At 37.6% G+C, this 221,557-nt stretch overlaps 1 protein-coding gene and 1 long non-coding RNA gene across 2 annotated transcripts; both read left to right on the forward strand.

The window, feature by feature from the left end:
- The first annotated feature begins 324 nt into the window (after nucleotides 1-324).
- sez6l.S (seizure related 6 homolog-like S homeolog) lies at nucleotides 325-213,005 on the forward strand. Its single transcript, XM_041580264.1, has 18 exons — nucleotides 325-456; nucleotides 925-1,034; nucleotides 107,980-108,666; nucleotides 109,519-109,652; nucleotides 141,669-141,861; nucleotides 144,428-144,613; nucleotides 144,927-145,092; nucleotides 151,371-151,525; nucleotides 161,840-162,034; nucleotides 164,071-164,209; nucleotides 174,508-174,704; nucleotides 179,911-180,105; nucleotides 180,741-180,932; nucleotides 186,150-186,344; nucleotides 187,625-187,657; nucleotides 191,541-191,655; nucleotides 197,904-198,006; nucleotides 211,576-213,005. Exons 2-18 carry the CDS (start codon nucleotides 941-943, stop codon nucleotides 211,603-211,605), a joined length of 3,009 nt encoding a protein of 1,002 aa, XP_041436198.1. The 5' UTR covers nucleotides 325-456; nucleotides 925-940; the 3' UTR covers nucleotides 211,606-213,005.
- Nucleotides 168,595-171,347, forward strand: LOC121399477. Its single transcript, XR_005965058.1, has 2 exons — nucleotides 168,595-169,406; nucleotides 170,354-171,347. It is a non-coding gene; the product is annotated as an uncharacterized LOC121399477 (long non-coding RNA).
- Nucleotides 213,006-221,557: the final 8,552 nt, after the last annotated feature.

A 221,557-nucleotide genomic window follows, 5' to 3' on the forward strand; every position in this document is an offset into this window, starting at 1 on the left:
GCATATTTCAAGATCGCTATAATGAATGATTCATTTAACAAGAGAAAGACAGTTTGATTTATCAGAAGGACATGGATGTTTCCTGTATATTTAAACAGTAGGTCACCTTGCATAGAGGTCCCTCAGAGACTGGCTGGCAGTAGAAGGGTTAATTAAAATCCAGTAACAGTGCTAATGAACGGAGCTTGGTTAACTTCAGTTTAGTGGAAATAACAAAAGCAAAGAAGCCCCCAGCATCTGCCTCCCTGTTTTATTTCTGCATGAGGGATCTTATAATATATCCAATGCCGATGTCTATTTTTAACCACCATCCTATTGCATGCTTCCCCCAGTGTCTGTCTTCCCATCCATGTGTCTGTGCCTTATAGCACTTTCTCTCAGTGCATTGCCTTGGATCATATAATATGAATGCTCCTTAGCAGCAGCCTACCAGCTTGCAACACACATTCTGTCACTGTGGGTTTAATCAAGAGATTTTAGTTCTTTTGTATCGGTTTCTCTCCATACATCCCTCTCTTTGTAATCTTTTCTCTCTCTACCTCTCCCCCTAACATTGCTATCATTTTCCCTTCTTGGTCAATTTCCTTTCCTTGCCTAATTTGCCATTCACTCTTTCTTCTGCCTTGTGCCTCTATTCTTCCTTTTCCCTGTGTCCCTACTCCCCGCCTGCCTGTTTTATCTGCCTGATTTCTCTCACTCTCCCTCCTTCTTCATTTCGGTACAGTAGCATTCTTTTCATAAACAAGCACAGAGCCCTCTCTGTGCTTTTTCTCTGTGCCCTGGTTTCCTCTTCCACTTTAATCAATAGACAAACCAGCATGAGAGTTGCTCAGATGAATGACTCCTTGTGAATCTCAGCCTAGACATCTCTTTCTGTGACTGCACTGCACAGAGCTTGAAATCTTTTTCTACTACCCTTCCTAGGGGCAAGGACTCTGTCATGTTGTCCGATGGAATATGCCAGTTTGTGGGTCTCAGAATACAGCTTTCTACCCTCCTTTTCCTGATTCTCTTACGAGGAATCCAGGCTGAAGGTAAGACAATCTACAGCATCAATGTAAATACTCAGATTAGCTTATCTTGTATCTGCTTTACAATGAACTCATTGTTTCTAATTCTGTAGAATGTGCCTTATTTAAGATTGATGCTGCACTTCGTTATATGGTATTGCACAGCATTCAGTCAGTGCTGGCTCTATTTTTATACAGAAAGACTTAAAATGTATGTGCATGTTTGAGTTAACTCTGCATAGTCATGAATTTCTCAAAGACAAAATAACATTTCATTTGTTCTAGAGAACATGTATTCTTTTTTGTAGTGAAGATTCTGACATCAGATTCAGATAACGGGTCAAGACAGAGTTTGTTCTTATTCACTTAAGGGTTGTTTTATTGTGACCTCAACACAATCAGGCAGAGCAAGATTCAATATCTGATCCCCACGCACCTGGAGTTCTATTGGAGACAAATATGCAATGACTGCTTCAATGAAAGTTAATCTGTCAGCACAATTCAGTGGTTAGTCTTGTTGGCATGGGCACTGCCGGGGTTTTTTAGTTATTTGATCTGTTCTTATGTGAAGACAAAAGCTTCTGTATAATTGTTTGTCATACATCCCTCCATGAGAACTTTCTAGTGCACATTTCTCTGTTACACTGGTTGAAATGAATGTCCAGCTATAAGAACATGTTTTCAAGGAAAGAACTGGTTGGTACCTAATAAAAGGGTAGTACATTCAAAAATGTCTATATTTTGGTTTCTAGAACCATTTTTTAACCTCTACTGACATTTTATTCATTCTTGTATTGGCATGTGTGTTATCAAATAGATTATAATACCCCTCCCCCCACAGTTTTTCAAAATTTGGTTAACGCTGATATGGAAGTAATAGAGTTAGTTAGTAGAGTAGTACTGCACCCCATGCTGTTCTATAGAGCGAAGCTATGCTCCCTAGTTTCTCCTGCATATTTAATATCAGGTACCAAATATAATATACTGCATGGTGATATCTGTGGGTCTGTATAACAAATGGCACTAGATTTTTTTGTAAAGCATGATGCCCTATAGGGGTGGGATGCATTTATAAAGGTGGGGATAGCAAACTGCAACCGGCACTGCTCTTTCCCATTTGATGATGTTAGTAAGAAGCCAAAGCAGAGACATTAAAAAGTGGACACCTGCTATGTAATACAATGATATCCCCAAGTTCAGAACTGCATATTAACACTTGCAATAGCTGCCACAAACAGATAAATGACTTTCAATCAGATTGCACATCCCACTTAAAAGGTCAACTGTTACAGCAGCAAACAAACTTTTATCATTTCATTGGTGTTAGTTGCTAGTTTTATGCTTCTGCTTAGTATTCTGCTTTCCAGGCTTTGCCTACGGACCTATTGGTCAGCAGATTATGATTTAACTGTTGGCTTTCTGGCATCATCGTAAAATAAACGAGTTACATTATGGAATGCACTGCTTCTCATACAGTATGTTACCAGCAGAGCTCTGTGACTTTACTGATGTAAAGGTGTTGAATGCTAAAAAAGATACAAGAGCTAACATACTGCGACTGCGAGTTTAATGAGAACAGCATGAAAATGTATTGCCAAGTGCTTTCAGAATTGAGTGGAGCAACATGCAAAGTCACGAGTGTCTGTACTCACTAAGTTTAGTAATGGCAGATGCATTTCTGGCACATTTGGCTTTAATCTAACAATGTTGAAAAAAAAATCAGCTTTTCAATTTGGTTACGTTAGCAGATTAATCTCTTCTTTGTGAAGACAGGCAACTGACAGCCATGCTAGCCACAGACTGTAATGTTAATGAGGAGGGATTGATTTCCTGTGAAAGTTATCAATTTGATATATTAAAATGGATTGCTGTGAGTATGTACAAAACAGAGGATGCAGAAGGATTAACTGATGTGTGACATTCCCGTGTTGACTGGCTTCACTGCTTCCTGCTATCCAGATAGGCAGGCTCTGAAAACAACCCAGTGGTTAAGTTACCATTCAATACATGGAAAAGTCAAACAATTGACAGGATAATGCCTGCACCCAGCTCTAGAAGCAATTAGTTAAAACCTATACTAAACTGTCTGACCAACAATAACATGCACTCACTCTAACCCTTTGGTCACCTTGCCAGTGAAGGGTCACTATAATAGCTTGGTTTTGTTTTATGTATGGGTGTGTTTTATTTTACTTGTTTGTTTTTTTTATTTATTATGCAATAATACAAGCATCTGCAAGATATTGCATATTAAGAAATGTGGAGGAACAAGAGGTTAGGTGCAACAACAAAGGGGATAAAAAAGCAGAGAAATTAGGAAATGCCTAAATGAGCACATGGTTTGTAGAGAGGAAAGTAAAAAAGGATACATTGGGCAGGGGTAATTATCGGGTTATGTGCATTTTTAGCTAAACGTTAGTGATGGGCGAATTTATTCACCAGGCATGAATTTGCGGCGAATTCGCAAAACCGCCGTTGTCAAAAAAAATGGACACCAGCGCGGTTTCACAAATTTTTTGCCCAAATTTACTCATTGCTACTAAACGTGGGTCAAATTCGACATAAAATACAGTTATCAAAAACTCAGATTAATTTTGATTATAATGTGAATGTACTGCCTTGTAATATTGCAAGCTTCAGCCATTTCTTGGTAACATGTACGATGCATTGTTCTTACTGTAGAAGCCAGTGATTGAATCAGTGACACAAAGGGACTCATGCGATGCAATGTTATCTAAACGTTATAGCATTTTTATATTCAACAGCAAATATTAACCATGGTTTGTGGTATTAGGCCCACTGCAATATCAAGTTAGGGTTCCCCCTAAATGATCACATAGTTCAATAATGGAAGATTATACTAACTATACTGTGATATACTTTGGCAAGATGGCCTTTTACAAGTCAGAAATTGCATTGGAAAAAGGTCCGAAGTTGCATGGGCTGTCTCATTTTTGTTGTGGCCCTGGATCTCAACCTAGAGTATCATTGTACATCGTAACCTCAGCATGCATGATGTCCATATGTACCCAATACAACCAGAGGAGATGTGGAGTTTGGGTTCAGCCAATAAAGACTTTTGTTTTGTAACCAATAAATCAATGGACACACCTTCTGAGTCATAGTACTTCCGTACCTTTGAAAATCAGTGAGATAGTCGTATTTGTTTCTCAAACAACAGATACAGTATGCACAACAGCAATTTTTTAAATTTTTATGGACACTAAAAATATATAACCAGAACATATTTTACTAACCTTTTGCTATAAATGAAAAATGTTATAGCTATTGCAAGGCAGCCCCTACTAGCATATAAAAGAACTAACATATAGATATGTCCTTTGTAGTACCTGCATATATTCACTGTAACAATGCTATGGGCTAATGTTACAGCCCTTTCACATTTTAATCTCAGACATCTGTAAGCACAGCATTTCCAATGAATCCTTTAAGGAAAAGGAGGAGGTTAGATGATCACGTAGTTCATTAAAAAAATATTATACTAACCTAGTATGGATTTTGAAAACAATATAATTTGTGCATGTTTGATGTGCTCTGCCAAAGCAAGCAAACAAAAAAAAAAAATTGTTCAGCCAGCAAAGCTCAATAGTGTCTAGAATAGGGAAATTGAGAATATAACTTGCACCCTTGCCTTCTTATCTAAGTTATTATCACTGCAGGGAAACTTTTCAATTAGACCACTACAGTGTGTGCAAAGTTGGTTCCTGCGTAAGTGTTTTAAAAAGTTGAATAGATCTTTCATGCTTATAATAATTCATTTTAAGTATGATACATTAACAATGCTTTTAGGTAAGTAACCTTCAGTTACAGTATCCTGTAAGTAATATATATATATATATATATATATATATATATATATATATATTAATATATATATATATATATATATATATATATATATATATATATATATATATATATATATATATATATATATATATATATATATATATATATATATATATATATATATATAGATGTATTTATATAATGGAAAAGCAGGGTTGTATCATCATTATCATTGTTTATTGTATACAAGCCACATTTCAGGCGCAAAAGTGCCAGTCTATGAAGTGTGCCCAAGGCAAGCTCATGATCAAAGCCTCTTAGCCACCCCCACCTCCAACAGGTAATAGAGTGATATAAGTGTGTGGGTGGTATGATCGGCACAGCAAAAACGGACACATCTCCTGCATCTGACAATCCTCCGGGACCCTAAATTTGGGGTAGGCAAACAGAACAGGTACATATCTAGCATGCCTTAACACTATACCCTAGTCACAACCCTCTTCTGCATTCCCCCAGGTGCTGGTTCCATGTATAGGCATGTAGAACTTTAATCATCCCAATTGTGAGGAATTGTGCCTATGCCCTGGGACTGGAATTTTATTCCCATAGGCCCATGTTTAGTGATACAGGTATGGGACCTATTTTCCAGAATGCTTGGGACTTGTTGTTCTACAGGGTCTGTGTAGTTACAGTCCCCTAAAAACACATCTGTTTACAGACAGTATAATGCCCTTTGTGCAAAAATTTTTTGTACAATATATAGGACCAGGGGCGATTCTGGCTATAATGCCGCCTGAGGCGGCCTTCTTTCGCCGCCCCCACACCTCCCCACGGCACTAACCTTTATAGCACCGGAGAGGGCAGGGGCGGTCCGCGACGCTTAGTGCAGAGAGCGCAATAGCGTTCTCTGCACTAGAAGAGCCGAATTTCCGATTTGAAAACCGGAAATTCGGCTCTTAGTTACCAGGAGCGGCATTTTTGCCGCCCCTGGCAACCAGGGGGGCGCTGCCGCCTGACGCGAGTGTCTCAACTCGCCTCATTGGTGGAGCGCCCCTGTATAGGGCCCATTTATGATCCACAGGTGCAAGTGCGTCTGAGCTATGAAGGACACAAGGCTGTGCTTGTATTGTCTAAACACTCCTTATACCTTTGCCGTGTTGTGATGCACACCCATTTGTTACAATAATTGTGCGCAAGTGCACAAGTGCAAGTGTAATATTTTTCCTTAGCAGAAAAGACATTTTCAAAGACCATTGCAAATGTTAGCGACCATGTTTGCATTTTTTTGATGAATTTCAGACACAAAGTTTGTGACCAAATGGCTTTTGCGAACATTTGCAGGGTATGTCATGCAAATTCAATTGCAAATCGTTTATTGCGACAAAATATTTAACAAAACTCCAGAGCAGGTGTTAACGCCAACCTTTGCTTAGCAATAATGAGCGATGTAATTTTTACCAACAATTTATTTTACATTGTGAGCAGTGCTGAATATTCGCAAAAACAAAACTTTCCAATTTTAATTACATTCCCCCTTAAATGTGGTAGTAATTCCGCACAGGGGGGGCTATTATTATTTTATTATTTTATTAACATGTATTTATATAGCGCCAACATATTGCGTAGCACTGTAAAGTAAATGTGATTATACAACTACATCACATGAATTACATATATAGAATATATGGAGTAACAAACATCACAATCAATACAGGTACAAAAAGGTGAGGAAGACCCTATGCATAGGCATACAGTCTAAAGGGAAGGGAGTAATACACAAGGTGTGGGAGTGGGCAAAATCGAAGTAAGTGGGTGAGAAATGTGGTATTGTATGTGGTGTTGCGTTTGGTAGTTAAGCAGAGTGAGGGTAGGCTTCTCGAAAGAAGTGCGTTTTCAGAGATTTTTTGAAAGCAGAAAGGTTGGGAAAAAGTCGGACAGACCGTGGGAGAGCGTTCCAGAGGAGGGGTGCAGCCCTTCCAAAGTCTTGAATGCGAGCATGTGAGGAGGTAATGAGAGAAGAGTTGAGTAGCAGGTCAGTAGAGGAGCGTAGTAAGCGAGTGGGTGAGTATATAGAGATGAGTTCAGAGATGTAGGGTGGAGCAGAGTTGTGAAGTGCTTTGAAAGTCAGTGTCATTAATTTGAATTTGATTCTGAAAGGTAACGGAAGCCAGTGCAGGGATTGACAGAATGGTGAGGCAGAGGAGGAGCGGTTGCTGAGGTGTATGAGCCTCGCAGCAGTGTTCATTATGGACTGGAGAGGTGACAGTCTCTGGAGGGGGAGGCCAATTAAAAGAGAGTTGCAGTAGTCTAGACGCGATATGATGAGAGAGTGAATAAGAATTTTGGCAGCGTCTTGGGTGATAAATGATCGTATTTTGGATATGTTCCTTAGGTGGAAGTGACATGATTTAATAAGTGACTGGATATGAGGAGTGAATGACAGGGCAGAATTTAGGATAACCCCAAGGCACCGGGCCTGGGGAGAGGGGGTGATAGTGGAATTGTTAACTATGATGGATACTTCGGGGATGCTACTGGTGTTAATTGGAGGAAAGAGAACCATTTCAGTTTTAGAGAGGTTTAATTTAAGGTAGCGTTGCGACATCCAGGTAGAGATAGCGGACAGGCAGGAGGAGACGCGAGTTAGGAGTTCTGGGTTGAGATCAGGAGATGAGAGATAGATCTGAGTATCGTCAGCATAGAGGTGGTAGTGGAAACCATATGAATTTATTAATTTGCCAAGGGAGGAAGTATAGAGGGAGAATAGTAATGGCCCCAGGACAGAGCCTTGAGGAACTCCAACAGAAAGAGGTAGGGGAGAAGATGATACTCCATTGTAGGAGACACTGAAGGAACGATTGGTGATGTAAGAAGAGAACCAGGACAGGGCTGTGTCACGAAGGCCAAGCGACTGGAGGGACTGGTGGAGGAGAGGGTGATCTACAGTGTCAAATGCGGCTGACAGTAGGTGCAACAGACTTGTGCACAAAGAAATAATGTTTCCAACTGAGGTTTCCAACTGCACCTTATATACATAAAGTGTGTATGGGGACCACTTACGAATATGATATAGATCGTATCCCTATTCAGGCTTAAATCTGATGGTAAAGTCATCTCTAAAGTGCTCCACATTTTATTGTATTACACTATTTAGTTCTACATTGATTTTGTGTTTCCAAGCAGCAAGACACTTGAAAAAGGGTCCTTGTGATCCGAAACATGTCGTACAATAAAAAGTAGCAGCAAAGTTCGCCAGTTTGGCTTCCTTCACATTTACTATTGATGAATGCCCTGGTCTTTGTGGTATGACCATAAGGAGGTGAGCCTACTGTAAAACTGGAGATATGCTGAAAACCATTTGTATTTGAAGCAGACAAGATCATAGTGTAAAAGCCCAGCCAAAACACAGTGGCAGAGTGTTACCAACAAATATTGGGACTGACTAATAACACTAGTGATTCTAGTTTATGATCTGCACTTGTACACCGCATCACTGTAGCAACCGTTTAGGTGAGTTGCTATTGGCGCATACATAGCAGTAGGAGGGCTTTGGAGGAGCCTTATGGCTGGAGCACTGCTTCTAGGTCTAGTGAAAGTATGCTTGTGAGCCTTGTTTAATGCAAACGCGCTGCCTTTGTGTAAGTCAAGTGTACAGGCTCTCCGGTCTTGGTCTTAATGCAGGACCATTGCATGATGGAACTTTCTCTTCTAGTACTCTGCAGTTTTTTCTTGAGCAACGCTGCAGATCTGACAAATGGCTTAACATACAGAGGATGGCAACACAAGAGGTATGCCTCTCAAAGAAGATGTATTTATTATTAGACTTTGTTAGTCCTTTCAATCCGGTGATAGGACAAGAGGAAAAAGCAATATGTGTGTATATAAGTAGATTGGATTCACTGGGGCAAGGATTTTTTTTTTTTTTTTTTAGAAAGGTACAGGTGTTGCTGTAATAAAGGATGACTTTTCAGTGATATTCCAAAAATACAGATTGCAACCATTTATTTAGTGATTATAGCAAATCCTGCTCATTTTTTCACTGGGGCAAGGATTTTTTTTTTTTTTTTTTAGAAAGATACAGGTGTTGCTAAAGGATGACTTTTCAGTGATATTCCAAAAATACAGATTACAACCATTTATGTAGTGATTATAGCAAATCCTGCTAATTTTTAATATGGAAATTAAGATTTTTATATTATACAGTAAATTGCTTGATCTATCAATTTAAACACCATGAAACAGCACTTATGAATATGATAACATGAAATGATATATAACATGAACATATACCAGTTATAAAACTATTTACATGAACTTAGCTAATTATGAAGCCTATACCCCAAGCTGAAATGCTGGTCCACTTTACACTACAGTATATTCTCAATAGGCACCACAATTCCTAGCAATCTGTGACCAATTAGTGGAATTGAGGAATGTTGAGGAAAGGGTGAACTCTTTCCAAATGAGTTTGTCATTCCCTATATCCAGTGCAATAAAAGGTTGAACTTGTCAGCAGGCTCTGATAAAAGAGCCAATTATATTGCCCCATGGGCATGGAAAATCAGGTTTTGTATCACCCATGCCAGTAGTTAAGGTTAAAGAAAATCCCAGCATGAAATGATGAGCCCACATGCATTTATCAAAAGAAGTGTATCCACAATAAAGGTTAGAATCAAGTTGTATTGTTCTGTTTATTTGTGGCACTACTTGCTACATATATTTGTTTCACAGTTATATTGCCTCATGCAGGTTTTCAGATTGTTTCTCTGTAAATGTTTTTTTTTTTTTGCCATAAAAGTCAGCTTTGTAGTGTGACAGTGATTTAGTAAGGAACATTCTCTCCATGTCAGCCATTGAACTCTAGTTATTTTAAAATCCCTCTTGGCCTCATGAGGGCATCGCTAACCAATTTACACGTTGCCTGGCTGCCCGGCTAGGATATACAGCTTTTATCTATGTTGTATCTGCTTGAGACAATACACTATTCACTCCTAACAGGGCATAGATGCACATAAACTCAATATAAGTGTCCAGTTATACCAACATAATTATTAGGGTAAAAAAAGTACACTTTTCTTGGATGTGTATTGTGTGTAATCTTTACACAATTACTCCCTCCCACTGAAGATTAGTAAAGAGAGAGGAGCAGAGTAATGACCTCTACATAATTTAGTCTCGGATCCCTCATTTGGAGTTCCTCTGCTCTTAGATATAATAAAGGATGAATTCAGCATATAGAAAGGAATAAAATCAAAGACAGTGTGGGAATAACATATTCCCCTTTTCATTTTGATTTTTTAATGAATTATATTGATTCTCTGAAAGTTTCACATGGGCATTAAAACATGATGTAGCTACTACAAGTTACCAGGCCAGCAGCTGGCAATGGTTTGTGCTGAGCTTCTAAGAGCATGAAGTGTACTTACATAACAAGTCTTGTATAAGCTACATTTCATAAATATATGTAATTAAAAACTAAGAGATGTATTGTCAGATACTGCATAGCTACATATACACCAGTGCATTGTTCAGTTCACAGTCAGATATTGCTGTAGCTATGCAGCATATGGATCTCAAAATGATTCAAACGGAGACAATCTGGAAAACCTAGAGTATACATAAATGTTAACAATCCTGCCTTCACTATGACGATGCCCTTCTAACGGTTACAAAAACCAAAACACATGGCAGGGGTAAACAATCTGCTTCACTCACAATTTCATCAGAAGGTGAAGACCATAGGTCCCTGGTTATCTTTTTCTCCAAACACCTAGGGGCAGATTTACATAGGGTCGAATATCGAGGGTTAATTAACCCTCGATAGGATTTAGTCGAAGGATTTAGCGCTATTCCTACGATCGAACGATCTAAGGAATAATTGTTCGATCGAACAATTAGGGGCAGATGTATTAAGGGTCGAATATCGAGGTTTAATTAACCCTCGATATTCGGCTGGCGAATTAAAATCCTTCGACTTCGAATATCGTCGAAGGATTTTGCGCAATTCCCCATAGGCTAACATTGGCCTCGGTAGGTTTTAGGTGGCGAACTAGGGGGTCGAAGTATTTTTTAAAGAGATAGTACTTCGATTATCGAATGGTTGAATAGTCGAACGATTTTTAGTTCGAATCATTCGATACGAAGTCGAAGGTTGAAGTAGCCTATTCGATGGTCGAAGTAGCCATATTCGACCATTCAAAATATTTTTTCTTCTATTCCTTCACTCGAGCTAAGTAAATGGGCCCCTTAGATCACTACTCTCTCTGTTAAGTGGAAGGCCAGGTGGAACAGTGCCCCCTTCCTGTCAATGCCAGGTAAAACACTAAGTTGTTTGTCCACACCTACCAGGTGGTTCTCTACAGCCGTGAACACTGCAGAAAAGTCTATTTTTTATGATCCAGTAGTGAGAAGACTAAAGCTGAAGTGAAGAAGCTGCTTGGGAGAGTCCTGAATTGTTTTTTTAAGATTACTCAACAGGCCCACTTGCTTTAGACTGATCACTAGTACGTATAGCATATGGTGACCCGGAAAAATAAAATTATTCATAGATGCTGATGACTATGCTGACACAATACATCCCATTTTCCTTACATTCATTTTTCTCACTAACATAAAACCTGCATCTCAAAAAGTTTTAAGATGGTTTTTGGTGGTGAGATTTTTTGCATTCTATGAGTTTCCTTTTAAAAATTTTTTTAAAAAAAGTAGTATTAATGTTATCAAGATAAGAATTGCAATTTGCTATAATAAATGTTTGTGCAAATTATGAGAATCATGGAAACCTGATCCGAGCACCTGATAAATAAACCCCTATGGTTTAGCGATAACCACATTCAGGTGTAAAAAAAGGTTGGAGAGCAACCTAAGCATGCAAATAGTTCCTAAGGGTGCCAAATAAGTTGTGCTGAATGTAACTTAGCATAAGCACACACTCATGTTGGAATTATTGGGAAAATGTCGCATTGTGGGGTAAACATGTGGCAATTTGTATATAAAGGATGAAATCCTTTGAGACTGAAGGAATATGTGTATGCCGCTGAATTTGTGCTTCATTTGTCTGCGTGCGTATACAAGCATTGCAAATCCCATTTATCACAGAACAAAGTCACTCTATTTGAGGTGGCTGCAAGATACAAGGTCAGGCAATTCAATCACAGTAAATTTGTACCTGAAATAATAGTAGGATAGGTTTGCAATACACAGCATTTTCACATGCATCACATTTTCAAGTAGCAGCTGCAATGTAAATAAACAGGAAAGCAAGGGGCAAATTTACTAAGCGGCGAAAATTCGCCATTGACGGCTTCGCAGCCATCGCAACACTTCGCCAGATGTAAATTCGCTAGGACAACACAAATTTACTAGGATGCAAAGTTGCATCTAGGGTGCCGACCGCTGGTGAATTTTCACTAGCGTTACTTCAGCAAGCAAAGCGAAGTTGCGCTAGCGTTTGGTAATTTGCCCAGGGAAGCTTAATAAAATAAAATAGAGTTGTTATATTGCCCTGCACATGTGCCCAGTGTATAGTTTATGTGCCATATGTAAGGGGAGCCCGGTTACCCAAAAAATTTTACAGACTGAAAAAGAGAAAAGCCAGTGTTCTTTGTGACTTAGAAAATTTTTCAACAAAAAATTGAGGAAGCCCTATACACTCCATTGCACTTCGCCTGGTCTGAGCTCGCGAAGGCAAGTCTGGCGGAACAGGTTACCTTCAGTAAAATGTGCATATTAGTGAATTAGCGGACTTAAGTCCAAAATTCGCCTGGCGATAGAGTGCGAATGATCGCTAGTGTATGTCTCTTTCGCTAGCGAATTTTCGCCTGCGCCTGTTAGTAAATCTGCGAAATTCCGAAATGACGTCACTGGTGAATTTTCACCAGCATTAGTCACTTCACCCTTTAGTAAATGTTCTGCCTAGTGTGGATACATGTTCTTATTTCAAATAAAGTATATTCACTAATCTACAGCAAACTCGCTTTTACAAAACAACAGATTAGTTTTAAATTACACAATGCTAAGGATTTGACCAAATATGAATTCTGATTTGGAGTGCATCACTTGGCATTTTTAGCAATGTCTATTTATAATTAAATATACAGTACATTTAGGGAAATTTTCAGACATGTGTCAACCTTGAATATACAGCCTTTAAAATAGAGGGCCATGTAGAGAAAGCTCTTCAAACTGAATGTCAAAGTTAATGGTTCGTTGAATATGAGTTCATTTGTTAATTAGTTTAAGTAGTAACTTGACTGGACGGTTCAGACAGATTCCCTGGCATTTGAAAAATGAATACAGTGTTCAAAGTAATACAGAAATACAAGAAAATAAGAATGAGGTTTCCCATGAATAGGTGCTATTCTTTTTACAAAATAGAAGACTTGAATGGGGTAAAAACAAAAATGTATCCAGCAGATATCAACCCTTTGCCTAGAAATTTGGGTGCCTTTATACATTATGCATCTTTCTTAAAGGTCCCACGATGAAGAGCATACAGTAAATCCTCTCTTAACTTGATCATTGAAAACAAGTGTGTTGTAACATATACATAAAAGGGGTGAATGAAAAGATGCTTTAGAATAACAAAAAAATGCTTGCCCTTAAAGGGATACTGTCATGGGAAAAAACATTTTTTTCAAAATGAATCGGTTAATAGTGCTGCTCCAGCAGAATTTTGCGCTGAAATCCATTTTTCAAAAGAGCAAACAGATTTTTTTATATTCAATTTTGAAATCTGACATGGGATAGACATATTGTCAATTTCCCAGCTGCCCCAAGTCATGTGACTTGTGCTCTGATAAACTTCAAGTTGGAGTGATATCACCCCTCCCTTTTCCCCCCCAGCAGCCAAACAAAAGAACAATGGGAAGGTAACCAGATAGCAGCTCCCTAACACAAGATAACAGCTGCCTGGTAGATCTAAGAACAACACTCAATAGTAAAAACCCATGTCCCAAAGAGACATATTCAGTTACATTGAGAAGGAAAAACATCAGCCTGCCAGAAAGCATTTCTCTCCTAACGTGCAGGCACAAGTCACATGACCAGGGGCAGCTGGGAAATTGACAAAATATCTAGCCCCATGTCAGATTTCAAAATTGAATATAAAAAAATCTGTTTGCTCTTTTGAGAAATGGATTTCAGTGCAGAATTCTGCTGGAGTAGCACAATTAACTGATGTGTTTTGAAAAAAACATGTTTTCCCATGACAGGATACCTTTAAACAAATATTTAAATAGGCATACCACTGCAGGGAATAGATTAGCTAAATGAGTGAACTTTAGTCATGGGTTTAGAAAAAGACCTGATTTATGGTTATGGAAGAAGATAAATTTAAAATAGCTTTTCTTTCTTTATAGAAGAGATGTGATAATGAGAATGGATATTTTCTTTATAGAAGTGTAAAATGTATTGGCCATATTTCAAAAACTGTAAAAGTGTTTATTAGTTACTCCCTATGGAGGGACTGTCAACAAACACATTTGGGCTTCTTTACCAAAAATGAGACGTCACCTGAACGAAAACAAAAAACGACTGCCTGGATTTGGAAGTATTGTACACACAATGGATGCAAGGTGCATGGTACATGAGCATCCCCTTGGATGCCCCTATCTTGCATGTCATTCAGAATGCAAAAGGCAGGGTCCTTACTTTGCAGCAAACTTAAATCAGAGCAAATTGCACATGCCAGCTTGCATCTGCAATGGTTCATGTTCAATGTATGGCAATCCAACACTTGTTGATTGGTAATTAAACCTTTTGACTACTGTAGCCAGCTACTGTAAAATGTGGGGTGAATTTGATTTCCTGTTCATCACCAGATCTACAGTAGGGGGACGGAAAAAGAATTTAACCAGTAATTCAACCCACATCTAACTGCTGAGCTACTTTTTTTACTTTCTACTTTCATTTTATTTTATTTAGGTACAAATATAGCCCCAAGCATGAATTCACTTTGGGAAATAAAAAAAAAAATCTTGTTAATGCCATTTTAATCTGTAACTTATGCAACACGGGAGCTACAAATCACATTATAATAATTTAGAGTTGATAACCAGAGGAAACATTATACCATTGTGCATATCGTATTAATCAATACATTGTTTCTGCACAAAACTGAATATTGGAGAAAATCTAACTTTTTAAAAGAAAATAATTGCTTGACATTAAAATAAAGGAGAAATACAAACACTAATTAATTTGCTGGCAAGAGTCCACAGAAGCATGAAACAGGAGGCCAGCAAAAGTGTAACAGCTGCCAGTAGTATTTAAACATGGTGTGAGCTGCATCTCACAAGGTGGCATGTCCATATGGTCGCCACTGTGTCACAACTGTCTAATGGGTTTATTAGACAAATGAGACAAATTTAAGACTCAACCCACATTCTACTATAGTATATTATTAAATTGATAAAAATAATCTTCCATAATAACATTTATTACAGGTAATTCATAATGTACATAAATCACATGGACCTCCTACAACAAACACATGTGGGGAGGCTGCAATGTGTTTTTTATTTTTTTAGAAACTTGACTGAGAAAAAAAATATGCAATTCAACCTGAATATGTTTTTTTCCGCCATTGGAGCTTTTCTGTAGCATATTTATGAAAAAACTTGAATCAGAAAAAAACAAACATATTAAGTCATGGAAAAAGAACTTGATCACAATTAAAAAAATTTCCACTAGAATGTTCAAGATTTTTTTTTTATTAACAACTCAGATAGAAAGATCAAGTTTTTTGCTACAATTTTCAAACGTCAAATTTTAATGAATGTGCCCCATGGTATATGCCCTATGTCATTATCATACCTAAAAAATGTCTTTTGGGAAACCAAGGATGCAATTAATCTGCAAATTCCACAATTAAAGAACACCAAATCTACTATAAAAGTATCTGAACCCTAATATGCATATAATCATGTCATATTTAGGGTTCAGATTCAGTTTGGCCATCTACTTGTGTATGCATACCAATCCAGTATTCAGTGCATCCTTTTTCCGTATATCAAGCTGTTCTTGAGCTTCAGATTTAGTTAAAGACAGGAGTCCACAGCCCATAATCAGCTGTTAAAGCTGCATCTATATGAGGTATCCTTTCTGTAGCCCTCACTGCCTACTTGTCAGTGGCAACGAACAAACATCAATTTGCACTGCACTGCTTATGGGAACTTGAATCCATGTCCAATGGACAGCTATATAATATACAGCATACCACAATAACAGGGAAGAATTGTTGATGTTTAAAGGAGAACTAAACCTCCATTGGCCCCCCTCTTTGCTTTCTCCCTCCATAGTCCCTTTCTTCAAAAAAGTGTCCCTGGCATTAACATTAACAGATTCATGCAGAGTAGAGCAGCAGAGCTCATGGGCGCCATCTTCAGTATCTTGTCGGCGTTCACTTACGCAAGGAATCCGATACTAAAGATGGTGCCCATGCTCTTTGCTGCACTACTCTGTATGAATATGTCAACGTCATAAAACATCGAATGTTTTGATATAAACCGTTAATTATCTTTTCACATGAGCTTTGTTCAATGTCATACAGCACTGAGGTTTGGCCGTCTGTGGTTTAAAGGAAAACTATACCCCCAAAATGAATACTTAAGCAACAGATAGTTTATATCAAATTGAATGACATATTAAAGAATCTTACCAAACTGGAATATATATTTACATAAATATTGCCCTTTTACATCTCTTGCCTTGAACCACCATTTCGTGACTCTATCTGTGCTGCCTCAGAGATCACATGACCAGAAATACTACAACACTAACTGTAACAGGAAGAAGTGAGGAAGCAAAAGGCAGAACTCTGTCTGTTAATTGGCTCATGTGACCTTACATGTGGTTTGTATGTGTGCACAGTGAATCTTACGATCTCAGGGGGCGGCCCTTATTTTTTAAAATGGCAATTTTCTATTTATGATTACCCAATGGCACATACTACTAAAAAAGTACATTATTATGATAATGGTTCATTTACATGAAGCAGGGTTTTACACATGAGCTGTTTTACTCAGTATCTTTTAATAGAGACCTACATTGTTTGGGGGGGTATAGTTTTCCTTTAACTACATGAAATGTAAGATTAAATTACTAGGATGATTCCAGCTGCCTGTTTGCTTGACATGAATCCTAATGCATCCAACTGAACATTCTGGAACAAGAAAATAAGATTTTTATTGGATTTTATTTGTGAAAAAGGAGACATCAACAACAGCATACCTTGTACATTTAGCTATGTATATAAAAATATATATATATTAATTATGAAAGTTATTATGTACGAACTTCATGAACAGTCATTCATTTTCTTGTTTGTTTATAAATTTGCAATATTGATCTGTTTGTTAAGGGGGGAAGTAATACATATTTGTAGCTGTGGTGGCAATAAAACTCTCAGTAGGCCATGTGTCAGGACGCACTGAGTAGAAGAGGGCTGACCTCTCCTACACCACCCACTGAGATGAGGTTGAGAACAAGACTGCAACCTAGTGGAGGAGTGGCAGGAGTGACGGGTATCAGAAGCGTCAGGCAAAATCAGTAGGCAAGAGAATGGTCAGGCAGGCTGTGGTCAGTTCAGGCAGCAAAGTATCAAAGTCAAATAGGCCGAGTCAAACACAGGAAATCAAGGATTAGTCATATAAACACTGCCTAGTGTCTCACCAGGAGCGACGATCACTTTGCAATGAAGTCAGGTCTCCAGTGTCTCTTTAGGCGAATTTTGCATTCCAGATGTGGCATTTTGATGCCTGGCAAGAACGTGGTGCAGAGCGGGGTGGTGAGTATGCTGGACAGAGCGCAGCCCAGTAAGTTCCTTACACCATGGCAGAATATCTGTAGATCTTCAACAGTAGTTGAACTTCAAGCCCCATCACCTTCTGTCTGGGGTTTCCCAGAATTTGCATTTATCTATAATTAGAGAGCTACTGGCTGGAAATCAACTTTTCTCATTAAAGACAAATATAGTATTATTATTGTTGTTGTGTATCTTTTGACAGCAGGTATTTTTCTTGGAACTCTGTGTTCTTCTTCTGCCATGCAAAGCGACTTTTGTTATGATTAAATTCATCCCAGGGTAATTAGCGAGTTTAGCTCTGTGATTGACAAACCTCTTTACTTAATTTTTCAGGATTCATTGAGATCTGGCATAGTGCTAAGATCTAGCAAATTGCTAATGTGGTGCCTCTATTCAAAAAAGGATCCCGTTCTCAGCCTCAAAACTATAGGCCAGTTAGTGTGACGTCAGTGGTAGGAAAGCTTTTTGAAGGGTTAATAAAGGATAAGATACTGGACTTCATAGCAAATCATAATACTATGAGTTTGTGCCAGCATGGTTTTATGCGTTATAGATCTTGCCAGACTAAAGGTGGCCATACACGGATAGATCCGCTCGTTTGGCGATGTCGCCAAACGAGCGGATCTCCCTCCGATATGCCCACCTTGAGGTGGGCAATATCGGGCTGATCCGATCGTGGGCCCTAGGGCCCAACGATCGGATCCTAGCGTTCGCCAAATGGGCGGTCGGATCGCGGGACCGCATCAACGAACAGATGCGGCCGCGATCCGACGGGATTTTTAACCCCATCCGATCGAGATCTGGCCAACTTTCGGCCAGATCTCGATCGGGGAAGCCCGTCGGGGGCCCCCATACACGGGCCCATAAGCTGCCGACTTGGTCTGTCGGCAGCTTTTATCGGCCCGTGTATGGCCACCTTTACTTAATTTCATTTTATGAGAAGGTAAGTAGAGACTTCGATTCTGGGATGGCAGTGGATGTGATTTACTTAGACTTTGCTAAAGCATTTGATACAGTGCCACACAAAAGGTTACTGGTTAATTTAATAAATGTTGACCTGGAACATAGTATTTGTACCTGGATAGAGAACTGGCTAAAAGATAGACTACAAAGAGTGGTGGTAAATGGAATTATTATCTATTTTTGCAATGATACTAAATTGTGCAGAACTATAGGTTCCATGCAGGATGCTGCCACTTTTTTTTTGTCTAAATTGGAAAACTGGGCAGCAAACTGGAAAATGAGGTTCAATGTTGATAAATGCAAGGTTATGCACTTTGGCAAAAATAATATAAGTGCAAGTTAAACACTAGATGGCAGTGTGTTGGGAGTTTCCAGGATCTAGGGGTCTTTGTAGATAACAAGTTGTCTAATTCTTGGCAGTGTCATTCTGTGGCTACTAAAGCAAATAAAGTTCTGTCTTGCATAAAAAAGGGCATTAACTCAAGGGATGAAAACATAATTATGACTCTTTATAGGTCACTGGTAAGGCCTCATCTGGAGTATGCAGTGCAGTTTTGGACTCCAGTCCTTAAGAGGGATATAAATGAGCTGGAGAGAGTTCAGAGATGTGCAACTTAATTGGTTAGAGGATTGGAAGACTTAAATTATGAGGGTAGACTGTCAAGGTTGGGGTTGTTTTCTCTGGAAAAAAGGCACTTGCAAGGGGACATGATTACACTTTACAAGTACATTAGAGGACATTATAGACAAATAGCAGGGGACCTTTTTACCCATAAAGAGGATCACCGTACCAGAGGCCACCCCTTTAGACTAGAAGAAAAGAACTTTTATTTGTAGCAACGTAGGGGGTTCTTCACAGTCAGGACAGTGAGGTTGTGGAATGCACTGCCGGGTGATGTTGTGATGGCTGATTCAGTTAATGCCTTTAAGAATGGCTTGGATGATTTTTTGGACAGACATAATGCCAAAGGCTATTGTGATACTAAGCTCTAAGTCTTTTTTCAACCCAACTAACTATGTAACTAAATAACTACATTTTTGTCTCATCAGTCTAAAGCACTTTATGGCTTGTCTAAATGAGCTTTTGCATATAACAAGAGACTCTGTGGCATGAGTGCAGAAAGGGATTCTTTCTCATGACCCCGCCATACAGATGTTCTTTGTGCAAATTGCGCTGAATTGTAGAACGATGTACAGATACACCATCTGCAGCAAGATGTTCTTGCAGGTCTTTGGATGTGATCTTTGGGTTGTCCATTCCATTCTCACAATCCTCCGCTCCTGTATTTTTCTTGGCCTGCCAGACCTGGGTTTTAAAGCAACTGTGCCTGTGGCCTTCCATTTCCTGATTACATTCCTTGCAGTTGAAACTGACAGTTTAAACCTCTGAGATAGCTTTTTGTAGCCTTCCCCTAAACCATGATACTGAACAATCTTTGTTTTCAGATCTTTTGAGAGTTGCTTTGAGGAGTTGAGCAGTTACATACATTCACATTAGCAAAATGACAAGGGTACCCGAATTTTTCCAAAGCCATTTTTTCTCATTTGATTTAATCTTATACAACTGAATACTGCTTCAATAAAAATCTTTGTTCAGAAAACACCCCATTACTCAGATGTTCCTGGTAAATGAAAGACATACCACTGTTTTTTTTTTTGTTGAAAGTGGAGTAAATTATTATGCAGGCTGAGAGGGGCTCCCAAACTTTTTCATATGACTGTATGTCAGAGCTTGGCATAATTCAAATTCTATTTTTATTCAAAAGAAATACTTTACTTTTATCTTTTGAATTATAATAATTTTTTTCACTTCTGGAATAAAGAACAAGAAATGTATGCAGTTTTCTTTTTCCAAGTCAAAGCTATCATCTGAATGATTTTACATAGATTTTCCATTGTCTTTGAACAAAAGCAGAGTATAAAGCATAAATGAGATTATTCCCAGTCAAATAGAAAATGAATATAAATAGTGATTGTACATTGATTTACAGCATTGGACTGAGTTGGGGGGCTTCTGAAAACCCAGTTGGCCCAGCCAACCCAGGACTATTTGAATAGTGGGGGCTCATGTACTGGGGTGGAGGGGCCCTGAAATGACCACCCCGGTGGGTACTGCCACCCCCGTTTGACATTGCTGATATATAATTAACAGGTATCTCCTGCTGCAGTATGACTGTACAGTTCCATTTTCAATAACACACAAAGTATTCCTCTTTAAAATTGCAGACTACTAAAATACATCTGATTATTGAATTATTCAGAACATTTGGCAGCCAGCTTACTATTAAATATCTCGAAGAACTAAAATATGTCAGAAAAGTTGTACCTGCCTGAATGCACAATGCCAACTGTAAAGTTTGGAGGAGGACAGAATAATATTTGGGTGCTCTTTTACTGTACATGGTTTAGACTAGGGTCCCTAGCCACAGTGAAAGCAAACCTGTCTACATGCACAAACTGAAGTCAATACAGAATGGGCTTGGTGAGTTGACTGTGAGCCAGACCTGATCCCCAATATCCTTTCCCAACATCATGTGTTCCCAGAAGTGTAGAGGCTACAGCTACAAAGGGAAATGATATGCTGAACAGGCAGGCAGGTGTTCAAATACTTTTGACCATATAGGGGCAAATTCACTAACCTGCGGAAATTCTCCTGCGCCAGCTTCACTCACATCGCAACACTTGCATCCAGGGCGCCAAACTCTGGCGAAGTTACGCTAGCGTTACTGCGCCAAGTGAAGCGAAGTTGCAATAGCGTTGGCTAATTTGCATGAATGGACGTATATGTTGCAGCAAATACATTACACTACACAAGCCTGGGAAATCTTAATAAAAGAAAATAAAGTTGTTATATTGCCCTACACATGAGCCCAGTGTATAGTTTATGTGCCATATGTTAGGAAATGTATGGGGGAGCCTGGGTACCCAAAAAAAAATTTACGGACTTTTGCAGCCTATCACCCTGAAAAAGTAAAAGACGCCAGCGTTTTTAATTAAAAATTGAAGAAGCCATGTACATTCCACTGCACTTCACCTGGTCTGAGCTGGCGAAGGCAAGTTTGGCGAACATATAATGTTGAGTAAAAGACGCATCTTAGTGAATTTGCAAAGTAACACTCTTTCACCAGAGGGAAACTTCGCCTGGCGTAAGAGTGCGAAGTAGGGATAGAGACTATCTCTTTCTCTAGCGAAGTTATGCCTGCGCCCGTTAGTAAATCGGCAAAGTCCCGAAATGATGTCACACTGGCGAATTCTTGCTAACGTTAGTCACTTCTCCCTTTAGTGAATTTCCCTCATGGTGTCTACATTTAGGTCCAAATAAATCTACACAAACCGATTAATCAAGCCATAAGACTGGCTGGATGGAGCCTATGGGCTATATTTCCTTAACATATGCCATAATGCTAATGGATGGTAAGAATCTGTTTTAAGTAATCTTAACTGGGGTACTATTAACTTTATAGTATATATTTTAGTAGGCTGATCTGAATAAATCAATAAAGATATATATTTTAAATTCTTATTTGTATGCTGTTGTATAGTGTTTACTTTATGATGGGATTAACAGGTTCTGCTGTTATAGAACATGTTGACAACTTTTACACTCATTAGCAGTATAACTTCCTTTTATTGTTTGTGACTATAATACTTGCAGAGGGCAATGGGAGGGAGGAGCAGGTTGTGGTTTGATAGGGAGCCATAGAGAAGTCTATAATTGTCTTAATTAGAAACGCCTTCATAGATATTAGGTAGAAATGCAAGAGGTAAAGAATTATATATACACCATAAACACTTTAACTGCAAAAAAACATTCCAGTAGACTTAAAGGGAATTGTAGAATCTATGTTACTCAGCATGCTGGAACATTTATATGGCAAAATAGAGCAATTCACATTTTTTTTGAATGGAAAATAAAATATATAGTTCCTAAAATTAAGGATTAAATGGATTTAAAGTAGAAGGACAGCTACCAAAGCAGTTAATTGCAAAAAGATTAGCTACAATAGTGCAAGCTATAACACTATATTTATTCTGCAGAATGCTTTACCATACCTGAGTAAACAGCTCTGGAAGCTGTCTCTGTTTGCTTAGGATAGTAGCTGCCATATTATCTTGGTGTGACATCACTTCCTGCCTGAGTCTTTCCCTGCTCACTTATAGCTCCGGGCTCAGATTACAGCAGAGATGGGATGATGGGGGGGGAAGGAAGGGGAAGAGGAGCAAATTGAGCATGCTCAAGCCCTAGCCCTGAAGTTTCTTGCTGAAAACAGGAAGGATGCATACACAATAGAAGGAAAGAAATTCAGTGTTTCTTTTGACAGAGGACTCACAGCAACAGATAAATCTTACTTAATTTTAGCCTTTCCTTCTTCTTTAAAAATGATTTCCATGTTCTCTCTAATAATTAAACCACCAATCCTGAACTTGATGCTAACTACCGTACTCTGCTTCAATCTGTATTGGTGACAATACACTGTACTGTCTTCTTATAAGCATTGTTCTTTGGGTAAGGCAAGTAGTTATCCAGTTCCAACTACTATGTATAAATGCAAATAAGTAAAAAAGAATTGTATTGTTATCCTGGCATGCTTTATTTTCTTATGAATAGAACATAGGCGTGAGAGGGTATATTTTGTTTTTAACATCCATTACATTTCTATCGGAGCTGGCTAGGATCAGGGAACCTGAGGAAGGTCTCTATGATGTGATCGAAACTAAATAGTGGTAAATGAAATAATAACTACCCAAGCATAGAATATAAAAAAGAGTTTAATTTAATGGTTTATAGGATGTATCTACCATAATGTCCATTCTTCAGTAATTCACAAACAGCTGTATTTGCCAGTTTATAATATATGGTAATTATAAATATTACATTGATTGTGAGGCAAAATATGATGATGTAATTATTATATTGAAATCACTGTATTGAGCTTTTCTGTAAGAGGAGGGAATTAAATATTATATACAATTTTATCAATCAAAATAGTTGGCTAGAATCACATAATAAATTCTGTCTCCATGGCAACTGATAGGACTTCCATACAGTATGAGCTGTTAAGGTGGTTGTTGTTTACCTGATAAGCATATGACAAATCAAAGTCATACATCATAAAAAGGGAACTGAAAAGCAGATGAGGATCATTTTCTAGAGAAAAAATGTATATATATATATATATATATATATATATATATAATATATATATATATATATACATTAATACATATATATATATATATATATATATCTAAAGTCCACAGTGGTGCACTCTCGATCCTAGTGGGTAATTGCCTTGGGTGCTGGTTATAGCAAAGCATAACAAACCACAAAAGAAAAAAAAGCACTCCTGAAGACGGCCCAAGTTATTGCGCTGAAACGTTGAAATGAAATTTCTTTTACTTTTTTTCGCCATTAATAAGACCTTGGAGTGCGTTTTTTTCTTTTGTGGTTTAAAATATATATATTATAGATAAAAGACCAGAATATCTATAAATCTTCATCAATTTTGGACTGTATATGTATAATAGTACATTTTCTGTCAATACTATATGGAATAACAAACCATCCACTGTTAAATATAAGGTATATTAGCTGTAACCAGCATATTATCCATATAAAGTCAAAAGACTGTAGGATGAGTGCTATATATGGGTCAAGGAACTATAAGGTCACATTTCATATCATTTTATTTTAAACTAGGGGTTACGTTATTATTTTTAATACAGAAATTCAGTGTCAGGTGACAGAAGTGACACCACTAAGCTCCTTTTATATAATGATTGCCCAAAATAAATCTTTTGTGAGAAAAATTGAGACATTAGGTTATCCTCTTAAAATAACTGTTCATTATTTTAAATAAAATGTAGAGGGGTAAAGGTTTTGCCAACCTTTGGCCCGTTGGTCTCCTGGGTATATTTTAGTCAGCTAGATTGGGTCCTCAGTTATAGAAAGGAAGCTATTTCCTTTTCCTGTGTGAAAGTATTCTGCTGGCAGTTCAGGGACTTTTTCTATTTTATAAAAGGGGAAGGTCCCTTGTGCTCAGTCTCTTTGGGCTGCACACTTGCTGGAGAAAGTACAGTGGTGCTTTCATAGGGCCAGGGACAAAGGAAGGTTCTAGAACAGGTGAAATAAGTGCATGGGCAGTCCTGTTATAATCACACTTGGAGTGAAAGACAGGATCAGGAGTTATTTAGTGAACAGCCAGAGGCTCAAACAAGAAGACCAGGATGGTTAGTATCCTGCGATGGCAAGGCCACCAGCTTAGGGACTCAAGCAATTAGGCTCAGGGATAGAGAGATCCTTGGAGTGTGGGACCCCTGTGAGATTCACCTTGAGTGGGGATTGTGCACCAAAGAAAGGAAATTCTACCTCTGGGGTGTTATGAACATTCATCCTGAAAGTTGTGAGTATGCACTGGATGATTATTTGTTGGAAGCACTTATTGATCATTTGTGTGACTACTAGTGATGGGCGAATTTGCGCCGTTTCGCTTCGCCGAAAAATTCGCGAATTTTGCCCGAAATTCGCGAAACGGCGAAAAATTCGCGAAACGGCGCCGGCGTCTCGTTTTTGACGCCGGCACCCGTTTTTGACGCCGGCACCCGTTTTTCCGACACCGGCGCCCGTTTTTGACGCCGGTGTCCGTTTTTTCGGAATTTTTTTTTGACGCCGGCGAATTTTTTCGGCGAATTTTCGCGGGCGTTTTGCGAATTTATTCGCCTGCCGCGAATCGCGCAAATTCGCCGCGAATTCGCGCCTGCCGAATAAATTCGCCCATCACTAGTGACTACAAACATCAGCCATCTAAGAGAGACTGCAAAGAGATCCCTATAGCTGCATGTTATTTAAAATGATGGTGTTTTGCAAATAAACCTTTCATTCTTTCTTCTCTGTGTTATTGTGGATCAGAGACATTCCCAGGGAGGGGCATTACAGTTCAGTTTGTCCTGGCCCTGGGTGGAGGCATGATATTTTACAGTGTACCTGCTCTCCCGCATAGCCGGAGCAGCACAAAGAAGGATCTCAGTGCTAGATTTTTTTGCAGTAGCAGAAGAGGGCTATATTATACGATTATTGTTCTCAGTTTATTCCCTTAGGGAAGAAATATAATATGATCAACATATTATATATATAACATAGTTTTGCCACCTCTCCGGTTTTGACCGGGACAGCCCGGTTTTTGGACCAATTGCTAACCGCCACGTCATAGCTCTGCCCCATGTTTCTGTGCCCACTTCAAAAATGTGTTAGCTCCTTTTCCTACTCACTAAGGAGCAACAACATCTTAAGGGTAAAGATATATGGAGCTATTAGTAGCAGGTAGACAATAGTGATAATTGGCTTTGCTAAGACCCTACGTTTGTGTTAGCAGAGGCAATTCTCAGTATTGTCTATGGCAGGATATTATTTTGGAGTATTGTAGCCACAACAATTAGCTACTACTAGTAGTTCTGTGTGTTTTGACACTTAAGGTGTAGGAACAATGAAAGGATCAGGGAGCTAAATACAGAGCAGTATTCCTCCAAACAACTGCAACTATCTACATGAAACTTTGAAATATAATAGCAGTTTAGAAGAAGTTGTGGTTTGTAGGACCTTTATTTGACATTGCTAAGGATTACAAACAGTTGAGTCCTGTGTTTAAAGGAACAGTAATGTCAATAAATAAAAGTGTTTTAAAGTAATGAAAATATAATGCAGTGTTGCCCTGGTAAAACTGGTGTGTTTGCTTAAGAAACACTACTGTAGTTTATATAAATAAGCTGCTGTGTAGCAATGGGGGCAGCCATTCAAAGGAGAAAAAGCTAAAGTTACACAGCAGATAGAAGATAAGCTCTGTCTGTCTAATGGTGTTATCTGTTATCCATTTGTTAACCTGTGCCAAATAGCTGTTTTTCAATTTCCGCCATTGCTCCACAGCAGCTTGTTTATATGAACTATAGAAGTGTTTCTGAAGCAAACACTGCAGTTTTACCAGTGCAGGGCAACAGTACATGATATTTTCAAAACACTTAAATACTGTTTTTTGGTGTTACTGTTCCTTTGAAACATTGAGTACAGTATAGTATAATTAAATAGTTTCAAAAAATCTATGAAACTGCATTGCTTGTTATACTTAACTATTTTATGATTAGAATTGAAAATGATTAATGTGTTTTAATAATTAGAAGAGGGGTTATACATAGCCATAGGTGCAACATATGCTGTGCCATAAATTAGAATGAAATTGAGTATCCTCAGGGACAGACAAAAGAGTTCATAGAGGACCCTGAGACAAAGACTCATCTGAGATGAGGTATTAGATTACAAGGTTTGGTTCCTTACCAAAAACTCTAGCTGTTAGAGGCATTATACCCTTTATTCAACACGAACTTAATAAATGGTACTTGTGCTGAATATACTTTTAGCCTTTGGAGAAGAGTTCACCGTGCAACAAAAAATTTTTAATCATGGGTTTAGTACATCCCTGAACATTGTGTATCAATAGATAACTATGCCAAGAATATCTGTGGAGCTCAATTAACATTATAGCTGAATTGTTACCATTAAAGCAATTTGCTTACCATTAGTGATGGGCGAATTTATTCGCCAGGCGCGAATTCGCTGCGAATTTGCGTGATTCGCCGCCAGCGAATAAATTCGCGAAACGTCAAAAAAAAATTTTCCGAAAAAACGGACGCCGGCGCCAAAAACGGGCGCCGGCGTCAAAAACGGCCGCCGCCGTCAAAAAAACGGGCGTCGGCGTCAAAAACGGGCGCCGGCGTCAAAAACGGGCGCCGGCGTGATTTCGCGAATTTTTCGCCGTTTCGCGAATTTCGCGCGAAATTCGCAAATTTTTCGGCGAAACGAAACGGCGCAAATTCGCCCATCACTACTTACCATAGATTCCTACTAGTATGAACTGGATAGTAATAACAATTAGAATGGGGGAGCATTGCTGTATAAATAGCTTGAATGCAAAATATAGTTGCCACTGCTCCAGGATATAAATGATGTTCCATATAGAGTTATTGTTTACATTATGGTTATATTTTCCAACGACAGCCCATCCTTTGGTGTGAAATTCCTGGAAATGTACTAATTATTCTCCAGTACAGGAATACGTTATATTTTTATTAATTAACACAGTCTGCATTTCAGTTCTTTATTTGCACTGTGTACCAGCATTCAGTTAACTATAACAGTGTTATTAATGTGATTTATTTATGGGTCATATTATTAAAATATCAGGCACCTTTCTGATGCATTTAAGGCAAAACAGCTTTATATTACCTATGTGTTTATATTCTAACATTTTTCCATGTCTTATTTAACCTTGCTGTGACAAGAAAGGAGATTTTGGAGTGAGCTGTCTCTTTAGCTGAAGTGTCTTCAACATTAGATGGGTGAATGGAACTATTCATTTATCTGGTAAAGTTAAATGAGGGAAGACTGTCATCAAGACGCTCAAGCCTCATTAATCATGTATACTGTAGTGGCACAGACTTCAAAAATGTAACAACTTGTGCCATTTATTTCTTGTCTTGGTTTGAGAAAAGGAAGGCTGTCTACTATCTAAACACAAGTCATTTTTAAACTGGTCACCTTCCTGCTATCTTAGAGTGATGCATTACTTATGGTGTATTTTTAGTGGGCATATTGTTTTGTAAAGGCGTGCTGCAAAACTTTTAGTTTTTCTAATCCTTGTACTGTAAGGTATAACATGAAGGTGGAATTTAAGAAAAAATAAATGTCCCCATGTAAGATTTCTATTACTAACTCTTAAAGTGGACCTGTCACCCAGACACAAAAATCTGTATAATAAAAGTCCTTTTCAAATTAAACATGAAATCCAATTTCTATTTTTTATTTAAGCATTCATAGCTGTTGTAAGCTCATTTAAAAATTTCAGCTGTCAATCAAATATTGTCTGCCCCTCCTCTATGCCCGTGGCATAGAGGCGGGGCATACAATTACTTTCACTTTCAATTCAGCACTTCTTAGATGTCACTGCTCCCCACACATTCCCCCAGTTCTCTTTACCATATAATTGTGTGGTCAGGGCATGGGGATGGACATCGGGTCCCCCATTCTGGTGCACAAACAAGATTCTGAGATGATACAAGGCTTTTCTTAATAACAGTGTCCACAAAATGGCTGCTGCCTGCTTGCTATAATTTTGAAATCCCAGACTGAAGGAATCAAGATTTAAATAATTTATATAGTGTAGTTAAAGTTCATATTCCTTGACTAATCTGATAAAATAGGATTTTGAATAATTTTTTTGGGTGACGGGTCCCCTTTAAGCAAAGCTTAATTTTGCTTGACCACTGTGTACTTCCTACTATGGATTCTACATGCTAATCAGGGTGATTGGTTAACCTATTTTTCCTCCCAAAGTTGCAATAACGCAAGCACCAATTATTTGTTTCACATAATAGGAAACCATAATAGGAAAAAATGCTCATATTTAAAACCCTGCTTCATGTTAATAAACCATTTTCATAATAATATACTTTTTTAGTAGTAGCAGTTAGGCAGGTTATATATAGATTTAGAAGGTTTAAATTGATGGATGTGTGTCTTTTTTCAACCTAACTTACTATGTTACTATGTTATTATGTAGTATGTGCCATTGGAAAATCCTACATAGAAAATTGCCATTTAAAGAACTAAGGGACACCTCCTGGGATCCTAGGATTCACGGGGCACACAAACAAACCAAATATGATAGGTCACATGAACCAAATAGTCTTTTGTTTCCACACTTCTTCCTGTTACAGTTAGAGCTGCATTATTTTTGGTCGGCTGATCTATGAGGCAGCACAGAGAATATCATAAAACAGAGGCTCAAGGGAAAATATGAAAAAGGACTGATATCTATATTCCAGTTTGGTAATATTCTTTAATATAACATAAACTATCTGTATTCATTTTGGGGGTATAGTTTTCCTTTAAACAACAGGTGGATACAGACATAGATACCATCTCTCCTGCCAATGAAACAATTTAAATAATCATAGAAGAGTTCCTCTCTATTGTTATAACCAGTAGTATATCAGTATTGCATGATCTCTTGCTATTAAAAAGTTGTGTGTTTTTTTAAAACATTGGCATAGCAAAGAGTATAGACATGATGACATCAATTTCAATAAACAAGAGGTAAGCTACATTCAGCTGGGTTTTGCATACTGTCCACCACTCCACTTTAGGGATGTAGCGAACCGCCGAGTATGTGTTCGCGAACGCCGTTTGCGAACACCGGCAAAAAATGCGAACAGTTCGCGAACTTCGAACATCCGAAAATCGTTCGATTCGAACGATCGAAGGATTTTAATCGTTTGATCGAACGATTTTCGTTCGAATCGAACGAAAATCATTCGATTTTAGCGATCGAATGGTCGAACGATTTTGACGCGAACGCCTATTGGCGAACGTCGCGCGACGTTCGCGAACTTGCGGCGGACACGAACAGTCGAAGTTCGCGCGAACTAGTTCGCCGGCGAACAGTTCGCTACATCCCTACTCTGCTTCTAACATTATGCCTCATGATCTTGCTCCATTTTATGCAATGGAATTAGACCAAATGTTATGTGATTATTGGACAGTGGTGATCACAAATGCTTTCAGGGCACTTTACATCACCATCACTCTTTAAGGGGTAGCCAAACTGTGTGGTGTGTGACCCAAATAAAGGATGATAGCAGATAGCAGAACTTCTTTCACATATAAATATAAGTATATTCATCTGCAAGCTTTCAGGTTCAGAGGTATAGGGGGGCCTGACCAATTGCTGACCCATACCACTGCTCTATAGGTATTACAAATTAACGTACAGTATAAAAATTGTAGCATGTAGATTCATCTTTTTTCGGATGACTGTGTCACCTCCAGTTAACCAACAATGAAGCCAAGTGCCTTGCCTTTACATACATTACCTATGCTGTTTGCGCTTTACTGGATCCAGCTTTTCCTACTTTCCAACAGTAACTACTATGAAGGCAGGCATTGTACTGTAAACTCCTTCAGGCTTAGACTTATATATAGTTACCATTGGTCAATGCCTTAATGAGAGAGAGTATTGAAGCAAATATATGTTGCAACAATCCATGAAGTTTATTGCATGTGGGTCATTTTGATCACTATTATGCTCAGATGGAAGACAGCAGAAATCAAAATGACTCTTATCTATTACTCAGTGATTTTCCCTGCTCTTTCCTCCTGTCTTTTTAGCTGTGATCAAAACAGCCTCTATACAATAGGGGGCATATTTATCAAGGGTCGAATTTCGAATTGAAAAAACTTCGAATTCGAATTCAAAAAAGAACAACCGAAATTAAGTTGAAGTTTTTTTTTTGGTCGAATCCGTTTTTAATTTCCCAAATTCGAATCGTATGAATCGAAGGAATAGCGCATTCAAACAAATTCGATTCAAAGTTTTTCCAAAAAAAACCTTTGATTTTTCAAAGTCCACTAATAGACTCCAAATTTGTTCTAGGAGGTCCCCCATAGGCTAAAACAGCAATTTGGCAGGTTTTAGATGGCGAATGGTTGAAGTTGAATTTTTAAAGAGACAGTACATGATAAATTTCAATATTCGAATTTTCGAATTTTTTAAAATTCTATTCGGAATATTCCCTAGTCTAAGTACACAAAAAATAGCTTGAAATTAGATTTTTTTTTTTTTCATTTGAAAATTCACCTCGACCTTTGATAAATCTGCCCCTAGGTGTTAGATGCTCACCTCACATGAATTAAAATTGCAACCACTGACTTTCAAACACTGAGACAAGGATGGATTTTCTGCTCGTTTTTATCTGAATCTGTACATGTTTTTATATTAAGCTATTTAGAGCGAACATAAGCCCTTCACAGACCTTCCTCCGTGGACCCAAATGGTTGTGTCCCCCACTCCCACCAGCTTGTGTCCTGGGGAAGGTAAGAGAGAGAGAGGCTAAGAATCAGGGTTTTTAAGAACTACAGATGCAGCAGAACCAATGGTCCTAGCCCCCTGTTCCCCAGGGCTTCTATAGTTACACCACTGGGCTAAAATTCCATATATATTTAAATTTCTCAGCCAGAGGCAATGAAATGGCACCCAGAGCCCACTCTCAGACTGAAAAGTGGGTGCAGATCTATTGTGCTGCCTCTGAACAGCAAGAGAAAGAATTGCTCTTGCAAACCAAATAATTGTGTTTTTGACAGACCCTCATGCAATTTAATCCTACTCCTCTAAACTTTGAGCAGAAGTGGCTATAAATTGTAACACTGAAGAATGCAACATTTCACATTAGACAAGTTGTCACACTAAATCTGTGGTGCAGATTCTATAGAGATGGAGAAAGCATGCTTTTAAATAAAAACCTCTACAGTTACAGTATATTAAAACCATGCCATAAACCCATCTTAATAATATAATCAATTAACTTAATTGCATTTTCTTTATATTCAAACACATACTGTACATATTTATACACACACAATCACATTGACATTTTCATAGCATCCATTTCTACCTTTCTGTGGGAACAGTAAAAACAGCTTAAAAGTTAAACATCATTAGAAATTAAATATATAGCCAAATAATTAGCTCCTTGCAAAATGATTACTGTTTAGTAATGCGTAGCAGTCTCCGTTAAGTGATTAAGCATTGCATACATGAGCACACTCAATACAACTTTGAAAGTCAATAAATCTGAGTTTGAAACACTAAGCAGAAAGAGGAAATAGCCAAACAAAGTCATTTTACATTTAATTCTACAGTAAAATCTAACTGTCTCCAGAGGTAAAGATGGTCACAGGGGGAATAAGAAGCAATGTCGGAAATCCATCAAAATCTTTTCCAATTTACTTGATGAGAAAAAAATGGAAAAGCAGTTAGGCTGGGAAGTCTGTGGATACATTTGGTTTTTGCATTAAAGAAAAGACATACAAATGTATTACATATACAGTAGATATCAGGTAATCATAATATAAATATAATTTAAATTATTTATGAAGATACAGTATATAGAATTTAAGTCTCAAACTGCCATACTAAATTATCCATGAGGCCACTGTTTAAAATGGTCTTGGTCAACCATAAATTCATAGGGGTATATTTATCAAAGAGTGAAGTTAATGATCACCACAGTCTGCTGGCGTGAAATTCTGCCATTCTCCATTCATTTCTATGGGATTTTGAAAGGCGTATTTATCAAAGGATGAGCTTTCACGTTCACCCATTGAAAAAATCCACTGTGGTGGTGTGGTGATCTCTAACTTTACTTTTTGATAAATATACCCCATAGGCTTCAATAGATTATGCAACACTTTGACCAAGGCTACATGAAAATGTGTTGAGAAAAGAGGTAACATTCAAACATAAGAATTCCTTAGTCCTTACATTGTAAGTAGAAGCACACAAATGCTGAATCTGATAAAAAGACGTAGAAATATGCAATATGTTGCATATTTTTTAACAATATTCACCCCTCATTGGCTAAGGGTAAGATACTTGGATACTTTTATCTGCCTTTTTCTGTAATTTTGATCAATGTACCTTAAGACTTCTAAAACAACCTTTTGAAATAAACCCAATAGATTTTGCCACTATTATGGGGTTCAATGACCCAAAGGAACTTAGGGAAGCAGGGCTTGACAAGGCTAGGGGGACCTGGCTTTACACCCCTTTCCTCTTTGTAGGGCTGCTATTGGTTAGTGGGTTTCATGGGCTTAAGAAAAATACAGGAATAGACTACCAGTTCTGGGGCAGTAGGTAGGTGGATCAGCAGTTAATCCTCTGGGAGGATGTTAGTATTATTTTGCTAAGGGTTGTTGTATGTTAAGCAATTGCTAATAAACAACCAGCGTCTCAAGTTATTGTGGATAAAGGGTTACGAGGTGGGGGGGGGGGCAAGGCAAATCTCTGCACTTATCATGCAGTTCAGTTACCATTAATTACAAAGAAATCATTTTAAAAAAAAACTTGGAATTATGAGAGATAGCCTTCTAAAAAAGTTGGAGCTTTCTGGATATTTAGATAAGAAGCTGATATCTGTACTGATAAAAGAAAATCAGTGAAACGTAAAGAACTGCTCATCTTAGTTGGACACTATCACAAATTGCATATGTATGGCATTATTTTGATATTGGATAATATAACCTGTATTTTCTTGCAGGTGCAGTTTAACTTGCTGTTTATGGTGTAAATAAACATGCAAAGTCAATCAGCAAAACTGAAAATTAATCAATTTGATTTAATAGCCAATTTGATCTCAATCATCATTCTGACAGAAGAAAATAAATACTTTTAGTAATTCTGTCCTAGTTTTTCTGATAATACTTTTTTCTGTGTCACTAAAATAATATTTCAATGTCATATCCATTTAAGATCTATTTAAACACACTGGCAGACTTTTGTAAAGATACACTGTGCGCCCAAGGCAAAAGATTAGCATCGCCATCATCTCTGCTATTTAATAAGCTGTTTTGACAATATGACTGTAATTTGTACTCTCACTGTACTTCAGCCTCCTCTATTTTCCAAGCGAGCAGCACATCCTCTTTATACAGTAATTGGAATCTGCTGCATTGCTTGGTTTTAAAATTGATGCAGTGGCAAGGCATATAATGTAGGATTTTATACGTGAGAAATTATAGGCACTGGGAATGCTATATAATTACAGACTTTTTCAGGGTTATTTGTTAATAGTTGTATCGTCAACAACATATAATTGTTTGCACCCATATAATTTGATAGTTTGATAACTTTGGAGAAATATTGTTTAACAAGTGTTACATTGCTGGCAATTTGTTTTAGGAGATAATAGTATACTAGCTGGAACAGGTTCCTACGTTTCTCTCATGTTGGTGATCTGATGCAGATCCAATGCTCTCAGGAAAAAAACTGGTGGGCCCTGCAGACCCACTCCCCACAGTGCTCCATGACCTCTCCTACTGGCCCAGATCACATTACTTTAAGAAGAAAAAACAAGGTATGAGCAGGGCAGCTGGTGGAGGGGGGTTGCGGTTGATGCAGTAGGCCAGAGGCCCTTGAGGTGTCAACCCTGGTGGGCCAGGCGCCTAGTCTGACATTGTAGTCTATACTAAACCACTGTCACTGACTGTGTAGTGAGAAAGCCTGTAGACTGCAATTAACAACCCCTAAAGTGAAGCAGAAGAGTGCAACCAACCCTGGTTTTCACCAGTGCACTTCTGGGGTCCCCAGGAACTTTCTGCTGTGGAGATCCTACTCAGGAGTTTGTTCCAAAAGGAATTCCAAGGATCAGGAAAAGTGTGGTCAGTGCAGGCAGTGAAGATTCAAAGTCAGGATAAGGCAGAGTTCAAAAAATGCTTAAGAGGCTTGAGCAAGGATCTGGAGACACTGGCTTGGGCAAAGAAAAACAAATAAAAACCGGCTATTTATTTTCAAAATTTGCGTAAAAAATCACAGTGCCGCTCCAAAGTCATTGAGCATTCGCACCTGGACACATACCGTGCCAGAATGTGCGATTGAACAGGGCGCCGCAGACTGATTCAGGAGCCGCAGAGCAAAAGTGTGGACTGGCTTCCCAGACCCCATGACAAACAACCCCAGCTCAGCATTTTAAGAGGGCTACGATTATAGGCATGTGTCTGTATTACTTTAATTGGCTCAACAACCTGCCCTTAATTACAGAACTCAATCTTTAAATGATGTTTTGCCATCACCCATATATCAGATTAGTGGATTGTGAAGTTTACAAGCCTCCCTATCTGATCTCCAGTACAGTAAGGTATGCAAATACAAAGAAGAAAGGCAAGAGTAAGAAGAGTAAGAAAATATTCAATCTATTATTTCATACTTTTTCATTACTTTACCTGTTGGTATCCATAATGAATTTAGAGGCTGGCTGACAATTAACTGGGATGACTTTGCCAATTCCAATTACAAAAGTCTACAATAATCTAATCAGCAGCTGGCTTGCATTTCATTTGGTTTCTTTCTCCAATTCCAATTTTCCCGCAATCAATCAGGATAATTGTCTTACTTTATAAAGAGGATTGCAAAATAGAAATGTGGAAGGAAAAGATGAACCTTTCAGCAAAGTGATGTAAAGGTGCTTTACTGCAATTCATTAAAATGTTGGGAAATGCTGTTAAGTTCAACATGGTTATATTAACTTAATTAGTTATTGTTTGCTGCAGTCGGATCTGCTCTGTAGGCCTGGATCCAAGATTAATCATATGGTTTTAACACAGTTACATCTGCCCTAAGTGCAGGTTAATTACAAGAAGTAAACTCATGATCTCATTCATGTTGTGGAAAGGGATTTGCTGGATTATACAGTGCTGATATCTAACCTTTTACAACCAAGTAAGGTAGAACTGAATAACATTTCTTTATTTTGTTCTTTAGGGATGTAGCGAACGTCGGAAAAAAAGTTCGCGAACATATTCGCGAACTTGCGCAGAAATGCGAGCGGTTCGCGAACGGTTCGCGAACCCCATAGACTTCAATGGGAAGGCGAACTTTAACATCTAGAAAAGACATTTCTGGCCAGAAAAATGATTTTAAAGTTGTTTAAAGGGTGCAACGACCTGGACAGTGGCATGCCAGAGGGGGATCAAGGGCAAAAATGTATCTGAAAAATCTGCCTGTGTGTGCTTGGAAGAGATAGTGTAGGGGGAGAGCTGTTAGTGATTTCAGGGACAGATGATAGTAAGTAGATTACTAGCCAGCAAAGCTACCTAAGCTTAAATGTCCCTCAAACCCCTGCAGACTTCTGTCCCTCCAATAACAGAGCAGTATCAAAACGATTACTAGCCAGCAAACTTTCAACTGTCCCTGAAATCACTAACAGGCAGCAGCTCTCTCCCTACACTATCTCTTCAGCAGACACAGGCAGAGTGAAAAAACGCTGCAGGGCTTCGGTTTTTATAGGGAAGGGGAGTGGTCCAGGGGAGAGCTTCCTGATTGGCTGCCATGTACCTGCTGGTCTGGGGTGAGAGGGCAAAAAAAAGCGCCAACAATGGCGAACCCAAAATGGCGAACGTCGCGCGACGTTCGCGAACTTCCGGCGAGCGCGAACACCCGATGTTCGCGCGAACAAGTTCGCCGGCGAACAGTTCGCGACATCTCTATTGTTCTTACAAATACGAATACATGTTATGCTTATTTGTCTTGAGGGTCAGTAATATAGAACATTTATCAACAGATTGAAGTATTCCATTACAAAAGCAAAAAGAGAAAAACAAAAGACAAATCCCAATAATTTACATCTATATACTTATTCAAGTTCCATGTAAATAGCATTAAACTAGTATGTGATTTTGAATACACAGTGAGCTAGGGATGCAAGCTTTTTTTTTTTTTTTGAAACATAACGCCATACAAGTCTATGGGTGTCATTTCCACAGCGAAACAAGGCGAAACAAGTCACCCATTCAAGCTTTGAAAAGCAGTGCTTAATAAGACCAAAGCCCTAAAGATATACCATGGAACACAAAAAAATGTTTAGGCACTTGTAAAATACATCAGTAAAAAATGAATGGAATCTGGTTGTTTTAAAAGGTAACGAAAAGATTAATTGTGGGTTTGCATTTAGCTGTTGGTTTATGGTTGGTTTTAACTCGAAAGGTACAAATACTGTTTAAACCTAGAAACAATGTTATGCTTTCAATGATGCTTTATGAATAACCTGGTGACAGATTGTCATTTATAACTGCAGTTCTGCAAAGCTGTCCATTTTTCTACAGTATGAGGCCTTGTGGCATGCGGTTAGGAAACAGTATGCCGGAGCATAAAAAGAGAAAAAGGCTGTTGGTTGCAAAAGTTTTTTCCATTAAACTAACATAGAGATGGTTCATAGATTGGGGAAATTCTTTTAAGATCAGTCAAGTCCACTGGGTATAGAAAAAGAGGAATTTACATTTTGAACGCTTTGAAGAAAGGATCTGTCATTATCAGAGCTTGACTAGAATGCCAGTGTCCATGAATAGTTGATGTGTGATTTTGTGCTATGTGCTCTAGTATATACGAATCACTATTGGGTCTAATGGGAAATCTGTGTTATGCTACTAGTTTTTCTTTAAATAGTACTGATATTGTCCTGTCTTGCAAGCAGGGACTATTAATGTGTCTGTAATACTCTTCTCCCAGTAGACATCAGCAAAGCAGCCATAAAGAAAATAGAAAGCTATCTGCAGCCATAAAGAGATAGTACCACTAGGAAATGAAAATGCTCTAAATACATCTAAATATATTGTTCATGTATTCTGCTTCATTTATTGAAAGCTTGCAGTTAACATGTATTTTCCTTTAATTTTAGGTTTGGGGGATGTGTTTCTCCAACTTAAGCTGGCCATAGACGCAAAGATCCGATCGTACGAATCAACGTACGATCGGACTTTCCCATCTCCCGACCCTCCACTAACCATTCAGATCAAAGTCTTTACCATTCCGATCAAATAAGAACAGATCACCCAATGTTCTGCCCCTGACGGCAATCGTACGATACTTATGTCTGACAACACTAGTGACAGTCTTCCCTCTGAAAATCGTACGATCGGCAATACACGCAGAGATATTATCGGCAGGCGACAGAAATTTTCTAACCTGTCCGATCGACCAAACGACCGATCTCCGATGGACGAAAAATGTCGGGACTCTCCACACATGGTCCGAAAATCGTACGAATCCACGATTCGTACGATCGGATCTTTGCGTCTATTGCCAGCTTTAGTTAAAAAAAGATATATGGTAGATAAGCATATATGTAAACATGCAGAGAAGGACTCCTCTACACAGATCAGAGGCTGATAATTTATTTTCTGATGAAGAAAAATAAAAAAAGGACTTAGTCCCACTTATACATAGGGAGGCATTTGGTATGCCTCATGGAAGGGACAAGAATGAACTTTTAGCTAAGATTCAATCAAATGTTAGTACTCTATGTAGGATTTGGGGGGTCTGGTGGATGTTTTAAAAATATTTTCACAAAGATACTTTATTCATTGCTGGTTTTAAGGTATCTCATTTATTATTCTTTGAGTGATTTCGCTCTGCTTAACGATGATTTTGTCCTGCTACAAACTATTCAACCTTGTTGTAACTCCAAGGACTGGATTTATCTATGATAGAAGTGATCTCAAGTGGCAAAGATGGTGACTGCTCTGTTTAATGTTGCCAATCATTTTACAACTTGTTTTAATAATAGTCCAGTTTGTTATTCCCGCATGCAATTTGCATCAAGATTAGGATGGGTGTTGGGCTCATTGCTGCTGCTGGACTGCACTGGGCACTAACGAAACATTCAAACACATTCAGAGAAACTGACACATTCGTCAACTTGATGAAAATTTCCCTGATAGTCAGGAAAGTGTTGATGAATGGTGGAAAAATATCAAACTGTTTGGAAACTTTCTGGATTCCCCAGTCTCATTTATTCTAGATGTGTCCCGTAGACTGAAAACACAGAACTCAAGAGTGGTAAATTACATAATAGAGAAGGTGTGGGTTGACTTTACTGCTATACCCAAATATTGGACTGAAGGTCACTGGCAGTAGTTGATGAATTAAATTTCTACATTGATGTAACAATAATGCACAGTGGGGCATTTACTGATCAGGTACAACTGCCTATGCATCAGTGTACAAACCAGATCAGTTCTACATTAATTTCATAGATCACCACCATATTAAAAAACATCTTACTTAAAGGTGATATTTCAAAGTGTCTTGTTCAAGAATTATTCTTCTATATTATTCCTGTATTCCAGAACTAGATATGGTCTTATGAATGACCCCCTTTGCTCTATAGATGAAGACACTGGTGAACAGAATTTAGCCCTTGGTAATAAACTCATAAACCTCATAAATATTTGTTTTGTGTGTGCGTGTATTTGTCTCTCTCTTTGTGTATATAAATTGATGATCAAGTAATTAGGAATATGGTATGTACAGTGAGATTTTTTAAATTGTATTGCAACTGATTTAATTTACTTCAATCAGGTTTAGCAGTTTTCACATCAGTAGGAAAACGCCCTCTTACATTTTTCATATTTTGAATAAGAATGTCTCTTATATAGTTACTGTGCTGTTGTCTGCTTGGCAGATATTTCAGAAACACAAATAAATTGTAGATTTTTGTGTAAAATGAATTTGTCCTTGGAAGTGCAAACGGGAGATAAACTGATTGTTATGGTAAATTTGAACTTTAACAAATTTAGCTACTTCTATTCTCAACATCTATCTCCAACACTCTGTCTATTATGTAAATGAAACATCTGCCTATTAGCTGGAGCTCTAATCACTCTCAGTAAATTTTGCATGTGTACTATTAAAAGGATGGTTGGTAATTATAAATAAGCAGGGATGGGATTCAAGCTAAACAGTATTATGAACTGAAAGGTGACTTGTTTTTAAATTGGCTTTTAGGAACAGTTGTACAAAAATAGATTTTAGAAATGACTTAAGTTCTTTTTAAAGCAACAGGGATTATTTGCCTGCATTTCTTCACAGTGAAATAAACTAAATGCACATTCCAATAAAATGAGAGTTTCTAAGCAAGGTGTTTGCAGTTACAATTCGTCCTCCTTTTTTGCCAGCTATAACAAATCTCTTCACTATTAATTTAACATTAGTTCCATGAATAGGGCTTGTGTCCAAAATACTTTTACCTAATTAAGAAACATCTATTTTTTCTGTCTTAAAAATGCTAAAATTAAAAGTGCTTTCATTTTGCAACTTTCTGGTTCTTCAGAGCAACTGTGAGATGAGAAGAAAGTTAAATTACAAATTTGTCTACAGATTTGCAAACTGTATAGTGATCTCCTTAACTGTAAACACGAGATTCAGGCTGCGGTTTCGGGAAGACAGGGCTTATTTAGAAGAATGTATTCTCTCAATTTAAACAAACTCTCCATGCGGTAGAAATGATTAAAGAAAAATTATTTATGTTTCACAATAAGAAAAGCTTGTTTCAATTAAAAAAAACACAGAGGACATTTTAAACTCTTGAAACAGAGAACATTATACTGTATAATATACAAATTAAACAAAGACATATATAGCCATATATTGCCCCCTTAAAGGGATTCTGTCATGATTGTTATGATGTCGTTTTTATTTCAAAATTACACTGTTTATACTGCAAATAATTCACTCTACAATATAAAACTTTATTCCTGAACAGCAAGGGGCAGATTTATCAAGGGTCGAATTTCGAGGGTTAAAAAACCCTCAAATTCGACCCTCGAAGTAAAATCCTTCGAATATCGAATTTGAAGGATTTTAGCGCAAAGGCTTCGATCAAATGATCAAATAAAAAACGTTCGATCTAATTCGACCAAAAAAAACTGTGCTGGGGAAGGTCCCCATAGGCTAACATTGGACTTCGGTAGGTTTAAAGTGGCGAAGTATGAAGTCGAAGTTTTTTTAAAGAGACAGTACTTTGATTATCGAATGGTCAAATGGATCGAACGATTTTTACTTCTGATCGTTCAAATCATTCAATACAATAGAATTCGATCAAATTTGACCAATTCGATGGTCGAAGTACCCAAAAAATTACTTCGAAATTCGAATATTTTTTAATTCAAATTATTCACTCGAGCTTATTAAATCTGCCCCAAGTGTATTTTTTTTTGCAATACTGCTGTTTCTCCTACTCTATGTAATTGAATGTGTCCCAATGGGCCTGGCTTTTTCTATTGAGTGCTGTTCTTATATCTAACAGGCAGCTTGAGGGAGCTGTTTTCTGGTTACCTTCCTGCTGATGGGCTGCTGGGGGGAAAGGGAGGGTGATATTGCTTCAACTTGCAGTGCAGCAGTAAAGAGTGACTGAAGTTTCTGAGAGCACAAGTCACATGACTGGGGGCAGCTGGGAAACTGACAATATGTCTAGCCTCATGTAAGATTTTAAAATGAAATATAAAAAAATCTGTTTGCTTTTTTGGGAAATGGATTTCAGTACATAATTCTGTTGGAGCAGCACTATTAACTGATGCATTTTGAAAAAAAATTCAAGTTAATTTTTTTAACAGGACAGTATCCCTTTAACATTCAACACATTTACCAGTTTTTCATAAGGTGGTAGAAACAGAATCTTTATGAATGTAGCCCAGTTGAAGCCTTTAGATTTCCTTCAGAACACAATGGAATATAACCTTTCCAAACAATTTTAGCTGTTTTAGTGTAATAAACATAGGCATTAAATATAATTTCTCAGGTTACAGCAGCACTATGTAATTTTCAGATTTCCTAAGACAAATGTCTGTGTGATACTATTGTACTTGCCGAATTACTCTAAAAAAACAACTAAGAAACATTTCTTAACTCTCTGCCACCTCCTTGTGCACATGAACAAATGCTAATCTGGCTGCATTTATGTGTCCCTTGAGCAACCTAGTAAAGTAGGAAGAGGCTGTCTCATTTAAGCTATACACATGAAGATGAACAGCAGCTTATTATTCAATATTAAAAATGATGATAATTTTAATATTAACAGCTATTTTTCATTTTGAAATTTGGTTCAAAATTCAAGATGGATTCTAATGGGCAGATTGGCGGACTGGCCAGTGTTGCTACCCGCAGGGACATCGCTGATTTAATAATGGGTGCAGGTGCCAATTGACTAGCGAAAGAGACTGGCGCTATTGGTCATTCACACTCTATCGCCAGGCGACTTTTCGCTCTGTCAAACAGACACTACTCAGCAAATTCCCTAAGATGCAAATTTTACTGAAAGTTACCTCTTTCTCCAGAGTTGCCTTCGCCACTTCAGACCAGGCAAAGTGCATTAAAGTAGCTAGATTTCCCTCACTAACATTATATGAGCCGAAAATGCATCAAAGTCCAAATAACGATGGTGTCTTTTCCTTTTTTCAGCCTGATTGCCTGCAAAAGACCTGAAAAACTTTTTTTGGGTAAGCGTTTTTTTGCGAATCGGTCGCTGGTAGCAATTCACTCTTTAGTAAATCTGTCCCTTTGCTTTCTACCCTGAAAACAGCAGATTGTATGACACGACCCATACAAAAATTATTATTATTCAATTGCACTTGAATAAACTGCTAATATTTTCTTTAAACTAATATAGTAGTTCACCACTGAATTAGTGGGATTTAGAAATTAATATTCTGTAACAATTTGCAACAAGTTCTAATTTTTTTGTGCTTTTGTATTATTTAGGTTTTATTTTAGCAGTGCTCGGTTTGACTTTCTGCTAAGTTTGTAGTAGCCATTGATTTGAATGAGTGACTGGAAGATGAATAGGAAAGGGCTAAAATAAAAAGATACATAATAAAAAGTAACAATAATAGTAAAATTGTATTACAGAGCAATAGATTTTAGGCTTCGAGGGTCAGTGACTCCTATTAAAAGTTAGAAAGAGGCTGAAATAAATTAAAAACTATGTGAAATGAAGACCAATAGTGATGGGCGAATTTATTCGCCAGCTGCAAATTCATGGCAAATTGTTTGGACTCCGGCGCAATTTTGCAAAAAACAGATGCCGGCGCAGTTTAGTGAATTTTTTGTCGTTTCGCTAATTTCGTTGGAAATTCTCAAATTTTTCGGTGGATCGAAACGCCACAAATTTGCCCATCACTAAAGACCAATTGAAACATTGCTAAGAAAATAACATTCAATAGCAGACTTCAGGATGATTTAGCCCAATTTTTTTTTAAATGTGACTTTTTATTTATAAATAGGTTCCTTTATCTTCTTGAATGGATCAATGGATGTTTGTAAGAAGCCAAGACGAGTGATGTCAGGTTAATAATGGCCCATATTATTGGATATGCTCCCCTTTAAAGGAAAACTATACCTTCATGATTATCTATATCAGATCAAGTGGCATATTAAAGAATCATACCAAACTGGATTATAGTATCAATAAATATTGTCCTTTTACCTTGAGCCCCCATTTCACCTGACCAGAAATACTGCAGCTCGAAATGTAACAGGAAGGAGTGTGGAATCAACAGTCAGAACATTGTCTGTTAATTGGCTCACGTGACCTAACGTACGGTTTGTTTGTTTGTTTGCACTGTGAATTGTGAGATCTCAGGGAGTGGCCCTTATTTCTTAAAAATTCTATTTAGGTTTACTCAATGGCTACTGATGAGTTGATGTGTTCTATTTCACGGAAAAATTTTCGAAATTGCACAAAATTATACCAACGCACTCCAAATGCATTAAAGCTTTTTCTTATGGTGACTTGTCTTTGCAACTTTTTTTGTAGTGAATTTTTACCGCACTGTCATGAAAACAATTGCAGATGATGAAATGCATAATTTTGCCACGAATCCATGTTTGGCAAAAAAAATTGCTCATCACTACCAATGGTGACTGCTAAAATGTGGTGTAGACGTCAGAACACAATAGATACAGGACCTTTAATAAATATGCCATTTGTTTTTCACTGATTTTACCCAGGTTTTTCCTATATAAAATCATTGCACACAGCTTGATACATGGGGAAAATGTTGGCATTTTGCAATGGAATATTCTTTATTGTTATTGCATTGTGAATTGTAATTGCGCATTGTGCATTTTTTTTTTTTAAATCATCAGTTTTATATGCAGCAAATTAAATGAGATTCATAATCATGCATTGATAGAAACATCCATTCAACAGTTTGATTTCTCTTTTAAAGATAAAACAATAACTCAAAACATCAATTTGCATATAAAAACATCAGTAATCAAAATAACATATCAGCCATCAAAAAAGGAAAATATGTCATTGTGGTCTTACTAGTTCATCAAGGTCGGGTATATGTTTCCATAAAGCTGTACCATTCTCCCCAGATTTCCTGGTGCAGTTCTAATTTGTTGTCTGTCTCTTCTGCCCCATTTTCCATGCTACCTCTGATCTTTATTTGGGCTATGCATTCTTGCAAGGTAGTTTGTGTAGAGGTTTCCAGGTTTTAGCTATGAGGGTAGTAGCAGAATTAAATATATGAAATTATATAGTGAATAAAGTACCCCCTCTTATAAAATATAAGGATATTATAAGTTACCGAGGAGTTTCATGACCATATAAAAACACGAGGCCGAAGGCCGAGTGTTTTTATACAGGTCATGGAACTCCGAGGTAACTTCTAATATCCTCATATTTTACAACTGGGGGTACTTTATTTATTATAATACACAAATTTCAATGAGTCATGTGACAGAAATGACATCAGAGCTCACCGTTTATAACTGATGACATCAGAACTCACTGTTTATAAGGATATAATTTACAAGATAATGATAGCTTTTGTTTATTATATATTATATATATGAAACTAATTTTTTGGTGGTTTTGGCTAGTCTTATTAGGTAGATTTGTAAGAGGGCTGTCTCTGGTTCTTTAGGGAGTTGTTGTTTGAGTAGCTGTGTTATCATTTGAAAGATGCTTTGCCAAAATGCTGAAATTATATTGCAGTCCCACTACAAATGGAGTAGTGTGCCCTGCTGTCTGCAGCCCCTCCAACAGGTCCTTGGGTAGGTTGGCGTGATTTTAGACAGCTTGACCAGGGTTAGATGCCACCTGTAGATCAATTTACTGTAGGCTTCTCTATGGTTAGTGCATTTGGTCGCTCCTTGTGGGGCAGTCAGCAGTTCTGCCATTGTTGTATTGTAAAGGTTTTTTTGGAGGTCCTGCTCCCATTTGAGCATATATGGCAGCTTGTCATTCAGGTCTCCCATTCCATGCTTGTTTGCATAGATACTCCATGTTAGTTTTGTTTTGACTATTGTTTTGTGAGCACAGCCAGTGGGTAATTTGGAGTTAAGTATAATTGGCTTGTGGTCCTAGGTCATATTTCTCTTAAAGCCTCTCAAATGATTCCAGAGTATTCGCAAAGTATAGGTCTTAGAGCTGCTTGATCCCTGCCTCGGTCTATCTAAAGACCCGAATTTGTGGAATAACCTTGGGCATAGCTGATATCAGGAGCAGTGGGGAGGGGAATACACCAAAGTTGTGTTTGGTAGCCAGTTTTTTTGCCATGTTTGTACGGTGAATCTGGTGGTGGGTAGTAGCAAGTTAGTGGCAGATCTAGTTTGTTTGTCAAGCCAAATGTATTGCGTGAGTTGTTGGTGGTCTGCATAACCTGCTTCTAAAGCAATCCATTTTTTCTGTCCTATTGGGACATGCATTCAGATGACCAATTCCAATATCGTTGCCATGTGGTATGCTTTTATATTTGGTATACCCAGACCCCCCTATGCTATAGGGTATTGTGTTATTTGAAATTTCACTCTGGGTTGTTTGTCTTGCCATATGAACCTGTTAATTGTTCGTTGTAGTGCTTTGAGGTAGATGGGGGGCAGAGAGATTTGGAGAGTCCTAAATAGGTACAAGATCTGGGGGCAGTAAATCCATTTTTACTGCAACTATGCGGCCCAGCCATGATATGTGTTCTTTTCGCCATTTAGTACAGTCTTGGATTACCTTATGCAACAAGGGTTGATAATTCAATCGATAAAAAGCTTCTGGGTCTTTTGGCAGTTTAACCCCCAAATAGACCACATAAGAGTCCCGCCATTCAAAATGAAATGCGTGTTTAAGAGCATCTAAAGTTGGTTGTGGTATGTTTATGGGTAATGCCTGTGTTTTGCTCGTGTTTATTTTGTACCATGAAACCTTTTGAAAAAGTAGTAATTGCTTCAAGATGTTGGGTATAGTTACTGTTGGGTTGGTCAAGGCTAATAGGATGTCATCAGCGAACAATCACGTTTTCTAGACACCTGACAAAGTAACCAGGCCTTTGATATCAGGGCTTCATTTGATTTCTTGGGCCAGTGGCTCTACCATTAAAGCAATTATCAGTGGTGAAAGTGGGCACCCTTGGCGTGTTCCATTTGTGATGTGGAAGGTGTCCAACAGGGCCTCCCCCCCAGAAACATTCTCTTTGGCAGATGGTGCTGAATAGAGGGGTTAGATTGCCTGTATGAATTTTGAGCTTAGGGAGAAATGGTTTATTGTTTCCATGTATAGCCAATGGACCCTGTCAAATGCCTTCTCAGTATCCAAAGAAAGAAAAGCCATGGGCTGCTTGGTTTGCTTAATTATGTGCAGCAGTGTATGGAACATTCTCGTATTATCTGAGCCCTGCCTCCCCATAATAAATCCAACTTGATCGTTATTAACTAAGGATGGGAGTAGGGTACTGAGTCGGGATGCCAGGATCTTGGCATAAATTTTCAGGTCTGTATTCAACATTGCTATAGGGCGATAGTTTTGGCAAAGGTCTGGGGTTTTGCCAGGTTTTAGGATCATTACTCTGTGATAATAGAAATTCTGGGTAAATGTTGCCTGTGTCTTTATTATTATTGTAGAGTCGTTCTAGATGGGGTATCAGGGTCTTTTTAAATTGTTTATAGTATAAATTAGTGAAACCATCTTCCCTCGGGGATTTAGCAGTTTTAAGGTCTGAGATTGTTTATTCTATTTCTTCTTGTGTGATTTCTTTATTTAAGCTATCTAGTTGTTGCGGAGTGGGATGTCAGAGTTGGATATCTTTGAGATATTGGTGTATTGCTTCCATTGTGGGTCGAGATTCTGAAGGGTCCTTTTTGTGGTTGTATAGTTTAGAATAGTAAGCTGCAAAGTGGTCAGCGATATGTTTGGGGTCTGTCAATTTGGCTTGAGGTGTTGAAATATAAGCTATTCAGCATCGGATTTGTTTGCCGGCCGCCCCTAGGCCGTGTGGTCCGACCAGGTGGCCGCGCGGTCCTAGAGCCCTAGAGTTTGGGGCATATATGTTGATCAGTGGGAAGTCTGTGTTACCCAGCTTACATTGTACCAATAAATAGCGCCCGAGGGGTCTGCGACTACCTCAGACACTTGTGCTGGCACTTTAGAGCCTATGAGGATCAAAACTCCTTTTGTCTTATTAGGGGAGTAGGCATGAAAACTGTGTGGATATTTTTTGTTAGGAAACTTTGGTGGATTAAGTTTGCAAAAGTAAGTTTCTTGATAAAAAAAACAATGTGGCAACCAATATAACGTTTGCCTAACTTTTGATGGTTGTATGTGGTTTCCATAAGAGTGACCACAGAAAATGACTCATAGTAAAGTAATAGTAATAGTGAGAAGGGTTTTACAGAGTGTTTTCCAGTATGTCGGCTGTCTAAAGTATGCGGAAACCCTTTTGTACTTTTTTTGGGTTCCTCCTTTGCCCCGTACCGTAACAAGTCCAATACACATTGTTTGCTCTCCGATCTCTGTTGTGCCTGTCGTAGCTGTCGAGATGTTCTCGGTTTACCTGAGCGCAGTTATTCTGCGTCCATTTTGTCAAGCTCCACCCTCCCACCCATTGTGCATTTTTAAAGGTATGCTGAAGATGCCATAATCTTTTGGAGCAAAGATAACTTTTTCACTAACAAGTTTTATAACACACACTATGCACTTATGCAAACTATAAAATCTGCAAACTTTCTTCCACTCTTGGAAGCATTTGCTTAACTGTTTCTGGCTTCACAAAAGCTATATTACAATAAATTAAATAGCAATATATGCCAGCACTTCATCCTTTACTAAATTCCGATTTTTTCCTGGTCTGAGTTTTAAAGGGGAAAACACCATTTTTTGTGGGAAAAAAAACTAACATTTTTTAAGATTTATTATACCCCAATGCTGCTAAAAGTCAGAATAAAAAATACTCCATCTCAATCCTGCCAAGGTCATGTAGAAGTCAATGGAAGATGTCCCTTTTACAATTAGAAGATATCATGATCTGCACTGGGTTTCGTCTGGAAAACTTGAATATTTAAAGGTTTTCGAGGTATTCATATTTTTTAGCAAATTGTTTGGAGCTTTTTTCATTTGTAATTTTTAAATTAGGCTGTTTTAATAAAGTCCATTAAATTCATGGTTTTAGAGAACGTGAGTTTAGCCGTGGTTTCAAAAACATTAAAATAAGAGTGTTGATAAATAAGCCCCATGCTTCATCTTTTCTCAGTAACCTGCTCTATTTCTAGGTTCATTTTGTGTGAGTTTGGTTGCCATTCCTCTTTACTATGCTCTTGGAATTTGAGCCTCAAAGACAGATTGTTATTGGATAATAATTGTCTTGTAGCTGCTATCCTGTGTCCAATATGAATGGCCCAAATGCAAATCAATTGTGTGTTTATATATATATATATATATATATATATATATATATATATATATATATATATACATACCAGCAGCACTTTATACATCATTGAACGTTAAGTATGCAACAGTAATCTTTTTTGATTGAGGTTCAGTTTGAGGTTAGGTTGAACCCTTACAAAAAAGCCACATCATCATTTTATTATTTATATCTTTCATGAAACATCTGCCTAAGTATTTTCAGCTTGCATTATAACTGCTCAGTTGGGAAAGCATGGAATAATAAATGAAAATGTGTTGATCTGCAGCACTTACCGAACTCCATTCAGATCTTATAAGCATTTTGTAGGGGGATTAGATGGCAGAGCAAGAGGGGACTAAAACATAATCTGTAATTGATATGAAGACATTTATGTGTTTGCGCTTCCAACATTTTTATGCTGTCGTCAGATCTTCAGTTTTCATGACTCTCTCAATTCTAAATATAATGTACCTTTTCAACTCCAAAATCTGCCAAACACCTTGCAGTATGATATATTGTATATAACAATAGGAAGCAGAACTTTCCTTATGTGCACTGTTTAATTTAAGAAAAGGAAGAAAAAGTCCTTTAATGTCTATAGCTGATGTAAGTGCTTTGTTCTTATTATAGGTATAGAAGCATTCTGTTATCCAGAGGTCTTGGGTTTTCCAGATATGGGATCTTATCTGGATCTGGATAAATTATTTGGATCTCTGTAACTACTAAAATCATTTAAATATGAATTAAACCCACTAGGATTGTTTTGCCTCCAATAAGGATTTCTTATATCTGTCAGGTTTGGCCATAGGTAAGTGGCTGGTAGATAGGAGCCTATGTTCTGTGTAACATGGGTAATATAAAACAGGAACATGATAAAAGGCAGAAGACATGTTATAAGAATGTGGAGTACTTTATCAGGCCAATGGTCAGAGGCAGGTGGCTGGCAAGGAGGGTCTGATAACTCACAGAGGGTCTGGGCAAGCAGGTGACAAGGAAAGTCCAATAGGCAGGCCGAGGTCAAGGGCAGGCTGAAGGCAGAAATTAGTCCAGAAAACAGGCCAACATCAGTACCGGAAGGTCAACAGTAATCAGGAATGAGGTACAGGAATTAGTCAGGGGTTTGGAGCTCAGGGACCAGGAATAAGGGCAGGAACAATCAGGAAAGCAGGCAGTGGTCAAGCAGAAATCACAGGGTAACAGGCTGGATCAGGCTTGGGAGCTTCAATGTTTGAGTACCTGTGGTTGCATGAAGCAGGCTTGTCAAGCTCCTTAATTAATTAATTGGGAACACTTCAGGTCAATGAGGTGGTTGAAGTTGAGCGTGCAGCAGGGAGAGGTAACAAAGCAATCAAAAAGGCTGACCTATATCAACACAGAAAGCCCTCAGTGGCTCAGTGAATTAATGTAGGTAAGTTCCAAGACATAGTCCAGAGTTGGGATCAAGTCCAAGGTACTTTTTCATTACTACAATAAAAAAGGAAATCATTTTTAAAAAAATGTATTATTTGATTATAATGGGGTCTTTGGAAGACTATCTTTCCATACTTCAGAGCTTTACGGATATTAGATCTTATACCTGTATATGAGTGGACTGCCTATTGTTAATAATTACCACCATTAATAAGACAAATACAGGGTTATGCAGCATATCTGTGTCAGGTATATTTCTTAAAATGTATTAGTTACATCTTTCCACCTTTACTTATAATATGGTAATATACGTTAGAAACACATATTTCTATGGGTAACTGTCAAAGCACATTGGAGATACAATTATTTTTTCCTTGCATCTAAATTAGTTAATTAAAATAACCATAGCAACAATAATTACATTGAAACTAAAGCAGGTTGGTCACTGCAGTCTTAAACAATGCACCAGATACCATAAGTGTTTTGTGTATATTAATGGCATAAAACAAAAAATAAATGGGGCAGATTGCAGAGGTTTATTAAGAAGGCAATGTACATTTTTATAATGCATGGCGAAGGTTCGCTTCAAACCAGACACATATTTAATTGACATCATGCAAGCTAATATGCATTTCATTTAGATTCATCCTGTAGATTGCACTGGCTTCTGTGCAGCCATGCAGTATCCATCTAAGTTAATTACTAACTATTATAGATGTTCAGGATGTAGTGAGATGGCAAACATAACTTAGCAACTTCCAATTAGAGCTTGAAGCACATCAGAAAATGTAAAAAAAATTTATATATATATATATATATATATATATATATACACACCCTGTAAGCATGTTTGCGCAGGTAACTACAGCTATTATCATCCTCAGCCAGGCTCTGATCTACTTAATGTAGCAAAAAATGTCTAATGTTATTATGAACATGTTTGGAGCTGAATTTAATAGACGCAGTTTAGAGTCTTCACAACTCATCCACCAAAAATTAAGACTGTGAGTTAGGGCTCTTACTGACGAGCAGTTGTAGCTGCACTCCCCTGCGTTCCGTTTTTCTGCGTTCAGCCGCAGGGGAGCGCAGGAATAGACACATTACATTTTTTCCAATGGGGCTGTACTCACACAGGCGCGTGTAGGTGCCGAACGCAGGTTGAGACGCAACATGCTGCATTTTTCCTGCATTCGGCGCCTACACGCGCCTGTGTGAGTACAGCCCCATTGGAAAAAATGTAATGCGTCTATTCCTGCGCTCCCCTGCGGCTGAACGCAGAAAAACGGAACGCAGGGGAGCGCAGCTACAACCGCTCATCAGTAAGAGCCCTTAGGGTGTCTCTAAGGGGCATATTTATTATGCGGTGTAAAACTAAATGTGCCAAAGAAACGGTGTAAAAAGCTGTGCAAAATAAATGGTGAATTTATCAAGGTGTTTGTAAATTTACACAATGCATACCTCCGATTCTGTCAGAAGTCGCTCTGAGATAAAGAACATGAAAAGCATTTTACGCTTTTTTTTATGTTACTTTTTAGACAGCAAAGCCTGGCAATGTGTGGTGCATTATCCTGCTGTTTTTTATGCAGCATAATAACTATGCCCCTTAATGTAGGTGTTTCTAAGTATATCTCCCACTCCAAGTCCCCACTTTACACCTATAAAAATGGATGGCGCAGAGTGTACTGAAATATTTCCAGCCCTACAGTATACACACTATAAAGTGAGACTTGAACCTGAATGAAGCGATTCCCAATCATAATAACAGCTGTATATACATTGTGCTCATAGATTTTAACTGGGGTGGCTTCTGTACTATGATTTTATACCTGACTGTGCCTCTCTGAACTGTATCAAATATTTTATGTCTAGAAAATGGGCCATAGTGGTAGTTCTTAACTACATTATTTATAAAGGTATACATTGTCCTTAAAGTAGAAGGAAAGTCAACAATCACTGTGGGGGTGCCAAAATTTAGGCATCCCTCAGGGATTTTATTTACTTACCTGAAAACCTGGGCAGGTGCTCATATCAGCAGTCTGGGGTTTTCCCAGTGAGCACCACGGAGTGATCCTTTTCCCGCTTCTTTGCATGAGGGTGCATGTGCAGTTGAGGGAAAAGCTGAAAAAAGGCTGGCTTTTTCATTGTGCATGCATCAGACCCTAGGACTTTGAAGAAAGAAGTAAGGGAAAAATAGGATCACTTTATAGTTCTCAGACCCCAGGCCAGAGGAGTTTTCTGCTGACAGGAACATGGCCCAGGGTATCAGGTATTTGAATACAATCATTTGAGGTGCCTAACATTTAGTTTTATGACATTGTGACATTAAAATGATGATAACATGCTGTGTAAGCTATATATGACTGCATTGTCAGCAAATGAAATATCTTTTTTGGCTGAACTACTGGAAAAAACCCTACATCCCCATTGATTAATAAAACGTATAAGTAAAATTACAAGTAGAAGTAGATGCATGGTGACTGGATGCATAGAAACCTATACAGACCACAACATACTACTACATGGATCATTGTAGAAGGTAATTTCAGGAGTCGAAAATTCTGATTTTTTTATCGGAATTCCGGCTCTGGTAAAGCAGAGAGTGCAATTATACTCTCCGCACTAGCGATGTGGCCCCCCTTCACCTGCTCTGGTGTCTACAGGGGAGGGCTGCATTAGAAAGGCCACCTCAGGGCGGCCAGGAACTTAATTAGGTTCCAATCCCTTTCTAAAACATGTAGTGCATTTGCATTGCACCTGTTCTGCTAAATTAAAAAAAACATATATAGCCACTGTATTTTGAAAAAGGATTGACTCACTAAACCCCATTTAAAGGTTCTTCTGGGTGGTATTGAATTGATAGGATCACACCATCTAATGTCTATGGGGCAAATTTACTAAAGGGCAAAGTGACTAACGCGGGCAAAAAAAAATTTCGGTACTTCGCCGATTTACTAAAGGTCGCTGGTGTAACTTTGCTAGCAGAGATAAACTCTAGCGGTACTTCACTCCCTAACGCCTGTCGAATTTGCACTCTAGCATTGTCCTGGCGAATCTACGCCTGGTGAGGTGTGGGCTGTGAGCGAAGCAGTCAGTGGCGAATTTTCGGAGGTTAGTGATTTTGCCCCTATATGTCTCACACCTTGGAAATCAGGAGTCTGATCAACACTTTCTGTGATTTCTCTGAGCATCAGCATAACATTTTTTCCATGAAGATGAAAAACTTCTAGACGTGCTTCCAGAAGTAGTGCATACAATATCTGACAAATGGTATGTAAGACAAAAACAACTGCATTGTCAGCAAGAGGAATAATCAAAATGATAAGAAATGCACAAAGCTTTGCATTGGGTTTCTCTTTTTTGGCTGAAGTAAATTACGGGATAAAAAAAACCCTGCATCCCCATTGATTATTATACATTGTGACTCTAAAGTGATCTTCTGACCAGATAATTATGAAGCATCACACCATGCGTCCCCACAGAAAATGATGCTGCTGCTTCCCAAATTTGCAAATCAATTAACCTTTGACTTATACTAGTGTAAGGCATAGCAGCAGCTGAGTTGTCATTATATATTCAATTACTAGACGCGTGAGGATCTATTTAATGGAAATTCAGTATGATCGCAGCCCAACTTGCCAAATATTCGCGTGTCCAGTTCAGGCAGTGCAGTGATCTCCGTAGAGCTGTCATTTAGGCTCCGAGTGGCACTTAAGTGTCTGGCAAATTTAACAATAATGGAAAAGCTCACCTCTGTGACATTTTATCATTCGCTTGCAGTTTTTTGGGACTATTATCAATCATCTCTGCACCGAAATGACATGGAAAACAATAACCTGCTGAGTTCATTTAAAAGTGTTGTAAATCCCATTTATAATTTACAAGATGATATCACATATTCTTTTTTAAGATGAACAACTTTTTTTTATGAAGCCAATGATGCTGTGCCTCCTGGAATGCTAACTAATAACTTTCACTCAGACCTATATACTTCCAGCTGGTCAGACTGCAATATTAAGGGAGCAGGGGGAGTAATCACTATGGACTTAAGAACTCAACCCCTTCTAACATATGTAACACAGTTCCCCAGATACCCACTGATTACAGCAAGTTCATTAAGTGCCAGTTTCTGCCAAGGGGTAATCAGGGATATCTGATGAAAGGGAGGCACTGGAGAGGCAAGTATTATGATTGCATCTGCATCTCATTATAGCAATAATACATTGTAGAATCAAAGAGAAATTGCTGCCTGAAAACACAATAATTGATTGGTGGTTGTAACTTTAAATGCTTCCCAGATATGATCCCTTCAATGTATTTCTGAAGGAGAGAAGTCACCACCACAGAAATGATATGAGGTTAGAAGGTTAATAACTTATTTGTAGCATTGGGCATAAAATGCACTGAATTGATATACTGTTGTTAAAGGAGAACTAAAGCTTAACTAAAGAAGTAGGCCATTATGTTCTTGGTAAGGATGAGCACATTTTTTCGCCTTGTTTCGATGAAAAAATGACGGCCATAGACTTGTATGACGTCGTGTGTCAAAATAAAAAGACAAGCGTCAAAAGAAATTCACTGCGCGACAATTTTTTTTTGACGCCCATAGACTTTAATGGGCATTGGCGACAGTTTGCCAGCGGCAAATTTTTGGCGAGACTAAACAGGTCAAATTCGCCCATCCCTAGTTTTTGGCTCCTGTACAACCCCAAGGCAAACTCAGCCCTTTAGCAGGGAAGATCTGTGTCTCCAAAGATGCCCCAGTAGCTCCCCCATCTTCTTTTCTGATGATTTACTGCCTATGTTCTGTGCTGTTGTCACTTACTGAGCTTAGGGGCCAACTTACAATATACTGTATATATAGAAAGTATACATGTCATATTTCTTAATTCGATTGTAATTCAGATTCTCATTACATGGCAGTTGAGAAACCAGTGCATTTAGATGAGAATTGAAGATTCAGCCTTGAAGCATCATCTTATATTACAGACCAACCTCATTTTCTGGTTGATAATTTGCAACAATCTCTTAGTTTATCTTTTCAACAGCTGCTGAGAACCCACTGAGCATGTGTGTGTGTAACAAAATTCAAGATGGGGAGCTCCTGTGCACAACTTTAAAGGTGTAGATCATTACCTCTATAAAGATCATTTCAATTGGTGCAATGGGGTCAGTGTGGACAATATTGATTTTAGTTCTCTTTTAAGGTTTTTGTAATTTCATAAAAAATAAAGAAAATAGGCGATGTAGTTGTAGTCTGATTTCAACCCTATGAACAATCAAGATAATTAAATTACATTTGCCTACATTCCTGAATGGCAGGTAGAAAACGATTTGCTCTTCCAATTTGCTGTTTGGCTGAGGAGCTCCCTTAGGCTATTGGCAGATCAAATTGTCATTCCTATCACACCAATCCAATGGGAACACACACTCAGCAGTTTGAGTTGTAAACACACAGTAGAATAGCCACATAATTGTCCATATGTCTATTTTGTAAATTTCAAGTGCAGTAAAATGTGTTTCTTGTCTGTTAGGGCATAAATAATCAATAATAATTATGTATAATAACTATTATTACAGTAATCATTCTAAACCAATGTTTAGAGTCACAGCTTGATTCAAATGAATTACAAACACACTGTGATTAAATTAGATGAAGGTTCTTGCAGGACACATTTAAGCAATGAATATTGTTCTTTTTCCCTTAACATTCAGATTCAAATCTTAATTTAGCATCTGCTGCATTTTTAATGCCAGAGTGTTTTACTTTGTAATGCCTCTATGATTTTGTATTACCTGAAAAAAACAAAGTTCCCTTCACCCGCACAATCAAATATTAAAATCTTGAACGGCAAAATAACTTTCACATGAAGAAGCTGCTTTGAAAATTGGACCTTGCCCCCAAGGTCCCCACTGAGCTTAGCTGAGCTCTGCTTGTGTGGAACATCTTAATTTGATTACTAGTTGCAGTTTTACAATGGCTTTTCAGTACAGCTCAGGCGCACTTACAAGAAAAGACAAATCAAAGCTTGTGGTTTCAAGGAGAAATTCTAGTTTGTGTGCAATAATTAACTTGCTTTTTGCTAAACTTCTATTCAATTCCAATCAGCCCTAAAAGTCACCTTAGAGCTTATTAAAAAGCACTCTATTAAAACTCCCACATTGAGTATATTTTGGTACATAATGCCTTGAGGCATTTAGATTTTAAATGAAGGAAGAATATACTAATTTTATTAATTTATGAAAGAACTTGAAGTTTTGTGTAGCAGAACGGGAGAGCAAGTACTAGAACATCCTTAAATCAAGACTTGTGATGGTCATTGTGATGGTGATTCCTTGTGATTACAAGAAGTATGGCAAATGCATGTTACAAGGGCACAGACCTTATGGGAGAACTGTTGCCAGGCTCTTGTAAATTAGGTGCAGAGCAGTGGTTCCAGACATATATAAATGCCTCCATCTGGTGAGGCATCTAAAAACGTTGAGTAAGACGGCGCACACCCTTAAAGTTAATTACGGGGTGCTAATCCCTAGGAGGCTCCCCATGTGGGTCTCTAAAGCTAACCTACAAGAATCCAAGAAACAGATTGCACACTCAATTTACAAAAATAAAAAATGTTTATTATATAAAAAAAAGGGGGTTACAATAATTACAAAAATAATAATTGGTGACCATAGTGGTCTTCCTCAGGGGCACAAATAATAAATACTCAGAAAGAAAAAAGCCTTCTTTTAGATTATTCGTTATTTGTTCCCCTGAGGAAGACCACTATGGTCCCCAATTATTACTTTTGTAATTTTTTTTTGATGTAATAAACATTTTTTATTTTTGCAAATCGAGTGTGCAATCAGTTTCTTGGCTTCTTCCATCTGGTGAGGGACATGATTCTATTGACTTAGCACAGGGGTGTCCAAAAAGGTAGATCGGGATGTACAAGTAGACCTTTAGCAGGTGATCAGCCGAGCTCAAGACACTGTCAACAAACAGCTACTTCAGATAGTAATTTTGTTAAGCTTACATAATAAACAGATGCTTAAATATAACAATATACATTTTCTTAAAAATCAATATTTAAGTAATATAAACAGAATGCTAACAATGCTTTTATGAATGTAGATCATAATGGGACAATATCACTAAAAGTAGACCTCACATTAGTAAAGTATAGGTGCTCCTGCATAACAAATCAGCATATATAGAAGTAACAGTAACATAACTAGAAGGGGACGGGCACTGGCACGGGACATGCAGCCGCCCCCCTCCGTATGTCATTTGGTACGCGAGCTGCCGGGGGGCCCTGAGGGGGTGCGGGCCCTGGTAGTTACGCCACTGAAATTAAGGCTCAAAATGCAAATTGGCCATTAACCCTTTGCCTGCCAAGCACTGTACGTTCTGGCAGGCAAGGGCTTTAACTGCCAAGCACGTACATTGTACGTGCTTGCAGTTTTACATGCTGTACTCTGCATCAGCGGCTTTAGCCGCCTCTGCAGAGGTTTAGCAGCATTGACAGCCCCCTGGGCAACGAGGCTGGGGGGCTGTCATGTCGGTCCTGCGACTGGATTGTCGCAGGGCCGACCTAAAAGAGGCAGACACAGCAAATCGCGTGTCTGCCTTGCTGCTCTGCTTCCTCCTGCTCACCTCGTGTTCCAGCGACGCCCACACACTTCCTGCTTGCTGTGAATCTGCAGATCTCTCTTCTCCAGCTCTTAGATCAGCCAAAAACGGTAAGTGCCCTTTATTTTACACACTTGCATACACCTACCTACATTATACACACATACACACATATTTTAGTAGTAAAAAAAAACAAAAAAAAACAACGTTTTTTTTAATTTTTCATTTTCCACTTATATGCACTTATATGCATTTATATACACTTATATGGACTTATATACACACTTATACACACATATACACTGTCACACAATTCTTGGAAGTGTACACACATGTATACACATTTTATTTTTTTTTACTTTTTCATTTCACCAATTTGTGTTTTTTTTACCCATAAAAACTGTTTATTTCAGCAGCATGACTATTGGATAATCGATTTCGGCCACTAATTACGCTGTCGGTGCAGTTATTTTGTTATTTCATTGATTTGCACAATTTTTGTGGTTTTATTGCAATTTTATCCCTGGATTATTGTTCCTTATGCATCTTTAGTATAGTTTTGCTGTTTGGTGCTTTGGTATATTATTTTACTTAGATTGATCCGTCAGAATATATGCTTTCCAAAAATATATGGTTTTCTGGGGTCTTTTTACAGTTTGGGGGTCTTACGGCACATAACGCACAGTTGGGGTTCTCTTTTCAGCAGCTTAGTTGGCCAGTGTGAAAATTCATATGCACATTTTTCATTTGGGGCCGTACACACCATATACTTTGGTAAATCTATGCATATTGGGCATCAAACTATTCAGTAGACCTCTGATGTCCATATTTGGGGTGATTTTTCTTTGTACGTAAAACATTGTGTGAGATAAATGTGGCATACTTCAACATTTTTAGGCGATTTTCAGAAATGTAAAAATCTCTATGTTTATAAAAGTTTTGCAGTTTGGTACTTTGCTGTAGAAAGACGTCTTTATCTTGGTTGTTTTCGTCAGAATGTGTACTTTCCAAAAACATATGGTTTTGGGGGGTCTTTGCTGTTAGGAGGGTCTTGAGGCACATAATATGAAGTCAATGGTCTATGTTTACAGAAGGCGAATCGGCAGCAGAGAAAACTCATCTTCACTATTTACATTTGGGATCCGCACATGCCAGCTGCCTTGGTATATCAATGCATATTTGGCATAAAACTGTTCAGTAGACCCTTGGCATCAGTATTTATGGTGTTTTACAATTGTATGTAAGAAGTTGGGTGAGATAAATGCGGCCAATTGCAATATTTTTAGGCGATTTTCAGAAATGTAAAAACCGTTGCTTTTATCGCCAAATTTAGGAAAGGCTTGCGACTTGGTACTTTGGAGTACAAAGACATGCATACCCAATTTGGATTCGCGGGAATGTGTAATTTCCAAAAATATATGGTTTTCTGGGGCGAACATACTTTTTCTACCTTTGCCCCCCCCCAAAACTATGTAAATGTGTTGATTTTGCAGTACCTGAAATGACAGACCATATGGGGGTCTTCCTTTTGGGGCCCTATATGCCACGTGCTTGGGTACTCCTATACATATTGGGCATCAAACTGTTCAGAGGACCCTAGGCTTTCATATTTGGGGTGATATCTCTTGATACCTAAAAGTATGTGGGTTATACGATGCTGCAGGGTAGAAATTTTGAGGTGATTTTTGGAAATGTCGCCAAAATCATCAAATTTAGGAATGGTTTGCGGCTTGGTACTTTGGAGTACAAAGACATCCATACCCAATTTAGATTCGTGGGAATGTGTACTTTCCGAAAATATATGGTTTTCTGGGTTGAAATTACTTTTTTCTGCCTTTGCCCCCCCAAAACGATGTAAATGTGTTGATTTTGCAGTACCTAAAATGAAAGACCATATGGGGTTCTTCCTTTTCGGGCCTCTATATGCCACGTGCTTGGGTACACCTATACATATTGTGCATCAAACTGTTCAGAGGACCCTAGGCTTTCATATTTGGGGTGATTTCTCTTGATACCTAAAAGTATGTGGGTAATACGATGCTGCAGGGTAGAAATTTTGAGGTGATTTTTGGAAATGTCACCAAAATCACCAAATTTAGGAATGGTTTTCGGCTTCGTACTTTGTAGTACAAAGACATGCATACCCAATTTAGATTCGTGGGAATGTGTACTTTCTGAAAATATATGGTTTTCTGGAGTGAACTTAATTTTTCATACATTTGCCCCCCTCAAAACGATGTAAATGTGTTGATTTTGCAGTATCTGAATCGACAGACCATATGGGGGTCTTCATTTTGGGGCCCCTATATGCCACGTGCTTGGGTACACCTATACATATTGGGCATCAAACTGTTCAGAGGACCCTAGGCTTTCATATTTGGAGTGATTTATCTTGATACCTAAAAGTATGTGGGAAATATGATGCTGCAGGTTAGAAATTTTGAGGTGATTTTTGGAAATGTCACCAAAATCACCAAATTTAGGAATGATTTGCGGCATTGTACTTTGGAGTACAAAGACATGCATACCCAATTTAGATTTGTGGGAATGTGTACTTTCCGAAAATATATGGTTTTCTTGGGTGAACTTACTTTTTTCTACCTTTGTCCCCCCCCCCCAAACAATGTAAATGTGTTGATTTTGCAGTATCTGAAATGACAGACCAAATGGGGGTCTTCCTTTTGGGGCCCCTGTCTGCCACGTGCTTGGGTACACCTATACATATTGGGCATCAAACTGTTCAGAGGACCCTAGGCTTTCATATTTTGGGGTGATATCTCTTGATACCTAAAAGTATGTGGGTAATACGATGCTGCAGGGTAGAAATTTTGAGGTGATTTTTGGAAGTATCACCAAAATCACCAAATTTAGGAATGATTTGCGGCTTGGTACTTTGGAGTACAAACACATGCATACCCAATTTAGATTCATGGGAATGTGTACTTTCCGAAAATATATGGTTTTCTGGGGTGAACCCACTTTTTCCTACTTTTGACCCCCCCAAAACGATGTAAATGTGTTGATTTTGCAGTACCTGAAATGACAGACCATATGGGGGCCTTCCTTTTGGGGCCCCTGTATGCCACGTGCTTGGGTACACCTATACATATTGGGCATCAAACTGTTCAGAGGACCCTAGGCTTTCATATTTGGGGTGATATCTCTTGATACCTAAAAGTATGTGGGTAATACGATGCTGCAGGGTAGAAATTTTGAGGTGATTTTTGGAAATATCACCAAAATCACCAAATTTAGGAATGGTTTGCAGCTTTGTACTTTGGAGTACAAAGAAATGCATACCCAATTTAGATTCGTGGGAATGTTTACTTTCCGAAAATATATGGTTTTCTGGGGTGAACTTACTTTTTTCTACTTTTGACCCCCCCAAAACGATGTAAATGTGTTGATTTTGCTGTACCTGAAATGACAGACCATATGGGGGTCTTCCTTTTGGGGCCCCTGTATGCCACATGCTTGGGTACACCTATACATATTGGGCATCAAACTGTTCAGAGGACCCTAGGCTTTCATATTTGGGGTGATTTTGCTTGATACCTAAAAGTATGTGGGTAATACGATGCTGCAGGGTAGAAATTTTGAGGTGATTTTTGGAAGTATCACCAAAATCACCAAATTTAGGAATGATTTGCGGCTTGGTACTTTGTAGTACAAACACATGCATACCCAATTTAGATTCGTGGGAATGTGTACTTTACGAAAATATATGCTTTTCTGGGGTGAACCCACTTTTTTCTACTTTTGACCCCCCCCAAAACGATGTATATGTGTTGATTTTGCAGTACCTGAAATGACAGACCATATGGGGGTCTTCCTTTTGGGGCCCCTGTATGCCACGTGCTTGGGTACACCTATAAATATTGGGCATCAAACTGTTCAGAGGACCCTAGGCTTTCATATTTGGGGTGATTTTGCTTGATACCTAAAAGTATGTGGGTAATACGATGCTGCAGGTTAGAAATTTTGAGGTGATTTTTGGAAATATCATCAAAATCACCAAATTTAGGAATGGTTCAAACTGTTCAGTGGACCCCAGGCTTTCATATTTGGGGTGTTTTACATTGATACCTAATGATGTGTGGGAGATACGATTCTGTAGATTGGAAGCTTTGAGGTCATTTTTCAAAAAATTCACCAATTTCTATAAAACATTATAACTTTAGGAAACAATTGCAACTTGGTAGTTTGGAGTACAACGATATGTTTACCCATTTTTGATTCACCAGAATCTGTTCTTTCTAATAATGGGTAGTTTTCTAGGGTAAACCTACTGTTAGCGGAATGTTTGGCCTTGAAATCAGAAGTATGCCGTTTGGGGGGCGGTGCTTTGGACATTTGCTAGTGTACTGCTTTTAGATTTTGATCTATACAAGTGAGAAATCTCCATAAAACTATATATATTTGGTATTGCCGCGTTCAGGAGACATAGACCTTTCCAAATCAGCTGTGTTCTCATACATAAAGTAAATAATGTTTCTGATATATGTGATTGTTCTTTGTGAAACATGATTTTTTTCATTTTATTGGACACTTAGAAGCCTATATTTTTTTACAGAAGTAGAATTACACCAAAATTCTTGCATATTTTGAAAGTTCAGGTTGTCCTGAAAAAAACAATATATTGTTTTCCTGGGTAAACTAAAAGACCGCCCCAGGAAGGGGCCTAAAAGTGAAAGAGTGCAAAATATCTAAAAACTGCTTGGCAGTAGATGTTCGCATCTAGGACAAAACGGCTGGCAGGGAAAGGGTTAAGGAATCCATCCCAATAGAGTGTACAATGCTGTTGGGTCTTCATTGCCATTATAAAATGGAGTAATAGTGATGGGTGAAATAATTCCTCCAGGTATGGATTTTGCTGAATTAGGAGTATAAGAGCGCTGTTAAACATATATCAATGCCACAATCAGGCCAGAGACATCAATCAAATGACTTTGAGCACAAACATTAACAGCATACTGCATATTGTGGTAAACAAAGTGTCTGGACGCAAACAAACTCTGTATTTTGCCATAGCCGTATATATTTGCGCCAAGGCACCACAAAATTTCTCCACAAAATATGGCAATTCATTCGATGGAACGATCGAAGGAAAAATCGAACTATTAAATCCTTGGAATCAAACATTTCGAAGGATTTTAATCCATCGATCGAACGATTTTCCTTTGACCAAAATTTTGTTAGAAAGCCTATGGCTAACATTGAGGTTCGGTAGGTTTTACTTGGCGAAGTAGGGGGTTGAAGTTTTTTTTAAAGAGACAGTACTTCAACTATCGAATAGTCGAATAGTCAAACGATTTTTAGTTTGGATCATTCGATTCGAAGTCGCAGTCGAAGGTCGAAGTAGCCAATTCGATGGTATAAGTAGCCAAAAAAATCATTCGAAATTCGACGTTTTTTTTACTTCACTCGAGCTAAGTAAATGTGCCCCAAAAAGTGGATTTTGATGAGGAATCACAATTCACATACAGGCTTACCCTCTAACCAGTGTAATAAAATCAGTATATTTTCTTCTGCCTCCTCTAGACATAAGACATTAATCCACAACCAATAAGATGACAAAAGACCATTAAATGCTGCCTGCTCTTGGAAGTGATTTGCCCTTTAGCAAACTTTGCATCTATCATATTCCTTGTGTTATTTTGAAAGTATTATTACAAAAATTACTTTAAGGTGGTTATATATCAAAGTCCGAATGCTAAAACTCGAAAAAAAATTGTTTTTTTACTATAAAATCTAAATTTTTAGTGGAAAAAAACGCAAATTTTTCAAGATTTATTTAACCCCAAGGCTGCAAAAAGTCTGAATCCAAAAATACTTCAACCTGTTGAGGTCCTGTAGAAGTCAATGGCAGAGGTCCTATTTGATAGTATAATCCGAACTTTTCCACAGATTTCACCGAAAAATCTGACTTTTCTGGCAAAATACGGAAAAATCCGATTTTTTGCGCAACAATCCGAAAAAGTTGTGGTTTTTTTCAAATCCGTTTTTTTATTGATAAATAAGGGCAAATCGTGGATTCGGGTTTGGTCTGACTTTTTTATTTAAAAAAAAAAAATTTAAAAAAATTAGAACAATTCTGATTTTGATAAATAACAGTTTTATATGATGACATGGAATTCAGTGAAATACATGAAATCATTTTCTTGCTGCTACACACAAACCCATTAATTTTTACCTCCATTCATGTTTACCATTTGTACCTCTTATCTCCAAGGACATAATTGCGCAGTTGTTAGCATTGCTGCCTAGCAGTGTTACAGTCCTAAGTTAATTTCACCTAGGGCACTCACTGCAAGAATTGTGTATGTTACTGTATATGGACCTCAGATTGCAAACTCCACTGTAATAACAGGACTGGGCATACAGTACAACTGAACCATTACCTGTATTTGGGGGGTAGTGGAACAGCTTCAAAAAACATTTGTATTAATGGCATAAAATATATTTTTGGTTGTAGAAATATAAAGGGCACAGTTGCATTCTCCTCTGCTATAACCCACATGGATTGCTGTTGGATTGGGATTCTCACATTTAAAATATTAGCTCACTCTCACTTACTGGGCCTCCATGCCAATGCCTCATTGGCTGATGTTTTGAAGACTAGCAATCTACAGTAGAACACCTTACATTTCATTATTTTTCTTACTGGCACATTGCTCACCTGCTCTTAAATTCCCTCCATTATTGATTGAACCAGTTATGTTACTATACACTGAACACTTTTTGATTTTTTCAGACTGACTTATTTGCAACAGTCTTTTATTACATAACAGCATTACGAAGTTAAGTAGAAATTAATAAATGTGTGTAAAATCCTTTCTAAGACCATTTAATTCTTACTTAATTACTTTGTAATACGACTTAATTTTCAATTTGTCTGCTCATAATAGAGAAGCTGTTACCTGGATTTAATCAGTACTGTATTTTTAGCTAGAAGAATAGAGCAACTGGTTGTTATTTGCCAGGAAATTATATGTTTTAATTAGTGTATAAAAACCTTTTACCATGTTAACCTCCCCCTCTTTCTTTTTCTCTATATACATTAATTACTTAAAAGCCACCTAAAAACTGCATTGGCAGTAAATTGTAATTGTAAGTTAATGGGAGCAGCATCCACTAGGATGTTTCTAAATATGCCTTACAAGCAGCACTCTTCCTGTGGGCTATGCTGGCACATTTATTTGGAGGTTTTGATTGTAGTTCCCATGAATTTAATAAGCATTGCAGGTTGAAATTATTTATCATCCAAGTGAAATTGAAACAGTAGGAGGAAGTGGTGTGAAATGTTTGCATTATTTAGCATGCTTAATCAGTTTCCATTCCCACTCATCCCATTTAATACTATAGTAAGCAACCCTAGTGACTCCAGCATGAACAGTTGCTTGAAATGTAGCCCTCTTAATCTACTGCAATAAATATTAGCCTTTGCAGACATTCTCATTATTGATCACTGTGGATTTGTATAGATGAGTGATGATCATTTTTTGATTGCAGTCGCTGTTCCTTCCTACAATCAGAGTAGTAATTTGTGCCACTGAATGATGTCAGGTAGTGGAAATTAGATTATTTCATTATACTGTAAAATTGGAAATGCCTGGTTCTAGTGTGTAAACAAGCTCTAATTGTAAGGTACTTAGTAAGAGTTAATATTGCAAGCTTGTAATTCAGCAAAGTAAGGGTTTGGAAGATCTCAGTTATGCAGAAAGCATGGCCAAGTTGGGAATGGTTACAACGGAGAAGAGCTGCTTAATTGGGGATATGATTACAATGAATACATATATGCTAAGTCCCATATAAAAGTTTTTTTTTTCATACAGTGAGCCGTGAAGTTATGGATTTCTCTCCCTGAAGCCGTTGTACCTGCAGATATCATTAGACAGAAAGAGTTGGCTTTTTACCAGGGTAGAACATACAGGGTTACTGAAATTAGTGCTCAGTACAAAGTTGATCCAGGGACTGGTCTGATCGCCGTGTAGGAGTCGTGACAGGAAGGAATGATTCTCCCTCTAAGGCAAATTGCAGAAAATTCAGATGTCGTGTTTTACCTTCTTCTGGGTCAACTGGCAGTCAGATATATTTCATTTAGACCAAAAGGTTAAACTTGTTTGGTGTGTGTCTCTTTTCTAACCTTTATCATAATCTGTGCATAAATGTTGCTGAAGGCAATGTTAAAGCTGAAATATTTAAAGGGATACTGTCATGGGAAAAAATTTTATTTTCAAAATGAATCAGTTAATAGTGCTGTTCCAGCAGAATTCTGCGCTGAAATCCATTTCTCAAAAGAGCAAACAGATTTTTTTTTTATTTAATTTTAAAATCTGACATGGGGCTAGACATTTTGTTAATTTCCCAGCTGCCCCAAGTCATGTGATGTGTGCCTGCACTTCAGGAGAGAAATGCTTTCTGGCAGGCTGCTGTTTTTCCTTCTCAATGTAACTGAATGTGTCTCAGTTGGAAATGGGTTTTTACTATTGAGTGTTGTTCTTAGATCTATCAGGCAGCTGTTATCTTGTGTTAGGGAGCTGCTATCTGGTTACCTTCCAATTGTTCTTTTGTTTGGCTGCTGGGGGGAAAAGGGAGGGGGTGATATCACTCTAACTTGCAGTACAGCAGTAAAGAGTGATTGAAGTTTATCAGAGCACAAGTCACATGACTTGGGGCAGCTGGGAAATTGACAATATGTCTAGCCCCATGTCGGATTTCAAAATTGAATATAAAAAAATCTGTTTGCTCTTTTGAGAAATGGATTTCAGTGCAGAATTCTGCTGGAGCAGCACTATTAACTGATTCATTTTGAAAATTTTTTTTTTCCCATGACAGTATCCCTTTAATAAGCAATACCAGCACACAGCAACAGTACTCTCTAGAAACATTGTAGCAGGCAATAGTGGGTACATTTTGGGAGCGGACCCCAATGATTTTACATCAATCCACAGTTTAGAGCAATCCACAGTGCCAAATAACACATCTTTAGGTAATTAACGGTTACAATACAAGGAGTACTAACTATGCACCTATTTTAGTGAAGGTGCTCAATCAAAAACCATGAGGAATTAAAATACAGTACCTCTACTCAGAACTTTTCTATTATCTGTTATTGAGTTTGACAATATTATTACTGAAGACAAAACGGTCTTAATTTTAATCAAACATTCTGAACCTAAACAGTTAGATAGTATTTTGCTTACTAAAAAACCTTTCCTCATACCTGTCTAAATTCCCATGTCAGCAGGTTCTTTAGGTTGTGCGTTCTGGATTGCTAAATGTATATGGCACTTAATTGCATATGTAAAAGGTGGGTGTGCCTAATGCTTGCATAAATAGATGTCAATTGATGCCCATGATGCTTGAGAAAGGGGCGGGCATTTGTTTGATTTGTCTATGTTGGTAAACTTTGATTTTGAGTCTGGACTTTTTTTGAAAGATATATATATATATATATATATATATATATATATATATATATATATATATATATATATATATATATATATATATAGTGCTTCTATAGTTAAACATCAAAAGAGTACAAGATACTACTGCAGCTCAGTTGGAAGAACCAGGATTAAGGGGAAAATACTATAGTGCTAGACTGTACAGAAAATATTTATATATTTGGGTACAGTGGGCCTTTTGTAATTTGCAGTTCCAATCACATTAGATCCTTAATCCAACCTTACATAAAAACACTGCATCTAAGATACAGTAAGCAGGTCAGTCACATACGTCCATATATTATTATGACAAAATGACAAGATTTTATTTTGGAAAAACAGTAAATGATCATTAGTCTTTGCATTAGTATTGCTGTGTTGCCATGTTATTCTTAAATATATGGAATGTAGGTACTATTTATGTCTCTCCTCCCGTAATTCCAAGTGCTTCATTAAAGTCCACAAGGAGCATTTAAAATCCCTTTCTCACAATGTATAAAACTTTTTAGGATAAAAATCCAGACTATTTATAGTAAAAGTGGATCCTTATTCATATGGACTCTCACGAGTTACCAGTAGAGAAGATTCCATTAAAGTTTAATAAATATTAAACCATCTGAACTCTATGGGTAAATCTCAAGATTAAACCAAAGTTTAGAATTAATATTTATTTGTTTTAGATGAAATCATTTTAACATGAATAATTAAGCACATAAAGTAACAATGCAGTTCAAGATTGATTTAATGAATAGGTCCTGTTGTTACAAAACCATACATCAGGTTATATTCATGGACCATAGCACTTCAAATGCATGCGCTGTCCTTTTGGTCTATGATCAGCTGCCATAGGTTGCAGTAATAACCGTTAACAGACGTTCACCTGAGTTTATTGTCCATTACGGCCTTGTAACAATGTGCTAGTTCATAGTCTGTCAAAAGCATTGTACGGCTCCATCATGTTAGAAATGTGCCCTGCAGGCTCAGTGCTGACAGTGGATTTCTGCCCGGTATTTGTTTGTTCTGCTCAAGCAACTCCAAAGGTAGTAAATGCTTGCCATTTCCAATTTCCATATAGATCGTGGTCAAAGGAATGATCCAGAGCTGTCTAATAAACCTAGCGCATCATCGAAAAAAAGATCTTATATTTGGTTTTACCAAGCCATAGTTATTATTTTTTCATTTCATATTTCAGATATATATGAATTTAACACAGGTCCACGTTACAGAACATATCCCTACTGAAAATACAAGAAGTGCATAAATGTTCAACCTGAATATCTCTACAGGGTTTTGAGATCAACTGTGACCTTTATTACAGTCAATATAGTGTTTCAGTCTCAGCACACACATGAAACAGGCCACAAAAGAAATAATTAACTGACAATAATTAGAGAAGTCTAATTAAGTTAGGACTGAATCCAGTTTCCATTTGACAGTACAGGTATGGGACAGGTATGGGACCTGTATTCCAAAATGCTTGGGACCTGGGATTTTCAGATAACAGAACTTTCCATACCTAAAGTTTACTAAAAAAAATCGTGTAAACATAAAATAAACCCAATAGGTTGGTTTTGCTTTCAATAAGGATTAATTATATTAGTTTCTTAAGTTTCTTAATTATATCTTAGTATCTTAAGTATACGGTACTGTTTAATTATTACAGAGAAAACGGAAATCATTTTTGAAAATGTGGAATAAATCTATGGGAGAAGGCCTTTCCATAATTCTGAGCTTTCTGGTTTAACGTGTTTCCAGATAACTGATCCCATACCTGTACTCACATCCACTTTCTTCCACTTAAGAGTCCTAAGTACTCAGTCCAACTGGCTAATCACAATTTCATCTGTTTGCCCCAGTGAAGCTTACATTCACACAAACTATGGTGAATTTTATCAGAAACCAATTAACCTAGCTTTTGGAATTTTGTATTTTGGAATGTGGGAAGAAACCCATGCATATGCAGGCTAGTTGAGAAACTGGCGTCAGGAGGCAGCAGTCCGCAAGTTACCAGGGGCGGCAAAAAAGCTGCTCCTGGTAACTTTAAGAGCCAAAATGCCCATTTTTAAATTGGGGGTGGCATCAGAAAGGCCCCTCAAACTCAGGAACTGCACAGTTCTGTAAGTGTTCCACAATGAGCCTATGATACACAACTACTAAATACCTGTAACTATGACATCACTTGACCCGCAACTTAAGCTGTTCCTTACATAAACAGAATTTTACATCCCTCAAGAGTAAACTCTATCATTTACTCTAGGTTCTGTATTTTAGTTCCGTGTTTTTAAAACTGGCTATATAGTTCCTTGCCATTTTACTCTTTTTGATTATTTTTTTTAAAGGAGATTCTTCTGAGCATCCTTAATCTGGATATTTCCTAGCAGCTCTAGGTTCCACATGACAGCCACCACATATGTTTGTGGCACTTTGCACCTCAGAAGCTTCCTACACCTAGTTCCATAACTGTAAAACATTCTTATCAGTATAAGTATATATAATTGTTAGTGTTCTTGGTCATTTCAACATGATAATAAGAATGATGGGTTCTTTTATTTTTTAGTTAATCTGCATTATATATATATATATATATATATATATATATATATATATATATATATATATATATATATATATATATACTTTATTAAGCGAATGAGATATTAATTATTATTTTATTAGTTTCTTTTGGGCTAAGTTTTATTCCATGTTATTATGGACTTATTGCAGATTAAATGCAACATTCTAATTATTTGTGCACAGAAAGCTTCTGTGCACCTTAGCAAGCAACATTTATCTTGGGATCAAATTATGTCAATAGATATGGAATATGAAGGTGCTGTAAAAGAATTGGCTCTACACTACAAGGTCATACTCATTACAGTCTCTACAGAGCGACAATATTTCTATTCCGAGGAAGAAGCCTGGCATATGGTGGGGCACATGAAGCAGTTAATTACAGTCCATTACACAAAAGCAAATGTTTTCATCTCATTATTCTACCTACTGCAATAGAATGTAGGACTTTTCCCTGTGAATTTCCAAATAGAGTAGTGCTGACAATAAAGTACAACACGTCTAGTGAAGAGATGAAAAACAGTGGTCGAAAACCCTACTTTGTTTATATGACCTAACCAGCAGCAGTTTAAACCCCAATTGTTAAGCTCTGGGTAATCACTTTCAAGTGTCAAGAGACGAGTCTGTAAATTAATTACAATCTGAACTGTCTCCAATATTTAATCGTTCAACCTAACGATTTTTCGAGTTCGAACAAATTGCGGTAAATCCTTCGACTTCGATATTTAACTCGATATTTGACTCTAGGTAAATGTGCCCCTTAGAGTGTGTACACAATTAGGATGCAACTTCAGTTTTCACATAGCTCTGATAGCTCTGTATCCATAAATGAACCATTGAGCCTACAACTCATCCAGTTTATATTGCCCAACCAGACCTGCAATTTAAAGTGGAGTGAGTAATAATGAGTTTATAGGGCATTCTCTGAATATTTTTCCACTTGGCCCTCTTGGGATGGATTTAAAATAATAGAAACGAAATATATTCAACAACTGTTTATAAGGTTTATGATACATTTTGTATAGTATATTCCCACTTGACATGCTAAAGTCATATGCTAATGCAATATATAAATACACATATATAATGAAAACACACTTTTTAAGGGTATCATTACACCTTTCTTAGACCTTTAGAGCCATGATGGTTGATGGAATGCCTCCCAGAAATGTGAGTTGTATATAATATCCATTCTGAATCCTTTTCACACTTTTCTGTTCAGCTGAGTCAAACTGTCAAACTTAGTAATCAAAGATGATAACTGATGTTATTGTTGTTGGTTTAATCAAGCTTGAAAATTGAAAGCTTTCATCTGAGTGAATCTTTTTCTAGCAGTTTATTAAATTATTGACATTTTTAGGTGAATCTGAGGTCAGTGCATATGTAATCTTTGTACACTAGCATTCATTTACATTGAACCTGAAGTGAAACATAAAAGTTTTATAGTAATGAGAAATCTTCTCTAGGTTTTCCAGGTTGGTACCACCTAGTTTTGGGTCTAAGGAATAAAATGTCATGTAAATTAAACTGCTTTGTGAATAGTTACAACCCAGGCCATCCATGTCTGACATAATGGGCTTTTGTTGAAAGATGAATCAGATACTTCAGCTTGAATAAGAAGTTCCAGTTTTAATAGGTATTATAAAATTGCATCTGAAAAGACCCTAAATCAGTGGCCATTTCCATGTTGATCTGTCATTGATTATTGGGAAAAAGAAATGCCTGCATTAATTGTTATTGGTTTGCAAATGCAAACAAAATAAGACTAATTTTGGAAAAGACCAGACAACAATACATTTGAATGACTTTAATGACTGACAAATAATATAAGAGGGCATTTTAAAGAGATACTCTGGTATATTACTACTTGGAGCCAATTGTGAGTTGTTTGAGCTCTAGGACATCCTGTAGCTCCATGATCACCAATATAGCTTCTTGTTTTGACCCTGACTGCTTTTCTGTGCTTGATAATTGCCTGCTCCAAATACTGACCAGACTTTTGATTTAGCTCATCTCTCAGAAATACATAGCTGCAATGTATACATTCTTGAATGACTATATAAAGTGTGCTTGCTGCTTCTTTATTTTAATAATAAAACCAACAGTGAAAAGGAAATCACAATGGGTGAACTAATCAAGAGCATAGCAATTGTGACCTATATGCAGATCTGCTTGTTTGTTGCAGTATTCCCCATTCGATCTTTGAATTTATAAAACGAAAATGTAATTTATTACAGTTTAAGCCTTTTGGAATTCATTATTTCAGACCCACCTGTTTATTGGATCAATATCTGATATTAATCTAACTGAAGCATAGAAGCGCTATCCCAGCTGATCGATCAGAAGTCAGATCAGAGTCCTTCTCAGTTTAATTTATTTGGATCAGATTTGTTACTTGGGTTAATAAACCCTAACATCATAATGGATCTTTTGGAATCAATAGCTATATTCAATATACATGTTACTGTCAAACAGTGTCAAGTCACTCACTAGACTGGGACAGATAATAAGGTTCTGAGCATGGCTCTCCTACAAACATACTCTAAATGGAATTTGTGGATTTCTCTGGGCACATGTGGCAGGATTCTGATATCTAAAGGCATATTGAGAATTATAGCTCTATTTTCTCTATGACCTTGTATTACATTTGGGGTCCAGAGCCCTAAATAGCTTTTGAGTTGTAACCTCAATAAAAAAATTTTGAGCCCTTGTTTTTTTAATAGATCAGCAGTAGATCATTATTTGAAGGGTGCACATCACAGGACATGGGTGCACAGTTTCACCTTACACAGAACAGACACTTCAGACTATAGATACAAGAAATTACATTGTTTTTTCCAACCTAAAAAATATGCTAGATATAAAAAAAACAAAATTAAAAAAAATCTAGCTATTTTTAAGCGATTGCTGAAGTAACAGAAGGACTGTTTCTATAGTAACCTCGAGTCAATGTTTTTACAATAAAATAGTGTTTGGTTATAATACATGGTATTTATTATCTATTTTTCTAACTGATTTCAAAGGTGAACTGAAATCTCTGCATCATGACTATAATGTTGTCAGCAGCTGACAAAAATTACAATATCACAGCTCAGGGGTGAAGGGAACAAAAACATATACTGCATTACTAGTCTAGGAGAGAATTCATTATCTTGACCTCCTCTGGCCCTTTGCCTGTTGCCTTGTAAGTTAAGTACTGATATGAGATTGGAAGTCAGTTGGCACAGTGCTGCTATTATGTTCTATACACTGACTAAAGACATAGAAGAGTGGATAGAACACTCCATTAAAGCTTAATACATTTGCTTGCCTGGTGAGGATTGAATTGGAGGTGTTTTGCTGTGCCCAGTGCAAGCAAGCATGTGTCATTCTACTAAGCATTGACTAAGGCATCCTTGCTGTATTTCAGGCATAAGTTTTTAAGGTAGCAGTTTGTCAGACACAGATTTAGAAATGATGATACAGCCTAAAGAAAGATGCGTCTACATCAGCTAATCTACAGCATTAGTGAGGAGGATGAAAAACATCTATACATTTATTGGAAAATTGCATTCCTCAGGAGAAAAACAAAATGCCTGCAGAAATAATCTTGAAGATGCATGTATAGGTGTCTAGATATCATCTTTAGAGAGTTAGATATTTTTTGGGTTTTGTAACTGCAGTTTATGCAGCTACCATATTGGTCCTGTGAGTTAGTGGCCTCCAGGGGAAACATTAATCTGAGAAGGAGCCCAAATACTAATCCAGCACTGTGACCATATTGTATATACATCTGTCATGTAGGTGTCTGTGAAATAAATATTAGTAGCATTGATAACATAAATAGATCTCATCGCTCCCAATCAGACACCAGAAGCCCCAAATTGTTGTTCTGACTTGGGGTCATATTTTTTATGTTTCACCTTGTTCTTGTGCCTATGTTCTTTTAATTTGATAATCCAATTCTCTTTAGAGTCTGATGTATATGCTGAGTGTATGCTTTAGCCTAGTGTAACTGGATAGGGAGGGCATTTTGACCAATGCAGTTGTGGTCAAGCCCACCATGATGCAATATTGTTACGCATCCACTTTTAATGCCTTTCCCACACGTTCAAAGAGTCAGTACTAGCTTTTCCTAAAATCCCTCATACTGTACAGCACAAATGTAAAAGTCATTTAAATCCATTGAGCCATTATACCTGGCAACACTGGGGTAAGAAAAAAAAGATAATGTCAAATAATTATGTGGCTTTGAAGTAATGTAATTTTTACATTAACATTTGTATTTACCTATCACAGCACACATTTTAATTACATTGCCCCAACTGAGTACACTTTAGTGTACAGGTATGGGACCTGTTATTCAGAATACTTGGAGCCTGGGGTTTTCTGGATAACTGTATAACTGTAATTTGGATCTTCAAGTCTACTTGAAAATCAATTAAACATTAAATAAACCCAATAGGTTGGTTCTCTTCCTATAGAAATTCATTATATCTAAGTTGGGATATATCTAAGTTTTATTATTACAGAGTAAAAAGAAATCAATTTTCAAAAAATGGATAATTTGGATAAAATGGAGTCTGTGGGAGGTGGCCAATGGTACATATATAGTAGAAAAATATATATCAAAATATTTAATGACTCCAGAGAGTAACCAGTAGTACAATAAAACAATGTAAGCAATCTCCATAGTTGCCCTCACCATCAAAATATTAGCTATGGTGCACTAATATGGACACCTTCCCTAACCTACCCCTTCTCAATACAGGCTAAACCCAGTTTAAGGATGCTTTAAGACCACCCTGCTCCTTTGCTGATCTCAGTGATGACATCAGAAGGGAATGTGCCTGCTTTCGGTAGCCCAGATGCAGCATACAACGAATTGTTATGTGCACTGCAGCTTGGTCATAATAACCAAAGCAGCCTATTTCAGGCCAGCTCTGCTAAACGGCCCATGTGAACAACCATAGCTTGTGAGTAAAAGTAGCTTTTTCTGTCTCTCGGCAGCAGCAAGATGACCGGACAATGCTTTGCCTATTCCTTTTCATTTGAATGCTGAAGAAGTATAGTGGTAGAACATTACTTTACCATTCATTACAGTTTTATTTCAGTGTTTTGTCCTTAACATATGGGGAACATTCTATATGGATATTAGCTGCAGCTACTAGAGAAGGTGCCATGCAAAACATACCATAGAAGTATTGCAAACATATCCAAGAAACCCTTATTCTTTTTTAGAAGGGCAGACACTTGGAAAAATTTGGGCTCATCTTGAGAGCTAATTAAACATAGATTTAGGATGTCTGCTTACTTATACACTAGGTTTTAAATGTTTAAACCTTGTTATAAGGGAAGACTGAAGTAAAGAAAACCACTGCATTAAGGTGTACACTGGTTTTGAGCAGCCTTGAGCAGTATTGAATTCAAATAAAGTGTAAATTTAACTTGAGACAAAAATGAAATGCTTTAGAAAAGGTGTATTCATGTGATGTTCCATTTAACCATGTTATGTTCAGGCCAGGCTCCATAACAAAATCAACAAAACGCCTTTGCATGTTTAATAATTTCCCTATGCAGAAATAATCTGATATTGTCCATTACTGTAAATGAAACTGCCTGTGTACACTCATTCATCGCTCTGGCAGTAATTGCCAATTCTTAGCCTGCATTCAACTCATTTATCTGTTTTAATGCGGTTTCAGACTTTAGATTAAACTGCAGCTGAATGGGAAGAATATTTCAAAAACCATAAAAAAGAATGGTGTCATTCAAAGCCAATGCCAGTTCCATTAAGGCCTGTAGCTTTCAGATGTCAAAGTAACAAGTGTGTGCTACGCAATATGTTGGCGCTATATAAATACATGTTAATAATATTGCCAGAGCACAGTTACAGAAACATAGGTACAGTGCAGGGAACAGAGGTTTGATTCTGACCAGGGCACCATCTACAAGAGTGATCCCCAACCAGTAGCTCATGAGCAACATGTTGCTCTCCAACCCCTTTGATGTTGCTCCCAGTGTCCTCAAAGCAGGTGCTTATTTTTGAATTTCAGGCTTGGAAGCAGATTTTAGTTGCATAAAAACTAAGTATATTGCCAAGCAGAACCTCCTGTAGGCTGCCAGTCCAAGGTGGGGCTACCAAATAACCAATCATAGCCCTTATTTGGCACCCAAGGGATAGTTTCATGCTTGTGTTGCTCCCCAACTCTTTTTACACTTGTATGTGGCTCACGGGTAAAAAATGTTGGGGACCCCTGATCTACAAGAACTTTGTTCCCTAATTGTTTGAATGCTAAATTTGGTGAAAAATCCTTCGACTTCGATAATGGAAGTCGAAGGATTTCAATTCAAGGGTCGAATTTTGATGTTTTTATAACTTCAAAATTTGACCCTTAGTAATTCTGCCCCATAATAATGTTGGTAGTATAATAATGTTTGTTGCTTATATTATAACTATACTGCTACTGAGCATTTTGTATGCCGTTCCATAAAAAGCAAATTTTGTACATTTCTCTCTGAACATGACTGTTGATGAAGCAAAAGGCCAAAGCAATAATTTAAATTGTCACCTTTATCTCGTTCTTGCTCTAACATTGCAGAGAGGACACCAAATATGCCTAATGCACAGTGAAATTCATTAGGAGATATATGACTTATTTCCCTACAAGCCAAAGGTGACATTGCTAGCCTTCACAAGATTCTCCCTGATAACAAATCTAATCTGTTTGTCCCTTCTCCTCAGGGCCCTATTGAAAGCAATGAAATTCCGTAGCTAGCATTGATAATTAAGGATATCTGTCTGCCATGAGTCTGGAATGAAACAAGATGCGTATGAATTATAACATACATTATCTTCCGTTAAGGTTATCTTCAAGGAGAAAGACAAGAGGTGACTCCAATTAATCAGAGGGATAACAATTGCATGTTTATCAAAACTGGGAGAGCTTGTAACTACACTTTGAAGACATATTCATAATTTTACCATCTTGGCATTCAGTAAGGAAAATTACTGTATGATCATTTTTCTGTTTATGTGCAATACTTCTTTTCATAGCAATAACCTACTTTCCCTAATATGTTCCCATTAAGCAATCAGGTCATATCTTCATAGAGCCAGTTTATTGAAGATTCCTATCTAGGGCCAGAGAATCCCTGTAAGAATCTGTAGTGTGTTAATCATTTTATGTGCCTCTCAATAAAATAATAATGATAACGATAAGCCCTGAAAAACTAGCTTGCTAGGTTCCTTTGGTCTTTTTCTGGTTATAATCCTACATTTGAAATGCCTCATAAAATGATGCTTTTGTTTATTATTAAAAATGGCTTTGCCTCTTTAGTGAGAAGATATAAACTAGTTATAACTGTAAAAACTATTGATTTACTCTAGTAAAGGACATAGGTCCTTATTACCAAATCTGTATGGCTTATTTACATCTGCCAGTACATTGAGCAAAGGGCAGTGTCAAGCACAATCCCCGGCTGTGAGCAAAACTATACAAAGTGCAAGGAGCGCATTTTGACACAAGTACCTGTAATGAGTGAGGTTTTAGATGCAATGGACTGCAGGGCAGAAAAGAACAATCATGGCACAAGCATCCCCCACTCAGTGATAAGAACCTTCCCTAAGGATAAGGGCACACAGACAGATTTGGGGAGATTAGTCGCCCTGTTGATTAATCGCCTCTTCTTTGGGGCAACAATCTCCCAGAATTGCCTTCTCCTACCTTCCCACCGGCTATAATGAAAAATTGCCAGCGGGATGGCACTCGTGATTGTCACCCCGAAGAAGAGGCGATTAGTCCCGTGCTTGGATAGCTCAGTGTACTGATTTCTACTTAATAAATATACAGTATATACTGTACATACTTCAAAGGCAAATGTAAAATTACTTTGTCGGATTGTCAGGAAGCAGGCTGGGTCAAACACGGATAATCAGATCAGAATACCAAACAGGCTCAGGAAACCACAAGACTCAGGAAACCACAAGAACTAAGTTCTATCACAGGCAAAGGGCTGTACAAAGAATGGCACTTAAATAGCATACAATTTTCGCGCCAAAATGCGCTGGGGCAAACACACAGCATGCCTGCGCCTTTAAGAGGCACGCAGGCGCATCGAGCGCGCCCTAGAACGACATGGCGCCGGAGCTTTAAAGACCATGCGGCGGGCAGGTACTTTTATTACAGCTGCTTAGTGTCTAATGTGTATAAAAAGGAAATAATGTTATGGCTTGAATAAAAGGTAAACAAACCCATGCCTAGTAGTAATAAAAGCCAAGGAGGATCAATATATTTTAGTAACATACAGTAATGCCTAATGGTGGGAAAAGGCCCTCTAAACATTGAGCTGTTATATGCAGTTTTAGGACTTTCTAGCACCTTATTCCGTACTTAATTCTGTTGTATGTGTGTTTAGACCTATTCCTAGGCAAGAGAGAAAAAAGGGATACAAAAATAATTGTCTGAACAGAAAAGGACAATGTTGCCAGTGCTGTTATTCTGATAACTGATATATGTCGGTCAGTGATTTATATTATTTATGCTAAACAAATAATACTACAATAATAATAAATGCACTGAGGCTCAACTGGAATATAGAGAAGACTTTTGAGTAGTTTGATTAGATGAAGAGCAGTAAAAAAGACAAAGTAATAAATGAGCATAGAACGTTAGATGTGTGAATTAGTGAAACAGAACAGCAATGTAGAAAAGTTGAATATCTGATTGTAAGAAAGCACAAGATGCAAACATTTAAGGAATCCTGTATAGAGCCAATTACTCTTCCATAATTGGGTCAAGATCTTCTATTGACAAGGTAATATATCCAAACAAAATATATAGAAATGAACACTTTGCCATTATATGTTTCCAGCATGTGAATATATGAAGCAAATTGAATCAATAATCTTACTTTGAAACATATAAAGGTGCCTATTTAGCAAAGCATGGTGTGTGAACCTTTGATTATGCGTTACCTGTTTATTGTGCTGAGAAATGGTCATTTAAATTGTACCAGCTAGTTATGCAGGGCTTTACAAAAATGCCTAACAAACAGCTTTTTTAAAGATTTACCAAGGAAGGATGCTGCATCAAGAGAAAATCCAAATGAATTACAAAGAAAGCAAAATATCCAGTGAAAAATCAATTCCCTAGCAAAATACAGATAGAATCTTTAAAATATGTTATTTTACACAGGTTTTGAGGTTTAATACATATTAGCAAGGTTAGCAAAAAAATTAGGAAATAGACATTACCCTGTTTGGCAAAGAAGTTAAATGTCCCACTCAAGGAAACAAGATACTATAAATATTCTTAACTTTGTAAGAAAGCATAAGTAAATCATTTTTAGAAAAGTATTACTGTTTATTGTAAGTATTAAAATGCTTTATTACCTTTATTATCTGCTTTCATGTTAAACAGTAACTAAGATGGATGCAATGGTTTGAAGTAACTGCAGCAGCACTCTGTTCTGTGATAAATGATATTTATTCGTGCATCGGCAACGTTTCGAGCTATACCAGCTCTTTATCAAGCCAAGATGGATGCAATGGTGTTTCTGCTATAATCACGTTGTAGAAAAACAAACAATTAATGATGGGTGGAAGGGAGAGAGCGAGCACACAAAACGATTTATGCATACAAACTTTTGCAAAAGCAAGAGAATGCCTCCAAAACTGGGTCATGATTTTCTACAGATACCCCCAGTTGTAAAATATAAGCATTATAATAAGTCATTAAAGAGTCCCACAGCCATATAAATCGATAAGGCCAATTGCTTTTACACAGGTAAAGGAAGTCTTTTCTTTTCTTCTTTTAAGCACTGACAATATGCTTGCTGCATATTACAATGTACTGTATTTCTATTACTTTTGTGACCAAATGCTTCTCAGTGTTATAGGCAATACATGAACAGTAGAATATCAGTTTTCTACACCTATTAACTACACAGCCATAAATCATATGTAGCGCTTTGTTTTAGGCTTATGGCCCAATGTTAGTTTTGTCTCAGCACAACATTGTATTTCTTCTGCATTTAAAACCTTTGAAAGATAACTGAACATATTGTAATGGTATAATTGTCCCTTCTGAGTGCCAAAAGCAGCATCATTTTTCAACTCTTGTCACAGAAATAATTATTTTCCTAGAAAAAAAGGTCATGGAGACAATATGCCCCACCAACCATTAATATTAGGACTGCACTGCTTAGAACCTAAACTCAAGGCAGCTAAGAGGAATACTAATGAGCTGAAAGCACATCTCAATTCTTTGAATCAAAGTACATTTGATTTCAAATTTTAGTCCTATAATACATGAACCTGTTCTAGGCTCCAATCACATTCACATGTTTCTTCCATGTTGTGTAGAAACCAGAAAATTCATGCACTTCCTTATTTGCCATGTCTGAGCTCTGTACTCATTTCTTTTATGAAGAGGTACCTATTGGTTATCAAGTAGAAGTAGCTGCTTTTGAGAATCTCTCATATTTGAGTGAGGGTCAAGATTAATCTGACCTTAAAGAAGACTTTTGTAAATAATGAGAACCTTTTGAAACAGTGCATCTGCTACTAAATGAAAGTATTTGGCTTTTATAAAATCTTGTAAAATAATGAAGGAAAAGGCCTCAGACGCCTTTAGAATTTGTTCATTCTTATATGAGAAACTTGATGTTCCATATCTGAGTTTCTTTAATGATTTCATGTAATGAACAATACTTTGCAAATTATGATATAACAGTGCATAATTACAGATGATTTAGACTTTATTTAAGTATCTGGGCAAGCAGAATAACAAAGTAATAAAGTACATCCTGTCCTGCTAAAATGAATAGTGTCCCTGTGAGAGAGATTATATATAATATAATACAAATGGAGCGCACACCATGAGCCGGAAACAAAACCTGGGTGCTTGAACCAAAATGAGGAAATATAGGCAAAAAACGGCAGCACTCCAAGGATTTTAAACAAAGTTCAAAGGTGAAGAAAGAGCAGATTTATTAGAATCCAACGTTTCAGTTCCTATCTGGAACTTTCATCAGGGAGTACAAACCACCAACAAGTAGTGAACGCTTTAAAAAGGTTTTTGGTGGCAGTTATCGTTGCTAGGCTATATAATATTGATTTGAAAGTCTCCTGATGGCAGGTACTTGACCCATTGCTTGGAAAATCTGGCAAATGCAAATTATCACAGTCATACTGTAATGTTGTAATGTTAGTGCTTCTTTAGTCTTTTCAAATATTATATTGAGAGAAATTGAACTGTACAATTGTGAAATAGCTTTTGACTTCTTTATTTATTATGGTATAAGTAGTAAACCTTTCCTTTTTGACAAATTGGCACATGTGAAAAATTCATATATAGTTGTACTCTTTTCTAAGCTTCTTTTCTTCTCCCTTTGGGTTTTGTTTTTAAATAAAAATGTTATTCTCTTTGGTTTTACAACTGTTATATAGGTAAATGGCAACAGAAAATCTGCAAAATATTTCAGAAATGATGAACCAATAACAAATACTTCAGATGATGTATTTTACCAGGCCAGGTGACTTGGTTATAGGGAATAAAACATTTTTTTGCCTTCTCAGGTTCATACAGTACAAAAGAAGCTTTGCAAACAGCGCAGGCATTTTTCATTATTTTTGGACTACCGGTAATTAAAAACATGGAAATAGAATCAATTTTATATGAAATACTTGTAGAAATCCAATACTTATATTCTGATGGCAATATTTCAGCAGCACATTTAGCAGATTCTGATTTCATTGCTTTCTTTTATTACATTTCTTGATGTCCTACCCTAACATATATTAACCTTTGTGTAATATCATCTTAATCAACTGGACCTAAAGTTTTGGACTGATAATTGTTATTGCTTGGCACAAGAAGAAGCATCAATTCTGTTACTGAAAAATAAACCTGGGTGAAACCTACAGGCACGCTCCCACTACAGATTGGATTGGATACTCACATATACCCACTGCACTAAAATCTATTGAATGTGGCTACATCTGTAAATCACATTCATTGATTTCACTTCAGCTCAGTAACATGTGATTGTCCAAAACAAACAAAATGTAAATGTAATCAATGTCAATCACATTTTTTTTTTTTGTGAAACACAGCTTGTAAAAGTGTAAAAATTAGGGATGTAGCGAACGTCGGAAAAAAAGTTCGCGAACATATTCGCGAACTTGCGCAAAAACGCGAGCGGTTCGCGAACGGTTCGCGAACCCCATAGACTTCAATGGGAAGGCGAACTTTAACATCTAGAAAAGACATTTCTGGCCAGAAAAATGATTTTAAAGTTGTTTAAAGGGTGCAACGACCTGGACAGTGGCATGCCAGAGGGGGATCAAGGGCAAAAATGTATCTGAAAAATCTGCCTGTGTGTGCTTGGAAGAGATAGTGTAGGGGGAGAGCTGTTAGTGATTTCAGGGACAGATGATAGTAAGTTTGCTGGCTAGTAATCTGCTTGATACTGCTCTGTATTGGAGGGACAGAAGTCTGCAGGGATTTGAGGGACATTTTAGCTTAGGTAGCTTTGCTGGCTAGTAATCTGCTGTTCTCTTTAAACAACTGCCATACGTTGACCTTGTAGGCATTGTTTGCCCAGTTTTTTTGGACGCAGCCACTGAAGCACAGTTGCCAGAAAAAATATGCCATATAAATGCTGAAAATAGTCATTTTTCGCCATACGTTGACCTTGTAGACATTGTTTGCCCAGTTTTTTTGGACGCAGCCACTGAAGCACAGTTGCCAGAAAAATTATGCCATATAAATGCTGAAAATATAAATTTTTTTGGTTGCAGCCACTGAAGCACAGAGGCCAGAAAAATTATGCCATATAAATGCAGAAAATATGCATTTTTTTGGTCGCAGCCACTGAAGCACAGTTGACAGAAAAATTATGCCATATAAATGCTGAAAATATAAACTTTTTTGGTTGCAGCCACTGAAGCACAGAGGCCAGAAAAATTATGCCATATAAATGCAGAAAACATGCATTTTTTTGGTCGCAGCCACTGAAGCACAGTTGACAGAAAAATTATGCCATATAAATGCTGAAAATATAAATTTTTTTGGTTGCAGCCACTGAAGCACAGAGGCCAGAAAAATTATGCCATATAAATGCAGAAAATATGCATTTTTTTGGTCGCAGCCACTGAAGCACAGTTGCCAGAAAAAATATGCCATATAAATGCTGAAAATAGTCATTTTTTGCCATATACGTTGAGTCAACGTATGGCAAAAAATGACTATTTTCAGCATTTATATGGCATATTTTTTCTGGCCTCTGTGCTTCAGTGGCTGCGGCCAAAAAAACTGGGCAAACAATGCCTACAAGGTCAACGTCGTTGACCTTGTAGGCATTGTTTGCCCAGTTTTTTTGGCCGCAGCCACTGAAGCACAGAGGCCAGAAAAAATATGCCATATAAATGCTGAAAATAGTCATTTTTTTGGTCGCAGCCACTGAAGCACAGTTGCCAGAAAAATTATGCCATATAAATGCTGAAAATATAAATTTTTTTGGTTGCAGCCACTGAAGCACAGAGGCCAGAAAAATTATGCCATATAAATGCAGAAAATATGCATTTTTTTGGTTGCAGCCACTGAAGCACAGAGGCCAGAAAAATTATGCCATATAAATGCAGAAAATATGCATTTTTTTGGATGCAGCCACTGAAGCACAGTTGCCAGAAAAAATATGCCATATAAATGCTGAAAATAGTCATTTTTTGCCATACGTTGACCTTGTAGACATTGTTTGCCCAGTTTTTTTGGTTGCAGCCACTGAAGCACAGAGGCCAGAAAAAATTAAACCAGTAGGGTTTGCACCCTAGTTTGTAACGGTGGCGGAGGGAGGAGGAGGACGCTAAAGGACAGCTGTGTGTGGAGTCATGAGGCTTGAAGAGAAGGACAGCTGCATAGAAGTCAGAACAAGTCTTCCGGCGTGCAGTAACCCTCCGAGATCCACCCCTCATTCATTTTAATAAAGGTCAGGTAATCGACACTTTTGTGACCTAGGCGAGTTCTCTTCTCAGTTACAATCCCTCCTGCTGCACTGAAGGTCCTTTCTGAGAGCACACTTGAGGCTGGGCAAGACAAGAGGTTCATGGCAAATTGTGACAGCTCTGGCCACAGATCAAGCCTGCGCACCCAGTAGTCCAGGGGTTCATCGCTCCTCAGAGTGTCGATATCTGCAGTTAATGCCAGGTAGTCCGCTACCTGCCGGTCGAGGCGTTCTTTGAGGGTGGATCCAGAAGGGTTGTGGCGCTGCCTTGGACAGAAAAACATTTGCATGTCTGACGTTACAGACTGGCCAAAGGGCTTTGTCCTTGCAGGTGTGCTCGTGGCAGGATTACTGGCACCTCTGCCCCTGGAATGTTGATGAGTTCCTGAAGTGACATCACCCTTAAAAGCATTGTACAACATGTTTTGCAGGCTGGTTTGTAAATGCCGCATCTTTTCGGACTTGTGGTATGTTGGTAACATTTCTGACACTTTATGCTTGTACCGAGGGTCTAGTAGCATTGCGACCCAGTACAGGTCCTTCTCCTTAAGCCTCTTGATACGGGGGTCCTTCAACAGGCATGACAGCATGAAAGACCCCATTCTCACAAGGTTGGATGCAGAGCTATCCATCTCCGCTTCCTCATTATCAAGGACTGCATCATCCACGGTCTCCTCCCCCCAGCCACGTACAAGACCAGGGGTCCCCAAAAGGTCACCACTAGCCCCCTGGGAAGCCTGCTCCTGTTGGTCCTCCTCCTCCTCCTCCACAAAGCCACCTTCCTCCTCTGACTCCACTTCTGGCACCTCTCCCTGCGTTGCAGCAGGTGCCTGGGTTCGTTCTGGTGATTCCGACCAGAAATCGTGCGCTTCCAGCTCCTCGTCACGCTGGTCTACAGCCTCATCTGTCACTCGTCGCACGGCACGCTCCAGGAAGAAAGCGAAGGGTATTAGGTCGCTGATGGTGCCTTCGGTGCGACTGACCATATTTGTCACCTCTTCAAAAGGTCGCATGAGCCTGCAGGCATCGCGCATAAGCACCCAGTAACGGGGGAAAAAAATCCCCAGCTGTGCAGATCCAGTCCTACCACCCAGTTCAAAAAGGTACTCGTTGACGGCCCTTTGTTGTTGCAGCAGACGTTCCAACATAAGGAGCGTTGAATTCCAGCGAGTCTGGCTGTCAGAAATCAAACGCCTGACTGGCATGTTGTAGCGCTGCTGAATGTCAGCAAGGCGTGCCATGGCTGTGTAGGAACGTCTGAAATGGGCCGACACCTTTCTGGACTGGGTGAGAACGTCCTGGAATCCTGGGTACTTGGAGACAAAACGTTGGACTATTAAATTTAACACATGTGCCATGCAGGGCACATGTGTTAAATTGCCTAGTCTCAACGCTGCCAACAGATTGCTTCCATTGTCACACACCACTTTTCCAATCTGCAGTTGGTGTGGGGTCAGCCACCGATCGGCCTGTGACTGCAGAGATGACAGGAGTACAGATCCGGTATGGTTTTTGCTTTCCAGGCACGTCATCCCCAAGACAGCGTGACAACGGCGTACCTGGCACGTCGAATAGCCTAGGGGGAGCTGGGGGTGCACAGGTGTGGAGGAGGAGAAGGAGGACCCAGCAGCAGAGTAAGAAGAAGAAGAAGACGAGGTAGAGAGCGATGGAGGAGTAGAGGTGGTGGCAGAACCGCGTGCAATCCGTGGCGGTGACACCAACTCCACTGTTGTTGTTGAGCTACCCATTCCCTGCTTCCCAGCCATTACCAAGTTCACCCAGTGGGCAGTGTAGGTGACATACCTGCCCTGACCATGCTTGGAGGACCATGCGTCAGTAGTCATATGGACCTTTGGCCCAACACTAAGTGACAGAGATGCGGTAACTTGGCTCTGCACATGTTGGTACAGGTGTGGTATTCCCTTTTTAGAAAAAAAATTGCGGCTGGGTACCTTCCACTGCGGTGTCCCAATTGCTACAAATTTGCGGAAGGCCTCAGAGTCCACCAGCTGGTATGGTAAAAGCTGGCGGGCTAAGAGTGCAGACAAGCCAGCTGTCAGACGCCGGGCAAGGGGGTGACAGTCAGACATTGGCTTCTTACGCTCAAACATGGCCTTCACAGAAACTTGGCTGGTGGCAGATGACTGGGAATGGGAACAGGTGGTCAAGGTGGAAGGCGGAGTGGAGGGTGGTTCAGACGGGTCAAGGAGAGCAGAGGTAGAGCAGTAAGATGCTGGACCAGAAGGAGTGTGGCTTTTAGTTTGCCTGTTGCCTTTGAGGTGTTGCTCCCAAAGTGCTTTGTGCTTGCCGCTCATGTGCCTTCGCATAGAAGTTGTACCTATGTGGCTGTTGGGCTTACCAAGGCTCAGTTTCTGACTGCACTCATTGCAAATTACAATGCTTTTGTCAGAGGCACACACATTAAAAAAATCCCACACTGCTGACTTTTTGGAAGTGTGCGATCTGGCGGTAACAGTAGAAGTTGGCGGAGTTGGCGGTATTGGCGGCAATGGCGGGTGCGTTGGCCGGCTGAACACAGGTGCCGATACATGTTGTTGCCCTGCTGATCCCTGCGGGCTGTCCTCCCTGCTTCTTCTAAGTCTTATTCTCCTACTGCCTCTCTGACTCTCCGTCTCTCCATCTGAACTACCCTCCTCTTGCTCTCTTCTACTAGGCACCCACAAAACATCAATCTCCTCATCATCATTCTCCTCAGATGCATCAATTTCTTCTGACACATCACAGAAGGAAGCAGCAGCGGGGACCTCCTCCTCATCACTCATTATGTCCATCTCTATCGTGTTCTCTGCCAGAATTAAATCTGGTGTAAGGTCCTCATCTCCTTCATCTTCTTCTGGCAATAATGGTTGCGCATTACTCAGTTCAAGAAACTCATTGGAAAATAACTCCTCTGACCCCAGTGAAGAAGGGGCACCGGTGGTGGAGGAAGTGTTACGTGGGGTGGCCATAGCAGTGGAGGATGAGGAGGATGTTGTGGTAAAGTTAGAAACGGTAGAGGATGGGGTGTGCTGTGTAAGCCAGTCAACTACCTCTTCAGCATTTTGGGAGTTCAGGGTCATTGGCTTTTTAAAACTGGGCAATTTGCTAGGGCCACAGGATTGCATAGCAGCACGGCCCCTAGCACGGCCTCTGCGTGGCGGCCTGCCTTTGCCTGGCATTATTTTAAAAAAACAACAACAACAACAAAAACTCAGTTGGTTTTTCTGGAAACGATAATACACACAGCTAGATGGCGGGTTGAAGAAAACACTGTGCAAATAATGCCTACAAAGTCAACGTATACACTACTACAGCGGTGGATACGGATTACGTAAAATATATGAATGCTGCTTGAAAAAAAGTAACTCAAGTGGTTTTTCTAGAGACGATAATATTATCAATATTTAGACAAAATGTGAACAAGGTCACACAGCTCGATGGCGGGTTGAAGAAAACAGTGTGCAAATAATGCCTACAAGGTCAACGTATACACTACTACAGCGGTGGATACGGATTACGTAAAATATATGAATGCTGCTTGAAAAAAAGTAACTCAAGTGGTTTTTCTAGAGACGATAATATTATCAATATTTAGACAAAATGTGAACAAGCTCACACAGCTCGATGGCGGGTTGAAGAAAACAGTGTGCAAATAATGCCTACAAGGTCAACGTATACACTACTACAGCGGTGGATACGGATTACGTAAAATATATGAATGCTGCTTGAAAAAAGTGACTCCGGTGTTTTTTCTGGAGACGGTAATATTATGGATATTTAGACAGAATGGGAACAAGGTCACACAGCTCGATGGCGGGTTGAAGAAAACAGTGTGCAAATAATGCCTACAAGGCCAACGTATACACTACTACAGCGGTGGATACGGATTACGTAAAATATATGAATGCTGCTTGAAAAAAGTGACTCCGGTGTTTTTTCTGGAGACGGTAATATTATGGATATTTAGACAGAATGGGAACAAGGTCACACAGCTCGATGGCGGGTTGAAGAAAACAGTGTGCAAATAATGCCTACAAGGTCAACGTATACACTACTACAGCGGTGGATACGGATTACGTAAAATATATGAATGCTGCTTGAAAAAAAGTAACTCAAGTGGTTTTTCTAGAGACGATAATATTATCAATATTTAGACAAAATGTGAACAAGCTCACACAGCTCGATGGCGGGTTGAAGAAAACACTCTGCAAATAATGCCTACAAGGCCAACGTATACACTACTACAGCGGTGGATACGGATTACGTAAAATATATGAATGCTGCTTGAAAAAAGTGACTCCGGTGTTTTTTCTGGAGACGGTAATATTATGGATATTTAGACAGAATGGGAACAAGGTCACACAGCTCGATGGCGGGTTGAAGAAAACAGTGTGCAAATAATGCCTACAAGGTCAACGTATACACTACTACAGCGGTGGATACGGATTACGTAAAATATATGAATGCTGCTTGAAAAAAAGTAACTCAAGTGGTTTTTCTAGAGACGATAATATTATCAATATTTAGACAAAATGTGAACAAGCTCACACAGCTCGATGGCGGGTTGAAGAAAACACTGTGCAAATAATGCCTACAAGGCCAACGTATACACTACTACAGCGGTGGATACGGATTACGTAAAATATATGAATGCTGCTTGAAAAAAGTGACTCCGGTGTTTTTTCTGGAGACGGTAATATTATGGATATTTAGACAGAATGGGAACAAGGTCACACAGCTCGATGGCGGGTTGAAGAAAACAGTGTGCAAATAATGCCTACAAGGCCAACGTATACACTACTACAGCGGTGGATACGGATTACGTAAAATATATGAATGCTGCTTGAAAAAAGTGACTCCGGTGTTTTTTCTGGAGACGGTAATATTATGGATATTTAGACAGAATGGGAACAAGGTCACACAGCTCGATGGCGGGTTGAAGAAAACAGTGTGCAAATAATGCCTACAAGGCCAACGTATACACTACTACAGCGGTGGATACGGATTACGTAAAATATATGAATGCTGCTTGAAAAAAGTGACTCCGGTGTTTTTTCTGGAGACGGTAATATTATGGATATTTAGACAGAATGTGAACAAGGTCACACAGCTAGATGGCGGGTTGAAGAAAACACTGTGCAAATAATGCCTACAAGGTCAACGTATACACTACTACAGCGGTGGATACGGATTACGTAAAATATATTATGGCTGCTTGAAAAAAGTCACTCCGGTGTTTTTTCTGGAGACGGTAATATTATGGATATTTAGACAGAATGTGAACAAGGTCACACAGCTAGATGGCAGGTTGAAGAAAACACTGTGCAAATAATGCCTACAAGGTCAACGTATACACTACTACAGCGGTGGATACGGATTACGTAAAATATATTATGGCTGCTTGAAAAAAGTCACTCCGGTGTTTTTTCTGGAGACGGTAATATTATGGATATTTAGACAGAATGTGAACAAGGTCACACAGCTAGGTGGCGGGTTGAAGAAAACACTGTGCAAATAATGCCTACAAGGTCAACGTATACACTACTACAGCGGTGGATACGGATTACGTAAAATATATTATGGCTGCTTGAAAAAAGTCACTCCGGTGTTTTTTCTGGAGACGGTAATATTATGGATATTTAGACAGAATGTGAACAAGGTCACACAGCTAGATGGCGGGTTGAAGAAAACACTGTGCAAATAATGCCTACAGGGCAAATAATGCCTAAAAGGTCAACTTATACACTACTACAGCGGTAGTAAAATAAAAAAAAGTAAAATAAAAAAAAAATGAATATTAAAAAAAAAATTAAAGTTGGTGCTGCTGAACTACTAGGAGCAGCAGATTAGCACACCAGTCCCACTCCCCAACACTGCTAGACTAATAGCACTGGGCTCTTATAGTAGTAGTAGTAGTAGTAGTAGTAAAACAACAAAAAAATAAATAAAAGCAGTCCTTACAAGGACTACTGTTATTGCAGCAGTCAGCAGATGAGATCAGAAGCAGGACAGCTGCCCACTGCAGCTACATACAGAGCACTGCAGTAGAAGGTAGATTACTAGCCAGCAAAGCTACCTAAGCTTAAATGTCCCTCAAACCCCTGCAGACTTCTGTCCCTCCAATAACAGAGCAGTATCAAAACGATTACTAGCCAGCAAACTTTCAACTGTCCCTGAAATCACTAACAGGCAGCAGCTCTCTCCCTACACTATCTCTTCAGCACACACAGGCAGAGTGAAAAAACGCTGCAGGGCTTCGGTTTTTATAGGGAAGGGGAGTGGTCCAGGGGAGAGCTTCCTGATTGGCTGCCATGTACCTGCTGGTCTGGGGTGAGAGGGCAAAAAAAAGCGCCAACAATGGCGAACCCAAAATGGCGAACGTCGCGCGACGTTCGCGAACTTCCGGCGAGCGCGAACACCCGATGTTCGCGCGAACAAGTTCGCCGGCGAACAGTTCGCGACATCTCTAGTAAAAATACACTTTACTTTTATCACCCTAAGGAAAGCTCTCTAGTGGAGCCAATATGTCAGTTTCTTTCATGATGCATTAAGCGTTTAATACATTTTCAGTATTTATTACTGGGTTGTGCAAAACTTTTTAGACCTTTTCCAATTATTCTATCTATGTATCTATCTATGTACTATACAAATAAGTCACAGCTCCACAGAAAGCAGAACTGATTAAATTACATTGCTTTCAGTTTACTGTGCTCAAAGTAGGAGCATAGCTAATGTAGGCCTCCAAATCAACAAACGTATACCCTTTGCCCTGGGAACTCCTAGCTATCCCCCTAGTAGTTGTTATTATTATTATTTGCACAGTATCAACATGCAAATATTATCTACAGATGTTTATAAAATTATATGCAAATACAAATCAATGCACAAGGTACAGATGGTCATGGTTAACAGAGCTCACAACAAAAAGAGAAGAGGGTATAAGACACAAGATGTGGGGATGGGCAATTATTTGAGTCCACAAAATAAAAGTTATGACATGGTGTATTGCATTTAGCTGATTATAGTGGCATACAGAATATATTGAAATAATACTAGAATAGGTGAGGGTAAGCTTTTCGAAAGCAATATGTTTTGAGAGATTGGGGGGAAGCCTGATGAAACACAGTGGGACATTTGAGAGAGGAGAGGGGGTTAGCAATGTCTTGAATGCATATTTGTAAAGAGGTAATGAGTGAGGAGTTGAGGAGTAGAAGAGAGTAACAAGCTGATTATTGCACTTGCTTTTATTTTGGAATCAGGGGAGAAATGGTAGAGAAGAAATGTGAACATTAACATGTTTGGGATAATATAGATGTTGGATTGGTGAAATAGGATGATTTCTGTCTTGTACAATTTAAATTTAAGATAGCACTAGGACGTCCGAGGAGAAATAGTTGATAAATAAGAAGAGACTCTAGATAAAAGATTTGGATTGAGATTTGGAGAGAAGCAATACATTTGAGTATCATCGACATAGAGGTGGTATTGAAAATCATATAACTTGATTAGTTCACCAATGGAGAAAGTATACACAGACAATAATTCCTAGGACAGAGGCAGGAAAACCAGAACATGGTGGTGTCATGAATACTAAGTGTATAGAGGGACTGGAAAAGGTGATGATTGATGGCATCAAATGCTGCCAGGGTCAGACTGGGCTGGTGGGACACCAGGAAAAAACCCATGGGCCCCCGCCCGCCCAGACCCACTCCCCAATCAGCTGGTGCCCCAAAAAAACCAAAGTGCGTGCCGGCATTCGCACATAAGCGCCGCACGCCAGTGTTCGTGCATATGCAGGACCCCAATGGTCCAGTTCAACCCTGAATGCTGCTGAGAGATCTAAAGGTATTAGAAGGGGTCATTTTAGAGCAGTTTCTATGGACTGTTGTGACTGAAAACCAGTTTGTAGTAGAATTAAAAGTCGGGTTGTATACTAAGTGCTAGAGTAGTTTAGAGATACAGCGAAGCAAAGAGATGGGATAAAAGTTGGCAAGATTTGAGAGGTCAAGAGATTTGCAGAATAATTTGAGTGGTGATTAGTGCATTTTAATTGGGAATGGTGGATTCCAGTTGAGAGGGAAAGATTAAATCTATGATTAAGGGTCTTGATTAAATTAGATTTGCAGATATCTTTGGATGGGATAGGATGGAGAGGGCAGGTAGTTAGATGTGAGAAAAGCAAACGTTATAAAACCAGGAACAGCAGAGACCAGTGAGTGTTGAGGGAGGGCAAGGTGATTTAATTTCTTTCAATTTGTCAATCACATCTTACACAAGTCACAACAAATTTAAATGTACATGAAATTTCCTTGCAATTCTGAAGTGCTGGTTGAAATTGGCTGCATTACAACTTCATGGAGGTGACAGCAATCAAGTTAGTTGTACTGATAGATGTAGTTCAAGTTAAACTGAATCACTTTATCACTTTTACTTTACTGTACTTGCACACACCTTATTAAGCTTCATTCTGCATATAAAATGACTACACTTGCATCAGTAAATATGCACAGTTCTGCTCACATTTATGTGCATATAGTTAGGACAATTTGTGAATGGCAAAACATCAAAAGCATTAATAAGATGATGAAGGTGTAACTGTACCTTAACCCCATTTATAGCAGCTTTAATTAAAATAATGATATTAGCTAAAAGCTACAAAGTGTCTTAGACTAACACATAATTAAATAAGGGTCATAGAAATAATCAAGCATTAATCAAATGTCACTGCTTAAGCATTCCTTTCCCACGTGAACATATTTTAATTACTACTAAAGGCATCTGACAGAGATCTCCCTGGGCCACTACCAAGGAGAGCCATTCTGTAGTTCTGTGTTTCTATGAAAGCAGCCCTATCAAGTCATTGGCAGGTCTATTTTGTAGCATATGGTAATGCATAAACTGTAGGTATGTAAGAAAGGCCCACAGGGGAGCCAAAAAGTCAAGATGCAGTACTCTGTTAAGTTTACTACTCCCTATTGGTTTCCTGCCTGTCCATCATTGCAGAACTCGTCCTGATTGGTCCCTTGCCCCTTAAATACTGCTTCATTTGTGCTCTCCTTCCCCAAGCTGGCTTCTGTTCCTACAGTTCCTGCTCATGCCGGTGTTTGTTCCTGAAACCTGTTTTGATCTTGGCCTGTTATACCGACTCCAACTCCTTGCTGCCTGACCCGACCTCTGCCTGAACCTGACTTTGTTTCTGCCTAATTCTTGCCGGTACCTCGCTTTGTTTCTGTTACATGCTCTGGTCCCTTGTTGTCTCCACCGCAGAAAGTCCGGGGCACCAAAAGGGCATCTGTGAAAACCAGAGGCGCAAAGAGGCGCTAGAGTCACCTGCTGTGACTTCCTGGAACAATCATCTTCCAAAAGGGGTCCGTGTCAACAGATTGTTACAGTAACTATGTAATATAAATTAAAACCACAAAATCCTTGTCTTTGTAATAATTTTTGTTTAATTGCTAAAGAATGAAATTTAAAAACCTTTAAGCAAATAAAGATTTTACAAATAAGGACACCTCCATTCACTTCACCTCGGCAGATTTTAGATGGTGTAGGTTTGTATTAGAGGTTTTTGTGTTTCCCCCTACAGAAAAGGTGCTATAAAATGGAATATAATTAAAGGCTATAGATATTTCCCAGGAAGCAAGTATGAGAATGATGTCAGTGTGTTCCTTTTTCTACTGTCATTTTTCTATCTGTAATTTGTGTCTGCAGTCAACCACAACTCCGCTTGACAACATGGACAAGCTAAATGTGCAGGCACCAAATTTCCTTTCTGTCAGCACATTTTTCCTTATAATTTTCTCTATTGATTACTACATTTCTGGGGAGAAAGTGTCCTAGAATGCATTATCAGTTTATGCTGTCTAAAAAAAACATTTTTTTTACTGGTAAGTGGGTAAAAAATGTACTTCTATTGGAGATATTAGTCAGACTGCCCTTTATGGGTAAAGCATTCAGAATGATTTTGAATTATTCTGTCCCATTTAAAAATAAGTACAAGTAGTGGTGTAGATAATAATGAATGTAATATTCCACTAAATGACCTTTCCAAGTAATGAATACTTAAGAGAACAAAGTGGAGCATAAAGTAGAGGTACAGGCAGGTCTTAAGAAGTGCATTTAACTTTATGTACTGCTCTCTGAAGAGAAATGAAATGCTAAGAGGAGAGTTTCATGGAAATTGTGCTTTTTTTGAGAATTTATGTTTTATTGCTGTTCCAGTAACCAGCCTCTCTCAACATTTTCTCTGTAATGGGAAAAGCACAACTTCATATAATATATGTGATGGAAATTAATCAAGGGACAAAAATATTTGTCATCCATTAAAATAACAATACTACACAAATACAGAATACAGCTATGGGATCCAATATCCGGAAACCCGCTATCCAGAAAGCTCCAAATTAAGGAAGGGCCGACTCCCATATACAGTATTCCATTTTATTCAAATAATTTTTACAAATGATATTCTTTGTCTCTGTAATAATAAAACAGTAGCTTGTACTTGATCCCAACTAAGATATAATTAATCCTTATAGGGGGTAAAATCAGCCTATTTGGTTTATTTAATGTTTACATAATTTTCTAGTAGACTTAAGATATGCAGATCCAAACTACGGAAAGATCTGTTATCCGGAAAACCCCAGGTTCTGGGCATTCTGGAAAACAGGTCCCATACCTGTATTACATATGCTATTATAAAGAATCGTATGTTCAGTGATAATTATAAAGTATTTTTAACAGTGAGTAAAAAGTAATAATCTGGCACTAATTATTATAGGGCTCATTTTGACACAAGAATAAATTCCATTCATTAAATTTACTAGTACTAGTATAGTTGTTCTCGGTGCAACTGCATTCACAAAACGGTGCAAGTGTTGTTATTTGACACAGGGGAAACCTGGAGCTACCCTACCTCCAAATGTGGTCAATGGGCAATATATGTGTTTGTTTTTGCTTTTGTGTATATATATATATATATATATATATATATATATATATATATATATATATATATATATACATATATATTCTTACTAACAATCTGAGGAAGGATTCCCAGCAGTCCAATCTTTGACCTAATTATCAAAACTTTCCAATAAGCAAATTTGGCAGAATGTCCTCTACTGCTTTGAGTAGTCAAACACCATTTTGTTCACCATTTTGTTCAGTGTGGGTGGTAATAAAACAGGAGGGAAGAGAGGATTTGGGCAATCCTTTTCTGTGCTGGAATGAATTAACACTGACTATTGATAAATGGGCCCTATATTAAAATCAGAACAAAAGCTGACAAAAAACATTTGGTCTCCAATTTGTACAAAATAGATTTATTTTTTGTACCTTGCTCTGCCTGCATCTTCTGCATGTGAATTGAAAAGAACTTACTAATTAATCATCCCAACTTTCATATGGATTTTGCTATCCCGCACATATGAAAAATCAATGGAAAATATAAAGTGGTTCTCCTAAGCTCTATAGAATATATTGATCTTACTTAGCATGCATGTCTTGTTATATATATATCAAAAATGATATATTATTTCCATTAGTGTCTTTTCTTAGTTACAGTAGGGGAACAATATAGACAATATGCTATTATCTTAGCTTATATGAATAAACATGTGAGATTCACCCAGACTTGTATGTATGCCATGAAAACCACTGCACAATGTAGACTATCAGACTACTGAGACACTTTAGACTGGTGCAATAAATATGGCATTTTTACCATATTAATTTTTAGGGTTTAGTTCTTCTTTAAAAATCCTTTCAATTTGAAAGCTATAGACATTCGTTAATTGGTTAACAAAGTCCGAAAATTACATATAATATACGTACAGCACATGTAAGTGCTGTATATAAAGAATGCAGCCCCCCTAATAAGAGAAATCAATGCTTTTACAGCCATGGGAAAGGCAGGCACAAAAATGCCACAACAATTAACAAAAATGTATACGCTGGCGATAATTAACATTAATTTTGCGGGAGATTTGCAAATTTTGTGGCGGAAAAAAATTCACCCATTACAGTTAATAATGTGTGATAATAAGTTGTGCTTACATGATCACCTAAAATTATCAGAGATAGATAGAGATATGCATATACAAGATTATTAGTGATTTAATTAACTCATAATAATTGATATAACATTTAAATAGTTAATTACTAATAATTAATTTTGCCAAATTCTCAAATAAATACATAAATTAAATTCTTATCATTTCTTTTGCGATACTTATACTTTGGCCCAAAAATATGCAAGACCAAACTCGGAAGACGCTTGGGAAACACATAAGGTTATAGCACTTTGTGCCACCGCAGACAAGTAAAGCTATAGAACATCTAACAATACTTGGGTGATCTTAAGCTTTTGGCAGGGGAGCCTTAGCTTGGGGATGATATGATTATCTACCATACTGATGTAGCCTTTTAAACATTACTACATTCAGAATGTTCTGTGGTCAAAATGCCAAGGCAAATGTGTGGGTAGCTATAAAAAATAATCTGACTGAATCTGACTTGGTTCATCTCTCTTAAACCTTGTCCAAGGGGCATTTATAAAAACAGTTTAGGAGAAAATCCATGAACAGCAGTGTGTGTGGGTGGCTTTAAAGCATCCAGAAATATGATTGATGAAATGCATTTCAAAAGACATTAAAGGGTGCATAGTGTGTTACCAAAGTGTTGCAAATGAGCTTTTGGCAGATTCTACATTTTTATCCACTGCTTTCTTTTGATCAGTCTTTCGTCTATCATCCATCTATTGTCTCCAAAGCACATTGGTTGAACAAGGCTAAATATCACACTCACATTATCTATGTGACGCTTCACAAAATGAACCTAATATTTTCAATCATTGTAGCATTGTGAGCATTATCTATATTATACACAGTGGCTAAACTCCAGATCATGTTAGTGACATGCCACTTAATCAATACACTGAATTTGTCATCCTTAGCTCCTTATATTTCCCTTCAAGGGCAAGTGTTAATATGAATTTGCTGTGATCACTAATCCATGTTTAAGACACATTCTAACCCACTTTTTAACCCTCTGTGCATACCATGCGGGTAAATATAATGTGTATTTCTAATGACAAATCCAGGAAAACCAGTTAATTACTTTGTCACAAAGTTGATAAAACCTTGTATCTTGTGTGACTCTGCTCTTTCACTCATTTCATTCATGTATTTTTAAAAGCTATATATTCATGATACAGCACTGTGAGGATAGCATCACCTCTATAGAACACTTAGTGGGACATTCACTAAAAATCGTAGTTGCGCTGGTGTCCGATTCGTCGCGCTTCGCCGCACTTCGCCAGGCGTATTTTCGCCAGCGCTCCACAAATTCACTAAAATCCGAAGTTGCGCTCAGGGTTAGTGTAAGGTTTCAAAGTTGCGCTAGCGTTAATTTGCCAAGTAAAGCGAAGTTACGCTAGCGATGGTTAATTTCCATACGGCCCCAAATTCAAATTTCAATGGAAGTATTCGTAGAAGCACTACACAAGCCTGGGAAACCTTCAAAACATCAAATAAAATTTTTATTTTGCACTACACATGTGCCCACTGTATAGTTAAGTTGCCATGAGTTAGGAAATGTAAGGGGGAAGGAGGGGAGCCACAAAAATGTTTTCGATCTTTTTCAGCCTATCACCCATAATAAAGAAAAAACGCCAGCGTTTTTTGGGACTTAGAAAAAATTGTAACTTTTTTGAAGCAATCCCTATCTACTCTATTACACTTCGCCTGGTCTGAGGTTGGCGAAGGAAGTCTGGCGTAAAAGGTAGCGTTCAGAACAATGCGCGCGTTAGTGAATTTGCGTAGTTACGTCCATTGCGCAAATTCGCCAGGCGTAAGGGTGCAAAGTTTCACTAGCGAAGTTACGCCAGAGTCCGTTAGTGAATTTGCGAAGTAACGAAAATGCCCAACGCTAGCGAATTCACGCTAGCGTTAGGCGCTTCGGCGCTTAGTGAATTTGCCCCTTAGAGAACAAAACAATGTACTTAGAGGCTTCTTCTCTTCTCACTCCTCTTTGAGTGTAACCCAGGTAGAACTAGTCTAGTTCATAAGGGCTTCATATGGCCTACACAATGGTTCCTTCATAAAGCCTACACAATGGTACTCTCTCTGGGCAACAATGCCATCAGGAACCTATTCCCTCTAACACTCCTCGATGGAGCTCAACTGCTCTGATAAATAACCCTGAGTTTAGCTGTAGGGATGGGCAAATTTTTTCACCTCGTTTTGGCGAAAAAATGACGCCCATAGACTTGTATGGTGGCGTGCGTCCAAAAAAAAAAGACGCGCGTCAAAAAAATTTTTGGCAAAACAAAACAGGTCAAATTCGCCCATCCCTACTTAGCTGTCTCTCCAAGAGAGACCAATAATGGGAGATAACTTACACTCACTAAATCTTACACTGGTCTGGGGTGACACTCTTGAGCAGTGAGTCCTTAGCAAAAAGCCCATAGAATCACATGGCTTCCAAGCCTATCTCCTACTGAGCCTTAGTGGGACAATAAACAATTTACCAGTCCTCTACACATATTGTGACATGTTTACGGGCAGTGTAAATGCCACCAATTTCGAGGAAAATGTTTTTAAATTAACAGAGATATCTTACATTTGAAAGCTGGTAAGAGTCAGAAGAAGAAGGCAAATAATTAAAAAAATATAAATAATTATAAATAATACCAATAAAAATGACAATAAATTGAAAAGTTACTTAGAATTGACCATTCTATAACATCAAAGTATAGAAGTGTGGCACCTCAAATCTCAAACATTTGAATTCACAAATTTGAATTGAACCAAATATTAATTATATACAGCACTGTGTATCACATTTTCATTTCAGATCAAGCATAATTTGCGTTTTTTGCATGTCTAGATTTTGTGTTATCTGAGATTAGAAATAGAAATTGGGAAGATAGTTTAACATAAGGTTTTTTTTTAGCTTGATTACAATGTAATTATCCTACCGCACACCTGTAGTTCACCAATCCTGCAAGCTGGTGGTGCGTTCCTTCCGTTGACCCGGCCGGGTCCCTTAGCAACCAATGTGTAAAAGAAACGGATCCGCACACACACCGATTAGTGCAGTCGGGGATTATCCCCTTTTATTCAGACACCAAACATCAATGTTTTGGGGGGGAACACCCACTGCATTCATCACACACAAATGCATATACAAACATATTTTGAATTACAAGTTTATTGTCCCAATCCAACTCTGTAGGTGATTATATTTTTATCATGCTAAAAAATATTTTTATCATGCTTAAAGGGGAACTATTGCGAAAATGAAAATTTAATAGTAGCTTTGGCATACTGAAATAAGAAACTTTCTAAATACAATCAATTAAAAATTATAAAGTAAAGCTTATCTTCTCTATTCCACTGTCAACATCTGTTTCTCCTCATTTTTAGGGATGGGTGAATTTTCTCGCCTTGTTTCGCCGTGAAAATGATGCCCATCGTGCGTCAAAAAAAAATGACGCACAGCAACAAAAAAAAAAGACTTTAATGGGAGTCAGCGACATTTCACTGGCGGCAAATTTTCGGCGAAGTGCCCAACCCTACTCATTTTGTCTTCATTCAGGAGTTGGGTGTCAGATGAATGATCGAATATATCTTATAGGAGGGGATCCTTTTGCCTAGAAGATATATTAGAGCTCACTAAAATCACCAGAAATCCTGTCTCTCTACATGCAGAATTTGTGCAAAAGGCAGTTATTTTGTTAGATTTTGTTTGTACTGGAATCAGTTATTTGAGTGAGCTCTGCTATGAAAAGGAGCCCCCCCCCCATAAGATATATTGGATCATTCATCTGACATCCCACTGCTGCATGAAGACAGAATAAAGAGATGAAACAGATGCTGCAAGAGGAATAGTGAATAAACACTTGATCATTTCAGAAATGATGCAAAATATTTAATTGATTGTATTTAGAAAGTTTCTTACTTCAGTATGAGGAAGCTTATATTAAATTATATTAAAATTAATCATTGTTCAAAGGTGCAGATAGCACCATTATTATCGTAAGAAGGCCTATATATTGTTTTTTCCCATAGACCAACTAAGGATTAATCAAGTTACGCCAGTTGCTCTCTCTTCACTATTAATAGTATTGAAAAAGAGCATTAAAAAGACAATTTACATGATTGGGATTTCTATCAGGGTGAATGAATCATCTGAAAGGAATGGTATAGGAGCCTCTATTTTCTTTATATACAGTCACATACAAAAATATACATTTCATATTTCTAGGCATTTACACATTTCACCATTTTGTACAGGGTGCCTTTAAACTTAAGACTCGCCATGGATAATATTAGCAGCTTTGTTTGGTCAGTAATAATTCACAAATATAATATAAATAATATATTAACAAGATGCTACAAAGCATGCTGTGTATCAAACTAGACAACATTCTGTCACCGAGATAAAGAATGCTTTACATCGTTAACAGAACAAACTTGCTGTATGGCATAATCTGTGTTTATTACACGCAAAATCAATAAATCACAATATACAGTTGCTGTTTAAAGATGTAATAACAATAACAAATGTTACACAGAAATGTTCTCTTTCTGGAATAGTCCATTGGTAATAACATTTGCCAAAAGTTCTATTATTACCACTGCAATGATGAGAGTATATTGAAAACATCTTGGCAACCCATCAATAAAATGCGAATCCCAGACCTCAAAACATTTTGCAGCTTCATCAGCATTAACTGCTGCTAAAGTCCTTATCAGACAGAAGCAATCTTCCTACAGTACCAGATAGCAATGACTGATAAATTACTTTTTTACATCTTGCAGGCTTTGAGTATATGAAATCTGCTTCTTAATCACATATTTTCAGAAACTTGTCACTTGACAAATTATGTTGTCTCTACTTCCCTATCAAAAGATTAAACCAACTATTTTAATGATCCGGAAAAAATGTGTTTTCTTTCTGGCTGTAATTATATCTTTGGATTGCTTTGGAAATACCATATTTTCATTAGGCTTAACCCCATGATTCAATGTATGATGGTTCTAAAATCAATATGTATATGGAAATATTACGCAACAAATGTAATGAATAGGTAATAAATCACATATTGTTTCTGTGGATTATGAAGGGTTTCAATAAAAGCTAAATATTAAGAATTGTGTTAGTCTGATGTCAAAATGTTCGTTTATCTCTTCTCTGCAGCAAATTATTTGTATCCAACAATGCAAAATCATGCCTTACATTACAAACTTGAAAAAGCAAAAAACACAATGAAAGGAAGTACATTTCCATGTGAGGTGTATTTACTGAAAATAAATGTTTTGTGCTATTCAGCAGAATATACATTTTTTACATATGTATTTTATATTTTTGGAAATCTTATACATATTTTCATATGAATCACCAGGAACCTGGAGAAATTTGGGTATGCAGAAAACAAATGCAGCTGTATTTATTAAAATATTGCAACAAATAATATAATAATAATACATTTAGCGGGTTATTTATCAAAGTCTGTTTTTTTCTGGTCAGATTTTAAAAGGGAATACAGCATTTTTCGTAGGAATTTTTTTTGAATATTTAGAGATTTATTAAACTCCGATGGTATTAAAAGTCAGAATAAAAAAGTATGCCAACTCAGACCTGCCGAGTTTATGTAGAAGTCAATGGCAGATGTACCGTTGATATCCTGATCTGTGCTGGGTTAGTACAATAATCCAAAGATTTTGTGATTTTTGGGCGTCAAATTCGAACAAGTCTGAGTTTTTGGGTGTCAAATTAGAAAATGTCAATTTTTTTGGCGACAAATCCAAAAAATTTTATATTTTTTATAATTTTTTTTCCTGCACATGAAATTTTCAAAAAAAATTATTGATAAATAGGGAGGAAAGTCCATGCAGATTTGGTATGAGTAGTTTCCAGAAAATAGCGAGAACTTTTTGGATTTTGATAAATAACCCCCTAATAGTTAAATAAAGTCATATAAATTAATAATAAAATAATTCTAAGTACATGTATAGGATGTATTATAGTTGGTTTGCAGGATTAGTGCTTTTTCTGCCTTGCAAATATTATAGGCACAAGCCTGTAGATTACCCCAAATATCTGAATCTACAATATCTTAGCAAACACTGGCACACAAAAAAAGGAAATTGTTTAGAAAACTATAAAAGGAAAACTGTACCCCCAGAATAAATACTTAACCAAAGTAGTTTATATCACAAGTAGCCTATTATAGAATTTTACCAAACTGGTATATACATATATCTACCCAATAGCACATGCTATGAAAAAAATTATATTTGCATGAAAATGGTTTCTTTAGATGAAGCAAAGATTTAAATATCAGCTGTTTTGTGCAATATATTGTTCATGGACGAGTAGACAAATGCCATTTGTGTGGCATGTCTCCTTGTTCACCCCAGGATATAGGTAAAGACAGAGTAATGACCCAAAATCTACCTGAATGAGAGGAAAATAACTAAAAAAAAACAGAGATTAACCCAGTATACTCAATAAACACAATGAATAACAAGTCTTAGGTTTGCCCATATCTAGTAACACATAGCAACCAACTAGATGTTTGTTTTAAACAACTGGCCAGTAAATTATACCTTCTGATTGGTTGCTTTGGGACACTTGACAAGTACCAACTTTAAGACCAATTTCTACATTACCCCATTATTGGCAAAACTCTCAGCATTTTAGAAAACTGAATTGATTCCTATTTTTGTTTTTTTTTGTTTTTAACAGTTTGTTTGATACCTAACCTATAAGCCTTTTGTCATACTGAATTTAATTCTCCAAACCTCGTTTTACTATATGGCACTGGGTGATTTGTCTTTTTTTAGGGATAAGTAGCTCTTCTTTGAGATAGAAAGGTAGGTTTGAGACCACAGTCCCCAGTGTTCTACTTTCTCCCCGTGTGGGGTCCCAGGGCCTAGAAAATATACAGGCAGCAGTTTCTTGGGACTTCTCCACCTTCATTTCTCCTTTCTTCATTTTCTTACTTTATTTCTTAAATGCAGGTAATAGAAACATTCTTTTAAACATTTTTTTGTATTTATCGAATGAGTTCATTTTCTACGACCGCATAGCATATTGCTTTTTTTAACCTATCCTATTCCTATAGAAAAAAAACTTTTTTTTAAAATCACTGGCAATCGGAGATTGGCAACACTAATATTGTGGTAAGCGGTGGAGAGAAGGGTTTTTTACTACTTTTCTTTAATTAATATTACCCCCATTATCCATTACTGGACAGCAAAGACATTCGGCAAAGACAAAGATAAAGTGCAAGCTCTATTGGCCTTGCACCTCATACCAAAGAAAATATTGCAGTAAAAAGTAGTTGCTGGGGTACTCAGATCCCTGCTATTACAATTGGCCTCAAGCAAATGGCAGTTGCAGTGATACCTGTGGCTTTGTACTTGATCTTGTGCTGTTTTTAAGAATAGTGCTGTGAATTGCCACAAAGAGGCTTTCTTTCTTAAGTGGAGGCATACTGTAAATATGGGATCCCCTAGTGTATCTCAGATACCTCAGATTACCTTACTATGAACCATGGACAACAACTACCCCCAAACACCGCTTTACCCCTGGATCATTATGTCTTACTTGCCTGTACCATAATGGTTTATTCCTCTAAAAATAACAAAACAAAGATTGTTTTTAACCCAAAAGAATAACAACGCTAATGCTTTCCCTAATCCAATTTTCTACAAACTTTGATCCATAGAAATAAAATCAGTCATTGAATAAACCTTGGAATTCATTCTGCATGCTAGCGGGCTCTGATATATATAATAGGAGGATGTCAATTTTGTTAAAGTGAATTCAATTGCTACAAACTTCACAAAATCCAACATATATGCTTTGTTTAGAGGCTACAGGGCTAATCGGATCAGCAATTCTGCACATTCCCAATGAAATATTGGCTTTTCATTCAATACCCTTTCAGAAGCCGATGTTCCAGGAATTACAATTTAAATTTGCAAACATAACGCTTTATGTTGTCTAATTTCAATGCATTCAATTAATTGCAATACCTCTGGAATGATTAAACATGTGTTCTCATTGAAAAAAAATTGGCTTTTAACTTGCTTTGCACATTTTTACATGATACAAAGTAAATTAATCAGATGCCTTTGCTAGTTTATTTGCTGATTCCTAGTTCTAGGTTTTTAAAGAAGAACTAAACCCTAAAAGTGGATATGGCAAAAAATGCCACTGAACTTATTGCACCAGCCTAAAGTTTCAGCTTGTCAATAGCAGCAATGATCCAGGACTTCAAACTTGTCACAGGGGTCACCATCTTGGAAAGTGTCTGTGTATGAAAAAACTTCGAAATTCGACCATCGAATAGGCTAGTCTGACATTCGAAGTCGAAGGATTTTTAAGATTGTATGATCGTACTACGATCATACGATCGTACTTCGAATCGAACGATTCGAACGATTTAATCGTATGATTTTACAAAAAAATCCTTTGACTTCTCAAAACTTAGCCAAAAACTGGCTATAGGTTCTAGGAGGTCCCCATAGGCTAACATAGCAATTCGGCAGGTTTAAGGTGGCGAAGTGTCGAAGTTGAAGTCTTTTAAAGAGACAGTACTTCGATTATCGAATGGTTGGATAGTCTAAGCATTTTCACTCTGAATCAAATTCGAAGTCGAATTTGGCCTATTTGATGGTCGAAGTACACAAAAGTTAAAAAAATTAGACGTTTTTAAATTTGAAAATTCACTTTGAATTCACTTCGACCCTTAGTAAATGTGCCCCTAGATGATAAATTTTGATATTTGGATTTTCTATTTTTTTTTCAAATTCGGATCATGTTTGGACTATTCCCTAGTCGAACGTACACAAAGAATAGCTCGAAATTTGAATTTTTTTCAATTCGAATTTTCACTTCGACCCTTGATAAATCTGCCCCTTTGCCTCTATCTAATGGAGACACAAAAAACCTAAAATAATAAAAGTTGCATATTGTCTTAAAATATTGTCTACATTATACCACAACTAAATACCCAAATCATTTGTGTTATTGTTCCTTTAAGAGTTGCCAGTGGAGACAACCCCTAAGTTATAGGCATGCTAGCTAATACCATTATAGTAACTATGCACAGTGCATTATAACCACCCCTTGATCTATGGCAGGTATCATTTACATGTTTTCCTATGTAGATAAAGGGCAGTCTACCTTGGGAGCACTGACTATGCCTCATGAGTACTGGGCATGCCACCTTTGTCTGTACAGTGGTGTAAATATAGATGGAGTACCCAGTGCTCCATTCATAAATGTGATGTTGTAACATACATAAGCAATATTTTATCAGCTTGTGTTCCACTTGCTGGTTTAAAAAAAAAATGCAGAACACTTCATGTCACGTGCATTGTGTTTGGTTTGCAGCTGCCTTTTGCCTTTGAGCTGTGTTTGGACTTCTTCCAAATGCAGGTGTTAAATGGGCTTCTAAGGACATAAACATCATTTTCATAATTAAAATGAATGTAATACAGCAGATTTGTAATGAACATGCATGCCAAACACATTATGAGAACCTGAGCAACACCATATAATAATCATATGATTTCTAATCTGCACTCTTTTCACACACATAAAGAATTTCAAAGCAGCCATGTTTGCACAGCTTTAGAAGTGTGTTCAGGCTAAACCTCACATATAAACACATACTCCGTTGTGTCTATCAGGAGATTAGCAATGACAACGGTTGGTTTTTATACGGCTTTTTGTAAGATGCCAGTTATAAGACAACATTGTTTGTGGATGCACTGAGCCTGTTATTATCATTGAGTATGGGGCAAATACTATATATTATGGATGGTGCTGCAAGAACCATTGTTTATTGTTTTATCTGTAGATATAAATATCAGGTATCCTTAAATTTTATGTTGGTGTTCACAAATCTTTATTTGGGAGGGGAGAAAAGAGTCAGAAATGTAGGTAAAGGTATCTGACAGCAAAACGTAAGGTTCAAGGTGAAGCCAGTGGCTCCCCAGTACAATTCTACATAGTAACATAGTAAGTTAGGTTGAAAAAAGACACATGTCCATCAAGTTCAACCTTTTAGTTTTTTTAAACCTGCCTAACTGCCAGTTGATCCAGAGGAAGGCAAAAAAAAACCATCTGAAGCCTCTCCAATTTGCCTCAGAGGGGAAAAAAAATCCTTCCTGACTCCAAAATGTCAATCAGACCAATCCCTGGAACTAGTACTATGAACTATCTTTCATAACCCTTTATTCTCTCAATTGCTAAAAAGCCATCCAACTCCTTCTTAAAGCTATCTAATGTATCAGCTTGTACAACTGATTCAGGGAGAGAATTCCACATCTTCACAGCTCTCACTGTAAAAAACCCTTCCGAATATTTAGTCGGAACCTCATTTCTTCTAAACGTAAAAGGTGACCTTGTGTCAGCTGGAAAGACCTACTGGTGAATAAAGTATTAGAGAGATTATTATATTTATACATAGTTATCATATCACCCCTCTTCTCCAGCGTGAACATCCCCAATTAGTCCAGTCCTTTCTTCATAGCTAAGATTTTCAATACCTTTTACCAGCTTAGTTGCCCTTCTCTGTACCCTCTCTAATACAATAATGTCCTGTTTGAGTGATGGAGACCAAAACCGTATGGCATATTCTAGATGGGGCCTTAACAGTGCTCTATAAAGTGGAATAATGAGCCCCCTCTCCTCCTGTGAGTCTATGCCCCTTTTAATACAGCCCAAGACCTTATTTGCCCTTGATGCTGCTGACTGGCATTGCTTGCTACAGCCAAGTTTATCATCTACAAGGACACCAAGGTCTTTTTCCATAATGGTTTTTCCTAGTGCAGTCCCATTAAGGGTATAAGTGGCTTGGATATTTTTACATCCCAGGTGCATGACTTTACATTTATCAACATTGAATCTCATTTGCCACTTTGCTGCTAAGATTGCCAGTTTGTCAAGATCCTTTTACAAGGATGCCACATCCTGGATGGAATTAATTGGGCTGGATAGTTTTGTGTCATCTGCAAACACTGATACATTACTTACAACACCCTCCCCTAAGTCATTAATGAACAAGTTAAATAAAAGTGGATCCAATGTCAAACCCTAAGGGACCCCACTAAGAATCTTACTCCAAGTAGAGAATATACCATTAACAACCACCCTCTGTACCCGATCCTGTAGCCAGGTTCATATCCATATGCAAACGACTTCATTAAGCCCAACAGACCTTAGTTTAGAAAGCAGTCGTTTTCTGGGGCACAGTATCAAACGTTTGGCAAAATCCAAATAGATCTACTGCCCCCCCCCCCACTGTCCAGCTTCTTACTTACCTCATCATAAAAAGCAATACAATTTGTCTGACATGACCTATCCTTCATAAAGCCATGCTGGTTGCTGCTCATAGTGTCATTCACTAGGAGAAAATTTTGAATGTGATCAAATAAACAATAATAATTAAGGTTTTTAACACTGCTTAACACTTAATTCACATGCAACACTTGCTTAGCAGCTCGCCTTGAATTCGCAAAGTTAAGGTTTCAATTCTGATTTGGAGATACTTCTATACTTCTACCAACAGGCTTACAATAACTTAAAACCTGGGTCCAGTAGTGTTATCCAGAAACTCATAACCCAGAAAGCTCCATATTACGGAAAGGAAGTCTCTCATATTTTATCCAAATATTCCAAATCTTTAATAAGCATTTCCCTTTTCTCTGTAATAATAAAATTGTACATTGTACATGATCCCAACAAAGATATAATTAATCCTTATTGGAAGCAGAACCAGCCTATTGGGTTTTTAATGTTTACATGACTTTCTAGTAGAGTTAAGGTATGAAGACCCAAATTATAGAAAGATCCACTATCAGGAAAGCCAGGTCCCGAACATTCTGTATAATAGGTCCCATACCTGTTATATGATTACTGTTGTTTTTAGTGCAATGCATTAAATAGCAATCTTTTCTATCTGCTTTGCATGATCATTAAAACGTATCTTTAAATGGCAAGGCTGAGCTGACTGAGTAAAAATGATTCTCTGTTGAACTGCAAACATAATATGGAGATTATAAATATTAACTATTGTGTCAAATTTAACCAGTATAAATATCCTATACAAATGAAATGCTAGTCAATTAAACATTATCACATATGGTAGTCTGTAAAATCAAATCAAGAACATTGACTAGCTCTATATACCACAACCCTTCACTACTCTTTGATGTTTGCCGAATGATAAAATCCACTTATTTAGAAATATGCTGACTAGTTTATCTGATTTACAGATATCAATATAACACAGAAGCCTTCACCAACAAGTCCAGTGGAGCTGGTTCCCCATGAACTTGTCAACAATAAGATCAGCAAAGAGAATTCCCAGCTAAAAGAAACTGCATCTCAAAGCATCCCTCCATCTGGGGAATTGCTTGACCCAGGAAGGCAACCGACGTTGTTCCACAAGGAGGTGTCTGAAGTGTCAAGCACTGCTCCAAACTTTTCTGCCATACAGACTCTGCCAACAAGAAAAAAAACACCATCTTTAAAGCAACTGAACACAGCAAGGAAACGTCTGAGACCCTATTCCACCTCTCTTGTTTCTGAAAGACTAGCTGAGACAAGTGGGAGTTTTTCATTACCAACAGAAAAGGTTCAAGGAGTAAAGGATATATTGTCAGAGACCAGAGAAGCAAGAGAACACATTCCAGAGTTTTCATTATGGGTTAACAGAAGACACAGTGGCACCATTTCCCAGTTTCCTATTCAGTTAACACCATACACATCTCAAACCGCAGTTCCTCACAACTCTGAATCCTTAAAATTGGGCTCGCCTGATATAAACACTTCTCTTCAGGCAGATGAACCCTCCAGAACACGTCATGCAGACAATGATTTCAACACAGGAGAGGAAAACCAAGAGACAACAACGTCTACAATTATAACAACAACAGTTATAACCACAGACCAAAATCCAGGTAGAAAATATATCATGATCACTTTAACCATACAGATTCCAGATAATTTTCTAGATATTACCAAATAAGAATATTATGTTGACACCTTATGAATAAAAAATGTGTTTTTGGTATGTTGGTGAAGTCTGCACCCTTTAGCCCTCCAGTTGTTGCCAAACAACAACTATTCTACTCCCACAATTGCAGTTACTTGAACGACTTCTATGTAGGCACTGTGGTTCAAAATAATTGGATCGCCTTGGGATGCAGCTATCATATCTATGGCTACTGTTGGGTCTGGACCTCAGTGAGTGTCTATCCCAATGATTCTGCCAACGCCCTTTCAAAGTTTCAATTAGAGAAAGAAGTTTATTGAGATAGAGAATACAGAAGCATTCAGCAGCTTGGGAGAGCTTTCTGCCCATCCCGCCCCTTACACACATATTTATTAGGTTTCGTATCATATCAAAAGCATTGTGTTATACATGATTGGTTAAAATACCACTGGAAAATGAGGCTAAACAAAAATATTCTTATATGGGCATAAACTTTATCCTTGGTACAGTTGTTTATTTACCTGACCACAAGCAATTTCATAATAGCCAGCTAGCTCGACATAGGATAGGTTCTGCTTTTATAACTGTTACATTTGCATCTTATAAAATTATTTCTGTTACAAGAAAATATATGCTTTACAAGAGATAGAAGATTGCATATAAATGAACCACAGTTCAAAGGTCATATAGGCCTCAGAGTGGGCTTTAGGCTAATTAGGATTCAACACTGCTTGCAATATACCTCTGAGCGTTTGTCTTATTGTGCAATGTGTTCATGCACTTTTTTATCCGATTGCTAACAAAGATTTGTATACAGTTCAATGCAGTGTGAATTTCTACGAGCCTGAGGGATACATTGACTCAACAGATTATCCGCCACTTCCTTCGCAAAATTATTTGGAGTGTACTTACAATATCACAGTCTACATGGGCTATGGAGTTGAGTTACAGGTAGGAACCAGATTTATTTTTCATCTTTAGTACTGTATCTTTTCAGCTATAACAGTGCAATACAATGCTGGACTCTGGAGTATTCCACTTTGTTTTTTTATGCTCCCTAAGATTAAAACTGGCTAGACACTTTTTTACTGGTTAAAAATTGTAAAACATTTTACTGATTTTGAAAACTTTTTTTACTGATCACTGATCACAAAGGTTCTGGAAAAAAAGCAAAAAGTCAGCATAGAGATGGGCCAATTTATTTGCCAGACATGCATTAGTGGAAAATGCAACAAAAATTTGCCCTGGACCATTCGCCATGACAAAAAAAAATTGGCACGCGTCCAGATTATTTGGGCGCCCATTGACTTTAATGCATTTGGACAAAATTGTCGCTTGTGTCAAAATTGACGCATGCCAAAAATATTATGACGCCCATTGACTTCAATGCATTTCGCAATTTTTTCGGCATTTTGCTAATTTTTGGGCGAAGCTAAACAGGACATTTTTGCCCATCACTAGTCAGCATGAAAATTAGCATTTGTGAGCCCATATATAACCAGCTTAACGTGATTCTGAACATAAACAATCACTGAAAATGCTTGATGTAATTATTGGCTTTGTTGTCAACCATTATTCCCTAATTATCCTATTTATAAACAAAATGTCTTACATGCATTTAAGAAATATCTACAGCTTTTATTTGTAAATTGGTTTATACTTATACTGTATACTTTGGGGATTCATTAAAAAGCAGAGATTTGCTTCTTGGTAATATTCATTAGAATTATGCTTTTAAATCACCTTAAATAATTTGGCACCTTTGAACTGGGACATAATTGCTTTAAAATTATTCAAACCAATGACCACTTCCACAGATTACCCCTGTGGCTGGCAGTTGTTCCAAATCAAAGGCTCCATTGAGCATTTTACCAATAAAACCCTTAAAAAGCAGTAAAAATCTCAACCTTGTGGCTTGCTACAGCAAATTCAATTGATATTAAATGGTCCATTAAATTGTTTTTTTATGTATATTGGTGCTGTTTCATTTCTTCAAAACAGTCGTGTTGTATAAATAAAAGGGAATATTTATCCAGACAGCACAAAGTGTAAAAATTAACAATGTGATAAATGAATAGACCCCTAAAGGACTCTTGTGAAAAGTTTGCCATATTTTATTTCCTTCAATATAATCTTTGCCTTCAGTCACAACTACATGTTTAATTCTACTCATTAATTTGCCTAGTATTCTTAAACCACTGTGCATGTGTTCCCTTCATATGTTGTTTTCTTCCCCCATAGGGCCTGGTGTTGTCATGACCCCTGCTTTCTTTTTATTAATCCTTTTGTAAATTAGTAGTAAAATATTTACACACTAAATATAATAGATATTGAACTTAAAATTAAGACAGGGAGGAGAGTAAAGCAAAAAAACATACTTGGTTTTTTTCTATATTTCCTTTTGAATATTTTGACAGTCATGTGTAAAAATCGTGTAAAAATCACAGACTAATACATGAACTCCATAAATTAAAACTTGACAGATGTTTAATAGATGACTTTCAGAAAAACAGCCTGCAGCCTAACATTAATGAATTAGTAAGGGGGCACACAGTACAAAATATTCTGCTTTTTGCTATCATCTCTTTCGCCTTGTTGCATCTCTGACTAATCACCCCTTTCAAACTATTCCCAGCCACACTTAGCCTTAAGTGAAATTACTATTTCATTGGCCAATTCAAGATAACCCATCATAACCCACAAGGGAAATAATGTTTTAACTCTTTATGCAATGTGATGTTTTAGGCAAAGCACATATGAATGGAAGTGCAGCACAGAACAAGCTTTTGCCTGTTGCCCAAATGTATGTAAAGTCTTGTTTTTAATTATTTAACATATTTTTGCAGAACAAATATAATGAAACCATTAAAGGTTTTGACATTTAAAGCCTTGATAACTAACAAAAGATACACAAGCCATATTCTCATTGTGATGACATATACAGTTATTAAGTATCTGAGGAAATAATCAGTGAAGACTTAGTTCTATTCGAGAGGAGAACTCAATGCTATTTATTTAAAAAAAAATCACAAAACTATAGAGTGTGTTTATTAATTTTTTGCACACATTTTATTTTCATGTTTTTGAGAGATAGTATATTAGTGTCCTTCCACAAACTAGCATTTTTTACTTACAGGAAAAAATTAAACCATGCAGTTATGCATTGTAAATTGGAGACTCATGCTGGAATCAGCCAATTAGTGCAGGGGAAATCTGTCAGTGACTCCCAGCATGAGAAAATTGTTTGCAGCCAGAAAAAAACATGCTAGGCTGAGGAGTAAATATCACATGAACAACTATTATTAAAGAAAAGCCCTAAAGCTATAAATGCAGGGGCTGCATCACAAAGGATCCCAATGACCAGCAGCCAGATTAAACTAGTATATGTTTAAAGATTGGCAGAATCAGATGTAGCTGTGAGTGAGTGAAAAGGAATGAGTTAAGGCAGGGGAAAGCTGGGCTGGGGGTGGAGAAATAGAGGCATGTGATGTCAGGGGAAGAAGCAGTTCTCTCCTGTGATTGCACGGTGGGTTCATTGATACAGACACCACTACTGCTTGTGTTAGGTAACATCCTGCTTTGAATTTCCTATCATCAAGACACTGCAGATTCAGGGCCACCAGCAGGGCTGCCCTCATGGTGGGAGATGCAGCTCCTATTGGTAGCAGATTTGGTGGCCATCCTCTCTGTATTTAGTGGCTCAGTGGTGGATAGAATGACAAAATGCTGAAGAATATTGCCTTGCGGTAAGGCTGACAAGGTACTATTTATTGGATAAAATTATGGTATGTAACAATGGGGTTCAGTGGGTTGGCTGAAAGTGAAGGGTCAACTGAACAGTCCCCATGTCATGATTTATTTAAGAAACTGATTTATTATACATTTATTGCAGTTTACTGGATTTTTTTTTACAATATTCACAGTTCCACATTAAAGCAGAAGGAAATGTTAAAACTAAGTAAGCCTTATCAAACAGGCCCACCTAAATATACCAGTAAATCAAAGTAATGCTGCTCTGAGTCCCATGTCAAAAGAAACACTGCATTTCTTTCCTTCTATTGTGTACACATGGGCTTCTGTATCAGACTTCCTGCCTTCAGCTTAAACCTTCTTGCCCCGGACAAGAGCATGCTCAGTTTGCTCCTCTTCGACCCCCCCTTCTCTGCTGTAATAGCCAAGAGCTATGAGTGAGCAGGGAGAGACTCAGGCAGGAAGTGATGTCACATCAAGCTAATACTGCAGCTGCTATCCTAAACAAACAGAGAGCTTCTAGAGCTTTTTACTCAGGTATGGTAAAACATTCTACAGAATAAATATAGCATTCTTGCTTGCACTATTGCAGCTAATCTATTGGCAATAAAATGCCTCCATAGCTTTCCTTCTCCTTAAAGGCCATTATGTGAAATGCAATATAGTTGTGGGTTTTTGTCTGCTGGTAAACAGGAAAGACCTGTTGACCCAATTTAATTACAAGATATTAATATCTGGCATGGCAGCAAATTGAGTAAATAATGCTTTTGTTTAATTGAACAGATAAGAGTTCAGGAGGCCCTTGATGCCATGCATAAATATATCCTGATTTAATATAATTTGAACCAACTGTTTCAAAGTGACCCCGTGTGTATACAGTATTCCATACAGAAATAACAAGTGTGCAGACATAAATACAACCATGCACTCTTTTTTCAAACTCATGGGAAACTAGAGCATATTGGTGCTAATAAAAAATATCAGTGGGTTTACACAGTACATTCCATAAAGAATCTGCTCACAGATTCCTTTGAGCTTGACCAAGGTTCTACCTAACATAACACTCTATATTGGGAATGAATGGCCACCCTGACTCACCTTAATCTCACTAACTCGCTAATGGCTGATACATTTTATCAGGAGGATAAAATGCCCAGTGTTATTGTCACCCTAAGCCACAAGGTTGAGTATTGTGACTGCAGACCGTTCTTGGTAGTCAGTGGCAGTCAAACAATCCAATGTACCATAGTATCAGTATCCCTTAACTCTATTATCACATGGATATCTAATATTAACTCTGGAATAGTTTTCCATTCAGGAAACTCTCACTTCTCTGCAGCAAAGCACAAAAAAGACTGTCCCCTCCTGTTTCAGCATATTATAAGCTTTGTGGTATTAAAGCACTATCCTCAAATGGGAACTGTCAATATTTTAAAGAAATCCATAAACTGTAGGCAATGTGTAATTAACCTTTTTCACAATTATTCTTTACAACTGTATCTATATTTAAGAATGTTTTTCTAGCTGAAAATATCACACTCATGCTCAAATATTTCACCTGTTGCAACTGAGTGATTTCAGAGTGTATCATTAGTTTGCAGTATACCACTGACAAACAGCATGGTTGCATTGTTTGCAATAGCAAAACGAAAGCACATTAATAAACTTACATTTCAGAAACATTCATGCTATATAATGTATTCCCTCCATCATGGGTAGTAGACATTTTGTTAATGTCTAATGCAGATTAAACTTGTAAGTCGCTTTTTTTGTACTCAAAATTGAATAGTTTAGTAACCTCTTATCTCATAAATAAGGGAGACAGTTATCAAGGAGCTCCCCACTTTTTATTAATTCCTATCGGATTTCTAGAAGTGTATTTATCAACAGGTGAAAGTTTTTCTGCAGTGAGCTCTAATGTCACACTGAGAAACCTGCCCCTAAAAGTAATGTACCCCCATAAAGTATAGTGTGTGCATGTGTAATCCAATACATGATAGCTAGGATCAATTTATTTCATGCTGATTGAGTTATTTGGCAGCTTTGTCTCAGGAAAAACTCAACTGAATAATTAGTAGAATAGATCCCAATGACCCAAAGTAGGGAAGCAGGGGTTGACAGGGCTAGGAAGGGAACCCTTCCCCCCCCCTTTGTTCCTCGTGGGTAGGGGCGGGCGGTGATTGGTTGAATTTTTCATAAGGTTACATAAGGTTTTGTGTTAATAAAATGTTTGTTATACAAACGGTTTGTTACAAGTTGTTAATGTTAAGCGATGGTTATTGTTTGATAAATAAACAACTGCGGCCATCTCTTCCCAAACAGGTTGTCAGGTTGAGTAGGGGGTCGGGCAGAAGGGTAAGGGTATGGGACCTGTAGTTATACCTTAAGTCTATTAAAAAATCATGTAAACATGAAAAAACCCAAAAGGCTGGTTTTGCTTCCAATAAGGATTCATTGGGGGTCATTCATAAAGTTTGTGTGAGTGCACCCATTGTGTGAAGTCGTTGTGTGCAAAAATAGCAGGTTTCCAGAACCAATACTTGTATTGAAGTTCTGTGCTGTACAGAGTTCCAACATTTCTCCATCAACCTCTTCCTCTTATTATAACTATTCAGCAAAAAAATAAAAATAACCAGCTCCCTTGAGCATATGTGTAGTGGAAGGCACAAAGAGTGACTTTTAACATGCACTGTAACCTGCAGAATAATGAGGGATGTGGGACACAGTACAAAGGAGATAAAGCTCAGCAACATACTTGTCTGTTTGTAACTAAGCACAGCTTGAAATTACTTCCATGCAGGGAATTTAGCTTCTGGCTTGAATAAAGCTCTTTTCCAGTCCTGATACTGTATTAGCTACTAGATCTGCTTTTTATAAAGATAACAAACTCTGCACAGTCACAAAACTGAATATCATTAGTCACATATGAATCTACTTGTGTCCAGTTTCAACTCAATAGTGGTGAATGAGAAAATGATTCCCAGTGTTTCTGTCCACAACTGAATAAGTTGCAGCATTCTGTAACTCTTTTTAACAATGACAATTGAACTGCATGGAAGTCACTGACCCATAGAACTCCAGTAGCAATGTATAAGAACTCTGATCTGTTGTCTTTAAAATCAAAATATTGGGCAAGTCTTATAAATGCTGTCCGTGTCCATGGTTTCTGTAATTATCTTTTTAATTTATTAACGTTTCCTTAGAACAAGAAACCGAACATGTTCTCTGCTAATTGTCTGCAATCATCAAGTGATCGCTGTTCTTTCATGCCTTTCACAATTTCATGAGTTGTCCATAAAACCAAGAAAACTATTTCTCTATATACCTTGAGCTGTACTTTGATTATAAATGGCTTACAAACTTGCTGGCTTAAAGTGGCGGGCAAGATAATAGGGGGCAACAGGGGTTAGATTCTGCCTCAGGCAGCTGAATGACTCCAACATGAATAAGCTATGACCATAAGCCATACCTATCATTTTTATCCTGTTAGTAGTTTTGAAACTCTGATTAATTTATTTCACAGTTCCAGATACTGGTGTGCACATTACTTAGTACAGGCAGGGTATTAAATAATTCCATTAGTAGCGCACTGCATCCTAAATAATACATTAAGCCTCTAGGTTGTATTACAGCTTGTTTTAGTGACAGGCACAAACATGACATCAAAATTATCAAAAAATGTTAATTATGCTATGTTGATACAGTATCTGCATATACGTACAGTATATTCACAACACATTTTCAGTCTGCACATGCACTGTACTGAAAATGAATATTTTTATACTTTGTCACCTAAAATGAAGCTATGCCTTTACTAAGTATGACCTTTTATTAGCTAGAACAGGGCTGTCCAACTGGCGACCCCCCCCTTCTGTGGCCCCCCACATGCTGTGTCTGTTTACCATATGTAAAATCAGGGTCGGACTGGGAGGCATGGGGCCCACCGGGGCTACTGCCCCAGGGCCCCCTCCAGCCGCGACTGCCGCTCCGGAGTGCTGCAGGGGGGCTAGTGCGCATGCGCACAAACGCGGTGCCGCGTTTGTGCGCATGCGCGCGGCGCCGCGTTTGTGCGCATGCGCGCGGCGCCGCGTTTGTGCGCATGCGCAGCCATTGTATTCTACCGCGACCCCAAACAAAGTGGGGTCGCGCCGCCCCACTAAGTAGCGGATCTGGGCCGGCGGGGCCCACAAGAGCCCGGGGCCCACCGGGGTTTTTCCCGGTGTCCCGCCGGCCCAGTCCGACACTGTGTAAAATTTAAAAGGTATCACTACAGAGTTTAACTGGCCCCTGCATTGTTTAAACCTCAAATTCAGATTTATCCCCTGTATTGTTCACACTTGTGACACCTCTATTGTTCACACCCCTAAAGCCCTGTACTGTTCACACCTGAGACCCAGACTGAAACTGCCCACATTGTTCACCTGTTCACATTTTATTAAAAATGCTAATGAGGCACCAGCACTGTGTCACTGTATGTAGTACATATTAGACTGATAGCTTTCCCTGTCTCCTGCTCTGTTCTGCCTTCCCTCTCTGTGTGTGCCATTCTCTGCTTGCCCAGTGCTGCTTGTGTGTGCCATTCTCTGATTACTCAGTGCTGCTTGTGTGTGCCATTCTCTGCTTGCCCAGTGCTGCTTGTGTGTGCCATTCTCTGATTACTCAGTGCTGCTTGTGTGTGCCATTCTCTGCTTGCCCAGTGCTGCTTGTGTGAGCCATTTTATGCTTACTCAGTGCTGCTTACAAGTGCCATTCTCTGCTTGCCCTACGCTACCTGTGGAATGTCAGCCTGTTAGGGGTTTCTTCTTGGGGTTTGTTAGCATTTGGAAATTGTTGTTAAGGGCCCTAAGGTGTTTAATCATGTGTTGGGGGGCTGTTGTATTATCCACAGGGGAGGATGAGGAATATGGATTTAAGGGTATGTTTTAACATGACTTCAATTTTTCACATATGAGTGATGAGGGATTTCCCTGCAGTGAGCACCAACCATTTGGTTTTTTGGTGTGCTACCACCATTGGATATGATCTTAAAACTTCTTGTGGTAACATGGGTGTGGTTTACAGTGGGTGTGGTTTAAAAGGGTGAGTGGTCAACACTTATCGGCCCTCCACCACATTGGCCAGTAAAATGTTGGCACTCGGTACCACAGAAGTTGGACAGCATTGAGCTAGAACATTGTATTCTCTTTTCTACCCATTGGGACTCATTTATAAACACTTGATTTATAACACTTGATTTTTGTTTTAATTGTTCTACCTGGAGCTGGCGGAAAAAAATCTAAGTGCTGATTGAAACTGTCTATTGCTGAATCCTGCATGACTTCTAAACTTATAAAATTCACTTCCACCTGGCCTCACTCAGCATCACTGTCTTACTACAAGGTCAGAGGATTCTTAAAACATTTTGGGGTACTGCTACTCTTATATGTCCCTTCTCTGGTTTTCATGACTCTTCCAAATGATAAGCGGAATAGTTACAATCCCAACTTTGTGTATTCTGTCTCTTGCATTGACACAATATTCTTCATTCCTTTCTTCATCATAGATGTTTCAGTGTTATGTCAATGGATGTGTTTTCTGCATTTAAATCTACAATGTGCTTGTACATTTTTAGAAAATTAAATGCCCCCAAAATTTTGCAAGATGACCAAATATGTTTGAAAAATAAAAGACTAAAGCGTAAAAATAAAACAAAAGACAGAAAACCCCAGAGAAACTTGACACATTTCCAAGAAGGGCATCCAAATTGTTAAAGCTAATAGATGATCTAGTTTTCAGGGAAAGGATATATTAAATTCAGTTATTATATTTAGGAAAGGGATCCTCTTAGAATAGACATGGTCAATACATGAAAGCTTTGCAGCATATTGTTCTATGGGCAGCTTAACATTCTCTAATTGACTTATACAGATGACATGATACACAGAGACCGTAGATAAGGAAGGTTTAATGAAAAGGGTTAATAGAAAGGGTAGCTTTTTTTTTTCTTTTTTTTTTTTTAGTAACTACAGTTGTGATTATTAAACATTTAACAATAACTATCCAGTAGCTAGTTTGGCATTTGCAAGTGTAGCAGACTAGTTGATGAAAAAGATGGTGAATGATAAATGTTTACCTACATATATCAAGCAATTTATGTAGGACAACCAGGACATCCATGACAAATGAAATCGACTTAATATTTTATCCAATTATTTGCTTCTTAATCCATGACAATCTTACCCATAATGGAGCCAAACCGGCAAACCTTTATAATCTGCCATATAAATACATGATTAGCTAATTAACACCATTCATTAAATTATCACCCACGCTAATTTTTAAGGGGTTAAATGGATCTGTGAGTGATAATATTCATTTTATCACGGAGTTGAAGATGCAATCACAGGGAAATTTATTGTGAGATTGAATTGACAGTGTCATTAGATGTAAATTCCTGAATGGTATCGCTCTTGCACAGAAATTACATTCATATTACTGAAGGTGTCTATTTAAGGCAAAGCCACCGTCTGAGAATTTCAAGCCATCTGCACTGCATGGCAATTATGTATATTTGTGTTAGGCTTCATTTGAAACACATGTAATTGTGTGTTGAAATTAGTTTTAGAGTCTTGGAAGTCTTATATAGTTGATTATTAAGGATTACTTTCCTGTTCATCATTAATGAATGTGATGTGTTTCTGCAACCCCAATCATTTTTTCTGCTGCTATACCTGATTATGGCCATGAGTACAGACACAGGCATGTCTGTGTTTCATCTATTAACTACTATACTGTCTAGACCAGAATCATTTGAAATTTGCCATCTTCTCGTGTTTCTCTCATCAGCCCAGTGTTCTCTTGTACATCTCTCTACCTTTTGGTCCTGTGTCCTGATTATTTATGTTCTATAGCTTAATTTTCATGGTGCAACATCCCGTAATGCCCCAGAATATTATTTAGTTGTTTAGAATGTGCCACACACACACACAAGAAATAATTCTAAACATTGATTGGGAAATGAAAGATGCTAGCTTGTTAATCAATCACTTTATTCCATGATAATTTAGTATTTTCATTACAGCGAGAGCAATAAAACAAAACAAGGCACTCTCTTTATAACACGGCTCACTGACTTCTGATATTGAGTTCTTGATTACAGAGGTGATTTGTAATGCTAATTACACACTGAAGAATATGGTCTGCTATTAATATTGATATAATTGAGAAGTAATTATTGCTATCTCTTTGTTTGGCTCTATAAATCTTCTGCTCTCCCACATTATAAACTAAAATGTAAACTTGGCTATAACCTATATAAGTTATTATATATTTATGTGTGTATATATACAATATATGTATAAGGCCTAGCCAGAACCCTAATATAGTATCAACAGATTTTTGATGTTTGATTATTTGATGATTTTATGTTTTTAGCACATAATCCACATAGTTAATATAAAGACAACATAAAGATCATGAGGAATTTAACCAACCTGCACTGAAACACACCTGTTACAGCATCATGACATGATCTGGTTTTCTCTAGGCACATCAATATCTGGCAGCCATGTTCTCAGCTTCTTGAAAAATCTTCCCTGATACCTTAAAGGGATAGTGTATTGAGAAAACATTTTTTTTTTAAAAAATGCATCAAATAAATAGTGCTGCACTGAAATCTGTTTTTCAAAAGAGAACATTCATTTTATATCATACTATATTTTATATTTAATTTTGAAATCTGACATGGAATTAGACAAATTGTCAGTTTCCCAGTTGCCCCTAGCCATGTGACTTGTGCTCTGAGAAACTTACGTCATTCTTTACTGCTGGACTGCAGGTTGGAGTGCAATCACCACCCACCCCCCCTTAGCAGCCCATCAATAGAACAATGGGAAGGTAACTAGATAACAGCTCCCTGGTAGATATAAGAATAGCACTCAATAGTAAAAATCCATGTCCCACTGAGAAACAACAGCCTGCCAGAAAGCAGTTCCATAGTGCAGCACTGGCTCTTTCTGAAAGCACATGACCAGGCAAAATGACCTGATTTGGCTGCCTACACACCAAAATGACAACTAAAAATATACTTTGTTGGGTTAGAAATGCAATTTTATATGGTAGAGTGAATTGTTTGCAGTATATACAGTGGAATTTAGAAATAAAACAACACCATAAAATCATGACAGAATCCCTAAGTGCCACATAAATTCTTCAAAACAGTTCTTCAAAACAAAACACTCATTGGTATTCCATGGGGATTCCTAAATATCACAGCATCTATAATACCAAATCCTAATACCAAGATATGCATAAACATTTGCCATGACCCTGTGACAAATCAACCATCCCACACACACTCTCAATAAAGAAAAGCGGGTCATACAGTGCGTCAAGGCACAGGGCACTTATGGAACCAAATGGTTGTCATATATTAATATTGCAGTACCAGTGTAAGACATGGCTTCCTGTACAATCTGGATCTTGATTCCCACAGCTCTCCACTGGTACATAGCTTAAAACAATGTGGCAAATGATTGGTCATCTTCCGGTGGCAGAATAGATATAAACTCTTCAAGGATAGGTATAGGACAAAGGCAAAAATCAGGGAAAAGGAGGAAGAACATGATCAGAAGACCACAACTGGACAAAAACCGCTAAAGATGCATCAGATTATATAAAAAAAAAAAAACATAACAGATCAACACAAGCTAAAGTTAAAAAAATGCATGAAATGAAGTACCTTAGTGCCATCACATAACTACAGGTCAGTAGAGCCAGGAACAACCAGAGGCCTAAGGCAGCAAAGCAGTCAAACATGTTCTTACAAACTGACACCTTAGATTAGATTTGATAAATGCGTTATAAAACAAAACTGCTGGGAATCCTTTTGAATTACACTTGAAAGGATATTGCTACAGTATACATATTTCCCAAGTATTCTTGTGTAAAGTATCTTGTTAAATGTTGAGAACCTACCGGAGCAGTGAAATTAGATTTTATTTCTGCAGTGAAAATATAATTTCTCTTTATTAAGCACCTTTGCTGCCCAAGAATTCTGTCAGAGTGATGGACTATATGCATTTATATTGAATATTTCGACTCCAATTCTGATTGCAAGGCCCTGAATTGACAGTATGTAACCCATTAAAATACCATTTCAGCACAGGTATTGGGATCTACTATTCAGAAAGCTGGTAAGCAGAAACTCCATAATATGGGAATAAGTGTTTCATAGGGTCCTATTTAAGCAAACAATTCTGCTTAAAGGTATATGTAAAGTAAAGGGTTCTCATGTGTCGTTTAGCACAGTAACAAAGTGCAGACCCTTTCTGTACAGTGAAAAACGCTGAATTGTATGGTATGGGGCCTGTTATCCAGAATGCACAGTTTTCTGGATAATGGATCTTTCTGTAATTTGGGGCTTCATACCTTTAGTCTACCAAAACCAATAACCACTTCTCACTACTAATACTTCTTGATCTCTCAGCTGCATTTGACACTGTGGATTTTCCTCTCCGCCTCCAGTCCCTCCATTTGCTTGGCCTTTGAGCCATGGCCCTGTCCTAGTTCTCTCCTTACCTCAAAAATCATACTTTCAGTTTTTCCTACAATGGAGTATCATCTTCTACCTACCTCTTTCTGTTGGGGTTCATCAAGGCTCTGTCCTATTGTTTTCTCTCTATGCTTCCTCCCTTGGCAAACTAATCAACTCATATCATTTTCAATACAACCTCTATGCTGATGATGCTCAGATCTCCTCTCCTGATCTCAACCCAAAGCTCTTAACTCGGATCACTTCCTGCCTCTCAGCTATCTACTTGGATGCTACAATGCGATCTTAAATTAAACTCTCTAAAACTGAAGTGGTTCTCTTTCTCCCAAACCAACACCCATAACATCCCAGAAGTATCTGTCATGGTAAACAATTCCACTCCATCTCCCCTGGCTTTGTGCTTTGTGGTTATCCTAGATTCTGTCCTGTCCTTCACTCCTCATATCTAGTCACTTACTAAATCATGTCCCTTTCACCTAAGGAACTTATCCAAATATGATAATTTACCACCAAAATTCACATTAACTTTCTCATCATATCATGTCTGGACTGCTGTAACTCTCTATGAATTAGCCTTCCCCACCAGAGACTGTCACTATTTCAGTCCATAATGAACAGTGCCGCCAGGCTTATACACCTCAGCTACCGCTACTCCTCTGCAATGCCCTCTGCCACTCCTGCACTGGTTTCTGCTACTTTTCAGAATAAAATCTAAGGACCCTGACATCCAAATCAGTTCATAACTCTGCCCCACCCTACATCTCTCTGAACTCATCTCTAGATATTCACCCAACTGCTTGCTCCACTCCGCTACTGACCTGCTCCTCAACTCTTCTTTCATTACCTCCTCACATGTTTGCATTGAAGACTTTGCAAAGGCTGCCCCCCTCTCTGGAATTCTTTTTTCCGACTTTCTCCAAACTTACTTGCTTTCAAAAGATCTATTAAAACACATTTATTTAGAGAAGCCTACCTCATTCTGTTACTTAATGCAATACCATATGCTAAATCTATCACCTTGCTTGCTGCTGATCTTGCCCACTCCCACATCTCAACTTTCTCCTTTTAGATTGTAAGCTCTTTTGAGCAGGGCCCTTTTGTATCTGGTCAAGATGTATGTAATTCTGTATGTTCTTTGTATGATCACATTTATTTTATAGCACTGCGCAATATGTTGGCGCTCTAAAAATACATATAATACACAAAAGCCATGAATATCTTGTAAATTATATCCTTATAAATGGTGAGTAGTGATGTCATCAGTTATAAACGGTGAGTAGTGATGTAATTTCTGTCACATGACTCACTAAAATTTGTGTATTATAATTAATAAAGTACCCCCAGTTGTAAAATATGAGGATATTATAAGTTACCTCGGAGTTCCATGACCTGTATAAAAACACTCGGCCTTCGGCCTCGTGTTTTTATATGGTCATGAAACTCCTCGGTAACTTATAATATCCTTATATTTTACAAGAGGGGGTACTTTATTCACTATATTAACAATATGAAAAACATAATTTAAACGTTAATTAAACCCAACAGGATTGTTTTGACTCCAGTAAGGATTAATTATATGTGAGTCACTGGTACTGGTAAGGTACTGTTTTATTATTGTCATATTAAACATTTTATTTATTTTAATATAATGGAGCTTTCTGCATAACAGTTTCCAGATAACTGATTTCATACCTATATACGTTAAAATACACATAGATGATGCATTTGTTGATCAAACATTAATAACTGCAAAGAGGAAGATACCAACTATAAAGTATTTCTGTATAAATCATATCATCTTAATAGCCTTGTTCCTGTGCCGCTGACTGAAGCATAATTTTGTGTACTCTGCTCTGGAAAATCACTTGATCAGTATTCCTCTCCCATCACTTACTGTATATTTTAAACCAAGAAATCAAGACACGCCATCTGAGAGTTGGGCTATAGAGACATATTTTGTAACTATCTGAGGCTGTCATCCGTGATGTGACTATCTATAGATGTCATAGGTGATGATGATAAATATGAGCAATCTTTAGCATCTTGGATATAATAAACAAAAAACAAGGTTTACTGGAGGCCAGTTTTGTGCTTTGAGAAAAACAGAAATATTGCCAGCTTCATCATGCAACAGAGCAAAAATATAAAAGGCTTAATCCTGTGGATAAGTACTTGGGTTTAATGTGGCTGTGTAACAATGACTTCAGTATGAATGATGTCAGGGATCAGAGCAAGCCTTTAGGGTAACAGAATACTGTGCATTAATGAAATTTTTACTTTTTCCTCAATATTTGATTGATACAGCCTAGCTAAACAAAATGTATTTATTGTGAGCTATTTTTCCATTGTACACTATATAGTCTGCTGTAAATTATTCTAGAAATATAAGATTCAAATCTAAAACTATTGTCAATTCAGAAATAGGTTTTCGGCAAATGATTTGTCTCGCATAAACACTGCAAAAAACCATCAAAATGGATTCATTATACAGCAATAGTGACATGGTACTATAGCAACACAACATCAACTTCCATAGCCCAACAGCACAGTATCTTTGGGTTCCACTGAATAACCCTTCAGCTGAAATTTTTTTTGACAGTGGCACTATGAACTACATTTTACCAAATGTTTTTAGAATTTACGATCTGCATAAAACCCTAAAAACATTATAAAAGCAATATTAAAAATAAATTATATTTTTTTATTTATATCAGTTCCTTGTTTCTACAATTTGCACCAGATTCTACTAGTGGCAAAAAAATGTTTCCTGAAAACTCTAGACTAGGCGAAATATTTTGGCAAGTTTTGTCTAATTTCGCCACTACAAAAAGCTCACAGACTCTAATGTATAGTTAAAAAATGTTGCATGGTTAAAAAAAACTTTGTGCAACAAATGTCCCATTGACTTCAATGCATTTTGCAAATTTTTTGCCGTTTCACAAATGTTCTGCAAAGCGAAATGGGTCAGAATTGCCCATTCCTACTATAGACTTAACCCATATCTCTTCTGATGAGCAGTAATGTCAGATGAAACTACTCAGAGCAGGAAGGTTTGTCTGACATACTGTAAGACTGGGCATCTGTCTTATGACACCGTAACAACAACAAGGGTTTTTTAAATGTATTGCTTGCAAACAATTTATTGTCTGTTTATGAGGTGTGTACTAGTAGTAGGAAACTAGGCCTATAACCAAGTGCAGAATGACTACTTTAGCGTTCTTAAAAAGAGTAGCATTTGGCACCAAAACGTTTGCGCAGACATCGGTGAGTGTACATGCTCATGCCCACATGATGGCGCTACTTTCTCAAAAAAAAATCTGAACAAAAAAAAAGCATGTGCAGGTAAAGCCTCTATAAAATCGCGCAACTTGTTTGAAAACAACTTTTTCAGATTGTCGCACAAAAACCAGCGTCAAAATGGTCAAAACCCTCGAAGATCAAGAAACATCTTCTAATTGTAAAAGGGACATCTGCCATTGGCTTCTACATGACTTCAACAGGTTTTAGCTGGATTATTTTCTGATTCAGATTTGTCTCCGTTTTGTGACATAATACAGTACATTTTTTCAGGCAACTTTTTCAGATTTTCTGCAACAAAAAGCATGACCAGAAAAATCCAAACTTTAATAAATATGCCCCTTAAAATATACTGGTGCTTCACTTAATTTAAGGAAAGGAACCATATTGCCCAGAGTTGCACAATGAAAATGTCATTATTTTTAGCACTGCTTCAATTAATAACACTATGTCTCATCTGCTGGTGACAAATAACCAACTTGGACTTCATAAACTGTTTCTGAATTGCAAAACAACATACAAATTAAGCATTTAGGCATCTCTAAAGTACAAGATAATACATCTTTTCTAATTAATTTGTATGCAAATAAGCAGTTGTTCCCTTGGCTGATTTGCTCTTTAGAGCATCTCTTCCACTGTCGACTGTCCTTTTATTGCAAGATCTTTGTTTTTTTGTTCCAAAGTGTCATACTTATCAAAATAAAGCAACATTTAAGTCTTTATATATGCTTCAGATCTTTCTCTGCACTATACCCTTTCATTCGATTAGTTTAGTATTTTGAGAATCTCATAGATTATATATTTGCTCCCTGTGGGTAAGGGCAGTAGATAAAAATATCAGTTCGCTGGTGGCTAAGTGATCTTGGATGTATATTCATCAAACTGTGAAGAACTGTCAAGTATAGTATATAATAATAGTGTAGAGCAGTGATCCCCAACCAGTGGCTCACCAACCCCTTGGATGCTGCTCCTGCGGGGCCTCAAAGCAGGTGCTTATTTTGGAGTTCCTAACTTGGAGGCAAGTTTTGGCTACATAAAATCAGGTGTACTGCCAAACTGAGCCTAATGTAGCCTGGAAGTTTGGGCTACGAAATAGTAAATCACAGCACTTATTTTGCTCCACCCTGAAAGATTTTTCATGCTTGCGTTGCTCCTCCATTCTTTTTATAACTGAGTGATGCTCATGGATAAAAAAAAGTTAGGGATCCCTGGTGTAGAGTATACTAATACAAGTGTGCGCATTCTTGGGAAAGTTCTCTATCACTTCTAATATATAGAAGATGTTCTACACCTTCTTGTGTTCATTTGCATAGGATTTTTAGGGTTCACACTCTGATAAATACACCCCAAAACACTCTCCAAGTGAATGGAGATCTTTGGAGCTTCCTTCTGGCGTAAAAACTACATTAGGCAATGTCTCAAAAACAGTGTTTGTCAAAGCATCCTTTAGGAGAGTCCTGCCAGGCCCAGATTTGAGGATGGAGAGCCCGCCAGGCCCAGATTAGAGGATATTCAGGCTTTAAAAAAGTAGTTTAATCCCTGAGCACAAAGCATCATATTTTTATTTGATTGTTACAACAATATATTGCCCTACATCCTGGCCGTTTAAGTGGTGTTCCCTGATGACAGGTTTCTGAAACACTGATGTAATCACTTATAGTATTTTATTGTATTGTATGAGGCTACAGAATGTCTTTTAGTTGTACTGCATCGCCCACCTGGGAGTGATATGATAGCCATGATGAAACTGTTCTTTTTATCTTTTTCTCTCAGACAAAAAACAGAGATTTGATTTTGTCCCTTCTGCATAGTCAGTTAAGAAAAGGTTGAGGCCTTCACATGTACTGGTTGGCAGATTTCCCCTCAGAAATACCGGTACATGAATGCTTGCTGTATAAATACTTTAGTTACTGAAGATTCACATCATAAAAAACTGTGTTTTACCCTTTTCTATGTTTAGAATGAAACCACAAATTCTGTTTTGCAAATGTTCATATAGTAAGAAACCCACGAATATATTTTTTATTTTACTTTTTAATTATAAGTATCAACAAAATGTATTTTACACCTTATTTTGTGTCCTGTATGTTTCTTAATTAAATGAATAATGCAAAAGAAAGATATTGTACTACTGAAGTAATAATTTAGTGGTGGAATAAAAAAAATCCTTGGGACCCTGAGCAAAAAAAAATATTTTCAACCCCGTCTGCGAATAGGGTCTACTCCTCCTATTTTTATGCCTCTGGTTATTTAGTAAAGTAGTTTGATCATATTATCTCCTGTCATATAAGAAAATAATTTAAGGCTGAGGACCAAAACACCCCTGCCAAATTCAGTTGTGGCTACAGCCCAATATTCCACAACACTTAGACAATTGTAAAGGCAAAAAGGCCACAGCTTTTTTAAATAACATACATACATCAAAACAATGCAACTGTTACAATATGTCAAAAGGCATAAATAAGCCATGTAATCTGGCCAGCAAATTGAGGAGGAATGGTGGAAGCTGTCTTCAACCTGGACTCTCTTGTCTGAATGGAGCATGTACAGTTTCTTCCCAATATGACAGCACCAATGAAATCAAAGGTAAGCTTTGCTACTGCTACTGATATCTTGATAGACTCCACACTTCTTTTGAAAAAGCAAAAGTCTGATGTGTTTCTCATACAGAAATCTGCAACCCCTAGAAACCTCTTGGCTGAATCCTTTGCGAGTTGTGGACCCAGAAAATGGAGATCCACTTATCTTGATTTCATGCCTTACTTGTGAAGTCATTGTCCAAGTTTACTTTTGCAAAAATAAATCTATTAAACAAGATGCAGGGGCTAATTGGACTAAATACTATAAATAGGTAGTGATGGGCGAATTTATTCGCCAAGCGCGAATTTGCGGCGAATTTTTCGCCGTTTCGCGCGAAATTCGCGAATTTTTCGCCGAAGCGAAACAGCGCAAATTCACCCATCACTATTAATAGGCAATACAATACTGTACATGGTTTTTAAAAAAGAAATGAGTTCTTTTAGTGTAACTTAATTTTTTTATGTTTTACAAAATAAAGAAGAGAGAACACTTTAATTTTTGAAAAACAAAAAGTAATGAGAGTACAAAGTGTCACTACTTTCTGGCAAACAGCAGAAGCTTCAAATATTTTAATATTTTATGAAATTCTAAAAATGTATAAGCATGTTGGTGTTTCTCTGTTTTACTTGAATTTTAGCACTAGCCTCTGAAAGCTTTTAACTATACTTCAGGGTACTTAATAATCATTTTTCATTAGTGATAGAGAAGTCTATAGTCACACTGATGATTGCAGTGCAGAGAAACCTGCTTGACAAATATTAAAATCAGAGTTTGGATGAAAGAGATCAAAATGTCTTCTAAATGGGTGTGCGCCTATTAGTGACATATTAAGCCTTAAACCATCCCTTTGGCCCAAAGCACACTGTATCACATTATTAAAAAGCTGATGGAAAGCAAAATTGGAATTGAAATGGTTTATTTAACAATATCTTTAGTTAGTCTAAAAATAAAAATAAATAATATATTTTATGCTGTCATTAATAATTAAGTATTCCCTGCCTAGTCAAAAATTTCTATTGAATCTGCCCATTCTGTACCTGTTAATTCACAAAACAACCCAGAACCACTGGCTCATTATCAAGAACCCTACCTAAACCTACCCGAACCTTTAACTCAACCCAGGACTCACAAAAACCTGGTCATGTCACCAGTGGGTGGAAGTGATGTCCCTTAGTGGTGGATCAACTAGGTCAGGGAGAACAAGTTAATTTTAACTTCGGGAGGTAGGGGCAATGTGAACCTGAATTCTGCCCGGATCTGCAGGCAGGGTACCCCAGACCACCAGCATGTTCAGAGAATTGTGACTTTCTTCCCAAAACCTTTGCAGGTATTCTGCAGGTACCCGACCCCATGCAGGACTCTAATGTAACTGTCTTCTGCAACCATTAGGCTCCTCCTTCTTTAATCCAAGAGAAAACAGGCCCTTTTACTTCTGAAGTCCTTCTCATTACTTTAAAAGTCCTTTGATCCACTACACCTCACTACATTTCTTCTATTGTGTCTCCAAACTGAGATCCTGTCTGTCTAAATGCCTGCCAGTGTTGGAATTATATACTGAATATATTTTTCAAAATAATTTACCTGGCTTTTAGCAATTTTGAAAATTTAATTGGAGTGGCATAAATGCTTACATTTTCAAATTATATAGAATAAGGCATGTGCGATGGGCAGGCACCTACCATGGCTGAAGAACAGGCCAGCTTTAACATTCTCTCCTATAAAGAGAAGAGGGGAGATGCAATATGCAGTCTGCATGAAAAGCAAAATATTCCCCATATTAATAAATTACCTTCTGTAGTTTATTTTTAAAGCAGAATGACTTGAGATACATTGCATGCCCTTTAGTCCTTTTTTAGTTTGCCAAAATAGAGCCCCAGTGGCTATACAAGGGGCTTAGCATATATTGAGAAATAAGATATATTGAGAAATAAGATAAGTTACCCTCTATTTGCATTTCTTCCCAGACTGGTCTCAAAAACTTTATTCTGCTTAGTGATCCTCTTAAGCAAAAAAAAAAAAAAAAAAAAAAATCCAGTTGTTTAAGAAATCTTAGCATAGCAAGATTAACTTGTGGCAATAGGCATTACCCAGATTAAAGGCTGGCAAGACATTTTTAGCAAAGAAATTCCATTAAAGCTGTTGTATTAATAACCTAGCAGGAATTTGCACAATATTTAAAAAGCATTACATCTTTTCAACGTCATTAATACATTATTTAAATGAACTACTACCGTTTCCACTTCTTCCAACAGGACTCATATTGTAGAAGTATTCAAAGGAAAAGAAAAAGATAGTAAGAGCCCCCTTACTCTCAAATTAATTAACTAACTTATTTAAATTATATAGTGAACCAATGAGTTAATAATTATAAAGTGCTTATAAAGTGCTTGTGCTAATAAACAAGATTTGCTTAGTTTGATTAAAGCTTAAAATAAATAACACAAACAACAAGTTCAGAGAAGCATAATGTTGCTTTTTCTGTGTATTTAAAAAGTGACCAGTGCCAACTTGTTAATTTATGTACTTACTCTATAAGCAATAGATTCAGAATTCCAATAAATTAAAAAGTGCTAGTGCTTAATCATTACTCAGTTGCCGACTGAGTGTGGTTCGAAATAATTAATTTATGCAAGTGCTAGTGCATTATAAAATCACAAGGTAATTCGTTAAAAATTTCATTTTACAAAAAAGGAACCAGGACCAACATTCAAGGAAATTTGAGTAGGAAAAGGAAAATAGTGTAGAGGTGGAGAAGTCCCAAAGAAACTGCTGCCTGTTATTTTCTAAGCCCTGGGACCCCACACGGGGAGAAAGTAGTACACTGGGGACTGTGGTCTCGTATATTACATGCCTAGAGCTAAAATCTATTACATGCCAAGAGCTAAAATCTAAAAAACCACAAATCCACCAGTGCCATATGAACAACAGAGAATAAAGAAATTGAATGCGGTTCCCTGGCCCAGACTATGAGTACCCAAATTTCAGTTAAAAAAGAGATAGTTTTTTAAGAAAAGTTTTTTTGATCGAATTGTAGTTAGAATCAAAGCAACCATAAAATAAAAATAAAATATTATAGTGAAGAGAGGCTCTGCCAACGCATTTCGCTAAAAAGCTTTGTCAAGGCTTGGCAACAGTAATTCACGCCTCCTTTCCTCCACAAGGTAACATTTAAACCTAAAGGACTGCCTTTCTTCCTTGTCATATTGTAGAAGCTTCGATCTCAGTAAAATATTCCCATGTGAACAACCACAGTTTTTTTTTTCTTCAACACCACTAATTAGCAACCTAATTAAGTTATTACGCAGCGAGATAAATGAAGGCAGGTGCTAAAACATTAAAATGCAATATTATACTTCGGATATGCCGTAGCTCATTTTGACAGTGGTGATTGATTTACAGATTTTATTTGAATACTTAACAGCCCCGCTTTTCACCTCTGCAATTACTATCAATGGCTGATGTATAACCCACATTACAAGGAGATAAAACCCTTTTTTTATGTCAGAAAAGGCATGCGGTCTATTAATGCCAAAATAGAAGAACCAAAAACATATTAATTCATAAATACTCAATTGGAATACCTGGCAGTACATTTCAATAAAACTGCAAAGACTTATATAATCCTATTAATAAGATTCCCATCAATATACTGGAATATATTAAGGCAAGTGTAATCTGGAAATCCTATAGTCATTGTCAATAATTATGAAGTCTTCCCATCTATTGATTCCATTACAGAGGGTATCAAAGTAGTCTGTATTCTGACAACTTTTTGGCATTGGGTCTCAGATGCCAAATGCCCAAGTCTTCAGTGGTATTGTGTCTGATCTGGAGAAGTGGGAGCCCAAATGCTTAATGTTTATGTGTGGGCTTTGCCAAATTGCTTCTTAGGGTGCAGGGCAATGCAAAAGGTTCTCCCTGACTGGGAGACCTGCCCTTCTTTCAGTCACAGTCTTTAAATATAACATCCCAAATATTGTTTTTGTTCTGTGAATTAACTAGAAGTATTATTTTGCTGGGCCCCACAGCATACTATTATTAAGCCCCTATTAAACTGGTTATAAATGAGTAACTCCCTGTGCCCCCTATACCTCTTGAGTCCCAAGCAGTCACAGGGTTTGCCTCCTCTACAATTACAGCAGCGATTTTATGAATAATGGTAAATCTTTGTGTATTCATCATTGTTTTATGACAACTATTTTTTATTATCTTTTAATGATATATATTAGGTTATGTGGTTCCATGTGGGGTACTGTGTCCAAACGGAATGTGAGGGTCTCCAAGAAATACGAAAACAAATGTAAAAAAGTAGAAAATTTATTAGGACATGATACCTAGGATAGGATCCTATGAGTAAGTGCCCCAATAGGCACGAAACGCGTTAGGTATCATGTCCTAATAAATTTTCTACTTTTTTACATTTGTTTTCGTATTTCTTGGAGACCCTCACATTCCGTTTGGACACAGTAAATTTGACTTTGCACCTTGGGACTGAGGTGAACTGTGAGTGTTTTCTCCTTCATTCTTTACTTCAATAGGCATTTTTGATTTAATACTTTTTCATTAAGTGGTACCACATTTATTTATTTTTATGTGGCAGTAGCACTAACCTTCATTTTTATAGTCCATTTGGGGTACCTCTTATAACTTTTCTTAGGTGCACTGGCTTTCTGTTTGATGAAGTGGATATACTCATTTTTATATATCATGGTTTTAAGTTTCCCCTGATTTTACAAAATTCTGTTTCTGGACCTCTGAAATGGGGGTTCTGCTATACTCTGTAGTCTTGGTCTACACTACTATTTCCAAGCCATTTCCCTGATGATTAACAAGGGAAACCTTTTCTAGATATTCTTAAAGAACTGTAAATGTGGTTGCCTTTAATTTTGAAATAGCTTCTTAATTTAGGGCTTCTGGATCATCAAATTATTTGTAATTTCTTCTGTGTCTTATGTGCGGTGCTGTCTTATAACCTAACTGTAGATTATGTAATGTAATGTTTTGTGTGCTTTGACTAAAACCTGTTGTGAAGCATATCATGTAAAGTATAATGGGTTTGTGCTATGCTATAGGGAAAGATGTGATTTATACTTTTTTCTGTGTATGCTGTCATATTACATTTGTGAATGAACTGGAAAAAGTATATAGTGGGTGAAAATTGTTGATTTCTTCCAAGAATGCTATAAATTCTTTTATCAGGGCAGAAATTAAGCATGCTATGTACCAAAAACAAGAATGCTGAATTTCTACATATTATCAGGGAGGCATTTTCATGTTGAACAATGAAAAGCTTTATAGATTTTTAGTTGTTGCTTCAGAAAGCTAGACAATGTACAGTACTGTACTTTACTGTATTCAGCATTTTTAAAAATACTCAATACTTTAGATAGAAGGGTTATTGGTAACCAATTCACTGTCTAACATTTACCATGTTTATAAAGATTTAAATAAGATAACATTTACCCTCAAATGTCAAGTCTGGAGAAATTTTCATCATAATGTTTATATTGAATGGCCTGGGTGTATGACTTTTTAAATGAGACATGATAATATAGTGGAAACTATAGAATTTATGCAGATTACAATCAAAGTCAATGTCATAAAAAGTCTTAAGTTAAGTAGGCCAACCATCAGATGTTTGTCTTCAAACAACTGCCCATTAAATCTAACCTGCTGATTGCTTTCTATGGGTTACTAGACAAGTAATAAATGCAAACTCCCAGAAAAATTAATTAGTGTAAACTTACTCAAGTTTGAGCACTTTTACCATTTAAATAAATTTGTAGTTTTTTTAACATTTTTGAGATATCAGTTTATACTGCTGTGCAGGCTTCGCTCAGTCTGTATGTAAGGGACTAGGGATAAAATTGCAGCAAAAGATTTAGTAAATAAGATATATAAGAGGAAGTTGGTTTGCTCAACCAACAGGATTAGGGAGAAGGTCCACCAGACATTCACTGAAAAATAAATCTTGCAAAACAGGTGGTGACCTGCCTAGCATCACACATGGTAAATGTATGCAGGAATGAGTAATGCACTGTAACATTTGAAAAAATATGAAGGGCATCTGTTTGAAAGTTCTGTTCACTTTTGGCTACCAGCTGGAGTCTCATTATAGCACTTGAAGCTTAAACATATCCAAGATGATGAAATAGTAACTTAAAAGATCACGACTTACTTTTGGATGACAGCTATAACAGACCAAATAAATAGGCATTTTTATGTCTATATATCTGCAGATATGATAATTACTATGATAATAACACAGTAACACTATTGCTATAATTTGTTTCACTTCCCGGAATCTGGTCTTTTCTCAAGGGAGCTGCAGATTGTCTTTAACATATTTCTTCACAATGCTGTTAATAGTATTGCCTTTTCTACAGCTTATTATAGAGGTAATTGTGCATGCCAGTCTTCAGCACTGTGGCTGATTGAAAATTACCATCATTATGGTGCATTATTCCATTGCAAAATTTGCCAGGCACTTTTGTCCCTTAGTCTAGGAGACCTGCTGTTTTGTTCTTTACACTTTTGAATTTTTGCCTGTCTAATTAGATTTGAAAAACTGCTGTTTTGTTCTTTACACTTTTGAATTTTTGCCTGTCTAATTAAGTTTGAAAAACAATCGTCCTTTTTTTTAAGACTACTAAAAGTAGCAAAAATTGTGATAATACAGCAAGGATATGCAAAGCTGTAATAATGTATATACACTATGAATGCCCAGAAAGTAATATTAAAGGGATACTGTCATGGGAAAAAAAAAATTTTTCAAAATGAATCAGTTAATAGTGCTGCTCCAGCAGAATTCTGCACTGAAATCCATTTCTCAAAAGAGCAAACAGATTTTTTTATATTCAATTTTGAAATCTGACATGAGGCTAGACATTTTGTCAATTTCCCAGCTGCCCCTGGTCATGTGACTTGTGCCTGCACTTTAGGAGAGAAATGCTTTCTGGCAGGCTGCTGTTTTTCCTTCTCAATGTAACTGAATGTGTCTCAGTGGGACATGGGTTTTTACTATTACGTGCTGTACTTAGATCTTAGGCAGCTGTTATCTTTTGTTAAGGAGCTGTTATCTGGTTACCTTCCCATTGTTCTTTTGTTTGGCTAATGCGGGGGGGAAAGGGGGGGGTGATATCACTCCACCTTGCAGTAGAGCAGTAAAGAGTGATTGAAGTTTATCAGAGCACAAGTCACATGACTTGGGGCAGCTGGGAAATTGACAAAATGTCTAACCCCATGTCAAATTTCAAAATTGAATATAAAAAAATCTGTTTGCTCTTTTGAGAAAAGGTTTTTAAGTGTAGAATTCTGCTGGAGCAGCACTGATTAACTGATTAATTTTGAAAAAAAAATTTTTTCCCATGACAGTATCCCTTTAAGGTACAATTATGCATAAAACAATGTTCACATAAACATTTACGCCAACAGTTCTTATGACTGAGTTAATCAATGGCATTCACAGGAATTCTGTAGCCTCCCATAAATACTCCCTTTACATGGGTTGTGCACATTTGAGTTCATTTTAAGTATGATGTAGAGAGTCTGATTCTGAGTCAATTTGCAATTGGTCTTCATTTTTTATTATTTGTGGTTTTTGAATTATTTCACTTTTTATTTAGCAGCTCTCCGGTTTGCAGTTTCAACAAGCTGTTGCTAGGGTCCAAATTTTCCTAGCAACCATGCATTGATTTGAATAAGAGACTGGAATATAATTAGGAGAGGGACTAAATAGAAAGAGGAGTATAAAAAGTAGCAATAAAAATAAAATGTGTAGCTTTACAGAGCAGTTGTTTTTAGATGGGGTCAGTGACACCCGTTTTAAAGCTAGAAAGAGCCAGAACTGTGTACTTTTCCTGGGAAGAAAGTGTTTGTTTCCCTAGGAAAACTATATTTATTGTTTTTATTTAGGACATCCCAAGCTCTCTGAAATATATGACTACATTTTTGTGTAAATCCATTAGTGTAACAAGGTAACAACAAGGCAGTGCAATGGCAAATAGTCAAAGCATTGCACCAGAAATGAGCTTGAGGGCCAAAAATGCACCTAACAGCAAGTTTTCCCCTAAAAAAATTAAATATTTTTGAACATGCACATACTGATGAATTGAAAATGAGTAAATATCTTTTTTCTGCAGTATACTACAAAACTGCAACGTTTTGTTAAAGTTTGCATTTCTATAGAATTTGTGAAAATCACCTCAAAACCTGCTATTTACAGAATATTATTCCCCGCGTGTCTGTAAGTACAAATGTAAAACATCCAAAAAAAGAATTCCAGGGGTCTTCTGAACAGTCTGATTCCTAATATGAATATGATTACTCAACTATCAGGAATGTAGAAACCACTAAATATACCATATAAATCTTAAATGTTGACACTTCAGCTTCTGAAAACACAACATATAGTCTAGGTATAGATTTATGGTTTATAAAGCAGATATATTTAGAAAGTACACATTCTGAGAAACTGAAAAATAATAAATACTATAACTGCATTTTTATAAAATGTCTCAAATTTGTCTCAAAGCTTACAATTTACAGAATCTTATCTCCTGTGTGTTGGCAGACACAAAGACAAAACTTCATAAAAATTAATGCAAGGGTTTTTTAAGTTGGCTGAACATAGCACAAGATAACATTTTAGTTGTTAGGTTGCCATATACAGCCAGACTTTCTCCTGTACAGTGTAAACCTTAGGGGGTTATTTATGTTACACCAGATTTCATTACATCCCTTTACATCATATCCCAAATGCAATCAGATCCCACATCCTGTGTTACTGACTTGAGCCCTCTTCTGATTTATAGTAAGGGGATTATAAGGATGGCCATAGCGCAAAGATAAAGTTGTATGAATCAACGTTGTATGAATGTACGACTTTAGTTTAGTCAATTGGACAGGTTAAAATATTTTTGTCGGATAACGATAATATCTCTGCATTGATAACGATATCAATGTCGATGTCACTACTATTTGTCGGACATAACTTTTGTATGATTGCTGTCACGGCCAGAACATCGTGTGATTGGTACTTTTACTACTTTATTTAATTTGAATGGTTAGTTGCAGGTTGGAAGATTGCGACATATGATCATTTGTCAGATACAAGGCTAAAATCTGCACGTCTCTGGCTAGCTTTACACAAAAGGAAGGATAACAATGGTTATAAGGAAGTTAGTGGCCAATCAGCCTGGGAAATAAGTTCAGCCATGTAGAAAACTGGAAGCTGAGCTTGTAACATTTTTATAGAAGCTACTGGGGGAAAAAAATAAACATTCTCCTCTGTTTCATTACAAAAACATAAGAAGGAAATAAAAGAAATATATGGCTCATTAAGTGTTCCATTACAAATATCATTCTGTTGAGGAGAATCAATAATCATTTTGATTAATTATATCAAATAATTTTGATTAATTATATCAAATAATTTGACTGTTTTGTTAAAAAAAAAAAAATACCCTCAATATAATTAGTGGCAATGCTAATAAGATTTCAAATCCAGGAGCTTATGGGTGTTGACAATGTAAACTTTTTACCCTGGGCCCCTTTTTGCCTGGTTGAATAAACTTTAATTGAATTAAAAATGCATAATCTTCAAAAGAAGTAAAGGCTAAAGACTTCCAAGAGTACAATAGTGCTTTTAACATTTTGGATAATCTCTCCCAGAGGAACAGAGTTCACGCCATTTAAGGAAACAACATTTGTTTGTGTTTTTTCCGTTTCTTCAGATCTTTTGTGTTGTTTTACCATTGCTACTCTGTACTTTCTTTTATTTTAAAAAACATAAAAAAATAAAACTCAAAAGCAATCTTAAAATGCAGTGTTTTAGAAAGATAATGGGTCCCACAGGATGAGCATATACTGCAATAATTAATACAAACTTGTGCTGCAATTCCTACTGGCAATTCATAGTGTCTGGTAAAGATTGTAATGAATAAAGCTGTTAACTGCCATTTCCACTTACTGAATTTCACATGAGGGTCTATTAAAAATCCATATAATGGGAATATATACTTTTTCCTCTCCATTACAAAAACTATACACAGTGTATTTAAATGTGTGATGACTGAACTGTATTGATATAAACAGAGAAACACTCAGCACCAAAATAAGTTATGAAATAAAACTAATAGGAATAGAAATCAAAATGTTGTTGGTCTCACATGTATCGGTTATGAGAGGTCGCAATGGGATACAATATTTAACAAAGAGTATATGTATTTTTTTTAAAGCCACAGACCCAAGAGGGGTGGTGGGATGAAACTAAACATACACTTTAAAGCAGCCCCCACCCAAATTACCATATTGCAGTATGGCTGCATGCTACTTTATGTGCAAGGGTACCAATAGCTGGTAGCATATGGCAGCAACCATCACATGAACTTTGCTCAATATGAAGCAGAACTTCTGGACACTGCTGTCTTAAAATGCCTTTTCCAGGGCCAACTTTAGTATCAAAATATATATATATATATTATTGTGCAAAGCCCCTTCTATCTGAGTGAGTGGGCATGTCCTGTCTAAGTATCCTGACTTTTATTGGATTGCATGTCCCTTCAAAAGATCACCACCTGTTTAGTAATGGAACTGGGAGAGTTTGTGTAGTGTAAGACCCATCTCATGTGTCATGGAGTGGGAGGAAGTATCTAATCAGCAATATAAGAAGAAAATGTCTTTCCTGTGGTCAGGCCAAGGTAATTGATAGGTACATCTGGGAACAAGTACTCTCTGAACCCTTCTCAACAGCACAACCCCTTACACCAAAATCTGAACATTGAATGGGATTAGTTATTTGCCCATTACTTTTCTCCAACATCGATTAAACATGTAATTACAGCAGGGATTGAGTACTCTCCAGGAGATATTAAACATAATATACTTTGCCAGTAAAAAATACAAAGAGAATGTATGGTTATTCAATTTCTCTACTAGCCCCAGCAGATGCAGCAGAATTAGCCCAAATTCAGCACCTGGTTATAGAAGCAAATTGCTGTTGTTTCACCTTCCAGACAATTTTGAGTATGCCATATGTTTTCTATAACCAATTTCAATTTATTTGGGGTCATTGGAGTCACATCTTTCTATGTAAATAAGCACATTTCTTCTAGCAAGATCATCAGGTTCTATAATTCATAACTCAGCCTCCAAAGTCATTATTTGTGGCTAAACCCTGAAATGTTGGTTGTATGTGTGTGCAAGTGTCTTTGGACAAACATTTGTAGAGGTGATGTTTGTGAATTTTAATGTTTTAATTCAACATGAAGAGCATAAGGGGGTTATTATCCAATTTATTTTTCTTAGTAGACAGTGCAGGTATTATGCCCTGCTTGCGAATAGCCATTTTAAATAAAAGAATTCCTCTTGCAACCTGGCACATTATAGATAGCTGAGCCATGATAAATATCAGGAATTAAGGCAAACAAAATGGCACCTCTTTAATGCTTGCCAGTTTTACAATAGGACTTTACAAGAAAAACATAAACTCCAAATAGCTGGCATTTCATATACAATTGCCAACAGGATGAATGATTGAGAGGTAAGACATTACTTAGGTGGCATCTATATGTGCTGTACATTTTATACTTTGCGTGCCTTTCCCTTTTATTTAATTGCCTTCATTTTAAGAATATGGGACACAACTAGGTGTACAACCAATTTGCCATAATCCTTTATGTTCTGAGCTCATGATGTGAGCAATTTATAACTGTGTACAGCTATTATCTCCTTAGAACAGGGAGGGAGAGGGATAATTTGTCAAAGAGTCCTACTGTAATAAAGGCTTAGATAATGGACAATGATGCTAAAGTATATGTCTTATTCACAGTATAGAAATGTGATACTTTCATAACTGGCACTTAATGCCACAATGCTTGATAATACTGGGTGTTAATTGCCTGAATACATTCTTCGATGGAATCCAAAGCCTAAAAATTTTTTATGTAGTTAATTTTTTTCTTTTTTTTTGTATGAGTATTTACTGTGTACATTACAAGAGGAGGACTGAAGGCAGTATAGTTTTATGGTGTAATTTGCTGTGGGATATAAAACAGGATACTGTTTTATACAGTTCTAATCAATAGCTGAAAAGCATTTAATTGAGATGACAAATAAAATGTTGGGTTTATGTTATGATTACAAGAAAAACAATCAAAACATATTTTCAACTATTTTAAGTATAAATAATTGAAGCGTTCTAATCTGTTCACTGGTACATTAATCCAAAGAACATGTTTAAATCTTAAACTTGCGTTACTATATTGTTATGCAGTTCACAACAGGAGTGAGGGAAATGACAGGTTCCAAACTTACATTATAGAGGAAATGTAGACGAACAATTTATGAATTTATCACTGAAATGCAGAAAAAGCAGAGAATTTTGAAACGCAGCGTTTTTATAGACCAACAAAAACATGGATTCTAATGTGCAAAGTATGATGTCACTGTCTCACAACTGTTTCCCACATCCTTGTATGTAAAGATGGGACTATGTGGTCCATTTTTGTTTTTTTTGGTTACTGTAAAATGCCCTCACAATACATACACAAATACACAGAAGATTCTTCAGTGTGTAGTTCATTTTGATCCATTTGCATGGTACACATAGTAGCAAGGACACCTGCTTACACCAATTATATCAGCTTCATTATGGCTCTGGCACCAAGTCCTTTCTTGGTTCTCCTCCTGCATCCCAAACTGGACAGTTGCTCTTGTTTGGGTACAGCTTGTAAATCCTTAGCCTCCTACTTATATAGAGCTTCACTATGATTAGTGGTCAAACGTACTGTATTAAAAAGTTAAAAATACACTAAACACATCGACATTTCCAATAAGTTCCAATTAATGCTTGTGACTATCACCAGAAAAACAATCATCAACACTATAATATACAAAAGGGGGGGGGAGTAGTGGGAGCACTCAAAAGGCTAAGTTAAAGTTTATTTAAGTATAATGGAAGTGCTACTTTTAATGCACATTCCCTGGTCCCCTGTCTCATACGTAATTCAGTATAAATGCAAGTGCATGTGTTTAGAAAACAGGGGTTTTTAGTTACAAAGATATGATCATAAAGTTGATAAGACACCATACCATGTCAAGATAAACCCCATACGGTGGTCCCTAACTTGTTTACCTCTGGTCATAGTATAAAAAGTCTTTACTTCTCTGCATAGCAGTATTACTTGTAATCAGTGTCTCGTTGAACCTTGGTTTCAGTCTGAGGGCTAGATCCTCCCCCGCCAGTATGCGGCTTTTAAGAGGGAGAGATTGTCCAAACCAATGCCCATTTTTAAAAGCATAGGACCGCCATTAGTTTAAAGGGGTGCGTATGGGGTGCTATTACAAACCACATATGAAGCTCAGCCACAGCTTCAGGCTACAATACAATATGGAAAAAGGGGGGGGAGTTGTGGGAGCACTGAAAATGCTAAGTTAAAGTATTTTTAAGTATAATGGAAGTGCTATGACTACACTATGACATACAGAGATTGTGATCAGTGATGCTCTACAATACTTGCATGAGTAACACAGTCCAAATATCAAACTATTGTGGGGCAAAATATTCATGATGCTCTGTTTTGTGGTATCTCATACTATGTAGAGATGTTGTAGTAACCAACCATCATAGGAAGGTAAATGAGATAGAATGATCTTACCTCATTTGCTCCTGACATAACATGACACAATGAAAAAAGACACAAAGAAAAACTTTTTTATAGCTTTATTTATTATTATATGCTAAATATAATTTCATATAAAATGGGGTATGTACAGACTCTAACGGAACATGCTTTTCCTTCCTTTAGGTAAAAAGTGTAAACCTCTCTGTGGGAGAACAGCTAGCCATTCGAGGAGAAGGAGAGGAGGGACTAGTTGTTTTAGCAAATGAAACTCTTCTTGTTGAAGGCCAGGTGATACGGAGCCCCACAAACAGTCTATCGGTTCACTTCAGGACATTTCAGGATGATGCTATCGGGACCTTCCAACTACATTACCAAAGTAAGATTTGTTCCAGGAAGATACACCTTCAGCATATTGTACTATGTTTGTCTTCTTATTATGTTCTTAAGTAAGTCATTAAACAAAAACAACAAGTATATACAATTGATTGAAACGCTGCTATATTTCCAGCTGGACTAGCTCTACATGTTGTGACTATTTTACTCCACTGCACATGTTGTACCTGGTGTAAAGCTGACCATACATTTAGGTAGTTATTCAAGCTTAAAAAAACTTGATTTAATCGGATCAGGAAAAAACTCAATAAAAACTAGTGAAAACCCAAATTGTAATTTTTTTTAGAGTTTTTTCCAGAACTGCACAATTTTTTGGGGCTTTTTCCCAAAAAGCCTGAATTTTTTTGATTTTTGCCCGAAAAGCCCGAAATAGTCAGATTTTCGGGCTAATTCCAGTGCAGACCACAGAAACTTCCATATAGGATAGGGACCTCTCCTATTACTTTTTTTTTTTTTTGAGTTAATGCCCTTTTTCCAGGTTTCAAATATTTTATTTGGTTTTCACAATAAACCATAAAAATCAATATGATAACAAATAGTATGCAGACTAAGAAGATTACTCCCATTAACTTATATACAACCTATGCAGGTCTGAGAAGGCGGATTATCTGATTCAGACTTTTTGCAGTATCTGATATATTCATATCAGTATCTTACACAAGAATGTCAAGCAACTGGATCGCTTGCTGCCATCTTTTACTTATGTGGGGATGATAAGAATTGTGGCTCACAGCAGCTTCAGGGGCACAAGCTTGACATCTCTAAGAAGGGTATTTTACTTTTGCTGACAATATATTCTGCGAAAATGATTTTTTTTCCAGTGAAAAATATCATGATGTAACCTGAGGGAACAAAATAAACAGATTCAATATGTACTGAGTTATTGAGGGATTTTTAAGAGAAACTCTAATGAGCTGTGGCATTTAGCAACAATTAAATGCTTCTATGGCTTAGTATATACCAATATCAGTTTCATGTTTCAAGAGGCCAGAGTATGAGTGATCAATCTTATAGAAAAAAATGAATTGTATTTTGGAAATATTATATTTTAAAGCTGGGTTCGTGGGAACAATTGCCTTAAATACTATGTGTTATCTAGAACCTATGACACTGTTACGCTGTTGTAATATGTATAAACAATAGACTAGTTCCTTCATTGGAATTCATGGGAGCACAAGGAACATTCATAAAAGCTCAACAGGCCACACACAACCAGCAGGGCATACCCCGGGCAATGTGCAACAACACCTGGGACAGGACAGGCCTCTACTTCTGGACAGGTCCAGGACAGGCCCTCTACCTAAGGCAAAAATCTAATCATGATCCACAACATGGTGTTGGTAGAGCTATGAGCTACTATTTCACAAGTTCTGAAATAGGGGGGGCTATAGGGCTAATAGTATTTACTCACTACAATGCCTTTATTATAAGATCCATAAACTTTCTCAAACCAAAATACAAAATCAGGGCACTTTGGACTAATCATACAAGAAAATAGTCTTGCTTTCGCTCTATGATCACCAACAAATCATGTGGTATTTGTATATATGTATATTTAAAGAGTATTCATTCATGAAGGTTAAGGGTAACAACAAATGAGACAACAACTGATACTGATCTAATTTTTTAAAGCAAAATTATTTGTAGGGAGAAAGTGTAGCAGCAGTAATATGGAATATGGAATGTCTATCCAAAGACTCTAAGAGGAAATTTAGCATACAGTACCACTGATCATATTGTAAACTATTTATTTTTTGTAGTTGAAATGCCTCTTTGATGAAATACCTCTTTAGAAGAGGGGAGTACAGATAACATTGCAGTGGTAGAAATGAGGCATGTAAGCAACAAGAGCACCTAGAAGTAAGTACAAAGGGTAGAGATTGTGTTAGTTATTGAGTTCATTAAGTCCAGAAATATAAGACTGTGCTAAAAAAAAAATCAATATCAATCTGAACTATTCTTATTGAATATAAAAGGACAATAAATATAATAAAAGGGCAATTTTACAGTTGTTGAACAAGCTGTGAATTGGCTGGGGGTTTAAAGAAATAAAGGTGTGAACAAAACTGGATCTTAGGTGAGCAAAGCTGTAAATTGTGTATTATTTCTGTCATTCTAGCAATGCTAAGGTGTTTTGTTTTGTCTGATTAATGGTGTTCTCTGCTCTAATTTTAAGATACATGTTCAGGTATTCTTTGAATAGAATTATTTTCAGTATATTCCCGTAAATGACAGGATTCCTTATGCAAAAAGCCTTTTAAATGTCAGAGGACAACACATTTATATCTTGCTTTTGCTTGCATTTACCCTGAGGTTGTCAACTTAATCACAAGATATTGTCCATTGATCTCATAAACTTCTTTATGGAGCTGTGCAGCAATAAACTTTAGTGTTGAGTTTCTTCAGGCACATCATGGATCTATGGAAACTGAAGTGTTATTTGCTTCTACAGCCTTTGCTCCCTGGTGTGCTAAGCCTAAATCTTAAAGCTGCCAAATTATGTTGTCACAGTCATTCCAGTTCCTATAAACTGCCGTTCCTTTCACTAGTTTTCATGCTGAGCTGCAGCTTTCCCCGAAGGCCTGATTACGGAGATGTGACGGTAATGGATCTTCATGCTGGTGGAAAAGCTGATTTCCATTGTAATATGGGATATGAACTACAAGGCTCCAGGAATCTTACCTGCCTCAATGCTTCTAAACCACACTGGAGCAACAAAGAACCAATTTGCATTGGTAGGTCTCTATTTGTTCACTATTAGTACAAAGGTAATTATTTTGTAGGCCAAATATAGAAAAATTATCTTTTTTGTGGATAATCTTTAAATAGTGGGTGTGCACAACAATGGGTGGGTCTAAGCAAGTGCAGAAGTGCAGAATAGTCTGTCTAAAATTGGCTTGCATTACCTCCCCCCATCATCACCCCTCCTCAATTTTTGAGATACATATGTAACCCTCCATAAAAGTATCATTAATGCAAATACTAGAAGGAAGATATTTCTTACACCACTGTATACAACTGCATGATGCACTTTTTTTTTATCTGCAGCACCTTGTGGCGGCAGAGTACAAAATGCAACCGTTGGAAGAGTACTTTCACCAAACTACCCCAGTAACTACAGCAACAACCTCTTCTGTGCTTGGACAATTGATGCCTTATCAGGGCAAAAACTGCATCTGCACTTTGAGAAGTTGATCCTGAGCCACAAAGACAGGTGAGAATTAGGTAGGCAAAAAAGAAAATAAGTATTGAAAAGCAAATGCTAGGGAAATGAAGAATGAGGGAAATTGAAGACCTGAACAGATTTGTTTGTCAACAGTTATTGTGTGCATCCTTAAAAAGCAAGATTCCATCTGTGTGTTATGGGACGGGTATAAATTGCAGCCATTGTGAATAACCCCTATTTTTTCAACCAGTCAAACAGAAGACAATTTTTTTCCTAACTTGTGTTAGTTCTTTTAAATACAATTTCTTGTTTTACTACTTTAATTACTACTTTCCTGTCAGTTCCTGGTGACCATGTCAATCATTTAGCCATTGCTAAAATATCAGGCCATTTAATCTGTAATACATAGCATTTTTAGTGCTATATATGAATGGGTTTTACATTTTGAGCTGTGCTGTAGGAATATCGGCCATTGCAAGATGATAACATCAGCCACACTTGGATAATTGATCATGGCATGGAGGTTACCTATAAATTGCATATGGAGACTCTCGTTCTATTCAGCAGAAATTGAACCAGCTCCATGTGACAAAATGATGTGATATATTAAATAAGTAAGTCTTACTAAACAAATTTGACTCGATAAGGCTGGAGTCCTCTGGTCAGATAAGCAGCAACTGTGATAAATGAATCATCAAGCATGTTTATTTGTGTGTTGTAGCCGTTTTTCGATTATTTTCTATGGAAAGACTGAACAAATTGTCCATAATAATATGTTATTTTCTGCTAAATCTTTCATGCATGCAACTCTGGAATAGCTGGAAATATGTATTTACTATCTTAAGAAACACTATACATTAGAGACAAACATAAAAATGAACACTCTTGTACTGCACAGAATCATCTATAAAGGTGGCCATACACGGGGCTGCCGACAGCTTATTGGCCCGTGTATGGGGCCCTCCGACAAAAAATCGGCCGAAGGTCGACCAGATGTCGATTGGACGGGACTAAAAATCCCGTCGGATCTCAGCCGCATCTGTTCATTGATGCAGTCCCGCGATCCGACCGCCCGTTAGCCATCGTTAGGATCCAATCATTGGGCCCTAGGGCCCACAATCAGATCAGCCCGATATTGCCCACCTCAAGGTGGGCATATCAGGGAGAGATCCTCTCGTTTGGCGACATTGCCAAATGAGCGGATCTCTCAGTGTATGGCCACCTTTAGTCATCTGGATTGTTACAGACACCTTGTCTGCAGGTATTTTGCTTGCTTCTCTGTGTTCTCAACAAATAAAATGGATTCAGCATTTTTTTCCAATAGGCGCAGTTGCACACCATTCATAAGAAAAGGCAGGGTAGATGCATAGTCAACCATGTGAAAGTGAAGGATCGTGTTTGGATGCAAAAATCATGAAGAATTGCTCTGTGCCACTGTGTCCATTTTCAAACACCTGCATTCAAGTGTGCATTCATAAATGACTCCTAATGTATTTGCTGCATTCTTAATTATTTCAATATATATCTCTTTAATTGTCATACTCCATTTATGCCAAGCGTCCACATTCAGATCGCATCCAGTATAGCTATTCCAGATCCAAATGGTTATTAACACATTCTGAAGCAATGCATTGCTCCTCCTTTGAGTACTTTCAGTGTTTGATACATTTAGACAGTCAGTTTCTATGCTTCAAATTAGGGATGCACCAAATCCACTATTTTGGATTCAACCGAAACCCCCGAATCCTTTGCGAAAATTCAGCCGAATACTGAACCGAATCTGAATCCTAATTTGCACATGCAAATTAGGGGTGGGAAAATATTTTTTACTTCCTTGTTTTCTGGCAAAAAGTCACATAATCTCCCTCCCCGCCCCTAATTTGCATATGCAAATTAGGATTCGGATTATGTTCGGCCGGACAGAAGGATCCCAAACCAAATCCTAGATTCGGTGCATCCCTACTTCAAATCTAATTCTCCTTTTGTGTCTCTAAATCAGTACGAATGTCTGCACTAATATGGATGACACTAAGTGGGGCTTATCAGTATACAGATGCATGCTGGCTAAATAAGCTCTCCTGCAGTCCTGTGCTTAGTACCTGTGATGTATGATGTGTGTATAATTGCTAGACTACTGTTGTATAAGCATTGTGAGCCTGGCTTGTCACACTTGTGTTTTAGGCTCTTGTCTACTCTTCTGAGGTCCCTAGACCCTTCTCAGACCCCAACATTTTACGCAGTTCTATATTAAATATTCTACAACCAAGTTTTCAATTCTGAAAATGCATTTTGGGGATGTAAAAACTGCAAAGAAATTACAGTAACCCATATCCTATATTTTTTAAAAGCTCTAAAAATTAGAAGTGTAAAAACCACGAAAACTTCTAAGGAAAAACTTTGCCAAGTAAAAGTTGTCAAGGTGCTATAGAATTAGCCATTGTCAATAGGAGTAGTACAGATCCTACTGGACCATTTTTTTTAATACAATCAGAATGTTAGAGGTTTTTTTTAGAGGTTTTAGAGGTAGTTGTAGTTTTTTTCGGATTGTTCAGTGTTTTTTTTTTCATTTGCACTTTTTATAATCTGAACTTTTAATAAATTCAATGACAATTGTGGCTTTAGAGTTTGTGAGTTTAGTGGTTTCCAAAACTTCTAAAACCACTAAAATCCGACCTCCAAGTTTGCCAATAGATAACTAGGTAAGGTAAGAAAAGTGGCACTCCATTACATTATGCCCTGGGCTGACATGCCCCAATAAATTTGTCTTTCAGTGTCCTTTTATTTTTTTGTTTATTCCTGTTGTAATATACTGTATATATATATATATATATATATATATATATATATATATATATATATATATATATATATATATATATATATATGTATATATATATAGTATATATATATATATATATATATATATATATATATATATATATATATATATATATATATGTATATATATATATATATATTATACCTTCTCTCATATTTATGTGGTCCCTCTTTGAATATCTGGGCCTCCATAAAGATTTACCATTAATTTTAGTCCACCTTATCATTTGAGTTTGGCATGCAATCTTTCAAATCTGCAATAACAGTGAGCAGCAAAGCTGAGATGGCTCTGTACAATTACTTGTAGAGAGAGAGAGAGAGCAATATTTTGCTGTTCAATCTTAAAGAGGTTGTTCACCTTTAAATGAACTTTTAGTATTATGCAGAGAAAAATATTCTGAGACAATTTGAAATTTGTTTTTAGTTTTTATTATTTATGGCTTTTGAATTATTCAGCTTTTTATTCAGCAGCTCTCCAGTTTGCAATTTCAGCTATCTGGTTCCTAGGGTCCAAATGACCCTAGCAACCATGCACTGATTTGAAAAAGAGACTGGAATGTGAATAGGAGAGGGCTGAATAGAAAGATAAGTAATAAAAAGTAGCAATAACAATACATTTGTAGCTTTATAGAGCATTTGTTTTTTAGATGGGGTCAGTGACCCTCATTTGAAAGCTGGAAAGAGTCAGAAGTAAAAGGCAAATTATTAAGAAACTATAAAAAATAAATAACGAATGCTTGGACTTGGCCATTCTATATCATGCTGAAATAGCAAATAATTAAAATACTATAAAAAAAATAAATTATGAAGATCAATTGAAAAGTTGCTTAGAATTGGCCATTCTATAACATACTAAAAGTTAACTCAAAGGTTCCCGCCTCTGTAGCTCCTACTGACCCATCTCACTAATAAAGACAGACTCCAAAATCCTGGTCAAGATACTGGTTAGTAGGATCTGATACACTTTCATTACGGATCTGATACACTGAGATCAATCAGGCTTCATGCCAGGCAGATCAACCAAGATTAAAGGGATACTGTCATGGGAAAAAAAAATTTCAAAATGAATCAGTTAAAAGTGCTGCTAAAGCAGAATTCTGCACTGAAATCCATTTCTCAAAAGAGCAAACAGATTTTTTTATATTCAATTTTGAAATCTAACATGGGGCTAGACATGACCCCTGGTCATGTGACTTGTGCCTGCACTTTAGGAGAGAAATGCTTTCTGGCAGGCTGCTGTTTTTCCTTCTCAATGTAACTGAATGTGTCTCAGTGGGACATGGGTTTTTAGTATTGAGTGCTGTTCTTAGATCTACCAGGCAGCTGTTATCTTGTGTTAGGGAGCTGTTATCTGGTTACCTTCCCATTGTTCTTTTGTTTGGCAGCTGGGGGGGAAAAGGGAGGGGGGTGATATCACTCCAACTTGCAGTACAGCAGTAAAGAGTGATTGAAGTTTATCAGAGCACAAGTCACATGACTTGGGGCAGCTGGGAAATTGATAATATGTCTAGCCCAATGTCAGATTTCAAAATTGAATATAAAAAAAATCTGTTTGCTCTTTTGAGAAATGGATTTCAGTGCAGAATTCTGATGGAGCAGCATTATTAACTGATTCATTTTGAAAAAATGTTTTTTTCCCATGACAGTATCCCTTTAACTTACAGAGTCTATTTACCAACTTTAATATCACGCATGAACCTATGGGGACCAGGGCTGTGGCATTGCCGCACTCGGCCAAAACCTTCCAATCAAATAGACTTACCTATGGGAGGTATTTTCGAAAAATTCAATCTGGGGGAACAATTTATAACATGGATCAAGTTACTCTATCAAAAACCCTCAGCATGGGTTAAGGTTAATGGGATCACATCTACACCCTTTCTCCTCCACAGAAGCAAGCGGCAGGACTGCTCCCTATCTCCCCTATTATTTGTTCTAGCCATTGAACCCCTAGCTGCCCTAATTCAAGATACTCCTCTCATTCAAGGCCTCTCCATAGATGGGAAAATCACGGAAAAGATTTCCCTATAAGCAGACGATCTATTGGTTTATCTAGCAGACACAGACAGCTCTTTGATGAATTTCCTTGACCTGGTTGAACATTTTGGTGAATTCTTAGGCCTCCATATCAACTGGGACAATCTCATTCCCAATAGATGGAGACACATTGACAACTCTACATCCTTCAACTCCTCTCTGCTGGGCCTCCTCCTTTAAGTACTTGGGAATTACAGTCCATGCTAACCCTGCACTATTCATAAACATCAATGCTGGTCTTTCGCTTCTCAACCGATCTCAAAACATGGGCCATATAATTCTCATCAAGATGATATGCTTCCCAAGATTCCTATATCTTTTCCATAATGCCCCACTTTATATCCCTAAAACTGGGTTTAAAAAAAATCAATACACACCTACTACCATTCATTTGGAATAAGAAAGTCCCAAGAATCACGTGTTAGAAACTTACAGCTCCATACAGGGAGGCTTAGCCCTGCCTAACTTCTAGCTATATTTTTTAGCATCACAAATATACTACTTACACTGGTGGTTTCACTCGGATCCCTAAAACCTCAATATGACCCTCCAATCTCTACTGATTGGAAGGCATGCCTTGGAAGGCATGAGGAATGTATCATACCACTCTCTGGCAGATCTGGCAACCTCCCACCGACTATGACTGCCCCCCCTCATACCTCCTGGTTACAAGCCTTAACATACCTAAAAAGAAAACCCCTCTACTTCTCTCCCGGAAGTGATGTCACTGACGCATTTCACTGAGGTCAGCTTCTTCTTCTTAGCAGTAAGTGGATGTACAGATGGAATGGGAGAGGAAGATGCTGGCAGAACCAATCTCTTTGTATTGCAAAGGTTCCCCTCCATGATCGCTACTATAAAACTGGATTGTTTTATATGCACTTAGAAGTGTGACTTATGTAAGTGCTATAAGTTTTAAAACATTTTAAAAAACAAAGGCAAATTACACTATGGGTGCTGTCCCTGCTTTTTAATGTCTTTACCGAAAAAGGAATACCCTGTAGTTGATATCGATATGCTGTTTTGAAATCAGGAATCGTGTAAGTTGCCAATCCCACCAGAGAGTGGAGAAGCCACGTGCTGAGTTTTACTAATTGCACCCTTTGAGCCCTACATGGGAAAATTTGGACCTCCATACCAAATCAAACCTGGCTTTCAATTTGCTCATTATCTCTAATTCAATGACCAAGACCTTTTGTATTACATAAAACACTGTATCTACTATTTTTACCTGAACTTTTTGTATGTTGTTTTTTTTCTTTTCTTTTTATTTTGTTTCACTGTATAATTGGGAATAAAAACAAATACAAAGTTTCCTTTGAAAAAATTGAACTCAAAGGTGAACCACCCCTTTAAGGAAAATAAAATAAGAAAAAAGCGCACAAGCATTGCCTGCAACTGTATATGGCACCACAGGACCAAAAATTGTTCTTTTCTCCTTTCCTCTAAAGGCTAGCTGTTTACAGCAATGGGAAGATGTTCTTTGACTCTGCCAAAACAGAGACAGTACCATTTGAAGGTCTGATCAGTGAAGGATCCTGTTTTAGAATTGAATTCTCTACAGATGAGACAAAAAATGCACCTGGGTTCAACATTCGCTTTGAAGGTAAGTTGAAACATCTAAATGAACATGTTGTACTAGAAGGCTCAGAGCTAGAATGCTTTTCTTTGGAACCTGCTTTATTTTGACTTGCCAGTTATGCTTTTGTTTTGTTGACTGACCAGTTTTTATCATTAGGTTAGGTTACATTTTAAAGAGCTGGTGAGTATTATACACACTTTCTTTATAAGCGAGAGAGATTGAGTTTCATGGGGCACTTTCCATAGAAACACACCTATATTGAGTAGATTGAGTTAAATGGATTTAAGCTGGTCCCCTGTTTTTTAAAGGTAATTACCTCTCTCATCTTACTTACTGCTGATCTTGCCCATCCCCACACCTTGTATCTCAACTCATTCTACTTTTAGATGTAAGCTTATTTAGGCAGGGGCCTCTTCACCTTGGTATTAGTTACTAGTCACTATGTATGTAAGTAACATGTTCTTTGTATAAACCAATTTATTTTACAGCACTGTGGAATATGTCTCTAAAAATGCATGTTAATAAGAATAATAATAATAATGATAAACTGAAAAACTGAAAAACTTATTTACTGAGCATAAAAGTGTAAGTGGTTGTGTATGAGAGAAGCATGTGTACAGTGTATGGAGGGCAATGTACCTCTATTGTTGTTCATAAAGTTATTAGAAGATTTTGTAGGGCATACATTATCCTTTGTAATCTACAGATAGCCTTAGGCTGTTTGGGCTGCTATGGCTGCTAACATAAGAGTGTTGCAAGCATAGACTTGTGTTCCTCTTTACCTAGATTAACGGCCAGCCTATAAGTATGTGCTTCTGTAGGGATGCAGGAAGTACTTTCCAACATGGAAACTCATTGGAGGGGTTGCTCTTCCCTGGTCCTGTGGCCCAGTCATACGCTTCCCTTTAGAGAAGCAACTAGAAGAGTGAAAGGTGAAAGGGCCCAGACTACAGCTGTCATGTACAGGTGTCTCTTTGTCTTTGTACCATAAGTGCACTTTTTTGATATCCTAGAGGCAAAACAAATATCCACTCCAAGGAGAATAAGTACAGTGAATACACAATAAAAGGTTTTTCACTAACTATCTTTTTAAGTGCTAAGGTTTTACATATGAAAAGCCTAGCTGTGAAGATATTCATCAAACGTAGCACAGTCAAGGGTATAAACCTCAGAAACAGGTATAATGCTTATAAAGAGCATTAAAAAACACATGAATAAATAATAATATGCAGTTTTAAGCCCCTACTCGCCATTGCAAACTCAACCCACACATACAACATTCAAAACAAAAATTAGCATGTGATATATTTAGCCACCCCATGGCCCCAATAGATTAATTATACTGATAGTTGGATGCATTTCTTGGCACACTTTATATCTGCAGATGGGGTGCATAAAACTTGGTCCCAGTAAAAAGCTAAGCAATTAATAAGAATTGAATCTAGTTTTCTGTCTGAATTTGTATACAGTATATTATGTCATATGGAGAGCAAGATAGGCTATTTTTTTTCTCACTGGGGTTATCAGTGTCTGGATAATATCCTCGAGCAATCCTGTAGATACTTAACCTTCTCAGCAAAAGCAACCTGATGTGTATGAATATTTGATAAGACTGAATTTCTCTGCTTTTGTTATTACATTACAGGGGAGATCAAAGTTTTAAGTTACATACATAAATAAAATCACATATTTATTACTTTGAAAAATAATATATGGAAAATGATTCTGCTTTAAGGGCACAGCCACATGTAATTGCTTAAAATGTAACATTTTTACAGCTCAGAAGCTGTTTGAGGTTTAAACTACTATTCTGTGCATGAACCTTACATTATATTCACTACAAACTCATTTTCAGCCATAGTTTGCATGTTGTTACTACTACTGTGTCCCTTTGGGGTACAGTTTGTGTCTGTAAGAGGCAGAATGGGGTTTGTTTCTTATAAGTAATAAAGCATACAAACTGTATTGTGTAAAAGATTTAATGATAACTGAGTATACTAAGAAAAAAGGAAAAATAAACATTATTCACAAAGAAATCATATATTAAACCACTGAAATGCTTTATTATTAAAATAGTACAACACCAACACCAGCACCCCTTTATTAAAGGGCTTCTGCCATGGGAAAACATGTTTTCAACAAAATGCATCTGCTAACAGTGCCACTACTGATTTTTCAAAAGAGCAAATAGATTTTTTTATATAAAATTTTTAAATCTGACATGGGTCAAGACATGTTGTCAGTTTCCCAGGTGCCCTGGTTATGTGACTTGTGCTCGGATAAACTTCAGCCATTCTTTTTTTGTATTTAAAATTTTTATTTTCAAATATCAGCAGGTAGCAATAAGTGGCACATAGTCAAACTCAGAAACTGCAGGTACTGGACAATCCCCAGGCTGCAGTAATATCACGGCACATAAGCACAAAACCATTATTCCTGAGTAGTATAGCAAAGTAGCCCAAGTAGCTGACAAGAAAATTAAACAAAAAGAAAAGGAAAAGAAACAGAAAAAGGAGGAAAAGAAAAGAAATAAGCAAAAATAAACCAAGAACTGAATAAACAGTTGCCTATAACACTTGTGAGTACTGTCAACATCTCTGCACTAACTGGGACAGCATAGGACAAGAAAATTTAGGGATTCCCCGGAGTCAGAGTGGGAGGACATGCAAAAGAAATTAGGTTGAGGAAATATTTCGGTAAGATAACCAGGGGGACCAGACTTTGTGAAAAGATTTCTGCGAACCGTTCGTGTGGCTAGTCAATTTCTCAAGGATTAGGACGTTGTCCAGCCTCCTTTTAACCTCAGGAAAGTCCAGGATAGGAGACTTCCAAGCTGCAGCAATGACCTGCTTGGAGGCAGAGAAAATATGTGTTAATAATTTCCTGGTGAACTTGTTAGTCCTTGGGATTCTCTTATTGATCAATGCTTCCCCCGGGTCTTTTTTAAGCGAAAGTCCTGTCACATTTGTAATCATCGTGTATATTCGAATCCAGAATCGGACTGCTTTGGGGCATTCCCACCACACATGGAGAAACGAACCGTGGCGGCCACAGTTCCGAAAGCACAGGGGGGAGCAAGCAGGGTACCACCTGGCCAATGTAGAGGGGACCAAATACCATTGGTGAAGAACCTTTTGGGAGGTTTCCTGAATGGAAATGTTCACGGAACAATGTATGTTGTCGTTAATGATATCAAGCCATTGATCTGCCTCCATGCAGATACGCAAGTCTTTTTCCCACAGTTGAATAAAACGGAGGTCCTTAAGAGGAACCAGATGAATCAAGTGGTCATAAAGCGCAGAAAGAGCCTTCTCCCGTGGGAGTATTTGTAAACACATTTTCTCAAACAAGGTGGGATTAGGAAATTTTTTGTCAGGCCAGAGGGAAAATATATAACTTCTGATTTGTAGGTATCAGAAATATTCAGACTGAGGGGCTTGGTAAGAGTCCTGCAACTGTTGCCACGCCAGTAGTTGGCCGGTTTTGGTCAAAGCATGTATGCTGTGGAGGTTGTTCAGTTTCCACCACTGAAAAGACCCCTTCCCAGCCCCCGGTGAGAACTCCGTGTTGAGGCTAAAGTTGACCACCGGTTTATGGGGGGAAAATAACTTGTGCGAAAGGGGAACAGACTTCCAGACTCTCAAGGAGTGTGAGACTACCGGACTGTAGCTGCCTCGCTTGGGGGGAGGATTAGACCACAGTAGGTTATGTAAAGATCCCACAGGGAGGGTATCCTGCTCAATAGTGGCCCAGATCGGATTGTCTGGGGAGTCATGCCAATGGAGCATCTGACCAACTTGGGCAGCAGTATAATATTTCCGCAGATCAGGGATACCCAGCCCCCCTTTGGAGCGGTGTCGAGCAGCCGTTGAAAATTTTAACCGTGCCCTTTTACCGTCCCACACAAATTTATTCATATGCTTTTGTAGAGAGTTCAACATTCCCGTAGGGGGGGAGACCGGAAGGGTCCGAAACAGGTACAGTAGGTGAGGTAAAGCCGACATTTTGAGGGCATTGATCCTGCCCATCCAGGAAAGCTTGAGATTGCTCCATGACCGCAGTGAGCGTAATATCCTATAGAATATTGCGTTGTAATTAGCCCGTGAGAGCGAATCATAGTCCCGGTGTAATTCCACTCCAAGATATTTTAGCTTATGTGGCTGCCATTGGAGTTGGAAGTTAATTTCAAGTAGCTTTAGCAAACTGGGGGGAAGATTGATATTTAAGGCTTCTGTTTTGTTGGCATTCACCTTGAGTCCAGAGACTACCTCAAATGACTGTAGCAAATCGTACAGGAACGGGAGAGAAGTCATTGGTTTAGAAATGGAAAGCAAGATATCATCAGCATACAGTACACATTTATAATCAATATCTCCCACTCTGACTCCGGAAATTCGGGGATGTGATCGAATCGAAATTGCAAGGGGTTCGATGGCAAGGGCAAACAGGAGGGGGGACAAAGGGCACCCCTGCCGTGTGCCCCGGCCTATCAAAAATTTAGAGGAGAGGAAGCCCATATGCTGAACTTGTGCCGTAGGAGTATCAAAGAGAGCTAAAATTACATTGAGAAAGGGCTCGGGGAAGCCATACTGCGAAAGGGTTTTACGCAAATATAGCCACGAGACCGTATCAAAAGCTTTCTCCAGATCTAAAGAGAGAAGCATGGAGCGGATCGCAGTAGATTTAGCTATGTGTAGGAGATTAATTAATCTGCGGGTATTATCAGTCACCTGTCGTTTCGGAATAAAGCCCGACTGGTCTTTGTGGATCAGCTGGCCTAGAAAAACATTCAATCTTGTAGCCATAATCTTTGCTAGCAATTTAATGTCTAGGTTCAAAACGGAGATGGGCCGAAAATTTTTGCAAACGGAGTGGTCTTTATCGGGTTTAGGAATTACTGCAATGTGCGAGGCCAGAGATTCGGGATGGAATTTGTGGAGGCCAAGTTGAATATCATTGAATAATTTAAGCAATCTTGGGATCAGAAGGGGGCCAAATGTCTTATAATATTTCCCGGTGAGACCATCTGGACCCGGGGATTTTTTTAATTTCAGCGCTTTTATTGCCACCAGAATCTCCTGTGGATCAATTGGGGATATTAGGGACTCTTTCTGGGTGTGGGAGAGAGAGGGGATAGCCAGATTCTCTAAAAAAGAGTCTATAGTCGCTTCCTTCAAGGTTCGCGTTTGGTATAGAGATTGGTAAAAGGAGCTAAATTCTTCAACTATTTTGACCGGGTTGGCCGTTAGCAGGCCCTTGCTATTTCTAATCTGGGTAAAAGGGGATTGTAGGAATTTATTGGATAATCTATGAGCTAGCATGGTGTCAGCCTTGTTGGCCTTATGGAAAAATTTCTGTTTCACCCATTGCAGTTTCCTGACATCCCGTTCAGTGAATAACAGGTTTATTTCTGTACGTATTAAGTCAACTTGTTTTCTAAGTGGGCCATCTTGAGGGGCAAGTTTGAGCAAGTCCTCTTTGGTTTGCAAAAGGAGGGAGAGGTCAGATAGTTTTTTGTTTCGAGCCCTAGTCAGTCTCGCCTTCGTTTGTATAAATATGCCTCTAATGTAGGCCTTGTGGGCAGACCATAATGTGGGGCTGGAAACTTCAGAGGTGTCATTAAGTAGGAAATATTGTTTCAATTCATTTTCTATGGTATCTTTTATCTGGGGGTCAGACAGCATACTGTCGTCCAGTCTCCAGCGATAGGTAGAGGGTCTATCCACTATATTGGAAAGATGCAAAGTTACTAGGGAGTGATCAGACAAAACGCAAGAACGGATATTAGACTGAGCGACTTGAGGCAGCAACTTCTGATCTAAGACAAACATATCTATCCTGGAATTTGAGTTATGGGGGGGGGAGAAATAAGTATAGTCCCTGAGTCGGGGATGGCATTCACGCCAAACATCAACTAGTCTATTCCTTTCTAACAGTTTAGCAAAGTAGTGCGGTTTCCTGGAGTTAGCAAATTGTGAGGTAGCAGTAGTTAGTCTGTCATTAACGGGGTGAGCAACCTCATTAAAGTCCCCTCCAAGCAAAATGGGACCGCTGCTGAATTCCTCTAAGAGGGGGAAAAATTTGTTATAGAAAGTTTTCTGGTTATCATTAGGACCGTACACCACTGCCAACGTTACCAATGAATCTTGTATGTAACCATTAAGGATCAAATATCTCCCTTCTAGGTCAGCTTTGGCCGAGTCCAAACGGAAATTAACTCTATTATGGACACATATGGCAACCCCCCCATGTTTAGTCTCAGAAGAGGCAAGGTACACCCTACGGTAAGCATGATGAAAGTATTTCGGAAAGGAGGATCTAGAGAAATGGGTCTCCTGTAAAAAGAGCAGGTCCGCTTTCATTTGGTTATACTGTCTGAAAGCTTTAGACCGTTTCAGCGGGGAGTTAAATCCCTTTACGTTATGAGATACACAAAATAATGCCATTTTCCTAGCAGGACAGCAGATAGAAAGTGCAGTAAAGTATAGGTACTCAGTTCAAGGATATGAGGTAACACAATAACTGAATAAACATCAACATAACTCTGTACAAAAGGCACTATAAGTAGGAGTGCCGACATAAGTAAACAGGACTCCCTGGCAAGCCAGGAAAGGTGACAAGTAGGCCTGTTTGTGGGGGGGGCACCGACCGGACGGTCCCAGCATGGTATAATGAAGGATATATATTACCCATAACAGAAGTCACTCAAGTGTCCCGGGCAGGGCTGGCATTCCAGAGGGGTGCAATCGGGGGACCACCAGAGCCCTGAGGTGGGGATGGAGAGTTCCGAGAGGCGGGCGGGGGGTCTGCTAAATGCAGGCGGTGGAGAAGCTGCATGCCGTCTTGTGGGTTGGTGACGGTGTGCTGCCGATTTTGAAATGTAAAAGTCAACTTAAACGGGTAACCCCATCTGTACCTGATCCGGTGAGTAAGCAGAAGGGTAGTAACAGGTTTCATCGATTTCCTCTGCTGGATCGTGGCGGCAGCTAAATCAGCGTAGATAGAATATTTGTGGCCTTTGTATTCCAATTGCGCAGCGGCTCTGGAAGCCATCATGACCGCTTCCTTGGAGGTAAAATAATGCATCCTGGCGATGACATCTTTGGGTGGGGCTTCAGCCATTCTTTATTGTTGTGCTGCAAATTGGAGTGTTATCACCCCCCCCTATCTTCCCCCGTCCTCCCAGCAGCCCTTCAGCAGAACAATGGGAAGGTAACCAGATAACAGTTAACTGACACCGGCCTCGGCAAAAATGCTCCCATGCCCCACCCAGAAATTGATGTGACAACAGCACTCAGTACTAAAAGTCTGAGTCTGCCTAACCTAAATCGTGACTCCTTCAGTTACATTGAGTAGGAGAAACTATAGCTTATCTGAAGGCAGTTCCATTGTGATGTACTGGCTGTTTCTGAAAGTACATGACTAGGTACAATGACCTGAGTTGGCTGCCTACAGACCAATATAACAACTGAAAAAATACATTTATTGGTTCAAGAATAACATTTTAAATAGTAGAATAAATGATGTGCAATGTTCACAGTGTCATTTAGAAATAAAATCTATACCATAAAAATCATGACAGAATCCCTTTAAACAAACCTGACTATCAGTCTTCTGCATGATATTGCAGATTGCATAATTGCTTACATTTATAACATGGCCATAATCTTTGTTTGGGATGTAGTGTGAATAATCTATAAACTTTATGCAAATAGAGAGAAGGCAGGGACCTATCTATTTAGCTGTGTAAAATATTTTAGTTGATTTTATCAGTGTGAGGTTAAAATTCATGGACAAGAGTAAAGTTTGTTCATTATTTAAATCTCTACTGTTACTGTTGGAAATTAAAACTTTTAAATAAGGCTCTTTGTGAACTAGGACTCCTTGATTGCAATCAGGCTTAGATCAGAAATCTATATTTAAAATGTGCACTGTGCTAGGCTGATTATCTGAATAGTTACCACATTCTAATGTAATTATGCTAGTGTATATATCAACACAATCTATCCAACCAAACAAATTCACATTAATATCTCTACCTGTAACAAGCACTATGCTTTAATTACATTTTTTATTATTTCATTTCTTATTCCTAATGAGTTCTCAGCTTTGGTTATCTGTATTCAGTTATCTCAAAACTGTACCAGTACTTTTATATTCTCTTTAGAACTATTTCAACCTTAAATGTTCTTTTCCTTTATATAATTTAGTTGCTGATCTCTGAATTCCATAAAACTTTTTTGCTGAACCAGTGCCCAGGAGATACCTGCATTTTCAAGATGTATTACAAAAGAATTATCTTTTTTATTCAGGATTATAATTACAATCGTTCTCTCTATAAATTTCCCTGTATTTTCTCAATATATCTATTCTTTAAAATTTCACTTAATACTTTTCTGGACCTCATGTGACCTACTAAATGCACAGTTTACAGTTTTGCCTATATTGCTCCTTTTGAGAATAATAAAAAATATCATGTTCCAAGCTTTTTTTTTTTTTTAAAAGATTTTATTTTTGAGTTTTCATAATAAACAAAAAACAGCATAACAAATTATACAACCTTAAAAGGAAAAAGTAGAGGAAACAAAGGAGAGGAAAGAGAAAGATTCTCTAGGGCCATAAGAGGTGGGGTCAAGTGAAATATACATCTATATGTTTGAGTATCCATGTATCACCTTATTTTCTTTGCATTGTTACCCAGTTACCCCACACTGCGTCAAACTTTTTTGGGCAGCCTCTGGCAACATATGTCAGTTTCTGTTTATATAGTGAATCATTCATTTGTTTTTTCCAAAAGTTGAGCGAGGGGACTGTCATAGATTTCCATTGAAGTAATATTGATTTTTTGTCAAAATACAACAATTGTAGATAGCATTGTCTCGTGTATGAGTCTATGACAGTTGTATTACATTTGTAGTAAAATAGTAAGATTAGGGATGTTCCAAGATTTAGAACAAGCTTTTACAACATGTGCCCAGTTTAGTTACTAAATTAATTTGTAATAAACACTTGAAGATAGATTATTAATGGTTAGGATCTGGGTATTTTTTATATTATTAAGGAGTTATATTGATGAGTAAACAAAGTAAACAGCAAACAAATCATTTTCCAAAAATATACATAAACCATCTACATTGCCACACTAAAAGCTAATGTTGAAAAAAAGCTGAGGTTATTAAATATTTAACATCCTTGAATATAACACTTTACCAAAACATTTAGCATTTTAACTATGACAGCCTTATGCAAAAAAAATATTGATGACACTCACTCAAATTCGAACAACTGGAATTTAACAAGTTTTCGTGCAAAAAACAGCATCAAACACCCGAAAACTCCAAAAATTCAGTGAAGGTTAAAAACATCTTCAAATGGTTAAAGGAACAACTACCATTGACTTTTACAAGAATTCGACAACTTTTAGATTCAGACTTCAGATTCAGGGCATAATAAATCGCAAAAAAATTCACTTGGCTAGAAAAAAAATAGTTTTAATGAATAACCCCCAAAAAATGCAAATGAAAAAAGTTATGAACGATGTGCTCTAAAAACGAAAAACCTAAAATTTCCAGTTTAAAAAATAGGATCAGCGTAGCTCTCTTTGACTTCTATATCACCTCAACAACTTTGACTTAGCAAAGTTTTGAATCAGAGGTATTCGTGGTTAATAATCTTAATAAATCTCACATTTTTAGAGCTTTTAAGAAATATAGGAAAACCCCAAAATTTTGGAGATTCATGGAAGAAAATCACAATTGGATTGTTAGTAAATGGGCCCCTTAGTCTCTGCGTTTCACCCTAATTATTTCCATTCTCACATAGGCATTGCTCCTAGTTGCCTTAATGTAGGTGCTTATTTTTGAATGCCTGGTTTAGAGGCAAGTTTTGATTGTATAAACTTCCAAAAAGAGCCTCCTGTAGGCTGCCAGTCCACATAGCGTCAACAAAGAAGCTAATCACAGCACTTATTTTGCACCACTCAGGAGTATTTTTTCATGCTTGTGTTGCTCCCCAACTCTTTTTACATCTGAATGTGGCTCATGGGTTAAAAAGGTTGGGGATCCCCATGCTAAGATAAGCTCTCTCAATAGTTAATCAACTTATTTTACCACCAATGGTAAAATAAGTTGATAACCCAACCTGAGAAAATACCTAAGGACTGATGCTAGACATCCATTGGTAATATAAATAAAAGACCCATTGACTGCTGGGGGACAAGAAGCAAATAGGGCCCCATGTAGTCAACCCAGATTGAATAATTTAGAGCTGAGGAAGTGAAAAACCACCTCAAATATTAATTTCCAATAATTAATATTTCCTCTTTCAATATATTTTCAGCTTTCGAAAGGGGACATTGCTATGAACCGTACATCCAGAATGGTAACTTTACGACAACAGACCCTACGTACAGCATGGGAACAGTGATTGAATTTACTTGCGAACCTGGTCACTCTTTGGAGCAAGGGCCATCTATCATAGAGTGTATCAACATGAAAGATCCCTACTGGAATGACACAGAACCAGTTTGCAGAGGTGCCGTATACGTTACAAAAAGTTTGCGTTACAAAACAAAATATGCAGGCCAGCCAAAAAAAGTCATATGCACTATTCAATCTTGAAAAGGGGCTCTGTAGTGTGCACATATTCTGTACATTCTATTAGTTGCTCATTTATCTCTACTAATGAATTATCATTGTTCATAGTTGCATTTAGATTTTCACACTTTATTATTAGAGGCAATATGAAATGCAGAGTAGGAGAAAACCTTACTTCAATATTAATTTTAAAGGGTTAGTTTATTTTTAAGTTAACTTTTAGTATGCTATATATACATTCATATTCTGAAACAATATGCTATAGGTTTTCCTTTTTCATTTATTTGATTTATTGTTCAGCAGGACTCAAGTTTGGAATTTAAGCAGTTATCTGTTTGCTAGGGTCTTAATTACCCCAGCAATCAAGCAGTAGTTTGATTGAGAGACCGGAATAAGGGAAGAGAGGGACAGAATGGAAAGATAAGGAATAAAAATATTGCAGCCTCACAGAGCAATAGGTTTTTGCTATCTGGGGTCATTGACCCCCTGTTTCAAAGCTGGAAAGAAGCAGAAGAGGAAAGCAAATTGAAAATTATAAAATAAATAATGAAAAACAATTGCAAAAATATCTAGTACAAGTAAATCTAGAGCAACTGGACTTACTGAGAAACCATTGAAGACATTTCACTACTTATCAGAGTAGCTTGGATGAATAAAAAGCTAAGGGGTGATTGACCCCTTAACAATCTTTATTATAATGAATTTATATATGAGAATTATATTGGTTATGATACTTTATAAAAAAAATAAGAGGTTAAATGTTTTCATGAAATGAACCCAATAGGCTGGTTTTGCTTCCAAAAAGGATTAAATAATTCTTAGTTTGGATCATGCACAGGGTACTGCAGGGAATCCTTTTTAGAAATTTGTATTAGTCGGATAAAATGGAGTTTACGGGACACTGCCTTTCCATAATTCTGAGCTTTCTGGATAACAGGTTTCCAAATAATGGATCCCATACCTGTATTTCTCTTTGCTATTCTCTTTTCTCAGATTTTAGAAGGCACAACCACTGTTACTTCACAGTTTGTAACTCTTCTTCCATCTGGTTTGTTAAACTTCATTTAATAGATGTTTATGTCAGGGGAGAAGCCAAGCTTTAACAGATATATTTCGTGTGTTTCTCTCTTGACCTTTACAATCAAGGTGACTTAAATAGAATAAGCTGCTTTTAACGGTATAATATTTATTTATACCTCATTTATATCTTCCCAGAGGCTGTAGGTTTTCTTGCACAGAACTTTTCAGACGCATCGGTGTAGGTCAGATTTAAAAGTTTTATTTGCAAACTTTTGCATAGCTTTTTTTACAGGTTGATTAATTTTATTGAAATTTCAGCATTATGTACCCACTTTGCTGACTTTAAAGGCGAACTATTTGTTCAATCCATTTGTTAAATGGCTTTTTCTTTATTTTGTTGTTTATAGCAAATGCTTGGCTCAGATGGTTCACTGTGCCTCATCATTATCCCATTTAAATAGATCATTATGAAATCTTTCTTCATTGAGAGAAATATGCTACGTGTTTAGACATGGAGCTCTGCCATTTGCCATGTGATGTCAAAAGAATCTTTGCTCCATCTGAATATCAGTATTTCTGTGACTAAATGATAGCTTTTACTGCAAAACGTGGGTCCACTTACAAACAAACCAATAATTTATTCCATAAATTCCAGTTTATGAAATTCAACAAGTATAACCATAACAGCTGCAAGACTATAATAGTTGACATTGAATGCAATTACTATTTTCTACCATTTCAATTTAAATTGTATTGGTCTGTGGATAAAGTTTAGAATATCACTAATGCTCCATTTTGGTTAACTTTAACATTCACTGCTTCAGAATTGTTTTTTTCTTTTCTGCTATTACCCCACTGTAGGCCCTACACAATACAAAAACGAAACAATTATTCCAGTTTGCTGTGGGTGACTTTGTATATAGTATCATTATGTGTACATTTTTATTGTTCTAGCCATGTGCGGTGGTGAGCTATCAACACCTGCAGGAGTCATTTTGTCCCCAAACTGGCCTGATCTCTACACAGAAGGAGAAGACTGTATATGGAGAATACATGTTGGAGATGACAGAAGAATATTTCTTGATATTCAGTTGTGAGTACTTTAGGGTTTGTTGTATAGAACATAAACTGAATCATCATGTCAATGCATATTCTCTATGAAAAGCAAAGTTTTAAATGTATAACCCAAGAAAGTACCCTACAGCAACTGGAAGATGACCCAAGTGTTTGCACACTATGTTAAAGTCTGGCTAAGGAGATAATTAAATAATAATAAAATAAAAGGTACAATGGCACAGTCAAGCAAAGTTCTCATGGAAATTTAGGGGCAGATTTATCAAGGGTCGAATTTCGAAGTGTAAAATACTTCGAAATTTGACCATCGAATTAAAATACTTCGACTTCGAATATCAAAGTCGAAGTCTTTTTCACAGAATTTGGTCATCGAACGATTCGAACGATTTGAGCAATTTTAGCGTACGATCGAACGTTTTTTACTTCGATGTGTAAAGACTTAGAAAATGGTTGTAGAAGGTCCCCATAGGCTAACACAGCACTTCGGCAGGTTTAATTTGGCGAAGTATTGAAGTCAAAGTTTTTTTAAAGAGACAGTACTTCGATTATCGAATGGTCGAATATTCGAAGATTTTTACTTCGAATTGAAGTCGACGTAAATTCAAAGTCGTAGTATCCTATTCGATGGTCGAAGTATCCAAAAAATTACTTCGAATTTCGAATTTTTACTTCGAAAATTCCCTCGAATTCACTTCGACCCTTGATAAATCTGCCCCTTATTGTCCTGTACAGTTCTGAGGCAAAACATTGGCAATTAATACCAACTCTGATTCTGTTACCTCTGTGAGTGTGGTAAATTATTCTGCAGTTTTTTATACCACATAATAAATCTGCCCCTGAGTGTCTGAAGAGTAGTTATAATAATGTTATTGTTAACAGTGCAACAATAGCAGTTCAAACACTATGCAAATATAAATGCAAATATTGATTTTTTTTCTGACATCATTCATTGTCCAGTGTAGTTTCCCAAAGGATTTTTCCAGATTTGCCCAGTTCTGAGAGAATGCCAACATTTTTATAAATAGGGCAAATAAGAAAATGGCATATCTCTATGGGTCCTATTTATTATATAATTATAATTTTTCTGAGTTTTTCATGGGCTAAAACTCTAATTTTTCAAGAAAAAAAATAATTTTTTTCAAAATTTATTATACTCCAAAGCTGCTACATATTTGAATCCTGAAATACTCCCACATGTCAAAGTCATGTAAAAGTCAGTGGCAGATGGTCAATTGGAACATGTTTTTTGCCTTCATGATTGTCAAAGATTTCAGCTGTTTCATGCTGGTTTTCATTTGATTGTCGTATAAATTTTCATTTGATAATCTGAATTTTCACACAATTTTGTCGAGACTTTTCCCGCATGGGCAATTTTTGATCCAAATAGTTAGTAAATTAAGTTAGATCGTGGATGGGAGTTTGGTCAAATTTGTATTATTAAAATAATGGGGAAAAAGGAGTTTTAATAAATAGCCCCCTTAGTTCTGGAAGGTTGGAAAACCTGGAAATATTTTCAAACTGTATACATTTTTTTTAAATCTCTGATTAAATTTAAAGGACCAGTAACATCAATTTTCATCGCTGTGCCGTCTTTTCTTAAGAGGAGCGCAAGCAGAGTTTCGGTAACGAATTTTTTAATAAAGAAAATTGATGTTACTGATCCTTTAAATAGCCACCCTAGTTCTGAGGTTGAACTGCGGAAAATCAATAGGAAAGATTTACTAAAGGGCGAAGTGGTCGTGAAAATTCGCCAGAAATCCCATCTGCAGGCAAATCGCCAATTCACTTACAGGCATTGAAGACAATTTACTAGCGAAAGAGACCATCGCTAGCCCAGTTTTGCGCCCTATCGACAGTGCATTTTTGCTCAGGTGAATGATCGTTACTCTGCAAATTCATTAAATTGCAACTTTTACAGAACCTTATCTCTTTTGCTACAGTTTCCTTCGCCACCTTAGACTTGGCGAACTGATAAATGAAGCTATATTTTCTTCAATCTTATGTCAGTGACATCATATCCTGTGTGACGGAAAGTCAGAAAAGTTGTAAAAAATGCTGGCATTTTTTCATATTTTAAAGGGGATTGCCTTCAAAAGTTCTAACTATTAAAGATTTTTGTGTTAACATTTTTTGCCCAACCATTTAAGGGGCATGCCACATTTGTTTTAAGGTGGGCTCATGTCTAGGGCATTAGAGGATTTCTTTTGTCTTTATTTTGCTTCCTTGGACATTTATAATAATAAGTGGACACTTCAAGAATTTGCACCAACATATCTAATAAAGATGTGTATACAACATATATGTAACCGTCCTTTTCAAATTGACCTTAGTGTAAGAGAACTAACAAAGTTTTACTAGGCAGAAATGAACGCTAGCGAACGTTCGTTATGAAATGTTCGCACTGACGAATTAACACTAGCAAAAATTCACCAGCGTTCAGAGAAGCAAGTTCACATTTTAGTGAATTAGCGTAGTGGTAACGAATTTCAGCCTGACGAAGTGGTGCAAAGTGTGGCGGATTGTTCGCCGGTGAAAATTCACCCTTTAGTAAATTTGCCCCAATGAGAGATCAGCTACTAAAGAATGTCACCTGTTAGTGTGATAGAGACCATAGTGCTCTCATTTATTAATTAAGGGTAACCTTGTAGTTCTGAAATGCAGGTTTAGCATAGTCACATGACACAGTATGTATCTGTGTTCAGTATAGCAAGATGCCTGCACAGATGGATGGCAGCTCCCGTTCCTCTTGTACTTTTATATCAATGTTAACCCATAGGAACATTGATTACAAGAATTCCAAAGGGTGCTAAAGTGTGTCAACCTACCCATTAAATTGTGTAAATTCAAAAATAGAGTGAAAGGAAGTTTACTTCCAGTGCATAATTATATTATAATATTATTAATAGATTATGGGCAGATTTATCCAGGGTCGAATTGAAATTTCTAATTTTGAGCTATTTTTGAGTACTTCGACTAGTCCAAATTCAAATAGAATTTGAAAAACAATTTGAAAATTTGAATATCGAAATTTATCATGTACTGTCTCTTTAAACTATCTCTTTGACTTCGACCATTCACCATCTAAAACCTGTGAATTGCTGTTTTTGCCTATGGGGGACCTCCTGGAACCTTGGAGTCAATTGGTGGACTTTGAAAAATCAAAAGTTTTTTTTTTAAAAGTACTTTGAATCGAATTCGATCGAATTCAATCTTACTTTGATTTGAACGATCAAATACAACCTATTTACCCGCAAAAAAAAACCTTTTTTTAATAAATTTTGGTTGGTCTTTTTTTATTCTATTTCAAAGTCATGGGAGTTCAAAAAAGCTCCCATTACTTCAAAATTTGACCCTTGATAAATCAACCCCTATATGTTCAATATATCTAGGAATTCACATAAATTTCATCTATGTCCAGGGACAAGGGTGTCCATTTACTGAGATGTGATAAGCAGTGATAATGATCTGCGTCAGAAAAAACACAAGCGCAGGTTTACTAAAGTGCAAGCGAGTTTTCTGGTAAACATATATACTAATGCCTATTATCGCATTCATGCTAGGTAAGTTCTTTCGCAAGGTCTACTAAAGATTATCGCCAGAATTGTCCAAATGGGAGTTTTCACCCGAAAGCTCCAAAAACATAGTGAAATTGCTCGAAACCCCCGACACAACCAAAAATCAATGGGACTGTTTCCATTGACTTTTATGTAACCTCGACAGGTTTGAGATGCCGTGTTTTTATATTCAGGCTTTTTAGCACTCGGGGTTTAATAAATTCCGAAAAATTCATGATTTTTTTAAAAGCCTATTGTTACACAAAAAATACCAAATTTTTCAGATTTCGGGGAATTTTCGGGTATTCAGAGCTTAGTAAATAACCCCCTTAGTGATTAAAGGGATTCTGTCATGATTTTTAAGGTGTAGTTTTTGTTCCTAAATTACACTGTTTACACTGCAAATAATTCACTCTACAATATAAAATTTCATTCCTAATCCAACAAGGGTATTTTGTTTTTTGTAATATTGGTGTGTAGACAGCTATCTCAGGTCATTTTGCCTGGTCATGTGATTTCAGAAACAGCCAGTGGTGCATTATGGAACTGCTATCTGGCAGGCTGTTGCTTCTCCTATGCAATGGGGTCGCAGTGGGACACAGGTTTTTACTATTGAGTGCTGTTCATATATGTACAAGGGAGCTATTATCTGGTTACCTTCACATTGTTCTGCTGATGGGCTGCTGGGTATGGAGGTAGGAGGCTGATATCATTCCAACTTGCAGTGCGAAAGTTTATCACAACACAAGTCACATGACTGGGGGCACATAGGAAACTGACAATATGTCTAGCTCCATGTCAGATTCCAAAATTAGATTAGATTTTAAAAGTGCAGGAGGGCGTAAAATGCTTGAATGATATGACTGTAAACACACATTCTGCATTACATAACCTAAAATGTTCTTTCCATTATATGCAGTCAGCTTTAATACTGTATGTCATGATGGAACAGTAAGTTCCAGCATAGAAAGGGTTAGGTTTTCCACTTTCTCCCAATTCAATAAGCCTTCTTCTAGAATCCACATTTTGAGGAAACCTCACAGTAGGGGGTAATTCACAAATACCCACTAAATGTCATAAGGACAGACTGTCTGGCTAGGGGACTGATAACACAATTATCATACCTGTGCTATAGTGGAGTGGTCTTGTCTCGAGGCAGATTTAAAGGTAATATTGGTTTATGCTCATAACATAAATATCATCTAATACAGATATAAATCATTGCACCCATTACTTACCTTATAGCTAGGACTTCTCGAGGAGTCCAAACACGCCCATATTATTATGATCCCTCCCAGTGTTACCCGATATTCTGATAAGGCCAGAATAATGTGTGTTGGTCTTGGGGTGTTTGGTCTCTATGAAAATAGAATTAAATTTCCTACCTGGTACTCATAGTTTCATAATTTTGCTATACAACCACAAATAGTTTAGGCTGGTTGAAAGATCTATGTATCCAGAATAGCCAGTTGTAAATTGGTGACCCGCCCTCACCTTTCTCATTGGATGGGGGCGTGACCTTTCACTTCCCAACCTGGATATCAAGGGTCCAGACAACTGGGAAGATGTATGCCTTTGGGGACCAAGCTGCTTGGGAGGTATATGTCGTTATTCTTCCGTTCCCCCAGAACAGGACTCATATAATATCCTTCTGTAGGTGATGTATGTAGGTTTCTGTATTTTTATCCCTTTTTATTTTATAACTGTTTGCTGCCTTGTATGTTATTTGTAATTGTATCTGATCTTTTTATATTTTATGCACTGTCCACTTTGGACTATTAAATCTACAATTTAAAAGAGTTTGTCTTTGCTGCTCTAAATGAACCTTTGACCTGAAGAGAAGTGTGTATGTCCAATGTATGCTAACCCCTCTTGCTAGTTAGAAGGAACGTTGTGCATGTTTTATCCTTTATCTGCGGGTGTGGGAGTTTTGTGGACTGTTGATTGCCTTAACCTGTCTGCTGGAGTGAATGTCATAGTGCTTAGCTAGAAAGCATAGTGGGATAAGCCTCTAGTAAGTGTCAGAGTGTCAAGAGTCGGGTGCTTGCGGCCCTTAAGCGCGGTGGTGGCAGCTTTGAAGTTTTGGCATGTTGGGACTGTTTGGGTGTGACTGTGTGTGAGTTCTGCACAGGTTAGCAAGGAACTGCGTGGGCCTTTACAGTTGCATGCTGTGTCACGTGAGTCTGTGTTGGCGTCCGTGACACTGTATATATTACCCAGGCTCTATTTTCTCTTTATCGGTAGGCATTAAAGTCTAAGGCTATTTTTATTACAAGCTCTCATCATTATTCCAGGCCAAGGAACATCCTTGAAATTATTCGGTCCAGGAAATATTTTTCTTTCAGTATTTTAAAAATACAGTATGCTTTATTTTACCCTTATTCCTGGAATGCTGCAAATGAGGAAATGCATGTAAATCTCTAACTGAATCATAGCAGAATAATCACCAATTACACAAGCGCCAACTTTTGCAGGAAAGAAACCATAAACATAACAGAACATAAATAACAAAATATATGCGCAGAGGATTTCCGGAACTCTTTTTTTCTATCTTTTCTCTATTGCTGCAATACTATAAGCCATGATAAAAATGTTTTCTACTTTCACAGCTCCAAAGAGATGAAGAGGGAAGAAGTGAGGCAGAATTGCTGCTTTAATGGCTGTGAACCTTTCTTTTGTCTTAAGTGATATGGATACATAATACCTCATTCTGTTGTACAGGAGCTAAGCCAGCAAATCTGCATCAGAGCGCATGCTGGAAAGTGCTGCTACAGACAAGCACAAGTGGAGAACAATGAAACTGAAAAAATGGTGCTGTTTAGAAGATTTAGCATAGGAGAAATTTAGCATTTTTCTTCACTGAAACATAAAGCCTAGGCGCTTGCTGGAGAGAGAAATATCTAAGGGGAATTAGGGGATATACGACTGCACAGCAAATGTGAAGGACAAAATAAACTACTGGAAACCCCAAATGTGCATTAAGTCAGGTGAAATTTATATCTCTAGTTTTCTCCATCACTCTCAGGGGTGGAGTCGGCCCCTTCCAGTTCATGTACAGCTGCTGGCTGTCAAACAAATATGTTCTGCTGAGACAAGAACATCAATGGCTAAGCTTTTTATTTTGTATACTATATAGTCTTCCCTACACAACAAAGAAAATTATAAAACTGACAGTATTCACAGTAGACGTTCCATGTTCCTTTTAGGGGGGGCAATGTGATGTACATTTGATTCCTTATTTCTCTATATGTTAAGGGGATGTTTATCAGCTGAAACCAAAGCCACCGGCTTGCTACATTGCAGGTTAATGTGAAGGGCAGTTAGGATAAGACTAGCCATAAATGCTTATTTTGTGTCCTGAGGGTTCCTTGTATTATAGCAGGGTGACTGTGGTGTGTGTGTATACACTATGGGCAGATTTATCAAGGGTCGAATTTCGAAGTAATGGGAGTTTTTTGAACTTTCTCAAAATTATAATAAAAAAAGTTTATTAAAAAATTCTTAGCGTTTGTTCTGCAGGTGAATAGGCCGTATTTTTTCGAATCCGAAATGTGCGAATCGAAGTAACATGGTATACGCTTAAAAATGATTCGAAGTTTTTTTTAAAAAAAAAAACCAAGTCCACCAATTGACTCCAAATAGGTTCTTGGAGGTCCCCATAGGCTAAAACAGCAATTTGGCAGGTTTTAGATGGCGAATGGTCGACGTCGAATTTTTAAAGAGACAGTACATGCTTTTTCAATTTCGAATCGAATTTGGACTATTCACTAGTCGAAGTACACAAAAATAGCTAAAAATTTAAATTTTTTTCACTTTGACCCTTGATAAATCTGCCCCTATGTGTATAGTATATATACAATAGGCATAGAAGTAGTACAAAATTAAAGCACAGGTCTGAATAATCAGAAGAAATGTACTGAATAATAACCCAACATTTTGGTCAACACTTGTGACTTTTCTCAAGGGAAAACAAATCAAGGGTCACGTGAGGTTACCGAAAGGTTAGGCTAATAATCAATACCTTGTTTTAATTATCAAGATATATGCTATATATTTGTACTGCTATGGAAGGTTGTTATTAGCATCCAAGCAGTTAGGTGTGTGAGTGTATTCATATTACATGCTGTATCCAACATTTCAGTTCTCCTTGGAACCTTCATCAAAGACAGAGGCAAAGGTTCCAAGGGGGACCAGCAGGTGGAATACAACATTTTATACAACAAAGCATGGTAAATTATATGTCTGAAATGCTGGTCCTTCTTCATCTAATTTAGCATTGATCTTGCACCCAAAAGTTGCATATAAGCCCAAAAGGTTAAAAAAGGATCCACTTTGGGTACAATATGTTATAGAGATAGCTACTTTATTACAAGGCAAGGAGCAGCAGTTTGCAACACCATCAATATTGACTCTGGAAATCTCACATTGTAGTAGACAGGCTACAACCAAACTACTAAAATCAGGCAATTGGGCAATATACTAATTGTGCTGGATATTATCATTCACTAACACAGGGGAAAAAGTGCCCCATATTACCCAATCAGCAATTATGAATTAATTCGCCTGCTGCAGGTAAAAATACTAAAAGGAAATGACTGGTTCATTGCTATGGTTTACTGCACTGGTTGCTATGGATTACTGCACTGGATTACTGATGTGACAAACAAATATCTACATGTTTACCACAGATGTGAATGTCCATTGTTTTACGTGTTTTGTGTGTCCATTGTTTTGTGTGTCCATTGTTTTGTGTGTCCATTGTTTTGTGTGTACTAGAATTGGTCTGTAACTGCAGAAGCACAAGTATTGTTAGTTTTCTGCACGTACTGCATGAATACCCCATAATCATAAGAAGTTCAGCTGTGGATTCTGACTGTTATATCCAACTCCAAAACCACAGTATAGACCTGACGGGAGACCTTAATTAAACTGTTCATTAACTTCAGTTGCAATTTTAGATATTAGGGATCCCATTAGTCATGACTGTCAGGGCTCTGAAATGAGTTGTTCTACAGTTTTCATATTTAGCTAAAGAATCATTAATTAAAAGCTGTGTGTGAAACCAAAAACACTCTAGAAACTATTGTGCCCCATGGGCATTATGAAGGATTATGTGTCAGCATTACATGATGTCTACTGAAGGACTTTAAGGGTTGCGCAGGTTACACAATTACATTTCTATAGATTTTTGATTATCTTGATTACCATCGTCTGCTCTGCAAATCTCTGACTGAATAGAGTCATTTAAACCAGCAAACAGGAAAGGTTGTATCAGTGCTGCATTGAGAATCTAGTCATGGGGATTTCATTGAAAAGAGTTGCAGCACAGTTATAGAGACCTACAAGAGGATGATCCATTGCATTGAAGGCTTCTAATAAATGGTTTAAAGATATTCTGACATGATGTTTATGTTATTCTACACTGTGCACATTGCAAGTAATTAATTCTACCATGTAAAATGTTATTCTTAAACCAATAAATGTCCCAGGCCATTGTGCATGGGCATGTACTTTCAGAAAGAGCCAGTACTTCACAATAGAACTGCTTTCAGATAAGTATTATGTCTCCTACTCAATGTAACTGGAGCAGTCACAACCTAGCCAAACTTGGATTTTTGTTATTGAGTGCTGTTCTCACATCAATCACTAGGTGGTGCATGGGTGTTAGGGAGTTGTTATCTTTTTACCTTCCAATTTTTCTGTTAAAAGGCTGCTGAGATCGAATGCATGGGAGTGATATCACTACAACTTTCAGTGCAGCAGTAGATGGTGGATGTTTATCAGAGCATAGTCATATGACTGAGGACACCTGGGAAACTAACCCATGTCAGATTTCAAAATTAAATATAAAAGTCTGTTTGCTCTTTTGGAAAATGGATGCAGTATTTTGCTGGAACAGCACTAATAGAAAAACAGTTTTCCCATGACACAATACCTTTAAGTAAATATGTATCTTCTAGATCAGGTGCATGATTATCAGCCTTGTTTTTAGACATAAAATAGGAGGTTTTCTGCTTTTCCAACGCATATGACTGGTTTGCTATTTAAGAGCTGGCTGTGCTGTGTTGATTTAGGAGTAGCCTTTGTGAATGTACTGACTGATCAATATAAATAATATGAGTAGCCCTGATATGACCTCACATTCCTTTGCACTCAAGACACTGTGATGTTGTTGTTCTCCACTTAACACCTTTTGATGCACACACAAAGCAATTTTTCTTATGCATTATGATTATATATTTCATGTAAGCGACATGAGAACATTCTGTCTACTATTCAGTATTCTGTCAACAATTCTTTGCCTCAGTCCAGGATGTTTTCATGTAAGTTTTTGAGTATTATAGATGAAGAGCTGTGCATGGTTTTAGCAAATTATAGAGATATTTTCCTGTAGTTATCTTTTTCTGCTTTTATCATTATCTGAATGATAAATTTAATGTGTAGTCCCCTGGTGGCTTTTGTAATAGGCTTATTCCATCTGCTAAAGACTTTAGGACTTTAGGATCCTCAACCTCACTAACCCCTTAGATGTCGCTTCCAGTGGCAAGTTTTGGTTGTCTGACAAACAGATCCCCCAGTAGGTTGCCAGTCCAGATGGTGCTATCAAATAGCCAATCAGAGCCTTTATTTGGGTTTTGTTTTGCTTTCCAACTCTTTTTACCTTTGAATGTGATACCCTACTCACTATAGACGATATCTATATATGAATGTGTGTGTACTATGGCACATGCAGATTCAGCAATTGTGTGCTTCTCTTTTCTAGGTTGAACCTGAGCAACAATGACATACTGACCATTTACGATGGAGATGAAATCACATCAAAGATTTTGGGACAGTTTGTTGGAAACACCGGCCCCCAGAAACTTTACTCCTCCTCCCCTGACTTGTCAATCCAGTTCCACTCGGACCCTGCTGGGCTGATCTTTGGAAAAGGACAAGGATTTATCATAAACTATATAGGTGGCCTATAAATTAGTTATTCTACAAAATAAACCATGCAAGGAGTGTGGGAAATGTAAAGCTATGGTTATACTTTTTGCGCTGAGTTATGTGGCATGAGCACATGAAGTCATATTTTATAATAATATGATAATTGATGACATTTCATACTCCTAGCCTTTTACTGGCACTCACTTTGCCCCATTTCTATACCTACTGATGTGAAACCAGCTCTGACATGCCATAAACATTGTATGGAAAATTACATTCATGAAATTGTTATTAAATTGAAAGTTTTCTTCTTCTAGGTAGAAATATATGTGTTTTGTGTTGAATATAAGCAAGAGGTTGGTTTCCTTCTGCCCCTTATGTGTGCGTTTTGACAGCACTGGAATCTGTCACTACACCCATGGGGCAGATTGAAGTTTGAAGATGCCAACATGATCTTTTTTTGGGTCATAATTTGCCCCATATGCACAGTCACAGGCGGATTCCAGTCCTGGCAATATGCAGATGACACAAGAGGTGGAAGGAGACAGAATCAGTGGTTTCTCCACTATAAGAAAACTGCTGCATGTTTCATTTGCCTTAGTGATGGGCTCTGCTTTTTTGCCCACGTATTACTTTTGCATTGTTTCTATTTATCCATTTCTGCTTTTCATGTAACTTTTAATCGATCTCCATAGAAGATTTTAGTATTTAAAAAGATCAGGTTTCAACAGTCGGTGAGCATGGGGCTATTCGTTTTAAATCAAACTGCTTGTTTGCTAGGGTTGATAACTCCAGGTACCAGACAGCAGTATTTTCTTAAATTGTTGGACTTCATATGCTCACATGTTTCATACTCTTCCAATTAACATTCTTGTCCCAGGTGCAGGTATTGTAGATTATACATTGTAAATGGCGTGCTGTGTTTTTGAAATATAAAACTGTTATGGAAGGTGCATACAGTATGTTATTTCAGCTGACATGGCTGACATGGCAGAATTGTGTAGCACAAGGGTTGCATTTGTTCTTTATACCCTTTTGAGTGCCAACTGTGGTGATGGGATCAACACTGTGCATTTCTAAGCAATGCATTTGAACCTGCAAACACAGAATTTTGGCACTAGTACAGATAAATCTGTGCCATAGATTTCACAATGTGCAACACTTAAAAGGTAAAAGGGGAACAATTTTGTGTAAAAAACAGTGTATTTATTCCATGCATGTCTATGCATACATATGGTTGTCTCCATGACACCTAAAGGTCATATCTAACTGATAGCAATCTCCCTTTAGCAGAACAGTTAATTCTGTAAGTGCTTATTGGCATTACGTAGACTGAAATCATTCTAAACAGCAGCCCTGGCATTTGAATTGTTAAGACACCTTTAAGCACTTTAGGGGGAATGTAATTAAAAGTTGCAAGCATTATTTAAAAAGGCGCCTTTGCGAATGTTTAGCACTGCTCGCAATGTAAAATCAGTGGCTGTGGAATATTACATTGCGCAATAATATCAGTGGCTGTGGAATATTACATTGCGCATTTTCGCAAAGCAAAGGTTTATAGTTAACACCTGATCTGGAGTTTCGTTAGATAAGTTGTCGCTAAAAAGACTTGGCATTTGTGAAAATTAATTGCATATGTTGCAAATGTTCGCAAACTTTGCTATGAAGTTGTTGAGGTTTTTAATTAGTCATAAAGGAGGCAAACGTGGAGGAACACACACACACACACACATATATATATATATATATATATATACATATATATATATATATATATATATAAAAAATACATATCAATTATTAATCTATTATTATATAAATACCATTAATTCCATTATAAACATTGATTAGAAAAAAAATATAATTAGCACTATGTATCCCCTAGAAATGCAGTTCACATGCAAAAGAAGTAGGTATTGTGATTGTGAAGATTATTCTGCTATGGTCTGTGCTCTATCTATATATGTAAAAAAAAGGTGAATGCGATATTCTATTATTTAGTTAGATACAATATGTATTTTGTAAGTGGTGAAATCGTAATGGCAATTGTAGCTAATTAACTGAAGGAGTAAAAGACTGGTTCCATAAACCACTCTTTAAGATAAAGATGCATAAGGATAACTTGTCTTGTGTTTCATCTCCATAAGCCTTTGAGGTGAAATCATGACGTGTATTACTCATGCTACTGAATGTAGTTCTTTAAGTATTCCCTAAAACCCCTGAAAAATTAATATTTTGCAATGTATTCAATGAAAGTCGGATGGTTATTTTAAATAGTGTACTTGTGGATATTTCTGCACAATGTGTTTCCTTTCATGCTTGAAAAAATTTGTGATCCACCTTTTAAATTTGTTTAGCTGTGGTTCAGTGCATTTAATTAAGATACATAAGTAAAATTAAAGTTCATTTAAACATGTTTAAAGTCATTGTTAACCTTCTCCAGTCAAAGGTTTCTCTTTCTCTCTTAAAAGCTTGGGGGAAAGGCAGCTGTGTAATGTAGGAATACAAATCCCAACACTTTGCTTTGCATTTGAGTTTAATAAAACTCACAGGGACCTCAGCTGATAAAACATATCCATTGCACCAGGACTCCAGTTCTAACCCACATATATAATAAAATACATTGATCCCCATACTGTATGTAATAAAAGGCACACATTTTGCATAGAAGCAGTAATCTCAACAGCCAATAAGATGTTTGCTTCTAAACAGGTGACCAGTAAATTCTACCTGCTGATAGGTTGATATGGGTTACTGCTTCTGGGCAGTGCCTTTAATTACATATGGGGATTTGTGTCTTTTATACCAAAATGTTGGCAAGTAACAGTATAACAGTACAAGGTAACTAATACACCAGTGCAAGTGAGTTTTTATTGTCAAAAAAGTAGACGGGGATAATATAACTGTGATCATTCTGTATACATTTGTGGGAAAGTAGAATCGTACTGCCTCAGTTCTATATAATTAAATGTAAGTCGCCTTTAGCCAATATTACATTTTTGCTGCTCTTTTAAATAAGACAGGACTGTTTGTCATGTCAGCCCAATTATTTGTACCAACTGAGCACCTGCTGGGCGTCAAAAACTAGGGGGTTATTTATCAAAGTCCTAATTTATCTCAATATTTTCTGCTATAAACTCTGATCAAATCCGCTCGGGTTTTTTTTACGCTTATTTATTATTACATTTTCCCGAAAATTTGCTTTGTGGGTAAAAATCCGATTTTTACAATTTTTTCGGATTTCTTTATCCGATTTTCAAGATTTTTTTGAATTTTCACCCAAAAACTCTGAAAACTTTGAGGTATTGCACGAAACCCAGCGCACATCAAAAAATCATTGGGACTTCTCCATTGACTTATATGCAACCTTGACAGGTCTGAGATGCCAGATTTTCACATTCAGACTTTTCCATACTCAGGGTTTAAACAATTCTGAAATATTCGTGATTTTTTAAAAGTCTGATTTTTTAAAAAAAAAAAAAAAAATCACACATTTTTCGGGATTTTTGCATTCAGAGTTTAGTAAATAACCCCCTAAATGTAAAAAAACTCAGAAATGCCAAAAACAGAAAATATTTTGCTGACGCTTTTTAACAAAATGATCTGTAGTTGGATAGTCAAAGACAAAGTCTAGACAAAGACAAATAAAATTAACTTTAACGTTAATGGTATAATAGTCTGTGACTGTACAAAAACCTGCCCAGAGGTCATGAAAGGAACTGGATACACACAGAAATGTTGTGGATCACTATTGACTATACACACATGGATGAGCAAACTCAACTGATCTATCTAATCAGTTTGATCCCTACACATATGTTACTGAAGAACAGACCAGTCCAATTTCAGAATAATGACCCCGTACATACTGAAATAAGTTATAATCAGTTATGTATTTATTTTTTGTGAATCAACCATGGTTCAATTGCATATGGATTTGACAAACATGTTTATTTTTTGGGGGGGTCCTCCCATTCATGGGCCTTCCTATAGTTCAGCTGAAGATTAAAGCTTTGATACAAGAGGCATTGTGTAGAGATGAATACATGAGCCAAATGTTGGTCTTTGGCAAAAACTATTTTCCAAAATATTTGACATGTCTGTTCAACCATGGTTTAATATCTAAACCAAAATGCCTTTTTGCTAACAATGAAAAGTCTCAGAGGCAAGCTAAGGCTTTACTATAATTTTTGTCTAAAAAAAACAAAACAATGTAACATCCCTAATTAGACCTCTACTATATAGTAAGAGTGTAAATATGCCCAAACGCATAGGATAAGAATACAGTACATATTTAATCAGCTATCGGCTGCTACTATTCCAGATGATGAAATAAAGCCAGACAGAGAAACCTTTCCTAAATGCTTCTCTTGCCTTTCTCTTTTATTCTTGTTGTTTCACCCTGTTTCTTTGTCGAGCATTCTAACCTAGGCTGCAGTGATGCAGGTGGTGTGATCGCACCTATTACTGCACAATCTTAGATGGGGCCCGGTGCACATCCTGCAACCGGGCCAAGTCGTGAATAGTTATGCTATTGATAGGCAGCCATTCACAAAGCTAAATATTATGGAAGAGATAGAAATCTGAGACCATGTAATGAATCCCTGCATTCTGGAACATTTTCTGAATTACTTTGGAGAACCTTTTTACATAATACTTGCAACACTTTATTGAGCTGTATATTTGCAAATCCCTTTTGACACGCCACTAATATTCACAGAAATTTAAAACTTATATCTCTAGCATTATCTATTACTTGACAGCTTGTTTGTTTGAGCTAACAAAGGGGCTTGGAGGGGCAACAGAATATTTCATTGTGTTCAGATTTAAAACAAGAATCTCCGGTACACTGTATCTTATCTACAAGAATACAACATTAGCTGTAAAAAACCCACAAGCTGAATATTTCTGAGTTAATTAAATGTGAGAAAAAGTAATGCAAGTGAGATGGAAATAATGTTCTCTCTTATAATCTACTAATCAATGTGTGTTAATTAACCATTAGTTACAGATTAAAGGATAATGTAAATGAATACACTTCAAGATAATTAGCTGTAATTACAAAGCTAGCAATGTCACAGTCCGTGTCCATTTTACTGTAGTGTGTGACGCATGAACGTAAGGAATAGTTTCAGCACACAATATTACAAAAGTCTCTTACATTAAGAAATCATTTTATATTAAACTGGTCCCTGGTGCAGAATGGAGGCAAACATTTCTTTTCTCTGACATTTAGAGGTGTCCAGAAACGACTCTTGCTCAGACCTACCTGAGATTCAAAATGGATGGAAAACCACATCCCACATAGAGCTGGTCAGAGGGGCCAAGATCACCTATCAGTGTGACCCAGGTTATGATATTGTGGGAAGTGAAACCCTGACCTGCCAATGGGATCTTAGCTGGAGCAGTGATCCCCCATTTTGCGAGAAAAGTAAGTCATATGTTTACTATGGTACGGAACCTAGCTAAATTGTTTCATCTAATTCAAACCAAGATATCTTTTACTGAGGAAATTTCAGGGTTTTTTTCCATTTTAGTATAATTTTACTTTTGAAATTAAACAAAGCTTTATTCTAGTGACAGGGGAGCTCATTTATAAATACTGGGCAATTTTGAACCCACAGCAAATCAACTAAAGGATCCAATGAGATTTTTGCCCATGCGCCACTTTACACTCGTATTTTTTATGCATAATGGGAAATGCTTGCTTATGGTAGATACATGCAGTGATAGGCTGGAAATGCTTGATTTGATGATGATGATGATGATGGATGGAAAAACATGGCAATTTTAGTCAACTATTAAGATAGAAGTTGGTGGAAGGTTTTTGAAATAAACATGTTTACAACCAACTGCCCGAGACATCAGTAAGGGCATCGGCATAAAGGAGCAACATGAGCAAATAGCTGAACTCATGAAGGTTTAGTAACTGCAAAGCATTACAGGTATTGCATTAATTATCTGGAAAGAGAAAGAAAGATCTGAATTACAGGAAGGTCATCTCCCATAGACCCCATTTTAATTAAATAATTTTAAAAATGTTATGAACGATTTCCTTTATTATAGTTATGTACTGCACTGATCCTGGAGAGGTGGAACACTCCACTCGTTTAATCTCAGATCCAGTTCTCCTTGTTGGAACCACTATTCAATACACCTGCAACACAGGCTTTGTGCTAGAAGGAAGCTCTCTACTAACATGTTACAGCAGGGAGACTGGGACACCCATCTGGACATCAAGAATCCCACACTGTGTCTGTAAGTAATCTCCTGCATAGAAATTGGCAAAATACTTTATGATATCTCAGAGACTGGAATTATTCTAATATAAATATATAGGTTATTTTGACCTTTGGTGATGTATCTTAAACAAAATAATAAACATATAGCAGTTCCGCACATATTCTGCACATTACTAGTAAAATATGATATCAATATTATACCAAACAGCACTCAATTTACCCAGGGCTTCTCCCTACTAATGCCTTTTGCACGATTAAGTGCTCTTCTGATAAAGCACCCGCAAATGCTATGTGTTTGTTATTATGTATCTTCGTCTTTAGGACTTAAGCCTAGACGCACAGATAATATCGTACAGAACTAATTTTCGTCCGATATTCGGTGTGTGTATGGTGGAAAAAGAGCCGACCGATATCAGCAGAAGACTTGGATATTGGTCGGCTCGTCAATCAGGCTGGACGGAAAATTTTGATCAGGTGCCTTTGAAGGGACCCAAACATCGGCCATTGTTAGTGCTGAATCGTCAGATACAGGTAGTTTCTTCCTGTATATCTACCTGTATATCTGACGATTCAGCTCACGTGTGTATTGAAACAAATGATCTTTCTTGGAAAGATCTTTTCCAAGAAAGATCGTAATTGTTACATCTATGGCCACCTTTATTAAGGTCTACTGATTCATGTCTCTGCTGATTGGTTCTCTATGATAACATTTTGAAAGAAAGTGAAATAATTACCTTGCTATATGAGGGATAAAAAATAGCTTTTAAATACAACTTCAAGAATTAGAGGACAACATGGTTGACAACCAAGCCTTACATTGTACAGTACATTCTCAATTTTGCAAGAGAAATAGAACACAGGAACATAGAGTCACCTCCATAAAAATAAAGTGGGAAAATACAAAACACAGAAGGGAGTATATGTACTGTAAAATCATAAAAGAGGTTTTAATATTTCTGTTTTTATGAAGTGCTGTATACTGTGTTTCATATTCAGTAATTACATCAGGTTGTTTGCTATTCGAGAACCAGCTGTTGATGACTTAGAGCAGGCACTGAAAGCAATGTTTCTATCTCTATCTTCTTTTGGAGGTGACACAAAGTTATGCACAGCTAAACTGTCTTCTGGGTTATAGTTGGAACTAGTACTGACTCCTACTCACACACATACATCTTTCATTATAGACTCCTGATTAATTATTAGCCAAACAAGGTGTGGGTCCTGGGATTTTCCAGATAAGGGACCTTTCTGTTATTTGGATCTCTGTATGCCAAGTTTACAAAAAAGTATTTAAACATTAAATAAACCCATCAAGACTGACTTTAGAAGCCAGTGGTTTTTGAAGCCTCCCATGAGGATTGATAAATATTTTAGTTGGGATTTATTTGGGATTTTTAATCATTTGACTAATTTGTACACTAACAAAGGGGAGGGGGAGAAAGCACTACAATATGTAGAATGTTTTGTTTCCAATCAGAACAGCTACTTTATTTTTTGCATCTCCCCAGGCACAAGACAGTTGACCTTTTAGAATTATTATTCCAGGGTCTGGTGACTTTAGAAGCCAGTGGTTTTTAAAGCGATTACTGATAAAAGCTTTGCCTGCAGCTAATCTGTTTGTATAAAAGAGAGACAGTGAACAATATGACATTCACTTTTTTAGACTGCCATTATTACAACAGCAATACTGGTCCACTCCCAGTGGTGGGAGTACAGGCTATTCATGGACTTTAAAAACATATAATTTACTGGTCATATTTTCTCTTCACGGCAATAAAAAAAAGTTATTGAGTACAGTGAACCAAGAAACTGATGTGTTTTATGTCTAGAGGATACAATTTGTGCACCCCTGATTAAAGGCTGTCACAGGGGTGCAAATTCTCTGTAAAACAAACGTACCTAAAGTGCAAAATGATTTGTTTTCCTCTCAGTGACTCATCAACGTTCTTCCTCTGTCATATCAGCAGATCTATTGAACACATTGATTGTAGCTGTCAAAATATGTTTGCTGCATCAAAGAGTTAGTCAAGAAATCAATAAGAGGGAACACCCATATAATTACATGTCATAGAGTCACAAAATGTGACTTTTATCGTCCTTTCATTTACTGCCACATTTCAGGTTTTTTTTATCCTTTTAAATTGTATGATTTACTTCTTACTCAAACTACATTTTTATACCTTATACGACTGTTGTGCTTTGTTTCCAGTAAACCTTCGCAGTCACACTGTATTGCTTGCTTTGTCCCTTCGGTTTTTTATTGGCATGAATTATATGATATGGAAATACTGTAGTCTCCAGGCCAGCCCAATCTTGTGCTTTTATTAGCCTCCCCCATCCATTAACAGGAGAACCCACAATGATAAATACAGTAGGGGCCAACACTGCTACATTTTCAACTAAATGTAGTGGGTTCAACTGAGCAGTCATTTAAAACAGATCTATGTTTTGTAAGTGCCTCTACTATTACTTTGTTCAGATCCCAGGTATAGGCACCTGAAAATGCAATCATTCAACATGGGTTCCATATTGCACTATGTTTCAAATACAGTATATGGACACAGGAGGCCAATTTCCATTAAAGACTCTAGATTAGGCTTCAGTGCTTCCAAATATGGGGCCTGGACAACTAGATAGACAAGTGGTGAGCTACTATCCCATTGTTTGATGGGGAAGGGGTGGATAATAATGATGCCTGAATCCTTTTTACAGCGAGAAATTCTAACTCATATTTCTGAAAAACCATGAATTTCATCTTAAACCTGCACCCAGCAAAAAAGTTTGCTCATACCCAGAGGGCAGTTCTAAGCTTGACTATCCTTACTGCTTGAGACTTAACAGGACTATGGTTACATTCATCACCCTTTCACTCTATTATCAATAAACAGAAATTAGAAATAAAAGATTCCTGTACAAAATAAACTTTGCCAATATGTTTTACTAGATGTTTATATGACAATAAAGTTACCAATGCTAATTTTAGAAAAATAAGGGTATATTATTCCTTTAATAGCTAGTCGGAAAATGGAGACACTGCTGGGGTGGGATGTATACATTGTGTAAACTGAATTCTTTGCTCTGGACCCCACTGGAAGTTCCAAATAGATGTACAGTAAAAGAAATAATGTGTTGAGAGGGTAGCTGTGCTTTTTAATATTACCTCCCTGTTACATGCACTCCACGGAAAGGAGATTAAGGGGCAGATTTACAAAATTCGAGTGAAGAATTCGAATGTAAAAAACTTTTTGGGTACTTCGACCATCGAATTGGTTAAATTTGTTCGAATTCGAACGATTCGAAGTAAAAATCGTTCGACTATTCGACCATTCGATAGTCGAAGTACTGTCTCTTTAAAAAATACTTCGACCACCTACTTCGGTAGATAAAACCTACTGAAGTCAATGTTAGCCTATGGGGAAGGTCCCCATAGGCTTGCCTGTGATTTTTTGATCGAAGGATTTTCCTTCGATCGTTGGATTAAAATCCTTCGAATCGTTCGATTCGAAGGATTTAATCGTTCGATCGAACGAAAAATCCTTCGATCGATCGATCACAGGATTTCCGCAAAATCGTTCGACTTCGATATTCGAAGTCGAACGATTTTAGTTCCCAGTCGAATATCGAGGGTTAATTAACCCTCGATATTCGACTCTTGATGAATCGGCCCCTAGGTTTTTTTTTTGGAAAAGTTGAATTCCCAGTAAAGGGATGACAACTAATACATGTTCTAGAAATCATAGTACAGTTATAGGATCCATTATCCAGAAAGCTCAGAATTAAGGAAAGGTAGTGTCCCATAGACTCCATTCTATCCAAATATTCCAAATTTTTAAAAATTATTTCCTTTTTCTCTGTAATAATAAAACAGTAGCTTGTACTTGATCCCCACTAAGATATTATTAATCCTTGTTGGGAGCAAAACCAGCCTATTGGGTTTATTTAATGTTTACATGACCCTTATCCGGAAAACCTCAGGTCCCGGGTATTCTGGATGACAGGTCCCATACCTGTACATACAAATAATTTAACAAAACTGATTTGATATTGTTTAGGGAGAAAAGCCTAATCTCTATAAGTGGAGAGACCTAAACATTAACAAAACACACACCTCCATATGTAATAAAAGGCACTAAGTTTGCCCAGGAGCAGTAACTCACAACAACCAATAAGATATTTGCTTGAAAACAGGTTAGCAGGAAGTGCTACTTGCTGATTGGTTGATATAGGTTACTGCTCCTGGGCAGAATTAGTGCCCTTAATTACATAACCCCCACAGTTTTTAAAAATTCCTTTATATTTGTATTATACGAATACAAGTTATTCGGTAGGTTAATATTTGTATTTGTGCTTCCCAGCTTTAAACTATGTGTGGTTGTCTCCACCTAATGTCTGAAACTGAAATTAATCTCACAAAATAAATAGAGATCCTGAATAAACTGGATTCCATGAAATATTCATGCACAGAAAAATACATACAAATTATTTGTTGTGTTGGTTTAGGCCAAGAAAAAATAGTAATGTAATTTAACTGCATAGATATCAAGGAGAAATAGAGCTCAACAACAAATTCATTTGTTTATGCTGATACTTAGGACATGCTCTGGGCTGTCATTTACATGAGTTTAGGGAACAACTCACAATATGCAGTATTCATATTAAAAACAGGCTATAATTGTAGCTGATTTAGTAATTGCCAAATTCATATTATGTGGCAGCAAGAAACAACAGGGCATTCTGTGTTACAGTTGATTAAAAACCATCACTATAAGCTTGGGTTGTATGAGAGATAGAACCTCCTATTTTGATATTTGTTTTGATGATTTCTGACCATCCTCAATCTTAGCTTCTAAAAAGCAGCCCAGAACAGATGAGAATGGCCAGTGCCACTGGCACTCTTAAAATGGCATAATGGGAAGCGGCTGTGCACAGATTTGAAGGCTTGGATTATTGCTGTTATAGGAATGCTGAATCTTGGAGCTTGTACCCGATATATACAAATCTCTCTGATATACTGAAAACTATACTTGTATATTATGTTTAGGATATAATAACAGCATTTCTATATTTTATAGGATTTTGTTTTCCTTTAAACCTTGCTTATAAATAGAGGCAACGTCAAAAACTTGAATGAATGTTGTAACTATGCTAAAATACATCAATGTTTTTCAGCACCTAGTTAAGTCTATGGTTATGAATATTGTTGATATCTCATACTCATCCTATGTCTTTACAGCGGAGGAGTCCCTTGCCTGTGACAACCCAGGATTGCCTGAAAATGGCTACCAAATTCTTTACAAGAGGCTCTATCTGCCTGGGGAATCGCTCACATTTATGTGTTATGAGGGTTTTGAGCTGATGGGAGAAGTTACCATTAAATGCATCCTTGGCCAGCCATCCCAGTGGAGTGGGCGTCTGCCTATGTGTAAAGGTATTGATCAAATAAATAGGATACATGTTACCTATGCATTGCTAGATGTATTGCATTGTGTATGCTTGATTGCATTGATGGAACAAAGGTCTGCATTTGAGAACTGGGCTGTATACCTTGAAAATTAAACAAATCCTTCACCTGATTCCATTAACTGAATGAAATGTATCACAAATATTCTGTTTTTCCTTCTCTTCCATTGGAGATGCATCTGATAAATAATGTACAGTACAGTGGAAAGCATTTTCGATATAATCTAGTATATTGGCAGTACTACTACCACGACCAAAATTCTTTATTAATGTGGTAACATGACAGTTGGTGGCTCATGTCACTTAACATTTTTTTAGCAAAGAAACATAAGAGAGTAGAATGTTTGCCTACTGCTTTCTGAACTTTGACTTTGAGGTCCCCTTGAAGCCTGTCAGCCTCAATAAGGAAGCCCAGGCAGCTTGTGTTATAATATTTTCACAGTCAGTCACATTTATGCCATACTTGTTTTGTTTTTATTTTACCTAAGCTGAAAAATGCACATTTTTTTCTCCTATTATAAACAAAAAGCAATCTGTTTGCTCCAGGCCTACCTCACATTTGTGCTGAAATATGTGGCACGCCATTAGGATTAACAAGCAACCTTCTACAATCAAGATTCTCATAAATCAGCCTCTCCTTCTGCTCTACTTCTCTCCTGATCTAGTGATAATGCGTTTCATGGCAAAATAATGAGGTGAAAGCTATTACACTAATATAGTTTTCAGTATATCAGAGAGATTTGTATATATTAGGTTTGGAAAAACCACATTTCCCTGTTCATTCCTGATGGAGCCGGTTCTATGGCATGGGTAACGGAGGGTTACATCATGTATAAAAGCATTTTAGTATGGGTTTTTGCATGAGTCTTTCAACGTAATTGAGTCTGCCGAGCACTTTATGGAGTGTTTATATTGAGTAATAGGAGGAGTTTCAAGTCATCAAACTCCATTACTGCCTAATGTGACTATTCTGTCTGCATCTTAGATGCAAGTAGATTGGACTTCAAGAAGGAACAGCCACATTAATCAGCAGTGGGTTGATGAATGACAGCCAGTGTAATAGCAATATCACCCTGACTCCACACTCAGGATTTTAAATAGCAGCCCACTTTTTTTCAGCATTGAGAACTATAGTAAACTGCAGCCTGGACTTTAAAGTATTTGAAAAGCAGAGCTTGGTTGCAGTTTTTTCAAAAGTAAAAAATGTAAACAAATTATTAAATATGTGTCATTTTTCTCCTCACTCAGCCACTCAGGATCGTTTTGAGCATGCGTTACAAGGTAACCTAATTCTCTTCTTTTCACATTATCACTGTTGTAGCTCCGTCTTCAATGTGTTGTCATATACAGATATGGGATCCGTTATCCAGAAAGCTCTGAATTACAAGAAGGCCGTCTCCCATGGAATCAAATAATTCACATTTTTTTTAAATGATTTCCATTTTCCCTGTAATAATGAAACAGTACCTTGTACTTGATCCCAACGAAGATATATTTTATCCTTATTGCAGGGGAAACAATCCTTTTGGGCTTATTTAATGTTTAAATTATTTTTTTAGTAGACATAAATTATGGAGATCCAAATTACAAGGCCCATAATCCAGAAAACCCCATGGCGAAAACAATTTTCACATTTTTTTTGTTTTATTAACTCTTAGAAATGGGCATTTTCAGAAAATATTTGATGAAAATGTTGACTATAAGCATAACACTCAGGCCCAATGTGCATATATGGAATACCATTTGAAAGCATTACACAGCAGTGGTTGACAGTAATCATTTCAGTATCAACAATATGTCTTTATAGTATTCACAAAACAAAAGCAGTGACTCTGGAGTACACCGGGTATCCTTATGGGATAATGGCTTCTGTGGATCTAGATCTACAATGGTTTTTCCTTCATAGAATCCACCCATCAGTTTTGACTTTTTTGGGCCCTGCTTGCCTTAGACAATGGAAGAACACACCCACCCTCCTCTAAGAGGACATGCAAGAAAAGTTCTAGACTACTCTCCTGCATTATGTGTTCTCACTGTGGGGGTTTATTTGACTCTACTTATCAAATAGGACCCCAATCACTCCTTGAAGAAGCCTACATATCTCAGTGGGGCTACTCCACCATTTAACCTTACTTCTAACACAGAGATATAATAATATAATGACAGGCAGGTTCCTCCTCCCCTTTTACTCATTAGGTGGACACTTTATGGAACACACTCTGGATGGGGCTTCCAGTATATTAAACTACTGGACAGAAAATGTGTGCTGATATATGATAGTACAGCTGTAGATCCATTACCATGATACCCGTTATCCAGAAAGCACCAAATTAAGGGAAGGTCATCTCCCATAGGGGTAAATTTATCAAAGAGTGAAGTTCTGCCACTAGAGTGAAATTCCGCAGCTCTCAATTAATTTCTATGGGATTTTGAAAGGCGTATTTATCACTGGGTGATAGTGAAAGTTCACCCTTTGATAAATACGCCTATAAAAATCCCATAGAAATGAATGGTGAGTGGTGGAATTTCACTCTAGTGGCGGAACTTCACTATTAACTTCACTTTTTGATAAATATACCCCATAGACTCCATTTCAATCAATTAGTTAATATTTTTAAATATGATTATCTAAGTAATAACAAAAGAGTACCTTGTACTTTATTCTAACTAAAATATAATGAATCCTCATTGAAAGTAAACTAATCATGTTGGAATTAATTATTTTTTAAATGATTTGAGCAGACTTAAGGAATGATGATTGAAATTACAGAAAGATCCCTTTATTTGGAAAACCCCCAGATCCCAAGCATTCTGGACAGGGCCGCCATGGGGGGGCAGTCTTCTCGGTTTGGTGGATTTTACCTCTTAAGGGGAAACCCAGCCGTGTTGCAATTGGGCCCTGTACCTGCAACAGATAAAGATGGGTTCTTTACCTTACTCCCATTGAACTGCCTGCCCCTATCCCAAGTGGCCCAGCCTGCCCCCAATACTGATTTGCCGAGCCTGCTCCCAAAACTGATTGGTCCAGCCTGCCCACAATAAAAGTTGGCCCAGCCCTCCCCCATTGTGAATCATACAAAGGACAAATGGACAAAAAGTGTTGGTCAGAAGAGCTACAGTGGGAGGTGAGATGTGTATGTGTAGAATATTATGGTAAATGGGAGAGTGAGAGAGATTGGGGGATACAGAAGTAGAGAGAAAAGTATGTGGAGAACACCAAAGTTGAGGAAAGGTAGGTGATCCACTGGCAGAGGTGAGAGTGTGGATAAAATATATACTAAGGAAAGTTTAAGAGAGAAGAAAAGTAAGAGAAGTAAATACAAACTGAAATGCTGTAAAGATTAGAAAATACAAAGGGCTAGTGGAGGAAAGCAGGACAGAAAAACAGCAGACATCAAAGAAAACCAAGAACAATCTTTAGCTGAGCTCTAGGTTGCTTGTGTAGCAGTGCACAGTAGTTAAAGTGTATATTTTTAATTATCTGAAATTTTACACTCACGACAGAAGGAAGAGGCGATCAGTGACAGCAGTTTGAGTTTCTTGCTTGGTTTTTGTTTTTAGGCTGCGGAGGCCCTGATGATTTTGTTGTGCGGGGCCCTAATGATTTCTGATCCTGATTCTGGATAACAGGCCTCATATCTGTACTGAGAAATACAAAAAAAACTTTTGTATAATGAGGATTTGTTATGGACTATAATTGCAATGTAAATAGGAATAAAAAAAGGAAGTGACAGTTTGCTGATATATTTGTGCCACTTTTTTCCTATTTGTACAAAAACATGAAGCAAAATAAAAGTTATTTTCCCTTGTCCATCAATATGCTTTCACCAATTCAGAAGCTTAGAATGTGGCACTGACGTGAATGTAGTGGTACAGTTGGGTAGTTAGTATTCAGATAAATTGAATACATAAATAGACAAAACCTGAAGCAAAGGAAGAGGAGATGTTAAAGGGATACTGTCATGGGAAAAAAAATTTTTTCAAAATGAATCAGTTAATAGTGCTGCTCCAGCAGAATTCTGCACTGAAATTCATTTCTCAAAAGAGCAAACAGATTTTTTTATATTCAATTTTGAAATCTGACATGGGGCTAGACATATTGTCAATTTCCCAGCTGCCCCAAGTCATGTGACTTGTGCTCTGATAAACTTCAATCACTCTTTACTGCTGTACTGCAAGTTGGAGTGATATCACCCCCTCCCTTTTCCCCCCCAGCAGCCAAACAAAAGAACAATGGGAAGGTAACCAGATAGCAGCGCCCTAACACAAGATAACAGCTGCCTGGTAGATCTAAGAATGACACTCAATAGTAAAAACCCATGTCCCACTGAGACACATTCAGTTACATTGAGAAGGAAAAACAGCAGCCTGCCAGAAAGCATTTCTCTCCTAAAGTGCAGGCACAAGTCACATGACCAGGGGCAGCTGGGAAATTGACAAAATGTCTAGCCCCATGTCAGATTTCAAAATTGAATATAAAAAAATCTGTTTGCTCTTTTGAGAAATGGATTTCAGTGCAGAATTCTGCTGGAGTAGCACTATTAACTGATGTGTTTTGAAAAAAACATGTTTTCCGATGACAGGATCCCTTTAAACTACAAGGATTCAAACAGAATGGAATTATATGGTTTGACATCTAGAGGCACATTTATCAAAGGTCAAATTTTGAATTCATCTTAAAAACTCCCATAAACTCCAATGAACTCAAAATTTGACCAATCAAATGTAATATAAAAATCCAATTTTTTAAACTCGGATGAATACGATTGACCCAAAAACTCGAATTGAATTTGATTCGAATTTTAAAAACGTAAATTTCAGGAAGGCTGCAAACAACTTCAAAATGATCCCAGGACATCTCCCATTGACTTAAACAGCAATTTGACAGGTTTTAGGTGGTGAATAGTCGAATTACAGTTCTTAAAGGGCCAGAGTATGATAAGTCTCAAAAATCAAATTTGAATTTTTTTTAAAAAACTCAAATCGAATTTGAATAACTCCCTAGTCGAATTTGACAGTTTTGACCATAAAAAAATTCGAACCTACTAGTGATTGGTATGAGAATAATATTAAATTACCTATTCTAAAGGTCACAAAGTGATGAAGCTAGGTGAATATTACATAGATTAGTAATTGCATAACCCAAAGTCTTGTTCTTTCCTAGTGGCAGAAGCAGCAGCAGAGACCTCTTTAGACGGTGGTAACATGGCACTGGCTATATTCATCCCTGTTGTGATCATTTCTGTCCTGCTTGGAGGAGCTTACATCTACATAACAAGGTATGTCAATTAGATGTGGCACAGCTTTGCTCTATTTTAGAATCTTCTGGATATATCATTTCAAAGGCATCCAGCAATGCTGCCGTGAGGCTGCTTCATGGCGGGATACCAGAGCACGGTAAGGTTCTAACTGCCTCACTTGTAGTGCCTGGGACTGTTCCTTGTCTCTAGAGAATGCAGAATGTTATTTCTTCTTCTGAAATGTCTGTTTCACTTAACACAGCAGATGAAAATCACAGGGCAATGCACTGCAAGTGATTCCTGACAATGTGAAGAAAAAAGTAAAATGTAATCGTCATCAATCCTTTGATATGAATCCCCAGATAAAGTGCCGGGCTTCTCATAGGATGTGCACTTGTGCTTCTCCATTGCCTCTTTTGTATTGAAATTAATGTTCCTTTAAATAAAAGGCCGCTGTTTATCAATGTGCAATTAAATCTGAAATGACTAAAATCTAAATCACAAATCAGTGTCTGTTTTGACAAATAGCTTGTAAATAGCCATAGACACAATTTCCACAAGACTTTTTGGTGCCAGTCAGTTGGTGCTATAGACACAACATTATCATGGAAATGAAACCAGCCTAGGTGTCCCTTCTATCAATTCTTGTACTCGTTGCCTGATTTATCAGAGCAGTCTGGACCAACACATTGGAGTGGCAGCATAGAGAAGGTCACCAGGGGCAGCAAAAAGCTGATCCTGGTACCATTAAGAGTCTAATTTCCTGTTTTTAAGCTGGAAATGTGGCTTTTCTAGTGCAATTGCCCTCCCTACACTAGCAATGTGTGGTGTTTATACAAATGGCCTGTAGGTGTCACTGTGCACAAGAGTTATACTGTGTATACATAATACTTTCTATACAGCTTAAAGTGTTAGAGGAAGTTACTGTTGAAGTGTAATGGCTGCAGGAGCATGCTAATAAAGCACTGTTATACTTATCCTCGGCTACCAAAACGCAATGCACCTAAGTTGGCCCCTGTATCAGAATTGCTCTGAATGATACTTCTGATGTTTGCCACTACAGCAGCTCAAAACGCATGGCCTGACTTCCAAATGAGTGCTAGGAAGTCAGCTTGCTGCATGTTTCTACAGCAAAAAAAGCAGGCAGCAATTCAAATATAGCCCTAGAAATTTGATGCCATATCTGCCAACATTCAAAGAAAAGTTGAAGTCATCCTTGACCTATCCAATGGATAGCCATATTCTCAATAACAGTCTCATCATTATGTGTCAGCAACTCTCCATGCATGCGTCTTTTGCTATACTGGAACATGTGCTCCACATAAAAACCAGGGCCAGACTTCAAACTAGTGTGCCCCTGGGTCGCTCACCCCCACTGCCCACCACTGCTCGCACACTAGTTCCCTCACACCCTGCACCCCACTGCTAGCACACTATACCCCCACTGCCCACACATTACCTCCTCACACACCTACTCACCTCTACTGCAAGTTCCTGATTGGCAGCATTGGAGACTGGGTGGGGGGGATTATTCAAACAACTGTCAAATTCTCCTTCCCAGTCCCCAGTTCAGATGCAGCTACTGGGCAGCACTTCTAAACTGCTGTCGGTCTGAGCGCAGATTCTCCCTTATCTTATAAGAAGGGGGACACAAGTCTGGCAGGAGTGGGTGAAGTCGGCATGAGTAGTGGACGGGTGGAGGCAGGGTGTTGGCAGGGTGGAGGCTGAATGTGAAATGGGTGGGAGGATGGGGATCATAGTGTGCTGAGCCCCTCTGAAGATTTTTTGCAGGGGGGGCCAGTGCACTCGCTGCCTTTGTGGCTTGCCCACAAATCCAGCCCTGCGTAAGACTTAAATGGAAGGATTTCACATGCTGTTAACATTGCTTGCAGACTGTGACTTCTGTGACTTCTAGCAACCAGGAATCAGGATTCTTTGTTTTGATTTATTTCCATTTTGCATTGTCTGTTCTTATTGCCCTCTGATGAAAATATTAGCACTTTGTAATAATAAGAATAAGAATAATACTGATTCCTGCAGGCAACGTTTTCTTATTTAAGTAATAATATTACTATGCTTTGTGCTCTTTGATTTTGTAATTCCTTTATCAAAAACTCATTTATGTATTATGTATAGATGTAAAATGTTTGTAATGCTGCAATATAGGTGCCTTAGGGAGTCAATAAAACATGTGGCTGACAAACAGCAGCCTTATGACTATTTTGATTAATCATATCACTATCTAGGTTTCTTCGCTTGGAGCTTAACGGGTATGTGACAGGTGGAAGTGATTAATCTGGTGAATGGATATACTACTGTACCTTCCTTATATCAACTAAGTTATTCCCTATACATAAAGGACCAAGTAGTAGCCACCCTACATAAGGAATCGTTGTAATTAGGGATGCACCGAATCCACTATTTTGGATTTGGCTGAACCCCCCGAATCGTTCGCGAAAGATTTGGCCGAATACCAAACTGAATCCAAATCCTAATTTGCAAATGCTAATTAAGGGTAGGAAGGGGAAAACATTTTTTACTTCCTTGTTTTGTGACAAAAAGTCACACAATTTCCCTCCCCAACGCTAATTTGCATATGCAAATTAGGTTTCGGATTCGGTTCGGCCGGGCAGAAGGATTCAGCCAAATCCGAATCCTGCTGAAAAAAGCCAAATCCTGGCCGAATCCCGAACCGAATCCTGGATTCGGTGCATCCCTAGTTGTAATACTATTAAAAACTTGTCTGAAAGGTTTTACTGAAGACACATTTTTAACATGTATGCCAAAAACTTACTACAGTTTAAAACATCTATCATAAAAGGTATTATGTATTTGGGGAAAATATGTATAATGTTTCTGTTTCAGGGCTATGTTGGTTTCTCTTAGAGCTTTTTTTCATTTTTCATGTGGTTGTCTATGATATATTTAAATCTCTGAGTGTATGAATGTGATAGAGAAACCTACCCGGCAGTTTTATAATTTGGGTGCGCCATGGTGACACCCTGTTATGCCCCAACCAAACCTTGACATACGCTTCCAACTCTGCCCAATTCTGCTTGTTTCCATGACAGAGACTCGGCCTATAGATTATTGGGGTCACTTACAAAGACTCTGAGCAGAGCACTAAGGGGCACAATAGCATTCCCCTTGGTGATCATACAGAAAGTAATTTGGCTGCAGATCTGTACTTCACACTAGACAAAACATTTAGTGAAGGTGCAGAGAGCAGAATCAGCAGATGCAGGCCAGTCCTATCTGAGAATCAGTATGTATGTATAAAAATGGCATTGAATGCCAAAAATGACATAAATGCTAATCGAGATGTTTATAGCTATTGCTTTTCCAGGAGTAAACTCAAACTGGGATTTGTACAGGTAATGGAACTCGTAAATGCCTTAAGATGCTCTTTAGGAGATATCACCCCACGGTTTCCTGCAAATTTGTTCAGATTTTTACTAAAATCTGAGATAATAATGGCTGCTTAAGAACTTTCTATTCCTTTCAATTTGAGAAGCACTATGGCACACTAAATCAGTTGATACCATCAGGGAAATAACCTTTAAGGAATTATCCTGTGACCCCCTAACATGAGATTTTAATTACAGAACTTCAAAACACCCATCAGTCTGACAATAGCTCTTCCTTTTTTTGGCAGCAAAGCTGATGTCAAATTGTTAAGACGTAATAGAAAAATCTTTTGCTGCAATATATAACTGCAGCATGTAGAACACATTGTTTACCACTAGATGGCATTAGAGGTTAAACAAAAGTACACAAAAAGCATGAGTCCATTTATTTCTGGGTGGGTCAAGTTCTGGTATAAACTAATGTGCAATTTTGCACCACTTAATCATGCCATATGCTTAGCAATTGAATTTACTACCAGTAGCACCAAGAGCAGCACTCAGTCCGGTTTTCAAGTTCATAAAGCATTTGTCCTGAGAATTCCTGGGTTCACTTGTCTTTAATTTCTGCACTCATTTCTGATCACATCTGTTGGCTGCTTGCCCTAGTGCAGTGATCCCCAACCAGTAGCTCGTGAGCAACATGTTGCTCTCCAACCGCTAGAATGTTGCTCCCAGTGGCCTCAAAGTAGCAGCTTATTTTTGAATTCCAGGCTTGGAGGCAAGTTTTAGTTGCATAAAAACCATGTGTACTACTAACAGATCCTCAAAGTAGGTTGACAATCCACATAGATGCTACTAAATGGCCAATCACAGCACTTATTTGGCACCCCAAGAACATTTTTCATGCTAGTGTTGCTCCCCAACTCCTTTTTCTTCTGAATGTTGCTCATGGGTTCACAAGGTTGGGGATCCCTGCCCTAGTGAATGCTTGCCTTTGGATGCTGCTGTTTGCACCCTGTCTTAACCTCAGACCCAAACTAAACCAAAATTAATAGCTGGCTTTCTGCCTATTGAAGCCATCACAGGGCTCTCTAGGGCAGGTTCTATGTTTTATCTTTCTATCAAAGTCTCTAATGAACAGTGCTTGTCGTTTCTATTATGTTATAACTGCTGCTTTTATATTATGCAAAAATATATTATGCGCACAATCATGTTTGCACTGCAGAGCCATTCAAAACTGTAACACGGCAATTCCCCAGATGTCTCTCCCTCTGCTTTTCTGCAGTGCAGAGAGAATGGCTTGCTACGTGGCAGCATTACATTTACAGTGACAGTGACTTGCTTGGCTGGAAGGGGCCGCTCCTGTACACATTCCTTATACTGTATGTAACCCATGTCTTTCTCACCTGCTGTTAAAAGTACCTGTCAGTTCTGACTTGAATGGAAAGTTCAACTCAGCACAGTGCAACCTTTTTTTTTTTCATTGCAGTTAATGCAGATCATGATCCTCTGCCGCATTGATGTATATATACAAACTTGGAATAGAGTCCGCTCTCTCAGGACTTATAAGTAAAACTTTTTTATTAATACAAGCTACTGACTTTGAGAAAGGCCTCAAGGGGGCCGAAACGTCAGTCAGTAGCTTGTATTAATAAAAAAGTTTTACTATTAAGTCCAGAGAGAGCAGACTCTATTCCAAGTTTGTCTTACATTTACCCGATTCTGCACCCAGGCACATTATTTTGGTTTTTTTCGAGAGTGCTGGCATCTTTGTGGACTATATATAAATATATAAATAAACCAGTGGTTCTTGCACTTAAGCATAAAACTGATTTATTAAAGATAATCCACATAGGCATTCAGTCAGATATAAACAGGAACATGTAGCAGCAGTATATAGCAGCATATACTCACAAGTACCACTGGTCAGTGTAGACCCCAGGGGGTTAAATACTTGTATAGTTACATAGTTAAATTGAGTTAAAAAAAGAACAAAGTCCATCAACTTTAACCCCTCCAAACAAACCCCAGCATCCATACATACACACACTGACCCCTCTATACACTCACATAAACTATATATACCCATATTGTAGATTTTAGTATCACTATAGCTTTGGATATAAAGCTTGTCCGAGAAATCATCCAAGCCACTCTTAAAGGCATTAACTGAATCAGCCATCACAACATCATCATGCAATGCATTCCATAACCTCACTGACCTCACTGTGAAAAACCAGCTATGCTGCTACACTGCCATCCCAGAATCAAGGTCCCTTCTCACCTTCTCATAAAGAGAAATTAAATTATGCTGGCAAGATCTATTCCACATAAAACCATGCTGGCACAGACTCACAGTATTATAATTTGCAATGAAGTCAAGTATCTTATCCCTTAATACTCAATTGAAAAGTTTCCTACCACTCATTTCAGACTAACCGGCCTATAGTTTTGAAGCTGAGAACGGGATCCCTTTTTGAAAAGCAGCACCACATTAGCAATTCACCAGTTTCTCTGCACCATGCCAAACTTAAATAAATCCTGAAAAATTACGTAAAGAGGTTTGGCAATCACAGAGCCAAGCTCGTTTAGTACCCTGGGATAAATAACATCCTGTCCCGGGCCTTTGTCTATCTTAATTAGTGATGGGCAAATCTGGGGCGTTTCACTTTGCCGAAAAATTACGAAACGGCAAAAAATTAGCGAAACGGCACAGGCGTCTTGTTTTTTTTGACACGGTTCTGAAAAATTTATTCGCCGGCGGCAAATCGTGGGAATTCGTCGCTAATTCGCGCCTGGCGAATACATTCGCCCATCACTAATCTTAATATGTTCTAGTCTCTTTTGAATTTCCTTGTGTGTGATACCATGCATCATTAGTTGTATTACTAGAATTGGAACTGTGTTCACTGAAAATGTGATTTTTTTTCCCCCTTTCAGATGCAGATACTATTCCAGTCTACGTCTTCCTCTTATGTACTCGCATCCTTACAGCCAGATAACTGTAGAGACAGAATTTGACAATCCAATTTATGAGACCGGGGTAAGTAGCTTTTACTATTCATTTGTCTTGTGAATAAAATGATTTAAGGTTAAGGAAAGGATATAATGATTATCTCACGTGAGGCGCCTATCATAGGATTTAGAGCTATGAAGGTAACTATTTTAAGTATGCCATGTATGCCATGTATGCCAAGATTCCTGGATATTATGCCGTGTCCAAGGTGACATGGATTTTGACATTGTTATTCAAACCAGGATTTATAGCTACCCAGGGTCACAGGAATATCACATAACCTCTAGGGAAACTTGTCCTACTTTGTCCCAAGTATTTTCCGTTTCTATTTTTGTTTCTTTTTGTTAAAGCCACAGGACCCTATACTGTATGTCATTAAACCGATATTTTCTTCAAGCAGACCCTCTAATCTTAGGTGCTACATGCTGCTGCATCGGGAGAAACTTACTAGCACTGATAAATATATGCAGATGTAGCAAACGTTATTGGAGGATACAGCACACTCAAAAAATGGGGAAAAAGCTTTGTGGTCAAATAATCCAAGTTGCTTTTCCTGTTACATTTTAATACTATCAATTTAAAGTTGCAAGAAAATATATGCAAAAACATTTTGTTCCAAGAGTTTTAGGTGTTATGATAAATTATACCATAGAGAGCTCAGGGGGCCTGGATCCACATGCATCTGGACCTAGCAGTAGCCTAAAAGGGGGCTTGTGGATGTAGCCTAGGGGTCTCACCATTGATCCTACCTACTGATTCCATGCCACAGTTACAAAGCCTACATTAGCAACACACACACATATATATATATATATATATATATATATATATATATATATATATATATATATATATATATATATATATATATATATATATAGTGTCAGACTGGCCCACTGGGATACCAGGAGAACTCCCGGTGGGCCCAGGTGTCAGTGGGCCCTCATACTGCTAAACTTTTGGCCTATTTCATGGCCATTCCATATTTCTATGAGAACAAAGAGGCTAAATAGATGGAATAATTGATTATAGTATAAAGAAAAGAGATTAGTAGAATAGAGGTTGATTGAGGAGATGAAGAATATTAGTACTGAGAGTGTGCCCCTGGTCTAAGGAGGCCTTTATTAAGGATGATATATGTTCATTATATATATATATATATATATATATATATATATATATATATATATATATATATATATATATATATATATATATATATAAATATACGTTTCAACCCACATTGGGGCCTTTATGTGGGTCGAAACGTTGGATACACAAGTTTGAAAAATAAAGAAATTTTTGGTTCACTAACCAAGGTGTGCGGGTCCTCTTGAACTTTACATAAATACTTTGACCCAGCACCCACGTTCATGGAAGACTGGTTCAGAGTGCAAGCGTCTGATTCAGGTTATATATATATATATATATATATATATATATATATATATATATATATATATATATATATATATATATATATATATATATATATATATATAGTGAAGTACTCCCAATTGTAAAATATAATGTTAGCATAAGTCACCAAGGAGTTACATGACCACATACATGTGATGGTTATAAAGGTCAAGGAACTCTGAGGTGACTTCTAATATCCTAATATTTTACAACAGGGGGGTACTTTATTTATTATAATACACCAGTTTCAGTGTCATATGACAGAAATTGTATCACTAAGCAGCGATTATACTGTAACTGATGACATAACCAAGCACCGTTTATATAGTGAATAAAGTACCCCGTCTTCGAAAATATAAGGATATTATTAGTTACCGAGGAGTTTCATGACCATATAAAAACACGAGGATGAAGGCCGAGTGTTTTTATACAGGTCATGGAACGCCAAGGTAACTTCTAATATCCTCATATTTTGCAACCGGGGGTACTTTATTTATTATAATATACAAGTTTCAGTGAGTCATGTGACAGAAATGACATCAGAACTCACCGTTTATAACTGATGACCTCAGAACTCACCGTTTATAAGGATATAATTCCCAAGATATTCATAGCTTTTGTGTATTATATATATATGAAATGTATATATATTTACAAGCACAAGTGCAGTCACACTCAAATGTATGCAAATATTGTGTGTATTGACATCAGTTATTAAAGTTACTTACATCCAAACATATTTCTGAGCACCAGGCAGTAGCTTCAGGGTCCCCAGCTAATTGGACAGCAAATTGAATGCCAACAATATTTGACAGAGAACACACTCTGAAGACAATATACGCAAAACATGCACCTAATTGGCCATCACTCACAAGCATTACATTAGTTTTGAGCCATTACACGTATGAATTCCATGCAGTAGTAATTCAACTGGAATTATATGGAAGACACTCTGTTATGGGTAAAAAGCACACTGAAATGCATCCACAAACTGCACTTTACTTGATAAAGGCCCCAAGGCCGACCGAAACGTTGACTTTGGACATTTGAAAAAACAGTGTGCTGACCCTTTTCAAAATTCATTTATATATATCTATCTATATATATATATTGTAATGGAGTCCGAAATTAGTTTACAAGATGGCGTCCAAGATGGCGGCTCCCTGGTTCCTCACGGACGCAGCCGGATGACGACGACCTCTTCCCGCACTCTGATTGGTCGCCGGCGACGGAATGTACGTTGGCGTCAATAATTGGCGCCGGCGTCAGTCGCACACGTCAGCGCGTCGGTCGCTGACGCCAGCGCGTCCGCGTGCACGTTATGACGCCGATGCGTCCAAATTGGCGCCAAATCTGGGACTATATTAAGGAGCTCTGGGAATTCACCTATGCCCAATTATAGGTTTTAGCTTGCTATTCCTGGGTGTGTTCTTGTGATATTCTTGCCTATTTTGTGTACCGACCTCTTGCCTGATTCTTCGACTTCGAACCTCTTCTGCCTGGACTGATATTATTGCCTGTTTGACCATTCTCTCGTCTCATCCCTATTTGTACCGCGAACTTGGACTTTTGCTACCTCCTCCCTTGGTCCTCACTACCTCTGAGGCCTTTGGCCTTACATTATAATTGGGCCATGGACCCTTCGGAGGAAAATCCAGCGCCGCCTGATGTCGGTGGAGCGCTTCGTGGTCTGGCTTCCCGGATGCAGTCCTATGAGGTACAGCAGTCCCATTTTGGTCAGGCTCTGGAAACAATACTGGCAAAGCTGTCGGCTCTAACACCCGCTGATCCTGAACCTCTATCTGTAGCTCCACTCCACGTCTCCGAGCCCCGCATTCCGGCTCCCCCACTCTACAGTGGTGATCCTGCAGCCTGCCGTGGGTTTATCAATCAGTGCGAGGTCCAATTTGCACTCTCACCTAGCCAATTCGTTTCCGAACGTGCCAAGGTGGGCTTCATATTCTCCCGCCTGCAAGGGAAGGCATTGGAGTGGGCTTCACCTCTATGGGAAAAGGAGGATCCTATTATCGACAATGCCAGGTCCTTCGTTCACGAACTTCGTGTGGTCTTTGATGCTCCAGGTCGGGCCACAGCTTCTTCTGCACGCCTGTTCCATCTTCAACAGGGAACTCGCCCTGTCTCAGAGTATGCTATTGAATTCCGCACCCTGGTTGCAGAGACTTCGTGGAATAATGACGGGTATCACGCTGCCTTTTACAACGGCCTGGCGATACGCATAAAGAGTGATCTGGTGTCCAGGGAAATTCCATCCCGTTGGGAAGATCTAGTCGCCTTGGCCATAAAGGTAGATACTCGGCAGAGGGAGTTTCAAGCTGAACTCGACAGAGAGCGCTCCCCAACCAAGAGATTCCACAGGTTCCAACCTACTCTGGCTCCTCGATTTCAAAGACCCTTCCTTCCCAATCCGGCTTCCACCTTGCCTTCTCCTACTCCTGCGGCTTCCTCTTCGTCTTCCCTGCCTTCAGAAGAGCCTATGCAAATCGGACGGGCCCGTCTGACCGAACAGGAGAAGCTTCGGAGAAGGGCGGCTGGACTTTGCCTCTATTGTGGTGGAAAATCCCACTTCGCCTATGAGTGCCCAGTGAAGCCGGGAAACGCCAACACCTAGGTAAGACTGGGGAGACTTACCTGGGTGGAATTGCTCCTTCTCCCCATTCTTCTGCTCAACGCTTCCTCCTTCCTGTGCAGATTCGTTTTGGAACCCAGACGATTTCTTCTGAAGCTTTCCTTGACTCCGGCGCAGCTGGGAATTTCATGGATAAAGTCTTCGCTGAAAGCCACTCCATTCCCCTGCGATCTCTGGCTGTTCCCCTTCGTGCATTGGCGATTGATGATCGTCCATTGTCTTCTGCTACAATTTCCCACTCCACCGATGAACTTTCTGTTATTGTGGGAACTATGCATCTTGAAAGACTGTCCTTCCTTTTAATTGATTGTCCTTCTACTCCCGTTGTGCTTGGCTTACCCTGGTTGAATATTCATAACCCAGTAATAGACTGGGCTTCGTCTCAGATTTCCCGATGGAGTTCTTTCTGCCAACAAAATTGTTTACCCACCAAATCCATCATTAAAGTCTCATCTGTGTCTTCAAATTCTTCTTTGCCCTTTGTTTATCAAGCCTTTTCTGACGTCTTCAATAAAAAGTCTGCCGAAGTCCTGCCTCCCTATCGTCCCTATGATTGCCCCATCGAACTCCTTCCTGGAACCATGCCTCCCAGGGGTCGCACCTACCCGCTTTCTCCTTCCGAGACCCATGCCATGAAGGAGTACATTCAAGAGAATCTGCAAAGAGGCTTTATTCGTCCTTCCTCTTCCCCGGCTGGAGCCGGCTTCTTCTTTGTAGAGAAAAAAGATGGAGGTTTGCGGCCCTGCATTGATTATAGAGGTTTAAACAAAATTACTATTAAAAACCGTTATCCCCTTCCTCTCATCTCTGAACTGTTCGATCAACTCAAAGGGGCTTGTCTTTTCACCAAGTTGGATCTTCGTGGGGCGTATAATTTAATCCGGGTCAGAGAGGGAGATGAATGGAAGACCGCATTCAACACCCGCGACGGGCATTATGAATACCTTGTAATGCCATTCGGCCTCTGTAACGCCCCCGCGGTCTTCCAAGAATTCGTAAATGACATTTTCAGGGATTTACTGGGCCAATACGTAGTGGTGTACTTGGACGATATCCTTATTTTTTCCAGGAACCTTGCTGAGCACCGTCTTCAAGTCCAAGAAGTCCTTTCCCGTCTGCGGAGAAATAACTTATTTGCCAAGTTGGAGAAGTGTTCTTTTGAAGTATCGTCCATCTCTTTCCTTGGTTACATTATTTCTCAACAGGGTTTCAGAATGGATCCTGCCAAGATCTCCGCTATCCAGGACTGGCCTCTCCCCACCAGTATCAAACCTATCCAAAGATTTATTGGCTTCGCTAACTATTATAGACAATTTATCAAGGGGTTCTCATCCAAAATTGCTCCCATTCTTTCTCTTATCCGAAAAGGGGGTAAGCCTCAGCATTGGCCATCTTCAGCTTTGGAAGCATTCAAGAATCTTAAAGCTTCTTTTTCTTCTGCTCCTATTCTCAGACACCCTGAACCTTGCCAGCCATTCTTCATTGAAGTTGATGCCTCAGATGTCGGTGCTCTAGCAATTTTGTCCCAAAGAGCGTCTACTGATGGAAAACTACATCCTTGCGCTTTCTTCTCGAAAAAATTCACCTCTTCTGAACAGAATTATGATGTTGGAAATCGTGAGTTACTGGCCGTTAAACTTGCCCTAGAGGAGTGGAGACATTTGCTGGAAGGCTCTTCCGTCCCTGTGACCATCTTTACGGACCATAAAAATCTAGAGTATATCCAGACACTCAAACGCCTCAACCCTCGTCAGGCCAGGTGGGCACTATTCTTCTCTCGTTTTAATTTCCTTCTAACTTTTCGTCCTGGTGCTAGAAACAAGAAGGCGGACGCTCTTTCCAGAAGTTTTCTTCTCGAAGATATCTCTTCTGTCGAACCAGAATCCATTGTACCTCCTACAAAGATCATCGCTGCTCTATTTCCTTCCTTGGCCTCCCAGTTATTGTCAGTTCAATCCTCTGCTCCTGTAGGAACCCCTGCTGGTGTTGCTTTTGTCCCTCCTGAACTCCGTCATTCCATTCTGGTTCAGTCCCACAGCTCCAAACAGGCCGGGCATCCTGGAATCAGAAAAACCACTGAACTTCTGTCTCGCCTTGTATGGTGGCCTTCCCTAAGAAAGGATGTCAAAGACTTTGTTTCTTCTTGCTCTGTGTGTGCTGTATCCAAGTCTGGACGTTCCCCTCCTAAAGGGCTACTCCTACCGTTACCCATCCCTTCTCGCCCATGGACTCATCTATCTATGGACTTCATTGTGGATCTCCCTAACTCCTCTGGTTATACAGTTATTTGGGTGGTAACTGATAGATTCAGTAAAGTCGCACATTTTACTCCTCTTCGGAAACTCCCCTCTGCTCCTGAACTTTCTTCATTATTTATTAAACACATTTTTCGCCTCCACGGTTTCCCTGCTGAAATTGTCTCTGACCGTGGTTCTCAATTTGTTTCCAAGTTTTGGAGGTCCCTGTGTAAAGCCCTTGGTGTTTCTCTTCAATTTTCTTCTTCTTACCATCCACAGTCTAATGGAGCAGCCGAGAGGGTTAACCAGGCCCTGGAACAGTTTCTTCGATGCCATGTATCGTTGTGCCAAGACGATTGGGCGGATCTACTTCTGTGGGCTGAATTTGCACATAACAATGCTTTACACGTTTCTTCTGAAAAATCCCCTTTTTTTTGTATGTATGGTCTTAACCCTTTGGCTTTTCCTCAGGACTTATTACTCACCAATGTCCCTGCCGCCAATGACCAAGCTGCCCACATGTCAGCCATCTGGCACGCCACTGTCGTCAATCTGGGAAAAGTTCCTTGGTCCAGAAAAAATTCGCCGATCAGAGAAGAATTCCTTCCCCTCCGTATGCACCCGGTGACAAGGTTTGGCTGTCTACACGGAACATTCGTCTCAAAGTCCCCTCTCCTAAACTTGGTCCCAAGTTTATTGGCCCCTTCTCCATCGCTGAGATCATCAATCCGGTGGTGGTCCGATTACAACTTCCCCCGGAAATGCAGATTCCGAACGCCTTCCATGTCTCCTTGCTCAAACCTGCAGGTACTTCTTCTTCTTCTTCCTCCTCAGCTCCTGTCATGGTGGACGGTCATCAGGAATTTGAGGTGAAAAGAATCCTGGATTCCCGGGTTTCGAGGGGTACCCTACAATACCTCATTGAGTGGAAGGGGTTCGGCCCTGAGGAGTGCTCCAGGATAAGAAGTTCGGATGTCCATGCTTCTCTCCTGGTCCGAAAATTTCATCAGCAGTTTCCTTCTAACCCAGGTGGTCCTGAGGCCCCCCCTAGGGAAGGGGGTACTGTAATGGAGTCCGAAATTAGTTTACAAGATGGCGTCCAAGATGGCGGCTCCCTGGTTCCTCACGGACGCAGCCGGATGACGACGACCTCTTCCCGCACTCTGATTGGTCGCCGGCGACGGAATGGACGTCGGCGTCAATAATTGGCGCCGGCGTCAGTCGCACACGTCAGCGTGTCGGTCGCTGACGCCAGCGCGTCCGCGCGCACGTTATGACGCCGATGCGTCCAAATTGGCGCCAAAATCTGGGACTATATTAAGGAGCTCTGGGAATTCACCTATGCCCAATTATAGGTTTTAGCTTGCTATTCCTGGGTGTGTTCTTGTGATATTCTTGCCTATTTTGTGTACCGACCTCTTGCCTGATTCTTCGACTTCGAACCTCTTCTGCCTGGACTGATATTATTGCCTGTTTGACCATTCTCTCGTCTCATCCCTATTTGTACCGCGAACTTGGACTTTTGCTACCTCCTCCCTTGGTCCTCACTACCTCTGAGGCCTTTGGCCTTACATATATATATCTATCTATATCTATATAGATCTATATATCTATATCTATATATATATATATATATATATATATATATATATATATATATATATAGATATATATATATATAGTGAATAAAGTACCCCCTTTGTAAAATATAAGGATATTATAAGTTACCAAGGAGTTTCATGACCATATAAAAACACGAGGCCGAAGGCCGAGTGTTTTTATACAGGTCATGGAACTCCGAGGTAACTTCTAATATCCTCATATTTTACAACTGGGGGTACTTTATTTATTATAATACACACATTTTAGTGAGTCATGTAACAGAAATGACATCACTACTCACCGTTTATAACTGATGACATCACTACTCACCGTTTATAAGGATATAATTTACAAGATATTTATGGCTTTTGTGTATTATATATATATATATAAAGTAAGTCCGACCTGGTGCACTCACAACTGCCTAACGCATTGCCTAGGTGCTGGTCAAAATAATCATCAAAAACAGACCGCACTCCAAGGACTTTTCAAGTGTGAAAAAACTTGTATTTTATTTTCTAAATAAAATTTTGCCGAAACGTCGAAAATAAAATACAAGTTTTTTCACACTTGAAAAGTCCTTGGAGTGAAGTCTGTTTTTGATACATTGAATGATTATTTTGACCAGCACCTAGGCAATGCGTTAGGCAGTTGTGAGTGCACCAGGTCGGACTTACTTTATATACACACACACACACACACACCTACACACACCTACACACACCCACACACACACACACACACACACACCTACACACCCACACACACACACTTTGGCTCCATAACTTCTATCACAATCATTTCAGATGTTTATACCCGATGGGCTATTTTTCATTTGGAGTGATTTTTCAGGGCAATCTTAAAGCAAAACATAAAGTAGCAAGCCACATTTTGTTTTATGACACAGCACGGCAATGGTAAGAAGCAAATGAATCATTCTGTCACTCTCAGGCATTCTATTATTTACAGCACAGAGGCAACAACATAGAAGAAAAGCAAATGACATAAAAACAGGTGCAACTGGGCAATGTCATAAAAGGGAAAAACCTGTCCAAAATCATTTAAATCTTTGTCTAAGCTGAAGAGCAGCATATATACTTTGATTCAAAGTCTTTAAAAAACTTTGATTTTTCAAAGTCCTCCAATTGACTCCAAATAGGTTCTAGGAGGTCCCCAAAGGCTAAAACAGCAATTTGGTAGGTTTTTTTCAATGAGGGGGCCCCGACCACCAATATTTTTTTATTTTTTTTAACATGTGGGAACCATAGCCACCAATGTTTTTTTTTTTTTTAGTGTGTGGTGGGAGGTGCACCTGTGGGGTGGGGAGGGCGGACCTGTAGGTGGGGCTTGTGGTGGGCGCAGCCCAGGGGGCCCAAGAATTTTTTTCGTATGGGGCCCTGCGATTTCTGATGGCACAACTGGGCATACCTGCCTTAATATCAAGTACAGGACAGGAGGTTTGTGCGCTGTGCCTATAGAAGCTCAGTGTTGTGCCACTTGGAATACAACTATTTTCCATCTGTATGTGGGGAATTAGTGTACAAAAACTGTCTCATTCTTGTGAACTGGGGGTTCTGTGTTTTAAAGCGGTGGTTCACCTTTAAGGTAACTTTTATTATGTTACAGAACGGCCAATTCTAAGCAACTTTACAATAGTTTTCATTATTTATTTGTTATAGTTTTATAGTTTTTCTTCTGACTCTTTGCAGCTTTCAAATGGGCGTCACTGACTCCCTTTTAAAAAACAAATGCTCTGTAAGGCTACAAATGTATTGTTATTGTTACTTTTTAAGTACTTTTTGGAAAAGTCAGAATCAGAAAATCTGGCATCTCAGACCTGTCAAAATTTTCAGGCAAAAATCTGAGTTTTCGGGTGAAAAATCAGAGAAAAAATCTTGAAAACTGGATAAAATATCCGGAAAAAAAAACTGATTTTTTTTTCCCGCAAAGCAAATTTTCTGGAAAATGTAGTAATAAATTAGCGTAAAAAAACCTGAGCGGATTTGATCGGAATTTGTAGCACAAAATATTGAGATAAATTTATACTTTGATACAACCTGCCCGAAGTCTGAATAGTAAAAAAAAGGTTCTATTGACTTCTGTAGGACCTCAACTACTTCTACTTGGCAGCCTTAAAATGGGCATTGCTGACTCCCTTCTAAAAAACAAATGCTCTTTAAGGCTACAAATGTATTGTTATTGTTACTTTTTATTACTGATCCTTCTATTCAGACCCTCTCCTATTCATATGCCAGTCTCTTATTCAAATCAATGCATGGTTGCTAGGGTAATTTGGACCCTAGTTACCAGATTGCGTCAGATGCAAATTGAGGAGCTGCTCAATAAAAAAATAACTCAAAAACCTTCAATGATAAAAAATAAAAACCAATTGCAAATTTTCTCAGAGTATCACTCTGCATCATACTAAAAGTTATCTCAAAGGTGAACAACCCCTTTAACCATAATGTTGCAGCAGCAGGGTTTAGAAATCACTGTCCATGGTGCTGAAATCACTTCCTATGCTCTATGCTTCTCTATTGGTTTGTCCCAGCTGGAAGAGTTAGTTATGTTAGGGAAGGCAGTGTGCTAAGTGCAAAATACAAAATGATGTAGCAGTAAATGTTGAATTAGTAGTATGAAACCACAACAGCAGAGTGTAAAGTGTAAAGTACTATCCACTCTGTTGTGAAGTTGTCAGAAGTCATCTGTTCCTGCACATGCTCCTAACCTCTGCAAGACTTTTAAGGGGACACCCTACCCTTTACACTCCTGTCTACAATTGTTCATTGTAGTTCTACTAAGGTCTACATACCAACATTTTATAACTCTTATACATTGAATCTGTGTTTTTTCTAATAAATCACTAGCCATGCTGCTGGTGACGTACTAATGACATATGTGTGTAGTGACCTCTTTATTAAGGGCCGAATTTAAGTGGTCTTTTTGAATCCACAATTAAACTCTGTTTCTTTAAAATCACGTATGTGATGAAAGTCATTTAATAAATCTGAATATTAAAAAGTACAAACAAAAAAATGCTGAACAATGCGCTAAAAAATACAGATATCTGTATAACCTCTAAAATTTCGAGTTTTTCAAATACTAGCAGAAAAATGTGAAAAACTCTAAGGGGGCTATTTACTAAACTCGGAATGCAAAAATCACGAAAAATTAGTGAATTTTTTTTATAAAACAAACTTAAAAAAATCAAGAATTTTTTAGAATTTATTAAACCACAAGGATGGAAAAGTCAGAATCAGAAAATCTGGCATCTCAGACCTGTCGAGGTTGCATATAAGTCAATGGGAGCAGTCCCAATGATTTTTTGATGTGAGCTGGGTTTCGTGCAATACCGTGAAGTTTTCGGTGAAAAATCTGAGAAAAACCTTGAAAATTTTATAATATATCCGAAAAAATCTGATTTTTTTTCCCGCGAAGCAAATTTTCTGGAAAATGTAGTAATAAATAAGTGTAAAAAACCCAAGTGTATTTGATCGGAGTTTGTAGCAGAAAATATTGAGATAAATTCAGACTTTGATAAACAACCCCCCAGAAGTCTGAATAGTAAAAAAAAAATGTTCTATTGACTTCTGTAGGACCTCAACTACTTCTACTTGGTAAAGTTTTGTATGAAAGTGTCTCGTGGTTTTTATACTTAATAAAACTCAAAATTTTTGCAGTTTTGGGAAATAAAAAAACACAAATTTTTTGAGAAAATATGATTTGTGAAATAAAACAGAAAACCAAATTTATGTAAATCGGCCCTATGGCTTTTGAACAATTTTCATTTCAAGTGGATCATATTTTAAAATGTGTAGCAAGACCTTATACAGGTATAGGATCCGATATCCAGAAAGCTGCGAATTACGGAATGGCTTTCTCCCATAGACTCCATTTCATTCAAATAATCTGAATTTTTAAAAATGATTTCCTTTTTCTCCATAATAATAAAACAGTAGCTTGTACTTGATCCAAACTAAGATATCATTAATTCTCATTGGAAGCAAAACCAGCCTATTGGGTTTAATTAATATTTAAATGAATTTCTAGTAGACTTAAAGGGGTTGTTCACCTTCCAAACACTTTTTTCAATTTAGTTGTTTTTAGATTGTTCCCTAGAAATAATGACTTTTTCCAATTACTTTCCACTATTTATTTTTTACGTTTTTTCCAAAATCTAAGTTTAAAGTTGAATGTTCCTGTCTCTGGTGTTTGAGTCTGACAGCTCAGTAATCCAGGTGCAGATTCTGAACTGTTACAATTTTGCAACATTTAGTTGATACATTTCTCAGCAGCATCTCTGGAGTATTAGCAACAATTGTATCAATTCTAACAGCTGCCTGTAATGAAACCCAGAGATTCTGCTCAGCAGGGACAAAGATAAGAAATGTATCAACTAAATGTATCCATTTAGAACAGTTTACAGGATCGGCGACCCCCCCTCCCAGAGCTGCTTCAGAAGGAGAGAAATGACACTTTATACTTCAATATTAGAAAAACCGTGACACATAGAAAATAGAAAGTCATTGGAAAAAGTCGTTATTTCTGGTGATCTATCTGATAACAACTAGTTGTTTGAAGGTGAACAACCCCTTTAAGGTGATGTGACCTTAATACCATCAGAAAAATCTAAATTGTATATTGCGTGATATATATTAGAAAGAATGAATCTGGCATAGTCATAAATACAGTACATAGATGCTCCCAATGTACCTTGTGGCTCAAAATGTTCATTTCATAGATTTTTTGACACAAAAAAACAGCAGCAGAACATGAGGCAATGCAAATGGAAACTCCTCCAAACATTGTGCCAATTAAAACATTCAAGTCACCCTATGAGTGGGGATGAAAAAACTGATGGGAAAAGAATGCTACATTTTTGAAGAATCGGTTTGATCCTTAGGAGTAAAGACAAGAATGACAGTTTTCTTTTAAAAGGAAGAGTAACACCAAAAAACAATGTTTTAAAGTAATTAAAATATAATGCAGTTTCCCTGCATTTGTACAACTGTGTTTGCTTTAGAAATACTTCTATAGTTTATAGCAAGCTGCTGTGTAGCCATGGGGGCAGTCATTCAAAGCACAGGTTACATAGCAGATACCAGATGCATTCTGTAGAATACCATTGTATTCTATTACAGAGCTTATCTGTTATCTGCTGCATCTACCAGTGCCTTTGCTCCTTTTTTAGCTTGAATGGCTGCCCCCATGACTACATAAAAGCCTATTTACATATACTATTGTTGTCTTTCTAAAGCAAACACATAACTTTTACCAATGCCTAACAGTTCATTATATTTTAATTACTTTAAAATGCTTTTTTTTGTGTTACTGTTCATTTACCCTCATTCTGTTTGACTACCAAAGGTGATACCATATGCTACACCTCTCACCTTGTTTATTTCTGCTCTTGCCCCCTCCCACAACTTGTGTCTCAAGCCCTTTCCCTTTTAGATTGTAAGCTCTTTTGCACAGCACTTTTTTACCTTGTGTATTGGTTACTGTTTGCTATGTATGTAATTCTGTATGTCCTTTGTATATACACATTTATTTTACAGCGCTCCGAAATAAATTGACACTCTAAAAATACATATTGATATAATAATAATAAATATCTCTTTTGAAAAGTACATTTTATAACTGTTTCTAACCATGCAGAATTCTTGGCTTATTTGTTATATTTTTTTTAAGGAAACAAGAGAATATGAAGTTTCAATATAGAAGCAGAGGTTTCAGTCTCGCAAAAAGAAACCTTCGTGATGCAAGACGTCAGTTCAAAAACACGATAGAACCTTCCCAGTGCTTATTCCAGAGACTACTTGGAGATGGACTGAACCTTTTTAGACCATTAGTTGTATTTTCTTTTGACTCTTTATTGAATATGTTCATCTCTGTATTTATAACATTGCATTCAAACAGGCTGGTAACAGGAAAATCTTCTATATGGTTAAATGCTAACATGTGTGTCTAAAATCTTTGGGCTAGTATTGGGATAAGTACAAGGTTATTTTAGAAAAAGGTCTGCAGTTGCAATAATGACATAGTGACTCCATACATCTAAATGTCTGCTTTACTATTGAGAGAGACAATGTATCAAATTCATAAGATGAAATTATGAATTTGTTAAGGTTAAATTTTTCACATATGTATCTTTTTACTACTAGTTGCAAGATAACAGGATTCAGACAGTTCTTGTTGCGCATTATATGAGCGTGCTTCATGCATATACAGTAAGTGCCTATAGAGTAGATCAGTGTATCTGTTGAAGAAAACTTGGGCACAAAATAACAGATACTGCTCCTTGATCTGCTGGAGCAGTTTTGATTTGTTTTGAAGATGGGAACTTTTCAACAGCTTATCCTGGCAATGTTTTATATCCCGGTATGCAGGGTAATTATAGTACTTACTATTCACTGAGTTAAGGTTTGGTTATGTTGATGGTTGAATTCTAATCTAAGGGACTAACACCTATATGTAATAAAAGGCACTAAACTTGTCCAGGTGCAGTACCATAAAGCAACCAATATGTTTTTAAACTTTGCACTGTTTATTATATTACCCCATAGAGGTGTTGCCACAATGCTCACTGACTAGCAGGGCAGTACCAAATTCAACAATACTGCTACCATTATGTTCTTCTTAAGTGTCGGTGATATTGGGGATACACGTCTCCCATTGTTTTAGCTAGAGAAGTCCTTGTAAAGTGCAAAGGGTATTGATTATGGGTAATAGCTTACTTGACAATCTAATTACACTGGAGTTACATTTTGTGTTTACAGATTTTAGCTTTGTAATTATTCATTCTACCTTTTTAATGAATCTAGATTTATCATGTAGGTGTCAAACGTCCATTTGGACTGTTTATTTAGAGTTTTAGACATATTCTATTCAAATGTCCTTATTGCAAATGTCTAACCTTTTAATGACTAAATCCTTGATTTGCATACTGACTGAAGCTTTTATGATCTTAGTGACATAAACCTCTAGATTACAAAAAGTGAATATAATGAGATATTGATTTTTGTATATAATATTGTGCAGCCATCAAGCTTCACTAATCTTCTTTCTACAAAGACTACATTATTGGGCAATGCCTTGGTTAAAGAAGCATCCGCTAAGCTCTCTATCTATTTGCTTGGTAATTTATTCATATATTTAAGATTTGGTTGACAAATGTGGAGGAAAAACCATGCAATAACTATGAATAGACATACTGTATGTGCACAGGTGCAAACTAAACAGTTGATTTATGTTAGTTTAAATACAAACTGGAATTCAGGATTTTGTTTTCTAAATAAAAACTTAGCAATGTACAGTACTGTTTTATACAGTTTTCAAATGCATTTTCCAGCAAATTACCCTTCAATAATATGTGTGGTGTATTTTCAACACTTGATTGAGCAAAATAAGTAAAGGCCAGGGTTAATATTGTATAAAAAGTCATGTGCATACTGCTGGTTCCTTTAAAACCTAATAATTCTCTGGAAAAGAAAATACATTATTATTTTAACTTTATAATACATCAGCAACCTGGATTAGTATGTCTAATGATGATGATGCTTATACCATCCCAGTCATGTCTTTTTCTATTTCTTTTAAGCAAACATAACATTTCACCTTAGTTTTAAGGGCAGTGACACACGGTAAGATTCGGTGAGATTTAGTTGCCCAGCGACAAATTGGCTCTTCTTCAGGCCACTAATCTCCCTGAAAAGATTTCCCTCGACTAGAATCTTCGGGCGACTTCGGAAAATGAAGTGCTCCGAGTGCCACCCCACTGACAATTTCCATTTTTGCCGGCGGGAATGCTTTTCAGGGAGATTGGTCGCCCAAAAAAGAGGCATTTTGTCACTGGGTGACTAAATCTCTGCGAATATTAGCATGTGTCATTGCCCTTATGTGAGTGCTGGATCAAATATTAACAAGTGTCTGATCTTGATCTCATATACTTATTTATTTGCTTAAGTAAAATATCTGCTTGTTTTGTAAAATCTATTGAAAAGAAGTCTAGTGGAAAACAGGGAATGGCGGTTAACAATTCTTTTTGTGACTTTTTGATATAGTTAGGAAAGTTGAGATAATTATAACTGGGGATGTCAGTTACAGTTCTGGTATTGCTAACCAAAATATGCTTCCACAGCAATATATTGGAAAAACTCATTAACCATGTTATGTTGGAGGAGATGAAATCAACTGACATTGGATTTACTGAATTGTATAATCCCTTGGTACGATGTAGTTCGTTTAGTATTGTAACATACTAAAAGTAATCATAGTCAATCCCTAAATTTGGATTATCTCCCAAACATTTTCTTCATTTCTTTAAGAGCCTGTATACTGTATGTATATACAGTTGGGTCCAGTTGGACAGAGACAACTTTTTTCTAATTTTGGTTTTGTACATGACCACAATGAATTTTAAATGAAACAACTCAAATGCAGTTGAACTGCAGACTTTCAGCTTTAATTCAGTGGGCTGAACAAAAAGATTGCATAAAAATGTGAGGAACTAAAGCCTTTTAACACAATCACTTCATTTCAGGGGCTCAAAAGCAATTTGACAATTGACTCAAAGGCAATTTCATGGGCTGCTCTGGGCAATTCCTTAATTATGTCATTATCAATAAAGCAGATAAAAGCCCTGGGGGAAGATTTATCAAATAGGGAAGTCAGAGATCTCTAAAGCCTGCAAAGTGAAATACTGCCTCTCTCCATTCATTTCTATGGGATTTTTAAAGGCGTATTTATCAAAGGGTGATAGTGAAAGTTCACCATTTGATAAATATGCCTTTAAAAATCCCATAGAAATGAATGGAGAGAGCTGTGTTTCACTTTGCGGACTGTGGAGATCTCTAACTTCACTCATTGAAAAATCTACCCCCTGGAGTTGATTTGAGGGGGGTGCTTGTATATGGAAGATTTTGCTGTGAACAGGCAACATGCGGCCAAAGGAGCTCTCCATGCAGGTGAAACAAGCCATCCTTAAAGAGATTCTGACACCAGAAAATAAACTTTTTTTAATATCTATCATAACATTATCTTTGAATGCTATTTATGTTTTTCTTACCCCCTTTTTTCACTATGAGGGGGCTGCCATACGTGTGCAGCAGGAGGCACATCATCTATAAAACATGGCGGAGGCAGTGTGATGGCTTGGGTGTGCATGGCTGCCAGTGGCACTGAGACACTAGTGTTTATCCATGATGTGACACAGGACAGAAGCAGCCAAATGAATTCTGAGGTGTTCAGAGACACTGTCTGCTCAAATCCAGCTAAATGCAGTCAAATTGATTGGGAGGTGTTTCATAATGATCCAGACATACAGTCCAAAGCAACCCAGGAGTTTATTAAAGCAAAGAAGTGGAATATTCTTGAATGGCCAAGTCAGTCACCTGATCTGAACCCAATTGAGCGTGCATTTCACTTGCTGAAGACTAAACATCTGACAAAAAAGCCCACAAACAAACAGCAACTGAAAGTCGCTGCAGTAAAGGCCTGGCAGAGCATTAAAAAGGAGGAAACCCAGAATCTGGTGATGTCCATGAGTTCAAGACTTCAGGCTGTCATTGCCAGCAAAGGGTTTTCAACCAAGTATTAGAAATGAACATTTTATTTTCAGTTTATTAATTTGTCCAATTACTTGTGAGCCCCTGAAATGAAGTGATTGTGTTAAAAAAAAAGGCTTTAGGTCCTCACATTTTTATGCAATCTTTTTGTTCACCCCACTGAATTAAAGCTGAAAGTCTGCAGTTCAACTGCATCTGAGTTGTTTCATTTAAAATTCATTGTGGCAATGTACAGAAACAAAATTAAAAAAAAAGTTGTCTCTGTCCAAAGATTGATGGACCTAACTGTATCTATATATAGAATATATATATTCTTTTAACAGTAGTCATTTACTTAACACTTGGTTGCTAATAATGGAGCAATTCAACAGAGAGCATCAATTCCATTCTTTGTGCAAATTACGTTGGTTATGGTTGTGAATAGATGCTGCTTTTGAGAAAGAACTAATATTACGCATTTCTGCAGCTGTCAATGTTACTGTACAGATTTAAAAGTGACGTATTTCACTCATGGAACCTTCAGCCATGCTGAAAACTCTGTCAATTTTCTGTCAAATCCAGAGAGTCTTTTCAGGTGATTGTGGTCAAGTAAATCCATTCCTTCTCTTACGAACTGTTTACTCACGGGAAGAAGGCTTTGTAGATCTCTTTGTACACGGTATTACTATTGAGAAGATTTAGTCCCTGACAGCAGAGACTTTTGCTAGGAAAAGAATTTTATGCCTGCAACTGATCTCTGCATGAATGAATCAGCTCTCCATTATAGAGACTGGAAAGGACTATGGGTTCTTTTAAAATTATGTGACTTTTTTTCCTTTTTGATGTATTCTGTTTTAGCCATTAAAACACTGGCCAATATTTTAACAGATTACATTTGTTTTGAAGACTATAAAGTGCATTGGACTTTAGCCTTGAACATTTAAAGACTTCTTTTAATAAAAAATGTGCCAAACTCAGTCTACCTGATGTTTCATTTTTGAAGATTCATTTACAGTATATACAAATTGTTTGGGTAAATACAATGCCTATGGTATATTAATATAGGTGCCAGCCGAAATCAACAAATTAGACAAATGCGTTCATTAATGTAACTGCACCTTATCATAACGAACCGCTGACTGATTGCTGTAAAGCATAATATTTGCAGTTATGAGGGATAGTAAACATTATAAGACTGTTTAATCAAAATTACCACATGTATAGGATCCATTATGCAGAAACCCAATATCCAGAAAGGTCAGAATTACGAGAAGGTCATCTCCCATGGATTACATTTTAAAGAAAATAATCCAGTGTCTCAGTGTCCTAAGCAATGTTCCCTCTAAGTTGTGCGCTTGTGTGCACACACAGGTTTAAAATGTGCGCACAAAAGAAATTTTTTACACATATAGCTGAGAAGGAATTAGAAGGAACAGTAGGTAACGTCCAGTAAATTGCATAGATTGACAGTATATTGGTGTCAAAACAATTAAATTGGTTGAATTGGGATATGTAAATGTTTTTTAGTAAAGGTACGGTGATCCGATTCACAGAATAACCCCTTATTCAGAAAATACCAGGTCCCAAGCATTACAAATAGCAGATCCAATACCTGTATGTGGATTAAAGCATTGACAGAGCCCTTGAAATAATATTTAGAAGCAATGCAATTGCACTTTGCCTTCTACCTTTCATAATTTTCTGCCACAAACTACATTATATGGTGCACGGCTCAGCATGCATACAGAGTAGGAATTTTCAGAAGTGAAGAAAAGCTTTTTTTGGGAATCGAACCAAAAACAACTACTCCCTCAAAGAGTGGTATTTTCCGAAAATTTCAGAATGTAAGTGTCCGCTCTATGATAAATGCACCATACCAGTCCTAAACAAGTGAACAGATAGCTTTGAAATTGACAAGTTCTATGGTTTCACCCTGTGTATTTAAAATCCCTCTCAAGAAAAGGTAAAAATACATAGAATTTCCCTTAAATGGGCAGTAAATTGCAACTCTAACTGTGGTTATGATCCCCCGGTTCTGTTCCCAAGAACTATACTTTATATATATATATATATATATATATATATATATATATATATATATATATATATATATATATATATATATATATAATTGTCCAATTGTCTGACGTTCACTGGTCAGAGGTGCACGATCACATGATATGATATAAGAAAGATCAGCACACTCCTTTAATAGTGAATGAATGCTTCTTTTATTATTTCAGCATAAAAAGATTCCCCAAGTGGGACCGAAACATTGGATAAGATGCTGAAATAATAATAATGAGTAATAATAAGGAGTGTGCTGATACTTCAAATATATATATATATATATATATATATATATATATATATATATATATATATATATATATATATATATATATATATTATCTCCAAAAGTACCTGCACTCTGACCACTCCGATATCTTTGCGTGTGCTTGGTCAAAAGGGTATTATACAATAGTCGAAGATGGACCAGCACTCCAATTTAATCAAACAATAGCGTTTTTATTTAAACATCACAGTGATGTTTAAATAAAAACACTATTGTTTGATTAAATTGGAGTGCTGGTCCATCTTCGACTATTATATATATTTATATATATATATATATATATATATATATATATATATATATATATATATATATATATATAAACAGAAGATCAGCACTCTGTAATTTAGTGAAACTGTGTTGATTTATTTCACAAAATATCATATTTACAGTTTTCTACTGTATTTTCCAACCTCACTACTCTTGATACACTTTCAAAAACCAAAGTAAACACTGTTCGGCAAATCATTTGGCGTCACTCTGATTCTTCAAGGACACTGGGAATCTGCTTTGTGTGAAAAAGATGGACTTATTGATTATATGTCTTAGTTGTCACTTGAAAGGATTAATCCATGGAAAGATCTTAATACTTTCATTTTTTATAACTCAACTGCAGACATATCTAGGGCTGTATTTTTCTTGGAAAATGCTGCAATGTTGTGTTTATAATTTTTAAACTGATGGAAGAAAATCTATAAGATACTAGAGCAATTTCATTTAACTGCATGGTACAAAACATAATACTTTAAATCGTTGTAGAGTAAAGATATGTGAAGTAATTATCTCTTCCAAAGGATCAATACAATTGCCTGTGTCAGTTTGGGTGGGTGGTTTTGCACCCAGACCAAGAAGCAGATCACATCAGCAGTCTTTAAGTATACATCAAAGCAACATTGCAAAGGGGCTGGTGATCTGGGCATCTAAGGTTGACACTGAGAATTTAAAAAAGGCAGGTGTTAATTTAATTAAATAAAGTAGACAGTATTGGTGGAGCTGGACCAAGGAATACTTGTGACTAATAAACGTGGCTGTAAGAAAGCAATGCAAGATGGATCAGAATAATATTGCCCTTTCTTAAAGGTATAGATTTGTGGGAGAAGAATGGGAATTTAACAATTAACAAAGTGCTGATACATATTTATCGATGGTATAAATATGTAGTTCCTCAGAGGGGAACTCCCCAGCTCTTTGTTTATTTGCATAGGATTTTTTAGGGAAATATTTTTTAAAAGGTAAACTTTCACTCTTTGATAAATATACTGCTATTGTTGTACTGAATGTACATGCAATCTATTACAGAAAAGTTCAAATTGTGTTCATTATATTTAAAGGAGAAGGAAAGCTACCCAAGCAGTTTATTGCCAATAGATTAGCCGCAATACTGCAACCTATAACACTTTATTTATTCTGCAGAATGCTTTACCATACCTGAGTAAACAGCTCTAGAAGCTCTCTGTTTGTTTAGGATAGTAGCTGCCATATTTGATTGTTGTGACATCATCTCCTGCCTGAGTCTCTCCCTGCTCACTCATAGCTCTGGGCTCAGATTACAGCACGGAGGAGAGGAGGGAGGGGGATAAGGAAGAGGGAGAGAGGAGCAAACTGAGCTCAAGTCCTAGCCCTGGAGGTTTATGCTGACAACAGATAGTCTGATACGGAAGCACATGTGTACACAATGGAAGGAAAGAAAATCTGTGTTTCTTCGACAGAGGACTCAGAGCAGCATTGCTTTGAGGGTTTACTGGAGTATTTATATAGACCTTTCTGATAAAGTTTACTTAAATTTAGCCTTTCCTTCTCCTTTAAATATAGAAATATAGAAAGGAGCTGGACCAAGGAATACTTGTGACTAATAAACGTGGCTGTAAGAAAGCAATGCAAGATGGATCAGAATAATATTGCCCTTTCTTAAAGGTATAGATTTGTGGGAGAAGAATGGGAATTTAACAATTAACAAAGTGCTGATACATATTTATCGATGGTATAAAAATGTAGTTCCTCAGAGGGGAACTCCCCAGCTCTTTGTTTATTTGCATAGGATTTTTTAGGGAAATATTTTTTAAAAGGTAAACTTTCACTCTTTGATAAATATACTGCTATTGTTGTACTGAATGTACATGCAATCTATTACAGAAAAGTTCAAATTGTGTTCATTATATTTAAAGGAGAAGGAAAGCTACCCAAGCAGTTTATTGCCAATAGATTAGTCGCAATACTGTAACCCATAACACTTTATTTATTCTGCAGAATGCTTTACCATACCTGAGTAAACAGCTCTAGAAGCTCTCTGTTTGTTTAGGATAGTAGCTGCCATATTTGATTGTTGTGACATCATCTCCTGTCTGAGTCTCTCCCTGCTCACTCATAGCTCTGGGCTCAGATTACAGCACGGAGGGGAGGAGGGAGGGGGATAAGGAAGAGGGAGAGAGGAGCAAACTGAGCTCAAGTCCTAGCCCTGGAGGTTTATGCTGACAACAGATAGTCTGATACGGAAGCACATGTGTACACAATGGAAGGAAAGAAAATCTGTGTTTCTTCGACAGAGGACTCAGAGCAGCATTGCTTTGAGGGTTTACTGGAGTATTTTTATAGACCTTTCTGATAAAGTTTACTTAAATTTAGCCTTTCCTTCTCCTTTAAATATAGAAATATAGAAAGGACACCAGCTGCATGTGTTATATGGCCACCTATAAAAAGCAAACCAAATGAATCTCATCCTACAGTTATTCTTACACAATGAGTGATTGTCTTGTAGTGCCCATGTTCTGAAGCAGTCCTGGCAGATCTTGAATAACTGAGTTGGCCAGATTGCAGCACACACATACTGCATACTTGAAGTCATAGTATCTGTATATATATTAAATACAGCATTAAATTGAAGTCACTATAAAGTTAATACTTGGTATGAATTTAATGTTATTAAAAACGAAACTCTGTTTTGTAATAAAAAGTCAATTTACCGGGTTGTTAAATCCCAAAAAAGCACCTCTAATGCAATGTCACACGAAAGTGAATAATTAAGCGACATTTGCTGTTAGCGCTTCACCATTAGCTGCTATACTGTAGCTTTCCAAAGCGGCTTATTATGATGAAATCCCCCACTTTTAGTTTAATCACTACAAGAGCTGAGCATGAGAACATGCCTAAGAGTGAGTGGCAAGTGACAATTTAACTCCTACGTCTTGAGAAGGAAAGAAGGAATTTCTATCACCCATGGGAATCAGTTTCAGTAAAAGACATCTTGTTCTAATTACACCCCGCCCTCATTCCAAACCCAAGTAAAGCTGACGGTACTAAAATAACAGGTTAAAACTTTTACCCAATGATATGTAGTCAATGTGTTTGACGGTTCCAAAACACCTCAGAAGGATGATCCAGCATGCACAGCACTTAGCTTCTTCATGTGCACAGGACTGGAGTTGGAACAGGATTAAATAATATAAGGATGTTAAATGAAACTCTGCTTACATAGTCCTAATACAAATACAAGTTTAAGTGACAGTGCTAAGTAATACATTATGTACATTAGTGACCCAGTTTCTGCATTGTATCTAAATAACTGACTGATATAGACGGTCCACTGGTTTGACAACATTAATGACCCCGCTGTCTATCTCATTTATTACAAACAGTGTGTTTCAGGCTAGGGTCATACAAGATGCATTTGCTTAAGACTGATATCTGTCTATGCAGCATGCTAAAAAAAAGGGGGTGTTAGAAGCAACACTCAATAGTGTATGAAATGCAGAGATGCTAAACAGTTACGTGTTAT

The sequence above is a fragment of the Xenopus laevis genome, chromosome 1S (assembly GCF_017654675.1).
Source record: "Xenopus laevis strain J_2021 chromosome 1S, Xenopus_laevis_v10.1, whole genome shotgun sequence".
NCBI classification, from domain to species: domain Eukaryota; kingdom Metazoa; phylum Chordata; class Amphibia; order Anura; family Pipidae; genus Xenopus; species Xenopus laevis.

What these genes read in the sequence shown, in the direction of transcription:
- sez6l.S (XM_041580264.1), top strand. Translation starts at nt 941, where the DNA reads ATGTTGTCCGATGGAATATGCCAGTTTGTGGGTCTCAGAATACAGCTT. An exon ending in GTTCAACATTCGCTTTGAAG is followed by an intron (nt 151,526 to 161,839) that starts GTAAGTTGAAAC and finishes ATATATTTTCAG; the next exon opens with CTTTCGAAAGGGGACATTGC. An exon ending in GCGTCTGCCTATGTGTAAAG is followed by an intron (nt 186,345 to 187,624) that starts GTATTGATCAAA and finishes CTCCTCACTCAG; the next exon opens with CCACTCAGGATCGTTTTGAG.